The sequence below is a fragment of the Geotrypetes seraphini genome, chromosome 5, assembly GCF_902459505.1.
Source record: "Geotrypetes seraphini chromosome 5, aGeoSer1.1, whole genome shotgun sequence".
Taxonomy (NCBI): Eukaryota; Metazoa; Chordata; class Amphibia; order Gymnophiona; family Dermophiidae; genus Geotrypetes; species Geotrypetes seraphini.
This window is the reverse complement of record NC_047088.1, coordinates 102,482,695-102,771,052: the sequence shown is the minus strand read 5'-3', so window position 1 is coordinate 102,771,052 and position 288,358 is coordinate 102,482,695. Positions and strand designations below refer to the sequence as shown.

General features: G+C 43.8%; 2 protein-coding genes across 15 annotated transcripts in view; one reads left to right on the top strand and one right to left on the bottom strand.

Moving 5' to 3' along the window:
- The window catches only part of BCKDK (branched chain keto acid dehydrogenase kinase), a 122,145-nt gene extending 24,876 nt beyond the window's left edge, over positions 1–97,269 (top strand). For 2 of the 4 annotated variants that reach the window (XM_033945053.1, XM_033945051.1), the window contains exons 2-15: positions 28,680–28,746; positions 28,973–29,016; positions 34,856–34,893; positions 36,073–36,299; positions 42,813–42,881; positions 45,447–45,557; positions 61,356–61,403; positions 61,563–61,682; positions 65,471–65,569; positions 66,022–66,095; positions 72,774–72,902; positions 86,136–86,225; positions 92,121–92,282; positions 96,398–97,269. In XM_033945053.1, the coding sequence (XP_033800944.1) occupies positions 36,090–36,299; positions 42,813–42,881; positions 45,447–45,557; positions 61,356–61,403; positions 61,563–61,682; positions 65,471–65,569; positions 66,022–66,095; positions 72,774–72,902; positions 86,136–86,225; positions 92,121–92,282; positions 96,398–96,542 (1,257 nt within the window). In that variant the 5' untranslated portion in view covers positions 28,680–28,746; positions 28,973–29,016; positions 34,856–34,893; positions 36,073–36,089 and the 3' untranslated portion in view covers positions 96,543–97,269. The remainder of the gene's footprint in view (positions 1–28,679; positions 28,747–28,972; positions 29,017–34,855; positions 34,894–36,072; positions 36,300–42,812; positions 42,882–45,446; positions 45,558–61,355; positions 61,404–61,562; positions 61,683–65,470; positions 65,570–66,021; positions 66,096–72,773; positions 72,903–86,135; positions 86,226–92,120; positions 92,283–96,397) is intronic. The other 2 variants (XM_033945050.1, XM_033945049.1) reach the window with 1 other exon arrangement.
- Positions 97,270–131,307: 34,038 nt separating this feature from the next.
- URGCP (upregulator of cell proliferation) lies at positions 131,308–279,439 on the bottom strand. 11 transcript variants are annotated; one of them, XM_033945900.1, is made up of 10 exons: positions 279,001–279,439; positions 273,756–273,827; positions 263,105–263,176; positions 231,811–231,882; positions 213,628–213,699; positions 201,030–201,101; positions 184,750–184,821; positions 178,055–178,123; positions 145,114–145,185; positions 131,308–136,393 (listed from the first exon to the last, which is right to left on the bottom strand). In XM_033945900.1, the coding sequence occupies exons 1-10, from the start codon at positions 279,116–279,118 to the stop codon at positions 131,670–131,672; spliced, it is 5,415 nt and encodes a 1,804-aa protein (XP_033801791.1). In that variant the 5' UTR covers positions 279,119–279,439; the 3' UTR covers positions 131,308–131,669. The 11 variants fall into 11 exon arrangements, with proteins under 11 accessions (XP_033801791.1, XP_033801792.1, XP_033801793.1 ...); XM_033945901.1 differs by lacking the exons at positions 273,756–273,827; positions 279,001–279,439 and adding an exon at positions 268,240–268,678; XM_033945902.1 differs by lacking the exons at positions 145,114–145,185; positions 178,055–178,123.
- Positions 279,440–288,358: the final 8,919 nt, after the last annotated feature.

Below are 288,358 nucleotides of genomic sequence, written 5' to 3'. Positions count from 1 at the left end.
GTGAGAGTAGGCGAATATTTGTGACTTCGTATATTTGGAGTAGCAAAATGAAGAGTAGAAATAATAATGATGGGAGAGGAGATGAAGGGAAAAAAGCAAGAAGGAGATATAGTGAATAAAGGAAAACGAATGGTATACCGTATGATGACATTTTTCTGTATTTTACACCGGTCAGCTTTGTGCATTGGGCTGTATAAGAAGTCCAAATAAACTATAGTGGGAAAAAAGCAGTTGATAAGAATGAGATGGGGATGGGGGAGGCACAGGTTTGGGAGTAGAAAATCAGAACTGAGGCTGGGGGTGACAAACACAATACAGTACCCTTAACCTTTTTTCTTTAGTTTGCTTATAAACAAAAAAATATTTAGTATTGAAATATAACTCTTGGAGCACAAAATGTTTGTATATTTTTGATTACTCACACAGATTGGGGGTTGACCAGCAATTCCTGGTTAACTTTCAGACAATTTTTTTCAGCATCATATTGTGAGTGAAATCAAGATGGCTAGGGACCATTTATTTTGCGTTTCTTTGTGTTTATTACTGTGAATTGAGTTCTAGGATTCTTATTGTTAATTTGGTAGTGTGATACATGTAGCCCTTCTCAGCAGAGCAATTCATTCGAGCATGAATAGAGATCTTCATATGAAGTGTACCAATAAATAAAGATCTTGAGAATCTTATTTGAGGGAAAAATTGCTTCAAATGCAGAGCAAGTTTATGCTATTTTAGGGAAATTAATGGCCCACCTTCTTAACTTATTTACTTGAAAATAAACCAAAATTTTGGGACAAAAGAAAATGGCCAGAAATGGGGATCTTGGTTTATATTTGATTCCTCTGACCTGTTATGGGCCTATTGTGGGCCTGCCTGAAGCCCTGGTGGTCCAGTGGTGAGCCGGGACTTCCTGTGTTCTGTCTCGGCTGACTCTAAGAAACAAACAGGAGAAACTGCCTTCACACCGGTGAACAGCAAACCCATAAACTTTCCAACACATGCTTTAATAAACTGCAGCTCTGATGAACGGTGTCTGCTATTGACCACGGACAGTAGTAGCAAATGCCGTTCATTAGAGCTGCAGTTTATTAAAGCATGTGTTGGAAAGTTTATGGGAATTATATTAATTGATTTACAACAAGACTCCTGAGGCAGGCCCTTCACGGGCCAAAACATGATTGTGTCGAGTCCACTACAATAAAAGAGACACCAATTGGTCACCATTGTTGTGTGTTTGCTGTTCAGCTGACTCTAAACCATCCTGCTTCCTTCCTGCTTTCCTTGACCCCTGCATACCTTACTTTTAAAGCCCTGGTGGTCTAGTAGTGAAGCGGGGCAGAAGCGATCTTCTTACGCTTCTGCCCTATGAGAGCCCTGATCAAAAATGCCTGCCGCAAGTTTCCATTGCTTTCTTGTGAGTTCTCATGGTGTTGGCTCCTGATTAGAGAATGACACAGGGTCAAATTTTTCTCTGTCCTCACGGGAACTAATTTTCCCATCCCAGCAAGTTCTCTTCCTGTCCCTGCCCCATTTATGCAAAATCAATCCTCATCTGCACAAGCCTCAAACACTTTAAAATCATAAGTGTTCGAGACTTGTACAGTTAAAGCAGAGCTTACAGGAAAGGGACAATGATAAAACTCGCGGGAACGGGGTGGGGAAATTGAGTTCCAATGGGGACAAATTTGACCCCGTGTCATTCTCAACTTCTGATCATGCTATCAGTTAGTGGTGACTTGGCACTTACTGTACACTAATTCCTGTGGGAAATGAGTGTACAATAGACTGACATTAATGCATAATAACTTACTATATACATTAACTGTTACTGCAGCAGATAATGCAAATCATTTTATGCTTCCTAAGAGGGCAGTGTTAGGTGCATCTGTCATGCACTTAATGAACAATAAAATTTTTTTTCTATGTTAATTGTAATGGATGAGTCTGATCATAATCTTTAAAGCTGAGGCTTTGCGGTTACTGTGTGTTAAAAGTACAAACTTTATTGTACTTTCAAGTTCAATTTATTTAATATACTGTCTATATGTCCAGGGTAATCTAGAGAGGGTTACAAAAATAATAAAAAGGGAGGAAGATTTCATACACATCTACCAAATTAGAGCTAGTAGATGTGGTCTTATACTAAGGGAAGGTTACAATATTGTCTCTGTAGGGCTAGGTAAGGGAAGAACAAGAGGGAGATTCAACAGCATTACATACTGCTGAGATTAACTGATTGAATCTGTTACCAGTTCAGGGGTCCCTATAAAAGTAGAGGAATCACTTAGTGGTTAGAGCTGTAGTGTGTGAACCAGGGAAGCCCAAATTCTACAGGGGTCTCCTTGTGATTTTGGGTAAGCCACTTAACCCTCTATTGCTTCAAATTAATTGCATGAGGACAGGAAAATACCACTTGTACCTGAATGTAGCTCACATTGAGCCACTAAGTGTGTGAGCTAAATCCAGAATCCCTCACCCTTCCCTGAATAGTTTTACCACTTAGATTGCCTTCCACTTAGAAAATTTTCAATATCTTAACTGCTCTGCGAAAACTTAAACCTACTATGTTTTACTTTAGAGTAGATTGGTACTAGATTGCTATTGACATGGTAATTTAACTGAATACATCTGCAAACCTATCATAGTGATAGCTAGATAGCATTAAGTCAAATTCTTTCTTCCTGTATGGCAGCATGTGAGTACACAAAACTGCAGTTTAGGGCCTAGACTAGAGCCATCTTCTAAGAGTAGATTATAGATACTTGAAAATAGAAATTGTAGTGCAAAGGATTCTGGACGATAAGTTCACCCTTTTCCCATGAACTTTGCAGAAGGATGTCAATCACATCTTTCAGCTTTGCCTCCTTCTCCAGTGGACTGCTCTGCCACCTTCAGTTTTTTATTTTGCAGGTTAACTGAGGTGTGTTCCTTATCAGCAGCAGATGAATCCAGATGAGTGGGTTAAGTCCACCTACCAGCAGGTGGAGATAGAAAGCACAAAATTGAACTCTGGCATAAATGCAGTGGTATGTTCACTGGTGATTTAGTATTCTCTATCTCCACAGGTGGATGCTTGGTCTCTCCTGCTCCTGGTTTCATCTGCTAAGCTGCCCACCATGTCTCTCTTGATTTAGCTGCACTACTTCAGTGGAGGAAGGGATTAGGCTTCCTGGATGCCTAGTTCCGGTTATAATCGATGGTACCGGTTCTCTACCAATCACTGGGGCTCTCCCCTCAGTATTTGCTCTGCCCTCCTTTCTCACTTCTCACATAAAACAAACAAAACGTACCATATATACTCGAATATAAATCGGCCTAAATATAAACCGAGGTAACATTTCTCTCCCCCCCAAAAAAAAGGAGGAAAAAAAGTTGACTCGCATATAAACTGGGATTGGGAGGGGTTAATATTCAAGTGCAGTGCCTTGCTTTGCCAGGCTCTGTACCCTGTTCCCCCTCCCTCGCTGCTCTGCCAGGCTCTACATCCAGTCCCTCCCACCACCCCCGCCCTGCCAGTCTCTGCACCCAGCACCACTCCCTCCCTGCCATGGTCTGTACCAGGTCCCCCCTCCCTCTTGATTACTTGCGGGCTTCCACTGGACCTGCATGAGACTTGGTGGTCCAGCGGTGGTCAGGACAGGAGGGATCCCTCCCGCCTCCTGTCCTGGCCGATTCTAATAATTTTTACCTCCCTCCTGCCTCCACCATGTACCTTTAGTATCCCTGGTAGTCCAGCGCTGAATAGTGGACGGAGTGACCCTCCTTCATTTCTGTCGGCGCAGAGCCTCTAGCCGATTGGCTGCTGCGAGTTCACAGCGGGAGGGATCCCTCCTGTCCTGGCCACTGCTGGACCACTAGGTCTCATGGCAGGCCTGGCAGAGGCCTGCAACAGTTTCAGGAGAGGGGGGGGCGGGTCAGCACTGACCAAATATAAACTGTGACCACCATTTTTGGTCCTTTTTTGGGACCAAAATCTTCTGTTTATATTTTGAGTATATACGTTAACTCAGAGGGAGTGCAGTGGCTGGGGAGCATGGCACTACAGCCATGAGGACATTGTCGCTGTTCCCAGCCAGTTGGGAGTGTGATTGGCTCTGCTCCCAGATGGGTGAGTATTTCTGCTTTTAACTTTGGACTCTGCACATGGTTCTGTCTCCCCCCTTCTCTCGCATTGCCTGGCTGCCTTAGGGGTTCCTCATTGGGCCTCTTGAGCTAGGCTGTTCTTTAGTCGGCTTTCTCTCGCCATTTTTTGGGGGCTTCGCAGTTTTTGTCCTTTTCTGCCATTTTGGGAGCAAGGAAGACAGCTTAGCTAGGCAGCGGGACTGCTCCTGCAGGCTGCAGTTTTTATGGCTGCTTTTGCGGCTATGTACCTCAGTTTCCATAGCTGTTTGGGAGATTTGGTGGTGTCTTTCAATTTGCTCCTCATCGTTTGACTCCCATGCTTCTTAGGGGGCCTCTAGCTGGACCGCACAATTTGGATGCGGTTTTCGGTTCTTCTAATAGTCGGCAGGGGGATGGAACAGCATGGTCCCTTCTCTCGCATTTTTTTCCTGTCGACATACTTTCCCTCTGTGGTCTTTGCACTATCTTTGGGGATCGGCAGTCTGTGGTGTGTGTACCTCTTCGGAAGATACGTGGATTCTGTTATTTTTACGGCTCTAGTGGGTAGCAGAGGTTAACTCCTTTCCCCAGTGATGGGCTCTTTTGCCTCTTTCCTCTGCTCTCCCCCACTACCACGTGGGATTTCCCCATTCTTCACTGCTGCTGTCGATAGCGGTGCTTGCAGACTGATGGGGGATTTCCTTGTTGGCAGTCTGGGGAGATTCCCTGGCTGTCGGTGAGGGGATTTCCCCATCCTTTACTACTGTGGTGGGAGTGGCTCGCAGGCCAACCTCGGGGGTTCCCTTGTCGGTGGTCTTGGTGGAGGGGTGTAGTTTGGCCTTTTGGGCTCTGGATGAACATGTTGTTCACTTTCTTCTTTTGCTGACAGGAGTGAAACCAATAGCATGCAATGAGTTATGTCATTATAGTTGTTAAGGGAAATTACCAGAAATCTTGTGACTTGATAGAACCAATAGAATACAGTATTGCTGAAGTTTTAAATTTGTATTTGGGTTGTAATTGGAAGATGTACCAACTATGTATGTTTAATAATGAATTAATTGATGATGTCATTATTCCAATAAAATGGCCAAGTCATTTGTAAATTGGAGAGACGTTTTGGTTGTCATCTTATCAATTTAGTAAGAGGCCAAAAACGCTCCCAAGGCCTTGACTATTAAAACCACACTTTGGTATTAGATTTATTTTCCTTGATCTCTGAGATAGAAATAAGAGCTGAGAAGTATGTAGCCTGCCCACATAGTTATTTAGATCAAATAGTACCAACTGGAAGTCTGAGGGCAGTCCTGAGGTAAGAGGAGAAGGTCAAAAATATACATAAATGAAGCTTCCTATAAGAGATCTTGCTAGATGGGATGTTCAAGAATATAGTGTGGATTTACAAGAAAGATTAGCAAAGGTAAGAGCCTAATATTTTGTTTTAATAAGCTGTGGTAAGCAGTAGTATATGCAGCAGGAGGACCTCTGGTAAGTCTGCGATTAGTGTGTGTGAACTGTGTGCTAAAATATTATCATTTTAATGGCTTAGGGGGTGTTTTGTGGGGTGGGGAATGGACATGCCAACACTGATCATTTAGTGCACCATGTGCTGATTAGTACATTTACAAAATAGGTGTTAGTAAGTGCTCACGTGCTAATTTGTTAATGGTTGTGCACTAATGGCAACATTAACACATGGTCATTAATTTTAAAAAAATGGGAAAACATCCATTATATTGCTGCAGTAGAAAGTGGCCTTAGTGCATTGGCCACTTTTTCCTACACCTTTGTAAAAGGGCTCCCAAGTAAGTATAAAGAACCTATACAATTAATTGTTAAGTTCTGTAGATTTGAGGTATTTTTAAAATATTCTTTAAATTGTGCCAGCAAATGTGCTCCCTCCCCCATGCTTAAATATGGTCCTTTAAGAGCTGAGGAAGATATAAAATTGGCATAATGTGATTTTTGTTAAGCCCTTGTATCACTATATGGTACGGCTGCACCTCGAATACTGTATGGAATTCTGGTTGTTGTATTTCAAAGTTAATAACGGAATTAGAAAAGGTACAGAGAAGGGTGTTGAAAATGATAAAAGGGATGGCTATGAGAAAAAGCTAAAGCAGCTAGGGCTCTTCAGCTTTGAGAAGAGACAGCTCAGGGGTGATATGATTGAGGTATATGATAGAGGGCCTTTTCTCCTCCGAAATGAGGCATATTGCACTAACCCCTCTACTGAAAAAGACCGACCTTGATCCCTCTATTCCCTCCAATTACCGTCCAATAGCAAATATCCCTCTCCTAACCAAGATGTTAGAATCCATCATATTCACTCAACTCTCATCCTACCTAGAAAGATTCTCTATTCTCCTACCCCACCAATTCGGCTTCAGACCCAACTTCAGCACCGAATCCCTATTAGCCTCACTAATCTCTAAGGTACAACAACTTCATTCTCGCAACAAATTTTCTGTACTTCTACAATTTGACCTCTCCGCAGCTTTCGACGTCGTCCATCATGATATCCTAATCTTCCAACTCTCTGAAATAGGCATAAGTTCCACAGTCCTAGACTGGTTCTCGAAATTCCTACGCTTGCGCTCCTACACTGTTAACATAAACGGTACCTCATCCCCTCCCTGAAAGCCGATATGTGGAGTCCTGCAAGGCTCACCCCTCTCTCCTATCCTTTTCAATATTTACATGTCCTCTTTGAAACTCCTTCATCTATCCCCCCTGGAAACTCTCTACACCTATGCTGACGATATCTTCATCCTCCTTGAGACCGACTCGAACCTCACTAACCTCGCTGAGAACATATCCGCATGTATAATGAACCTTCAATCCTGGGCACATTCTGTACAAATGAAATTGAACGAGTCCAAAACAAAACTACTTTGTCTCGGCCCAATATTAGGTCATTTACCCACCTCCATCCCATTATCTTCCGGCTCTACTCTTCAGCTTGAGTTTTCAAGTAAAGTCCTTGGCATCATCATAGACTCCTCTCTCTCCTTCAATGACCACCTCAACTTCTTGGTAAAAAAATGCTTCTTTAGTCTTCATATGCTGAGGAAAGTGAGATCGTGCTTTCATCATTCTCACTTCGTCGTCGTTGTTCAATCCATCATCCTCTCTAGACTGGATTATTGCAACTCCATCTATTTAAGCCTACCTAAAAAAAAACTCCATAGACTTCAGCTAATCCAGAACGCCGCGGCCAAGCTTATTTTCGCTAAAGGCAAGTTCAACCACGTCTCCCCACTCCTGTCCAAACTTCACTGGCTCCCAGTTCACTCCAGAGTCCTCTTTAAATGTGCCTGCTTAGCTTTCAAGATCCCACTCTTCTGGAACTCCTCTAACCCTAATTCCACTAGATCCTCCCAAAAGCTGAAACTATCATTCCCCTCTGCAAAAGGTATATCCCGCTAGGAAAACTAGGAACATCCCTCCCCTTTAGAACCACAGAACTCTGGAACAACCTCACATCCCCGCTCAGAATTTCAAGCTCCCTCCAATCCTTCCGCAAACACCTGAAAACTTGGCTCTTTTCAAAAATCTAACACCTCCCGCTCTTTGGTACCCTATCCCTCTTTATCTTCCTAGCTCCTTTCCTATAACCCTTCATTGTAGCTCCTTTTCAACCTAACCCTGTAAACCGTGCCAAGCTCTACGCTTGTGGAGATGGTGCGGTATACAAACCTAAGGTTTAGTTTAGTTTAGTTTTTAGTATAGAAAATATTGAGTGGAGTGGAGGGGGTAGATGTGAGTTGCTTGTTTTACTCTTTTCCAGGAATACTGGGACTAGGGGGCATTCGATGAAGTTGCTAAGTAGTAGATTTGAAACAAACCGGAGAAAACATTTTTTCATACAGCATGTAGTTTTAGGCTCTGGAGTTCATTGCCAGAGGGTGTTGTGAAATCAGTTAGCTTAGCGGGGTTTAAAAAAGATTTGGATCATTTCCTAAAAGAGAAGTCCATAGGCCATTATTGAGATGGTTTGGGGAAATCCACTGCTTATTCCTAGGATAAGCAGTATAGAAACTGTTGTACTACTTGGGATCTTGCCAGATACTTTGACCTGGGTTGGCCACTGTTGGAAACAGAATACTAGGCTTGATGGACCTTCAGTCTGTCCCAGTATGGCAATTCTTATGATGATAAGCGCTCATGAAATGAATATATGCTGGTGATAAAAGGTATGGAAAATTTTACATACGCCGACAGGTTAAAAATGCTGGGGCTGTTCTCCCTAGAGAAGAGGAGACTTAGAGGGGACATGATAGAAACCTTCAAAATCCTTAAGGGCATAGAGAAAGTGAATAAGGATAGATTCTTCAAACTGTGGGGAGCCACAAGAACTAGGGGTCACTCGGAGAAATTGAAAGGGGACAGGTTTAGAACAAATGCTAGGAAGTTCTTTTTTACTCAGAGGGTGGTGGACACATGGAATGCGCTTCCGGAGGATGTGATAGGCCAGAACTCTGTACAGGGGTTCAAGGAGGGTTTAGATAGGTTCCTGGAGGATAGGGGGATTGAAGGGTACAGATATAACTTGAGGTAGGTTATAGAAGAGGACAGAAACCACTTCACAGGTCGCAAACCTGATGGGCCGCCGCGGGAGCGGACCGCTGGGCGAGATGGACCTCGGTCTGACCCAGTGGAGGCAACTTCTTATGTTCTTATGTTCTTGTTCTTTGATCAACTTTATTTGTACAGCTTAATACTTTGTTCCCTGCGTTATCCATTAGAATTATTTAAAAATTTGGAAATTTAGATCATGCCTTTTCTTTGATAGCTGGAAGTGAGTTACATTCAGATAACATGCAGTTCCTAGTCTCCAGAGAGCTGCAGGGAGGGTCAGAAATTAGGAGCCCACATAAACAAAACTACACTTAAGGTAGTCACTATGGTAAAGATACTTGGGGTCATATTGGACCAAAAACTGAGCTACCATGATCAAATAAGTTCACTTGAGAGAACATGTTTCTATAGGTTTAAGGTTGATCAGATGATCATCCGCATTTCTTGAGGAATCATCGCTGAATATTCTAATACATTCATTAGTCATATCAAAAATTGACTACTGCAATGCTCTGTACAAGGGATCTACCTTAAAAGAAATATGCAGACTGCAAATTCTTCAAAATACCGCAATAAAAATAATCACTAAAAGAAAAAAGTTTGATCACGTAACTCCCCTTTTAAAGGGAAAGCATTGGTTACCTGTAAATCACAGAATTACATATAAAATAGCATTATTCACACATAAAATACTAATAAACAAAGCTTCTGCATTCTTAGAAAGATTTCTAATCCCTTATACTCCCACAAAATATTTAAGATCTGAAGAAAAATCTTTACTATTAGTCCCTTCACTAAAATTTGTTTATTCAAGGAGGGACAGGATTTTTTTTTCTGTTACAGCCCCTCAAATTTGGAACTCGCTCCCAATCAATTTAAGAGAAGAAAAATTACTTAGTAGGTTTAAAGGTCTTCTAAAAAGCTGGCTTTTTAAGGACGCTTTTAACTGAATCATCTCAAAGGATACTTTACAGCGGACTAGTGGTAACCTCCCCCAACTTCTTGTTTCATTACCTAACCCTTTTTATTTGTTTACGAATTGTATTTAATCCTTTATTTTTTTTTCCTTCCCTTTTTCACATGTATTGTCTGGTAAAATAGTACTAACTGTTTAGTTTAATTATTATGACTTTTTTGGTTTTTAACCCAATTTTATAACTAAGTGTAGATCGCATTGGATTTTGGATTTTGTGATCAAATCAAATATTTTAAATAAACTTGAAACTTTTAAATTTGTACCTGAGGCAGTGGGGGAGAGGGTGAAGCAAACTTGCCCAAGGTCACTAAGTATGTAGTGGCTTCCCCATGTCTCAGCCTTCTACTGTTACAAGGGGCGTTCAATAATTTATCTGAGTATGAAAGAAAGTAGCAAGCGTGTTGAAACAAGTCTGTGCATGTTGTAACATGTCTCAAGGTTACTTTTGCACAGTTGTGGTTTGGTGTGAGTCTTAAGATTCCATTAGACAGGATGTCAGGAGAGTCTTTGTGTGAATCAAGAAGAAATGCTAGATTTAGAGCACTGTTCAGTGATAAAATTTCTCACTGAAAAAGGGCATAAAGCCAAAGGAGATCAATGAACGCATGACTGCATTTTATGGTGAGTCTGCCCCCTCATCCTACAAAGTAAAATTTGAGCAAGCAGTTGGGGTAGAGAGTCCATTGAAGATAACTCTCACACTTGATGGCCTGTGGAAGCAACTTCCACAGAAATGTGCAAGAAAGTCGAGGATTTAATTTTGTCAGACAGATGAATTAAGGTTTCCCGAATAGCTGAAGAAATGGGCATCTCAGCAAGTACAGTTGGGAAAATAATTCATGAAAAGTTGAGCATGTTCAAGGTTAGTGCAAGATGGGTACTAAGAATGCTGATGCCGTGTTAGAAGGCGACGAGGATCCAGTACTGTCAGGAGAACTTGGAGATGCTCCGTACAGACCAAGTGAATTTTTTTTCATCGTTGGTAAATGGAAATGAGACTTGGGTCTGTCGCAGCGATCCTGAGTCTAAAATGGAGTCAATGCAATGGAAGCACAAGTCATCCCCCACCCCAAAAAAGTTCAAGACAGAAAAATCAGCATGTAAAGTCATGGCAACTGCCTTTTTATTTATTTATTCATTCATTCAATTTTCTATACTGTTCTCCCAGGGGAGCTCAGAATGGTTTACATGCATTTATTTAGGTACTCAAGCAGTTTTCCCTCTCTGTCCCGGCGGGCTCACAATCTATCTAATGTACCTGGGGCAATGTAACTTGCCCTGGGTCACAAGGAGCAGCGTGGATTTGAACCCATAACCTCAGGGTGCTGAGGCTGTAGCTTTAACCACTGCACCACTTTTGCTTCTGGAGTTCATGCCACACAAGACAACCATAACTGGGGAGAGTTGCGCCAACACAATGATCGCTTTGCGGGAGTCAATCAAGGAGAAGAGATGAGGAAAACTCACAGCAGGCTTTCTGCTTCTTCTCAACAATGCACCGGTGCACATGTCATGACAATATCACAGGCTGCCATCCGATAATGTAGGTTTCAGCAGCTGAACCATTCACCCTAGTCTTGACCTGACTCCCTTGGATTATTTCCTCTTCCGAGTTTTGATGACATCTCTCAGTGGTTTTCAAGTGATGAAAACGTCAAGCAAGCTGTGATATCTTTGTTTGAAGGTCAAACAGAAGAATACTTTTCAAAGAGGTTAATGCAAGAAAAGTGGATGAAGTGTATGGAGCTATCGGGGGAATTACTATATTGAAAAATAATTAAAAAAAACAACTCTTTCCTACTTATGAAGATAAATTATTGAATGGCCTTTTTATCACTAGGTGGCTTTGCCTTACCTGAGTATCTTGTGTAAGGACTCGGAGCTCTGTGAAGCTCAGAGTTGACTGCACCAAGCATCTATCTTTAGAGAGCCATGCAAGGCCACCACACGAGTACTTTTTCCAGTGAAGTCATGCTGTTGAAATTCACAGCCAAAAAGTTCCAGCAAAGGCTCAGCCTGAAATTCCTTCCATCTATCCATTCTGTAGGTTATCTGTTCTTCTGTTTTTACTTGAATTAAGGAGACCTGTGGTATTATGTCCATGTATTGGAGTTAAATTTAAATATATTTGTTTAGGATACTGATTTTACAAATGTCTGTTCAGGGTTTGTTCTGAGAAGGGGGTGCTGTGGTTTGGGAGAGTAGAAGAGATGTTAGGAATTTTGTATGTTTAGGTCTGGAAAGGACTGTTCTGAATTGTTCATCGGTAACTTTGTTGCTTGATAGCTGTGGTTTCCCCTTGCTTCTCCCAGGTATCAGCTATCAATTGGGAGGTGAAATGTTGTATGATTGCAGCTATCTTTTAATTTCTATTTAGTTAAACAGTACAGAAACTCGTGAGTTGGAGTGAATGAATGAATTATTGAGCCTAAAGCAGCATCTTTCAAACTTTTTCTAGCTCTGGCACACTAAACAGAGCAAATGTTTTTATGGCACATTATAATTGAAACTATAAAATTGTAAAACAAAAAATTTAAATTTGAGAGTGATTTATTTAAAATTCTTTAAGCTATGTAAGGGTAATTGTAACAATGGCAAAACTAAAGAAGATGGAATGGAATTTCTATCCAATGCGATGGATGTGCTTGTTTTTAAGTGCAAACTAACTCAAAACATAGCTCAATAGCTGACAAGCAAACACGCATTTCATTAGCCACCATCTGCAGTCGTTCTCTTTTTTTCTATTTATTTTCTGTCGGAGCTGAAAATCCAAGTTTGCAAAGATAAGATCTAAACAGTAACAAAGCTTTGATTACTTTGTTGCTCAGGTTAGATAACATAAAAAAACTAAAATTCTTGCCATTAGTTTTCAAGGACCAATCGTGTCAAAGAATGATGCTTGTCTGGGTGGTTGTATTCTTACTCACACAGATGCTCATAACTTTAACAGACTCTTGCTTACGCTGCGGACATGTCATCACTGAATTGTTTCAGTTCTTTTTTTTGTGAACCACCCAGAACTGTTGGTGGGGCGGTATATAAGAAAATAAATTATTATTATTATCTATTCTAGGGTTCCTTTAATGAAGGCGTGTTAGAGCCTTAACTCATGGAATAGCGCGTGCTATCCGCTACCGCCTCCTCTTGAGCAGGCAGTAGTTTTTTGGGTAGCACGTATGCGCTAAAAACGCTAATGCACCTTCGTAAAAGGAGCCCCTAGTGCAGGGGTAGGCAATTCCGGTCCTCGAGAGCCTGAGCCAGGTCAGGTTTCCAGGATATCCACAATAAAAATGCATGAGATAGATTTGCATCTCAAAGAGGCAGTGCATACAAATCCATCTCATACATATTCATTGTGGATATCCTGAAAACCTGACCTGGCTCTAGCTCTCGAGGACTGGATGTGCCTATCCCTGTCCTAGTGTATACGTATGAAGGGAATTTATAAAAATAAAGTAAAATTCTGGAATCTCTCATGGCATACCCAATAGTTTGAGAGTCACTGGCCTAAAGGGAAGCAGAAGATTCCAGCAAGCTTCAGCTGAGTTTTGGCCAGATGAAAAGCAAGAGACATTATCCTTGGCAGTGGTATAAAGAACTTGGGCTATTATTGAACAGGAGACAAGGGATGGGGCATGAGGGGGTCTGCCTGCAATATGATAACGTGTGTTTCTCTCCAGGGTTTTCACATTCAGCACTGGAGGACATGTCAAACCTTTTCTTGCTCAAACAGTGGGCACCTTTTCCTCACTCTTGCTCTCATTTCCTTACTGTTTGCTTTCAGAGGTTGCTGGGGTCAGGCTGTTTTTTTTTTTTTTTTTTTTAGACTTTCTTTATCCCGCAGGGAAGTTAATGCCACAGTATCGCTAACAATTGCCTTTTCTATTCTTGGAACAAGATGGGGTGAGGTAAGCGAACTAGCAGTCAGTGAAGGTTATTCTTGGTTTAATGTCATTTGCAGTATTTTTATATTGGGATCTGCACATTTTCTGAGATTTACAGACAAAGGTCTTTTACCAGTAGTTTTCAGTAGAGCAAAGTTCATTTTATCACTAGACTCCTTTTCTGGTTTTAGTTTCTTAGGGCCACTTTTACAAAGCCATGGTAGTGATGCTGCCACAATAAGCGCTCTGAAGTACATAAGAATTGAATGGGCTTTGGTGCATTTACTGTGGCAGCATCACTACCGCGGCTTTGTAAACGGGGCCCTTCAGAGGAAGGGCATATGTGCAATCCAAGTCCCAAGTCTGTTCTCCAAAGACAAGCAGCATGAATCAACCACACAAGCATTGATGCAAACTGTTTTCTGTAAACATCTGAAATACCTAGAAGACTTTTCCAGGCATAAAAAAGACTTACTATGCAGCCAGTGCTGCCTGGGGATCCTTTAGTCTATTTCTGTACCTTACCCAGTATGATTTTCTTTCACTTTTCCCACGTTTTTAAAACTGTTTTCTTCTTTAGAATTTTGGGTTTTCTCAGACTTTCCAAAAACTCTTAGGCTAAGTATTCAAAGGATTTATGCTATTAACTTTCAAATCTTTGCTCCTAAAATGACAGAGTACTTAAATTTTTGCTCAAAAGTTCACTAGACTTATAAATTTAAGAGCATGAAAAGTGGGTAGCAAAGAGTTAGGTTTAAGGTGAAGAAAAATATAGATGCTTAGCTGTGATTTTTTTTTAAGCACTGGGCTCATTACCCCCCCCCCCCTCTTTTTACAAAACCGCAAAAGCGTTTTTTAGCGCCAGCAAGCTGAATGCTGTGCGTTGCTTCGACGCTCATAGGAACTCAAGAGTTGGAGCAGATCACAGCATTCAGTGCGCTGGCCAGCGCTAAAAAACGTTTTCAAGGTTTTGTAACAGGGGCATAAATTAGGCTCATAAATCTAGGAAATGACATCCTTATCCTTCTCCTTCCCTCCCTTATTTTCCCCTTCCTATGTTTTTGTTCCTTTTTTCCTTTCCCTCCTTTTCCCTTTTATTTCCTTAGCTTTCTTTTCCCTTTTTTGATAGCTTTTTTTTTGCATGCTCTTTGGGGTCCTTTTAAGGCGTGCTAACCAATTTAGCATGCGCTAAATGCTAAGGCATCTATTATATTCTATGGGTGCCTTTAGTATTTAGCGCACACATTTTGAAAATGCGTTTTTTGGAAATGCTTTTTCTGTTTCGTCCCTTCCAGATTGCATAGCAATCCGGGAGTTGCAGAAATCCAAAACTTATGAGCATGTGCTCCTCCTACCTTAGAGAGTGAGTTTGAGCCCCATACAGTTTTCAGTTTCTGCAAGCAAACCGTGCAGAAGTCTTTTGGATGTACTCTATCTTTTTCTTATTTTTTTTCCACTTAAAGTTTGTTTTTTTGGTGGTTTCAGTGCTATGAGACCCCATGCGGTGTCCTCTGCCGGAGAAAAGGACAGTCCTGTGGAGCCGGACTACTGTTTCACAGAGAATCTTTGGTGGATCTGTGGAGCCAGCCTGCTTGTGCCACTCTTCTCAGACTCGAGGTCCATTCCCCTGGGAATATGCTTGCCCTTTGACTCTGTCAGGGGTTTAAGCGCAGGCTATGTGTGTCATGAGTAAAACATCCTTCCGGGTTTCTGGGTGCAGGCTGCATTTTCTACCCCCAGTCACATGGAGAGGTGTTGGTGGGGGCGGAGGATACAGTTGGAGTCTGTCCGACTGGCTGTCCGAAGATCCTTTTCCTGTGTTTAGCTGCAGTGTAGCAGAGCTGGCAGACAGGTACTTCACAGACTGTAAAGTACATCTCCATTATTTCCTATGGGAGCTTCAGGAGTAGTCTTGTGGGACTCTGTAAAATGCATTTTTCAGAGTTTCTGAGGGTAGGGTTCAGGTCTTCCACCTCCCCAAACCCCCAAATCGCTATTTTTTATTTTTGGATTTTATTTTGCTGTTTTTGGCGTGAATTCACTGGCGGTGGCTATTTTGGTGTGAATTCACTGGCGGCCATCTTGGATTTTTATCTATCTTTTTTTCAAAAGTTTTTTTTATTTCTGCCTCAAAACCCCTCAAATTGATTAAAAATCATTTGGGTTGCCTCTTAATCTGTAAAATTTGTGCATTGATTGCGCCAAATCAAGGACTGTGCACTGCATGCTGCAGCGTACTGGTGGAGGGGGCAGGAGCTTCGGGCTTCCTTCAGGGCTGGGGAGCCAGCCTGGGTCTGTGATTCTGGGAAAAAAAATCTTGTGCAGAGGCCATTTTGGAGTTAGGCGGCTGGCATGGTGCGGGTGCCTCAGCAGGGCCCTACAGTGGACAAGGAGTGTGAATTTTCACCGGACTTCTTTCACTGCTCTGGAAAGTATATTCTTCAGACCCAGCTCATTTGATGCAGCCATTTGCACCAATAGCAGAGATCCCTTTTCAGGAGCCCTCTCATACGGCTATGCATTAGTTGCCAAACAAATATTATGCTTCATTTGTTTCCTGACACTGCCTCTATTTTAGATCCAGCTGATACCCTTGCTGGAACTAGTCAGCACGGTTGCCCTGAGAGTCTGGATTTGGATGAGGACCCTTCCGTCCTCAGACTTTTTCAGCTTGGCTCTGTCCATCATTTTATTGTTGAGGTTCTGAAAGAGCTCAAATTGGAATCTCTACCTTCCATGTCACAGTGTTCAGTCATAGACCTTTCTAATGTGCTGTCTTCCTTTTTTTTCCATCCCATCCACAGCTTCTTGGTCTGTTTACAGAACAATGGGATACCCGGAGCACTCTTCCCAGCACTCTTAAGCTATGGCTAAGCTTTATCCACTGGCTCCTGATTTTCATCGGTTTTTTTTTGGCAATCTAAATTGGATTCTGCCGTGGCACAGGTTTCCTGGTGCACTGCCCTCCCTAGTGATGGGGGAGTAGTGCTTCAGGACTCCCAGGATCACAGAGTGGATATTGGGTCAGTCATTCCACACCAACTGTACAAATTTTCAGAATGATCCCCACCTTAATATCTCCAATTTCTTTTTTTTTTTTTTTTTAATCTTTATTCATTTTCAAATCAAAACAACAAGTGCACAAAAATACATCATACAAGTAATTCCAATATAGCACTATAATATCTAACACATAAAATCTAATTGTGTAATAACCCCCACCCACCCACCCTTCATCACATTTCAACTAAAATAGAATATACACATCTAATATAATAAAATGCTAGGCCGCGCATGCGCACTCAAAAGTCGTGTTCCCTGATCCGTCGTGGAAACACGAGTGCGCATGCATGCGTTTTACATCACCACAGCCTCCCTGCTCTCCACCTCGCGCCGCAGCTTTCAAAATTCCCTGCTGGGAGAGCACGGTTGTGCGAGTGTGAGCTACTGCAGGGCCCGGTAGAGGTCGGAGTCGCTCCGGGGGAGGGGGCGGCTGCCGAAGAAACAAGATGAAGGGCTCGCGCCTCTTTCCCTCCGTCGATGGCGCTGAAGCCCCGGGTCGACGAAAATGCATGGCGGTGCGCGTCCAAACCTTTCTGCCCAAGGAGGTGTCTACATGGCTACCATTCGGCCCGACGGGTTGAGCCTACCATCCAACCCTCCCACCGCCAGATGAACACAAACCTCCGGCCTGCAGCAGCTCCACAGCACTGCAAACATTCTGCTTCCAGCCTTCTACTGTCTTGATTTTCACTTCCGAGGAAAGTGTAGAGTGCTGTGGAGCTGCTGCAGGCCGGAGGTTTGTGTTCGTCTCACTATGGGAGAGTCAGTGGGGTCGGCTGCATGGCAGTGGTAGTGGCGTGGGGGGGGAGCGGGGAGTAGATAGAAACATGCTGCAAATGGCAAATTCTACTGTATGGGAGAATGGGGGGGTAGAAATTAAAGGTTCTGCACAGGGGGATGGGAGGCAGACAGGTTGGCTTCGGGGGGAGGGTGTGGGTGGAACAAAGTCTAAAAGGCATTGAGGGGGGCATTGGAAGGAGGCACTGGGGGCACTAAGGACATATGAAAGGGCACTAAAGACATGGGAAGGAGGCACTGGGGGCACTGAGGGCACTAAGGATATAGGAAGAAGGCACTGAGGGCACTAAGGACATTGAATGGGACATTAAGGACATGGAAGGCGGCACTGGGGGCACTAAGGGAAGACAGAAGGGGTCATGGAGAGACAGTAAGAGGGAAAGGGGGCTGCTTTGGGGGGGGGGAAGTGTGCTGGGGACAGACAGCTTTTGCTGTGAGGGGGAAGACAAAAGGGGCCATGGAGAGACAGTTAGAGAAAGGGGGCTGCTTTGGGAGGGAGGTCTGTGCTGGGGGCAAACAGCTTTGCTCTGGGGTGAATACAGAAGGGGGCCATGGATAGACAGTCAGGGAGAGGGAAAGGGGGCTGCTTTGGGTGGAGGGGTGTGCTGGGGGCAAACAGTTTTGCTTGGGGAGGGGGGGGAAGATAGAAGGACACAGACAGTGGCCAAGGAGAGAAAGAGAAAGAAATACAGACAGACAGACACATCTATTCTAGCACCCGTTAATGTAACGGGCTTAAAGACTAGTGTTATATAACATATTATAACATATTTTATAAAATTACTCCCCAACTCTATCTGAATCTATGCTGTCAGTTCTCATGAGTCCCGTGAGAACTGATGACAGCCATTCAGATAGTGGCGTGGGAGCATGGAAAGCTTGCTCCTGACTTCGCGCTCCTGACCTGTGCGCTGCTAATGAGGGAGAGAAAAACACTGGACCACCAGGTACTACAGCGGTGGTGGCCGGGAGGGTGTTTTAAAAGGGGGCGGCGGGGAGGGGAGTATGAGGGGATGATTTAAAAAAAATACTGGGGAGATTATTTTTTTTTTTTTGCCTATTCTTTTTAAAACTTACAATAAGTGTAACAGTAAATACAACAATTTATACTCTATCACACTTAATATTCTATTAATGTCCATATCAGAATTAATCCCCCCTCCCCTCTAATCAGTCACATTTTTCAACATGTAACGTATCTATCATGGGGAGATAATTTAAAAATACTGGGGGGTTATGGGGGGATGATTAAAAAAAGTACTGGGGGTGTGTGAAAAATTTTTAGCTAGCAGGGACAGATCCCTCCTATCCCGGCCTACCACTAGAGGGGGTACAGGGGGCAGGGTACAGAGCCTGGCAGAGGAAGGGTTACAGGGTACAGAGCTTGGCAAGGAGTGTGGGGTTGGGTGCAGAGTCTGGCAGGGAGAATTTGGTTCAGAATGTGTGTTTTGTTTTGGTTTTTTTTTCTTGTTTTCCTCCTCTAAATCTAGGGTGTGTCTTATGGTCAGGTGCGTCTAATGGAGCAAAAAATACAGTAGTAGTAAAGGAATTGTGCTAAGTATACTACATATGTATTTAATAGAAATATAGAAACATGACAGTAGATAAAGGCCAAATGGCTTATCTAGTCTGCCCATCCAAAGTAACAGTTATCTTTTTCTCTCTCTGAGAGATCCCATGTGCCTATCCCAGGCCCTCTTGAATTCAGACACAGTCTCTGTCTCCACCACCTCTTCCGAGAGACTGTTCTATGCATCTACTACCCTTTCTGTAAAAAAGCATTTCCTCGGATTACTTTGGAACCTATCACCTCTTAACTTCATCCTATGCCCTCTCATTGCAGTTTCCTTTCAAATGAAAGAGATTTGACTCATGCATATTTATATTACGTAGGTATTTAAAACATCTCTATCATATCTCCCCTCTCCTGCCTTTCCTCCAGAGTATACAGATTAAGATCTTTAAGTCTGTCCCCATACACCTTATGATGAAGACCACACACCATTTTTATTAATTACTAGCTGATGCCCCGGCGTTGCACGGATATTTAATTATAGCAATAACACTGTAAATGGATTCAAATAAAGATACTTTATAATGGTGAATGAAATTATTTTTTTACAGCTTTATAAAAAGTACAATATTCAAATTATAATGTGAAATATTTGACAAAATGAATACAATACAACTAACACAAAACTTGATTATAAACAACATTTATCCCAGGACAAGCAGGCAGCATATTCTTTACGCATGGGTGACGTCACCGACGGAGCCCACGGTACGGACCTTTTTACTAGAAAGTTCTAGTTGGCCGCACCGCGCGTGCGCGAGTGCCTTCCCGCCCGACGGAGGAGAGCGTGGTCCCCAGTTTCTTCGTTTCCGCGGAGCGAAGAAGACGTGCGTTTTTCAACTCCGATTGAAATCCTCTTTTTGCCTTCCCGCTCGCGTTCTTTTTTCGTTTATTTACCTTCGGGTTCTTTTTTTATTTCATTTCCAAAAAAAAAAAAAAAAAAAATATTTTCTTTTTGTTTCGTTTTTTTTGTCTTTGCCCCGGCGGGGCCTGTTGTCACGATCCAGGCCTCGGGGTTTGATTTTGCGGAGGCCGTGTTTCCATTCATGCCCCCGCAGCCCGGTTTTAAGAAGTGCCAGCGGTGTGCACGCCCGATCTCCCTCACTGACCCACACAATTGGTGTTTACAGTGTTTGGGACCGGAGCATCGGGCGGACTCGTGCACCCGCTGTGCCACTCTTAAAAAACGCACTTTGAAGAATCGCCAAATCCAGCAAAGTCTGCTGTTCGGCACCGGTCCGACTATGGACTCGACTTCTTCAACTGCGGCACCATCGAAGTCGGCACCGACCACCTCGACACCGCCTGACATCACATCGGCGCCACCGGCGCCAGGTAAGCCGGCTAAGAAGCCTTCCACCCTTGAGCGCCCTCCCACCTCGGTGGCGACACCGGCTCTTTCGGCTCCACGCCGAACTAAAAAGCGCTCCGCTCCGATATCGGTGAGTGCCTCGTCATCGGCCTCCTCATCGCCGGAGCGTAGAGCGGCACCCATGGAACCAAAGCAGAAAAAAGTGGTTCCGGTGCCACCCCTGGATGACCGCATTGCGGCCATCCTCCAGGATAAGTTGCAGGAACAACTCCAAACGCAACTTAAACAGCTCTTGCCCTCTATCCTGGCACTGCTGCTTTCGGTACCAGACCGGCCCGAGCCCCACACCGTCCAACCGGTATCCACGCCATCGGTACCTATGGACCCCTCCATGCCCATTCTCTCGGCACCGCATATCCATGCCCATGCCGAGGCCGTCGCTCTGACGACATCCGATCCTCCTCGGGACCGAGCGGAACACCGGTCTTCCCGCGAACCTGACCGGCACCGTTCTTCCCGGGACCGAGACAGACACAGGTCTTCATCCCCCGGTACCGTCTCGGTACGCTCAGGCAAGTCTCGGTCTAAAGCTCATCATACCGAGCCTTCCACTCCAGTCTCTCGGCACGCACACACCGATGTCAGAGACCCGGACCTCTGGGAGGAATCTCCCCTCGGTACCGAGGAGGATGCATCGTCGTCGGACGAAGAGCCCTCGGCCCCCGATACCACATCTAAACCTGAGCAATCTTCTTTTTCGAAATTCCTCAGGGAGTTATCGGGGGCCTTATCTTTGCCTCTGGAATCTGATTCCAAGAAATCACAAGCTTTCCTGGAGGCATTAGATTTCGATCAACCCCCTAAGGAGTTCCTGAAGTTACCCGTGCATGACATCCTACGGGAAACTTTTTATAAAAATTGGGAAAATCCATTAACTGTCCCTGGGGCACCCCGTAAACTGGATAGCCTTTACAGGGTTATTCCAATCCCGGGATTTGATAAACCCCAGCTGCCCCATGAATCTCTCCTGGTTGAGTCCACTTTAAAAAAAGACTCAAGGCTCCAGTGTATATGCCTCTACCCCTCCTGGCAGGGAGGGCAAAACTATGGACAAGTTTGGCAAGCGGCTCTACCAGAATGCCATGCTTGCCAACAGGGCAAACAATTACTCTTTCCACTTTTCATTCTACCTGAAACATCTGGTAATGCAACTCTCCGCCATGCAAAAGTACATGCCGGAGCACAAGGTCCCACTATTCCAGCAGCACATCTCCAGCCTGCTTCAACTTAGAAAATTTATGGTACGCTCCATCTATGACTCCTTTGAGCTCACCTCTCGTGCATCTGCCATCGCTGTGGCCATGCGCCGCCTGGCCTGGCTCAGGGTCTCTGATCTGGATGTCAACCATCAGGACCGACTAGCCAACGCCCCATGTACGGGAGACGAATTGTTCGGAGAGTCTCTGGATACCACCACACAAAAACTCTCCGCCCATGAGACCAGATGGGATACTCTCATTAAACCAAAGAAGAAGGCCCCTCCTGCTCGGCCTTACAAACCACAGTCTTCTTACCAGCGCAGGTTCTCCGCTAGGCCGCTTAACCCGCCTTCACAGCAACCTAGGCGGGCTCGCCAACAACACCACAACCAGGCTCGTGCACAGTCTAATCAACCTGCCAAGCCTCTTCCTCCTGCCAAACCTTCTCAGCCCTTTTGACTCCTCTCTCCAGGGCTTAGCCAGTCTTCCACCCTCATTGCCTCTCCCTCAACCAATCGGAGGCAGGCTCCACATTTTTCTCAGCCGTTGGGAGGTCATCACATCGGACCAGTGGGTCCTCAACATCATCCGCCACGGCTACTCTCTCAACTTCCAGACTCTTCCACCAGACAATCCTCCCGTAGAGTCTGCTTCTCTTTCAACTCAAACCCCCCTCCTCCTGAGGGAGGTCCAATCCCTCCTTCTCCTCAATGCCATCGAAGAAGTACCTCTGGAACAAAGGGGCCGGGGATTCTACTCCCGTTACTTTCTGGTTCCAAAAAAGACAGGAGACCTACGTCCCATTCTCGATCTCAGGGACCTCAACAAATGTCTTGTCAAGGAGAAGTTCAGAATGCTCTCCCTTGCCACGCTTTACCCTCATCTCTCTCAGAACGACTGGCTATGTTCCCTGGACCTCAAAGAGGCCTACACTCACATACCAATCAATCCAGCTTCACGTCGCTACCTAAGATTCCAGGTGCACCATCGCCATTATCAGTACAAAGTGCTACCTTTTGGCCTCGCTTCATCACCCAGGGTGTTCACCAAATGCCTCATTGTGGCGGCGGCCTTCCTCAGGTCTCACAACCTCCAGGTGTTTCCCTACTTGGACGATTGGTTGGTGAAAGCACCTACGTCTCCGCTTGTGCTACAAGCCACTCATCAGACCATCTCTCTCCTCCACCTCCTGGGGTTCGAGATCAACTACCCCAAGTCGCATCTGCTTCCCACGCAGCGCCTTCAGTTCATTGGAGCAGTTCTCGACACCACACTAATGAGGGCGTTTCTCCCCTCCGACCGTCAGCGGAACCTGCTCCGCCTGTGTCGTCAGGTGCTCCTTCATCACTCCATTTCTGCCAGACAGATGATGGTCCTCCTGGGCCACATGGCCTCGACGGTGCATGTGCTTCCCCTGGCACGACTCCACCTCAGGACACCTCAATGGACTCTGGCCAACCAATGGTCGCAGACCTCGAATCTTCTTTCTCATCCCATCTCTGTGACATCGTCTCTTCAGCAATCTCTACAATGGTGGTTGAACTCCTCAAATCTTTCCAGGGGCCTTCTTTTTCATCTGCCCCCGCATTCCATGACCATCACCACGGATGCCTCCCCTTATGCATGGGGAGCTCACCTGGGAGACCTACGCACCCAAGGTCTTTGGACCCCGCAGGAGCGTCTTCATCACATCAATTTCCTGGAACTACGAGCCATGTTCTATGCTCTCAAGGCCTTCCAGCACCTTCTTTGCCCTCAGGTTCTGCTCCTGTGCACGGACAACCAAGTTGCCATGTACTACATCAACAAACAGGGCGGCACCGGATCTCGCCTCCTTTGTCAGGAGGCTCTTCGCATTTGGACCTGGGCCACGGCCCGCAGTCTCTTCCTCAAGGCTGTCTACATCCAGGGCGAACAGAACTCCCTGGCCGACAATCTCAGCCGCATCCTTCAACCTCACGAGTAGACTTTGGACCCTCCCACTCTCCACTCCATCTTTGCTCGCTGGGGCACTCCGCAGGTGGACCTATTCGCAGCTCCTCACAACCATCAGCTGCCCCAGTTCTGCTCCAGACTCTTCTCTCCTCATCGTCTGGCCCCGGATGCATTCCTTCTCGACTGGACGGATCGGTTCCTCTATGCCTTTCCTCCTCTACCTCTGATGTTGCGGACTTTATCCAAACTCCGCAGGGACGGAGCCACCATGATCCTCATAGCTCCCCGGTGGCCTCGTCAACACTGGTTCTCCCTCCTGCTTCAGCTCAGCTCCAGGGATCCCATTCCTCTGCCTGTGTTTCCTACTCTACTTACACAGCAACATCGGTCTCTACTACATCCCAATCTGTCTTCGCTCCACCTGACAGCTTGGTTTCTCTCGGGCTGACCTCTTCAGGAAATCTGTCTCAGCCTGTCCGTCTCATTTTGGACGCCTCCAGGAAACCGACCACCCTCCAATGTTACCATCAGAAGTGGACCAGGTTCTCCTCTTGGTGCCTCCGTCATCATCACAATCCCACCTCTTTAGCGGTGGAACCTGTTCTGGACTACTTGCTCTCCCTGTCCAACGCAGGCCTCAAGTCTACCTCTATCAGAGTCCATCTCAGTGCCATCACGGCTTTTCATGAACCTGTCTTAGGAAAACCTCTCACGGCTCACCCTCTGGTTTCCCGATTCATGAGGGGCCTCTTCAACATCAAACCACCTCTGAAGCCTCCTCCGGTCGTCTGGGACCTGAATGTGGTTTTATCTGCCCTCATGAAACCTCCCTTTGAGCCGCTTGCCACAACTTCGCTCAAATTTCTGACATGGAAGGTTCTTTTCCTCATTGCCATCACCTCTGCCAGGAGGGTTAGTGAGCTTCATGCACTGGTTGCCGATCCACCGTTCACTATTTTTCACCATGACAAGGTGGTTCTGCGCACCCATCCAAAGTTCCTTCCAAAGGTGGTCTCAGCTTTTCACCTCAACCAGTCCATTGTGTTGCCTGTTTTCTTTCCGAAACCTCATTCACATCCCGGAGAACAGGCATTGCACAGTCTTGACTGCAAGCGTGCCCTGGCTTACTATCTTGATCGTACAAGGGCTCACCGCTTGTCCCCTCAGCTCTTCCTGACCTTCGACCCAAATCGTTTGGGTCGACCGGTCTCTAAACGGACGCTATCCAACTGGCTTGCAGCTTGCATCGCGTTCTGTTACGCTCGGGCCGGTCTGTCACTAGACGGCGCTGTCACGGCCCACAGGGTAAGAGCTATGGCCGCTTCTGTTGCTTTCCTCCGTTCCACACCCATTGAGGAAATCTGCAAGGCGGCCACCTGGTCCTCAGTTCACACATTCACTACTCACTACTGTCTGGATGCTTTCTCCAGACGGGATGGGCACTTCGGCCAATCTGTACTTCAGAATTTATTTTCCTAATGGCCAACCATCCCTCCTCCCTCTTTGTTAGCTTGGAGGTCACCCATGCGTAAAGAATATGCTGCCTGCTTGTCCTGGGATAAAGCACAGTTACTTACCGTAACAGGTGTTATCCAGGGACAGCAGGCAGATATTCTTACGTCCCACCCTCCTCCCCGGGTTGGCTTCTTAGCTGGCTTATACTAACTGGGGACCACGCTCTCCTCCGTCGGGCGGGAAGGCACTCGCGCACGCGCGGTGCGGCCAACTAGAACTTTCTAGTAAAAAGGTCCGTACCGTGGGCTCCGTCGGTGACGTCACCCATGCGTAAAGAATATCTGCCTGCTGTCCCTGGATAACACCTGTTACGGTAAGTAACTGTGCTTTTTAGTTTCACCTCCAGGAGCAAGAACATATAAATTCTTGGGTGAACCCACCCTTGAGCAAGCAACATAGAGTTGTCCATGGGAAAAACAGGGGGATCTTAAATCCACTCCACAGTATGTAATAGTCTGTCCCTGTGATTTGTTGATTGTGATAGAGAATGCAAGTCTCACTGGAATTTGCAATCTCTTAAACTGAAAAGGAAGATGTCCCTGTGATTTGTTGATTGTGATAGAGAATGCAAGTATCACTGGAATTTGCAATCTCTTAAACTGAAAAGGAAGATGTGTTGCAAGTTTCGTTCAAATCGGGTAAGCCGTTTTTGCGTTGGCAGCTTTTTACAATTTTTCCATTGACATGAATGGGTGAAATCAGATTTTCTGTTTGTAGCTCCGCCCACATGTGCAGGTGGGCCGCGAGACCCCCAGAACATATCACCCCAGGTAGTGAGGGATCTGCATACCAAGTTTAGTTCAAATCGGGCAAGCCGTTTTTGCGTTGGCAGCTTTTTACATTTTTGTCATTGACATGAATGGGTGAAATCTGATTTTCAGTTTGTAGCTCCGCCCACGTGTGCAGGTGGGCCGCGAGACCCCCAGAACATATCACCCCAGGTAGTGAGGGATCAGCATACCAAGTTTCGTTCAAATCGGGCAAGCCGTTTTTGCGTTGGCAGCTTTTTACATTTTTGCCATTGACATGAATGGGTGAAATCTGATTTTCAGTTTGTAGCTCCGCCCACGTGTGCAGGTGGGCCGCGAGACCCCCAGAACATATCACCCCAGGTAGTGAGGGATCAGCATACCAAGTTTCGTTCAAATCGGGCAAGCCGTTTTTGCGTTGGCAGCTTTTTACATGTTTGCCATTGACATGAATGGGTGAAATCTGATTTTCTGTTTGTAGCTCCGCCCACGTGTTCAGGTGGGCCACTAGACCCCCAGAACATATCACCCCAGGTAGTGAGGGATCAGCATACCAAGTTTTGTTCAAATCGAGCAAGCCGTTTTTGCGTTGGCAGCTTTTTACATTTTTTCCATTGACATGAATGGGTGAAATCTGATTTTCTGTTTGTAGCTCCGCCCACGTGTGCAGGTGGGCCACGAGACCCCCAGAACATATCACCCCAGGTAGTGAGGGATCTGCATACCAAGTTTCATTCAAATCGGTCAAGCCGTTTTTGCGTGATCGCGGCACATACACACACACATACATACACACATACATACCTCCGATTTTATATATATAGATTGTTAACCGTGTAAATAACACAAGCTATTTTTGTTTGTTTTCGTGCTGCTTATATGGTGGGCAAGTTCATTTGACACTGGTAGATCTTTTTCATTTTCCTAATCCGAAGGGGTGAGAGATAAGTGTTAATGTCATCTTCTGACTATAAAGCAGCTAATACAATGCCAAATTTGTTACATTTATGACTGATTATAAGGTTTTCAGAAATATGTTTAAAAGCGTTTTATTTGAAATCATAAACTGCTGTTCTGACAGGTTTGTTCTGTATGATCCACAGGAGGATGATGCAGAAAACAGTCATTATTAGGCCATCTCATGTTTCATAATATCCTCATATTTTAAATTCTGCTAATGACTGAGCCTGAGGAATGAAATCCTTTTTGTTAAAATCCTGTTTATTCTGGCTTGGAAACGAAACACAAAACAAAGGTGGTACTATTTTGCAGTTGCCTCTCGTTCTGGTTCCTGGTCAGATGAAGCATCTTCACTTTCGCCATTTTGTTTTTCAGATGGGAAAAAAATCTCCCCCAACCAGCTTGAGAAAACATACAGAAATAATTTCAATTGTTTTGGGTGCTGTCAGTATGACAAGAACTTTTTAAGTACACCTTCATATGATATTATACTTTCTATGAACCCCAGAAGGAAGAGTATTAAGGGCACTAGTTGTAAACTTGAATGATTTGAGAGCACAGCTAGCATACCTTGGCTAAAGAGAGGTTCATTCCCATAATAGTTAGGGATGTAACATATTAACTGATGTACATTATTTTTTTTTACTCCTTTTTAAATTGTTTAATATTTGCTGGTGTTACTGGGAGGAGTTAGGGATAGGCTTAGATTGGCTGGTGGTTGACTTCTGTATTTTTTTCTTCCTGGCATATTACTTCATGGCTTTTCACACTGCAGCAGGCTAGACCACTGTTTGTCAGCTTGAGGGGCTCATGAGTAAATTGCAGGGAGGGAGGGAAAATGTTCAGAATGTGGCATTAACTCTACTGGCAAAGACATTACTGTGGTAGATTGCGGTGAGGCATATAAAAATGTTGCATCAGCAAGGAAAAGGAGGGCCTGTTGGGCAGATGACAAGAATTGACAGTTTTGGGAGAGAAGGAGCACAATGTGCTGGGATGGAATCGGGGCTGTGGAGTCAGGGTTGGAGTCGGAGACAATTTGGGGTACCTGGAGTCAGTCGTGGGTACCAGAAACTGAGGAGTCTGAGTCGAAGGATTTATCTGCCGACTCCACAGCCGGACATGGGTGAAAAGGACCTCCTGGCTCTACCTAATTAGTTTGCTAGGTGGACTTTGCGAGTCTGGAAAGGGGATGCATGACATTTATTGGGTAAGGTTAAGGGGCTACATCATCTATCTTTCAGGTTTGCCCCTGATTTTGTACCGGGTAGGAAAGGGGGATGGATATTTTGGAGATGGGGAAAAAAACGGATTGCAATACTTTGGCCAATTCCTGGAGGGGGGAGTCCATTCGAGCATTTCCTGTGCTTTAAGCTCAGTTCCAGCTGGACTGGGCTGTGGAGTTGGAATTGGAGTCGAAGTTGAGGAGGCGGAGACAATTTTCCATGTTTTCCTGGAGTCGGAGTTGGGAGTTGAAGGATTTATCTACTGACTCCACAGCCCTGAGTGGAATGGATTTGCTCATCTGTTCCAGGAATTTGTACTGTAGCTGCTGGCAGCTCTAAAGTGTGATGGTTTTAAATGGTCAGCTGTTTAAAAATATTTATACACTTGGTCATTGTATTTGTACAGCAAACCCTTATGAAGACTACCTCTTGGGAGGACCTTGATGTCATGAGGCAGTGCTCTTTGTTACTAATTTTCTTCCTGTTGCTCCTCTCATGCATTCTGAATGCTTGGAATCATCAGTAAATCCTGCAATCTTCTTGCCTGTGACTATAATCTGTAGCAGTCATCTCTCTTTAGAAAAGTTGAGTCCTGCTAGAACAAACATGGCTGTAAAAAACAGAGGTCAAACCAAGGGAGAAAATGTGCTTTTTTTTAAAACAGTGTACCTTTTAAAACAAAGGACGTCCTGTGCCTGCTTGTTCAGTTTACTTCCAGATCATAAAACCTGATTTTTTTTCCCCACACAGATGGAAGCTGCATTTGTATCTGTTGACAAACCAAAGTATCTCACCTGAAACATCTTTTATATCTGAGGTAAAGTGGCCATATATTTATATTTCTTGTACTGAAGTCTTGGTCTTTTTTTTTTTTTTTAAATTACTTCTGGTGTTTCTATGAGCTTTCTCTAAGGACTTTTAGAGCAGGGAGTCAGAAGTCTTTTAAAAATATGTCCACCCATTTCACTGTATTCTCTTAATGTTAATTTCAACATCTTCTTCACTGGAAGTTCATGCTCTCTTTCATTTTTCTGTTCATATAGGTTATGTAGGAATGTTTAGCTAGGAGACCGTTCATATAGGAAACTTATCCCAGGACAAGCAGGCATGATATTCTCACATGTGGGTGACGTCATCTACGGAGCCCCGATGCGGAAGCATTTTCAAGCAAACTTGATTGAAGATTTAAGTTTGCTCTGCTGCTCCACGCATGCGTGCCTTCCTGCTCCACTAGGGGGTGCATCCCCTCGTGGTCTCCAGTTCAAAATTTTCCGCGAGCCTAGAAGACGTGTTTTCAGGCTCTGCCCCAACTGCCTTCTAGCACCGCGATTTTTTCTTGTTTTTTCACGATTAAGTCGCTGTGCGCAAATTCCTTACCTTTTTACTTGATTCCTGCTTCGTTTTCAACGACCCGGAGGCTTCCGGGTCCCCGTGGCCGCGTGGCTAATCGAGCCGCGGCTACTTTCGATTTAATGTCCCGGCCTTTGACCGGCTTTAAAAAGTGCACCCGGTGCGAGCGGCTTCTTTCTCTCACAGACCCGCATCGCCGGTGCATCCTTTGTCTGGGGGCGACTCATCCAACCGACTCCTGCCCCCAGTGCGCTATTTTCCAAAACCGGGCCCTCCGCCGAAGAAAAGCCCGCATGGCGGATCTCTTCACCCCGGACCAACCCCCCACTTCGGCCTCGAGGTCGGCCCTGGCCTCGGCCCCGGCCTTGACCTCGGCCCCGGAAACCTCGGCATCGCCTCGAGACTCGAACCCGAAGTCCTCGGGACAACAGAAAGCCTCGGCTCCGGGTAAGTCCCCTCTTCCCTCTTCAGGTTCTGTAACAGCGAAGAAGCCAGCCTCGGGGACAACGGCGACGCATGGCGGAAGCCCCATGCTTACAGCCCCGTCTAAGCCCTCCAAGCCTTCGGGCCGTGCCTCCACCACACGGGAATACTCTGATACGAGGTCGCCCCCGGTGGAGCGCACAGAGGCAGGGGACATGCCTTCGATGCTGTCCGTGCCCGTCTTCCAGGACCTACTCCGAGCGATGATCACGTCGGAGCTGTCCGCTGCAATAGCCCAGTTTCAATCGGCCTCGACCTCGAATGCGCCAGACCAACCTGAGCCTCGCACCGAACAACCTCGAGGAAAGGTGCGCAATCCTCGCCGCATCCCATCCTCCTCGGACTCCTCGCCGAGACGCCCGAGACATTCCCCCTCTGCGGACCGCCGAGGGGCAAAACGTCGGGCTAGAACGACAGAAACCTCGAACCGCCATACCTCCAAGAAGGCCCGAGGTTCACCAACCCTACGAGGCCGCTCCCCCACACCTCGTACAGGACCACTAAGGGTGGCTGAGTTATCACTCTCCAACCCGCGTATCCTCCGAACTCCCCCTCGGACGCATTCTCCGAGGGGGTCCGGATCGAGGTCACCAACCCGACATCGATCGGTACCCCTAACCCCGGCATCGTCTCCGAGGGGCTCCTCGAGACGCCGAAGATCGACAACCCCGGAACACTCTCACAGTGCTTCCCCAACCTCGGAGCATGGATCAGAGCATGAACCTCGATACTCGAGGGAAGCCTCCTTATCCTTCTCCACCCGGCGAAGGTCTCGTTCCCTGACCCCGCACGGGGCTCCGGGGACATCTCGCCCATCCTTCACTCGCTTTGTCCAAGACATGGGCCAAGCATTGGACTTAGATCTCCAGTCCGACTCCAGATACTCTAAAGAGTACCTGGCAGAGCTGGATATGCCATCACTGCCCAGAGAGTCCCTCCGCTTACCACCTAACCCGGTACTCCAACAGGCCTTCTTCAGGAACCTGGAGACCCCCTACATGGTCACTGCCGTACCCTCCAAAATGGAGACCAAGTACCGCACAGTACCTTATCCGGGATTCGAGCAACCACAGCTCTCCCACCAATCGCTGCTGGTGGAATCCTCCTTGAAAAAGGCTCACCCGTCCCGTGTCTCAGCAGCGGTACCCCCAGGCCGGGAAGGCCGAACCCTGGACAAGTTCGGCAGGAGACTATACCAAAACGCAATGATGGCCTCTAGGGTGCAAAGCTACACTTTCACCTTCACATCATACCTCAAACACCTCATTGGACTATTGAGAGCCTTTGAGACTGACCTACCGGCCTCCCGACAGGAAACGTTCGGCCTGCTCTTAGAGTCCCTCTCCAACCTGCGCCTTCATCTATTCCACGCGGCCTACGATGGCTTCGAACTCTCCTCCAGAGAAGCTGCCTTCGCTATCGCCATGCGCCGACTAGCTTGGCTGCGCCTGGTCGACATGGACCCCAACTTACAGGACCGGTTAGCAAACCTCCCCTGCGTGGGAAAGGAATTGTTCGATGACACTATCGAGGCGGCGACAAAACGCCTCTCCGAACATGAACGCTCATTTGCCTCCCTTGTCCGGCAAAAGCCCAAACCGCCAGCGCCCAGGCCATACAGGGCCCCTCCGCGCCGCTACCCACAAAAGTCCACCCCTGCTTTCTCGCGGCCCCCACCCAGACGTCCGCAAGCCCATCACAGGGCCATGCCCAAGTCCCAACCGCCCGCGACCACCAAACCATCCCCGTCCTTTTGACGGGACACGCGGAAGGGGGCGGGCCCCCTCCGCCATAGTCCCAGACCACCTTCCCATCGGAGGTCGACTCAAAGCCTTTTACCCTCGCTGGGAACAACTCACGACGGACGCCTGGGTCCTTGGCGTGATCTCATCAGGGTACTCTCTCAACTTTCGGGCCATTCCCCCGGACAACCCCCCAAGGAATTGCCCTCCCAACAGGACTCAGCTACCTCTACTCCTCTCCGAAGCTCGAGACCTACTTCGCCTGAGAGCAGTGGAGAAGGTCCCCCCCGACCAACGGGGGAAGGGCTTCTACTCCCGTTACTTTCTGGTACCGAAAAAAACGGGAGACCTACGCCCAATACTAGACTTGAGACGCCTCAACAAATTCCTGGTACGGGAAAAGTTTCGGATGCTCTCACTACCAACACTCTACCCCCTGATCGACGAGGGCGACTGGCTCTGCTCCCTCGATCTCAAGGAGGCGTACACACATGTCCCAGTGCACCCCGCTCACCGCAAGTTTTTGCGTTTCCAAGTAGGGGACTGGCACCTACAATACCGAGTCCTCCCCTTCGGACTAGCATCATCACCTCGGGTCTTCACCAAGTGCCTCGTGGTGGTAGCAGCAACCTTACGCTCCCAGGGCCTCCAGGTATTCCCCTACCTGGACGACTGGCTAATCAAAGCCCCGTCCAAAGAAGGGGCTATCTCAGCGACCCAACAGACTATTACCTATCTACAAAGTCTGGGGTTCGAAATAAACTTCCCAAAATCTCAACTACGCCCCTCACAATCCCTACAGTTCATCGGGGCCACGCTGGACACGGTTCGCCTCCGGTCCTTCCTCCCCCCTCCGCGCCTGGAGGCGTTAGTAAGTCTGAGCCGAAGGATCTCTCGGCTGACCTCAGTATCAGCCCGACAGATGATGACCCTCCTGGGCCACATGGCCTCCACCGTCCATGTCACACCCTTCGCCCGCCTCCACCTGAGAATCCCTCAATGGACCCTGGCGTCTCAATGGCGTCAAGACCGGGACCCGATCGACCACTCAGTGACAGTGACTACTTCATTGCAACGATCGCTCCGCTGGTGGGCCGACTCTTCAAATCTTTCCAAAGGTTTGCTCTTCCTCACCCCACCCCACAGCAAGGTACTCACCACGGACTCGTCGGAGTACGCTTGGGGAGCCCATCTGGACGGCCTGCGCACCCAAGGAATGTGGTCAGCACAAGACCGACGCTGCCAAATCAATGTGCTAGAACTTCGGGCCATCTACCTCGCAGCAGTAGCCTTCCAACATCTGCTCCGCGACCGAGTGGTTCTTATCCGAACCGACAATCAAGTAGCGATGTACTACGTAAACAAACAAGGGGGCACAGGATCTTGGCCCCTTTGCCGGGAAGCTCTGCGCCTCTGGAAATGGGCAATCTCCAACAACACCTTCCTTCGGGCGGTGTACATACAAGGAGAACAAAACTGCCTGGCGGACAGACTCAGCCGCCTCCTCCAGCCACACGAGTGGTCACTACACTCTCAGGCCCTACGAGGAGTGTTCGAACGGTGGGGGACGCCTCAAGTAGACCTGTTCGCGTCCCCTCACAACCACAAGCTGCCTCTCTTCTGCTCCCGGATATACTCCCCGGACCGGCTCGAGGCCGACGCCTTCCTCCTCGATTGGGAGGGAAGGTTCCTGTACGCGTTCCCGCCGTTCCCTCTGATACTGTGGACGCTTATCCACCTGAAAACGGTACAAGCCACCCTGATCCTGATTGCCCCTCGCTGGCCACGCCAGCCGTGGTTTTCCCTTCTACTTCGATTCAGTGTCAGAGATCCACTGCCTCTGCCTCTGTTTCCCTCTCTACTGTCACAGGGTCAGGGTTCACTGTTACATCCCAATCTTCAATCTCTTCATCTGAATGCTTGGTTTCTCTCCCCCTGACTGCTCTCCCCGTGTCTCAATCAGTCAAGGAGATACTGGAGGCCTCTAGAAAAACCTCGACGAGAACCTGCTACTCCCAAAAGTGGACCAGATTCTCAACCTGGTGCTCCTCCCACAGCCAGGACCCGGTGTCGGTCCCCGTCCCCCTGGTCCTTGACTATCTACTTCAACTATCTCATTCCGGCCTAAAGACCAACTCCATTCGAGTACACCTCAGTGCGATTGCGGCCTTTCATCAGCCCCTGGAAGGGAAAGCCCTCTCGCTCCATCCCTTAGTCACTCGCTTCATGAAGGGCCTGCTGAACGTCCACCCCCCTCTCAAACCTCCCCCGGTGGTTTGGGACCTTAACGTGGTTCTGGCTCAACTAATGAAACCTCCATTCGAGCCCCTAGACAAATGCCATCCAAAATTCCTCACTTGGAAGGTAATTTTCCTACTTGCACTCACGTCCGCACGGCGGGTTAGTGAGCTACAAGCCCTGGTAGCGGACCCACCCTTCACGGTTTTCCATCACGACAAGGTGGTACTCCGCACCCATCCAAAGTTCCTACCCAAAGTAGTGTCTGATTTCCATCTAAATCAGTCCATTGTCTTACCTGTGTTTTTCCCCAAGCCCCACTCTCACCCCGGAGAAGTGGCGCTCCACACTCTTGACTGCAAAAGAGCGTTGGCCTTTTACCTCCAACGCACTCAGCCACACCGGAAAGTCCCACAACTGTTTTTGTCCTTCGACCCAAACCGGTTAGGTCACCCAGTTTCCAAACGCACCTTGTCCAACTAGTTGGCCGATTGCATCTCCTTTTGCTACGCTCAGGCTGGTCTCGCGCTGAATGGTCGAGTAACGGGACACAAAGTCCGAGCGATGGCAGCCTCCGTAGCCTTCCTCAGGTCAACACCTATTGAGGAAATCTGCAAGGCTGCCACATGGTCTTCGGTTCATACCTTCACCTCCCACTACTGTCTGGACTCCCTGTCCAGAAGCGATGGCCGATTCGGCCAATCGGTGTTGCGAAATCTATTTGCTTAAATTGCCAACTTCCCTCCATCCCTCTGCAGTAAGCTTGGAGGTCACCCACATGTGAGAATATCATGCCTGCTTGTCCTGGGATAAAGCACAGTTACTTACCGTAACAGGTGTTATCCAGGGACAGCAGGCATATATTCTCACAACCCACCCACCTCCCCGAGGTTGGCTTCTTGGCTAGTTAAGTGAACTGGAGACCACGAGGGGATGCACCCCCTAGTGGAGCAGGAAGGCACGCATGCGTGGAGCAGCAGAGCAAACTTAAATCTTCAATCAAGTTTGCTTGAAAATGCTTCCGCATCGGGGCTCCGTAGATGACGTCACCCACATGTGAGAATATATGCCTGCTGTCCCTGGATAACACCTGTTACGGTAAGTAACTGTGCTATCCTGCTTTGCAGCCATTACATCCTGGAGCTACTTAGGTGTGTACCTATTGTATGGGTGTTAGTGCATTGTCTGTGTAGGTGACTGGTCTGCAAAGGGAGCAGCACATAGTAGTCTTGTGGAAGCGTGTTCTGGAGGGTGGAGAAGACATTCTCTTGTCGGATCAAGGGGGGAGAGGAGGATGGTATTCTGTTCAGGAGAGGAAAGATAGTGGGTTGAAGACTGCAAAGTTGTCTCATGTATTGGGAGTGGAAGAAGTGTGTGCTTATGGAAGGGAACATATTAAAACATTGAAAAGTGAAGGCAGATAGACTAGGAGAGAGTTATTTTCTCTGTGGGATAAAAGATACTTAGGGATGTAACATATTAACTGAAGGCTTAACTGTTTTACTCCTTTTTGACTTGTTTAATATTTACCAGTATTACTAGGAGGAGTTTGGGATAGGCTCAGGTTGGCCTGTGGACGACTTCTGTATTTTTATGTTCCTGGCATATTACTGCATGGCTTTTCACATTGGAGCAGGCTGGACCATTTTTGGTCAGCTTGAGGGGCTCATGGGTACTGTAGATTGGACGAAAGGAAGATGCTGTTCAGAATGCAGCATTAACTCTGCTGGCAAAGTCATTGCTATGGTGGATTGCAGCGAGACATAAAAATGTTGCAATAGCAGAGAAAAGGAGGGTCTGTTTGGGAGAGGAAGATTTTGTCTTTGTGTTGAAAGAAGAGTGGGAGTGGATGATCTTGTGTGTGGTTTAGAGCATAGAGGGTACTATTGAGGGTGTAGAGGAGAAAATGGTCTTTTGAATTTGGGTTCAAGATATGAATACTGCTTTTTGCTTATATGTATTCGTGTGGTGTGGAAAGAAGGGAATGATCTTTTTTGTGTTGGGGAGAAGATGGTCTCGTGAGTATGGAGAGATAAGTGGAAGACGGTTCTCATGTCTATTTAAGCATTTGTGGTAGAGGGTTGCCTCATCTGTGGGGCAAAAGGCAAGCCATGTGAGGGGTGTAACTTTATTAATTTTATATGAGTTAAAAAGTAGGAAATTGATTTGCGTTTGCTAGAAAAGAAAACTATAATATAATAACCTGGAATAATTACTGCTGAAATAAAAAGGGAGTTGCAGAGAGAGAAACAGAATAGTGAGTTTTTCTTCAGTAGACAGTTAATCCTTTATTCATTTTTGCCCCATCTCTTCTTATCCTGATGGTCCAGGTGTCTATAAAGGAAATATGTTGTGGAAAACAGTGATGAGAATGGAGCTGGGAAGACTAGGAGGCTGCCGCTCCTCACTCCTGCCTCTCCTGTCCTCTCCTGTATCACTGCGCCCATGGTCGTCTTCTGCCACAGATCACCACCACTACCTGGAAATGGCTCGGGAACGTTCGAAAACTGTCACATCTTTCTACAATCAGTCCAGCATTGACGTTGCTGCTGAGAAGGTAGAGGAGTATAAAAGTCTTGTCCATTTGTCCTAAGATACTGTTTGTTAAATCTGTGTGAAAAACACAAAATTTCTTAAGAAGTTTTCCAGAGTGAATAAGTTAAGGAGAGCTAGATGGGGAAAAAGATACTGTATATGACTGCTTCCCAATAAAAACTGAATGGTAAAAGGAAATGAAAAATAATCAGGAAAGATAGGGGTCCTTGTGTGTGTTCTGGTGAGAATCCAATATGAAGGAACAACTGCAACACCTTTCTAAGAATGGATATGAGATGAGCCTTGCATGATGGCTCTATAATAATATCCTGATGGGGAAAGAGAGAGGCTCTGTCTGCACAGTGACTTTTTGATGAGAGGCTATGTATAGCTCCTGGATGAAACCTAGCTAAAAAAGAAAGTAGAGGGACAACTTCCTGTATAATAGATTGCAAGATTCAGTTGTCAGTATAATTCTGAGCCAATGACTTGGTAATGAGGTTCTGGTTGGAGTGTCTTAGCTCACTTTTGGGTCCTTTGGCCCCCACCATTCATACTCTTAACATTTTATTATGTGTAATTGCATTTGGATGCATACTGTGAACCATATCCTTTGTGGGGCTCTCCCTGGTGGTCTACTGGTAATCAGGTGACAGCTGAGTCCCTTTGACACCACCTGGGACTGCGCTGGGATTCAAAATAATAGCTGTCATCTTACGATACTACAGTGGTATCATGAAATAGCCACCATGACCTCAAGCAGCCATCTTATACTAAAGCTGAAGAACCACAAAATGCCAGCTAGGGGTCACGGTGACCGTTTTGGATCGTAGTACAGTCCCAGGTAGCAGCAAAGGGGAACTAAAGAGACCCCTGATAGGTCCTGGAGTTGGAGGGTGAGGCTGGTTATTAGTGTTGGAGCGGCGGGCATTATGTATGTGACTAGGGAAATTGGAGTTATGCATCTTGGGAGGGGCTTGAGGTTATGCACCTGTTTGCTGGGGTATTGGGAGGGGAATTGGGTGTAGGGTGGGAGGTGGGGTGAGTATTAGCAGTATCTTCTTTCACAGTTCTGCATTACCAGGCTGCCAGTAGTACAACTGCACTACCATCTCCTTTTGAGGTATTGGTAAGTTTGACTGTGCTATCAGCAATGTTGATAGCAGACATAACGACCCCTATGCTAGCTGTCGCAGCATGCATCACCTCTGCCTGCCAATTTAATGCCCAGATCCCACTCCCTTCCTATGTTAGGCAGCTAATATAGTAACATAGTAAATGATGGCAGATAAAGACCTGAATGGTCCATCAAGTCTGCCCTGTAATCAGTGTTCCCTCTAAGCGGGCGGGTGTTGTGAGCAAACTTTTTTCACTGTGAGCTAAAAATATCGGGCGCCAGCAAGTTATGAGCCAAATAAATATGTTGCTTTCTACCACAGAACTTCCTTACGTTTGTATGGAATCTATCCCCTTTCAACTTTAGAGAGTGCCCTCTCGTTCTCCCTGCCTTAGCTACTAAGTCTATTCCCTTCAGTATCTTGAATGTTTCTATCATGTCCCCTCTCAATCTCCTCTGCTCAAGGGAGAAGAGGCCCAGTTTCTCTAATCTTTCGCTGTACGGCAACTCCTCCAGCCCCTTAACCATTTTAGTTGCTCTTCTCTGGATCCTTTCGAGTAGTACCGTGTCCTTCTTAAAGTACCAGTGCTGGACGCAGTACTCCAGGTGAGGGCGTACCATGGCCCGGTACAGCAGCATGATAACCTTCTCTGTCTCTTCAGTCCAGCATCTGCCCCTTCCATTCACTGTCTGTCTTTCCCTGCCATCTCTCCTCCTGCCCCCCCCCACCCCCCAATTTGGTCTAGCATCCATCATCTTCCTTCTGTTCCCCTCATGGTCTGGCATCTCTATCCTTCCCTCCCCCCTGTGGTTTTTAGCATATCTCTCTTCTCATTTCCTCCACTCAGATCTGATCATTCTCTGCTCTCTCTTCCCTTTTCTTCTCTGGTCTTCCTTCTCTATTTACTGCCTCCATCTAAATTAAATTCTTTCTTACTATTTAGTCCCGTTTCCCTCTTTTCACTGTGTCTACACACAGCTTGTCACCCCTTTCCCTCACCCCTCCATTATCTTACTATTTTCTTCCCCCTTTATTTATCTCCTCCTTCCATCCAGTATGTGTTCTTTCCCCACTTCCATTCAGCATCTGCTCTCCCTTCTCAACTGACATCCATCTGCCTTCTGCTCTCTCTCCCTTCTTCTCATTTCCATCATCTGTCCCCTTCTCTCTCTCTCTCATCTCCTCCATTCCATCATCTGCCCCTTCTCTCTCTCTCTCTCTCTCCCCCCCCCCAACTTCCATCATCTGCTCCCCTTCCCCTCACCTTTGTGGGTCACTTTCTTTCCCCTGAGGGTGGCTCATGTCACAGGGGAAGCTTTGGCCGAGCAGAACCGCTTGATTGACAGTGGAACTTACTTGATTGATGTCGATGCTGGGGCCCGTTGCCGTTTGAAGGAAAAAAAAAAAGGTGGAAAAAAGGAACCTGTAAAGGCGAGAGGAAGGGAAACCTCCAGGACAGCTGCTTTTTGCCCTCCTTCAGCGGCCCAAGAGTTCAGACCAGCAGCGGCAGCTGTGTATGCTTTTAACTTCGGCACAGAGCTGCCCCTAATCAATAGTTTAGCGCGGTTTCATGAGGCAGCCTCGGGGCCTTTGATAGCCGGCCCGCTTCGATGATGCGATGTGGGCCGGCCTAGCAAAGGCCCCGAGGCTGCCTTATGAAACCGCGCTAAACTATTGATTAGGGGCAGCTCTGTGCCGAAGTTAAAAGCATACACAGCTGCCGCTGCTGGTCTGGAGGTGCGGAGACAAGGCAGGAGGCAAACGCGGTGGAAGGCAGGAGTCCCGGCGAAGGCAGGAGTCCCGGCACAGCGACTGCAACAGGAAGTTGCAAGTCAGCTGACGCCGGCCTTTCGTTGCGGCGGGGACCGAATCCTTCGCGGACCGGCAAGATTTTGTTTGCGGACCGGCGGTTGAAGAACTGTGCTCTACACTGTGTGCGCTGTGACGAGAAACTTGTGCGCTGCGAGGTAATATTTTGTGCGCCAGCGCACCCCAGCGCAGCTTAGCGGGAACACTGCCTGTAATCATAATTTCATGATTAAATTAAAATGTCTTTTTTTCTTTTATTTCTGGTCCATAGACCTTTGAAATCTAACTGGTACTGACCTTAGTTTCCAACTACTGGAGTTGCTGTTGAAGCTCACTACAGCCTATCCAAACCATCTCCTTTGCGGTATTCAGACCATGATAGTTGGCCCTTTCATATTCTAATTGGCGATCTTCTATGTTCATCCCATGCTTTTTTGAATTCCATCACAGTTTTCCTCTCCACCACTTCCCTTGGAAGGGCATTGCAGGCACCACCCTCTTTGTGAAAAAGAATTCCTTACATTGCTCTTAAGTCTACCACTCCTCAACCTCAATTTATGTCCTCTGGTTTTACCAATTTCCCTTCTCTGTAAAAGATTTGGTCCTGTATTAATACCTTTCAAATATTTAAATATCTGCATCATATCACCCCTGTCACTCCTCTCTTCTAGAGCAGTTTTCTTCAACCTTTTTACACCTATGGACCAGTGGAAATAAAAGAATTATTTTGTGGACCGGCAAACTACTAAGACTGAAATAAAAAACTCAGTTTCCACCTCATCCCTGCAGCTCGGTCCCCGTCCTGTCCCTGTGAACTCGGTCCCCATCTCCATCCCATGTACATGGAGTGGGGAAAAAGAGAGAGAGATCCATGGTGCATCTCTCCCACTCTCTCTACTGCCATATCCAACATTTTTCCCACTCTCATCCCCTGGATCAGGTGCAGCAATTTTCAGTATTGCCCACCAGCCCCATGCCTAACATTTTTCCTTCTATCACCCCTCTCGAGCACCATGCTACACCTCTCCCTCCATCACTATGTACAACATTCCTCCCCCTTGCATCCCCTTCAATCTATCCCTCTGCTCCTTCTCCACCACCATATCCAATATTTCTCCCTCTCATCCTTCTCTTCCCCATGTATCTCTACCTCACTCCTCTTTCTCTTTATGCCCAACAATTTTCCTCTTTCTTCCTTTCCCCTTGTGTACCATCTCACTTACACACTCATCCCCAACAATTCTCCCTTTCTATCCCCTCCCTTGTGTCCCAAGTTCATGTCCCCCTCCCTGCCTTCCAACCTTACCATAACAGTTATTATCCAGAGACAGCAGGCAGCTATTCTCACAACTCACTCACCTCCCCTGGTTGGCTTCTCTGCTAGCTATCTGAACTGAGGAGACGCGCCCTGTGCTGGGCGGGAAGGCACTCGTACATGTGCGGTGAAGCAGACTCGAAACTTCAAAGTTTTCTAAAAGCAAGTCTGCTTGCGAGGCTGTCCGTATCCGTGCTCCGTGGATGATGTCACCCACATGTGAGAATAGCTGCCTGCTGTCCCTGGATAACAACTGTTACGGTAAGTAACTGTGCTTTCTTATAGATGGGTCTAGTGGTCCTGAAGCCCCCACCCTCTCAGTGGGCATTACCTGCCTTCTGCCTTAAGAGTTATCTGTTTCAGATGATCTTGAGAGGATGTATTTAAAAAAAGCAAAGAAAATACTTATTGTAAGCTTTGTATAAGATTAGTGAAGGTTACACACAGGTATTTTTTATCTGTTTTGATCAATTACTTGAATGTTACAATGTTAATGGATATGTTTTAGAGCAGAACTGAATTGTGGTGTTAGGATTTTTCCCTGTTTTCCTCCTTTCGGTTATGTCTTTTGTTACAGTGCTATTTGATTGCTTTTGTACAAACTGAGGAGGCAGGAGCAGCTCCCTGGAAAGGATGCAGAGTTGCTAACATGATTGACAGTTTTCTGCAAGCAACTTGGGAATTGAGATACAGAACCATAGCATTCAGGACCACTAGACCCATCTACAAGAAAGAGAAGATTATCGAGTTAAGAACATAAGAACGTAATCTTTCTAAAACCTTCAAATTTTAAAACAAAGAGAGCCCTGTAGCTTTAAAAACAAGCAGACAATGGGTGATTTCCACCCAGCGCTGGACAGCGTGCTGGTGCTCAATCCAGATATTCACTGTAGAGCCATTTCTGGCGACTAGCATTGAACATCAGTTTTTTGTTTTGGCTGGCTATAATTTAACCAGCTAAGCAAATATTCAGTGCTAGCCGGTTAAATTAATAGCGGCCAAAGATAGGACCTCTATTTATGTGGTCCGATTTGGCCGCTAAAACGTAGCTAGCCAGTGCTAAGTATTTGTGGTTAGCTGGGTATATTGCCAACATAGAGGGTTAGTGGCAAACCACTAATTGTGACTATTCAGCAGAGATAACCAGCTGTCTCTTGCTGAATGCTGAATTTTGGTAGTTAGCTATCTAAATACTATTTAACTGAGCAGAAGCCGTTGCTGTACTAAAATGCAAAGCCTTTATGGCATGATTGTATGGGAAATTCAATAGGCTGCAGTAGTACAAAAAGCGTAAAAACTGTTCACAATTAAAAATCTCAATACCCAATATAAAATGATTTTGCATACCCCAGGCATTTTAAACCCACCAAAACAATTCAGAAATGCTGAGTTTTAAATTTATAGCAGCTTACATTACAAAATGAAAGTAAATCAAATCCTGATTTGAAAACAATTAAATATAAATATGTGTTCTTATCTGAAATGGTTATGATTATTTTTTTGATATACCACTCCATAGATATCAAAGCAGTTTACAATATATTGACTAATAATCAGGTACTTTTAAGCATTTTCCCTCTCTGTCCCAGCAGGTTCACAATATAACTGTGGTACCTGGGGCAATGGAGGGTTAAGTGACTTTCCCAGGGTCACAAGGAGCAGTGCTGGGATCGACTCCACAACCTCAGGGTGCTAATGCAGCAGTTGTAACCTAGGTCACTTTTTCCCAGTTATTGGCAACAAGCCCAAGTGAATTCTGAGTATAAAGAATGGTCCTGTTGTTAAATAAGCCATATTCTTGCCAAAAATCTAATTGATAACATCAGCTCAAAAACCTCCACAGGTTACACTGAAACATCCTGTGGTAATTTTGGGATTTGCACCTGCAACCCCATACTAAAAAAGGGAAAAAAAGTTAGTGCTGGGTGCGAATTTGGAAGCAGAGAGTGTGAGTGGGTGTTCTCTGCACTAATCAGCACAGCTACATTGTTCTGTGCATACATAATGGTTGACAGTACGGGCTCATGTACTAATGGCAAAATTAGCGTATGGTCATTAATGAGGGAAATAGAAAAAAAATCAGCCATTTTACCCCAGCAGTAAAAATGACTTTAATGTGCAGGAATGACAGCTACCTTTTACTGCTGTTTGGTAAAAGGGCCCCAAAGTAAACGGAGGAAGGAGTACAGTGATGAGAATGGGAAAAGCATGTGGAAAGGACTGAGGTGAAGTTCTCCTGGTGAGTTACTTCTGCATTGTCTCATGCAGACTCCTTCTGATGATTTTTTTCCAGGCATCTGTACGTCTCACCCCAACCACTATGCTATACTCTGGCCGCTCACAGGATGGTAGCCACCTTTTGGTAAGTAGTATTGTGAGTCCCTATTGTATAAGTGACCAGCTCTTCTAAGAAGGAATTGTGCAAACCTAATACAGTATTTGCAGTAGTCTGCTTTTATAACAGTAAGAGAATGTCAGCAAATCTTTTCAGTGAAACTACTCTTACAGAAGCCAGTTTTCAGAATCCACAGTGCTGCAGGTATAAATCTAGAAGTTTGAAAAATACCTTGCATCTATTGTAGGATGTCCTTACCTTGTGTACTTTGGCAGTGCAAAGTACTTAGAGTAAAGCAGTTATAGGATTTTAATTAATTAGATTTCATTTTCTTATCTTGGAAATTGTTGCCAGTGGAGTACAATAAAAATTGAGAAAGTATGTAAATCATAAATCATACCCTAAGCCTATACCCAGCCCTAACCCCTTCTCCCGTTAAGGACAATATGTAGGCTGTGAATAGTACCCATGTTTTTCTCCACAGGAGTGATGAGGGAAAATATTTTATAGGGTGTGTTTTTCTTAAGATAATCAGTTGTTTAAAAACACAGAGCAGAATCTACTGTGACAGTATCTTTTCAAAATTTAATTAAAAGCAACCTTACTTAAAGGTTCCCAAAATATGTGAGACTTATTTATTCCACTTTTTATTGAGCTGTGCTAAAAAGTGGCCTGCACTATTTTTCCCATGCACTGTGGCCACTTTTAGCGCTGCTGTAAAATGGCTGCATTTCTCATATTTCACATGCTAATTTCCCAGTTAATGCTTGGCTCTTACCACCACCTGTTTGCTAGTATTTGGACTTTATTCCACTTTTTATTAAGGTTGCTTATAATTGATAAAAATAACTTGAAAACAGCTACTGGCTTATTATATGGTGCTGAGATGTTGCCTGGTGTGCCGTACGGTCAGGGCCGCCATCAGGGCAGTCTAGGGAGAGGGGCGGTCCGCCCCACGTGGACAGGAGAGAGCTGGACGGGGGACCCGCGGAGTTCAATACATCTCGAGCCGTGAGGCTCGTCTTCTGTTCCTGCCTGCCCTGCAGCTAACATATAGCCGATCGCAAGCGTTCCCCGATGTCAGCGCTGACGTCGGAGGGAGGGCTTAAGCAAAGCCTGCCCTCCGACGTCAGCGCTGACGTCGGAGAATACTTCCGTTCGGCTATTTGTGTGCGGCAGGGCAGACAGGAAGCAGAAGACAAGCCTCGCGGCTTGAGCTTCGTTTTGCTGAGAAAGTTGCAAAGATGGGCTGGTAGGCAAACACGGAACACAAAAGGGGGGAGGGAGTGCGTTTTGGACACAAGGCATGAACTTGGGAGAGAGGAAGGAAGGGAGGGAAAGAGATGCTGAGGTGGGGGAGGGAATGGGTTTTTGGACACAGAAGGCATGGACTTGGGAGAGAGGAAGGGAGGGAAAGAGATGCTGAGGTGGGGGAGGGAATGCGTTTTTGGACACAGAAGGCATGGACTTGGGAGAGAGGAAGGGAGGGAAAGAGATGCTGAGGTGGGGGAGGGAATGCGTTTTTGGACACAGAAGAAATGGACTTGGGAGAGAGGAAGGGAGGGAAAGAGATGCTGAGGTGGGGGAGGGAATGCGTTTTTGGACACAGAAGAAATGGACTTGGGAGAGAGGAAGGGAGGGAAAGAGATGCTGAGGTGGGGGAGGGAATGCGTTTTTGGACACAGAAGAAATGGACTTTGGAGAGAGGAAGGGAGGGAAAGAGATGGTTGTGTACATGGGGAATAGAAGAAAGGAGAATTTTTGGTCATAGGGAGGGAGTGAGGTACAGATAGTGGCATACCAGGGTGGGGGGGGAGCGGTCTGCCCCACCCCGAGTTTACGTCCCAAGGAGGTGCACAGCTGGCCACCCTCCAGTGTTGTCCCTAGGCCGGCAAACTGCGGCTCTTTAGCCACTTGAGTGCCACCGCCGCCAACGGTGTTGTTGGCGGTGGCAGCATTATAAAATACTTTCTTTGTGTTTATTTGATTCCTATTCAAGAGAATTACTTTATATATAGTCAATATAGGCACAGAGTTAAATTTTTTAACATTTTCTAATGGTGGTGTGCCTCGTGATTTTTTTCATGAAACAAGTGTGCCTTTGCCCAAAAAAGGTTGAAAAACACTGCTCTATGTGTTTGGAATTATTAGTTTGCAGCATTTTGAATCTTTTTTTTTTTTCTTTTCCGAGCTGATAATTTATTATTTCTAAATGGTTTTCTTACATGTAAACTGCTAATGTAATGTTTGCTAATTTGTTTTTAAAGCCCCTGCATCATTGGCGAGAGTCAGCATGTGTCTACTATTTAACCCTCCCCAACAAAAAAACTGAATCTTGAAGTGGATGCACTGGCACTAATTTCCACACTACTATTTTTTTTTCTGTTATTGTATCTCTTATGAACTATATTTTTTATTTTTTTTATTTTGCACATTGTTTCATCATCTAAAGGTATAAATATAACATATAAGGTGAAATCTAACTTTTGCCATAGAATAACTTTGGGAAAATATGTTTGTTGCCTAGTGGATTTCAACCAAGTACGTTTGTTGTTGTTTCTTGCTCAAGATTTTTTTTTTTTTAAATTACAGAAAAGTGCCCGCTATTTGCATAAGGAGCTCCCAGTGCGAATTGCACATCGCATCAAAGGTTTCCGTAGCTTACCTTTCATCATTGGCTGCAACCCCACTATTCTGCATGTGGTAAGTACTTGCCTCTTTCATATATTCACATTTGTGGAGGGCAGAATTTGTCTTTCTTGCCTGTGCTATACTATGGTAAGTCTTTAATATAGCTCTATTTTATCCTTGGAAAGCAGGCAGCTAATTCTCACATGTAAGAGAGTGATGTCATCCACGGAGCCGGTACGGACAGTAAAAAAGTGTACTGTCACTTTAAAAATCTCTAGACTGCCCATACCGTACATGTTCAAGTACCTTTCCGCTCGCCACTGGCTCACAGGACCAAATGTTTTTTGTTTTCCACGGATCAGAGAAGCTGTTAGAGTTCCTCTAAGTGCCATGTTTTGTACGTGTATTTGGTGTGTATATTTTGTACAGTCCTGTCACTTTTTTGTCATTTTTCATTCAGTGTTCTCCCTAGCCTCTTTTAGCTGGGCGCTCCGCCCGGCTAATTTAGGTGAAACATAGAAATATAGAAGATGACGGCAGAAAAGGCCTACAGCCCATCAAGTCTGCCCACTCTGCTTACCCACCCCCTGTCTATGCCCTAATGACCCAATTTACTTATCTTGACCCTCGTAGGGATCCCACATGGGTATCCCCTTTATTCTTAAAGTCTGGCACGCTGTCTGCCTCGATCACCTGCACTGGAAGCTTGTTCCAATGATCAACCACTCTCTCTGTGAAGAAATACTTTCTGGTGTCGCCATGAAATTTTCCGCTCCCGAGTTTGAGCGGGTGCCCTCTTGTGGCCGAGGGTCCCTTGAGAAAGAAAATATCATCTTCCACTTCGACACGTCCCTTGAGGTACTTAAATGTTTTGATCATGTCTCCCCTCTCCCTACGTTCCTCGAGAGTGTAGAGCTGCAATTTGTTCAGTCTCTCTTCGTACGAGAGACCCTTGAGCCCCGAGATCATCCTGGTGGCCGTCCGCTGAACTGATTCAATTCTGCGCACATCTTTACTGTAATGTGGCCTCCAGAATTGCACACAGTACTCCAGATGAAGTCTCACCATGGCCCTATACAACGGCATTATGACTTCAGGCTTTCGGCTGACGAAACTTCTATTGATACAACCCAATATCTGCCTTGCCTTAGATGAAGCCTTCTCCACTTGATTGGCAGTTTTCATGTCTGCACTGATGATTACTCCTAAATCTCATCCTAGTTAAAGTTTTTCTGTTCAAGAAGTACATCCTGCATGGATTTTCGCTTCCGAGGTGCATGAACTTACATTTCTTAGCATGAAGCCTAGCTGCCAGGTTGAGGACCAACTTTCCAATGTAAGCCATATAATTCTGTAAACTGCATTCACTTACTATATTACATAGTTTGGCGTCATCGGCGAATAGTGTTATTTTACCTTGAAGCCCTTGAGTCAGATCCCCTATGAATATGTTGAAAAGGAGTGGACCCAGGACCGAGCCCTGCGGCACTCCACTGGTCACCTCCAATGTTTTAGAGAGGGTACCATTAACCACCACCCTCTGAAGTCTGCCACTCAGCCAATCATTGACCCATGCAGTTAGTGTCTGTCCTAACCCCATCGATTCCATCTTGCTTAGCAGCCTGCGGTGTGGGACACTGTCAAAAGCTTTACTGAAGTCCAGGTACACGACGTCCAAAGACTCTCCCAAGTCCAACTTTCTTGTTACCCAGTCAAAGAAGCTGATGAGATTGGATTGGCAGGACCTACCCTTGGTGAATCCATGCTGACTGGGATCCCGAAGATTCCCTTCATTCAAGATCATGTCCAATTTGCTTTTAATTAGTGTTTCCATGAGTTTTCAGACTGTTGATGTGAGACTGACTGGTCTATAATTCGCAGCCTCTGCCCTGCAACCCTTTTTATGCAGAGGAACGACATTAGCTAATTTCCAGTCCAGGGGAACTTTCCCCTTACTTAGGGAGAGATTGAATAGCTCAGCCAACGGTTTTGCCAGGACATCGCTCAATTCTCTGAGCACTCTTGGGTGCAAATTGTCTGGTCCCATGGCTTTGTTCACCTTGAGTCTTGCCAGTTAACTGTAAACTTCACCTGGTGTGAACTCAAAATTCTGAAACGGGTCTTCTGTGCTTTGTGTTGCCTTCAGCTGCGGACCGTGTCCCGGTGCCTTACAGGTGAAGACTGAGCAGAAGTATTCATTCAGTAGTTCGGCTTTATCGGAATCTGCTTTCACGTAACTTCCGTCCGGTCTTCTAAGGCGTACTATCTCGCCTGTGTTCCTTTTTCTGTCACTAATATATCTGAAGAAGGATTTGTCCCCCTTTTTAATGTTTTTTGCCAGAATTTCTTCCACTCGAAGTTTTGCCTCCCTAACTGCCATTTTGACCGCTGTAGACCTGGTCCTATATTCTACCTTTGCCTCTCTTTTCTCCGTGCGCTTGTAGGAGAGAAACGCTTTTTTCTTCTCCTTAATGAGGTGCGAGATCTCCGCGGTGAACCATTGGGGTTTATTGTTTCTTTGTCGTTTATTTACTGATTTTATGAAGCGGCTAGTTGCTTCATGTATGGTTGATTTCAGTGTTAACCACTTAGCTTCTACATCATTGGTCTCCGCTTGGTCCTGCAGCGTCCGATGGACGAAATCTCCCATGCGTGCGAAGTCTGTGCCCCGGAAATTGAGTACCTTTTGTTTTCGTGTTTGATCTAGGGAAGCCTTTCCTAAGGTTGAACCATACTATGTTGTGGTCGCTGGAGGCTAGCGTATCTCCTACTGAGACCTCTGAGACGCTTTCCCCGTTGGTGAGTACCAGGTCGAGGATCGCCTGGGCCATAGTGGGCTCCGTTACCATTTGTTTGAGACGTGCTCCCTTTATGGAGGTTAAGAGCCTCCTGCTACTGCTGGTTGTCGCTGAAAATGAGTTCCAGTCTGCATCAGGCATATTGAAGTCCCCTAGCAGTACAGCTTCTCCTCGTAGAGTGATATTCTCTATGTCTTCAATTAATTCTGCGTCCATGTCTTCCAGTTGTCTTGGGGGTCTGTATACCACACCTAGATACAGGCATTTTTCTCTGCCTCTTGCCAGGTTTACCCAGAGGGACTCCCCGGTGTACTTGACATCTGTGATCCTGGTGGTTTTGATGTCCTCTTTAATGTATAGAGCTACCCCCCCTCCTATCCTGCCCTCTCTGTCCTGACGAAGTAGATTGTAGCCCGGTATAGCCATATCCCACCCATGTGAGTCCGTGAACCAAGTTTCAGATATTGCCACCACATCTAGGTCGGCATTCCTTATTTCAGCCTCCAATTCTAGACGCTAGGGAGAACACTGCAAAATGATAACACGCTTCCTTCCCTCAGAGCATCTTTCCCACTCTCTTATTCTTCCCGCCTCCCCGAGCCGAGCCAGGCCAGGCGTGTACAAGCGCCGGACCCACAAGCCTTCAAGAGGAAGTTTTCGGCCAGCCAATTGCTGCTTGGAACTTCCTCTTCAATGTCAGAATGGACTTTGGAGGTGAAGGCTTGTGTGTCCGGCGCTTGTACGCACCTGGTCTGGCTTGGGGAAGCAGGGAGAAATCCTTAATCCATACCTCATCTCTGAGCAGCGCCACTGTCCCGATTCCTGCCCAAGCACACCACCAGCAAAGATGGAGAGCACCAGCCAATGTTGGAGCTCAATGACATGGCCGACAATTGCACCACATCGCCACAGCACAAGGCAGGCAGGGTCCCGAATGGCCAGCAACTGCTTAACAGATTGGACCGCCTTTGCACTAATCCATCCAATCACTGCAGGTCCCTCAAACGAGCGGGCTGTTTCCGAGGCAGTGACTGTGCCCTCGGCATGATGAGAGACTCCAAATGCCACATCCTCCGTCGACTCACATCCCTCATGTCTTCCACGATGCGCCACTCTCACGCTGGCAAGCTACATAGAAGGAACACAAATATCCCCCCCCCCAACTCTCCACCGCCACAACACAACCAAACATCAGTAGGTAAAACGAAAAAGATCACCCTACCACAAAAGGTAGGTAGGATGTTTGCTGCTGTTGAAACCATTAGGCCATAGAATCAGTGGACAGGCACTGAGTAATAAGATAAAAATTAAGTTTCTGTTAGGTCAGTAACACAAAGCGAGTCAGAAATAAAAGGAAAAGTTAAAAAGATAATTACTAATTAAAGATGTAGGGGAAGAACTGGAAATTTAAAATAAAAGAAATGAAGGAAGGAAGCGCCACCACCTATGACCTATCCTGGTGCCATCTTGGAAACCCCCCACCCCCACCCAAAACTCTCAAATTTATTTTTTTGTTGGTTTTGCAAATTTATCATTTTAATTATAATGTGCTGTGAAAAACATTTGCTCCGTTTAGTGTGCCAGAGCTAACCAAAGTTTGAGACACACTAAGATAGTGGATGCTGTGGACGAGCAGACTGGATGGGCCATTTGGCCTTCTATGTTTCTTTGTTTCTAATTCAGTATTCTCCCTAGCATCTTTTAGCCGGGCAAAAAGGTAGGAAAAATAATTTTATTTTCAATATAGTGATCAAAATGTGTCTGTTTTGAGAATTTATATTCTGCACTATATTTGGCTATTTTTCTGTAGTTGGTACTGAGGTGACATTATATATTATCCCAGGACAAGCAGGCAGCATATTCTTGACTGATGGGTGACGGCACCGACGGAGCCCCGGTACGGACAATTTTAGAGTGATTGCACTCTAAGAACTTGGAAAGTTCTGGTAGGCCGCACCGCGCACGCGCGAGTGCCTTCCCGCCCGACAGAGGCGCGCGGTCCCCAGTTTCTTATTTTCCGCGGAGCTAAGAAGACGCGTTTCTTTCAACGGCTGTTGAAAGTTCTTTTTTCTATTAATATCGCCTTCCCGCTTGCGTAAACCCTTTTGGAAATTTTATTTCCGTTGTTTCTTTTCTTTTCTTAAAAAAAAAAAAAAAACTTAATTTTTTTCTTCAGTTTTCGGTTAGCCCCGGCGGGGCCTATTGCCATCATCGAGGCCTCGGCCTTCGATTTGGCAGAAGCCGTATTCACTTTCATGCCCCCTCAACCCGGGTTTAAAAAGTGCCAGCGGTGCGCTCGACCAATTTCACTGACAGACCCAAACAATTGGTGTCTGCAGTGTCTTGGTCCTGACCATCGAGTGTCTACCTGCTCCCGCTGTGCGACTTTAAAGAAGAGAACATTTAAAAACCGCCAGATACAGCAGCAGTTATTGTTTGGCGCCGAGATGTCTGATTCCGCACCACCGGCACCGACGTCGGCTCCATCTCAGTCGGCACCTACTTCGTCGACACCGCGCGATACCGCGCCGGCGTCGCACCCCGCAGGTAAGCCGGCTAAGAAGCTTTCCCCGTTGGAGCGTCCTCCGGTCTCAGTAGCAGCGAGTCCAATCCTGCCGACCACGAGGCGCCCACGGAAGCGCTCCGCTCCGATTGAGGTGAGCCCCTCGACATCGGGTTCCTCTTCGGAGTGTAGAGCGGCACCCAAGGTACCGCAGAAGAAAAAAGCGGTACCAGTGCCTTCATTGGACGAGCGCATTGCCGCAGTCCTGCAGGTCCAGCTAAAGGAACAACTCCAACAGCTACTCCCTGCTCTTTTGACTCCGAGCCTTCCAGTCCCGGTCTGGTCTGAGCCGCCGGTACCGACGGTGCAGCAGCCCCCTTTATCGGCATCCACTTTGTCGGTACCGGGGCACATCACTTCTTCGGTATCAATGCCAGTCTTGGCACCGGAACCGAGACACCAGGCTGTTCAAACATCGGCACCGGCACAACCCTTAACATCTCCCGGTACCGGTTCACAGAGGTCTGGTAAGTCGACTCATAAAACTCGGCACCTAGAACCCTCCACACCGGAGTCACGAGACCGCAGTTTTCAGGTGAGGGACCCTGATCTGTGGGGTGATTCAGAAGAGCCTTTCCTCTCTGAGGGAGAGTGTTCATCAGGGGACGAGGATCCTTCTGGTTTTGATCCATCTTCCAAACCTGATGCAACTTCTTTCATCTCTTTTCTTAAAGAGATGTGTGACTCTTTATCTATTCCCTTGGAGGCTGAATCCAAAAAATCCAAGGCATTTTTAGATGCTCTTGACTTTGACCAGCCTCCAAGGGAATTTCTCAAGCTGCCTCTCCATGACATTTTAAGAGAGACATTTTACAAAAATCTAGAGACACCCTTGACCATTCCAGGAGCTCCCCGTAAACTGGACTCCTTATATAAGGTTATACCAATTCCAGGCTTTGACAAGCCTCAACTCCCCCATGAGTCTTTATTAGTAGAGTCTACTTTAAAGAAATCCACGGGGGCTAGTGTATATGCTTCTGTCCCTCCTGGCAGGGAAAGTAAGGCCATGGATAAGTTTGGCAAAAGGCTGTATCAAAATGCAATGCTAGCGAACAGGTCAGGAAACTATGCTTTCCATTTTTCCTTTTATCTTAAGCATCTTATTTAAAGTTTGTCATCTTTGAGAAATATCTCCCTGACCGTAAGAAATCAGCCTTTCGCCAAACTTCTTCATCACTCTTGCAACTGCGCAAGTTCATGGTCAGATCAATCTATGACACTTTTGAGCTGACCTCTAGAGCCACGGACGGCCTGGCTCAGAGTGTCCGAACTCGATGTCAATCACCAAGATCGACTGGCCAATGCACCTTGCCTAGGGGATGAGCTGTTCAGAGAATCCATGGACTCTACTACTCAGAAACTTTCAGCTCATGAGACTCGATGGGATACTCTCCTTAAGACAAAGAAGAAGACCCCACCTTCTAGGCCTTTTCGTCAACAATCGGCCTACCAACGAAGGTTTGTGGCTCGTCCATTACCTCAAACACAGCAACAACCCAGGCGTCAGAGGCAGCAATAGAGGCAACCTGCTCGACCTGCCCAGCAGCAACAGCAAGTGAAACCTCCTCCTTCTCAAAAGTCAACTCAACCCTTTTGACTTGGTTCTCCGGGACATAGCCAATCTTCCTCCTTCTACTCATCTTCCACAGCCCATAGGAGGACGCCTTATACATTTCATAAGCCGTTGGGAAATCATCACCTCGGACCTGTGGGTCCTCAACATCATCCGCCACGGCTACTCTCTCAACTTTCAGACACCCCCTGCCCAAAGTCTGCCAAGAGAGTCTGCTTTCAACACTCCTCGGTCTTCCCTCCTTCTTCAAGAGGTTCAATCCTTCCTCCTTCTGAACGCTATAGAGGAAGTTCCTCTAGATCAGAGAGGGCAGGGATTTTACTCCCGTTATTTTCTAGTCCCCAAAAAGACAGGAGATCTAAGACCCATTCTAGATCTTCGTGATCTAAACAAATGCTTGGTCAAGGAGAAATTCAAAATGCTTTCTCTGGCCACTCTTTACCCTCTTCTCAATCAAGGCGACTGGCTATGTTCACTCGATCTCAAAGAAGCATACACTCATATACCGGTCAATCTGGCCTCCAGACAGTACCTACGCTTCATGATCAATCATTGTCATTACCAATACAAGGTGCTGCCCTTCAGTCTTGCCTCCTCTCCAAGAGTGTTCACCAAATGTCTGATTGTGGTGGCTGCTTTTCTATGATCTCACCACCTTCAGGTCTTTCCTTACCTGGACGACTGGTTAATCAAGGCCAATTCATCTCAGACTGTTCTCCTGGCCACCAACCAAACCATCATGTTTCTTCAACTTCTGGGGTTCGAGATCAATCTACCCAAATCTCATCTCATCCCCACTCAGAGACTTCAATTCATCGGAGCTGTCTTGGACACAGTCCTCATGAGAGCGTTCCTGCCATCCAACCGTCTTCAAACGCTTCAATCTGTGTTAGCAGGTGCTTCTACAACTTTCCATCTCTGCCAAGCAAATGATGATACTCTTGGGTCACATTGCCTCCACAGTTCATGTCACACCGTTCGCACGTCTTCACCTGCGCACTCCTCAATGGACCCTAGCTACCCAGTGGTCCCAAGCGATGGATCCTTGCTCACGTCACATATCTGTCACATCATCTCTTCGTCAGTCTCTACAATGGTGGTTGATATCCTCAAATCTATCCAGAGGTCTTCTGCTCCATCTACCTCCTCATCAACTAGTCATCACCACCGACGCCTCCCCTTATGCCTGGGGAGCTCATTTGAACGAGTTCCAAACTCAAGGCCTTTGGACAGCCCAGGAAAAGAAGCATCACATCAATTTCCTGGAACTCAGAGCGATGTTTTATGCCCTCAAGGCCTTCCAACATCTTCTCTTCCCTCAAGTTCTCCTGCTGTGCACAGACAATCAAGTTGCGATGTACTACATCAACAAGCAGGGTGGGACGGGCTCTCGCCTCTTGTGCCAGGAAGCCCAGAAGATCTGGACTTGGGCCATAAATCACCATCTATTCCTGAAAGCTATCTACATTCAGGGAGAAAAGAATTCCTTAGCGGACAAGCTCAGCAGAATTCTCCAGCCTCACGAGTGGACACTCGATCCTTTCACTCTACAATCCATCTTCGCTCAATGGGGCACTCCTCAGATAGACCTCTTTGCAGCTCCTCACAATCACCAGTTCCCCCTTTTCTGCTCCAGACTCTCCTCTCCTCACCGTCTGGCAGCGGATGCATTTCTCCTCAACTGGTCCGATCTGTTCCTGTACGCTTTCCCTTCTCTGCCTCTCATGTTGAGAACCTTGTTCAAGCTCAAGAGGGAACGAGCCACCATGATTCTGATTGCTCCGAGGTGGCCCAGGCAACATTGGTTCTCCCTTCTACTTCAACTCAGTTCCAGGGAACCTTTTCTTCTTCCACTGTTTCCTTCTCTGCTTACACAGCATCAGGAGACCCTTCTACATCCCAACCTCCAGTCTCTGCACCTGACAGCTTGGTATCTCTCGGGCTGACTTCTCATGATACTCTTTTGTCTCAGCCCGTTCGTTCCATTCTAGATGCCTCCAGGAAACCAGCCACTCTGCAATGTTACCATCAGAAGTGGACACGATTTTCTTCCTGGTGTCTTCTTCACCATCTTGATCCCACTTCCCTGGCAGTGGAGACATTGTTGGATTATTTGCTTTCTTTGTCTGACTCTGGCCTTAAGTCTTCTTCCATCAGAGTCCATCTCAGTGCCATTGCTGCCTTCCATGAGCCGGTTCATGGAAAACTTCTCTCAGCTCATCCCCTGGTGTACAGGTTCATGCGAGGTCTTTTCAATGTGAAACCACCTCTTAAAGCCCCTCCTGTTATCTGGGATCTCAATGTGGTTCTTTCCACCTTAATGAAGCCTCCATTAGAACCTTTGGCTACCACTCCTTTCAAGTTTCTCACTTGGAAGGTACTTTTCCTTATTGCTCTTACCTCTGCCAGGAGGGTCAGTGAGCTACATGCACTAGTTGCAGATCCACCTTTTACGGTCTTTCATCATGACAAGGTGGTTCTGCGTACACATCCAAAGTTTCTCCCTAAGGTTGTCTCTGAATTCCATCTCAACCAATCCATTGTTCTGCCTGTCTTCTTTCCGAAACCTCACTCTCATTCTGGGGAACAAGCTCTGCATACTTTGGATTGTAAACGGGCTCTAGCTTACTATCTAGAGCGTACGAAACCCCACAGATCAGTTCCCCAACTCTTTCTGTCCTTTGATCCGAATAAATTGGGACGTCCTGTTTCTAAACGTACGTTGTCTAATTGGCTGGCAGCGTGCATTTCATTCTGTTATGCTCAGACCAGACTGACACTGGAAGGTTCTGTCACGGCCCATAGAGTCCGAGCGATGGCAGCATCTGTAGCTTTCCTCCGTTCCACTCCTATTGAGGAAATCTGCAAGGCTGCTACTTGGTCCTCAGTTCATACTTTTACATCTCATTATTGTCTGGATGCATTCTCCAGACGGGATGGACACTTCGGCCAATCTGTTTTGCAAAATTTGTTTTCCTAATGGCCAACCTTCCCTCCATCCCTCTTTTTGTTAGCTTGGAGGTCACCCATCAGTCAAGAATATGCTGCCTGCTTGTCCTGGGATAAAGCACAGTTACTTACCGTAACAGGTGTTATCCAGGGACAGCAGGCAGATATTCTTGCGACCCTCCCACCTCCCCGGGTTGGCTTCTTAGCTGGCTTATCCTAACTGGGGACCGCGCGCCTCTGTCGGGCGGGAAGGCACTCGCGCGTGCGCGGTGCGGCCTACCAGAACTTTCCAAGTTCTTAGAGTGCAATCACTCTAAAATTGTCCGTACCGGGGCTCCGTCGGTGCCGTCACCCATCAATCAAGAATATCTGCCTGCTGTCCCTGGATAACACCTGTTACGGTAAGTAACTGTGCTTTTTAGTCATCTGCCTTGACCTCTTTGAAAAACAAATATAAATGATAATGAACATTTTCTCTTCCTACAGTGTGCTTTGTGTTTTTTTTAAATTTTATGGTTATTATGAATTAAGATATTGGGTGTACATGAAAAATGAATGGAAGAAATTGCATTACAATTAGTACTATTATAAATGGGGGTGGGGTAAAGGGTGGAGCTTGGGCTGGGGTACTTGGTTGGTATTTGTTAGACTTAGGGGGTACTTGACTTGAAAAAGTTGAGAAACACTGATCTAGGTGACTATGGAGTTCACGCAGTAAGGGCCCCTTTTACAAAGCTACAGTAGCGATTCTCTCATGGCAAATACACCAAAGTCCATTCAATTCCTATGGGCTTCAGTGTATTTGCTGTGGCAGAATTGCTATCGCAGGATGCAAAGCATTAACTGATTCAACATGAGTTTGAAATTGGTTGAATACCACTCTCTCAAGTATGGTAGTTTTTGAAAGAAATGAAAGGTTTGATACTGGCCAGTAGTTCTTCGGAATAAGAGGATCTGCATTACTTTTTTTTAAGGGTGGCTTAAATGCTACTGAATAGCCACTAATGACCCAGATATCATGAAAACATAATGTGTAAAAGGATAAACACTTTCAATAGTGATGGTGGTAATGTCCAATGATATAAAATAAGAACAGCATAGGCTATAAACTCAATCAAAAAATGAAGGAAAAAGCCTCAGAAAGGGCCCTCCCACCTCAACCAAAAAGGTTTACAAAGAAGTGGTCGAGCGGTCACCTCATTGGCAAAAAAACTTCAATAAATGTTAAAGCCTTATGCTGTGCTCTGCTTTGCTAATGAAATTTAAATAATTTGAATGATAGAAAAAAAATCTCAACTTATCTTCGCTGATCGGTACACCAACGGTGGCTAACGTTTCACAAATATATTCTGCCTCAGGGTGTATCCCGACAGATCAGACTTCTTTCAAAAGGGAATGCCGAATTGTCTCGCGCAATTTTTTGCTTGAGTTTATAGCCTATGCTGTTCTTATTTTATATCATTGGACATTACCACCATCGCTATTGAAAGTGTTTATCCTTTTAAATGCTACTGAAACACTGTCTTAAGTGTTAAACCTGAAAAAAAGGAAGTCATACTGAGCGTTGGAAAATAATTAATAATAATTAACTAATAGAAATAGTGCACATTTAATTTTCTCCACCACCAAATTTCTCTTTCCTGCCGCACCCCATCCGGCTACTTTTTAGTGCCACCCGGCTTGAAAAAAATTTCTGGGGAGAACACTGCATTACATATCAACAGTTTTGATTTTTGATAACTTTTTTTTTTTTTGGGAGGGGGGTACTTTCATCCTGTTCTCAGGCTGGGAGTGTTGATTTGTTTTCGGTTTACTACCTACTTGACTTCCTTGTACCATTGAGTCTTTTGACATTGAGTCGGCGTTTTTTCCTTCCATGTCCAAAGTACCTAGTAGCTTCAAACAGTGCACTAGATGCTGCAGAATCATTTCTAGTAAGGATCCACAATTGGTGTTATCCGGTGTCTAGGTCCTCAACATCGGGGCACTTCTTGTACGCTCTGCTCTAAGTTGCAGTAAAGATTGCTTAAAGCCAGGAAATTGCAGTTTGAAAAATTTGAGGTCAACTTCAACTGCATTGGCTCTGGAGATTCCCGATGCTGATCATCAACATCGATCAACACTGGTACTGACAACACCTACATTGGGGGGAGCTTTGTAAAAAAAGTTAAGAAGCATAAACATCTCTCCCTCACGAAACAGGCATCGTCATCACTATTGATGTCCTCCAAGCATTGATGCACTGATGCCAGATAGCCATCTTTACAGTTGGCATCTCCTCTGAGGCATGCCTCTACATCAAGGTCTCCAATGCCACGACGCCTGATGCAGACTGCTTCTACTGAACCCTTGCCGATATCGGTACTGGTGCCAACTCTGCAGGATCAGCTTAGAAAGTTTTGCAGAAGGAACTAACTGAGTTGCTGCAGTTGCACTCAATGGACAAACCTGCTTCAACGCAGCCAGCCTTAGCCCAGTCCAAGCACACCCTCAAACTCCATCAGGCCATTGATCTCGAACACCACAATGTCGAGCGTCTAAGTCGAGGAGACATCCATCTTCTAGGGCGCGCAGCTCATCATCTCGACATCTATTTCTACATCTGCAAGGGCTAATATTGAAGAGTATAATTTGGAACTCTTCCGGCAACTACCCTAACTCATCTGCAGATGAGTCCTGTGGGATTCCATCTGATCCATCTCCTCCTCCTCTTCAATGAAAGTTGCCTCTTTTACAAAGTATGTCAGATAAATGGGGCAGGTGCTTCCAATTAATATAGAATCTAAGTTAGAGCCTTGAGCAGAGCTCATGGATACTACAAAGAATGTCCTAAGGACTGTATAAAGGTTCCTCTGCACAGTCTCATGAAGGAAGCCTTATTCAAAAACTGGAAAGCTCCACTTTCTGTCTCAGTAGCTTCACTAAAATTGGATACTTTATACAGAATTCAGTTGTGCCCAGACTTTGACAAATCACAGTTTACACCATCAGTCATTGGTTGTGAAATCTGCCTTAAAGCGAGTTAATAGTTCCAGAACTTACACAAGTACTCTACCAGGTAGAGAATGCAGAACATTAGATAAGTTTGGGCGCAGAGTGTTCAAAGCTCATGCTGGCTAATAGAATATTAAACTACAATTCTAAATGACATTTTATATGAAATTGCTCATCCAATAAACCATCAGAACATTTGAATGATTACCAATACCTGACCAGTGATCTCCTAGAGACTAGAAAGTACATGGTGCTTTCCACCTTTGATGCTTTTGACATAGTCTCTTGTACTTCGGCAGTCTCTCTGTCGCCATGTGTAGACAAACTTGGTTGCAAATTTCAGACCTAGACATCAATGTACAAGATTGACTCTCAACATACCCTGTATAGGAGATGATCTTTTTGGAGACCGCATAGAAGAGACAACTCAATAAAATCAAAAGACATACTGATTGCATGACTACCTTGTTGTCTTCTAAGTCAACCTAGTCTCAAGCACAAAGGAAATAATCTACTACCTCCAGACATTCCACTTATTATGCCAAACGGAAGTATAGCCAGCCTTCCACATTCACTTGTTCTTCAATTCAGAGGTGACCCAGACAGCAGAGGCAGCAGAAGACAAAGTGACAGCTTCAATCCAAACAAGTGTCATCTTTTTTGACTTCATATTAGAGAGCATTGTCAGTATTTCTCAACCTCTATCTCACTCTCCCCATAGGAGGTCGACTCGCCCATTATTCTCATTGGTGGTCCCTGATAACAGATCAATGGGTTCTAAGAAAGGTGAGTTAGGGCTATACCCTACGTTTCCAGAAAACATCTCCAAATTGTCCTCCAAGAGAGTCCTCTTTCAGCTCCCACCAGAAGACCCTTCTTTGCCAAGAGCTCTCGGCCCTCTTCCAGCTCAATACCATAGAACAAGTACCTGTTTAGGAGAGGGGCCAAGGGTTCTACTAAAAGTATTTCCTCATACTGAAAATAACCAGAGATCTCAGTCTGGATCTCTGCACTCTTAAATGCTTGGTGAAGGAGAAATGTCACATGGTCTCTCTGAGAACCCTGTTACCGCTGTTAGAGAACATCAACTGACTCTGTTCTTTAGATCTCAAAAAAGCCTACACACACATTCCCAGCCTACAGGCGTCCCGATTTTTAGGCGACCTACTGTTGACTAACCACCAATTGAGACACACATTAAAAAAAAAAAAAATCATCCAAGGCAGGCTGCCAACATTGTAGGCGCCTCTGTGAGACTAGGTAGGCATGTAGGGCCACCTAAGCTCAGCTAAGGCTAGGCATGGGCGTGGTTCTGCGTGCTTAGTGGCTCTATATGCCACCCTAAGCCTGCAATAGGCGCCTGAAATGTAGGCCATCAAAATGCTGGTAATGAAACTGACAGCATAGATTTCAGCTTCTTAGATGCGTGCAAGACCCAGTGGCACAAGAAGTCCATGTACTATGACTTGAATCATTTAATAGTACTTCATTTAAATCCAAAAGCAACTTCTGTAGGTCTTTTTAATCATTGAATTCAGTTATCTGTTATCTTAGATATGTTAAGTTTTTACATATTGATATTAGCATTTTAAAGATGCTGTTCCATCTAGTTGGAGCAGCCTGTTTAAGGCTAGCCTCAAGCTTTTAGAGAAGTTTGTTCATGTTGCCACGGACTCTGTCTCCATCCTCGCCCTACAGTCTGCCTTGCGGGCATTGCAGCTGACACAAAATGCTGTATTCCTTATCATTCATGCTTCGAAATTCGATCACATTGTACCGATACTTCGAGAGCTTCACTGGCTGCCAATGAGCATGTGGATTGAATTCAAGGTTCTTTGTGTGATGTTTAAGGTGCTTCAGCATAATTGTATGTCAAGTGTCCGCTCTCTTCTGCAGTGGCATTGTCCTTCACGTGAGCTACGGTCTTCAGATAGTTCGAGTTTAGAAGTTTCATCATTAATGGTGATGAGGCTTACGGAGAATCGTAAGTCTATGTTTTCTGTGTAGGGCCCGGCACTGTGGAATGCTTTACCTTTGTTTATGCGCCAATCTTTCATGTTTGGGCATTTTAGAAAGGGGGTGAAAACTGTATTGCTTGAGCGCTTTTTTGGTGTGAGCCATGTGACAGTTTGAGTTAGGGCAGTTCTTTTCATCCTGTTTCTCCTCTGCTGTTTTGTATTTGTCTGTATCATTTAATGTGATTTTGTATGTGATCTTTGTTCCCCGCTTAGATTTGTGGATAAGGGGTTATAAATAATTTTAAACAAACTGCGGGTATCCATCTCCGTGTCATTCTCTAATGTTGTACCTTAAAAATTTTGGTTATTTCTTGTTACCTTGGTTTGAGGGGAAGTTGGTTATACTTTTTGCTTTATCAAAATACAGACTAGGAAGAGTCTGCACAGGATACATATAGAGTGATGTAATTGGTTTAGTGCTTCTCTATCTCCATGTGCTAGTAAGAGAAGGAATATCTATGCTTCTGACTGGTTGTGGAGGGACTCGAGGAAAGTAAGACCTAATTTTTCCACTTGGTGCTTTTTCCAATGGCATCAAATAAGAAAGAATGTTTGTCACTTTGAGTAGTGAGCTCAGAAAATTCCCAAAACCTTCAGTGTATTTTCTATCAGAAACCGTTTGGTGTGACATACATCCAATAGTAGGGGAAATTGGAGGGAAGAACCTTTTCACATCACTGTCCCCCCTTTTATCAAACTGTGCTAGAGGTTTTTAGCTTGGGCTGGCGAGGTAAGTGCTCGTGACAGTCATAGGAATTCTATGAGCATTGGAGCATTTACCGCACTAACTTGCACTAAAATCCTCTAGCACAACTTGAAAAAGAGGCTGTGTATGTTGCATTATGGGTTTTTTAATGATGTATTTTGATTTTCTGATGTTTCCTATCTATAAGCTGCTGAGGATTTTGTGAAATCAGCAGAATATACAATACATTATTTTAAATTAAACTCCTTTATTTTCTTTTTCTTCCTCAGCATGAGTTATACATCCGAGCTTTCCAGATACTGAGCGAGTTCCCACCAGTAAGTCACCTGTTGAAAAGCCGTGATCAAGAATGTCATTTAAACATAAGATAGCTGGCAGTTTATATTGTTGCACTGAAAAATGGTCCTACTGTCATTCCTATCCTCTTGAATTGAGAGGGATTGAGAGATTCTGTTGTTCTTGTTTCCTTTCAACAGATTACAGACCAGGAAATGGAGAGCCAGTATTGCAAGCTCTTACGCCAGCTATTGGATGACCACAAGGATGTGGTGACACAACTGGCAGAGGGATTACGGGAAGGTCGCAAACACATTCAGGTAACCTCTAAGAGTATATGGCAGATGGCCCAGGTCTTTCTCACACTTATTGCTTTTAAATGTACAAAGAATACTTTTGAAAAGGAAACAAACAATCAGGTATCATTAAATCCAATACATGGAATTTAATAACCAAAAATAAAAATGAAGAGAAAAAATTCTCCCTCACTTTAGAATGCCATACTCATGGAACTTTCAAAACATTTAAGATAATGCTCAAGACATATCTGTTCTCAAAGGCATTTCCTGTCTGACATGATCCTAATAATTAACCTATTCTTTTTATTTTTGGAGAGCCTCACAATGTCTTTGTACAGTCTTTTATATATCCTACCCTCATTAAGTATCTTATAATTGTATTAATAATTAGAATCTATACTCCTCTGTAACTAATCTTACTTATTTGTAATTTAGGCTTCCTTTTGTTTGCTCTTGTTTCTGACCTTATTTAATTTTCTATGTAACCTGCTTAGTTAATTTTTATTTGCAACATATCAAACGTGAAATTTGTTTTTTATTTTTACCATGACTTTGTGGAAGGGATATTTGAGTCCTCCTTTGACTTGGTGAAATTAGGAAGAAAACAGATCATAGCTTAGCAAGCTTACTCCTGCAGTGCTTCTCCACCACCTTTTTATTTTTACCAGTGTTCATCTGTGATGCACTACTTTTTCACTGAATAAAAGTTCAAAATGACTTCACTTTTCAAACACCAGCTAGGTTTTTATATCACCATTTTACATTCTCTTTCCCCTTGAAGTAGTGCTCCAGACCTAGGAGTAATTATCGATTCAAAACTTACCTACCACACACAAATAGGAGCGGTTGTCAGAAGCTGTTTCCATAAATTAAGAATGATAAGTTCTCTGCAAAGCATTTTAGAACCCACTTCATTGAATATACTAATTCATTCCCTTGTGATTACAAAGCTTGATTATTGTAACTCCCTTTATAAGGGTATCTTACTGAAAGAAATTAGACGTCTTCAGCTTATACAGAATACCGCTATCAGTCATCACAGGGTCCAAGAAATAAGACCACTTTACCCCGTTGTTAAAAAATGTACATTGGCTACCCATTCAACATAGAATAACGTATAAACAGGCCATGATAATTTTCAAAACGCAAAAAAGCCAAGGAACCAGCATTTATCGATAAGTTAATTATTCCACATGACTCTCCAAGAGTATTAAGGTCAACAAACCAACATCTACTCTTCATTCCCTCACTGAAAATTATTGGGACTCGACGCACAACATCATTTTCAGTGACTGGCCCCACAATCTGGAACACTTTTGCCACTACACATAAGGTCTGAATCCAACTTAGCAAAATTCAAAGGTGCACTAAAATGTTTCCTCTATAAGGATGCTTTTGATCTTTAAGCTCCTTCACCATCAACACTATTACTTATCTAGTTCCTTACTCTTCCGATTCTCTTTTCTAAATAACTAATGCAGCACATTATGCATACCCGTCCCTTTCATTCATTCTATTAATGTTTTCTTTTCTTGACTATATTGTAGTTCCCCCTTCCTTTCCTCTTGTGGTCATATATAGTTAGTTCTGTTTTATGTACCGTATATACTCTAATATAAACTGGTCCTGGTTTATATTCGGGTCATCCCCCAGTGACCACCCGAAACCCTCCCGGACTTCCTGCAGGCCTGCCTTAGGCCAGGACAGGAGGGATCCCTCCCGTCTCCTGCCCCGGCCGACACTAACAATTACCACCCTTCCTCGTGTATCTGTTTGTTCCCTGGTGGTCCAGCGTGTATCCCGTGCTGAAATCCTCAAGAAGATTGTAAAGGTAAGCAGCCAGCGGCGCACTCAGGCTTGCATGCAGCAGCGAGCTTTTTGTGCTGCCGGCCCTGCACCGCTCCTTGATAGGCTGCCACAAGAACCACAAATCTCACGAGAACTTGCGGCAGCCTATCAAGGAGCGGTGCAGGGCCGGCCAGCAGCACGAAAAGCTCGCTGCTGCGTGCCAGCCTGGGTGTGCTGTTGGCTACTTACATTTACAATCTTCTTGAGGATTTCAGCATGGGATACACGCTGAACCACCAGGGAACAAACAGGTACGTGAGGGGGAGTGGTAATTGTTAATGTCGGCTGGGGCAGTAGACGGGAGGGATCCCTCCTGTCCTGGCCTACTACTAGGTAGTTTAAGTTAAGGGGCTATTGGTGGAAGGGAATTTGTTTGGATTGAGAGGTGTGGGGTAGGGATTGGGTGCTGTTGGGGGTTAGCATTTGTGATTGGGGTGATTGGGGAAGGAGAATTACCACAGCACCTATCCTGACAGTATCTTGCATTACCAGGCTACTGGTAGCAAAGCTGCAGTTGTTTCCTCTTTTTCAGGTGATGGTATGTTCAACTGCACCATCACCAATCATGACAGCTAGTGCTTGGTATTGAACCATGTGCTAGCTATCACTGCTGGCTGGGTTAGAGGGCAGAGGGGAGTACAGGACAATCAAGCCATTGTGACATCACTGATGAGGTTGGCTCTTTTTAGGAGGAAGATGGTACAGGGAAGGAAGGTGGGACAGTGTTCAGAGCTCTCCCCGTTTTCTTTTATTATATTCTCGCCTAGAATTTGATAGGCGTGTAATTTAAATTAAAAAAAAAAAAATTAAAATTTTTTATTGGTCTTTCAAACGAATAAATAAAGCAATACAACAATTTGTGTTGCTGCAAAAGGCTAGTGCCAACATATGATTGCTACATGAACATTACAGCGTTAACAAGTACCACACAATAATACCACCCCCCAACTGCAGAGAACATTTAACAGGATCAAGATCCCCCCCCACCCCCTTAGAGATTCAGTTTCTGAGTAATAACAGTCCAGGTATTCATCGATTGCAAATAATACCCTCTACGTTTCGCCACATATAGTTCCATTTTCCCCATCAATGATAATGTCACTTTCCATTCACTCGTATCAGGTACCAGCCCCATGCACATAACTCGGGTTTGCTATCTGGTCTCACAAATATTAGACACCCCCAGCAAACAGTTTTGGGGAGTAACAGGAATAGGAACCCCCAACAGCTGAGACAAGGATCCCACCACTGCCCACCAACAAGGGATTAGCACTGGGCACTCCCACTGCTGTGTGACAGCGCCAACAGCTGGCCGAAGACTGAGGATACATCTTATGGAGCTGCTCTGGGGTATATAATACCAGCAACACAACACCTTTATAAGCATTCTCCTGTATCAATGCACAAGTGGATGCTCTACACACCTCTGCACACTCTTAGGTCAAGGAACATTGTAAGTCTCGATCCCAATGGCATCGGAAGACAAAATTCGGTACCACTCGTCCCCTTAAATATTGATAAATAATGGAAATAGGCCTGGGCACCCTATGTAAAGTCCCCCAGAGCTGTTCTAATTGTTCTTCCTCAATAGGAGAAGTCGTATCCCATCCTCGAGCAGTCATATAATGTTTCACTTGAAGATAGGCCAAATAGTCACCTGCCCTCACCCCAGGGATATGTTGCAAGGCCTCAAAAGATATTATGGTCCCCATGCGCAAGAAATCCCGAAATCAAATCTGTCCTAAATGTCCCCACCTCTCAAAGACAGGGTTGGTTTTACCCACTAAAAATTGTGGTATGTAATTAAATGTTTAATAAACTATGAAAACTATGAACTATAATAACTGCAGCATGGATTTGTGGGGATTGTATGGATGGAAAGTATGGTAGAAAAAAAGTTTATTGTTGGAATCGATTACCTGTCTTGATATTTTTTATTTCCTTCCTTTTCGGTGTGTTAGGATGAAAAAGTGATCTGCTCTTTCTTGGATAAGACTCTAACATCACGACTGGGGATCCGGATGCTGGCAGCGCACCATCTGTCTCTGCATGAGGACAAGGTATTGCTTCTCTTGCCTCTGTCCCCTTCATCCTATAATCCAGACTGACCAGCATGGAAATGGCCTGAGTAACTATATGTTAGTACTGATGGAAAAGAGGAGGTTCTGCTGCTGCCACCTCGGGCTAGCTGTGCCTACTGAAGCATTCCCCCTTTAAAAGAGAGGTCAAGTAGATGAACATTGCTCACACAGCAGCATCTGATCTGGTCCTTCATGACCTGGAAAAAGGCAGCAGAAGGATAAACGAAAGTCTTTGGAATCATGTTTGCTTAATTTTTTTTTTTCTTTTTAAAAATTGTTTCATTGAAGCCATCAATATGAGTGTCGAGGGAGGCATTTGGCATATCAATATACCTTGTTCAATTTTGGAGTAAACTTAAAAGCCAAAAGGTTATGAGAGTTGCACTTCAACAGAATAGATAAGGACAAACCTGTGTTTCTCTTCTTTACAGCCAGATTTTGTGGGAATCATCTGTACCCGCCTGTCCCCAAAGAAGATCATTGAAAAATGGGTGGACTTTGCCAGGTATCTTCAGCACACAGTTTAATTGAAGTTGGTTTGCTCTAAATTATAGATGTTTCATTGGGAAAGTTGGTTATGCTACCCAGAGTTGAAAATTTAGTAAACTTTGTAGACCTAGATGAAGCTAGCTAGACAAAATTTATGTGGTGGTTGGAGGATGGAAGTTTTTAACATTCAAGTTTCTCTGGATAACTTCCAAAGAGACCCACACAAATCTGTTAAATATAAGCCTGTTTCCTGTCCAAACAGCATATGATTCCTTAAGGATGGGTTGTGTACCCCAACTTGTGAGTTAGATTGTAGAAAGCATTAATCGTTTTTCTTAACTCTGCCTCCTTGTCTCTTTGGGCATTAACCGCTCTCTTCAGTCTTAACTTCTACAAGTGAGTTGAGAAGGTGTCTTTTCATCTGCTCTGCACTAGATTTGTTATTTACAGATCTTAATCCAATCTTTTTTGAGGCTTCTCTGTGCTAAGAGGTTCCCAGTAGTCCTGGGACATCTTTGCCTGGGAGAAGGGTCAGACATTTGGGTCTGTAGCCAAGAGGACCACACTTTTAAAAGAGTACCTGCCTGGTCAACCTGCTCTACTTAGAAGCTTGTGGCTAGGTCCCCTGGGAGCAGTGCTTGAGTTCAGGCTGATTTAGACCCTGCGACTGGTCAGGAGGCTTGGTGGAGGTCTGCTGCACCCCCCCCCCCCCCACAAAGAATCATGTGGGAACATGAAAGGGCCAAGGGTTTCAGGTTTTTGAACCTGAATAAAAGGCAGCCCAAAGACATAAGCTGCTGGAGCCACCTTTGCTTGTCTGAGGCAGAAATTCCTTCTCCTTTTCCAGCTGCAGTGAGAAGCTGGTGCAGGCACAGCACTTGGCAGTCCTGTGAGTACAGCTCATTACTGTCTATGGGAAAATCAGGGTGGGATTAAATTCAGCAAAATTAAGGTTTACTAAGTGTGTCTAAGGTTTCCTCAAGGGTCCCCCACCTCAAAATTCCTATTTTGACAATTTTTGGAGCTTTAGATTTGCTCCCATAGACCATTTTTAGCTCCAGAATCATTGGATTTCCTGATTTTATTTTAAAAGCCTCAGTTTGCCTCCAAAACACCTCGATTTTGGTTTAAATCAGTTTCTAATGGACTCAGGTGGTTTGACACCCTCCTCCCCCCCAATAGCATGCAAAGTTCGTGCTGGATGGGCACCTGAGGAACGTGGCTCTTAAGAAGGCCTTTGAAGTGGTCTAGGGTATTTTCTTCCTTCACAAACGTTGTAAGAGTGTTCCACAGCTGAGGGGCTATCACAGAAAAGATGTCTTGATGTTTGCCAATTATTCGCAGCGAGGGAACAGTACGTAGTTTGCGGTTTGAAGATCTGAGAAGGCGAGATAGCTCGTATGGAATCAGATATTTATCAATAAATTTTGGGGGGGAGATTTGGTCTGTAATGTTTTAAATATTAATGAAATTTTGTAGTGAATCCTATTTTTTATCGGCAGCCAATTACTTGTTTTGCTGATAAAATCTGCTGAAAGTAAGATTCTCCTGTGTAGGAAAACTCAGCCTGTATTCTAATGCCTAACCAGAGCTGTGATTGAATGCTGCATAAAAGTGTTTCTTGCAACTGTGATAGACCGGTATGGGGTGTGGCAAACCCTACTGAGAATGTCAATGGAAAGTAGTGGGAAAGTTGAAAAGCATAGCTGTTTCTTTGGAAAAGAAACCATTAAGGTAACCTTGTGAAGAAACGGGCTCTTCCTGCTGTTTAATAAAGAGGTTTGTTTTTTTTTTGTTCTGAACACTGCAAAGTGTGATGCGTGTATCTGTATAAATCCTTCCCTGAGTACTGTGCCCTGCTCTGTCTCCGGTGGGTGGGGGGGGGGGGATCACCTTCAAAAGCATTGGAGATTGATAAATAAACTGAATGCATGCAGTATGGTCTCTAAAGTAACAAACTGGATTAAAAATTGGTTAAGTGGAAGGAGACAAAGGGTAGTGGTAAATGGAGTTTGCTCGGAGGAAAAGGATGTTATTAGCGGAGTGCTGCAGGGATCTGTCCTTGGGGCCAGCTCTATTTAATATTGTTGTGAGTGATATTGCGGAAGGACTATCTGGCAAAGTTTGTCTTTTTATGGATGATCTAAAAATTTGTTGGGGGTTTTTTTTTTTTTTTAGCTGTTTCTGGGCAAGAATCCAAAGCTCCACCTGGTACTGTTCTTAGGTTCCAACTACTGAAGTCTCCGTCAAAGCTCACTCTAGCGCATCTACACCATCCCAGCCATTGAAGTCCTCCCCAGCCCATCCTCCACCAAATGGCCATATACAGACACCGATCGTGCAAGTCTGCCCAGTAGTTCTTCAGACTTAGTTCTTCAATATGTACTATTATTTTCTGAGTCTAGATCCTCTGTGTTCATCCCACGCTTTTTTGAACTCCGTCATAATCTTCAACTCCACCACCTCTCTCGGGAGCGCATTCCAGGCATCCACCACTCTCTCCGTAAAGAAGAATTTCCATCCCTCAACCTTAAATTATGTCCTCTGGTTTTTACTATTTTTCTTTCTCTGGAAAAGATTTTGTTCTACGTTAAAACCTTTCAAGTATTTGAACGTCTGAATCATATCTCCCTCTAGGGCAGTGTATCGCAAACTGTGTGACACTACTGTGCCTTTTGAGATTTTAAGTGTGCCGCAGCACACTTGGGCAGGAAGAGAGGCGCCAGCATCAGCTAATTTGCAACTTCCTGCCTTCTTATACGTTAAAACCTTTCAAGTATTTGAATGTCAGAATCATAACTCCCTTGTCCCTCCTTTCCTATAAGGCAGGGGTGTCAAAGTCTCTCCTCGAGGGCCGCAATCTAGTCGGGTTTTCAGGATTTCCCCAATGAATATGCATGAGATCTATTTGCATGCACTGTTTTCATTGTATGCTAATAGATATCATGCATATTCATTGGGGAAATCCAGAAAACCCGACTGGATTGTGGCCCTTGAGGAGGGACTTTGACACCCCTGCTCTAAGGTATACATATTCAGGGCTTCCAGTCTCTCCTCATACAGTTTTTGGCGCAAATCTCCTCCTATCATTTTCATCGCCCTCCTCTGGATCGCTTCAAGTCTCTGTGTCCTTCACCAGATATGGTGTCCATAACTGAATACAATACTCCAAGTGGGGCCTCACCAATGACCTGTACAGGGGCATCAACACCTTCATTCTTCTACTGGTTACGCCTCTCTTTATACAGCTCAGCATCCTTCTGGCAATAGCCACTGCCTTATCGCATTGTTTTTTAGCCTTTAGATCTTCGGACACTATCACCCCAAGGTCCCTATCCACATCCATGCATATCAGCCTCTCACCTCCCAGCATATATGGCTCCTTCCGATTATTAATCCTCACATGCATTTCTTTACATTGAATTTTAGTTGCCAGATACTAGACCATTTCTCTAACTTTCGTAGATCCTTTCTCATGTTTTCCATTCCCTCCTTGGTGTCTACTTTGTTACAAATCTTGGTATCAGCAGCAAAAAGACAAACCTTTACTTGTAATCCTTCAGCAATATCACTCACAAACATATTGAACAGGATCGGCCCCAGCACCTCCAAGTGAGTTCCATTAACCACCACACTCTGGCGTCTTGTCTGTCAACCAGTTTCTAATCCAGTTAATCACTTTGGGTCCTAACTTCAGCCCTTCAAGTTTGTTCAAGAGTCTCCTAGGAGGAACCGTGTCAAAGGCTTTGCTGAAATTTAAGTAAATTACATCTAGCATATAGCCTTGATCCAGTTCTCTGGTCAACCAATCAAAAAATTCAATCAGGTTCGTTTGACACAATGTACCTTTAGTAAAGCTATGTTGCCTCAGATCCTGTAACCCATTAGATTCTAGGAAGTTCATTATCCTTTCTTTCAGCAACACTTCCATTATTTTTCCAACAACCGAAGTAAGGCTTACCGGCCTGTAGTTTCCCACTTCATCTCTGTGACCACTTTTGTGAATAGGGACCACATCCGCTCTTCTCTAATCTCCAGGAACCACTCACGTCTCCAGAGATTTGTTGAACAAGTATTTAATAGGACCTGCCAGAACCTTTCTGAGCTCCTTCAGTATCCTGGGATGGATCTCGTCCGGTTCCATCATTTTGTCCACCTTCAGTTTTTCAAGTTGTTCATAAACACTTTCCTCCTTGAACGGCACAGAATCTACTCCATTTTCCTGTGCATCTTTGCCAGACAACCTCGGTCCTTCTCCAGGATTTTCTTCTGTGAACACAGAGCAGAAGTATTTGTTAAGCACATTTGCTTTTTCCTTAACATTCTCCACATATCGGTTCTTAGCATCTTTTAGTTTAGCAATTCCCTTTTTCATCTGCCTCCTTTCACTGATATATCTGAAAAAATTTTTGTCTCCCTTTTTTACATTTTTAGCCATTTGCTCTTCCGCCTGCACTTTTGCCAGACGTATCTCTCTTGGCTTCTTTCAGTTTCACCCGATAGTCCTTTCTGCACTCCTCTTTTTGGGTTTTTTTATATTTCAGGAACGCCAACTCTTTTGCCTTTATTTTCTCTGCCACTAATTTGGAGAACCATGTCCGTTTCCTTTTTCTCTTGTTTTTATTTACTTTCTTCACATAAAATTCCATAGCCATTTTTATTGCTCCTTTCAGCTTAGACCACTGTTTTTCCACTTCTCTTATGTCCTCCCATCCTAACAGCTCTTTCTTCAGGTAGTCTTCCATTTTATTAAAGTCTGTACGTTTGAAATCTAGGACTTTTAGTATTGTGCGGCTGCCCTCCACTTTAGCTGTTGTATCAAATCAAACTGATGATCGCTACTTCACAAGCTATGTAATAGGGTAGACATCCTGGAGGGTGTGGATAACAGGAGGGCTCTGGTGAAGCTTGAAGAATGGTCAAGCAATTGGCAACTAAGGTTTAATGCTAAAAAATGCAGTGTCATGCACTAGGACTGCAAAAATCCAGGAGAAAGGTATAATATAGGAGGCAAGGAACTTCTGTGTGCGGAAGAAGAGCGGAACTTAGTGGTAATTGTGTCTAAGCTCAAGGTGGCAAAACAGGTAGAAAAAGCGACAGTCAAAGCCAGGAAGATTCTTGGGTGCATAAGGAGAGGAATAGCCAGTGGGAAAAGGGAGGAGATAATGCTGTTGTATAAGTCTCTGAGGCTCAATTTGGAATACTGTGTACAATTTTGGAGACAGCACCTTCAAAAAGATATGGAATGGAGTCGGTCTAGAGCAGGGGTGGGCAAACTTTTTGACTCGGAGGCCACAATGGGTTCTTAAATTTGACAGAGGGGCTGGACCAAGAGCAGATGGATGGAGTGTTTGTGTGAACTAATATAAATGAAATGTAAATGTCATAACATAAAAGGTTTTGCTCTTTAAAAGGTAGCAAAGCATGAAAACGTAAGGCTTATTGTACAAAATGAATGTACATGATCATGTCTCCCCTCCTTCACCCCAATTCTTCCTCTTTACTTTCTCTCTCCCACATGTGCAGCATCTTTCCTCCCTTCTCACCCAACCCCTTGTGCCTTCCCTCTACAGCATATTTCTATCTCTCCATCCCACACATCCCCCCTATGCAGCAGAACCATTGCCCAGCTTCCATCCTTCCCTCCCTCCCATCCCTCGTGCAGCAGAACCCTTGCCCAGCTTCCATCCTTCCCTCCCTCCCTCCCATCCCTCGTGGGACAGGCATGTGGGATCTCTTAGGGAGAAGATAAGATAATGGATGCTGGGGATGGGCCATCATGCCGTCATGTTTCTGTGTTTCTTTCTATTAGTTCAGTAGTAAAAAGATATCACCTTATTTCCTTTGTTTTATTTCTATATATTACAAATTGTTAATGAATTTCCAGTGAAATTTTGTTGGGATCACCAGATGTAGTGAAGGTTTAATATTTCTTGACAGTTCTTTTTAGCCCTGTCTGCCAGCAAGGAATCATCAGTTGTGCACAATTTGGTGAGGAACTCCTTGTTTGCACCTGGCTCAGTGGCAATACAAGCCACTTCTCCATATTCTCTGCCACTGATTTCAGTGTTGGTAGAATGCAGTTCCACTGAGTTGACATACATTGCTTGAGCATTTTCGTCAGTGAACAGTTGATTTTTGTTTACTTAATCAGTGTAACTACCTCCTTGCACAATTTTTGATCCATGAGAGAGTACAAGATTGAGAGTATGACTTGCACAACCTATCCAGACATGACATGCACATAGATGAAGCTAAGTCAGTGGAGACTGTACCAAAATGCTTGAAACAAATTGATAAATATTCTCACCATTTTGTTTATAAATATGGTCTCTCTCATTGCCAAAATTGCTGAACACCTGCACCTGCTTTCATCAAGGTGAGCGCCACCTAATTTATTTTTTATTTTTTTTTTGGGCTGAGGTGTTGGTGTCAAAGATTCCAAGTAGAGGTGTGCACAGGAACATAATCTGGTCCCCATCCCCTCTGTCCCCGTAGTAGTAATGATTTATATGCTCTGAATGTACAGTCAGTGCATTAAGAGGCACAATACACTGGCCAGAGATGTGACAACTTATCACTAACATTTAGTTTTTGAAAAAGGATTAATTTTTTGTTTTGTTTAGAACATTAGTATTGCTTTAAGTCTTATCATCTTATAAATATCTCACTCCATCTTGTTCTTGTGTTTCAGGCGGTTATGTGAGCACAAATATGGCAATGCTCCACGGGTGAGAATCAATGGGCATGTGGCTGCCCGTTTCCCATTCATTCCTATGCCATTGGACTACATCCTGCCTGAGCTGCTGAAGAATTCGATGAGGTAGGTCCCCACCAGCAGAAGCTGCTTTTATTTTTCCCATTTTTAATTTAAAATTTAGTTGTATTTCTTCCCATTTTTAATTTAAAATTTAGTTGTATTTCTCGCATCATATGATACTGTTTGTCATCACCCAAGAATATTCCCTTAAATATTTAATAGTGTGCTCCCTAGAAATTTTTTCCAACTGCCACCCAGTTGAAAAAAATTTCTAGGGAGCACACTATTAAATATTTAAGGGAATATTCTTGGGTGATGACATGAAAAGTAGCCGGGTGGAGAGGGACGGGGAAATTTGGTGGTTAGAATAGGGTCATATGACAGCCAGTTCTGATCATTTTTTAACAACCCCCTCCTCTATATAAAAAAGTTATTTTTAGTAATAATCCATGAGTCGCACAATAAGGGTGCACCTAGGAAAAGGCAGCATCTTAACCATGCAGTGAGCACTAGAATACCAACACACGCATTGTAAAACTAAACAAGCCAGAACCTGTACAGTCAAATTGATCTTGTACAGTCAATGCTAACAGAAAACCATATCCTTTTCATACTCACAGAACACAGAAACACCCTCACCCAATATGGAATAATCACAAACTAAAAATAGAAATATGTAGACGAAAGTTAAACTGAACCGCCAAGAAACCAGACTCTGCATACAATGCAAAATATAAAGACAGTAGATATAAATTTGAAAAAACTGATACATAACAATCACCACTTTACAAATTAACAAATAGAAATAAAACAAATAATGAGAAATAACAAAATAGTAATAAGACAAATGCATAGCTTTTAGTTGGATTAGTTAATATTATTAGAATTCAATGGAAAAGTAGGAATACTTTTTAGCTTTTATAGAGGTTGATCCATTGAGAAATATATAGTGTTGTAAATGCAGAATGAGCCAGTTTAAAAAAAACCAAAACCAGTTATTAGTTCATTTATGTGAATGTGATGATAGTTTGAACAGAAGATCCAAAAAGAGCAGAGAATGCCAGGTCTTCAAACCAAACACACTTTAATAGCAACCATAAAAACTGAACATTCATATAACTCATTAAACATTCATATGACTCGACATGAGCTGTGTTTTGGCTAAAAAACCTGCCTTAGGAGTCCTGAAAAGTATAATGGAGAGGACATAACATAATTTACAAAAATCACATAAGAAGCTATAGCAAGTTAAAAACTAAAATGCTTTAAAAGTGATCATAAGAACATATAAACCAAAATATAAGCAAAGGTATAAACAATAGGATATACCATATGAATGTAGTACCAGGTCACAAAATAATGCTAAAAGAGCTATTTAAAAAAAGGGTGACAGAAAATTAGAATACATAATAATTCAATAAATGTCATATTTGCAGGTCACCAGACTCAAAAGGTCAAAGGATATTTAGAATTGAATGACTAAAATTATAGACTTATTCATCCATTGTTACACAATGAGAGATCAGTGACATTACATCAGTACTAAAGAAGTAGACCACACATATTCAGCTATATCCTAAAAAAATCTTTGAAAGGAGATAAAATAAGCTCTGAGTCTGAAAAACTTTGAGAGTTATGGCCAATATTCAAAATGGTTCGCTAAAAGCTGTGTTTAAAAGATGGCAATTCTGATTTTATGTGAACTGAAACGAGGCTCCACAGCACTGATACAAATCAATTGAATATGCAATGTAACAAAATACTGGTCAAGACTCTGTGAAAAAATGAATGCTTAAAAAGCATCGCTGCTGAAATGTTGAAAGTAAATAACAAGGAACCACTAAAAAGCATTATAAAAAGGTGATCACTTATTTGAAATGGTAAAAAAATCAACAGCATATGCATTAAAAATGGCTACGCAATAGAAACTGAAGTAAAAATGCCAGCATTATAAAATAATTGAATTAAAGTGGACAAGAGAACCGCGAGTAACATTGAGTCATCATAACTTCATAAAAGTGAATAACAAGTGGAATTTACTTAAAAGGTAAACAGCGGTGTACACAATAACAGCAGCAACTCAATAGAAGCAAAAGTGAGAAAACCAGTTTCAAAAAATAGTAGTGCTAATGACAGGCAGAGTAACCGCAAATGACGTGAGGACTACGTAATGGCCTGTATATGTAAAAAAATGTGATGACATCATGTGATATATGCAAAATGAAACCAGCCAAATCAGAACAGTAGTCTTTGACATAAAATGTAAGCTCCTGAGTGAGTGTAAGCCCTTGGGTAAGTAAATCACTGAATACTTCTACACAGATGGGAAAAGGGGGCAATGTCTGGAAAGCAGGGTACAGTGGTGCCTCGCATAACGGACGCCTCGCACAGCGAACGCTGCGCACAACGAACTTCAGGTCTTGCTTCCCACAACGAACTTCGTTTCACACAACGAAGTCGCCCGAGCTGCATCGCTTAACTGCCCTCTCTCCGCCTGGCTCCCTGTGCAGTGGCGCTACATATTTTAAACCCCCCTGCCGCCGCTGCTGCATATTTTTAAGCCTCTGCCGCCACCGCATATTTTTAAACCTCCCCCCGCCGCCACATATTTTTTTAAAAAAGCCACCACTGCTGCAACTTTAATCTCACCCGCTCACTCGAACTGGTGGTCTAGCAAATTTCCCAGCCAGAAGCGCAGACAGAGATCAAGAGCAAGCCTTCTGTGCTACTGCCTGGGCCTGCGCTGATCTCTGAATGGCTGCAGTCAGCTCTCGCGGGACTCACAAGAACTAACTGCAGCCAGCTCTCGCGGGACTCACAAGAACTAACTGCAGCCATTCGGAGATTGGCATGGGCCCACACAGGCGTGCAGAGGAATTGCTCCTGATCTCTGCGCTTCTGGCCTGTACGCCACTGGCTGGGAAAGATGGGAGGAATTAAAAAAGGTACTGGGGAGTATGTGGGGGGTGATTATAATACACAGCAAGGATCAACAAAACCCCTGTCTCCCCTCCCCTTCACATATATCCCCTCTATATCATGCTAACAGAATACCACAGTCACACATAGCAGGAATAGGGTTAGGGTAGTGCAACTAGAGCAACTGTCCCCCCTGGTCAAAGAGAGCCGTAAGCCTCTGCCTGGACTTTGCAGTCCCCAGTTGTGTCTAACACCAGCTCTAACAAGATAAATTTATCTTTTTTTATGTCATTTTAGCATATTTTATGCTACAGAACGAATTATTTTTTTTAACATGTATTGTTATGGGAAAACGCGTTTCACATAACGAACTTTTCGCATAACAAACTTGCTCCTGGAACGAATTAAGTTCGTTGTGTGAGGCACCCACTGTATACTAATGCTAGAAATATGGGAAACAAAATTCTGGATCTAGAAGCTGTGGTGGAAAAAGAGGAGTTGGATATAGTGGCAATCACAGAGACATGGTTCACAGAGAACCATGACTGGGATGTAGTTATACAGTCTGGTAAGATAAGCCTCTTTGTGGATGATACCAAAATCTTCAATAGAGTAGACACCCCAGATGGTGTGAATAACATGAAGAAAGACCTAGCGAAGCTTGAAGAATTGGCTGAAATTTGGCAGCTAAACTTGAATGCTAAGAAATGCAAGGTCATTCGGGGAGGGAGGATACAAGATGGCGGACGCTATGTAGCTGTGCTCGGCAGGCTTAGCGTTTTTTCCTCAAATTAATACTTCAACCAGATACTGTACTTACTTGTCGGAATGCCTCATGCAAAGAGGAAGGGGAATGTGAGAGCGGGTCATTTGCCGCTGCTCACATCGTCTCCAGCCCAGCAGTCAATTCAGTGGTTTTTGCAGCCGCTGAGCCCAGCCGACGCCCAGATGTCCCCGCGGCGGGAGAGTTCCGCGTCGGACCCGAGTGAGGGAGCACTCGGGTCTTTGGACTTGTTGACATCGTTGTCTCCACCGCATCTCTCTGCGCCCCCATGTCCAGCAGAGGCGCAGAGTGTTGAGCTTGGCCCCGAGGGAGAGGAGTTGGAGACCCCGGAGCAGGCAATGGGAGGAGCTACAGCCCTAGCTGGAACGCTGGGAGGAAGGGCTGCCGAAGGAGAAGGAGCACCAACAAGCACCCCAGCAGTGACACTGGAAATACTTTTGGAGGCTATCAAGAGAATGGATGTGAAGGTGGAGAAGACTGCCTCAGATGTTGAGGTAATGGTTAAGAAAATGGATAACTTTTCTGAAAGTTTGCTAAAAGTTAAGCAAGAATGCATGGATAAAATACAAATTGAGTCAGCTTCACTGAAAAACTCAATTACCACCATTGTTAAAGAACAAAATTCTACAGCCCGTAAAATAGAAATGATTGAGAACTTTAACAGAAGATTGAACTTGAGAATTCTAAATTGCCCAAGGATTTCGGCAATATCACCTATTGAGATTTTTAAAAAATTTTTGGTAGAATGTTTGAACTATCCGCAAGATCAGATTCCGCCTTTAAACAAAGTGTACTTCTTACCTACTTCAAAAAGAAATTTAGATATACCTAAGGGTGAGAATTTGGCTACTGATAAAGATCTGCAAAATCTCACGGCAATATTAGAGGAATCATCTATGGAAGTTAAAGAAAGAGGAACTTTAATTGTTAACTTTATCTTTGAACAAGATCTTAACGCAGTTATGAGGTTATTCTTTAAAAAGTCTGGATCACTTTTTTGTGGTCAACGTTTATGGTTATATCATGATGTAACTAGAATAACCCAGGAAAGAAGGAAAATGTTTTTGGGCATGAGAGAAGAGACAAGGAAGCTAGGTGCTACTTTTTTGCTAGCTTATCCATGCAAATGTGTCATTAAGTTTAAGGGCCTGAAATATGTGTATTTTACACCAGATCATCTACGTTCCTTTTTAGATCTCAAAGGTTTATCTAGTGGAGGGAATGTAGCTTAAAGGAAATGCTGGGTTCTAGCGTTTAAGTCTTTACTTTTATTTCTTTGTTGTATCATTGTAATATTACTCCTATAATATCTTTGTTTTCTTTTCCTCCTTCTAATTGAGGTCTAAGGAAGAGTTAAGTTTCATACATATTTATTTTAAAGACTGCAATGTTTAATGATGTTTTTCTTTTGGAACATGATTCTGTATTTCTAAATCAAGTAGTTATACTTGTAAAGTATGTTAAATTCAATAAAAATAAAGTTAAAAAAAAAGAAATGCAAGGTCATGCATTTGAGCTGCAAAAACCCGAAGGAATGGTGCAGTTTAGGGGGTGAAGAACTTGTGTATGACAGAAGAGCAGGACTTGGGTGTGATTGTATCTGATTATCTTAGGTGGCCAAACAGGTTGAAAAGGTGACTGTGAAAGCTAGAAGCTAGAAGGGTACATAGGAAGAGATATGGCCAGTAGGAAAGTAAGAGACCTCATTTAGAATATTGTGTTCAATTCTGGAGACCACACCTTCAAAAATATATAAACAGGATGGAGTCGGTCCAGAGGAAGGCTGCTAAAATGGTGCATGGTCTTCGTGATAAGGCGTATGGGGACAAACTTAGAGATCTCAATATGTACACTTTGGAAGAAAAATGGGAGAGAGTGAGATACAATAGAGACATTTAAATACCTATGTGGTGTAAATGCACATGAGTCGAGTCTTTCATTTGAAAGGAATCTCTGGAGTGAGAGAGCATAAGATGAAGTTTAGGGGTGATAGACTCAGGAGTAATCTAAGGGTGCTAGATGCATGGAACAGTCTCCCGGAAGAGGTGTTGGAGACAGAGACTGTCTGAATTCACGAAAACCTAGGATTGGTACTTGGGATCTCTTAGAGAGAGAAAGAGGTAATGGTTACTGCAGATGGGCAGACTGGATGGGCCACCAAATGGCAAATGAGGTTCAACGAGGATAAGTGAAAGGTAATGCATGTCGGTAACAAAAATCATATGCACGAATACAGGATGTGCGGTGCAGTACTCGGAGAGAACCCACAGGAAAGAGACTTGTGAGTACTTGTAGACAAGACAATGAAACCGTCCGCGCAATGCGCGGCGGTGGCAAAAAGGGCAAACAGAATGCTAGGAATAATTAAGAAGAGGATCACAAACAGATCTGAGAAGGATATCATGCCGCTGTACCGGGCCGTGGTGCGCCCCTACCTAGAGTACTGCATCCAACACTGGTCGTCGTACATGAAAAAGGACATAGTACTACTCGAAAGGGTCCAGAGAAGAGCGACAAAAATGGTTAAGGGACTGGAGGAGTTGCTGTTCAATGAGAGGCTAGAGAAACTGGGCCTCGTCTCCCTTGAAAAGAGGAGACTGAGAGGGGACATGATCAAAACAGTCAAGATAATGAAGGGAATAGACTTAGTAGAGAAAGAGAGATTGTTCACCCTCTTCAAGGTGGAGAGAATGAGAGGGCACTCTCTAAAGTTAAAGGGGGATAGACTCCGTACAAATGTAAGGAAGTTCTTCTTCACCCAGAGTGGTAGAAATCTAGAAAGCTCTTCCAGAGGCTGTTATAGGGGAAAGCACCCTACAGGGATTCAAGTAAAGGTTAGATAAGTTCCTGCTGGACCAGAACATACGCAGGTAAGGCTAGACTCTAATAGGACACTGGTCTTTGACCTAAGGGACCGCTGTGTTAGCGGACTGCTGAGCACGATGGACCACTGGTCTGACCCAGCAGCAGCAAATCTTATGTTCTTTTTTTTTTATATATACATTTTTATTGAAAATTTTTGATATTGGAAAAACAATCAAATCAACAATGAACAAAATTCAGTTATCACAAGTACAAGACATATAATACAATATAAGAAGCAATGAAAGCTAAAACCCAAAAACAAAACCCATCAGTCACTGCCAGACTTCTCCATCCCTACCCTACCCCCATTCCCCCCCTTATCCCCCTTCGCATAGCAGACAACAAAGCAACCTATACTAGGAGCTTCCTTAAAGTGTATCCAATAGTCCTTCCAGCATACTCCAGGTACGAAAATGAAGTATATAGATGTGGCGCCTTTTGGCCACGGCTATCTCCATCTTCCCCAAAGATAACAATCGATTAACCCAAGTAGTATGAGAAGGGGCCTCTCTGTTTTTCCAATGGTTGGCAATAAGGCATTTAGCAGCCGCCAAACCCCAGCAGAGAAACTTAGTCTGCCAGGTATGTTCCCTATTATTGTACAACCCCAGGAGACAACTTTGGGGAGAGACCACAACACATTCACGCAGACATGTAGACAAAGTGCCAGTGACGGCCTTCCAGAAAGATTGAAGGTCCCCACATTCCCACCAAATATGTAAAAAGGAACCCACTTGAGAGCCACATCTCCAACATTGGTCAGAAACCCCAGGGTACATGCTGTGCAGCTGTTCCGGGGTATAATACCACCTGGTAAATACCTTATAAGCGTTTTCCTGGACCAAAGCACAGGAAGAGGCTTTATAAACCTCCCTACACATTACCTCCCAGTCTTTAGCGGTAAACCTAGACTCCAGGTTCCGCTCCCAATGTTTTTGAAAAGAATAAACAGCAGGAGAGTGTCCCCTCCAATATTGATACATCACCGACAACGGTTTCGGAACTTTCTGTAAAAGCAACCACAGATTTTCCAAGGGTTCCTGCTCCAGCGGTAATCCAGAGTCCCAGCCCTGAGCTTGTATAAAATGTCTAATTTGAAAATAAGCTAAATAGTCTCCATCAGGTAGATCATATTTCTTTTGAAGTATGGGAAAAGGAATAAGCCCTGTTATCCCCACTAAATCTCTAAACACTTTAATCCCCTTTTGAAACCAATGGTGAAAAACCCGATTATCTCGGCCTGCGGGAAATAGCGGTTCAGCCTGTATATTAGCCAAGGAGGATACCAAAGCCCCACCACCCAACTTAGTACGCACCCGGGTCCACACCCTTGTCAAATGCTGCACAAAGGGGTTAGACATGCCCTGGATCCATGGACGCTGCGATCCAGAAGTCCACAGCCTATATTTCAGAGGCTCCAGACCACTGCATCTTTGTTCTAGCTGTACCCCACTTTTGTGTTCCCCCAATTCCCAGTCAAGCACTAGTTTCATCTGTGCCGCTTGGTAGTACCACACCAGATTAGGCAATCCCCTACCCCCCACCTCCCGTGCAGCCCATAATAAAGATTGAGAAAGTCTCGGGGACTTACGTTGCCAAATAAAATTACGGATTTCCCTGCCCAGTTTCCGCAGTTCCCCTAAAGGTACCAGGACTGGTAAAGTCTGAAAAAGGAACAGTAACCTAGGTAATACATTCATTTTAATGATTGCTATCCGGCCCCACCAGGACAGCCATAATCCATGCCAACGCTGCAAGTCTGTTCTTATTCGCCGATAAATAGGCAAATAATTTTTCTCGTATATGCTCCCAAGGTTCGATGGAATAAAAATGCCTAAATATTTGATCCCTTGCCTAGCCCATTTAAAAGGAAAACTGCCCCTTAATCCATCTACCTCCCTTTGTGTCATAGTCAGGTTCAAAATTTCAGTCTTTGCTAAATTTATTTTAAACCCTGAAACCTGCCCATATATGTCAAACAGTTTTAAAAGGTGGGGTATGGTGATCTCAGGTCGTGCCACATATAACAGGATATCATCTGCAAACATTGCCACTCGATGTTCCACCCCGCCACTGATAAACCCCGCCAAAGATTGGTGATGTCTGATAGCCAAAGCAAGGGGTTCAAGAGACACTGCAAACAACAATGGGGAGAGCGGGCATCCCTGCCGGGTTCCCCGAGAAATGGAAACAAAATCAGTATAAGATTGATTAATCCGCAAACAAGCCCGCGGAGCAGCATACAGAGCCCGAACCCAAGCTCCAAAGGTGCCCCCTAGTCCCATCCTATCCATTACATCCCATAGAAACCCCCAGAGGACTTGATCGAATGCCTTTTCAGCGTCAACCGATATCAAAACCGCCTTATCCTGACCAGAGCCTACTTCCCAGAGTAAATTGAGGGTTCTCCTGATATTATCGCTGACCTGCCTCCTTTGTATAAACCCCGCCTGGACCTGATGGATCAAAGATGGCAATACTTTCCCCAAGCGTTGAGCTAAGACCTTAGCTAAAATTTTAGCATCCAAATTCAGCAAGGAAATGGGTCGATAAGACCCACATAGTAAAGGATCCCTACCTATTTTAAGCAAAATGGTCACATCAGCCTCACCCATTGTAGGCGGCAACAGCCCCCCCCCTGGGATTCCATTAGCCACCCGGACCAGGAGAGGCCCTAATTGCATCGAGAACTGTTTATAATATCGGCTAGTATACCCATCCAGCCCTGGGGATTTACCATTCTTCAATCCCCCGATCACCCCCAGAATTTCTGAGAGCTGTACTGGTTCCCGTAAATACTCCCAATCTGACTCAGACAACTCAGGAATCTGCAGCGAGTCCAGGAATCTAGTCTGCGCTTCATCATCTGATCGCCCTGGGGGGCCATAAAGCCGAGAGTAGAAAGCCTGGAACTCGCGTTGAATAGCAGAGTCCGTGACACGTAACTCCCCTCCTACATCCCCCTTAATACTAGTGATAGAGGTCCGAGATTGTTTGATACAAATATATCTTGCAAATTGAGCACTAGCTTTGTTGCTGTGTTCATAGATATTAAGTCTAAATCTTTCACGCATACGTTCAGTGTCCTCCACCTGGAGCTGGTATAATTCATCACGAACACGTTGCAATTGCGCCAAGGTCTGAGAATCCCTCTTGTTCTGGTGAATCAATTCCAGCTGAGATAAGCGACTGCGCAATTGAAGAAAAGTTTGGGCCCTCTGTTTTTTAAATCTAGCCCCCCATTTAATAAGTTCTCCACGTACCACCGCTTTAAGTGCATCCCACAAAATGGCATCAGATACCTCCCCATTGTCATTCAGCGTCAAATGGTCCCTCATAGTATTTTCCACGGCGGAAACCACCTGAGGGGAACTCAGCAGGGATTCATTAAGTCTCCAATATTTACAGCCCCCTTGATCTAGCATTCCAGTACAAGATAACCACACTGGAGCATGGTCCGAAACATGCATCGGTTCTATCTCCGCCTCACGCAGTCCCCCAACTTGATTCCTATGAATCCATAATCCATCTAGTCTAGTATAAGTGTTTTGAGCATGGGAATAGAAAGTGTAAGATCTCTGAGAACCATGAAGCAAGCGCCAACCATCTACGAGGCCAAGCGATCCCATCAGGGCGCGAAATGCTGCAGTTGACTTTCACAATGATCTACGCCCTCCCCCCGAGTGATCTACTGCAGGATCTGGAGGAATATTAAAATCACCCCCAACATAGATCGCCCCTTGTGCAAATGTACTCAAGGCCACCCGTAAATTCTGATAATAAACTTCCTGGCCCGAATTAGGGCCATAGATATTGACAATGGTCAAAGGGCGGCCCTGAAGTACCCCCCCCCCCCCACAGCTAGGCACCTGCCCTCCTTGTCCCTGTAGACTTGTTCCACTTGTAATCCTAGGCCCTTACGTGCCAAAATTGCCAACCCACCAGCCCTTTTAGTAGTTCCTTCCCCCTGATGGGTCCAGAGCATATCAAACTGTGGTCGCTGGAGCAAAGAAACATCCCTGGGTCTCAAATGCGTCTCCTGCAAAAGACAGATGTCCCATTTCATACGTTGGAGGTCACGAAAGACTATGCTCCTTTTGCCTGGACTATTGAGCCCATTTACATTCCAAGAGCCTATAACCAGTTCCGGGTCTTTCCCGGGAGACCTCCCAGTACCCAACCTCTATCGTCTGCTAGTCCCCTTACTGATATAACCCCCCTCCCCCCCGCCAATTAGCTGAATCTCCCAATTTTGAATCAGCCATTGTAAGAAAAATGAGTCATACGGAAAAGGCCCATAGATAGCACCCTATAATGCTATACTTCTCAAACAACCCCCAATCTCCCTTTGCATTCAAACTTCTCGCTAGTTTCCCATGCACACAGAAAGTAACACACATTCAGAGAGCACTCCATCTTAAACTGTGCCCGCAAATGTACAACAGTATCTGCAAAGTTTTTCAGCACATAGTAGTGGAAAAAAAACAAAAAACCCCAGCTCCCTCTAACAGCAATCAAACAATCCTTAGTCAAAAAAATAGCCAAAAAGGAAGTCTTAGGGCTAATCAGATGGAATATAGCCCAAACTGGCTCAAAAGCAGTCAAAAGGTAAAGAAACCAAATGTCTACCTAGGAAACTGGATCAGGCAGCCGACGTAGAAGGCTGATTCGCTGCCACAGGTGTCAGGAATTCACCAGCTCTTGTCTCCGTTGCCGAACTTGACAAAGCCTGAACAGGGGGGTCCTGTGGCAATCAAGATCCGAGGTCTTTCAGCGCCAACCATGCATCCGCCACATTATCCACCCTCCTGTGTGTCCCATTAATGGTGAGATGTAGACCAAAGGGAAAGAGCCATCTATAGCGGTAGCCTTCAGCATGCAAAAGTTGGATGACCTCCCGAAAAGATCTGCGTTTTTGAAGAGTGGCGAGGGCCAGATCTTGATAGACCCCCACTTTCAGCCCCTGCCAGGCAAAATTAGAACGGCGGCGTGCAGCCTGTAAAACTTTTTCTTTCATTTGGAAATCACCAAAGCAGGCTACTATGTCACGATTGCCAGGTCCCCTGGCCTGACCCAGACTTCTATGAGCCCGCTGCAAATCGATCACAAGTGGCCTTTCCTGGGTATCATCAGCGAGAAGGGCTTTACAAAAGTCTGATACCACTTCCCTGGCATCCTTATAACGATCAGTTTCTGGTATACCTTTAAAACGTAAATTATTACGTCTCGAGCGGTTCTCTAAGTCCTCAATTTGGCGTTTCAGATCATCTAGTTGTGCCACCGCCATATCCATGGCGGTCGAGTGCTCCTGCACCGACGTTTCCACGTGGCCCATTCGCTCTTCGGCGGCAAGAACTCTCCCGCTCAATTCTCCCACCTCCGCCCGAATCTCTCCCAGCGCCGCCTTTACATCTGTTCTCAGCCCCACCATTTCCGCCTTAAGCTCCCGAAACCAAGACTCGATTTTCCCTTCCATTTGCTGTGCATGTGGTCCAGGAAAACCACAGGCTGGGAAACTACAGTCTGTAAAGGTGTGGGTGTCTCCGCCATCTTGATCTGCACCGTCGGGGAGCCGGGAGCGTGCGATCGAGTTTTTACACTCGTAGCGCCGGGATAGTGGAACTTTTCCAACTTCTTTCTACTCGCCATACACTCCGCAAGCCAAAGCTCCAAAATAAAGCGCTCAATCTGCCGCAGTAAGCAATTATTACACTTTCATCCGCGAGCCCCGACAGAGCTCCGGAGTTAAGCGGCCATATTTCGTGATGACGTCACTTCCTCCAAATCTTATGTTCTTATCATGTTTCTATGTTCCTGAAAAGATTCAAAGAATAGCAACCAAGATGATAAAGGGGATTGAACTCCTCTCAAATGAGGAAAGACTAAAGAGGTTAGGGCTCTTCAGTTTGGAAAAGAGGGGACTGAGGGGAAATATGATTTGAAGTTTATAAATTCCTGAGTGGTTTAAAACCGGTACAAGGGATCAGTTTTTTACTGTGCCAAAAATTACAAAGTCTAGGGAACACTTGATGAAGTTACAGGGAAATGTTTCTAAAACCAATAGGGGGAAATATTTTTTCTCTCAGCGAATAGTTAAGCTCTGAAATGCATTACCAGAGGATGTGGTAAGAACAGTTAACATAGCTGGTGTTAAAAAGGTTTGGACAAATTCCTGGAGGAAAAGTCCATTGTCTGCTATTGAGATAAACATGGGGGAAGCCACTGCTTGCCCTGGATCGGTAGCTTGGAATGTAGCTACTATTTAGGCTTTTGCCAGGTACTTGTGACCTGGATTAGCCACTGTGAAGATTGGATACTGGGTTTGATGGACTGTTGGTCTGACCCAGTAAGGCTATTCTTAAGTCTTGCAAGAGTCAGCCTCTTGCCTTTTACAAAATCATTTATAAAATCATTTTGTGTCTTCATAAAATAACTCCTCCCCTAACCATAGTGCACAAATTTACATCTGCTCCAAAGAAGGTATAAATCTGTATATACATGCACATTTTATAAAATACATGTGTACATCACAGTTTGCCTGAACTATGCTTCCAGGAATGCTTACTTGCAGATCACACAAGCAGGCAGTCTTGTAGTGCATCTACTTCTAAATACAGATATGCTCATGTGCAATTTTATAACAGGCTGCATGTGAAATATGCTTTTTCTCAGTTCATCACTAAAAGTTTTAACTAATTGATGCAGCTTTGTTTTAATTTTGTTTCTAGAGCTACAATGGAGTCCCACTTGGACACACCATATAATGTTCCTGACATCTCTATAACCATTGCTAACAATGATATTGACCTGATCATAAGGTAAGAGGAGAGGTGGGCAAGCATAAAGCATGTTATCTATAATATGGTTCCTATGCTATAATCATGTATGAAATGCAGGTGTGCTCTTTCTTGCACATGTATCTATTAACGATTCTCTTTTTGTATTGTGTGTAAGGCATTTTTTTTATGTTACTACTCCATTGTACTTTATTATATTTTTTTTAACTATTACCCTTGTGTTTTTTCCCTGAATGTCTCTTCTTTACTTTAATGAATTGTATTTCACCCCTCCTTACCTAATGTTAAGAGTATGTTAAACAGTGTAATTTTTTTTTTTTTTTTTTAATATTTGTATGTATTGTACAGTTACCTAACAAATGTAAATTTTAATGTGTACATCGCTTTGAAGTTTGATTAAGCGATTCATCAAGATACCTAATAAACTTGAAACTTGAAACTTGCATACAAAAGCTCATCCTCAGCATCTGAAGTTAAAACTAATCATGTATCAAAATAAATGCAATATATTAAATGTGCATGTTATTTGTCACATTATTTGCTTCGGAAATATCAGAATTAAAGTCAAATTAAAATTAAATTAAATAAGTTTTCCTAATATAAGACTGAAAGATTAATAAACATATTAAATAAAAATATTTGTCCTTGTGCTCTGTTGGTAAATTGCCTCCTACAATTTTTTTATGTAAAAAAAAGAAAGCATTTGACTAACATTAAAACAGATTTCAGTGGAACCTTGGTTTGCGAGCATAATTTGTTCCAGAAGCATGCTCGTAAACCAAAGTGCTCGTATATCAAAGCAACTTTCCCCATAGGAGTTAATGGAAACGCAGGCAATTCGTTCCACATCCCAAAAAGACCCTCCTCCCACCTGAGGCCACTGGCGAGCTACCACCCAACCCCCGGGAACCGGCTTTGCCCACCCCACCCCCGAGAACCGGCATCACCCCCCCCCCCCGTTTGCCCAAATCTTTACCGTGATCGGGCATCGGCACGCAGCACCAACCCATAGGATGTGCTGGTGCTGAAAGAGCCTGCCGCCTGCCACTGATCTCTGCTGGGCATTGAGCATGTGTGCTTGCTCAAGGCCTTCTGGTTCCCACTCTCACCGAGATTCTAATGAGAAACTGAGAATCTCATTAGAATCTCAGAGAGAGCGGAAGCCAGAAGGCCTTGAGCATGCACAGATGCTCAAGGCCTAGCAGAGATCAGTGGCAGGATCTTTCAGCACAGGCATGTCCTGTGGGTTGGTGCTGCGTGCCAGTGCCCGATCGCGGTAAGGGTTTGGGCAGGCGGATGGGCGATGCCGGTTCTCGGGGGTGGAGGCTCGCATATCAAGTCAACGCTCGGTTTGCGAGACAAGATTTGCGCATGTTTTTGCTCATCTTGCAAAACACCTGCAAACTGCATTACTCGCAAACTGAGGTTTGACTGTATAGTGTTTTTTAAGATTTTCAGAAAGCATTTGATAATGGGCCTCTTCAGAGATTCTTGAAATTAGAGCAACATCTCAGTAGAAAATGTTGCACCTTAAACTTCATCTGCATTTGGATGCCCTGTCTTCCAGTCGCACTAGACACCCCCCCTCCCCCGCAATGTCTCTCAATCCTCTTGTGATTCAACAACTTTGAATAATGTCTCATCTGCACATTTAGAAACATAGAAGATGACGGTAGATAAGGGCCATAGCCCATCAGGTCTGCCCACTCTCCTGACCCACCCCCAAGTCTACTATCCTAGGGATCCCACTCCTGGTGACAGGTTCCCTTGGCTTAACCCTCTAAGGCACAGGTGTCAAAGTCGGTCCTCGAGGGCCAGAATCCAGTCGGGTTTTCAGGATTTCCCCAATGAATCTGCATGAGATCTATTTGCATGCACTGCTTTCAATGCATATTCATTGGGGAAATCCAGAAAACCCGATTGGATTCCGGCCCTCGAGGAGGGACTTTGACACCCCTGCTCTAAGGGATCCCACATGGGCATCCCATTTGCTCTTAAATTCTTGCACGCTGTTTGCCTCGATCACCTGCACCGGGAGCTCGTTCCAAGGATCAACCACTCTCTCGGTGAAGAAATATTTCCTGGTGTCGCCATGAAATTTTCCGCCCCTGAGTTTGAGCGGATGCCCTCTTGTGGCTGAGGGTCCTTTGAAAAAGAGAATCTCTTCTTCCATCTCGATACGGCCGGTAATATACTTAAACGTCTCGATCATATCTCCTCTCTCCCTATGTTCCTCGAATGAGTACAGCTGGAAATTTTTCAGCCTTTCCTCGTACGATAGATCCTTGAGCCCCGAGACCATCCTGGTGGCCATCCGTTGCACCAACTCTACTCTCAGACATCTTTTCGGTAGTGTGGCCTCCAGAATTGCACACAGTATTCCAAATGAGGTCTCACCATGGTTCTGTATAATGGCATTATGACTTCAGGCTTCTGGCTGACGAAACTCCTGCGGATGCAACCTAACAACTGTCTTGCCTTAGATGAGGCCTTCTCCACATGATCAGCAGTTTTCATGTCTGCGCTGATGATCACTCCCAAGTCTCGTTCTATTGAAGTTCTAGCTAAGGTCTCACCATTCAAGGTGTAAGTTCTGCATGGATTTCTGCTGTCGAGGTGCATGATCTTGCATTTCTTAGCGTTGAAGCCCAGCTGCCAGGTCGAAGACCAAAGCTTCAACAAATGTAGGTCCTGTGTCATACTATCGGGTGAATTGCCGTCTCTCACTATAGTGCATAGTTTGGCGTCGTCAGCGAATAACGTTATCTTACCTTGAAGCCCCTGTTGCCATCAATCATTTTTCCTTATTTTCAGGTCACTTATAAATCTGTTAAAAGGCAACAGCCCCAATGCAAATTGCTAGTGTGACTTAGAGTCCTAATGCTGCTCAATGAATTCACCCCGTAATGTAACAGAGTGTAAAGATTTTGAACAAGTTCCTAAAGGAAAGATCTATAAATCACCAGGGTAGGTTTTGGGAAATCCACTGTGTAATTCTATGCAAATTGTTTTTGTAGGATTCTAATAGGTGTTTGTGACTTGGGTTGGCCATTGTGGGAAACAAGATACTAAGCTTGATGGATGGTGGTATGAACTAGTGTGGCAGATCTTAGTTTTTACTTTTTACAAGAGACAGAAGAACAAGTAAAAGGCTTCGACTTAAAACAGCATGGTCATGGCTGGAAGAAAATGTAGATGTTATAGGTGACATTAATTGTCTGTAAATATGTAAATGAAAATGCTGACTGCATTTTTGGTCTTCAGTCTTATTATTTAGTGAAAAGTTTAGAATGCCTACCCCAGTTCTATTAAAGAAACTTAAGAAATGATTTGTCTAGAGCCCATATTAATCATTTGCATGAGCAGGAAGAACTAAGGTTAAAGTATTAAACTATAACAGTGAGGAGGACATAGGGCTAGATTCACTAAGCAAACCGATCATGTACCGATCAGTTTGCGACCCCTTAGTGACAAAATTCCCCTCCAACCCGATTCACTTACCTCTCTGCTGACCATCCTCCGATCCATGCATGCAAATGAGGGGAGATACATTCAAAAGTAGTAAAGGCAGCGATTGACAACACATTCAGTCCGATCCGACTGGGCTGGCCGATCAACTCCAAAAGTGACTGCTGGGGACCAGTCGTTCAGTGGGTTCCGACTGCATATCCTGCTCTCTGCCCTGAAGTCCTGCCGCCCTGCACTGCCCTTCCCCGCTCTGCGAGCCTGTGGTTTTAACCCGTGGGTTTAAAGCTGGTTAAAACCACAGGATCGCAGGCTCAAAACTACTTAAAAAAAAAAGATTGCGGCTCTGATGGCCCAAAGGTTGGGAGCAGGAGGGGTGCTCGGTCCCTCCTGCTCCTTAGGCTCACCAACCCCTCGGCTGGGCCGAGCCTGGCACTCCCCCTACCCCCCCCCCCCCGACATCCAAGTTGGGAGTAGGAGGGTGCTTGGTCCCTCCTTAGGCTCACCAACCCCTTGGCCGGGCTGAGCCCAGCACTCCCCCTCCCCCCAACATCCAAGTTGGGAGCAGGAGGGGTGCTCGGGGAGAGGAGAGAATAGTGGCCACTACTAACTTGATGTGCTCGGGCCCATCCATAACTATACCACTGCTGTTAACCTGTCTTTTGGAATTATTGTTGTGCTAATTCATTCCTTTGCCTTGTTCTTTTATAAAACAAGTTGAAACTAAAATGCAAACATACAGCACAAATTACAAAGGTATTGAAAACTGCCCTGACTTTTTTGTATAAAAGGTGATGTACCAAATCTTAATAAAATATTGAAAGACAGGAAACAGAGCATAGGACTTTTGAACATTCCTCAAGTGCTTGTTCTCGTTAAATCTAAATCAATTCTTACTCAAACCCTCATTTAGCAAGAAGACTTATAGCCCCTCTTTGGAAAACTTAACTAAGGATCATCTGTGCTCAAATACCCCTTAAATACGAAAGCAGTGTTGCAAAAAAACAATAAAAGTGAAAGAGAAGACTCTTGGGGACACCCGGATGCAACTTTGAATATAAAAAGAAGCTGGTATACTGGGCTGTCATAATCTTGGCCACACACTGACAAAAGATTCTAACCACTTAAGGTATAAACCAATCTAATCAAACTAATAGAATAAAGTGATCAAGTTCAAAGGCAGATAAGTGAAGCAGGATTTTTTTTTTTTTTAAGAACCTGATCCAGATCCAAATAATAAGAGAAGCTCAATCCTATATCACCAGTAGCACATATTTAGTCCCACTGTTATCTTCCAAAAAAGAAGAAATCTGTCACAATACAGAATGCTTATAACACCCATAACTCATTGGGCACAATGGACTGAGGACTCTGGTATTTTAATCTGCAAGCCACTTTTCTATAATAAGCAAACCAGTGAAATCATGCAGGATTGTTTATTTTGGACTGTAAACATTAATAAAACATGTCATAAAGAGTAAAATGGCAATATACAAGAGCTGAATAGTGACCACACTCAGAGAGTGATAAGGATCAAAGAAAGAAGTAGTTGAGGAATCAACAGATTTTATTTAATATTATTTTTTTTGTTAAGATATTTTATCATATTACATCAATATAAACATAATTAAGATATGAATTCCAAAGCAATTAATACACTGTCAAAATCAAATAAACCAATTAAGGTGAATATCCATCTAGCCCACAACTTGAAGAAAGACAACTCTATAGTTCAGACAACAACAGGAAATCAAAAAATAGGAGTAGAGGAGGGAAAACCTTTCCCCCTTTCACAACCTTTAATATTATTTTTTAAGTATATCAGGTTTTCTTTTCCCCTTTCTAAATTATCCAAGGGGCTTGCTAAGGAGCATTCATCCTAGACTTACATCTTATGAGCCACTAGCAAGCCTCATAAGATTTTAAAGTAGCCTGACTATGAGGACATGAGGAAGGACAGATCGCTCACATCTGGATGCCAGGTTCACTAGCCCCGCCCCCAGCACAGTGAACAGGCAGTGTTGTACAGAATTTCTGATATCCAGACTACAAATTTTAAGATAGGTAACAAGGATCTCTTACTCTAATTTTCCTCATGTGAGGTGCCAATATCAAACTTATTCGACGGGTTTGTCTGAACTCCCAAACACCTCACCTAGACTAACTACACCTCCAATGGCCCCCTCTTCCCACTCCCTCCACATCCCACTGCTCTACGGCCCATCTATTCCTACTCTAAACCAATGCTGTATCTCTCTATACCCCCCGCACTCCCTATTCCCTTGACTCGCATCGATATCTTTTCCCAAAGTATCCACACTGTATCTTTCCATTACTGTATACCGTCTTAAACTGAAAATGTATGACGGAATATAAATAAAGCTATTATTATTAATCAAAAAAAGTTGTATACAAATCCCTTTCCCTAATTCTTTTTTTTTTTTCCTGTAGAATTTCAGACCGTGGTGGAGGGATCCCACATGACCATCTGGATCGGGTGATGGATTACCACTTCACCACAGCAGAGTCAAGCACCCAGGACCCACGCATGAGCACACTGTTTGGAAGTATGGTGGACATGGTGAACAGTGGCCAGTCAGGGCCCATGCATGGGTAAGGAAGAAGTAGAGATACATAAGCAAATGCAGGTTGTTGAAGAATGGGGTCAAGGGAAGGAGGGAGGGTGTAGAGGAAAAGAATGAAACTGATCCAAACTTAAGAATTTATATAGAGGATATAGTCTTATCCGATTAGCTTTTGCTGATGAGCTAGAAACCAGTTGGGTTCTGAATTTATAAAGGAACAGGTTGCTGTAGTTTCAAAGACTGTGTTGATTAGTTTTGAGTAATTAAATAAAATCTTTCCTTGAGACTACTGATCTTGTGAACCTTACTTCAAGCACTAGTAGTTGCTCAGTGTACTGGTCAGCCGCTGTGATATTTCAGGAAACTACATCAAGTTCAAAATGCAGCCACCAGGATTATCCTTACCTTTTAAAACTTGTGAAGAGTTTGGAATTAGGATATCTGATGGGAGCAGTTAATCAACATACAGGATGGTAATATTTTAAGGCCTTCTCAGAAGGGTTTATTAGCAATATCTACAGCTAAGTTATCCAGTGAAAGAGAACCTTCTTAGTCCTGGCTCTGCAAGTCTGGAATGTACTGTACAGGTCAACTCTCTTAACTGCTGAGGGCTAGATGCACAAAACTGTCTGATCGTGTACTGATGGTCGCTGAACTAGGTTGACTGGTTTAGTGACAGATGAAATTTGCAAATCCAATGCTCAAAACGGCTCACCACATGGTTTTCTGTGCGGTCGTACATTCTCCGATTCTGGCATGCAAATGAGGTCATTAATATTAAAGAGCCATATGATTGATGGCCTAACATCATATACCATAGTCGTATTGCTAAGTCTGACCCCCCAAAAAATAACAGGTGCCCCCCCTAATTCTTTGAACTACCCCTGTACCTGTTCAAGAAGTAGACAGCAGGAGGGATGCCCAGTCCCTCCTGTTCGCAGGCCCGCCACTCCAAAATGGTGGGCTTTCCCCTTCCCGGTGTATCCTGGGGAGGGGCCTAAGGCCCTGTCTGGCTCAGACGCCTAAGGCATTATTATTATTTTTTTAATTGAGCAGATATTGTGCATGTGTAACACATGCAAAGCATCTGTGCCATTAAAAAGAAAAAAGCCCCAACAGCTGAGTGGCAAGAGGCTGCTTTGAGGCTTCCTCTGCTGCTCAGCTGTTTGGGCTTCCTCAAACTGGCTCTGTGCATGTGTCAGTTGCTCTCACAGCGACTGATTGGATGGGATTATGGTGAATCTCTGCAAATCATTTGCATGCAAACTTGTTGGAACATCGATTGCTGTTACAGAATCAGACAAAATAATCAGACCACAGTGACCCTCACAGACTTAGCGACCATGTTTTATGCATCTAGCCCCAGACCACAGTGACCCTCACAGACTTAGCGACCATGTTTTATGCATCTAGCCCTGAGAATTTAATTTATCTATTTATTTAAAATATTTATAGTTGATACCACTTAAAGTTGTGGGTGGAATACAACAAAGCATACCCCATGAAATATTCAGTTCTTAAGAAATGTTCACATATCGATGTCAAATCTGTTTTTTTATTTATCTCTGAAAAAGAAAGTGATGTAATTGCAGGTAAACCAAAAAAATGTCCTTGATTTACTCATGAAACAAAAGATATCCACAAAAATGTGTGTATATCCTCCCATTTAAAGTGGCTCAAATCACATACAGGTGTATTACATCAGGTGCACATGATTAGAACATCATTACTCATCATTTTAAAGGAGGGTTGCCTTACTTAAACCTCAGACATTTAGTTTGGTGTGCTCATGACTGATGCGGTGAGAATGAACATCATGGTGAGATCGACAGCTGTCTGAAGCCTTCAGAAAGAAGAATGTAGCAGTTTTTGTAAACCGCTTAGAATTGCCTCTTGGTTTTATTTACAGTATATTAAATAAATTGAACTTGAACTTATAAGTCTTGTAAGGGATTTAAAAAGATCTCAAAAGAATTAGCCATTCCACGGTCTGGAAAATTAGCCATTCCATGCTCCGGAAAATAGTGTACAAATGGAGGACTTTCCAAACAACTGCCAACATGCCCAGGTCTGGCTGTCCATGCAAGTTGACCCCCAGAGCAGACTGCAAAATGCTAAAAGAAGTCTCCAAAAATCCTAAAATGTCATCACAGAACTTACAGCAGGCTCTTGCTACTGTTGATGTGAAAGTGTATGCCACTACAATCAGAAAGAGATTGCACAAATTTAACTTGCATGGGAGGTGTTCAAGGAGAAAACCTTTGCTCTCTAAGAGAAACATCAAGGCCAGACTGAAGTTTGCCCGAGAGAATGTAGACAAACACCAGGACTTCTGGAATAATGTTCTATGGATAGATGAGTCTAAAATTGAATAATTTGGAGACCAGAAAAGAGGACACGTTTGGCATAAACCAAATACAGTATTCCAGAAAAAGAACCTCATACCAGCTGTGAAGCATGGAGATGGAAATATCATGGTTTAGGGATGCTTTGCAGTAGCAGGATCTGGCCAACTCACCATCGTAGAATCCACCACGAATTCTACTGTGTATCAGAGGGTACTTGAGGAACATTTGAGACCATCTGTAAGAAAATTAAAGCTGAAGCTGAAGCGGAACTAGACCCTGCAACATGACAATGACCCAAAACACTACAGTAAATCCACCAAGGACTGGCTGAAAACTAAAGAAATAGAGAGTCCTGGAGGGCCGATTCAAAACCCTGATCTTAATACCCTTGAGATGCTGTGGGGTAATTTGAAACAGGCTGTACGTACAAGAAGCCCCTCAAATATCTCATAGCTGAAAGAATTCTGCATTGAGGAATGGGCCAAACATTCCTTAGACCAATGTCAAGAGACTGGTAGATGGCTACAAGAAGTGTCTCACTGCAGTTATTTCAAGCTATTAGGGTGTCGTGTATCCTAATTTATTCCTCAGTTAGAATACACATTTTTATGGATGTCTTGTTTCATGAGTAAATCAAGGAAAATGTTTGTTGTTTACCTGCCATTATATCACTTTTCCAGAGATAAACAAAAAAAGATTTGACATCTATATGTGAATATTTCTTAAGAAAGAACTGAATATTTCATGGGGATGTCCTAATTTTTTCACATGACTGTACATAATTGTAATTGAACAAAATAAAAAGGCAAAATAAACAATGAAAATGTAAAGATTACAATTTAATAATCAATTAAAAGTACCATATTATGAAATGCTCTGTTTGCTCTAGAAATACACTCCTAATTCATAACAGAAGCCTTTTCATTTGAGGATTTATACATTATATATTAAGAACATAAGAAGCGCCATCTCCGGATCAGACCTTCAGTCCATCAAGTCTGGCGATCTGCACACGCGGAGGCCCTCCCAGGTGTACACCTGGCATAATTTGTAGTCACCCATATCCTTCTATGCCTCTCTTAAGGATATGTGCATCTAGTTTGCTTTTAAATCCTAGGACGGTTGATTCCGCAATAACCTCGTCGGGGAGAGCATTCCAGGTGTCCACCACTCTCTGCGTGAAGCAGAACTTCCTGATATTCGTCTTGAATTTGTCCCCCCTCAGCTTCATTTCGTGTCCTCTTGTATGTGTCCAATTGGACAATGTAAATAGTTTTTTCTGCTCTATTTGTCAATTCCTTTCAGTATTTTGAAGGTCTCGATCATATCCCCTCGCAGTCTCCTTTTCTCAAGGGAGAACAATCCCAGTCTCGTAAGTCGATCTTAGTAGCCATTACTAGTCTTGTGTTTTAGCTGCTAACCACTCCCATGTGAAATCAGAAGCCTGTAATTCCCATTCCTGTGTGGTGCTCTATTTTGTGTATCGCTATGGGTAACCTTTTAAAAGTGATAAATAGATATGGAAATCACTGCATGAGTAGGAAAATAAGGAGAGCAGAAACAGGAGGTTACAGGTGAAAGCTGGGGCTGAAATGATGGAAGACAGCACATGAATGCGAGAATTGTAAAGGTATTTTCCAGAGAGTGAACAGAATAACCCCACTCATCTTTATGCTGAATTATTAAATGTATTATATTGCTATCTTATTGCCTTGTAAAGGTAGAGATTCTTATGACTTTTTGTTTCTCTCCTTCCTCCTCCCCCCACCCAAAAAAAAAATCTGTTTCTCTTTAGGTTTGGATTTGGTCTGCCCACATCCCGAGCTTATGCAGAGTACCTAGGTGGTTCTCTGTGCATCCAATCCCTACAGGGCATTGGTACTGATGTGTACCTCCGCCTCAAACATATAGATGGTAAAGAGGAAAGCTTCCGTATCTAGAAGCGAGAAGGGAAGCAGATAATCAGACTGGGAAACTAAAGATCCTCGGTCATCACTGCTTCACCATGGATCTCATTTACTCAAGACTCCCAATGGAATCTATCCTAAATGTGTTTGATACCTAAGAGCTCTTTACTCTGATTTTCTCTTGCCTCTGAGCATCCCTGTTTAAAGGGACCTTTTGGACAATTTACTATGATCTTCCAGATTTCCAAAGCTCATTTGTTTTTAGTGTTTGTGAACTTGACTTTTTCAGTGTGGGAAGTGGAGTGAAGAGGTAGAATCGAGGACTATTGACCTAGATTGCCAACTGTTTAGTATTGTGTTGGTAAAATTTGTTAATGTACAGCTGTGATGATAGCTTTTCACTCCCATAATACAAGATCCATTTTCAAGCCTTTCCTTCATCAAAGGAGCAATGGAACTTTCTGTTTTTGTTTTTCCTTTACTTGTTAAACTCTGAAGCCTGTAGCCAGGGTACTTTATGCTACAGGATATCTGATGGCATGAGAGGAGACTGCTCTTCCCATCTGCTTCCAGAAGAGGTGAAGAATCTGGAGGAAAAAATAAATCATGTTCTTTATTATCCTTTATCAACATTGTCAAACAGTTCATGAAACCAAAATTTGATGACAGGGTTGCATTAGTCACCATATTAGTTTTGCTTCTCTTGAATTGCCAGTTTATTGCACTTTGAAAATACAGCTACAAAATTTTTATAAATATATGTTTGTGTACAGTATTTCTTTATTTGTAGATAGAGATAGTGATTATGAGAGAAAGCAAGTATTTACTGCTTATAGACTGCTTTCGACAAATTTAAATTCAAGGTGTGTGGTCTTGCACCAGCACAAAGGCAGAGAGCATGAATCAGTGAGAATGCATGATGACTATGATTTGTAGTTCACTAAACAGCTAACCCTTTTACTGCTTTCCTGCTTGTTGACTAGCTACTTAAGGCTAGATTCACTAACCCCCGATTCCGTCCCTGATTGCATGCAGGTCGACGAAGTCACAAAAGGCCTGCATGCAAATGGGGACAATCGTTGGCACGACCCCCACCCTAGATCATTGACACGACCCCCACGCTAGAAAGCTGCAAATTTTTTTTAAAAAAATTTTAAACAGCCCAGCGAGCCTGTGGTTTTAACCTGCTTTAAACCCACGAGTTAAAACCATGGGCCCGATGTGTGGAGCAGGGCAAGGAGTAGGAAAGCAGATTTGGGGGCAGAGAGTCGGGGCAAGGAGCAGGAAAGCAGATTTGGGGGCAGAGAGTCGGGGCAAGGAGCAGGAAAGCAGAGTCGGGGCAAGGGGCAGGAAAGCAGATTTGGGGGCAGAGAGTTGGAGCAAGGAGCAGGAAAGCAGATTCGGAGGCAGAGAGTCGGAGCAAGAGAGCAGATTCAGGGCAGAGCTGGAAAGATAGCAGGCAGAGCAGGAGATTGCAGTCAGAAATCTGTGAACGACTGGTCCCCAGCAGTCGCTTGTTTGTGATCGGCCAGCCCAGTTGGTGTTGCGGGGTTTTTGTTTATGAATCGCTCCCTGCCATCATTTGAATGCCGTTCCCTCTCATTTGTATGCGCGGATCGGAGAATGATCGGGACACAGGTTAGTGAATCGGGTCGCAAAGGGGTTGCAAACCGATCGGTACACAATCGGTTTGCTTAGTGAATCTAGACTTTAGTGCTGCAGTGATTTGGCTCTTATTTATTAAAAAATTTATACCCCAATTAAGGCCTAAGCTGTTTACAAGGTACATAAGCAGTTTAAAAAAATACAACAAATGTTAATAAATAGTAAAACTCTCCAATAATATTATTAAGAATGAATGACAATCAAGAAAAGGCCTCTACAAATAATGTCTTTAACACTTTTTTAAATCTCTAAATTACTGTTATAAGAGTAATTATTTAATTGGCTGCTTCTCAGTTTGTCATAGAGAAGTTCCTGAAGTGATCAGAATAAGCAGCACAGAACGTTCTGTACCTTTTATGTCTTCTCTTTGCTGCGAATAATAGTCACATTCTCCAGTGACTTAACATTGCCTGATAATATGTTAACTGGGCAAAGATCTGCTGCTCTTACTTGTCCTGGCAGTGTAATTTACTGGTCCTATGAGGATATAAAATTGAGGAACTGTGCTTTAGGGTGGTTAGGTTTGCTGAGTAAATGGAGATTAATCAGGTGTTGCAGGGATACTGAGGATTAGTTACAGTAATATGGCCAGGTTTAAATTCCATGTTGGAATATCATGCAAATTTTAAACTGAAGACAGAAATCATGAAGTGAGTGCCAAGCATATACCATTCAACAGTCTTAATCAGCAAATATACTGTATAACTGTAACCTCCAGCGACTGTCTCCCCACCCCCTTCTAACCTGGGCTATTAGGAAACACAGGGGGTCTTTTACTAAGGCGCGCTAAATGCTAATGCACCCATTATATTCTATGAACACGTTAGCATTTAGTGCATGCTAACATTTAGCGTGTGCTAAATCAGCTAGTGTGCCTTAGTAAAAGACCCCCCACAGTGAGCATGATGTTGAGGAGGTATAACAAAACAATATATCCAGCCACAAATATGATGCAATACACAAGAATTTCAGAGTCCTTTCTATTAACACTTTTTATTTTTTATTTTTAAACACAACAGGTGTTTGAAAAAAGGGTTGAAAATGTCTGCGGGCAAAATAACTATCTGAACATTTAACAGAGCCAGACCAAATTTAGCAGGAGTTAAAATGGTGAAAAGACACATTGAGTTGGATGCTTTTCTGTGGGGAAAAAAACCCAGTTCTAGCTTCTGCAGTAGACACACCTTGGTACACTAAAATAATTTTTTAAAAAGCTGTTAAGAATTGCCTTTTTAAAACTACCTTTCCCTTTTTTCTACTCTCCCAGACACAAACAAAACAGACACATGTATGTACATAGAATAATTCCACAATGCATGCTGTGTGTGTTTCCTCATCACATACCCTTCCTTGGGACATGTCTCTCTCTCCCTGTTGGACTAGTTTTAATGATTCAGATGTGTATTTTATTTTCTTTGTTGTAAATTCAACTGTGAACTGTAGTGACTTCATCATGTAGTTGGCTGCTGGTTACTCTATATACTACCAGTACATGGTGGAGAAGGAAGGTATTGTCGACTGTTGTGGGACAATGACATTGTTTAGTTACACTGTAAAAATTCATCATTTGAAATCTGATAGGGACAGCTAATGGCCTGATATATCATTATTCTTGATTTCATTGCATTCTTTCAAACCAACAGAATGTTTTGATACAGCTCTGTTCAACCATAAACACACATACAGTACATAGAGGGTTTAGAGAAATTTCCAGAAGTCATGCTCACTGCATGCTTTCCCCACTTGTTATATATCTGCTTGCTTGCAATTTCCCTGTATTGATACAAGCCAGCCAAACTGGTCTTCCTATACAAACAAAATTTTTAAAAAATAAAAGTCTAATGCCTTGTTGGCTTATTCCTTATAAGATGAGCAGAAACTAAATAACATCAAGCAGTTCCACTAAGAGGTCCTTTTATCAAGCCGCGCTAGCGGGGTTAGCGAGTCGGACATTTTCATCACGCACTAACGCCTGTTCAATGCAGGCGTTAGCAGCTAGCGCGGCAGGCGGTTTAATGCGCGGTATTACGCACATTAAACCCCTACCGCGGCTTGATAAAAGGACCCCTAAGTGTAAAAGGTCTATTTTGTTTTATAATAAGTTTCAGCTGTAGCCATTTGAAATATTGAGTTGCAGGCAGTTTGAGCTATTCTTTTAGTTTTGAGATAAAAATGTCATCTTTTCTGTTTGTACATATGCTTCAGTTTCCAAATTAATACTTTTCCATCATATCAACCTGTTTGTTGGTCTCCTAATATTTAATGGATTAGGAATTATATATGAAGATTAAATGGAATGATGTGTGTTTAGGATAGATCCAGTGACAGGATGACTTAGTGTGTGCTTTTTGGGTTTTGTGCTGGATAAATATTGTAAACCTGCTGATGCTTCAAAGAAGCTATTCAGGAAGTTATTGTTCATGTAAGTCTCTCACCGACAACTTTGGGGCTCTTTTACTAAAGTGTGATAAGGTTATGAATTTAACTGCATCTTCAGTGCAAAACCTAGTGTATGGTAAGTGTGAAGCTTTTGCTGTGAATGCAGGAGATGTGCCCTGAATCTTACCTGCATTTACCACACAGGGCAGACAGTTATCACAAGGGCATTGTGATACATTCAGTGCCTGATTGGTAGGAATACCTTCACTATCAAATACCACATGTATAGTGATGCTGGCTCACTCACAAAATATATTTTATATAATTGCCTTTAGATTGAATCACTGCCCCCCCCTTTAATTTCTATACCCATGTGATAACTCACATATAGGTCACCCAGTCCCACCAGCAGCAGCTGCAAGCATAGTGTTGCCTCTTCCTTCTCTATGCTGTTGCTTTCATTTATACCTTTTCCTGGTGCTGCAAAGCCATTTCATCCACAGCATGAGCCTTCCTTTGCAGGCCTATGCTCAGAAGCACCCTCTATCCAACATGAAATGCATCTGGAGAGTTCTAGTGATGCACTTGTCATGCAGAGGGCATGACCTGATAGGGCACCTGAGCAATGGCCTGTTTTGGAAGGCCTGCACCAGTGCTGAAACAGCTTTAAAGCCCTGGGAATAGGTATGAATGAAAGTGACAGCGGGGAGAATAGAGGGGGGGGGGATACTATCCTTACAGCTGCTGCCATTAGTACTAAAGGAGATCCTGTGGGAAAGGGACATGCTGGAACTGGAGTGTGTGGGTAGGAAAGGCTGGCTAGACTTGTATATGTCATACCCTCCCCTCCCCAACTTTTGACCTTTTAAAATAGTCAATTCCTTGTCATCCTGCAGATTAATCCAAATACCTGTGTGTTATACCTATCTATCACAGGTGGAAAATGTCTGATACTAATAATTCCCCTATATTAGCCTTGAATGAAAAGGCACTTTTGCTTATTTGTTTTCTTTCTAAACTCTTAAGAATGATTAACCATTTGTTTCTGAATAGCGTACTATGTGTGTTTTGGAAAATTACCCTCATAAGGGCCTCCCTTCTTGTCAAAATATTTCTGTACAATACCTGCAAGTTCTTTAAAATCAAAAGCGTCCATATTTGAGGCTGCAGAAGTCTGCCTTGGTTCGTGGGCCTTGCCCATATATTTATATAGCCTTCTAAATGTCCCTGTCTGTGTGTAGCCTTTGAGATTGAAATGCTCCCACTTATGAAGGAGAGAGACTTTAGTTAAAAGGTAGAAAAATGAGGTAAAGTGTTTTAGGCAAGAGTCACCGGCATAACAAATACACTTATGCCCACACTTGCCCACACTGGTTACTACCTGAAATTTACAGGCAGAAGTTTAGCAGGAAAAAATATAAGAAGTTTCTTAGAAGAGCAGAGATGCCAGCTGCCAGTTCCAGTCCACACTGGGCCTTTCACCAGGGCAGAGACTGATAAGAAATAGAATTAAGTTTCAAGTTTTATTAAAATTTTGATGAATCGCAATATCATTAATTCAAAGTGATTTACAATTAAAAAGAGGGTCTTAATTATTAATTACAACCAACACAAACGGATCTGACATAGCAATACATATGGAAAGTAGGGAGAACTACAATAAGTATAATAAAGAATACATATAAGGAAAATACAAATGGAGGGTAAGAAAGTTTAAAAGTAATTATAAAAGTATAGTAGTACAGATGTGGCGTGTCTTAATGGAGTGACTGTTTTAACTTCAGACCATGCTTTTCTTCAGAGCAGCTCAAATATTCTTACATGCAAGACACTCTAGCAAGCCTATAATAGCAAATCATAAAATGCAAACAGGTAAAACTACAAAGACTTTTGATAGTAAAATCTCACCAAATGTAAAACCCAAAATATTACTGGAACTTTTCACAACTGTGTCATCCAGTCTAAAACAATTTAAGGGTTCCAGAAGGTCTTTTGATTTCTATCTCACTCTGTCTATCAATCAAAAATCTCACCAAGTATAAAACCCCACAATATTACTGGAACTTTTCACCAGTGTGTCATCCAGTCTAAAGTACAATCTAAGGGTTTCCCAAGGTCTTTCAATTTCTATCTCACTCTGTCTATACTGCACAAGGCCTTTTGAGTGGAAAATACCATCTCTCACCTTGTCTTATGCAGCCAATAATCCTATTGCACAGTGCATACAAGAAAAAAAAAATCTGCCTTTTCTATACAAGAAAAAAAATGGAATTCTACTTACCCAGATGAAATCGTCAGGAAGGACTGAGATGAGCCCCCCAAATGTAAGGATGGAGGAGCCCCCAAAATGTAAGGTTAGAGGGGATATGTGAGGTGCCCTTACAAACGCCAGGTCCTGGATTCAATACCCTCACAGAAGATTCATTAGGAAGTAAAATCACTCACAAAGACTACTAATAGTGTTTGCATAAAGAATAAATATATTGTGCAGAGAAAGCAAGATTCATAAAAGTTATAATTAAGTGTTACAATTAATGAGAGATATAAGTTTTACAAATACAGAGACTGCTTCTGTGCTCTTGTGAATGAGAGAGAATAGGTGCTGTGAGGACAGAGAGGTAGAGAGAGAAAGGGGGATGGGGTGGGGTGGGGGGGGGTGATGTTCCAAGCTTCAGGTTCCAGAGATGTGTGTTGCAGATAGTAGGCTTTTATAGCTTGAAATCTTATTCTGAATATAGAAACTATTGTATTTCCCAGTATCTTTCTGTTTATAATTTATAAACTGTTTGAAACAATGGTTAGTTTAATTGATAAGGAAGGTGTGACACTTGCAGGCATGGTAGATGGGATTAGTCTTTGGTTTCTTTGTCCCATTCAAGCAGCCTATCTTCTTGATAAACAATCCAGTCTGGCTGGATGCTTAATGTATGTGAATTCTGTGCAGGAGCATTTAGAGTCTAACTGCATCAACATTCCAGAGTCAGATTGATATGTCCCATAGGCCTTTGCTGACATTGGTTAGGGCAACCAAAATGCTGATTGCTAGCAATGCTAGGCTGACAAACATAGAAACATAGAAATAGACGGCAGATAAGGGTCACGGCCCATCAAGTCTGCCCACCCTACTGTCCCTCCCCTCCCTTTGCCCTGTGAATAGATCCCATGTGTCGATCCCATTTGGCTTTAAAATCAGGCATGCTACTAGCCTCAATCACCTGCAGTGGAAGACTATTCCAGCGATCGACCACCCTTTCAGTGAAAAAGAATTTTCTGGTGTCACCTCGTAGTTTTCCGCCTCTGATTTTCCACGGATGCCCTCTTGTTGTTGCCATTTAAGACCCTGTGCAGCAGCATCATTTTCAATATTCCCTCTGTCTAGCAGGTGGATGATCATAACCTGTGCAGCTCTGATTTGATATGATCTCCTGATCTATTCCACAGGTGCAGTTCAGCTTTGGGATAGAGAAACTTTGGCTCTGGGATACACCTGGTGGTGCCAAGTCCTTCCCCCCCCCCCTCCCCATGCTCTCTGCTACTACTGTATTCCCAGATTGTTGTTTTTTAAGGGGAGAGATTCAAACAAGTTGAGGCCATTTTACCAAGTTTATTCAAATTTTAGTACTATTCTGTACTATGGGTGAACTTTCTGGTCATCTTACAATCTAAAATCAGGGAAAAGGGAGAGAGGTTGTGAAAAGGGGAATAAAAACAACAGGACAGTGAGGGTAGGAGAGTGAACTCCAACTTTTTTTTTAAAGAAAAGGAAGGGAAAGACTCCAGGATTACTCTGTATTTTAGCAGTGCTCCACCAACAAATCAAAAAGGGAGTTCATGGTTTCAGTTATGGTATGCATCTTTAAAAAGAAATGTTTTTAAATCTGATTTAAACTTGTCTATGGAAGTGTGAAGTCTTAAAGGCTGTGGAAGGGAATTCCAAAGCTGAGGTCCCTTTTCAGAAAAAAATGAAATTCCTGATATGCTCATGAACTGTTTTGTGATAGGATGGAATTGTAAGCAATGATTTGCAGATGATTTGATTTGCAGATCTAAGAGATCTTGAAGGTGCATAAAGGCTAAGAATATACATAAGGTAAGGAGGTGCACCTGAATGTAGAGTTTAAATATTAACAGAAGTATTTTATAAGTAATGTGATGGTTTACAGGTAGCCAGTGGGCTATTTTTAACAGTGGGGTGATGTGATCACATTTTTTTGTGTTATTAATTAGCCAAATAGCAGTATTTTGTATTTATAGTCTGTGCATTTCTTTTTGACTGATGCCTGCATATAGAGAATTATAAGAATTGAGTTGTATTACTAATGAGTCTACGAGGTATGGAGATACAGAATGGCTCAAGATCAAAAAGGGTACAACCTTGATGCAGAAATAATCATGAGGAAGCTGGACTTAGATGATTTGAGTGCTGGGGTGAAATAGGTGGAAGAACCATCAGCAATCTGAGATACACAGATGATACTACCCTTCTGGAAGAGAGCGAGAATGATCTCAAGAAGTTGAAGCTGAAAGAAGAAAGCGAGAAGATGGAACTTTACCTGATCATCAAGACCATCAAAATCATGACTACTGCCAATAAGAAAGTCTACATAAAGATCAATGAAGAAATAGAAATGGTTGATAGCTTCATTTTCCTTGGGTCCCTCATTGATCAAAGTGGCGGTTCAACAGCAGAGATCAAGCATTGATTAGCACTGGGGCGTGCAGCTATGGTGAGTATGGGCCAAATATGAAAGTACAAGGATGTCTCCAAGTAGATCCCAAATAGAATATCTCCAACTTAAAATAAACCAATCTGCATACTGGCATACTACTTTTATACCTTCCACCTCAGTCTATTATATTTGATTTCTGCTCCGCCACTTCCAATCCTATAATATTAGGAAACTTTAATATTCATTTTGATGATCAAAATAATGATTTACAACTGAATTCCTTACTCTCTCCCATGATCTTAATCTAATACCGCTTCTAACAGAACCAACACATACTGCAGGACATATCCTTGATATGGTCCTTGTCCCAACATCCTTAAAAAAACATCACTTCTCAAAAAAACAATCAAACTGATCCCTTGGTCTGACCACTAATTAATAATATTCACTCACCACATCGTCCCGACTAACAATTGACATAAAACCAGAACAATAACATACCAAGACTTCTCAAAATGGGACCCGTTCATCCATCTCAGCACACTTCCAACTGGTAACTGAGAACTTACAACATCTCTCAATCGAAGAACAAATTAAGATATGGCATGATTTGGGACTTACCTTAGTGTAAACATTAGCACCGTTGACAACTTGCATTATTGACCATCGCTGAGCTAAAAATCCCTGGTACACATCAGAATTGACACTTATAAAAAAAAACAACTACGATCTCTAGAAAGAAAATGGTGAAATGACAAAAACCCTACTATCTTAAACAATTATAAAGCACAAGCCAACTACTATAAACTAAAAATAAACCAAGCAAAAAACAACAACACACAACATACTACAGCGAACACACATCAATCATCAAAAACACATCAGTACTATACTCTATAATAAAATCACTGACTTCACATGCTTGACAAACTTCTCCAATAGATAGCCAATCACTAGCCAAGAACTAGCAGAGCATTTCACTGACAAAATTAAAAACATAAGAAATCAACTAATACACAACGGACTTCTAGCCACCAGAGCAGCGAGACTAGACCACCATAGATATTTATAAAGTGAAGAATTTAATAGTAATTATGAGCACTTGGCAACTCGGTGGACATTGGATCTGGGCAGTGAGGTAGAGAGAGGAATAAAACAAGGCTTGCTCAATGCCAGATTTTATGGGAGAAGCAATATAGATTTCTTAGGGTATGGGGCTTAATTCAATTTTTTCATAAATCTTTAAAAACTACTCTATTTGCTAAACATTTTGAAAATTAATTCTCTTGTAATTTTGCTATTACCTTCTACTTGTCAATTGTAAATCTTTTCCTGTTTTTATTTAATTGCTGTAAACCGAGTCGCGCTTTCTTTGACTAATGACTCGGTATACAAAGTTAAGCTTTAGTTAAGCTTTAGTTTAGTTTAGTTCAAAAACGAAAAATGTCCAAAAATGGCATAAAGGGTCATTTGGATGTTTTTCTCACTAAACCCTTCTAATTCACTTTTTGAAACCTATTTTCTAGATGGATTTCTATGCTGTTCATCTAAATCTCAAGGGAGGGTGTTAGAGGCTTGGTGTGGACGGGACTAGGGCAGGCTTATGACTTGGATGTTTTTCTGAGAACATAAAAGCACAAAGGGCCTTCAAGTTCTGGCCAATCCACATGCATTTGTTAGACCCAGCATGGGCCGTGTGCTTCAGGGATGTGTTTAAAAATACACATATATTTAGATAATTGACAGGTAAAAAACATAGTATACATAAATTACTCATTTTTATATAAATAAGTGAGATATATAATAAAAATTATACATTGTTTTAAAGTAAGTATAATTCTATATACAATTACATGCAAAGTGATACTGTGGCTAAAAGTGCCTGTTAATAATATGAATTTGTGTCAAAAATGACAAAAACAATATTTTGTGATGGTGACTCTCAGCTATTGTATAAAGGATTTGAAATTAAAACTCTCAACATGAAAGCAATAAAGTCCAAAGCGTTTCCAAGAAAAATAAGAATATATGTATATAAACAAACCATTTAAACCTGGATCTATTTGTATATATGATAACTGCTGTTTAGAGAATTACGTATTGCTAAATAAAATAGGAAAAAGACAAGCCAGAATAATAGTGATGAATCCAATTATTATCCCAGCACTTACCAAAACGGTGAAAAGTTTAAAAATGCTCCGCTAAACTCCATAGCAGAAATACTGATGCGATACCTGTCTGTTAATCATTATAGGTTCTTAGCACAACATACTGAAAAGAAACACATCATGCCTCAAGTTAACTAACCCCCTCCTTTACTAACGCGTAGCGCAGGTTTTAGCGCCAGCAGCAGTGATAACTGCTCCGACACACACAGGAATTATGAGTGTTGGAGCAGTTACTGTCGCTGCCGGCGCTAAAACCTGCACTACACATTAGTAAAAGAGAGAGTAAATGAGGACTTGATTTAAATGAACTCACAGTTCACAACTGTAAACACTTGAGCAAACTACAGCTCGCACACAGAACAATAACTACACCTGCAATAAATTAATTAAAAAAACAAACCTCAGGTTGGTTGCATAGGGTACCCCTTTCTTGAAACCGCTTTGTCACTGGTGTGATCTGCTTCTCGAATTCATCAAGTTTATTAAAATCTTGTTATACTGCCAAATCAGTCTAAGATACTGTGAATATGGTAGATTTTCTTTTAAACAACTTCTAGTGTGAAAACTGCTAAAATGTAAAAAAATGATTCTTATCGGTTGGTTTCCCAAAAACTGATGTAACAAATCCAGAAAGTTTTAGGAAACCAACCGATAAGAATCATTTTTTTATATTTTAGCAGTTTTCACACTAGAAGCTGTGTATGGGCAATTGCAAGTGTTTTGAAACAACTGTGCCCTTCTAAATATATGCCAATTTCTCCTCAGCGTCTTTAGTATGTCCTTTGAGAATGAGAAAATCATAAACTTCACACTAAATCAGACCATGATCTTTAAGAAGTGTATCTTATCTGTCGCCCTAGCTCTATCCAGACCTCTGGTAATACATTGCATAGGGTACCCCTTTCTTGAAACCGCTTTGTCACTGGTGTGATCTGCTTCTCGAATTCATCAAGTTTATTAAAGTCTTATTATACTGCCAAATCAGTCTAAGATACTGTGAATATGGTAGATTTTCTTTTAAACAGCTTCTAGTGTGAAAACTGCTAAAATATAAAAAAAATGATTCTTATCAGTTGGTTTCCTAAAACTTGTTGGATTTGTTACATCAGTTTTTGGGAAACCAACCGATAAGAATCATTTTTTAATATTTTAGCAGTTTTCACACTAGAAGCTGTTTAAAAGAAAATCTACCATATTCACAGTATCTTAGACTGATTTGGCAGTATAATAAGACTTTAATAAACTTGATGAATTCGAGAAGCAGATCACACCAGTGACAAAGCGGTTTCAAGAAAGGGGTACCCTATGCAATGTATTACCAGAGGTCTGGATAGAGCTAGGGCGACAGATAAGATACACTTCTTAAAGATCATGGTCTGATTTAGTGTGAAGTTTATGATTTTCTCATTCTCAAAGGACATACTAAAGACACTGAGGAGAAATTGGCATATATTTAGAAGGGCACAGTTGTTTCAAAACACTTGCAATTGCCCATACACAAGCAAAAAATATTAAGGAGATTGTTGCACCCTTTGCACACACAAATAAGAACATAACAATAGCCTTACTGGGACAGCCCAATGGTCCATCTAGCCCAGTACTCTATATTAGCCCAGGACAAGCAGGCAGCATATTCTTAACGCATGGGTGACGTCACCGACGGAGCCCCGGTACGGACATTTTTAACTAGAAAGTTCTAGTTGGCCGCACCACGCATGCGCGAGTGCCTTCCCGCCCGACGGAGGAGTGCATGGTCCCCAGTTTCTTCGTTTCCGCGGAGCGAAGAAGACGCGTGTATTTTCAACGATCGTTGAATCCAACTTTTGCCTTCCCGCTCACGATTTTCTCGTATTTTTTCTTCCCTTGCCTTTGGGGATTTTCTTCTTTTCATTTTATCAAAAAAAAAAAAAAAAATTTTGCTTTATTTTCTTTATTTTCAATCCGGGCCCGGCGGGGCCTGTTGTCACCATACAGGCCTCCGGGTTTGATTTTGCGGAGGCCGTGTTTCCATTCATGCCCCCGCAGCCAGGTTTTAAGAAGTGCCAGCGGTGTGCACGCCCGATTTCCCTCACTGACCCACACAATTGGTGCCTACAGTGTTTGGGTCCTGAGCATCGGGCGGATTCCTGCACCCGCTGTGCCACTCTTAAAAAACGTACTCTGAAGAATCGACAGATCCAGCAGAACATCCTCTTCGGCACCGCATCTGCTATGGAGCCGACTACGTCGACTACGGTACCGCCAAAATCGGCACCCACCACTTCGACACCGCCCGATCCTTCATCGGCATCGCTGGCGCCAGGTAAGCCGGCTAAGAAGCCTTCCACCTCCCTTGAGAGCCCTCTGGCCACAGTGGCGACACCGGCCCTACAGGCTTCACGCCGACCCCGGAAACGCTCTGCCCCGATCTCGGTGAGTGCCTCATCATCGGCCTCCTCATCACCGGGGCGTGGAGCGGCACCTAAGGAACCAAAGCAGAAAAAAGCGGTTCCGGTGCAACCCCTGGATGACCGCATCGCGGCCATCCTCCAAGACACATTACAGGAACAGCTGCAGCAACAACTCCAGCACCTGTTACCGACCCTCCTGGCACCACTCCTTTCGGTGCCAGACTGGCCCGAGCCTCGCACCGTCCAACCGGTATCCACTCCATCGGTGCCACTTAACTCTTCCATGCCGATTCTCTCGGCTGAACACCTCCGTGCCCATCCCGTAGGTCAGACCCACGCTGCTGCCGATACTCCTCGGGACCGAGACCGGCACCGTTCTTCCCGGGATCGAGACCAGCACCGATCTTCCTTTCCCGGTAATGTCTCGGTGCGCTCTGGCAAGTCTCTGTCTAAGACCCACCATACTGAGCCTTCCACCCCGATATCTCGACATGCGCACACTGATGTCAGAGACCCGGACTTATGGGAAGACTCCCCTCCCGGTACCGAGGAGGACGCATCATCATCGGACGAGGAGCCCTCAGCGCCCGATACCACTTCTAAGCCTGAGCAATCCTCTTTCTCCAGGTTCCTCAGGGAGATGTCAGCGACTCTCTCTATCCCTCTAGAGTCTGACTCCAAAAAATCCCAGGCCTTTCTGGAGGCCTTGGATTTTGAACAGCCTCCCAAGGAGTTTCTCAAGTTACCCGTACATGACATACTGCGGGAAACTTTTTATAAGAACTGGGAGAACCCACTCACCGTCCCCGGGGCTCCCCGTAAGCTGGATAGCCTTTACAGGGTCATCCCGATCCCGGGTTTTGACAAACCCCAGTTGCCCCATGAGTCTCTCCTAGTTGAGTCTACCTTGAAGAAAACTCAGGGCTCCAGTGTTGATGCCTCCACCCCTCCTGGCAGAGAAGGCAAAACGATGGACAAGTTTGGCAAGCGCCTTTATCAGAACGCAATGCTGGCCAACAGGGTGAACAATTGCACATTTCATTTCTCATTTTATATGAAACATCTAGTACAACAACTGTCCGCCCTTCAGAAATACATTCCGGAACGCAAAGTCCCGCTCTTCCAGCAGCAAATTTCCAGCCTCCTTCAACTGCGGAAATTTATGGTGCGCTCTATTTATGATTCCTTTGAGCTGACCTCCCGTGCATCTGCCATGGCCGTTGCCATGCGCCGCCTGGCCTGGTTGAGGGTATCTGATTTGGACATCAACCACCAAGACTGCCTGGCCAACGCTCCCTGTCTTGGGGATGAACTTTTTGGGGAGTCCCTAGACTCAACCACCCAGAAGCTCTCGGCCCATGAGACCAGATGGGACACCCTAGTTAAACCTAAGAAAAAGGCTCCACCTGCTCGCCCTTACAGACCACAGTCCTCGTATCAGCGCAGGTTCTCTGCCAGACCCCTCAATCCGCCTTCACAGCAACCTCGGCGGCCCCGTCAACAACATCAACACACTCAGGCTCGTTCTCAGTCTAATCAACCTGCCAAGCCTCTCCCTCCTTCGAAACCCTCTCAGCCCTTTTGACTCCTTTCTCCAGGGCATAGCCAGTCTTCCTCCCTCTTTGCCTCTTCCTCAACCAATCGGAGGACGTCTTCAACTCTTCCTCAGCCGTTGGGAGGTCATCACATCGGACCTGTGGGTCCTCAACATCATTCGCTACGGCTACTCTCTCAACTTCCAGACTCTTCCTCCAGTCTCTTCTCCTCCTCAGGGAGGTCCAATCCCTCCTTCTCCTCAATACCATCGAAGAGGTTCCCACGGACAGGGGTCAGGGATTCTACTCCCGCTACTTCCTGGTTCCCAAGAAGACGGGAGACCTTCGTCCCATCCTCGATCTCCGGGACCTCAACAAGTGTCTGGTCAAGGAAAAGTTCAGAATGCTCTCCCTGGCCACACTTTATCCTCTTCTCTCTCAACACGACTGGCTATGTTCCCTGGACCTCAAAGAGGCCTACACTCACATTCCAATCCATCTGAATTCACGTCGCTACCTCCGATTTCAAGATACAACACCGCCACTATCAGTACAAGGTGCTATCCTTTGGCCTCACATCATCGCCCAGGGTGTTCACCAAGTGCCTTATTGTGGTGGCGGCCTTTCTCAGGTCTCACAACCTCCAGGTGTTCCCCTACTTGGACGATTGGTTGGTAAAAGCACCTACGTCTCCACTTGTGCTACAAGCCACTCAGTACACCATCTCCTTCCTCCATCTCCTGGGGTTCGAGATCAACTACCCCAAGTCGCATCTACTTCCCACACAGCGACTTCAGTTCATTGGAGCCGTTCTCGACACCACTCTGATGAGGGCGTTTCTCCCCTCCGACCGCCAACTAACTCTGCTCCACCTCTGCCGCCAGGTGCTCCTTCATCACTCCATTCCAGCTCGGCAGATGATGGTCCTCCTGGGCCACATGGCCTCGATGGTCCATGTGCTTCCTCTGGCGCGACTCCACCTCAGGACACCTCAATGGACTCTAGCCAACCAATGGTCACAGACCACCGATCCTCTTTCTCATCCCATCTCTGTGACATCGTCTCTTCGGCAATCTCTTCAATGGTGGTTGAACTCATCCAATCTTTCCAGGGGTCTACTCTTTCATCTACCCCTCACTCCATGATCATAACCACAGATGCCTCCCCCTATGCATGGGGAGCTCACCTGGGAGAACTTTGCACTCAGGGACTTTGGACCCCTCAGGAGCGTCAACATCACATCAATTTCCTGGAACTCAGGGCCATGTTCTATGCCCTCAAGGCCTTCCAGCACCTTCTCTACCCTCAGGTTCTTCTCCTGTGCACAGACAACCAAGTCGCCATGTACTACATAAACAAGCAAGGCGGCACCGGATCTCCCCTCCTCTGTCAGGAGGCCATCCGCATCTGGACCTGGGCCACGACCCGCAGTCTCTTCCTCAAGGCTGTCTATATCCAGGGCGAACTGAACTCCCTGGCCGACGATCTCAGCCGCATCCTTCAACCTCATGAGTGGACTCTGGATCCCCCCACACTCCGCTCCATCTTTGCTCAGTGAGGCACCCCTCAGGTGGACCTCTTTGCAGCTCCTCACAACCATCAGCTGCCCCAGTTCTGTTCCAGACTCTTCTCTCCTCATCGTCTGGCCCCGGATGCATTCCTGCTCGACTGGACGGATCGGTTCCTCTATGCCTTTCCTCCACTACCTCTGATGTTGCGGACATTATTCAAACTCCGCAGGGACAAAGCCACCATGATTCTCATTGCCCCTCGGTGGCCTCGCCAACACTGGTTCTCCCTCCTACTCCAGCTCAGCTCCAGGGAGCCCATTCCTCTTCCTGTGTTTCCTACTCTACTTACACAGCAGCATCAGTCTCTACTGCATCCCAATCTGCCTTCGCTCCACCTGACAGCTTGGTTTCTCTCGGGCTGACCTCTCCAGAGAATCTGTCTCAGCCTGTCCGTCGCATTTTGGATGCCTCCAGGAAACCGGCCACCCTCCACTGTTACCATCAGAAGTGGACCAGGTTCTCCTCTTGGTGTCTACTACATCATCTCGATCCCACCTCATTAGCGGTGGAAACTGTACTGGACTATTTGCTCTCTCTGTCCGACGCTGGCCTCAAGTCTACCTCAATCAGAGTCCACCTCAGTGCCATCACTGCGTTTCATGAGCCTATCCTCGGAAAACCTCTCACGGCTCATCCACTGGTTTCCCGGTTCATGAGAGGCCTCTTCAATATCAAACCACCTCTGCAGCCTCCTCCTGTCGTCTGGGACCTGAATGTGGTTTTATCAGCCCTCATGAAACCCCCTTTTGAGCCTCTTGCCACAACTTCGCTCAAACTTCTAACTTGGAAGGTGCTTTTCCTCATTGCCATCACCTCTGCCAGGAGGGTTAGTGAGCTGCATGCACTGGTCGCCGATCCACCGTTCACTGTTTTTCACTATGACAAGGTGGTTCTGCGTACCCATCCTAAATTCCTTCCCAAGGTGGTCTCGGCTTTTCACCTCAACCAGTCCATTGTGTTGCCTGTCTTTTTCCCTAAACCCCATTCTCATCCTGGGGAACAGGCGTTGCACACGCTGGATTGTAAGCGTGCCCTTGCATACTACCTTGACCGTACCAGGGCTCACCGCTCATCTCCTCAGCTCTTTTTGTCCTTCGACCCTAACCATCTAGGTCGTCCTGTCTCCAAACGGACGCTTTCCAATTGGCTTGCTGCCTGTATTGCGTTCTGTTATGCTCGGGCCGGTCTCTCACTGGAAGGTGCTGTCACGGCCCACAGGGTCAGAGCTATGGCTGCTTCTGTGGCTTTCCTCCGTTCCACGCCCATCGAGGAAATCTGCAAGGCGGCCACTTGGTCCTCAGTTCACACGTTCACTACTCACTACTGTCTGGATGCCTTCTCCAGACGGGATGGACACTTCGGCCAATCTGTGTTACAAAATTTATTTTCCTAATGGCCAACCATCCCTCCTCCCTCTCTGTTAGCTTGGAGGTCACCCATGCGTTAAAAATATGCTGCCTGCTTGTCCTGGGATAAAGCACAGTTACTTACCGTAACAGGTGTTATCCAGGGACAGCAGGCAGATATTCTTACGACCCACCCTCCTCCCCGGGTTGGCTTCTTAGCTGGCTTATCTTAACTGGGGACCACGCACTCCTCCGTCGGGCGGGAAGGCACTCGCGCATGCGCGGTGCGGCCAACTAGAACTTTCTAGTTAAAAATGTCCGTACCGGGGCTCCGTTGGTGACGTCACCCATGCGTTAAGAATATCTGCCTGCTGTCCCTGGATAACACCTGTTACGGTAAGTAACTGTGCTTTCTCAGAGGCCAATCCAAGTCACAAGTACCTGGCAAAAACCCTGAAAGATTAGATCATTCTCCCTGTGGCTCCTGCTCTATTCATCTTTCTTAAATATTACCAAGTTTATCCATCCTAAGACTGGTAAGATATATCCTGTAAGGCACACATCTAGCTGTAATAGTGAAAGGGACATTTATTTAAATTATAATATATCCCTGTAATGTGGAGGGGCATAATCGAAAGGGACGTCTTAAGTCCGTTTACGTCCATCTCGCAAGTCGTCCAAAGTTAAAAAGAGCCTAAGACACATTTTCGAAAGATACATCCAACATTTTTTACTTTCGAAATCGTCTAATTATACGTCCTGCCGATCTGATCGTCCAAGCCGCTAAACCGTCTAACTTTCCATCCAAGTCCAAAACACCTAGAACAAGCCCTGTTGGACGTGGGAGGGGTCTGCAAAGTGATGGACTGCACACCCAGACATGCCACCTAAATAGTGGGGTACCTTACAGGGCACTGCTGTGAACTTCACAAAAAGGGTGCCATGGCTTCTCCTCACTACAGCTCCCTAGACCCACTTATCTACCACCCCAATAGCCCTTATGGCTTCAGGAGCCACTTATATGCTAGTCAAAAAGGGTTTTGGGGGTGTATAGGGGAGTGCACATGTTTAAGTATCAATGCAGTGATTACAGGGGCTTATGGGCATGGGTCCTCCTCTCTATGGGTCCCTAACCCACCCCCAAGACGACTTAAGCTGCCTCAGTACTGGACGACTAGGCTTTCCTATGCCAGGCGACCAGGTGATGATGGTCTGGAGGCTGAAATTTAAAGTTGTGAATAAAATTTTTGTAAGGGGGGGGGGGTTGGTGATCACTGAGGTAGTGTGTGTGTGGGGGGTCTGTGTTATGTGTTTTCAGTGTTTATCTGGTGAGTTTAGGTGGTTTTTTGTGACTTAGACCAGTGGTTCCCAACCCTGTCCTGGAGGACCACCAGGTCAGTCGGGTTTTCAAGATAGCCTTAATGAATATGAATGGAGAAGATTTGCATTCCTGGCACCTCCATTATATGCAGATCTCTCTCATGCATATTCATTAGGGCTATCCTGAAAACCCGACTGGGAGCCACTGACTTAGACCATGTTTTACATAGTCTAAGTCACAACGTCCAAGTTCCATCTAGGCTCTGTTGTTAAACTTTCGGTTATACATGCTGTATGACTAAGTCTAAGCTGGCTCACATCCCGCCCAACTCCCGTCCTCGATACGCCTCCCGAAACGCCCCATTTAGCTTTGGACGTTGAGCGGCACTATGAAGGCCTAGGTCATTTAGAAATATGTCCAAAACCCGGTTTTATTATCGGCATTTGGACATTTTTGAGAAATGTTCATACAAGTGCTGACTTAGGCTGGTTTTTGGACGTTTTTCTCTTTCGATTATGAGCCCCATATTGTATCTGGAGAAAACAGTGAGAAAGGTATAGACAAGAATAATTGAACACAGGAGCAACAGTAGGAGAGCAAATGTTGATGCCCCATTGGTGAAATACTGTCTTGATTTTTTTTTTTTTTAAATTTAGAACTGTTATCATGGTATTATTGAAATGATCATATTTTAGTAGAATACGCGCATCACTGAACATTAGAGCAAAATCAGGAGGGGCGATATGGGGGCCCCCCTGGTACAACATTGGCAAGACACTCCACATCAATTGCAAGATCTTCGTTTTGTTGTTTTGGAAGTGGCTCACTTGAATAGGGGAGGCAATGAGCAAGTGTGGTTATGGAAACAAGAACAAAGGTGGATATTTCACTGGCAAACTGTGTCTCCCAAAGGGTTAAACAAGGAAGTAGAGTGGTGGGTGTTTCTTCATTAGGTGATTGACACATCGTCATTAAATACAGGAAGCTCAGCTGAGCTCCCACGTCACAGGAAACGTAAAAAAAGTTCCTCTGAACCAGGTACCCTGCTGTCAGTGCCATGACAATTGTTTATTAGCTGTAACATGGATTTTCATAAGTGTTTGTTACAAATTAGCATCATTTTTTGTGTTTTGTTACTTTGTTTAGATATAAGAAGCACCTTTAACTTTGGACTATTTAAGCAACAGTTCACTAGCAGCGTAGCAGGTTCTCTGAAGCAGCCAGGATTGGCGAAACGCGTCAGAACCTCGCTGGGTCAACGCTATCTGAACCCACTTGGATAAGTTCTTATTATTTTTTTGAACTTAAACTCTTTGAAATCATATAGTAGTTGGAGAATATTCACTTTATTGGACATTTAAGGACATTTAACTCTAGAGTGTTTTTCAACAAGCACTCTCTATTACCTTTTTACCCAAATTGAAGTTTTTTCTCCATCTTGGATTCTGAGCACCTTTACTCGTTTAAAAAGGTATCTAAAGTAGCTTGTTCCTTTACTAGTTGTTTGCCAGTAAAAATAATGGACATATGCAGCAAAATAAAAGTAATTGAAAAATAAAAATGCCATCATAGACTTTTTAAGAACATAAGAATAGCCCTACTGGGTCAGACCAATGGTCCATCAAGCTCAGTAGCCTGTTTTCGCCATGGCCAATAGTACCTGGCCAAAATCCAAGGTGTAGCAATATTCCATACTACCGATACAGGGCAAGCAGTGGCTTCCCCCGTGTCTTTCTCAATAACAAACTTCCTCCAAGAACTTGTCCAAACCTTTCTTAAAACCAGCTATGCTATCTGCTCTTACCACATCCTCTGGCAATGCGTTCCAGAGCTTAACTATTCTCTGAGTGAAAAAAAATTTCCTCCAATTGGTTTTAAAAGTATTTCCCTGTAACTTCGAGTGTCCCCTAGTCTTTGTAATTTGATGGAGTGAAAAATCGATCCACTTTTACCTGCTCTACTCCACTCAGGATTTTGTAGATTTCAATCATATCTCCCCTCAGCCGTCTCTTTTCCAACTGTTTTAGTCTTTCCTCATACAAGAGGAGTTCCATCCCCTTTACCATCTTGGTTGCTCTTCTTTGAACCTTTTCTAGCGCCACTATATCTTTCTTGTGTAAGGAGACCAGAATTGAACTCAATACTCCTGATGAGGCATTACTAGGCCAGTTACTGGGCAGACTTGCACGGTCTGTGTCTGTGTATGGCCGTTTGGTGGAGGATGGGCAGGGGAGGGCTTCAATGGCTGAGAGGGTGTAGATGGGCTGGAGTAAGTCTTAACAGAGATTTCGGCAGTTGGAACCCAAGCACAGTACCGGGTAAAGCTTTGGATTCTTGCCCAGAAATAGCTAAGAAGAAAAAATAAAAATAAAAAATAAAAAATTTAAATTGAATCAGGTTGGGCAGACTGGATGGACCATTCGGGTCTTTATCTGCCGTCATCTACTATGTTACTATGAGGTCACACCATGGAGCAATATAGGGGCATTATAAAATTCTTAGTCTTAATCTTGTTAAACATCCCTTTTTAAATAATTCCTAGCATCCTATTAGCTTTTTTGGCTGACACCACACATTGGGCGGAAGATTTAATTGTATTGTCTACGATGACACCCAGATCCTTTTCTTGGGCGCTAATCCCCAAGGTGGGCCTTAGCATCTGGTAACTGTGATTCCGGTTTTTCTTCCCAATGTGCATTACTTTGCATTTGTTCACATTAAATTTCATCTGCTGTTTGGACGCCAAGTCTTCCAATTTCCTAAGGTCCGCCTGCATTTTTTCACAATCTGCATGTGTTTCAACAACTTTGAACAGTTTAGTGTCATCTGCAAATTTAATCACCTCACTTGTCATTCCAATTTCCGGATCATTTATAAATAAGTTAAATTGCACCAGTCCCAGTACAGACCCCTGCAGCACTCCAGTTTACTCTCATCCATTGATTAAAATGACCATTTAACTCTACCCTCTGTTTTCTATCTGATAACCAATTCCTAATCCATAACTGAACTTTGCCATCTAGCCCATGACTCTTTAATTTTCTCAGGAGCCTCTCGTGATGAACTTTATCAAAAGCTTTCTGAAAATCTAGATATACTATATCAACCGGCTTACCTTTATCCACATGTTTATTCACAGCTTCAAAAAAGTCAAGCAAATTTGTGAGGCAAGATCTCTCTCGGCTGAACCTATGCTGACTCCGTCTCATTAAAACATGTTTGTCTACGTGTTCCACAATTTTATTTTTTATAATCGTTTCTACCATTTTGCCTGGCACTGAAGTGAAGCTTGCCTGTCTAATTTCCCAGATCTCCCCTGGAGCCCTTTTTAAAAATCGACGTAACATTGGCCACCCTCCACTCTTCAGGTACTACAGACGATTTTAGCGACAGGTTACAGATCACTAACAGCAAGTCAGCAATTTCATTGAGTTCTTTTAATACCCTGGGATGTATATCATCCGATCCTGGCAATTTATCACTTTAACTTGTTGATTTGGCTCACCTTATCCTCCCTGAGCGCCCCTTTTGCTCCTTGATCATCCAACGGTCCCACAGATTCCCTCACAGATTTTCTGCTTCTGATGTACCTAAAAAAATTGCTATTAGTTTTTGTCTCTTTTGCAAATTTCTCATCATATTCTTTCTTAGCTGTCTTTATCAATGCTTGCATTTAACTTGCCAGTGCTTGTGTTTCTTCCTATTTTCTTCATCCGGATCTTTTTTCCATTCTTTAAAGGATTTTTTTTGTGGTTAATAGCCTCTTTCACTTCACCTTTTAACCACACCGGCTCTCTTTTCCTCTTCTTTCCACCTTTGCTGATACGTGGAATACATCTGGTCTGGGCTTCCACAATGGTATTTTAAAATAACATCCATGCCTGGTTTACAGTCCTAACCTTTGCAACTGATCCTTTTAACTTCTTTTCAATTGTTTTCCTCATTTTATTATAGTCGCCCTATTGAAAATCTGTGAGTCTTGGTATGGGTGATCCTGACAACAGAGGCGAGTTCATCTGGTTGGGGGGCAGTTTGCAGATTGGTCTCAGCCCAAGGCCGGTCAACTGCACTGGAGAGTGGCTGGTCAATCAATCGCTTGGTACTTTGAGCGATCCATCTGGCCCTGTTGCGATTTCACCAGTGTCTCCATCGGAAGGCCGTTCGTGTTTTCTCAGGCAATGCGACAGCTGTAGCCTAGGTCATTCAAGCAGACTTCTTAAGTTGTCAGATTCTGGACCCAGGAGAATGGTCCCTGTCCGGGCTGGCATGCAAGTCCATAGTCTGAAGGTGGAACCATCCCTCCTTTGTTCTGATGGCATCAGCTGAGAATTGGAAAGCGGCCAGATTCTTCAGCTGCCACAGAGAGGTTGGCAGCAAAGGATGCAGCACTCTGGTTCCATCTTTGCCTGAGGAGGAACTTCTCTATGTCTTTCCCCTGTGGCCCACGATAGGGCGCGTTCTGTGCCAGGTAGCCTCTCATGTGGGTCCAGTGTTCCTGGTGGCCCCGGAGTAGCCCAGAAGACTTTGATGCACAGTCCCCGGGCGATCGAGCATGGAAAGGGGTTTGTGTCTCCCTTGCCATCGATGGCTGCTCATGCAGGACCCCATAGTGCTTCAAGATCCGGATCACTTTGGTCTTACGGTCTGGTGCTTGAGCACGTGGCATTGTCATCTAGGGGCTACTAGTCTCTAATAATCACTTCGCTCCTTCAGAGCTAGAGGTAATCCTTCATGTCAGCTTATGCAAAAGTCTGAAAGTGCTTTCAGGCTTGGTGTGAGAGGATTCCAGTGGTTCCTTTGGCCACTTCGGTGGCACATGTCCTGGACTTCCTGCAGGCTGTTCTCAGGAAGGGTCTTGCAGTCTTTTTTCTATGTGTTTGAGTCCCTCTGCTCTCAGGTGGTTCCCTGGCGTTTCACCCAGACATTTTCAGGGGGCGGGAAGGCTGAGGCCTCCCTTGTGACGGCCTTATCCAGAATACAATTTGAACTTGGTTCTCCACTCATTTGCTTGTCTGCCCTATGAACCCCTGGATGGGATCTCTCTGAAAGATCTTACCATTAAGATGGCTTTTCCTCGTTGCAGTCACTTCTGCACGGGGAGTGTCGGAGCTTACGCTCTGTCATGCAGAGATCCTTTCTCTACATCATAGAGTCTGCAGTCGTGTTGAGGACAGGTCCTTCTTTTCTTCTGTCGGTGGTCTCCCCATTCTGTGTCAACCTGGTGGTTCAGCTGCCTGCCTTCGTTCAGTCAGGCTCCAAGTCCAAGGACGGTGTTTCTGGTCTCTGGCTGTGCAGTGTCTCCTTCTGAGATACCTGTAGACCATAAATATCTTCCATATTTTGGACCATCTGTTTGTTCTGGCGGACCCCGCATGTCGGGGTCGGCCTGCTTTCAAGCCTACCAACTCTAGATGGATCTTTGTGGCCATTTCCACAGTTTATGTGTCCGTGGGTGAGACGCCTCCTCTTGGGGTGATGGCTCTTACCAGAAGAATGGTTTCCTCTTGGAGTGACTCCACAGCGGTCTCTCCTGTGGAGATTTGTAGGCGGCCTTGTGGGCCTCTCTATCCCTAAGGTTACCAAGGTTTACAGACTTGATGTGGCAGTCAAGCAAGATGCAGCTTTTGGGGCTTCAGTCCTGGCAGCAAGCTCGAGCCCCCCCTGAGGTGCTGGGACTGCTCTGATATGTCCCTATCATTCAGCCTCCAGAGGAATTGTACAAGAACGAAATATTAGGTTTCTTACCTCTGCTAATCTTGTTTCTTGTAAATCTCCTCTGGAAGTTGAATGACCTTCCCTGAATTTTCTGTTCGATTCACAGGTCGCCTGACCAGTAACTGGTAAGCTGGATTTCTATTTTTTGGCATGTCTCACTGGAAATCCCATGCTTGTTCCTTCTATGTAAAGGCTGGGGGTTGCAGGGGTCCTTGGGTGGTGGCCCCTTCTGTGCCCTAGGGATGTGTCCCATTGTTCAAAGTTGATGTTCAGATTTGATGTTCTGTAAAGTTTGGCTTTATGACACTAATTGTTTTGCTTTTGTTTCTCAAGAGCAGGAGTGGTATGTAGCGGGGTGTCCATGCACCCCCTCTCTCTCTCTTTTCTTGTGTTTCCTGTTTGTGCTAGATATACCTGGCTTTGGTACCGACTGGACTTCCACGGATGAGTGCCGGAGTTGACCATAGGCGATAGGCTAGTGTTTGATTTTGAGTCCCTGCAGCGCAAGGTTGATAGAGATTGAATACCCTATCGGTCAGCTTCCAGAGATTTACAAGAAAGATTAGCAGAGGTAAGAAACCTAATCTTTCATTGGGAAGGTATATTGTTGGGTCCAGTAGCTTTTGAGTGGGTTTTGGAAGGCTCCCCATGTACTGTAAGGGGGTTATGGTGAGGTGTATACATGGGACCCCTAATGTGATGTTCACTGCAGTGCCCCACTGCTCTGCTGCAATGTCTGTGTCCAGTCTACTAAAAAATGCTAACCCCTTCTACATCCCAATGGCTTGTTTTGTGTGTTTTTCCTTTGGACTTGTTTTTCCAAAAATGGTTCAAAGACAGAAGGACATCTGAGATATGGCCATTTTCAAAAAAACAATTTATTCCTCAGTTATAATACACATTTTTGTGGATATCAAGGAAAATTTTTGTTGTTTACTTGCAAATACATCACTTTCTTTTCCAGAGATTAAAAAAAAAAAAAAATTTGACATCGATATGTGAACATTTCTTTTTTTATTTTATTTATAATTTTCAGTATACATATCAAGTATAAACTTGTACAGAAAGCAGAAGATAAGCTATCAAGATTTAAACATAAAAAAGAAGAAATAAAATTTCCTAAAGTGATCAAAATATAAGCTTAAATTCCACTCAAGGATCCAAGAAGTTACAAAAGCGAGATTAATAGGTAAACCTTGACCCCCCAAAAATAAGGTCTAATTAGCTGAGCACTAGGACATCTCTTTCCTTATTACATTACATTTAGCTCTTTTCTTGACAAGAACGCTGACAGCTGGAAGGGCTCAAAGAAAATAAATTTTTTTGAGGAATAATGCACAAATACATTTACATGGATGACGCAAGAAGAAAGTTCCCCTAGAGCTAATACACCTGGTTTCAAAAGAGAAATTCCCTACGAAGCCTCTGGGTATCCCTAGCCAAATCTGGATACATTTGAATTTTTAAACCTAAAAAGTCGTTCTGTTTGTTTTTAAAGAAAAGTCTCAGTAACCAATTTTTATCAGGTGCTAGAGCAACCGTCAAGAGTAAGGTTGCTGGTACCTTGCTGTTTATCAGAAAGTTCTAACAACGTGGAAACATTTAATGGTTCTTGAATGGTTTCTTGTTGCTGTTTTTGAACAAAAATAATAAATTTGTGTTAGTGGAGGAATTACCTCCTCTGCAACTTCCAAAACTTCTTGTAGATATCTTTTAAACATATCCCTAGGAATTACCATAGTAATCCTAGGGAAGTGAACCAATCTTAAATTATTCCCCCGTGAGTTCTCCAATGCCTCTAACTTTCTTCTAAGATTAATATTATCTTTAACTAATGTTTCTTGGATTTGTTTAGAGACTTTCAATTCCTGATTTATATTTCCAATAGAAGTTTTGGATTCAGTTACTTCATTTCTTAAAGTTCAAATAATTTTTATTATATTTCAATAAATGACAATCAAAATAGTAACAATAAGATCAGGCTTACATAAGGTAATGCATCTAAACATGAGCTATTGGATATATAAATTCTGAGTTCAGACATTGCATTACAACTGAGAGGAGTAATATGAAAGGAAAATAACACAAATACTAAATCAATAGTAAAGAGAGAGAAAGAGAAAGAGAAGAAAGAGAGAAAGAATGACTGCTTGGTAAGAAAACATAGATTTGAGATAAAGGTTATATATCTTATATAGATCATCATCACGTCAATCAGAACAATAGTCCAGTAGTGGTTGCCATGTAGTTTGAGTTTTATACAGTGATCCTCTGCGTTCAGCAGCAGCTAGTTCAAATTTAGCAGTAAGGCATATCTGATTCCACCACGCCGAGTATGACAGTGCTGGTGAATTTTTCCAATTAGCCAGAATTTGTTTGATGGTAATAGCTAGTAGAGCTTTTAGTAATTTGGCTTGGGGTTCAATTAAAGGAGTCTTAAGTCCATAAGGGCCATACATAACAATAGCCAATGTAATAGGCTCCGATATGTGTAGTATAGCACTGATAGTTAGCCAAATTTGAGACCAAAAATGTTGAATAATGGTGCACCTGAAGATCATATGTTCCAGAGTTCCAGGAGAGGCATGACAGGACCAGCATCTGCCATTCATCGAGTCCGTCTGGTGTGCAATCTTGGCCAGTTTTATTGGGGTCCAGAATGCTTTGTGAAGAAGGAAGAAAAGAGATTGAGATATTGCTGAGGAAGCAAGTGCAGAGTGAGATGTTTTCCAAACCATATTCCATTCCGGTATTTCCAATTCCAGTCCTGTGTCCCTACTCCATAAGGAATAGAGTGTAGTGAGAGAAAAAGTATCATGTTTCCTCATGATTTTGTACCATTGTGAGGATTCATGTCTGTTATGAGATAGTAGATCACATAGGATTAGGAGTTGAGGAGCCTGTTCAATTATTGGTTGTTGTTTGAAGTGTGCTTTAACTACCGACTTCAATTGTATCCATTTAAAGAAATGCGATGTCGGGATCTGGTGTGAGTCAGCAATATGTTGGAATGGTATCCACTGTGAATTTGAGTACAGATGACATAGTCGAGTTATTCCTTTGGTTTTCCACAATGGATTATGGATCGGGGCATTTTGAATACAAACTTTTTGATTGCCCCATAATGGAAGGAGTGTGGTTTCGTGCCATCTCGGAGTCAGCATACCATCTATATGTCGAAGAGCAGTACATGTGGAAGCAAGGATGGGATGAGTTGACAGAAGATTAACGTGACCAAGAAAAGGCAAGTCTTCCAAAGCTACGGTATTTGCTATTGATCGTTCCAGTTGCAGCCAAAGGGGTTCAAGAGTATCAGAATTTGTACAAATCCACCGGGAGCCTTGCCGAAGTAGGAAGGCAAGATGATAGTTTTTGAAATTGGGAAAGTTGACACCTCCTTCCTCCTTAGCGTTCCTGAGTTTGTTTAGACTTATTCGCGGTGGTTTATTATTCCATAGGAAAGCTGTAAGAATTTTGTCAATCTTTTGATAGAAAGCCGTTTTCATCAGAACAGGTAACATACTTAAGGTGTAATTTATAACAGGAGAAATCATCATTTTAATTGTGTCCAATCTACCCCACCACGACATATTGAGCGGTGACCATTTAGAGGTAAGGAGACGGACTGAGTCAAGAAGATGAGTAGCATTAAGGTCCAATGTTGTTTCCATATCACACGTGAAATATAGTCCAAGGTATTTCAATTTGTTAGGCGCCCAAAGTAATCCAAGGTCAGTAATGGAGCGGCCTACCTCAGGGCAGTTCAATGGTAGTACTTCCGATTTGGATAAATTTAGCTTGTATCCTGAGTGAGTGGAGTAAGAAGACAGCACTTGAAGCAGAGGAGAGATAGACTCTGGTGTGATATACAGTAGGATGTCGTCCGCATATGCTGAAAGCTTGATGTTAACTCCTCCATAGGTGAAGCCATGTATGTGAGGTGAGGTACGGATTGCAATCAATAGAGGTTCTAGAGCTATGTTAAAGAGCAGTGGGGATAACGGACAACCTTGTCTTGTTCCCCTACTAGGTTTGAAGGGTGAAGAGAAATATTGGTTAGCATATATCCTATTAGTTGGTGCTGTATACAGTATCTTTACCATATCAATAAATTTAGGTGACATGCCAAACCATAACATAACCTGAAAAAGATATGACCATTCAACACGGTCAAATGCTTTTTCTGCATCCAGACCTACAGCAACTAAGGGGTACTCTAAAGAATTAGCAAGGGATATCACATGAGTAAAGGTTCTTGTATTGTCACTGGAAAATCTATTAGTCATAAATCCAGTTTGATCAGAATTTATTAAATTGGGTAAGACAGTTTGTAATCTGTTAGCCAATATTTTGGCGTATATCTTGGCATCCGAATTTATTAATGATAACGGCCTGTAATTGTGTACTTTAAGAGGGTCTTTATTTGGTTTGGGGAGTACTATAGTTGTCGCTTCTGTGAAAGATCCTCTTATATCTCTAGAGGTAAGTAAATATTGGAAGAATTCCAATAAGTATGGAGAAAGCCACTCTTTGAATACCTGAAAAAATTCAGATGGTAGTCCGTCGGGACCAGGTGCTTTTTTAGCAGACATGTGTTTTAGTGCCTCACCTATTTCTTCAATAGTAATATCAGATTCTAAACCTATATTGTCTGATGCGGACAGTGTATTGTGCTCAAGATCTTTAAGGAAAGGGATAGAAGTGCATTCTTGTTGGAGTTCAGATGTATATAAAACTGAGTAATATTCATGAAAGTGTGTAAGAATTTCTGTAGAATCAGTGACTAGAGAATCATCATTAGTGGATATAGCAGGGATGTTAGTCTTATTGCGCTTTCCTTTCAGATAAGAAGCAAGTAATTGGCCACATTTATTTCCTTCCGAATAATATTTGGCTGTACTCATAAAAACTTGTGACGCTGCTATTTTACTAAGGCATGTATTATATTGAAATTTAGTATGTTGTAATTTTTTTAAAGTGTGTATATCACTAGGATTAGTTTGATGAAGTGTTTCTAGACTTTTCAATTCAGATTCATACATAACAATTTCTTGTTTGGATTTCTTATTCAAGTAAGCAGTGTATGATATTATAACTCCTCTAATATATGCTTTGAAAGCATCCCAAGTGGAAATCCAATTACAGTCTTGGGATGAGTTCAGTGAAAAATAATCTTGAATTGCGGATGAAATATGCTCACAGAAATTCTTATCTTGTAGCAGAGAAGTATTCAATCTCCAAGCTCTGTGTGGGGATGGGGGAAGTACATTGTCCAAAGTAAGAATAACAGCAGCATGGTCTGATACACAAATCGATTTAATGTCAGTGTGCAGAATGGATTTGACTACAGATGGGGGTATTAGAAAATAATCAATCCTCGAGTAAGAGGAATGGGGAGCAGAGAAGAATGTGTAGTCTCTGTCCTCCATGTGTGTTAAGCGCCATGGGTCAGTTAAATGGAATTGTGCCAATATATCCTGCAGAAGTAGCCACGATTTTGATTGTTTATGTTTATATATGGATTTTCTATCTTTGATGGGGTCAACAATCATATTAAAGTCACCGCCTATAATGTAGGGAATAGTTTGGTAACTATTAAGTAGTTCTGCTATTGAGGCGAAAAAGGAGCTATCATCTGTGTTTGGACCATAGATATTTAAGAAAAAGTATTCTTGGTTATTTATATTTAATTTTGTGGATACCCATCTGCCTTGATTGTCAGTGGTCTGTGATAGAACCTTTATATGAGTGAGGTTTTTAACAAAGGTAAGTACCCCATTCTTTTTGTCTATAGCCGGGGAGAATATAGGAGGGTACGCACCAGAGAGGGTCAGTTTAGCAGAAGAAGTGGCATCTAAGTGAGTTTCTTGGAGAAATATTACATCAGCAGATAGAGAGGATATGTAATTTATAATTTTTTTAGATTTGATAGGGTTATTCAGACCTTTAACATTCAAAGTGGCACAAGTAAAGGGCATTGTACAGTGAAAAGTATAATATGCATAGGAATATCACAAGTATATATAGCAGCGTCCAGTAATATTTCACAATCTAAAAATAGAGAAGGAGAAAGCCAAGCAGTCATTAGGAGAGAGAAACTAAAAAGAGAAAAAGCTATGTAACCTTGTGGAGAAAAACAGTAACCTCGGGTCAGTGAGGCTAATGGCAATCTATAGCATTGCCATCCAGCAGAACCATGTAAAACATTCAATATAAACCTCTGCAAGTATCAGGCAGAAATAGAACCAGTGATTTGAACATAGAGAACAACATGAAATACAGTAGTGTATCCAGGGGTAAAACAGGTACTATTCAAGTATAGAATCATGCATAAAAGCAGGCATAATCAATCAGGTACAATCAATTGTACTCGGACTTAGAGTTTCAAGATATTCAGCCAGTTCAATTGGATTGGTAAAATCTTTTGTGTTGTTATTATACGTTACCCGTAGGCGGGCCGGATACATCATGCCAAAGCGTGCTCCCAGTTGCTTTAATTTGGGACGGTATTCCAGTAGTTGTTTTCTGAGTTTAGCTGTTTGTTTCCCCAGGTCTGGTACAAATAGGAGGGTACTGCCCTCGAATTTGACTGGCGCTTTAGCACGTGCTTGTTGCATAATCGCCATTACTTGAGGATATCTTAGGAGACGCACTACAGTAGGCCGCGGGTATTGCCCAGATTGATTGGGCAGCGCATTGGATGGAACTCTGTGCACTCTATCAATTTCGAGTGGTAAATCAAAGTTCAGATCAAGTATTTTAGGTAGCGTGGCAAGGAGGAATTCTGGCATGTTACGCCCTTCACGAGATTCTGGGATCCCAAGGATTCTGAAGTTGTTCCTCCTCGAGCGATTACTGAAATCTTCCGGCTGCGATTCCAATTGCGCTATGCGTTTTGATTGACGAAGTAGATCTTTAATATTGTTTTCAGCAACAGTCAGCCTGTTTTCTGTTGCCTGTGTTTTAATTTTTAGTGCCTCCAGATCTCTTTTAAAAGCGGCGATTTCTTCTTTGATTTCCTCATTGTCCGCTTTTACTTCCGCCCGCATGGCTCTCAGTTCCTCGAGGATGGTCTGGGATGAGGCCTCGTCGGGCTTGGATGTGGACGCCTTCTGCGGCGAAACCGGGTCGGTGTTTCTTCTCTTACCCGATTTAGTGGAAGTCATGTTGTTTTTTATTTCTGCCCGCACAGTTTTTATTTAATGTAGTCTGCGTTTACAGCAGAGGGGGTCGATTTTTCCAGCGATTCTGCGGGAGCTGCGTCGCTACACGACCGCCATGAAACGCGCTCACTAGCGCCCCCAGTTACTTCATTTCTTAAATCCTTTATATCAATTGACTGAGCTTTTATTTTTTATTCGAGTTGTTGAAACCGTGGATTAATAATATTTGACAGATTTGCCACTAGGTCCCAGATAGAATCTAGTGTTACTTCCCAGGGTTTCTGTATTTGTGAAAATTGCAGCTTAGTATCAATTTGCTCACCAGCCGGCATTCTCTTCTGTAGAGTCTCTTGGAATAATCCGACCCCAAAAGTTATAAAGTCCTCAGCTTACATCAGACTCTCCTGCAGTTGTGGAGAGATTGGTTTCTTGCTCCCTGCAGCATCTTCCTTGGCCTCCAGGGTAGAGTGAGCTCCAACTTCTGGATACTCCCCTCCTCCCACAGGGGGCTAGTAACCTGAGGACGCGGGGGCGGTGTCCTTGTGTCAGGACTGAGCGTGGTTTTGAGCCCTAAGGAGGCTGCCTCCGTCTCGCCCCACTGGTGTGGTTCCAGTGGGGAAGTCACTGACGGAAACCCGATGTCCTGCATCCACCGCATTAACTCTTCTATGTTGCCATAGACGGCTGGTCCGGAGTGCCATGAGGCCCCAGCGGCACTTCTTCCTCTCCGCTTAGGCATTCCAGATACTCTTTGCCACATAGAAATGATTCAAATTAGTATAAGTTCCCACAGTGTACTGCTCAGCTAAGTGAGCCAGCATCCATCTTGAATCCATGTAAACACTTCTTAAGAAAGAACTGAATATTTCATGGAGTGTCCTAATTTTTTCACATGACTGTATTGGCATTTGCATAAATATCCAGTTACTTATTTGCTTCATTTTTTATTTCTCATCCCTATCTAAGCTAGGTATTGGGGATTATGAGTAGTCTGATATTATGGGAGATATAGGAGATGGGAGATATTGACCTTGTAAGTTTATTTTTATAAAAGAAAAAAAGCTCTTTGGTCAAAGTGTGTGAAATATGCATTTTTCTTTTCGCTTTTCTATATTCTTTTTTTATCTTTATTCATTTTAAGCCATACATAAGTGCAACATATTATACAATCATATTACACTATAAAAGCACTTAAAATCAATCAAATTGTAATCTATGACAAAAAAAATATCACCCCCCATATTCATATTAAAAATATATATATTCCAACCCCCCCTCCCACCCTGGGCGTGTATGACCAAAGGGCAAAATCAACAATCACTCTATAAAATTTTGTCAATGGCTCCTAAATCTTCAGAAATTTTTTGTAATGTCCCTGTTGTATAGCCATACTACGTTCCATTTTAAAAATGTGAGAGAGACTCCCACCAAAATGTATAGTTAAATCTATCCCAATTTTTCTAATTCCTTAAAATAAGCTTATGGTAACCCCTGTCATAATAAAGAGAAGTTTATTATTAAGAGATGATATTTGGCTTTTAGTCTCATCATAGTGCCAAATAGCAGTGTCATATGTTAGTGCCACTGGATTTTCTATTACTTTGTTTATCTGATCCCAAATGGATCTCCAAAACTGAAGTATCAATGGACAATAATATAATAAATGATCCAATTTCCCAGGTTCAAGAAGGCAGTGCCAGCATCTATTAGACTTGGAACTATCTAATTTCTGCAATCTAACCGGAGTCCAACATGCTCTAGGTAACAAGAAAAACCAGGTTTGTCTCATAGATGCAGACACTGTATATCTCATCTTCCAAGTCCAAATTTGTGGCCATTGAGACACAGTAATTTGCTTTATGTCAATGCTCCAAATGTCACGAAGACCAGTTTTTGGTTTCTTATTCAAAGATCCAGATATTAATTTATACCACTGAGTGGCCTGGTGACCCAGGAAATCTGCCTGGAAGCACAAGAATGGCAAACTATATTGATTTTTAAGATTTTTCCAGTCCTGAATGGCCTGCTTCAACTGCAACCACCTATAACTTTGAGTTTTAGCAATACCAAATTTTTGTTGCAGTCATGAAAACTCAAGCAGCTTTCCTGTGTGATACTACATCTTTTCTCTATTCTAACACTTGAATCTTTATTTTTATCTTATTTGGATTGTCACAATGCCTATTGACCAATGAAGAGTATTTTCAGAAGTCCTACAAATTACAGAACATCTCTAATCTTCACCTCCTCCGACTTTACCAATTTTTTACTCCTACATCTCAATTTTTTACTACATCTCAATGGCCACGAATTTGGTCTTGGAAGATGAGATATACAATGTCTGCATCTATGAGACAACATGGTTTATCCTGTTGCATAGAGCCTTCTGGACTCCTGTTCGTTTAAAAAAATTAGATAGCTCTAAGTCTGATGGATGCTGGCATTGTCATCTTGAAGCAGGGACTTTAGACCATTTATTGCTCCATTTATTATGGAATTTTGGAAATCAATTTGGAGTCAGATAAATTGCTTATTAGAAAATCATGTTGCATTAACATATGACACAGTATTATTTGGCATGGCGATGAGGGCAAAGAGCCAAATATCCTCTAATAATAATAAACTATTGCTCATTTTGACATGGGTTGCTATACAACAAATAACACAATTGGAAAAGTTGGGATAGACTAAACTTCAGTTTTTGGTGGAATTCAGTATGCCATATTTATAAAATGGAAAGAACATTAGCCATTCCAAAAGGAAATTTTAATAAATTTCAAGATATGTGAAGGCCATTATCAGAATATTGTAAAGAATAAGTATATATTTTTCTTCCCTGTTAAGTACAAATGAAAAATAGGGCGGGGGGAGGGGGATTTTATTATTGATGACAATGATTTTATGAAATATAAAATGTAGGAAGGGAGGGGGATAAATTTAATGTGATAAAGATCAAATGTAAATTCTCAAGTGTATTATCTATGTTACAATGTTAATATCAATATTGTACTTGATGTAAGTTATAAAATGAATACTGTTTGAATCTAAAGAATTTAAAAAAAAAGAAGCCCTACAAATTTCACAATATGGTTTCCCTCTTACTTTGCTAGTGAGCAAATAATTATTAATATTACTTTTCCATCATTATAATTCACTATCCCCAAGCTACCGAATCTGGAATTTTTCACACATCACTATTGGAATTATTTGAACATAATTTCCAAGTACTTTTATTTCTTATATTTTTTTCACATTGAAGGCCTCGTACAGACTTTTTTGAGCCTCCTTAAAGGTTATTTTCTTCCACTGATTTGGAATGTCAGCTGGTTTAGCTTTATATATCTTAGCAAATTGCTCATTAAACTCCTTAAGAACAAATTTCCAGTAATCAGAAGCCTCTATGCTGGAATCTGGCTGAATGAGCCAATCTGGATAATAGGTTCTGTATTCTTTATAGGGATGATATGCTCCATTTGTGTCTAAATTCCGGAATAAACAATTAGAAACTACATCAGAAGAGCACAATGATTCCACGAGTTTTCCTGTATTTTTGTAACTAAATGCACCTAATCCCTGAGGTCGATGAACTGATGCAAAATGATCCTTATGTTCTGTTCCTCCTGCTTCACATGGAACTTTACAGAATGGACACTGCTTCCCACATCCAAACACCTTTTTAAAGATCTCATCCTGGGGTTTGAAAGGAAGTTTGGAGAGCTTGTCCTTTGTTTCCCCTAATTGAAATTCCTCCACGATGTAGTTATATTGTTCAGAAAGAAGAAATTCGGTGTCAAAAATAAACTGTTCAACATTCACTTTATTTTGAAACAGAATCAATTTCAGGCTGTCCTTGGGGATTACCAGATCTTTCTGTAACATCTTGCAAAAGTTATCTAACAAAGCAGGTATTGTGTTTACATGTTGCTCCTTTAGGGTCTGAAGGGTTTTTCTAATTTTCTTTATAATGATATAAAGAATTGTTTCCTCCAGAGCTCCTAAACCTCCAAACGGGTTATAATGAAATAAAATGTGTCTCCAGATCCAGTTCTTTACAAAGATCTCATAGTTCTTAATATATTCCACATATTTATCACAGTTCTGATCTTCTAGAAGTTTGTTTAGAATAGAGAACTGGAAGAATGTCCGACTGCTATACGCAAATGAATGCTCATTATGGAGAATATCGTCCACTATTTCTATTCCAAGGGCTTTCTCCACATGGTCAAGAACAGCAGGTTTGAGACACTGATTCCAAAAGTCTCTGGCTCTCTTCTGGCTTTCATCCTTCTCCCAGTATACATCTTTAAAGGTGGAGAAAAACTGTGACTTATATTTCTCTAGACAACTGTGTGGGTCATTATCTTTAATAAAATCTTCATGCATTATCTGAAATCTATGGGCTGCTTGTCCCAAAATATGCAACTTTAGATCCACTTCAAAGCAAGAGCTAAAGGGAAGCTTTTGGCTATCATCCTGCTGTAAGGTTTCATTGATGATATGAAGCAATTCTTGACAATAGGTTGCATCATAATCACTTTTGTACCTGACCTTCTGATCCACATAGCTGTCGCATGTATCCACCAAGTGTTTAGCAAGAGCTTCTCCATGGGAAAAATATTCATGTGTGAAAAACTCTGTCACTATACTGCCTTTGAACCAAGATAATTCAAGATAATTTTTTTTCATACTGAAAATGCCATTTCCATAATTCAGAAGACTTTTGATCTTTCGAAGCTTCTGGTTAATTGCTGGTCCCCGTTTGCTCATGTCACTGAACAAATGACAGAGCATCTCTTCATGAACCTGGTATCTTTCCAAATGAGTGAGCTGCAACTCTGCCAATGTATTTTCCCACATTGCTTCAAATTCTCTTTCCAGCTCTTGATCTTCCAGCTTGTGCCCTCTCTTCTTGCAGTCTTTCAAAAGGCTGATAACTTTTTTTTCAATTGTCTTTATGTATCCAGCCTGCATAGTTTCTATTCTGTTTTTGTTTTTCAAGATTTGCTTTGCTTCTTCACATTTCCTCAGTGAGTAACTCTGAAGGTTAGCCTGGAGACTTTTTGCACTGATGATGAAATCTTCTCTGTACTTTTCTATCAAATGAAGATTTTTTGCATCACTTTTAAAATAGTTCTCAATGCATGCCAAAATCTTATTCTCCTCTTGCTGCAGTTTGTGGAACATCTCGTGTTCCAGTTGCTTGAAGGTACCACCATCAATCTCATTGAGTAGGTGATTCTGAATTGAACTTTCTGCTTCTGAAACCCAGTAATGTATTGCCCTGCAGAAACTCCATTCCCACTCAGAATACTTCATGGAAATGTGATTGTAGGCTTCAGCTACCAGACTGTTTCTGAAGCTGAAAATGAAATTTTCATGCTTGACTGCATTCCACAAGCTATTTAACCATTTAGTGAACTTTGGAATATCTTGTGATGCTTCTTTTATGGAATGCTCTTTTATAAGCTGAATCAAATATTTCTTTAACTCTTGTACATTTTCACTGTATCCTGCATTCACTGATGCCATGGGAGGGACACCGTGCCATAGGCCAGGGATGTACCAGTTGTGTTTTTCTAGATCATAATCCATAATATCAGAAAATGATACTTCTCTTATCTGTTTTTCCATCTTGGCTGCTGCTTCAGTCATTTCATTCAGTTGCTCCAATAGATATTTTCTGTCTCTCCTGTTTTGCTCATGAGCAGATACATCACTCACATTCTGATGCACAAAATGGCAGCTTGGCTTTTTCCCCGTTTGTTCCATCCTGAGAAATGCATGCACCACAATCTGCAAAATATCCTTCATTTCAGTAGCATTTTCCATTGCCATATTGACTATGGTTATATCACTTAACCCAATCACCAGTGTTGCCAGCTCATTGTCATGTTCATAGCTGTCCTCCAGTTTGGCTAGTTCAGGAGCTTTCAAACCTTCAGTATCAATCACCATGATAAAATCATAGCCAAGTTCCTCCTTTAAGTTTTCTTTCACTCTAATGAGCAACATGAAAGCTCCTCTTGTGCATCGGCCACTGCTGACAGAGAACTGCAATCCAAACATGGCATTCAGAAGGGTAGATTTTCCAGTGCTTTGTACTCCCAGCACTGTTATAATTACCATTTGGCATTTTCCTTCTAGTTTGGTGTCGACCATACTTAAAACATCAGTTATCCACTGCAGAGGAATGTTGGAGGCATCTCCATCAATCAACTCTAATGGGAAACCATCTAGCAGGAGATCAGCTGCTATGCTAGGAAGATGTATGAATTGTCTTTGTTCCTCTTGCAAGGTGCCTTCTTGAATCATGGAACACTCTGCCTCATAAAGCTGTCCCATCTCACGCATGAAGTGCTCCAGCCCCAAGGAACTAGCGTATATCCTTTGATCAAGTTCTCTTAGTTGCATGGAATCATTTCCTGAGCCTTCACATGTCTTTCTATATTCAGCCCCCAAGACAGACAGATTCTTCCTAGTAATGAAATCCAGGCTAAATTTCATCCATTTCAGAAAATAGTGTTTTTCTATTCCAGAGAGATGTTGTATGCCATTGATAAATTTAATCATACCATCAGTCAGGTCATATTGATTCTGTTGTTTGCGAAGCTCAAACAATTTCATTGTCAGATCAGATTTATAAGCCTCTGGAGGGATGCTCCCTTGCTTCCTCATTCGGCAAAGTTCCTTTTCTATTTTGGTTAAATTCTTCCAAGGATCACCCTGTAACCTCATCATTTCTGTCTTGTACTCCAAGACATCATTTATTTCTGCAGTGATTTCTTTGGCATATTGACTGGTTTTTTGACATTCCTCATAGTCTTCATCCACCTGGATTCCTAATTCTCGTGCTGTAACTGCCATGCTTTCCATGGCAACAATGATGGGTTGCTGCTTTATAATATCTAATATGGTCAACTGTAGCTTCTTTACAAATTGTGCATCATTTATAGAATAGTCTTTTACCAACAGATGGGAACGTTTTAATTTCAGCACTGGTACCAACTTATTGAGAAATCTTAATGTATCATCAGATGTGTTAGTTTGAGGATAAAAGATGAAAAAGTATTTGGGTTTGGACTCCTTGAGAGATGAGAGTAGTTCATATTCTCTCTCAGTAATGTTTTCAACAAGCACAAACACTGCAGAGGACACTTCAGTCAGAAAGCTGAATTGCAACCAGAAAGATTGAATATCTCCACGTAGATTAGCAACAGCTATAGGTTCTGGGAAGAGATCAGAATTCTCATTCCCTCCAGGAAAATACCAGGAAATTTCCACCAACCCCTCAGAGATTCTCCGAGGAATATTTCCGGAGTCCATGTTGCGATGGATGAAAAAATCATGGTGTTGCTGTGGGGGACTGAGTACCTCATTAAGTATTTTAGACTTGGATAAGCTGCAGTTTCCAATCCGTACAAAGGAAATGGTTGGCATTGATATGAGCACCAGACTTTCTTCTTGAAATCCTTTGCTGTCTTTCAGCGAATGAGGCCTCCACTTTTTCACAATGTCTCTCATGGCCCACAGTATCAGTGTGCACCTGGTGTTCTCAGAGGGAGGGAACAAGAGTGGAAGAGCAAACTGACACATGGACATTTTTAGCATTATTTCCTGCTGCAAGAAACTGTCTGTGCAGTGAAACAAGGCACAGAGAACATCAAGAGGGTTTACAGATACTCTGGTTATTTTTTTCTCAAGATAAAAAATATCACTATTTGCATCAGCATCTTCAAAATGTCCTTCATCAGATATACTTTGCTCAAGGGTGGCGCTTCTAGCATTCACATCCAAAGCCAGGACTTTCTGTAGAAAGTGCCAGGGTAGGTCTTCTAAGGTGTGTTGTCTAATGTTCCTGAAATTTTCTAAGCCAATTTGGAGAGCATCACGCAGTGATATCTTAGTGGTTCTGCAGTCTTCCAGTCCTAGCTGGGACAGGACTTCTTTGAAGATTTTCTTATCTACAGGGAAGACAGGCAACAATTGAAACATTTACCATGCTGTTAAAAAACAGATGTGTTGCAAGATATAGATAATTGCTTTTTGTCATCCCCCCCCCACTCCCACATACAATTACTTTTCTTGATGGGAAGCATAGATCCAAAGACAGATTCTTGTGCACATGGTTTCAACAGGCCAAAAAAAGGTTCCCTTTGTTTTAACAGGTCGCCTATGTTTTAGTGCCATTTGCATGCAAAATTTATCGAATATTAGCACTTATGTGGATGAATGTTCACTTGCATGAAAAAGTGCTAGCACAGCAATATAATCAGTGCATGCAAATCGCTTAGCATATAAATGCAAAATGGCATTCACAGGGAGGAATATGGGCAGCCCTAACATTTACTTGCATAACATACAGAATACGGTAAGTGACATGTTTAAGTCTGTCATTAAGGTGTGCGCACATACAACCCCCCCTAGACATGGCTTATATGACTGTACTTAATGTAGGTACGTTGATGCTGGCTTTCATTAACTCACTAAAATGTTCCATTATCGACTAAACACTCCCTGAACAGCATCAAGGTGCCTAAATTATGGTGCCCAGTTATAAAATTGCCCCCTATCCAGTGGCGTACCAAGGGGGGGGCGGGAGGGGCAGTCCGCCCCGAGTGCCAGCCCTGAAGGGGTGCTCCCGGCCTTGCCGTTCAGTCCCCCCACACCCCCGAAGGACCGCTCGCCCCACTGACCTTCCTGCACCACCTATGAAGCAGCCGCAGCAGGATCGCGATGTCAGCTATCCCTGAGCTGCTTGGGCGCTGCTTCCTGCGCCGCGGTCCCGCCCCTCCTCTGACGTCAGAAAATAGAGGAGAGGGAGAGAAATGATGGACCATGGGATTTAAGGAGGGAAGGAACTGAAAGGGAGAGAAATTGGACACAAGGGATGGTGTGGAGGAGGGATAGAGATACTGGATAGGAGGGTAATTGGGAAAAGAAAGGGAGAGATGGTGGACTCTGGGGTGGTGGGGAAGGAGGGAGAGATGCCGGATGAAAGGGTAGTTAAGAAAAGGTGGATCTGTGGAGGGAGATGAAAAAAAGGAAAGATACCAGACTTCCTGGGGAGGGAAGGGAAATGGAAAGGGAAGACAGAGTTGGCAGATGGATAGTTAGCACGCAGAAAGAAGAAAGAAGGAGACCCTGGCAAGCAAGTTATCAGAAGAAAACCAGAGCCTTGGACCAACAAGATTTGAAATATAACCAGACAACAAAAGGTAGAAAAATTAATTTTATTTTCTGTTTTGTGATTATAATATGTCAGATTTGAAATGTGTATCCTGACAGAGCTGGTGTTGGACTGCAAACGTGAGCTAGGATTTAACAGAGAGAGGAAAAGTCCTTTTTGTTTCTTTATTTTATTTACACCACAGCGCCAGTGTGGTTAGGAGAAGCCAAAGGGGGTGAAAAAGCTATAAAACCCACCAGGAGTTTTGAAAAAAATCACCCAACTGGGCAGGAAAATCGAATTGAAAAACCAATTCAATAGGCTGAATCGAATCAAAATTTTTTTTCCTGAATCTGGCAACATTAGTTTGCGCTACTGTCTTAGACTTTAGGACCTGGGATTGGGGAGAGATGGCATCCTCAGTACTTTATAATGCAAGTGAAACGAGGATTTGGTCAGACTTTTGAAGGGTCTGCAGAAAAAAAATATTGTATAGGCCGGGGACATGAAACAGCAGGAAATGGGAACTTTTCTTCCTTCTATTTTTGTGAATGGAAAGGCTGAGGATGTCAGAGAGTTCAGTTAAAATATGTGCTTTATAAGAAAATATAATAATGTGTTTTATAAAGTTTATAGCATAGCTGGCCTACCCAGTGAGGTGTTTCTAGTGGTGGTGGTGGCAGCGTGTCAATGTGTTGAGAGGAAGAGGTGGTCTGTGAAATTCTGCTGAGCAAACTCTGGGCCCATTTCCACTCCACTCAATTGGTTCACACACTGAGTGGGTCTTTGGGTGTTGTGTTGGGATCTCTTCCAGTGGTTTATCAGTATCTCCTTCTGGTCCAAGGAAGGAAACTTTGTTATTCTTAGCATTGACCTACAGAATATGTTTGTAACAGCGCTGCTTGTGTGGCATTAGGCTATGTAATGATCGAAAGAAAAAAACAGACCTTTGCACATTTTTGCACTATATGGTGGCTGTATGAGGAGATTCACATTTCCTGCACAGCTAAGTTCATGTGAAGTTACCTTGTGCTGTATTTGACATCTAGCAAGGTCTCTGTTTGAAAGAAAAGATCTAAACTTAAAAATGAAGTGGCCAGAAGTTATGGTAAAAGCAGATAGTGTAGCTGGTTTTAAGAAAGATTTGGACAAATTCCTGGAGGAAAAGTCCATAATCTGTTATTGAGACATGGGGGAAGTGTCTGCTTGCCCTGGATCGGTAGCATGGAATGTTGCTACTCTTTGGGTTTTGACCAGGTATTAGTATCCTGGATTGGCTACCATGAGAATGGGCTACTGGGCATGATGGACCATTGGTCTGACCCAGTTAGGCTATTCTTATGTTATGTTCTCATCTGTAGGGGCCTTTGTTTTCACTTCTTATTTTAATGTATTTTTTTTTCTGGGAACTTATCAGTGTTTTTTAGAATGGGAACAAATTCTACAGGAAGAGAATTAATGTGTGTGGGATGAGGGGGTAACTAATTTCTTCAGCTAAATAATTCAATCCACTTCAAACAGACATAGGAGAACTCACGCACCATTCACACACCCTCCAACCAAAAACGTCAAAAGAAAAAAACTGTTCGACAACCTCCTAGCCATTCGAGCTGCAACACTCGACCCCCAATCCTACAACCAATTGACATCGACCACATACTGCAAAACCTTCCAAAAGAAATAAAAACCCTTCTATTCAAAAAACACATAAAACCGAACTAACACAATCAGAACTGTCCCAAGCATCACCTGCAACTACTCCATATGTACTTCTGATATCGTGACAATTCAGACATAATTTATGTTATGTTATGTTTGGAATATAAGAAAATTTTCACTGCCTGTTTCTATTCTGACCATTTATTCCGTTTCATGGTCATTACAAAAAATATTTTTTTACATGGGGGGGGGGGGGTGTCAAAAAATGATGGGCCCCGGGTGCCACATACCCTAGGTACGCCACTGCCCCTATCTCCCTAATTCTAGAAACTTATGCATCCAGTTTTCTACTTGGGCCCAAACTCTGTATGAAATCCTAAGTTGCACATGCAAATCAGCTGTGAACACTGTGAACAGCGTGTGCAACTTGTTTAACAAACCAATTGGCACAGATAATTGGCAATTAACACCTAATTGATGTTAATTGGCATTCATTAAAAGTTATGCACATAAGTTGGTAGGTACAGTCTATAAAGTGGTGTGTATCACTTCTAGTGCATAAATCTCAAAAGGGGGGCATGACCAGGGGAGGAACATAGGTAGATTGTGAGTGTTCTTAAAAGTTAGGCAAACTGTTATAGGATAAGCTCAATCAATGCACAACTTATTGTAGGTCAGGGGTGTCAAAGTCCCGCAATCCAGTCTGGTTTTCAGGATTTCCCCAATGAATATGCATGAGATCTATTAGCATACAATGAAAGCAATGCATGCAAATGGATCTCATGCATATTCATTGGGGAAATCCTGAAAACCCGACTGGATTGCGGCCCTCGAGGAGGGACTTTGACACCCCTGCTGTAGGTGCAGGCTTTTGGACCTGGTTTTCCTTGACCTAAATGGATGTGTCTATATATTATGCCACGTACAGCTGCTAAGCGCAAGTCTATATATAGTGGGAGTCTTTTAGATAATCATGCTATGTATCATGCTGACCAGCACATAAATTTGTACATGTAAGTTATAGAACAAGAGCTGTTATGCATGTAACTTAATTTAATAATGAGGTGATGATTGAGGTTATCAAATAGAGAGTGAAGTGAGGACTAAGATTCATCCCTGTCCACTCATCATCCCCATCATTTTCATCCCCAGCCTAATCTAATCTAATCTTCTATTTGTGCATTGCTCATACCTATACAGGCTCAAGGCGACTGTAAAGAGAGTCAAGAGGGGAGAGAAATAGGAGGGAGAGAGGGGAGGTGGATAGGTAGGAGGGAGAAGAAGGGGAGAGAAAAAGAGGGGAGAGTGGAGGAAGGGGAAAGGGAGAGAGGGGAGGATAAAGGAGATTACTGTAATTTTTCGCTCCATGAGACGCACTTTTTCCACCCCCAAAAAGGGGGTGGAAAGTAAGTGCGTCTTATGAAGCGAATATACAAATTTAAGCCCGCTACTGCCGCCGCTGCATATTTTAACCCCCTCCTCCTGCCGCTGCCAAATATTTTTAAACTACCACCCCGCCACATATTTTAAACCCCCTCTGCTGCCGCCGCATGAGTCCCACGAGAGCTGACTGTAGCCATTCGGAGATCGGCGCGGGCCCAGGCAGGAGCGTGGAGGACTTGCTCCTGATCTCTCTGCGCTTCTAGCTGGGAAATTCGCTAGACCACCAGCTACGACGGTGGGCGGACAGGTGGGATTAAAGTTGTAGCAGTGGTGGGGTTTTTAAAAAATATGCGGCGCTTCTGGCCTGTGCACCGCTGGCTGGGAAAGATGGGAGAAATTAAAAAAAGGTATGAGGGAGGATGATTAAAGGTACCGGGGGGGTGGGGGGGTATGATTAAAAAAGTTACTGGGGGTACGTGGGGAATGATTTATAGTACTGGGGGCATGTGGTATGGGGGATGATTTAAGGTACTGGGGGCACGTGGGTGTATGGGCATGATTTAAAGGATATGGGGGATGATTTAAGGTTCTGGGGGGGGGGGACCTGCCTGCCACTAGGCCTGCCTGCTTGTCACTAGGCCACTAGGCCTGCCTGCTTGTCACTAGGCCACTAGGCCTGCCTACCTGTCACTAGGCCTGCCTGCCTGTCAGTCACTAGGCCACTTGGCCTGCCTGTCATTAGGCCTGCCTACCTGTCACTAGGCCACTAGGCCTGCCTGCTCTGTGCCCTGCCCCGGCCTACCACTAGACCTCCGGGACGGGCAGGGTACAGAGCGTAGAAGGGAGGGGGACAGGATGCAGAGCCTGGCAGGGAGAATTTGGTTCAGAATGTTTATTTTCTTGTTTTCCTCCTCTAAATCTAGGGTGTGTCTTATGGTCAGGTGCGTCTTATGGAGCGAAAAATATGGTAAGTATCAAACAGATGGGTTTTCATTTTTCTTCAGAAAATGATGTGGCAAGGTTCAATTCTGGTCCTTTCTGTAAGGCCATTCCAAGTTTTTACTCCTAGAAAGGTAAGCATGGAGTGGAAAACTCGTTTATAGTGAAGATCTTTAGTGGATGGGCGATTAGTAGCATCCGGTTGATGATTCTACGAGAAGTAGACCATGCTATTGAGAAGAGCTGGATGAGTGGGATCACAGAGTTTCCATAAAATATGCAGTGAATGATGCAAGATATTTTGAATGTTATTCGTGATGGGATGGGTGGCCAGTGCATTTGTTTGATGAAGGTTGTGACTGAGTCGTATTTTCTCAAGTTGAAGATAAGTCTTACGTCAGTGTTTTGGATGAGTTGCAGTTTGTGAATTAGAACAGTGTTGATTCCCATGTAGATGTAGTTGCAGTAGTCCAGTTGTGGTAGGACCATCAGTTGTACAATTAAGGCAAAGTGGTATTGGTGAAAGTACGGTCTGATTAGTCTTAATTGTCTCAGGGTGTAGAGGGATTTCTTTCGGAGACTAGATATTTGGGGTTCCATGGTTAGAGTGGAGTCCAATATGCAACCAGGATTTTGGAGGACTCATCTATGGAGAGGGTTTCGCCTAATTGAAGGGTGATGCTTGTAGGTGTCGTTTGCTGGGCTGTGTGGAAGTATAGAACTTTGGTTTTAGTAGTGTTTAGTTTGTGTATTGGTTGTTGCCCAATTTTGGATTTTTTCTATATTGTGTGAGATTTTGTTGGGTAAGTCTGATTGATTTTTGGTTGGAATAAAGAGAAAAATGTCATCTGCGTATGAGTTCAAAGAAGCGTGGGATGAACACAGAGGATCTAGAATCAGAAAATAATATTAAATATTGAAGGCCAGTAATGGACAGACTTGCACGGTCTGTGTCTGTATATGGCCTTTTGGGGGAGGATGGGCTGGAGAGGGCTTCAATGAATGGGAGGGTTTAGATGGGATGGAGTAGGTTTTAACGGAGATTTTGGCAGTTGGAACCCAAGCACAGTACTGGGTAGAGCTTTGGATTCTTGCCCAGAAATAGCTAAGAAGAAAAAATTTTAAAAATTTAAATTGAATCAGGTTGGGCAGACTGGATGGACCATTCGGGTCTTTATCTGTCATCATCTACTAGGTTACTATGACATTATGCTTTCATCTTTGAATTTGATGTTACCTAGAGAGCTCATGAAGAGATTGAATAGGATGGGGGAGAGTGGGGAGCCTTGTGGCACACCACAGAAGGCTTTCCAGGGGTTGGAGGTCTCTCCGCTCTTATTGACGATATATTCTCTGTTTTGTTTTTTTTTAGGAAATCTGAGACCCATTTTAGCACTGTGCCTGTTATGCCTATTTCTGATAGTTTTATTAGTAGTAAATGGTGGTCAACTGAGTCGAAGGCTGCTGAAATATCAAATTGGAGGAGCACTGCTTGGCGTCCCGTGCTGCCTCTCCCTGCTCAAAGCAGAAACATAATTTTATGTAATTTATGAGCCTAAGCATTGCAAATAAACATTTTGAAGCAAATTCTATAAATGGCATCCCAATTTTAGGCAGTGGTAGGCATCTTACAACTGTCTAATTAGCCAATCAGCACATACGTTTTTAGAAAAAAACGTACCCAAGGCAGGCGGTCTATACTGTAAGCGTTTTTGTGGGACTAGGGAGATGTGTAGGAACACCTAAGCTTGCCCAAGAATGGGCGTGGGCATGGTTTTGCCTCGAAGTGGCTTTGGGCGAAATTAAGCGGCCCTAGGCATCTCCATAGAGCTGCAACAGACATCTGAAATGTGGGCCATTAAAATGCTGGCCTACATTTCAAATAGATGCGGCCCCTGAGCTGATCGCTGCCGTGGCAGGAAACCCCCGAACCTCACTGCAAATCAGCCGGCAGGAGGGATGCCCACTATGAACCTGGTTAGTCCTTTTACATGCATGGTTTGAGCTTTGTTTTGTATCCAATACCGCCATTTGTACCTCCAAACAACTCTAGTTAAATACTGATTGATGACCAACTTGGGAGTGTTTTGTTTTGCTGCAGTGAACAGCCTGATTGAAAACATTTTTTAAAGGTTATTATTTTTTTTTTTAAGCTTATTCACCTCAGGATTGGCTTTTTTCTGTGATGTTAGCTTGATTATTTAACGGGAGCTTTAAAAGTCAGGGGTGGGGCTTTACCACGGACATTTTTGCGAACTGTCAAGCCGCTATGCAAGTCATATTCATCAAAAAGTATGCCACATGGAACATAGGTTCTATCTTTTTCATAATTATAAATGTGAAGAAAAGTATGTTCCATGTAGATTTTTGCTCTCAAGGAGATGATTGATGCCTTCACATCCTGAAGCAGCTGGCATAGGCGAAACGCTGGCCATCGTCCGTGTATGGTGGATTCTCCTAACAGGTGAGTATTAGGCATATCTATATTTAAATAGAGTGACTTTTGTTTCTTGAATTGCACAAGGCTTTTGGTACTAAATACAATTGAGGAGGTGTTTTTTGTCAATGAGGTTCACCTATCCCATAAAAGTCTTTCTACTCTATTTAAATGGAGTCCTTATAATTTTGATTGAGTTATATTGTAAACTGCTTTGATCCTTTTTGGCTCTATATGTGGTATATAAAGATTTTAATAAACATAAACACTGAAATTATATGGTGTGGGAGGGGTTCTGAGGCTTTGTCCTATCTCTTGGATTTTTAATTAATTTTGAAGTCGTTGATGCTTGAAGCTTAAGTCACTATGACTCAATAACATTTTGGACCGCAATTATTTTGCGTACTTTACGAGTGTGTTGATTATTAATAGGGCAGTTTGTTTTGTAGTTTGATTTGTGGGAATTCTATTTTCTTAGATGACCATAATGCACACATGTGTGTTTCTCTTAATGCATATTAGCACATATTAACATACTTGTTTAACATGCATTAACATATTTTAGTAATTAGACCACTTAAAGCTGCCAAAGGGGTCGACTCACTCAGCAGGAGATTCAGGGTCAGTCCCTGGTCCGCCCCATCCTGCCCTGCCCATTGCTCCTCCTCCAGCATAGCCAATTGGTGGCCAGAGACAAAAGGAGTTGAATCCTTGTGCTGTGGCAGCAGGAAAGGCCTTCATAAAAGGTCATTTTCTGCTGCTACTGTACTAATCTTGCGACAGCAGGAAATGACCTTTTATGAAGGCTTTTTCCTGCTGCCTCAGCCCGCGAAAGCAATTCAGTGGGAGATCTTGGCCTACAGGCAGGAGGGTAGGAAAAGACCCACAAAAGTGTGAAACTTGGCAGGTATGCCTTAAAGTTAACCTTTAGGTCATGTAACACTTATTAATTTGATACTTAATTACATCTTAAAATCTTAGACATTCCATGTGTACAACTCGTGTATCACTAAAATATTTACTGGAACTTTCAAGGTCAAAATCACATTTGAATGTCCTGTGGCATTGCTAAAGAAACACTGCTGTTAATTTAATACCTTTATCAGTTTCTTCCTCTGTGGTCTCTGTTGTTGCCAGATCCTCTGACGTATTTTCCTCATGTAATGAGCCTTGAAAGCAAAAACAGAGGATGCTAAGATAATGACAGTAGGTTACTGGATAAGAGCTGAATAAAAGGCAAAATCACAAAAGCTGTCCAGGATCAGGTTGCTTTTATTCCTTACCTTTGAAAAATGCAAGTCAAACAAGTTTAAGCAATAACTTATTGGCCTAGCTTGATAATTTGACATGCTTTTGAAAATCAAATGTATTAAACTGGTACAATGAAATGTGACCTCACAAGCGGTCTGGGGCAGGAGAAAGGTGAAAGAAAGCTAGGAAACACCTTGAAGAGGTTATTTTGATAGAAGAAAGACTTGTCGATATGGCCAGTTTTGGAGAGAAAGAAAAGCCCTAGTACTGATCCACCTTAGAAACAGATGCATAACAGGACTTTCAGAGATGCCAAGTCACACTCATTAGGAGTGTATCACACTTGTTTGAAAACTTTCTCAAACTCTTTGAGTTCTGCTTCTCACTCATAAGAACATAAGAAGTTGCCTCCACTGGGTCAGACACGAGGTCCATCGTGCCCAGCAGTCTGCACCCGCAGCGGCCCATCAGGCCCATGACCTGTAATGTGATCCTTCTCTAATCCCTTTTATCTTTCTATCTATACTCTGTCTAAAACCTATCTTTACCCCTATTTGTATCCTTCAATCCCCCTATCGTTCAGGAATTTATCCAAATCTTCCTTGAATCCCCGTAGTGTACTCTGTCCTATCACAACCTCCGGAAGCGCATTCCAGGTGTCCACCACCCTCTGTGTAAAGAAGAACTTCCTAGCATTGGTTCTAAAATTGTCCTCTTTCAGCTTCTCTGAGTGCCCCCTGGTGCTTGTGGTTCCCAATAATCTGAAGAATCTGTCCATTTCCACCCTCTCTATGCCCTTCATGATCTTGAAAGTCTCTATCATGTCTCCTCTGAGTCTCCTCTTTTCAAGGGAGAAGAGCCCCAGCCTTCCCAACCTGTCTGTGTATGAAAGGTTTTCCATACCTGTTATCATTTTCGTCGCTCTTCTCTGGACCCTTTCAAGTATCACCATGTCCTTCTTGAGGTACGGTGACCAATACTGGACACAGTACTCCAGATGCGGACGAACCATCGCACGATACAGCAGCATGATGACTTCCTTCTTCCTGGTCGTAATGCCCTTAATAATACCCAACATTCTGTTTGCTTTCTTGGAGGCCGCTGCACATTGTGCCGTTGGTTTCATTGTAGTATCTACCAGTACACCCAAGTCTTTTTCAAGATTACTATCCCCTAGCACTGACCCCCCCCATTTTGTAGCTGAACATCGGGTTTTTTTTCCCTAAATGCATGACCTTGCATTTCTCTATATTAAAGCGCATTTGCCATTTGCTTGCCCACTCCTCCAGTTTGTTTAGGTCCCTTTGTAGGTCTTCACATTCTTCCGTGGTTCTAACCCTGCTGCAGAGTTTGGTGTCATCCGCAAATTTTATAACTTCACACTTCGTCCCTGCTTCTAGGTCGTTTATGAATACATTGAACAACAGCGGTCCGAGCACCGACCCCTGGGGAACACCGCTCGTGACCTTCCGCCAGTCCGAGTAGTGTCCCTTCACTCCGACCCGTTGCTTTCTGTCTGCCAACCAGTGTTTAATCCATCTGTGTACGTCCCCTTCCACCCCGTGGCTCCACAGCTTCCTAAGAAGCCGCTCATGGGGCACCGTGTCAAAGGCCTTTTGGAAGTCGAGATAGATGATGTCTATGGGTTCTCCTTTGTCCATCTGGCTGTTTATCCCTTCAAAAAAGTGCAGTAGGTTCGTTTGGCATGATCTTCCCTTGCAGAAGCCGTGGCTCACTTTTAGTTGTTCATTTTTTTCTATGTGTTCGCAGATGGTGTCCTTTATTAGTGCCTCCATCATCTTGCCTGGGACTGAAGTCAGGCTTACTGGCCTGTAGTTCCCCGGGTCACCCCTCGATCCCTTTTTAAAGATAGGTGTGATATTTGCTATTTTCCAGTCCTCCGGGATCTCCTCAGTTTTCAAGGACAAGTTGCAAATTTGTCGGAGAGTTTCCGCTATTTCGTTCCTTAGCTCTTTTAGAACCCTTGGGTGGATTCCGTCCGGGCCCAGTGATTTGTCGCTTTTTAGTCTGTCTATCTGTTTGAGGACCTCCTCATGGCTTATCTCTATATGCACCAGTTTTTCCTCTTGATCTCCACTTATGATCTCTTCTGGTTCTGGTACATTCGATGTGTCCTCGCTCGTGAAGACCAACGAGAAGAACTTGTTTAACCTGTCGGCTACCTCTTTTTCCTCTTTTACCACCCCCTTTCTGTCTCCATCATCCAACGGTCCAACTTCCTCCCTCGCCGGTTGTTTCCCCTTGACATATCTGAAGAATGATTTGAAGTCTCTGGATTTCTCAGCCAGCTTCTCCTCGTATTCTCTCTTTGCTTTCCTAACCACTTGGTGACATTCTTTCTGGTAATTTTTGTGTTCTTTCCGGTTTTCCTCGGTTTGGTCCTTTTTCCATTTTCGGAACGATTTTCTTTTATCTCCTATCGCCCTCTTTACTTCTGTCGTTATCCATACCGGGTCTTTTGTTTGATTTTTTTTGCACCCTTTCCTAAACCTGGGAATGTACAGGTTTTGTGCTTCCAGCACCGTGTCCTTGAATATGGACCATGCTTTCTCTACGGTTTCCATCCATTTTGAGCGATTTTTGAGTTTCTTTTTCACCACTGCTCTCATAGCTTCATAGTCCCCTTTCCTGAAGTTTAGCGTCGTCGCTGCAGTTCTTTTCACTTTGGATGCTCCTACCTCTAGTTTGTACCGGATCATGTTGTGATCACTATTTCCTAGTGGTCCTACAACTGCCACTTCCTTTGCAGGTCCCCCTAGTCCATTTAGGATTAGGTCGAGAGTGGTATTTCCTCGCGTTGATTCTTTAACAAGCTGTTCCATGAAGCAGTCTCCCACAGCCTCCAGGAATTCTGTTTCCCTCGCACAGCTTGAGTTCCCAATGCTCCAGTCTATCCCGGGGTAGTTGAAATCCCCCATCACCAGTACACTTCCGCTTTTGCATTCTCTCCTCAATTCTGCTTCCAGTTCTTTGTCGTTTGCTTCCGTTTGCCCAGGTGGGCGATAGTACAGTCCCAATTTTATGTCAGCTCCATTTCTTCCTGGTAATTTAACCCATAATGATTCCAGTTCTTCCACCCTTGCTGCCGTATCCAATCTGGTCGAGTGAATGGTGTCCTTTATATATAGTGCTATTCCTCCGCCCTTCTTGTGGGTCCTGTCTCTCCTATAGAGATTGTACCCGGGTAATACTACGTCCCATTTGTTGTCCTCAGTCCACCAGGTTTCTGTAATTCCTATAATGTCCAGATCCTCATTTTTAGCTGTGACTTCCAGTTCTCCCATTTTGGCCCTTAGACTCCTTGCATTAGCATATAAACAGTTTAAGTCCTGGTTTTTTCCTTTTCTCGTTCTGCCTTGTGAATTTTTCCTCTTGCCGTCCACCTTGCGGGCTTCCAGCCCCTGAATTCCATTTTGTTCTTCTTCTCTCAATGTCTTGTCTTTCCCGTCCTCAGCCTGTTTCCTCAAATTCACCTGTTCCCCTAACTCCTGCTGTATGCTCTTCGTTTTGTTCTCTGGTTCCGCTTGACCTTTGGACCCCTGTGGTGTGCCATTTGTTTCTTCCCAGCATTGTTCCCACTCAGCATCTTCATTTGATACTGTTTTCCGAAATGTCGACGTCTGGTCGATGTTCGGCTTTCCCCTTTTTCTCAGTTTAAAGCCATCTCTATTTCTTTCTTGATGTTGTTTGCCAGCAGTCTTGTTCCCGCCGTGCTCAGGTGTAGTCTGTCCCTCCTGTAGAGCTTGTTCCCCCAAAAAGTCGTCCAGTTCTTCACAAAGCGGAAATCTTCCTCTTCACACCATCTCCTCAGCCATGCGTTCATTGCTTGTAGCTCAGTCTGCCTCTTCACATCTGCCCTCGGTACTGGCAGGATCTCTGAGAATGCTATCCTGTTCGTCCTCAGCTTCAGTTTCTTCCCCAGGATCTTGAAATGTTCAGTTAGTGTAGTCCTGCTGTAATTTCTGCTGTTGATGTCGTTTGTTCCAACGTGGATTATCACCGCTGTCTCTTCTGTTTCAGTTCCTTTCATGATCCTTTCGATTCTGTCGGTGATGTCCTTCGTCCTTGCACCTGGGAGACATGTCACCAGCCGGTCCTCTCTCCCTCCTGCTATGTGACTGTCCACTTCTCTCAGGATTGAGTCTCCCACCACGATTGCAGATTTCCCCTTCCTCAGCTTCCTCTCTGGTCTCAAGTCTGTATCCTTGATGAGGCTCGATGCTTCTCCCTCAGGGTTCTGGTGAATCCTTGTCTCCTCTGTATGCTCAATGCTTTCATGAGGTCCTCCTCCCCTGGTGTCTGGCGGCTCCTGTCTTCCGTCTGTTGGTTCCTGTCTGCACTGTTGATGATCCTGGTTCTCCACGCTCCTGTAGGCCTCCTCGATGAATCTCTTGAGCTCCCGTACTTGCTCCTCAATGTGGCTCTCTCTTGTAGGGTCCTCAGCTGTCCACGGTTCTTCCGAGATGCGGAGTCCCTTCAGCTCCTGGACCCTGACCTGCAGTCTACCGACCTCCTTCTTCAGGCTTTCCAGTTCCTGACACCGACCGCATATGTATGCCTGCCTTCCCAAGGGGAGGTAGTCATACATATGACACTCCGTGCAGTACACCGGAAAGCTTCTCTGGATTCCTGCTGCTTCCATTTCTCTTTCTAGTCTCTTGGTGTGAAGTGTGCAAAGGCGGTCCCTGCTGGGAAGAGAAAAAGAAGAAAGAATTTAAGAGAGAAGTACTGGTGTCTTACTTTCTAGTTTAATCTGCTGGTGGCCTGGTCTCCTGGCTCCTTCACAAGGCTCCTTCGCAAAGGCGCTCTCGCTAAGGCGAGCGCCTTTGCCGCTCACCTTCGCTGCGCGCCGAACGGCTGCGCGCTGTTGGCTCCCCCCTTTTAAGGGGGAGTCCGGGCGCTGACGACGCTGGTGACGCGGTGCGGGTGGGCGGAGCTTACTCTCGCTACCCGCTCCTCGCCACCAACAGTCCCTGCTTTCTCCTGCCTCCTCCGGTCTCTGCTCCCTCTGTCTCCGACTCCCGCAGCTACCTCTCCTGCCTCAGCTGCCGCCTGTGTTCGCCTCCTCCACGCGGCTTCTGTGCCCCTCACGCCGCGGCTCCTTCCTGTTAAGGGGGAGTCCGTGCGCTGACGACGCTGGTGACGCGGTGCGGGTGGGCGGAGCTTACTCTCGCTACCCGCTCCTCGCCACCAACAGTCCCTGCTTTCTCCTGCCTCCTCCGGTCTCTGCTCCCTCTGTCTCCGACTCCCGCAGCTACCTCTCCTGCCTCAGCTGCCTCATTAGAACTTCAGCTCTATTGTAGTGCACTTGTCTTGATCACTACTTTCATGAGAGGCAAACCTTAGAGAAGTAAACCAAGAGATCCAACCAGTAGGAAGAAATCTGAGCACACTTTCCTGCCTACTGCTTCTCCCCCACCTTCCTTTTCTCTTTATTGAGACTGATGTACATACCTTTATGTACTGAGTGGAATTTTCAGCTCAAAAAATTTACTCAAACTGTTCCCCACTTTAGTCTGTGTTCTTTCAGAGGCTCAAAAGAAAAGCTGGAAGCTCCAAGCAGGAGGGGAGGAGAGGGGAGGAACCCAGGGAAAGAGCTCAGAGAGTTGTAAGCACTAGTGCTGCCCGATTCAGGAAAAAAAAATTTGATTCGATTCAGCCTATTGAATTAATTTTTCAATTTGATTCAATTTTCCTGTCCAATTGGGTGATTTATTTCAAACATCCTGGTGGGTTTATTTATAGCTTCTTCATCCCCTTTGCCCTCTCCTACCCACACTAGTCTTGTGGTGTAAACAAAATAAACAAACAAAAACACATTTCCTCTTTCTGTTAAATCCTAGCTCACGTTCACAGGCTAACACCAGCTCTGGAAGGATATACATTTCAAATCTGTCATATTGTAATCACAAAACAGAAAATAAAATTATTTTTCCTACCTTTTGTTGTCTGGTCATTTTTTGAAATCATGTTGGTCCCAGGCTCTGGTTGTCTTCTGATCAGGCTCTCCTTTCTTCTTTCTCTGTGCTAACCATCCATCTTCCATCTCTGACCTCCCCTTCTGTTTTTCCCTTTCCTCCCCCGGAGGTCTGGCATCTTTCCTTTTTTTAATCTCCATCCCCCCGCAGCTGCAGCGATGGACCTCACTATCCACAGATCCACCATCTCTCCTTTTCTCAACTACCCTTTCATCCAGCATCTCTCTTCTGTATTCCTGTCCCTATTCTCCTCTCCAGTAGTGCCCCCCTTGTGTCACTGTTCCTATGCTCCCTCCATGGCCAGCATCTTATCTCTGTTTCATGTCATTCTCTATATACAGCTTCTTCTTTCACTTTTCCTTACCTCCTGTATCCCTTTCCTCAGGTACAGGCTTTCTCCTACTATCTCTCCTGCCATCCTGTACCTTGCCCACCTACTTTGGAGCAGTATCTGTCCCTCTTGTACCCTTCCCCTTGTGGTCTTGCATTTCTCTCTCCCTCTCTCCATTAGTCCAGCACCTCTCTTCTGCTTTCCTTCCCCTCTTTTTGGTTTGGTCTCTCTCTTCCCTTCACCCCAGGTTTGGCATCTCCCCTCCCCTCACTTCTTCTTCCTCCTCCCTCTGCACAGGCCTGCCTCCCCGCCACGAAGGGCTGCCCCCCCCCCCCCGCCGTGAGGGTCTACCCCCCACTGCGAAAGCCTGCTCCCCCGTAAGCCTGCATGTTCCCCCAGCTTCCCTGCTTTTACCTTAAGTTAATATGGCAGCCTGCAGGATCGCGGGTTCTATAGCGATCCCTACAGCTGCCATCATCCTTAGTGGCATGTTCTCTCTGCTGCAATCCTGACATCAGAGGAGGGGCGGGAACGAAGCAGAGAGAACGTACCGCTGAGGACGACGGCAGCTGCAGGGATCACTATAGCACCAGCGATCCTGCAGGCTGCCGTACTAGCTTAAGGTAAGAACGGGGAAGCTGGGGGAACATGCAGGAATTTCCGACTGACCCTCCCCCCTCAAGCAGGAGTGGCAGCGGACGGCCAGTAAGAGGCAGCACTGCGGCTCCTACTTTAGGAAGGCATGGGGGAAAGGGTCGGCCATCGAATTGGGAGGCTGATTTTTTCAAAAATTGAATCAATTCGAATCAATTCACCTGATTCGAATCGGAGAATCATAAATCAGGCAGCACTAGTAAGCACCCTTCTGAACAAAGTAATCTGTGGATCCCTCAGTTTTCCCAGCAACCAGGTAGGAAGATGTGCCTGACATTCTTCCCTGGGAGGAATGCTAATATATGAAGCAGAGTAATATCACAGCAGAGACCGATTTTGATAAACCTGTGAATTTTTGGATTGGGTTCCTTGAAGCAGTTGACAAAACATGGTCCATGTAAGGGTCCAGAATAGTCATTTTTTGAGATAAGCTTAACAATTTTTATATTTTATATTGTGAACACAGTAAGGTTTTCTCTTATATGTTATTACTTTATATATATATATATATATATATATATATATATATATATATATATATGCGATGATTCGGTGGCGAAACTTAATTATAGGCAGTCGTCTCATGTGGTTTTTGAGTCTCTGAGCATATATTATATATTGAAAACAATTTATACAGTTTCAAAATAGTAGGAGGGTTAATTTTGATTTTTGGATTCACATCCCAGGAGGGAGCAGGCCAGAGAGAAGCAGAGAGGTTCTCAGTATAATCCCTCCAGGGATTCAAGACAAAGTTAGACAAGTTCCTGTTGAACAAGGATGTACGCTGATAGGGCTATTCTCAGTTAGGGTGCTGGTCTTTGACCAGAGGGCCGCCACATGAGCAGACTGCCAGGCATGATAGACTACTGGTCTGACCCAGCAGCGGCAATTCTTATGTTCTTATGTTCTGCAAAAAAGCTGAAACGCAAAACCCCAAGGCCCAGATGCACAAAAGGTTTTGTTGCAAGTAAAACTGTTTTTTACCAGTCTTACTTGCAAGGAAACTCTCCTGCTGATGCTCTAGAGTACAGCCTGCAGGCCACATCTGGCTTGCGGAAGAATTGTGCGGAAATGTGCCAATTAGACTAATTTTCCAATGAAAATCCGCTAAGAAAAACAACAACAAAAAAAACCATACGGGGTGTTGATAGATTTCAAATGCATTAATTAAAATTGTGTTAAAAATATATTGATATTCCATATTATGTTAATATTAATATTATTCATAACTTTATTTAATACTGAATCGACAGTGTCAATTTGCGGCATTGTAGGTAGCTGTGACTAATCTTTAAATTGAATCTGGAAGTTCATTACTAGTCACTACTTGTAATTAGCGTTTCAAAATTTGAACCTCAGTTTAATAAGACTTTAAAATCCCCAAAACAGTTCCATTATTCACATTAATGGTTTTATTATAATTTGTGATGAAAATTTGAGAATTTGCTGGTAGTACTTGTCATTAATATACAGTATGATAATTTTCAGATCTGGGACTCTTACATTCAATTGCTTGCCTCTAGGGCCAGAAGCTTGGTTTTAAATTTGTTTTAAGCTTAGGCTTTGCTTGTCCTCAGATGCTTGGTATGGTGTATGGATGGATGGTGTGGCTGTGGTGGTGTGAGTTTGCACGTGATTTGAAAGCTGTGGTGGTGATTTCTGTGGGGGGTGGTGATTTCTGTGGGGGGTGGGGATGGTGTGGGTCAGTCTTGGTTAGGCGCTTGCTGAGCGGCATAAGAACACAGCTCACTCAGCTTTCATTCTGGTATCATCTGTATTGGGAAGGGGCGGTGTGGGTGGGGGTTGGAGGCTTGGGTATGGCTTGCAGGGGGTGGTTGGATATGGGATGTGCGCAACAGGGGGGCGGGAGAAATTAAAACCTACCTGCTGTTGTACTTTTATTTTCTCGAACTTGTGTTACTGGTTTGCTGTGCTTGTTTGTTTGTTATACAACAAGAAAAAAATGATTTACACTAATATATGATAATTTAATCTCATATACTCTGTAATTAGTTTATAAAATTTTCTGCTTTCACTAAAACTCATATCTAGACTAGTTATTTATCTCTCTTTTTTTTTTTTTTTTTTTATATACTATGGCCAGCTGAAACGTGCTGAAGTACCGAATGTGGCCTTCATGGCAAAAAGTTTGGAGACCCTGATTGCCACATTTTCGACCAAAATTTTGTCCAAGTCCCAAACACCTACCACATTTTCGACCAAAATTTTGTCCAAGTCCTAGAACAAGACCATTTGGACATGGGAGGGGCCAGTCCTGTAATGGACTGGTGACCTAGAAATGGCAACAGAGCAGTGGGGCACCTTAAAGGGCACTGCTGTGAACTTCACATAAAAGGTGCCATATAAACATCTCATCAGAACTCCCTTATAAGTTATGGTTAGCCCCCCAAAACTCCTATAGCCGCTTGTCTACAACCTCCTTTCTATGGTTCTATGGTATGTACGTTTGTATTCTGATCTTTGTGGGCGTGAGGGGGTCAGTGAGTGTGGAGGGTGTCATACCTTGATGCATGCAGTGGTCATCTGGTCCATTTGGGCACCTTTGTGGCATTTAGATCCTTCTAAATCAGATCTGGTTCCAAACATATAAGTTCCATCCAGGATATCTTGCAAAATGTTTGATTATCACTGTAAGATGTCCATATCTAACCTGCCCTTGAGACCACCCAAAGCCCGCTCATAACAAGCCTCCACCATGCCCATCCTCCACCATGCCCATCTCATGCTCTGAACGTACAAAGGCTGTATTGTAAACCGCTTAGATTTGCCTTCTGGTTTTATACTTGCGGTATATTAAATAAATTGAATTTGAACTTGAAATTGAACTTGAACACCTTGCTAAACGTACAGAAAGATGGTTTTGATTATTGGCACTTGGATGTCCTGGCGATTAGGATGTCCAAGTGCCGATTTAGGATGCTTTTTGGATGTCTATGTTTTTGATTATGAGTCATCTTTTATCATTTAAAAAAATATTTGTATAACTTCCTTTTTTACCAAACTTTTCAAATCATCATTTTGAAACAGTATTATGGGGAAAAGATTTTTCTTCTTTTCTTTCCCACATCCAAATACTGGACTCTATCCAGAGGGGATTAAGGCATAGGCAAACAGGCCTGTGCCTCGGGCCTAAAAATGTAGGGTTTTGTCAGATTGTCTCAGGTTTCAGGAGGCTAGGATTGCCAATTGTCTGGATTTTTTCAAGGGACTACAAATTTGTAAATTATCTGACTCGAAGCCAGAAGGATGGCTAAGTGTGTGGTTATTTTTCAGAGTTTAGCCCATTGCAGCTCTCTAAAGCTCCCCTTTCCAGTGTAAAGGCTACTACTACTATTAATAAAAAGTCCGAGAGCTAGTCTCGACGGACGGCTCTAACGCGGAGCTAGGAGGCCCGCGGGGCCGTTTGTCGGGTAGGGTTTAGTGAAGGGGGGTGGTTAGGTAGGAAAAAATTTTTGAATTGGGAGGATCGAGGCCTTCCCGCTGAGGGATTGGCCTCTGATAGGGTAAAGTCGCGGCCTTAGGGGGTGGGGGGAGGTGCATTTAAGGAGGGCTCTCGGAGGACCTTAACGGTTTCCGGTCCTCCAAGACAACTTTAGCGGGGTCGATCGATCGCGTGTTCCTGCGGCCTACCGCGTGGCGGCGGTTCCAGCTACTTTAGTTCTCGGGGGTGCGCAGTCATTGTAGCATGGCGGTGGCGTGAGTCGGGTCGGGAAATGGCGCGAGTACCCACCTCCGTTTCGGCGGATCCCACTGAGCTGTCCCTGATCGCTGGAGATTCCTTTGTTGAAGAGGACCGGGAGCCGGTGAGTGCTTCTGCTGGGGGGGGGAAGATCGTTGCCTCCTAGGCGCTCACGTTCGGCTGCCCGAACTGCGATAGCGCTGGAGGTTGGAGGGGAGGTGCTGGCTGCTGGAGGCAGCGCGGGGTCGGCCCGCAGGGGCAGTAGCAGGCTGCAGGGAGATCGGGGGAGGAGCCGGGGTGCTTCCCGAGCCGAGGGTAGGCAAGAAGGGCCTTTCCCTCTGACTGCTGCTGGGGCTTTGGGTGAGTCAGATGCTGGGCTTCTTCCTACTAGTGTGCCTGTGGCTGATTGGGCTGGGGTGGGGAGTGTTGATGCTGGGTTGGGGTCTAGCATGCTGGATGGGGTGGCTTCTTCCTTGGAGGGGGGTGCAGTCCTCGGGGGTGGTTCGGTGGAGATCCCAGTGTTGCCCTCTACTTCTGGGACGGGTCATGTGCTGCCTGGAAGCGCGGCCAGCTGGTGGTCGTCGTGGCTGCCGGGTCCTTGGGGGTCTCCTTGGGGTCCTGGTCCCTGGGCTGTAGTTCCGCCTCCATTCCACGGAGCTGTCCCGCCGCCGCCTTGGGGCTCGGGCTTCTCCATCGGGGGTATCCCTCGGGAGCTTGAGGGGAGGGGAGACCAGCGGGTGGGGGTCTGGCCCTCGGGGCTAACTTCTCCTTCTACTGTGCAGGTTGCTGGCCCCTGTCTTGATTTTTTCCCCCAGGCTTCCGCTGATGGACAAGGGTGTGTCGCTGGGACTTCCGCAGCTGGAGTGTATGCCGAGGGACTGGAAGCTGCCCCGCGGACTTGAGTCGAGGAGCCCGCACAGGCGGCACGTCGGAGTCCTGCTACGGTGGTTGCTGCAGAGGGCACCACTCCTGAAGCGGCAGGCAGAGGAGGCAGATCAGCTGGAAACCGGAACACGGGTAACATGGCCTTAGAGGCTGGGGTTGTTGGTAAGGGGAGGAGGAGGAAGAGTAAGGGAAAAGGTAGGAAAGGCCAACGGAGTAGGGATTCTTCTACGTCCTCTTCGTCTTCTTTAACCTCTTCTTCCTCTTCGACGTCGTCTTCCTCTTCAGGGTCACCTCGGCGGGGGACGGGAGAGAGCTCAGTACAGGAAGGGGTTGATCGGGGGCCCCCAGCTCTAGTGGCGCTGTCGGAGCTGTGGGAGAAGGTTCCGCGATCTCTTCGCCGCAAGATTCGGAAGCGTTCGTGTGTTGACATTTTTTGGCTTTTGGAGGGCCGAGTGCGGGGTCGGAAGAAGAAGAGTAAGAAGGAGGGGGAGAAGCTTAAAGTGGGTATGTGTCCCGTAATGTTGTGAACTGGGCGCGGGCGTTTTTGCGTTTAGCCAGTGTTTGGGGACGAGAGCGCCCCCAGGACTACGGCCTGTTGTTGGCATACGCGGATTCCATTCTCGATGGTTATCAGCGGTTCGGTGGTTGGGCCTGGCTCAACTACGATGAAACATTCCGTGACAAGATGGAGGAGAACCGGTACATGTCTTGGGGTACGCAGGACATTAATCTGTGGCTCACCCATATGGCGAAACCTGGTGGGTCCGGCCCTAGTGTTGCGGGTAAGACTGGGCTTCCGGTCGCCGGGGGGGTTCATTCATTTCGTCCCCCGGGGGGCCCGGAGGCTGGGGGGGTCCTGGTCTCTGCTGGCAGTTCAACAAGTCCTCATGTTCCTTTACGGACTGTCGCTTCCGTCATGCCTGCTCCTTGTGTGGACAGGGCCACTCGGCTCTCAAGTGCCCCAAGAAGGGAGTTGGAGCGCCCCCTGCCCCAGTCAAGTGAGGTCAGGGTGCCGGGGTTGCCCACTCCGGTCCGGGTGGGTGCCATGAGGCCTTGGTTGGACCTTTACGGGGATAGGAGGTTGGCTGCGATTCTGACGGGTGGATTTAGCGACGGTTTTATCATTCCTTGTTCACTTCCCTCGGCTACTGTGCAGGCTTCCAACGCTTCCTCGGTTTCTTAGTTGCGGGTGGAGGTGCGGCGTAAATTGCATGAGGAACTTGCGCAAGCGAGGGTTGCGGGTCCTTTTCTGGAACGTCCGTTCCCGGTGATGGTGTTGTCCCTTCTGGCGATCATTCCTAAGAAGGAGCCAGAAAAATTTCGCCTGATTCATAACCTGTCTAGGCCTGTAGTTCGCTCTGTGAATGACGGTATTCCTCGCGATCTCTGTTCTGTCCGCTATGCTTCCTTCGACAGTGCTTTGCGTCTGGTGCGAATGCGGGATGTGGGGTTTTATTGGCCAAAGTGGACATCGAGTCAGCCTTTCGGTTGTTGCCAGTTCATCCTTCTTCCTATCCGTTGCTGGGCTTTCGGTTTGAGGGTGCCTTTTATTTTGACTGCTGTCTGCCAATGGGTTGTTCCATCTCCTGCGCATTTTTTGAGTTGTTCAGCTCTTTTCTACACTGGGTTACAGTCCGACGTGCGAGGAGGGACTCAGTCGTTCACTATCTAGATGATTTTCTGTTTGTCGGGCGGGCGGGCTCTGGCGATTGCGGTCTGCTAAAATCTACCTTCGAAGCGATGGCTGCCGAATTCGGGGTGCCGTTGTTCGCTAATAAATCGGAAGGGCCCACTTCTTGCCTCACCTTCTTGGGGATCGAGATTGACTCGGTTGCAATGGTGACTCGGCTGCCACAGGGTAAGGTGAGTCAGTTGTTAGCCTTGATTTCTCTGGTTCGGGGTGCCCATAAATCTACACTGCGGGTCGTGCAGTCTTTGTTGGGGTCCCTTAACTTCGCCTGTCGGGTTCTGCCTATGGGTCGGACTTTTTCACGTCGTTTAGCGGTGGCGACGTCCGGCGTTCGGGATCGACGACACTTTGTCCGGATTACTGCAGGGATTCGGGCGGATTTGCATATGTGGTCTCTCTTCTTGGCCCAATTCAATGGGTCGCTTCCCATTCAGTTCCCCGATACCTCTAACTTGGATCTAGAGCTGCAATCGGACCAGGCTGGGGGCGTAGGTTTCGGCATCTATTGTCAAGGGGACTGGTGCGCGGCGGCATGGCCTGAGAGTTGGTGGCGGGCAAGTATTACTCGCAATGTGACCCTGCTGGAGCTTTTCCCCTTGCTAGTCACATGTGAGTTGTGGCCTGAGAAGTTGCAGAACCGGCGAGTCGTTTTCTGGTGCAACAACATGGGGTTGGTCGAGGTAGTGAACAGGCAGGCTGCAAAGTGTTTGCAGGTAAATGTGGTAATGCGGGAACTGGTCTTGCGCTGTTTGCGCTTTAATTTGTATATTCGGGCTCGGCACGTCCCTGGGGTTCAGAACAGGCTTACTGATGCGCTTTCTCGTTTTCAATTCTTGCAGTTTCGCCAGCTGGTGCCTTCGGTGAAGAAGGAGGGGTCGTCGATGCCAGAACATTTATGGGGCCTGTTGGTGAGCAGATCTGGAGCATGTTGCAGCGATCGGTAGCGCCTGCCACTTGGACCCAGTACAATCGGGGCTTCGTGACGGTATTTCAATTTCTGCAATCGCGGGGCTGGGTCCCTGGTCCTGTCCCGGAGGTCTTGTTAGCTGACTTCTTAGCGGGTTCTCAGTTGGAGGGTTATTCCCGTAGTGCGGCGGCAGGTCACCTGGCCGGCTTTGCTTTCTTTTGCAGGGCCTTCGAGTGGTCCTGCCCGGTGTTGGGATTTCTCCCTCGCAGGATGTTGGCGGCCTGGGGTCGGGTGGCTCCACGGTTGCTGGATGGTCAGTTGCCAATCACGCATGCGTTGTTATCTCATCTCATCGGGGTGGTGCCTGTTGTGGCGAGTTCTAGCTTCGAAGCATGTTTGTTTAGGGTGGCTTTTTCATTGGCGTTCTTTGGGGCGCTGCGAGTGGGTGAGCTGCTTGTTCACCCGGCAGACACCCTGGGTTTGCGTGGTCTCCTGTGCAGTCAGGTGCGCGTGGCCGGGGATACGGTGCGTTTGTTCATTGCCAGGTCTAAGTCGGATCAGTTGGGCAGGGGGCGCACATTGGTCCTAAGCTGAGTGACGGGCTGTGCTTCATGCCCGGTCCAGTTGCTGGAAGCCTATATGGCGATCCGACCTAGCACAGACGTGGCGTTGCTGCTGCATGCGGATAGCATCCGTCTCACTCGTTACCAATTCCTGGTGGTTTTGTGTCGGGCTCTGGGTCAGTGCGGTGCTGAGCCGGCGCGTTTCGGCATGCACTCTTTTCGCATTGGGGCTGCTACTAGTGCATTTGAGGCTGGGGTACCTGCTGGGGCCATTCAAAGGTTGGATAGATGGTTGTCTGGGGCCTATCGCGGCTACATTCGTCCGACTGCTTCCATATCGGGGTATTCTCAGCCTGGTGGATTGGGTTAGTGGGTGCTGCTGTGCTGGTCGGGGAGGCTGGGGCGGTTTGGGGGTGGTTGAGTACTGGGTAGGAGCGTTTGCCTTTCAGGGGTATGGGCGGGTTCACTGCATGGTTTCTGTCACTAACTTTTTGGGTTCTGGGGGACGTTGGCTTGACTGCTGAGTTTTGCATTTCAGGTGCTGCACAACGTGTCCTGTCAGTATGGATCATTGGGCACTCCTTTGTCCATTGGGCCGGGGAGCGCGCAGTGGTACGACTGGGCGGTCAGCACTTGGGTCTCCGTCCTCGCAGAGTCTACATCTCTTGGTCGGGTCAGCGGGGCATGCGTTAGCACCAGCTGCTCCCCCTTCTGGAGGATCTGCGGCAGCGTGCTCGGCGTCCTGATCTATTGCTTTTTCACCTCGGAGGCAACGATGTCGATTCGCTTAGCGGAAAACATTCAATTGATATGGTTATTGGTGACCTGGGGGTAATTCAGTGTTGGTTTCCGGGTGCCTGGCTTTTCTGGTCCGACATTATTCCGCGGCCGAAGCGGTTGGTGTCTCGTAGATGGACCAGGGGGCTTACTAGAGTGAATAGGCAGATTGGCCGGTGGGTGGAAGCTTGGGGCGGGGAACAGATTCAGCATTCCTGGGTTGATGTTTTTTGTTAGGGTTTGTTTTACCGGGATCAGGTGCACCTTTCTGACATTGAGTGGGATCTCTTGCTCGATGATTTTGCTACCTGTTGCGAGCGTGCGTTGGACCCTTAGCCGCAGCTCTGTTCATTGCGGGTGCCTGTAATGGTTTACAGGCTTGTGGCGGTATCCCGAGCTACTGGCGGCTGGTCTCATCATGGGGATGAGCGGTGGGCCGGTTGGGAGCCGTGCCTGGTTGGTCGGATGACCTTGGACAATGGGGCATGTGGGGACATGCCACCCCTCAGACCCTTGCTTAGATGGCAGGGTCGGGGGCCATTTACATCTGAGTCAGTAGCTCAGGATCTGGGTCGCAATGGTGATACCATTGTGAAGGTTTTAATGGATAAACTGTTATTTAAGGTTGTTTGTAATGTTATTTATAATATGTAAAATGTTATTCAAATATGTTAATTTTTCAATAAACAGGGCTGCGGCCAGGTTTCTCCACGCAGGTTTACGTGTCTTCTTGGGGTTTTGTTTAAGGGTTTGATGGGCAGGAAGATGTTAGCATTAAGAAAGCGGGCCACTCCAGCTACCGCTGTTATTACAAAATACTATTACAGAATTACAGAAGGAATCGTGCTTAGCAGGTAGAGGAATTACAAAGGCTGTGGTAGGATCCAGCCAATGGAAAGATTTATAATTACAGGAAGGGCTGTGGGAGAAGCTGAGCTCTGTACCAGAGAATGACGTGAGACAAATTCCCCATCCTTGGCTTGTCCCCATGGGCTCTGTCCTTGCCCCATCTCTGCAGGGTTCCATCTCCATCCCCTTGATTACTGTCCCCCTCCCTGCAGATTCTGTCCTCATTTGCATAAGCCTCTTATACTTATGATGAATAGTTAAATCTTTTTATTAAAAAATATAAAAAGGGACAATATTCTACACAATTATTTATATACCACGTATAGCCTAAGTAGTTTGCAGTCAGGTATGCAAGTATTTTTCCCTCTCTGTCCCGGTGGGCTTACACACTACCTAATGTACCTGGGGCAGTGGGAATTAAATGACTTGCCCAGGTTCACAAGGAGCAGTGTGGGATTTGAACACACAACCTCAGGATGCTGAGGCTGTAGCTCTAATCACTGCACTACAGCCTTCCATTTCGATCTGGATTTGGTACAACCTTCCCTAAGATTCAGTTGCCTATGTTTCTATATCATCTAGGAAGATAACTGGATTGTCTTTCAGAGATGAATGTAGAAGAGAACCTAAACTATGTAGTGGACGAATAATAAATAAGTTTGAAAATAAGTTGTCTATTAAATATTGATAATGTTCCTTGATGCCAGCAACAATGGATGAATCTGTTGCAGTAACAGTAAGATAATTCAGCAGCTGGGCACATGATAGAAAGATGTTTCAGATAGTAGAAAACTGATCAGCAGACAAGATTCTAGAGAATCACATGGTGACAGAATTTGTCACCTTCCCCATCCCTGCGGATAACCACAGGAAACCATCCCATGTCATTCTTTAGTGTCGATTATCTTAACCTCGGTCCTTCTATACCAGCATTCTTCAATGCAAGGCTTGAGGGTCAATGGTTGTGCCCATTCATACTCTGATTCTTCCCTCTCTCCTTACAGAATGACATGGGGATGGTTTCCCATGGTTATCCACAGGGACAGTGAAAAATTCTGTCAGCGTGTCATTCTCTACCTAGTTGCCACATCAAAGGCAGACAAGGCACAAATGATGTCATTTAACTGTAGTTCGTTAAAATCCAAAGCAGCCTCTGCAAGGTTTTTTTTAAATCACTGAATTCAGTTGCCAAGTGTCTAAGATGAGATAAGTTTTTATATATTGACTAGTATTATAGCCCGTTACATTAACGGGTGCTAGAATATATGTGTGTGTCTGTCTTTATTTCTTTCTCTCTCTCTCTCTCTCCTTAACCGCTTTCTGTATTTGTCTTTCTTTCTGTCTTTCTTTTTCCTTGGCTGTCCACCACCACCCCTTGCATGCTCCCCCTGTCCATTCTCCCTTCCTTTTACCTTCCCTGTGTCCACCACCACCCCTTCACTGCTCCCCTTATCCAGCAGCAGCCCTTCTCCTTTTTTTTATCTCCCCCCTGTCCATCAGCATTTCTTTCCTGTCCCTCAGTCCAGCAGTAGGCCTCCCTTCCTTTTTCTTCACCCCTTCTCTTCCCCTGTCCATCAGCACCTCTTTCCTGTCCCCCTGTCCAGCAGTAGGCTTCCCTTCCTTTTTCTTCCCCCCCATCTCTTCCCCTGTCCATCAGCACCTCTTTCCTGTCCCCCTGTCCAGCAGTAGGCCTCCCTTTCTTTTTCTTCCCCCCCGTCTCTTCCCCTGTCCAGCAGTAGGCTTCCCTTCCTTTTTCTTTCCCCCCGTCTCTTCCCCTGTCCATCAGCACCTCTTTCCTGTCCCCCTGTCCAGCAGTAGGCCTCCCTTCCTTTTTCTTCCCCCCTTGCCCAGGCCTCCCTTCCTTTAACTCCCCCCCCCCGTCTGTTCCCCTGTCCAGCAGCACCCCTTACCTCATGTCTGGCCTCCCGACAGCCGCTGTGGCCTGCAGCTGCCAAGGCAGACAGTCTCCACCTGCATTGCCCCGCCGCACCACTCACTGGCCCGTCGCTCTCCACCAGCGATCTGAGCAGTGACGAAGGCGACGGTGGATTAGCTGCTTGAGGAGGAGACTGCCGGGGAATGGAGAACAGGTTTAGGGCTGTCAGGGGGGAGGGAAGAGGGAGTGAGCCCGGCTGAGACTGGCAGGAAGAGGAAGGCGGGGCAGGTGAGGCTATCGGGCAAGGGAGAGAGGGGATGGCAGCTGTGAGGCTGGGCAGTCAATGGAGATGGGGGGGTCATGGTTGAGACTGGCAGGCAATGGAAGTAGAAAACAGATGCTGCGGCCGACATCTGCCTCGGGGGAAAGAGAGACAGAGATTCGTGCGCATGCGCACTCCTACCTCCGGTGCCCTACAGTGCACGGAAAAAGGAACACGCAGGAGGGAGTGCGCATGCTCCGCTTAGGCTTTTATTATATTAGACTAGTCTTATAACCCGTTACATTAACGGGTGCTAGAATATATGTGTGTTTGTCTGTCTTTAATTCTTTCTCTCTCTCTGTCTCTCCTTTGCGCTTTCTGTCTTTCTTTTTCCTTGGTTGTCAACCACCACCCCTTGCCTGCTCCCCCTGTCCATTCTCCCGTCCTTTTACCTATCCTGTCCTGCAGTAGACCTCCCTTCCTTTTCCCCCCTGCTCTGGAGCACTGGGACACTGAATGGTACATCGAGTATAAATCCTATATGATGGATGCATTGTAAATACTTGAAACTTGATTTCTCATTCCCTGCAGCTCTCCCCTGTCTGTCCAGCCTAGTCTCTCTATTTTCTTTCCTTCACCTATTCCCTTCCTTCTACCTTGCAGATCCGGCATCTCTCTATACCTCTTTCTTCCTCTCCCTAGCCCACAGTTGTCAGTTTGGGACTTTTCCTCTGAAATATCCTGACCACATGACAACAGGAAGTTGTGACAAAGTTAAAGTCCCCATGGCAAGCTAGAAGCAGTTTGATTTAATTGCCGCTGGTGAATATAGCAAGTTTGGAAGGCTGTGTGGGGTGGGGTGAAGGGAGGGCGGGCAGAGTGAAGAAGCAAGACTTGCCCGAGTTGAGCTGCGGCCCCCTCCGCTGCCTCTCACCGAGCCTACATGACCAGATTCGGTGTGCGCAGTCGGGGGGGGGGGGGGGGGCTCCAGCCCTGCAAACACAGAAAAAGTTCAACATCCCTGTTGGTGGCGGAAATGCGGCTCCGGAACGAAGGCGAGTCGCGAGTTTAGTCCCTTGCTGGCCCCTTCCCGTGGTCCCAACAAACGTCCTTACTCCAGCAGGGGCTGCAGCACTGTAAACACGCTGCTTCGCGGCCTGCTACTGGCCTGATTTGCTCTGCCCGTGTCAGGCAGAGCAAATCAGGGCAGTAGCAGGCCGCGAAGCAGCGTGTTTACAGTGCTGCAGCCCCTGCTGGAGTAAGGACGTTTGTCGGGAACTGTCACGCCGCTGGAGCCGGGAGGCGACGGAGAGGGCAGGGGGTGCTAGCGGCCGGCAGCCGCCGCTCTGAGGCCAGGCCGTAAGCCACGCATGCGAACTTCCTAGCTATAGCTCACAGAAAACGGACCCACGCATAGGAAGTGCGCATGCGCGGCTTACCGTTTTATTATATTAGATACTTATCTCTAGTTTTAAAGAATGACATGGGGACAAAGTTTGTCCCTGTCCCCACCCAGTCACTGAGGGCTGTGCCCCCATCCCTGTAGGCTTTGTCTCCATCCCTGCAGTTAAGCAAGGGTATCTGTCTCTGTGTCATTCTCTACAAGTCAGTACAGGCTGGAGAGAATCAGAAGAATCAGTGAAACCAGTGAGTGGTGGTGAAGGGGGGAGGGATAGAAATTGTAGCAAAGGTGTAGAACTGAAGAAAATAATAAAGTGTGTGAAGAGTCTGCTGTCAGCTAAGAAACAGGACTGACAGCAAATGCCAGAATTTTAAATGATGGTGGGGAAGGTGGCTCTGCCTGAATGAGCACATGAGCAACAGGACATCACTAGAAAAGAGAACTAGAAAGTGCATGCACCTCATACTTGTGTATGTTTGTGTGTCTGGTGAGGACAGGCTCATATAATAAAGTTCAATGAAGATAAATTTTCAGCCTAGGAAATTTTCCCTGTTAACTATTAAATTACTTAAACAAATTCCTTTGAACACTGTCATATTATGGCCTCCACTCTGCCTGTATTCTGTAGGAAGCATCAAACAAGTTAAAATATTTTATTTTGTTTATACATGAGTGGCTTTTATGTATGCCTCCGGGATAGCAGGTTTGATTTGATTTTCATTTATTGTCTATATACCACCCATTACAATAAGTATACGAGTAGTCTACATTTAGTTGCATCTTATGTGCCCTTTCATTCTTTATGATTTCAATCTAAGCATTTGATGGAAGTGCCTTCACTTTGGTATATCCATAAGATGTCAGTTCGCGCATGCTGTAAAGAGAGATGTGGGGAAAAAAGTATAATAGCCCAAACTCCTCTGCCTACCTGTTACTATAGATTAGGGTTACCAGATTTTACGATTGTAAAATACAGACCCGCCCAATTCTACCCACCCCTACCCATCATGTCCTGTTCTGCCCCAGCCCCAGCCCTGCCTCCAACCTCTTCTTATGCATGGAGCCACAAAGTGCCGGGTTTTGAAAAGCCATCTGGATGCCTGGACAGACCTCTAAAAAGAGAACATATCCGGGTAAATCCGAACGACTGGTAAACCTACTATAGTTTCAAGTTTATTATAAATTTGATTAATCGCTTATTCAAAATTCTAAGCGATGAACATATCAGTAAAATTACAAAACTAAGAGGGCAACAAAACAAACAAAAAACTAGACCTTACAAAAACATATTGAAGACTAACTTTACAAACATATTAAAACATAAGAAAAGGATGGGAAAAGAAATACAAATTGTTGATAGGAGAGAAGACAATTATGGTAAAAAACAGTAGGAAGGGAAAGAACAATAAATCTAGTCAAGCTTTCTAATTATCAAATGCATCCTTAAAAAAAAAGCTTTTTAGTTTGCTCTTAAATTTATCCAAATTGCTTTCTTCCCTTAAGTAAATAGGGAGGGAATTCCAAGTTTGAGGGGCTGTGACAGAAAAGATGAAATGTCGTCATGTGTTAATAATTTTAAGTGAGGGAATAACTAGTAAATGTTGATCATTGGACCTCAGTAGTCTAGTTGAGGTATAGGGAATCAATCATTTATAAATGAAAGACGGAGTTTTGTAAAGCAAAGATTTGAAAGTAAGCAAATTTAATTTATACATTATACGGTACGCGACTAGGAGCCAGTGCGCTTTCTTAAGAAGGGGAGTCACGTGATCAAATTTCTTAGCTTTCATTATGAGTTTGATTGAAACATTTTGGATGATCTGTAAACGTCTGATTTCATTTTGGGCTATTCCCTTGAATAGGGCATTACAATAATCGATTTTTGAAATAACTAAGGAGTGAATTAATATGTTAAAGAGACTTTGGACATAGGAATTTTGAAACTGAACGGATTTGACGAAGTCTGTAGAAAGTTGATTTAACAATGTTACTAATGTGATCATGATAGGTTAGTTTATTATTGAAAGTAACCCCTAAGATCTTAATGCTATTCAATTGTAAAGTGGTACCCTTAATAGTTGGCCCAGGCACCTCAAGCCCCACCTGTGGGTGGGGTTTGAGATGCCTGGACCAATCAGGCCCTAAGGCCAGCCATTCGGAGATGGCTGGCCTGTCAGACGGACGGGCTCGGCACCCGTCCGTCCAACCAACATTTTTTAAGGTACAGGGAAGGGGGGTGGGGGGGTCCTGGGATCCTTCCTGCCTGTATTTTAGTAGGGGGTGGGGGATAGAGGGTGTCGCTGGCTAGGAGGGCTTGGGTTCCCTCTTGCCCCAAACCTAATCGGGGAGTCAGGTTGCCGCAGGGGCAAGAGGGCTTGGGCTCCCTCTTGCCCCGAACGTAGTTGGGGAGTCAGGGTGCCGCGGGCCAGGAGGGCTTGGGCTCCCTCCTGCCCGGATCGTTGTGGGGGGACGGGGGGATTCTGTAACCGGTGTTGTTTTTGACAGACACCGGTTACAGAATTCAGCTTTTAGGTGAAGGACTGGATCCTCCTTTGTCTAAAAGCTCTTGTTTTGGGTGTTTGGGAGTTAGGCTTTTTTTTAGGTTGATTATATGGTGCAAATTTAGACGTAGTGGTGGCCTGGGCATTTAAACAGCTGAACGTAGAGGCAGGCCATTATTTAAAAAACCCTCCTTTTGGACGTTTTTTTGATAATGGATATTTTCCCTGCTTCTACTTTCAACGTTTTAAGACCTTAGGCCAGAAGGGGACTTAGGCGTTTTTTTTGATTATGCCCCTCCAAGTGATAAGCTTGGACAAAAACAGATGCATTCTGGATCCTTTTCCTTCTTATATATTTTGTAATATTCCCAATCAAGCAGTAGATTGGTTAACATATTTTGTAAACTACATCCTGGTAATGGTTAGTTTTCAGATAGCATGGGACATATTGCTCTAACACTATTGCTGAAAAGAATAGATTTAGACCCAGGTATTCTATCTCATTACAGGCCTATCTCTAACATCCCTCTGTTAACAAAGATGATAGAGACTTGCCGAGGTTTACTGCTCTATTCTTTATAATTATATTAGTATTTACCCTTTTTCCTGGAAGGGATCTTTATTTTCTTATTTGTTCTCCCAATTGTGGACTATAAATCAAGTTGAATTTTGTTTGTTTTAATTTAGTGGAATTGATTGATTGTATTATTTCTAATTTTCTTCTCAAAGTCAATTTTTTGTGTGTAATTAATTGATAATTAATAAAGAAAAAAAAGAAAAGAAAAGATGATAGAGACCATTATTTCTAGACAATATTCAAGTTATTTAGATAAGTTCTCAATACTTTTGCCACTTCAACATGGCTTTAAATCTAATTTTAGTACAGAAACTCTGTTACTATCTCTAATTTCCAAGATCCAAAGTTTATTATTGCACAATTGTTTTGCTATTTTGTTGCAGTTTGATCTTACTGCAGCTTTTGATGTTGTTCATCATGAAAAATTAATCCAACTACTTTCAGATATAGGTTTAGATCAAAATGTATTGAGTTGGTTTGTAGGATTTCTAACTTTGCATTCATACAAAGTGAATATTGAAGGTAAAACCTCAGCAATATGGAAGCCTGTCTGTTGTGTTCCACAAGGTTCTCCATTGTCCCTTTTCCTTTTTAACATCGATATGACCACCTTAAAGAAATGTAAGTCCCCTCCAGGGATTCAAGACAAAGTTAGATAACTTCCTGTTGAACCAGAACGTACGCAGGTAAGGCTAGACTCAGTTAGGGCATTGGTCTTTGACCTAAGGGCTGCCGCGGGAGCAGACTGCTGAGCATGATGGACCACTGGTCTGACCCAGCAGTGGCAATTCTTATGTTCTTATGCTTTTGAGACAATATTCACATATGCTGATGACATCTTCATCTTATTAGAAGTAGACCCAATGCTGATCAAGTTTGAATCAAATATTAACTCTTGTATTTCCAGATTACAAGCCTGGGCTACATTTGTTCAAATGAAGCTCAGTGTGGCAAAACAAAATGATTGTGGTTTGGCCTCAAAATTGATCTTTTACCTTCTTTGATAACTTTGAGTTCTGGAGATCTTTTGAAGATAGATTTTTCATCTAGGGTATTGGGTATTTTGGTGGACTCTTTAATTTCTTTTCAAAATCAAGTGAATCATCTTTTAAAAAATGTTCCTTTAGTCTTCAAATGTTACGGGAGGGTGCGTCAGCTATTCTCTAAGCAACATTTTGCGGTATTGGTTCAAGCCATCATTTTGGCTCAGTTAGATTATTGCAATTCTATTTACATTTGCTTTAGTAAAGGAAATAACTGGTTACAATTGATTCAAAATACGGCGACCAAATTGATTTTTGGGGAAAAGGAAATTTGATCATGTATTTCCATTATTGAGAAATCTTCACTGGCTCTCTGTTCATCTTAGAATTCAATTTAAATGCGCTTGTATGATATTCAAAATTATCCATGGTCTATTTTTGCTTATAGTCTCTCTAACATGGAATTCTTTTCAATCTTTTGTTTCAAGGAATTCTCCGAAGTATAAACTTTCATTTCTTTCAGTGAAAGGGATAAAGCTTATTGGTAATACGATTTGGAATGAAATTCCTAGTTATATTAGAACTCTTTCTCTCTCCAGATTTTTCATTAATCAATTAAAACAATGCTATTTCAACAGTTTAGGGGAAAGTAACACTAAGGAGTGTTAATTGTCTTTTGTGTAGTAATTCATACATTAGTAAAACTGATTTCCCTGTTTATTGAAGTCTTATGTAAACCAAGTCGAGCCCCTACTTCAGGAGATGATATGGTATATAAATCTAAAGATTAGATTCTTTTTTAGATGGATACCATCTCTGCTCAGCAGCCCTTTGAAAATCATCCCTTGATTCAGGAAGCCAAAATACTCTCAACGATACCATCCAAGTAGCCACGCATTCGTCTCCAGGATGCGAGCTTCTCTGCCCTGGTCTTAACCCTCAACTGATGGCAGCCATTCAGGGAGTGGCAAGGGGACAGGCTGGAGCACGAAAAGCTCGCTTGTGCACTGCTGGATCCGAGATAATGAGGCAGCCATCCAGCGAGGGAGGGGCAGGAGTGTGGAAAGCTTGCACCTGCCAATACACCACTGGACCACCTGGGTTTAAGGGGGTACAATGGGGGGATTAAAAAAGGTACATGGAAGGATTTAAAAAGGTACGGGGGAGTGTAAAAAATTGTTAGTTGGCTGGGATGGATCCCTCCTGTCCCGACCTACCACTAGACCACCAAGGAGGGTGGGGTGGGTACAGATCCTGGTATATTTGGCTCAGAATATTTTTTTCTTGTACAAAAAAATACGATATGTTGTGAGATGTGTTCTTATTTCTGTACATTGTATTAGATTTATATTTTATCATGTCTGTTTTTATGTACTCCACACAGATTTTGAGATGTGCTGGATATAAATATTTTAAATAATTAAAAGATACCTTAAGCATCTTTACAATATCGGTCACAATCAAAATTGGATAGCTTATAGGTGGTGAAATTGGACTTTGGGTGAACTTCGTGAGTGTCTTATCAGTAAGAAAGACAGAATGAGAAAAATTAGGGAGTCAGGATGGACAGAGTTGTTTTGCCCAAGGACATAAGCTTAATTAGAAGTAGTGGATGATGTGTTATCAGATAGAAAGATGCTTGATTTTTCACGACTGCAACAAACATTTGGTATTGCAAAGTCTCAAATATATAAGTGGTTGCAGTTGAAGCAGGCCATTCAGAAGGGGTTCCCTGATTGGCGTAACTTAAACACTCAGTATAGCTTACTGGGTCTGTGCTTCCAGACAGATTTCCTGGGGCATCAGCCGCCAAGTGGTATAAATTAATATCTGGCTATATGAATAAAAAACCAAAAACTGGTCTTAGAGACATTTGGAGCATTGAGACTAAGCAGCAGATTTCTGCATCTCAATGGTCACGAATTAGGACTTGGAGGATAAGATGTACAGCGTCAGCATCTATGAGGCACACTTGTTTTTTTTTTGTTGCACAGAAATTTTTGGACCCCTGGTAGATTGTTTATTGTTTATTGTTTAATTAGTTTCTTGATTAAACGCTTTATCGATTCTGCAAAGCGTTGTACAAAGCACTAGATAAAATAACATTGCAACAAACAGAATTACCATTAAAACAAACTTTTAAAAAAACGAAAATACAAAATTATTAGACGAACTACAACACGTACTAGGTTAAATAAGGACGCACTAACAAACGATACATGAAGGAAAAAGGGAGGAAATACAATAATTATAGTAAATGAGAGAGACATTAAGGGAAAAAAAACAAAAGGGCAGGACTTAATAGAGAGAAAAGAGGGAGAAAAAAGAGAAAAGAAAAGAAGAAGAGAAAAAAAAAATAAAAAAAATAATGAAATAACAACTTCAATTAAAAGCATCTTTAAAAAGGAAACATTTTAAGCTACTTTTAAACTAGATAGTTCTAAGTCAAATAGATGCTGGCACTGCCATCTTGATATAGGGACATTGGATCATCTGCTTTTCTTTTGTCCCTTGATACTTAAATTTTGGCGATCCATTTGGGATCAAATAAATAGCATACTGGAAGTTCCATTGGCATTGATGTATGATGTTGTGCTGTTTGGTACGTTATTTATTGCCAAGAGTCCAATAACTTCACATAAAAATAGACTGCTTTACATCATGACGGGAGTTGCCATACAACTTATTCTGAAAAATTGGGACAGGTTAAACTATAGTTTTTGGTGGGAATCCTTCTGCCAAACTTATTAATGTGAACATATGAGAGCAATACAATTGAAATTTAAGGATGTTTGGGATCCATTGACAAAATGTTTTAAAGATTAATTTATTGATTTTAGCCCTTTGATTATACGCATCCAGGAGGGGTGGGGGGAGGGGAGATATGTCTTTAAATTATTATTTGATTGTAATTTGTTTGGTCTTGATCATTTGTATTACTTTTGCTTATCTTTATAATATATGAAAGGATGGTGGGGAAGGATATGTATTTATTATATCATTTGATGGAATTATGTGCTGTTTATTTTGTACATTGCTCGATAATATGTTGCACTTGATGTTGATTTTTAAAAATGAATAAAGATATGAAAAAAATTAGTGCAGCTATAAAGATAGTATAAATTAGAAAGATCCTGAAACTATAGAAACACAAATGAAGAATTGTAATTGAAAGAGATAAAACTGTATAAATGTGTATACCTTTGTGCTATAAGGTAGAGCATTTTGGGAAATCTTCCTAAACATTAGCAACTTATACTGATTCACCATTTTGTCCACTGTGTCTGTCATACTGTAATTAGATTGAAAGCTCTTACGAGCAGGGGCCGTCTCTTGCATGTTTAATGTACAACGCTTCATGCATCTGGTAGCACTATAGAAATAATAAATAATAGTAGAATGCTCTCCCCACAGCTGTGCATATTTATACTTTGTAAAGGTAAACTGCAGACTGACTTCTGATTTAGTATCTAGCTGGCATAGGACTAACCAATTAATAAAGAACTCACTTTGTTTAAGAATTGTGCCTTGAACCCATGTTTCTTTATTGTTTTTCCATTTGTGAACCTTTTTTCACATGTAAAACTTTATAAATGTATATCTTGGACACAATGTCCTTAAATCTCACTCTTTTAGGCAGTCCATCCTTGGAATCTCTGGTTTCTATCAGAGGCAATGCAGAGTGAAAATGATTTGCTCAGCATCCCTGGTTCTCTGCCCACTGCTGCAGAACAGCCAAATTACCCAGCTCCAGGAGGGAAACTTTTTGATCATTTCTGTTTTTTAACTTATATTCCAATTAAGGATTCTATATGCAGTCCCTGATACCACCTATTGAAATCAGGACTTCAGGTCCCATAATGTATCAGGATAAGGTTTCAGAAATACAGGACTGACTCCTGGAACTGTGTATCTTAGCAGCTTTCCAGCTCTAACCATTAAGCTTCTCCATTCAAAGTATGTGCTTGCATATCCCCAAGCTCACTCACAAACTATTACTTCTATCATACCCACAGCTAAGTTATGCACTTTTCTCTGCAACTTTCAGCAAGGTGAAATGATGGTAGATTGCCTAGAACCCAATATAGTATTAATCTAGCCTTGGCACCCCCCCCCCCCCACAGCTCTTGATCAAAGCCCCTAGCAGACAACATTTTCGTCCTTCCCCAGCTACAGATATGGGGCCCAATATTCAAAACAATTTAATTAGCCAGGAGAGACCTTTGGCCATTTAAATCACCTGTCTGGGGCTCACCGGGCATTTTAAGCAGCATTTAACTCAGTGGTCTCAAACACGCGGCCCGGGGGCCACATGCGGCCCGCCAGGTACTATTTTGAGGCCCTCAGTATGTTTATCATAATCACAAAAGCAAAATAAAAGTTTCTTGATCCTATGTCTCTAGCTATAAATTACAATATTATTATTAGGACTTAGCCAAAAGGAAAGATTTATAAACTATAAACCTTGTAACCCATTCTGAGCTACTGGGAGGATGGGATAGAAATTGAATTAAATAAAATAAGAGTTTTACCTCATGCAAAATTGTCATTTCTTTTATAAGACATTAACTATTTTTTTTCTGAGGCCCTCCAAGTACCTACAAATCCAAAATGTGGCCCTGCAAAGGGTTTGAGTTTGAGACCACTGATTTAACTGGATAGTACCACTGAAAATTCCTGGTCAGCACCCAAGCTTAAATCAGATATTGTGTGGGTGGTCTACTACTACTATTAATTATTTCTGTAGCACTACTAGATGTACACAGCACAGTACAGAGTCACAAGGAAGACAGTCCCTGCTCAAAAGAGCTTACAATCTAAACAGACAAGCAGGATGTCATAGATACATTTAAACACCAATATCTTTTTACATCTGGAACAAAAAAGACTTGAAATCACTCTGGTATGTAGTTAAGGACGCCTCAGCCCCACCACTCCACCGCTGTAATTTAATTTAGTATTACACCGGGAAGGCTGTGTGGTGCCTCATCATCGGCAGTCCATGAGTATTATTTTTTTAAACAATTTTAGTTTTATAAATTTGTGAATCTTTCTCAATCAAAATATTTGTGCAAATGCTGAATTTAGTAAAAATATAAATAGTGACTTATCTCAGCCGCCTTGGGAGCCAGACCCGACATGTTTCGCACTACTTGAGTGCTGTTTCAAGGGTCTCCCTGCGAGAATAAAAGGAGAAAAAACTAAGTAAAATGGCTCACACTTAGTCTCCCCCCCTCCGAATTTATTATTAAAAATTTATAGTTGAATACTTTACATCCCGAAAGAACTTGATTTTATAAACTAAGCAAAAGGACTCACCGGGGCTGCCGCTGTCATCCGACTCCTGCTATAATTTTTTCATGATGGCGGCGGCGTCTCCCGGCTCCATTTAAATATCAGCTGTGATCTTAATTCAAGCCCTCCTACTTGATGAAGAACCTCCATACTTCAGCCTATCAGAGTACCCCATTCAACTTCGCTATTTAGCCCACGTGGTGTCACAGTAACCAGCTCAAAAATGTAACGTTGTTCCATTTCATTTAGTTTAGTTAAATTTTTCCCACCCTCCATACCCATGATCACATCTATGACACGCCATCTAATGTCTCCACTCGTATGTTTGTATTTAACCCAATGCTCCACCAGTGGGGCCTGCACAATCTTATTTTTTATGCGGGATTTGTGTTCTGTGAGCCTCACCTTGATTTTCCTGTTAGTTCGACCTATATAAACAAGATCACAAGGGCAAACTATTGCATAGATCACATTTATAGAATCACAGTCTGTATCCGATTTTGACATAAGTACCCTAGTTCTATCTGGAACCCTCCACGTGTCCCCTTGAATAAAAAGTGAGAACAGGATACCATAAGGCATGTGGAAAATGCCAATGGTGCCCTTCGGTTATTCAAGGGGACACGTGGAGGGTTCCAGATAGAACTAGGGTACTTATGTCAAAATCGGATACAGACTGTGATTCTATAAATGTGATCTATGCAATAGTTTGCCCTTGTGATCTTGTTTATATAGGTCGAACTAACAGGAAAATCAAGGTGAGGCTCACAGAACACAAATCCCGCATAAATAATAAGATCGTGCAGGCCCCACTGGTGGAGCATTGGGTTAAATACAAACATACGAGTGGAGACATTAGATGGCGTGTCATAGATGTGATCATGGGTATGGAGGGTGGGAAAAATTTAACTAAACTAAATGAAATGGAACAATGTTACATTTTTGAGCTGGATACTGTGACACCACGTGGGCTAAATAGCGAAGTTGAATGGGGTACTCTGATAGGCTGAAGTATGGAGGTTCGTCATCAAGTAGGAGGGCTTGAATTAAGATCACAGCTGATATTTAAATGGAGCCGGGAGACGCCGCCGCCATCATGAAAAAATTATAGCAGGAGTCGGATGACAGCGGCAGCCCCGGTGAGTCCTTTTGCTTAGTTTATAAAATCAAGTTCTTTCGGGATGTAAAGTATTCAACTATAAATTTTTAATAATAAATTCAGAGGGGGGGAGACTAAGTGTGAGCCATTTTACTTAGTTTTTTCTCCTTTTATTCTCGCAGGGAGACCCTTGAAACAGCACTCAAGTAGTGCGAAACATGTCGGGTCTGGCTCCCAAGGCGGCTGAGATAAGTCACTATTTATATTTTTACTAAATTCAGCATTTGCACAAATATTTTGATTGAGAAAGATTCACAAATTTATAAAACTAAAATTGTTTAAAAAAATAATACTCATGGACTGCCGATGATGAGGCACCACACAGCCTTCCCGGTGTAATACTAAATTAAATTACAGCGGTGGAGTGGTGGGGCTGAGGCGTCCTTAACTACATACCAGAGTGATTTCAAGTCTTTTTTGTTCCAGATGTAAAAAGATATTGGTGTTTGATTCAAGTACACTGGACTTAAGTGTTTCTAAAAATAAAGCCAGTGTCATTAATAATAGATACATTTAAGGCAGGGGTGTCAAAGTCCCTCCTCGAATATGCATGAGATCTATTAGCATACAATGAAAGCAGTGCATACAAATAGATCTCATGCATATTCATTGGGGAAGTCCTGAAATCCCGACTGGATTGCAGCCCTCGAGGAGGGACTATGACATCCCTGATTTAAGGGGAATGGTTAATCTGGGGGCAAAGTTGTTACATAGCTAGTTAAATGCAATTCCATGCTATGCAAGATATTTGTGTAGTTACAGTTGCAAGCAGCAGAAAAACCATTTAGGATGTATGTGTGTATACTTATGAAGTAGTGCCATGTACTTACTCATTTGCTACCTAATCACATCTTAACATTTTAGACATCCCAAATGAATTGCATTGAAAAATCTACTGGAGTTTTTCAAGGACAAAATCATATTTTAATTTCATGTGCTGCTTTTGACACCATCGACCACTCTCTTCTGATCAACAGACTTAAAGAATGCGGTATTTCAGGACAAGCTCTCTTATGGTTTATATCCTTCTTTAATGAACGTTACAATACAGTACATATAAACAATACTTTCTCCGCAGCCACAACTCACTCCTATGGTGTCCCTCAAGGTTCTATTCTATCCCCACTTCTATTTAATATTTTCTTATCTCCTCTTCTCACATTAGCTCAATCCATCGGATTTACTATTTTTGCTTATGCCGATGACATACAACTCCTTCACCCAATCAATACTTCAAACACTTCCGACATCAAAGACATTAATAACAAACTGAACATTATATATGACTGGTTATACACAAACAAGCTTTCCCTCAATCTGGACAAATCCCGAAGTCTTTTACTTCCTATCAAATCCGCAGAATTTCTACTGGACGACATCTCTATTAAATCTATACCGATCCAAATGGACACAAAGATTAAACTTTTAGGAGTAATCATTGATAGAGACCTTACCTTTCACGATCACATAAGTTCAGTGCTTAAAATTTGTTTTTATAAATTACGCATCATCCGATCTCTTTCTTCCATCCTTGAAACTAATTCAATCACTATCCTGATACATTCATTAGTAATTTCCCATCTTGATTACTGTAACTCTCTTCTAAATGGCCTTCCCCAAAAAGAAATTCGTCGTTTACAACTAATACAAAATACAGCAATAAAACTTATCCATAAAGTAGGCAGATTCGACCATGTTACCCCTCTTCTAAAAGAAGCACACTGGCTCCCTATTTCTCACCGCATCACCTTTAAAATTATCATACTATCTTTCAAAATAAAGCACTCTCATTTGCCACTATTCCTTGACAAACTTCTCATTCCCTACAGCTCTTCACGCACTCTAAGATCAACTGATCAAAAACTTCTATTTATCCCCACTATCAAAGACTTCTACAATACACGTAGAGTAAATTTCGCAGTAACTGCCCCTACCCTCTGGAATTCCCTGCCACAGCAACTCCGCGACGAATCACGACTTGACAAATTTAAAACAGATTTAAAAACGTTTTTATTTCGCGATGCCTTCTCATTCACTTAGAGCCATCTTCTCTAATTGCCAAAAATAACCGCTTTCTTTAAAGCGCCCCCTTCCATTATGTTTTATCCATACCCTACTATCTCCAATTTCTTCTCAAATATGTAACTTCACCCTCCCTTCCCTTTTATCCTCATCATCTAGTTCGTCTTGTGATGTTATATGTATATACACAATGCCTCTTTTTTAGTCTTGTATAATTTCTCTTTTTTTTAAACATATTGTTAACCAGCCAGATATTAACTTGATGGTTGGTATATCAAAACTAATAAAACTTGAAACTTGAAACATGTGACATTGCTAAAAAACAACTCCCCAAACACTGCTGTTAAATTCATACCTGTCTCAGTTTCTTCATTTGGGATTTCTGTTGACAGATTTCCTGAAGTCATTTCCTGATTTTCTGAACCTTCAAAGTAAAAACAGAGGATGCTGAGATAGTGACAATAGGTGACTAGGATGAAAAATGAACAGAAGACATCCTGAACAGAAGACAGAAGAACAGTTACTAGGGTTAGACTGTTTATATTTCTTTACCTTACAAAGTTAATGGTCAACAGACACATTTAACAATAACTTTTTATTGGCCTAGTTAATAAATTTGTGACTTGCTTTTGAAAACATTTATGACTTACTTTTTAAAATCAAAAGTATTAAATTGGTCCAATGAAAAGATATTATCTAAAACCATGGTCCTTGCTGATTTTCAGCATTTAACCAGCTAAGATAACCGCCTAAATAGGACTGCATAAAATGCAGTCCTGTCTTTATATGGTTTTTCTTAATTAAGTGCTGAAAATTGCACTTCAAGTTTCAAGTTTATTGATTTTTGATATCCCGATCATAAAACAAATATCTGACCGGTTAACAATTTAAAAAATAGAATTTCAAATAAGAAAGTAAGAACAAGTTATTGGTGTGTTGGAAAGAGTAACGAAAACATATTAGACATATACTGACAAACATGACCGTGAGGTAAATTTGGAAGGAGGGAAAAAGTTACATAATATTAGAGGAAATGAGATAGAGGGAAGGGATAGAACATGAAGGACAAGGGTGCAAGGTTTAGATGATATGCGCTGCAATGAAAGAGATCTTTTGAGAAAAGAATGAGTAAGTGAGCGGATATAAAAGATTAAGATTTATTAAAGGCATCCTTGAATAGAAAAGTTTTAAGATTAGTTTTAAATTTAGGTAAATGAATTTCATCCCGAAGAAATTGGGGGAGAGAATTCCATAATGTAGGGGCTGTTATAGCAAAATTTGTTTTCCTTGTATAGTAAGATTCTTTTAAGGAGGGAATGAAAAGGAGTTTTTGGTCTGTAGATCGTAAGGTACGTGGAGAACTTTGGGGTATTAGTAATTTGTCCAAAAATAGGGGCAGATGTGAAAGTTTGATTTTAAAAGATAGCAGTAAAATTTTATAAGTTATGCGGTGTGTAACCGGGAGCCAATGAGCCTCCTTAAGGAGCGGGGTGACGTGTTCAAATTTACCTGATTGGTAAATGAGTTTGATTGCGGTATTTTGTATAATCTGCAGACGGCGAATTTCTTTTTGGGGTAGTCCATTTAATAATGAATTGCAGTAGTCTAGGTGAGAGATAACTAATGAATGAATGAGAATAGTGATCGAATCGGTATTTAGGGTGGAAGTAAGTGAACGAATGATACGAAGTTTAAAGAAACAAGTTTTTACAACTGTACTTATGTGATCATGGAAAGTGAGATCTCTATCTAGAGTAACCCCCAGTAATTTTATTTTAGTGCCCATAAGTAAGGGTATGGATTTGATGTAGATTGTTCCTGGTAATGTTTCGGATTGTTTAATGGGAAAGAGTAAGCCACAAGATTTTGCTATATTAAGTGAAAGTTTATTAGAAAATAACCAATCACTTAAGATATCTAATTTAGTGTTAAGATCATTAATATCCGAAGAGTTTGAAGTATTGATGGGATAAATCAGCTGAATATCATCAGCGTAGGCGAAAATTGAAAATCCTAGCGATTGTGCCAAAGACAGAAGAGGGGATAGGAAAATGTTAAATAGAAGTGGGGATAGGATAGAGCCCTGAGGAACTCCAAAAGATTGAGTTATTGGAGTAGACGTTAGGTTATTTATATGGACTTTAAAGTTGCGTTGATGGAAGTAAGATATAAACCAGTTAAGAGCGGAACCTGTGATGTTGCAGTCAGCTAATCTAGATAGGAGTAAAGAGTGGTCAATGGTGTCAAAAGCTGCAGATAAGTCAAGAGAAATTAGTATAACTTAAATGGCTAAGTTTTTTCTGGCTGCACACACCTGGATATTCAGTGCTGTAGCCCAGACATGGCTCAACATTGATTATCCAGTAATAAAGTTTGTGCTGGTCAACAAAATGCAGATCCCCGCCAGCGGTTCATAGTCAGTGGCATGCTGCTGTTGGGGGAAAGGGGGGGTTGGGGGGTTAGAACCCTCCATTATAGAGAAAATGGAACTTTTTCTGATTTTTTTCAGGAAAAGTTCCGTTATCTCTATAATGTGGGGGGTTGCACCCCCAGAGCCCCCACACCAGTAGCGCGAACACTATGCAGTAAAGTGGGGGGTTCCCCCCCACGCCCCCCTCGGAGCTTTTTAAAAATTAGTTTTTCCGCAGCTCGCTTCTTTCTTGCGCCGAATTGTCAGCGCTAGATTGTCAGCGCGCTGGTGTCTGGTGCACGATTAACCCGTCACCCCGCCAGCTGACTATCAGGCCTATGAATTCTTCCTTCCTAACTCCACCTAAGACCATAGCCTTTGTCCTCCTCCCAGGTGAAGAAGCTGACTTCTCTATTCTTTCCCCTATTCAAAAACTGGTTATTTGTTCTTCAGTCTTCAGCTTTTGCAAGTCCACCTTCCATAGTTGGCAGTGTCCTTGTTGAAGTGGACTTGCTATTTTGAGTTTTCTCCAGCACTGTACACGTTTTTTACTTTCGCTTTTGCCCTGCACCGCATAGGAGCTCACACAACTTGCTGAGTTGTTCACCACACTGCTGTTTCCAGTTGTTATCCATAAGGTTTCCTTGTATATGATACGCTTTTGGACCCCTGAGGGAAGGAGTGTTTCTTCGAAACATGGACTGTGTCGGGTCCCGGTTCACCAACCTTTCTGGATGCAAACTGTTTTATGATTATATTTATGTTTGTTCATTAAAGACTTGGCGTCTTGTACACCATTCCTGCAGTTTCTCTGTTTGTTCTTCGTATCAATATTTTTACTGCAGTTTTGTTGGATTCTTTGCTTGTGTTTGCCTCTTTTGTTCAACTCTATTTAAGGACAGTTCTTGCTGCTGGTCTAATTCTATGATGTTAGCTGGGGGGGGGGGGTGTCTAAGCAACTAAATCATCTCCTTTTGAAAAAGCTGGACTGAAATGATAAGATAATAATAGCAATAATAACTTTATTCTTCTATACCGCCACAGTCAAATGACTTCTAGGCGGTTCACGTTGAAGAAGGCTGGACAATCAGCGAATTACAGAATGCAAGAAGAGTGGGTATAACTTATTACATAAGAAATAGATACAACTTATTACATAAGAAATAGATAAAAGGAAAATATGAATCTTAAGTATGTGGTATAGATCTCATGTATGCAACCCAAGGAATAAAGCTGATCAATCTGCACAATTTAGAATAGAGCTGGACAATGAGACAAATTAAAGAATGAAGTGAATTACAGAATAAAGCGAGTTTCAGAATAAGGCGGATTACAGGATAAAGCGAATTACTGGATAAGCGAATTACAGAATAAAACTGACACTAATGTGCAGGAGGTGAGTCTTTTTCAAATGAAGGAAACGTCTGGAAGGAAAGGGCATACTTTACAGAAAGGGTGGTAGATTCATGGAATAGTCTCCTAGTACAGGTAGTGGAGTCAAAGACTGTGTCTGAATTCAAGAAAGCATGGGATAGGCATGTGGGATCTCTTAGGGATAGTGGATGCTGTGAATGGACAGAACGGATGGGCCATTTGGCCTTTCTCTGCTCTCATGTTTCCTAAATGTGGGCTGGTCTAGGGATGAGGCCAGGGCAGACAAATCAAATTAGGCATTCAGAGGGCAAATCTATAAATGAAGACTTTATTTAGGTGCCTGGAGTGTGCCTGAGAGGAGCTTATTTTGTAAAGGAAAATGGTGCTGTAGGTGGGAAGGGAAGTTACAAGATAAAATATTGTAACTGTTAGCAATGATGAGTACAGAATTTGATACTGTGATGATTTGTTTTTAATACTCTTGAGGAAGAATTCTATGAATCTTTGGTCTTTGTTTGATCATAGTGTTGCTGAAAAAGAGACTTAAAACATAAATGGGTACCCACTTTCCTTTAAAGAATACTATCCTAACGGCAAATGTGCATCCAGAATTTCAGTGCAAACATTTACATGTAAAAGCAAATATCCAGATTTAAAAAATATTTGCACATCTCGTAGCATTTTACAAGTGTGCAAGTAATCATGACACCCATCCAAGTTTCATCCATGTGAACACCCACCTTGCAATTCCATACTATGCAAGATATTTGTGCAGTTACAGAATAGCATGCAAGCAGCAGAAAAGCTATATAGAATGTATGTGTGCACTTTTATCTAGTGGCGCCATGAACTTATTCATTTGATACCTAATTGCATCTTAACATTTTAGAGGTTCTTGCGGCTCCTATTAAAGACTTGTTTAACAAATCTCTGGAGAGCAATGTAAGGAAATTCTTCTTTACGAAGAGGGTGGTGGATGCCTGGAAAGCGCTCCTGAGAGAGGTGGTGGAGAAGAAAAGGTGGCAGAGTTCAAAAAGGCATGGGATGAGGATCTAGAATCAGAAAATAATAGTAAATATTGAAGAAAAAAGGCCAGTATTGGGCAGACTTGCCCGGTCTGTGTCTGTATATGTCCGTTTGGAGGCTGGGGAGGGCTTCAGGTTGGGCAGACTGGATGGACTATTCGGGTCTTTATTTGCCATCATCTACAATGTTACTAGATATGCCAAGTAGAGAATGACATGGGGAAAAAATCTGTCCCTGTCACTGCACCGTCCCCGGCCCACCATCCTCTGCACTGCCCCGTCACCGCCGTTCCCTTCACCGCCCCGTCACCGCCACTGCCATCCCATTCACCGCCCCGTCACCATCCCCGCAGCATCCATATAAGTCTCAGTACTGCGAAACACTATGAAGACAGAAGAGAGTTCTGCCACTATTACTACTGCACTGAGAATCTGTTTCAGTGCCTCTGCCCTGTAGTAAAAACCGAACATAAAATAAATCAATTAACTTGTCCTCCCTTTCAATGACGTGTCCCCCATGTTCACCTATAGCTCGAATCAGGTCAATTGTACACACTAAAAATGCAGGAGAATCTGGAACGTGAGCGCAGGCAGGCAGTGATACAAAAACAGCAGACACCCGACCAACTGCAGGGTTCCGCCATCTCCCTCCCTCCATCTCACCTTAGATGTAGAGTGTGCCGGCTTTCTTTTTCGTCCAGCCGCATGTGCTCATTTGTTCAATATTCGCCTCTGACGCAACCGGAAACAGGAGGTTGCAAGAGAGGAGAAGATTGATCAACGCGAGCGCGGCTTGGCGAAAAAGAAAGCCGGCATACTCTACATCAGTGGATTTCAACCTTTTTACACCCGTGGACTGGCAGAAATAAAAGAATTATTTTGTGGACCGGCAAACTACTAGGACTAAAATTTTAAAACCCTGTTTCCGCCCTATCTCCGCAAGCTCAGTCACCTCAGTAACTATAGAAAAATAGACAAATATAGTGCAAAATATAGACAGCAGATATAAATTCTCAAAACTTACACATTTTGATCACTAAATTGAAAATAAAATCATTTTTCCTACCTTTGCTATCTGGTGATTGATTTCATGAGTCTCTGGTTGCGTTTCCTTCTGTCTGTGTATCCTTTCTTTCATTTCTTTCTTTCTGCACTCAAGCCCAAGAATTGTCCCTTTCTATTCCCTCCCTCTTTTCTTCCTATGTCCTTAGTGCCCCCGGTGCCTCCTTCCCATGTCCTTAGTGCCCCTTCCTGTCTTTAGTGCCCCCAGTGACTCCTTCCCATGTCTTTAGTGCCTCCCAGTGCCTCCTCCCCATGTCTTTAGTGCCCCAGTGCCTCCTTCCCATGTCCTTAGTGCCCCAGTGCCTCCTTCCCATGTCCTTAGTGCCCCAGTGCCTCCTTCCCATGTCCTTAGTGCCCCTTCCTGTCTTTAGTGCCCCCAGTGCCTCCTCCCCATGTCTTTAGTGCCCCAGTGCCTCCTTCCCATGTCCTTAGTGCCCCAGTTCCTCCTTCCCATGTCCTTAGTGCCCCCAGTGCCTCCTTCCCATGTCTTTAGTGCCCATAGTGCCTCCTTCCTATGTCCCTCTCACTGCCTTCCACACTTTGTCCCACCCCCACCCACGAAGCCTGCCTGTGCCTGTCTACCTTTCTCCCTCCCTAGCCAAAGACAGCCTGCTGCCTCCTTGCCGCTCAAAAAAGAAAAAAAAAAGCCTCCGTCCTTTTCCCCTTCTCTTATCGCCATGCTGCAGCTGCTAAAGCCGGCTGGCTCAAAACGTCCTCTCCGACATCAGAATTGACGTCGGATAGACTTCCTGTCGGCTTTAGTAGCTGCAGCATGGCGGAAGGAGGAGAAAAGGAGAGGCTTTTTTTTTCCTTTGCGCTGACCGGCAGAAATTTAACCGGCGGTGCTCTTCCAATTCAAAGGTGAGGTAGAGGGAGGGAGATGGCGGGGACCGCGTGGTCTTGATTGCCTCACTGCGGGGATAAGTCCATTCACCGCTCCACGGGGCGGTGAATGGCCTTGTCCCCGTCCCGCAGAGGCCACTATTTTTTCTTCCCTGTTTTGGCGGTTTACCCGCGGCTAGCCGCGGGTAACTGCCACCGTGTCATTCTCTAATGCCAAGTGAATCAGATTGAAAGATTTACTAGTTTTTCAGGGGCAAAATCATATTTTAATTTGATGTGACATTGCTAAAAAAACAAAACAAAACAAGAAACCACACACTGTTGTTAAATTCATACCTGTATCAGTTTCTTCCTTTGGGGTTTCTGCTGTTGATAGATTTCCTGAAGTCATTTCCTGATCTAATGAGCCTTAAAAAAAAAAAAAAGAGGATGCTGAGATAGTGACCAAATGAAAGTTGAACAGAAAACATCTAGAACAGTTGCTAGTGTCAGGCTGTTTCTATTTCTTGACTTTGCAAAGTTAAAGGTCAACAGACAAATTTTAGCAGTAACTTTTTTTATTGGCCTACTTAATAAATTTGTCACTTGCTTTTGATTACATTTATGACTCACTTTTCAAAATCAAAAGTTGGTTAAAATGAAGAGATATGATCTAAAACCATGGTTCTTGCTGAGAGCATAAGAATAGCCTTATTGGGTCAGACCAATGGTCCATCAAGCCCAGTAGCTCATCCTCACAGTGGCCAATCCAGGTCACCAGCACCTGACAAAAACCCAAAGAATAGCAACATTCCATACTGCCGATCTAGGGCAAGCAGTGGCTGCCACCCCCATGTCATTCTCAATAACAGACTATAGACCTTTCCTCCAGGAAATTTTCCAAACCTTTCTTAAAACCAGCTACGCTATCCACTCTTACCACAACCTCTGGCAACACGTTCTCTGAGTGAAGAAATATTTCCTCCTATTGGTTTTTTAAAGTATTTCCCTGTAACTTCACTGCGTATCCCCTAGTCCTTGTAATTTTTGACAGAGTGAAAAATCGATCCACTTATACTCATTCTACTTCAATCAGTTTGTAACTTGTCATGCTGTGAGGGCTGGCAGTAATGTTAAGAGCTATTGCCATTTAATATTTACAGTACATTACATTAGTGATTTCTATTCTGCCATTACCTTGCGGTTCAAGGAGGATTACATATGAGTTGTCAGGACATTTAGGAGTACATTAGGAGTTGTCTGGACATTTTCGTAGGTGCTAAAGGGTGAAGTGGATTGCAAATGGGGCTTGAGATGGATCTTGCTGTGTTAGTTTGTCATTATGGAGTTTTTGAAATATGGCGTTCATGAAATATAAAAAAAACCCAAGAAGAGGAGAGCAGAAAGGACTACAGGGTGAAACTGAAAGAAGCCAAGAGAGAGATATGTTTGGTGAAGGCACAGGCGGAAGAACAAATGGCTAAAAATGTAAAAAAGGGAGATAAAATTTTTTTCAGATATATTAGTGAAAGGAGGAAGATAAAAAATGGAATTGCTAGGCTAAAAGATGCTGGGAACAAATATGTGGAGAGTGATGAGGAGAAAGCAAATGTGCTAAACAAATACTTCTGTTCTGTGTTCACAGAAGAAAATCCTGGAGAAGGACCGAGATTGTCTGGCAAAGTTACACGAGAAAATGGAGTAGATTCTGCGCTGTTCACGGAGGAGGGTGTTTATGAGCAACTTGAAAAACTGAAGGTGGACAAAGCGATGGGACCAGACGGAATCCATCCCAGGATACTAAGGGAGCTCAGAGAGGTTCTGGCGAGTCCTATTAAAGACTTGTTCAACAAATCTCTGGAGACGGGAGTGATTCCTGGGGATTGGAGGAGAGCGGATGTGGTCCCTATTCATAAAAGTGGTCACAGGGATGAAGCAGGAAACTACAGGCCGGTGAGCCTCACTTCAGTTGTTGGAAAAATAATGGAAGTGTTGCTGAAAGAAAGGATAGTGTATTTCCTTGAATCTAATGGGTTACAGGATCTGAGGCAACATGGCTTTACAAAAGGTAAATCGTGCCAAACGAACCTGATTGAATTTTTTGATTGGGTGACCAGAGAGCTGGATCGAGGACATATGCTAGATGTAATTTACTTGGATTTCAGCAAAGCCTTTGATACAGTTCCTCATAGGAGGCTGTTGAACAAACTTGAAGGGCTGAAGTTAGGACCCAAAGTGGTGAACTGGGTCAGAAACTGGCTGTCGGACAGACGCCAGAGGGTGGTGGTGGTTAATGGAAGTCGCTCGAAGGAAGGAAAGGTGACTAGTGGAGTCCCTCAGGGTTCGGTGCTGGGGCCAATCCTGTTCAATATGTATGTAAGTGACATTGCTGAAGGGTTAGAAGGAAAAGTGTGCCTTTTTGCAGATGATACCAAGATTTGTAACAGAGTAGACACCGAAGAGGGAGTGGAGAATATGAAAAAGGATCTGCAAAAGTTAGAGGAATGGTCTAATGCCTGGCAACTAAAATTCAATGCAAAGAAATGCAGAGTAATGCATTTGGGGATTAATAATAGGAAGGAACCGTATATGCTGGGAGGAGAGAAGCTGATATGCACGGACGGGGAGAGGGACCTTGGGGTGATAGTGTCCGAAGATCTAAAGGTGAAAAAACAGTGTGACAAGGCAGTGGCTGTTGCCAGAAGGATTCTGGGCTGTATAAAGAGAGGCATAGTCAGTAGAAGGAAGAAGGTGTTGATGCCCCTGTACAGGTCATTGGTGAGGCCCCACTTGGAGTATTGTGTTCAGTTTTGGAGACCGTATCTGGCGAAAGACGTAAGAAGACTTGAGGCGGTCCAGAGGAGGGCAACGAAAATGATAGGAGGCTTGCGCCAGAAGACGTATGAGGAGAGACTGGAAGCCCTGAATATGTATACCCTAGAGGAAAGGAGAGACAGGGGAGATATGATTCAGACGTTCAAATACTTAAAGGGTATTAACGTAGAACAAAATCTTTTCCAGAGAAAGGAAAATGGTAAAACCAAAGGACATAATTTGAGGTTGAGGGGTGGTAGATTCAGGGGCAATGTTAGGAAATTCTACTTTACGGAGAGGGTGGTGGATGCCTGGAATGCGCTCCCGAGAGAGGTGGTGGAGAGTAAAACTGTGACTGAGTTCAAAGAAGCGTGGGATGAACACAGAAGATTTAGAATCAGAAAATAATATTAAAGATTGAACTAGGCCAGTTACTGGGCAGACTTGTACGGTCTGCGTCTATGTATGGCCGTTTGGAGGAGGATGGGCAGGGGAGGGCTTCAATGGCTGGGAGGGTGTAGATGGGCTGGAGTAAGTCTTAACAGAGAATTCGGCAGTTGGAACCCAAGCACAGTACCGGGTAAAGCTTTGGATTCTCGCCCAGAAATAGCTAAGAAGAAAAAAAAAATAAAAAAATAAATTTAAATTGAATCAGGTTGGGCAGACTGGATGGACCATTCGGGTCTTTATCTGCCGTCATCTACTATGTTACTATGAATAGCAGGTTTTTTATTTCTTTTCTGAAGGTTTTGTAGTCTGTGGTCAAGATCAGTAAGTTGGAGAGTTGGTGGTCTAGTTTTGCTGCTTGGGTGGCTAGGAGGACATCGTACATTTTTTTTTCGTTTGACGTTTTTGATTGGAAGGTGCGTGAATGGTGCTTGGGTTCTCCTATGTCTGGTTGTGGTGGTTTGAATTAGAGAATGACACGGGGAAAAAATCTGTCCCCGTCACTGCACCGTCCCCGGCCCACCATCCTCTGCAAAGCCCCGCCACCGCCGTTCCCTTCACCGCCCCTTCACCGTCACCGCCATCCCTTTCACCGCCCCGTCACCGCCACTGCCATCCCATTCACCGCCCCGTCACCGTCCCCGCAGCATCCATATAAGCCTCAGTACTGCGAAACACCATGAAGACAGAAGAGAGTTCTGCCACTATTACTACTGCACTGAGAATCTGTTTCAGTGCCTCTGCCCTGTAGTAAAAACCGAACATAAAATAAATCAATTAACTTGTCCTCCCTTTCAATGACGTGTCCCCTATGTTCACCTATAGCTCGAATCAGGTCAATTGTGCACACTAAAAATGCAGGAGAATCTGGAACGTGAGCGCAGGCAGGCAGTGATACAAAAACAGCAGACACCCGACCAACTGCAGGGTTCCGCCATCTCCCTCCCTCCATCTCACCTTAGATGTAGAGTGTGCCGGCTTTCTTTTTTGTCCAGCCGCATGTGCGGGTGTTCATTTGTTCAATATTCTCCTCTGAGGCAACCGGAAACAGGAAGTTGCAAGAGAGGAGAAGATTGATCAACGCGAGCGCGGCTGGGCGAAAAAGAAAGCCGGCATACTCTACATCGGTGGTTTTCAACCTTTTTACACCCGTGGACTGGCAGAAATAAAAGAATTATTTTGTGGACCGGCAAACTACTAGGACTAAAATTTTAAAACCCTATTTCCGCCCCATCTCGGCAACCTCAGTCACCTCAGTAACTATAGAAAAATAGACAAATATATTGCAAAATATAGACAGCAGATATAAATTCTCAAAACTGAATTGAAAATAATCACTAAATTGAAAATAAAATCATTTTTCCTACCTTTGCTGTCTGGTGATTGATTTCATGAGTCTCTGGTTGCGTTTCCTTCTATCTGTGTATCCTTTCTTTCATTTCTTTCTTTCTGCACTCAAGCCCAAGAATTGTCCCTTTCTATTCCCTCCCTTTTTTCTTCCTATGTCCTTAGTGCCCCCGGTGCCTCCTTCCCATGTCTTTAGTGCCCACAGTGCCTCCTTCCCATGTCCTTAGTGCCCCTTCCTGTCTTTAGTGCCCCCAGTGCCTCCTTCCCATGTCTTTAGTGTCCCCAGTGCCTCCTTCCCATGTCCTTAGTGCCCAGTCCTGTCTTTAGTGCCCCAAGTGTCTCCTCCCCATGTCTTTAGTACCCCAGTGCCTCCTTCCCATGTCCTTAGTGCCCCTTCCTGTCTTTAGTGCCCCAGTGACTCCTTCCCATGTCTTTAGTGCCCCCAGTGACTCCTTCCCATGTCTTTAGTGCCCCAGTGCCTCCTTCCCATGTCCTTAGTGCCCCTTCCTATCTTTAGTGCCCCCAGTGCCTCCTCTCCATGTCTTTAGTGCCCCAGTGCCTCCTTCCTATGTCCTTAGTGCCCCCAGTGCCTCCTTCCCATGTCTTTAGTGCCCCCAGTGCCTCCTTCCCATGTCTTTAGTGTCCATAGTGCCTCCTTCCTATGTCCCTCTCACTGCCTTCCACACTTTGTCCCACCTCCAACCCTGAAGCCTGCCTGCCTGCCTGTGCCTGTCTACCTTTCTCTCTCCCTAGCCAAAGCCAGCCTGCTGCCTCCCTGCCGCTCAAAAAAAAAAAAAAGCCTCCATCTTTTTCCCCTTCTCTTATCGCCATGCTGCAGCTGCTAAAGCCGGAAGTCTTCTTTCCGACTCAATTCTGAAGTCGGAGAGGACGTTCTGGGCCAACCAGGCAGCGATTGACTAGCCCAGAACGTCCTCTCCGACGTCAGAATTGACGTCGGATAGACTTCCTGTCGGCTTTAGTAGCTGCAGCATGGCGGAAGGAGCAGGGGAAAAGGAGAGGCTTTTTTTTTTTCTTTGCGCTGACCGGCAGAAATTTAACCGGCGGTGCTCTTCCAATTCAAAGGTGAGGTAGAGGGAGGGAGATGGGGACCGCGTGATCTTGATTGCCTCACTGCGGGGATAAGTCCATTCACCGCTCCACGGGGCAGTGAATGGCCTTGTCTCCGTCCCGCAGAGGCCACTATTTTTTCTTCCCCATTTTGGCGGTTTACCCGCAGCTAAACGCGGCTAGCTAGCTGGGCTGTCTCCGTTTATGTCTTTGAATAGTGGGCAGTAGAATTTGAAATGTATTCTTGCTTGTATTTGGAGCCAGTGTGAATCGAGGTATGATACTGTGATGTGGTCGTATTTCCTCAATGAGTAGATAAGTGTTATAGCTGTGTTTTGTATTGTTTGTAGTTGTTATATCATGGTTGCATGGTAGGGGAGATAGAGGATGTTGCAGTAGTCTAGAATCTAGTAGACCAAGGACTAGGGATTGGACCACTAGCTGGAATTGATTTTTGTCAAAGAATTTTCAAACTTGTCTTAGATTTCTCATGACTGTGAATGATTTTTGTATTGTTTTATTGATTTGTAGTTGCATGGTTCAGCCTCTGTCTATCAGCATTTCCAGAAGTTTTGGAGTGGGTTAAATGGGGTATGTGATAGAGTTTATTACTAGGTTTGTTATGGTTGGGGTTTTGCTATTTTCGAGGAGGATAAATTTTGTTTTGTCAGAATTTAGTTTGTTTGTACTCTTTCATCCATGTTGCTACTGTTTCTAGTGTTCTGTGCAGCTTGTCTGTCATGGAGGGCGCTGGTTGGTCAAAAGGAAGGAGGATGGTAATGTCGTCTGCGTAGTTGTAGGAGGTCAGCCTAGTTTATCTAGGCAGGTGGCGAGGGAAGCAATGTATAGGAATAATGTGAGGGATAGATGTGATCCTTGGGCACGCCATAGGGATTGGACCATGGTTCTGATTTTTCATTGTTTGTCTTTACTCTGTAAGTTCTGGATTGTAGGAATCCTTTACACTCTGATAGTACCTTGCCTGTAATTCCTATCGAGTCTAATATTTGTAGTAGGATATCTTGGTCTACTAGGTCAAAAGCTGTGGTGAGATCTAGTTGAATAATTAGCATTTTTTTGCCTGTGCTGAGGTGTTGTCTAGCAGTGTCCATGAGGGATCCTAGTAGAGTTTCAGTGCTGTAACAGTAGTCAGACACATCTGTTATAATACAAGGCTTTGCTAGGAAATTTGGAAGATAACATCATGGTTGACTGATTGGAGATATGTGTTCCTATCATTAGTGAAGAAAGATGATCCAACTGACTGTGGAATTTATCATACAATTGCTCTGATTCCACATACATATGAGATTCTACTCAAGATATTCAGTAGAGCCCAACCCATACCTGGAATGAAAACTGCCCAAAGTTTAAGCAGTGTTCAGAAAAGGGCAAGGAACAAGAAATATAATTTTAGATGCGAGGTGGATCCTTGAAATGACAAAAGAATACCAAAAGGATATCTAGATGTTTTCCATTAATTCTATCAAGGCCTTTGACTACAGAAATCATGAAAACTCTGGGCCACTACAAAGAATGGGTATATCAGAACATCTTCTGATAGTTCTCATACACAGCCTTCACACTGATCAAGAAGCAACTGTTCAAACAACATGGGAAAACAGAATTTGCCCAATGAAAGTATTATTAGTCTAAAAGCAGATGTGAAATGGTATGCTGGCTGTGTTAGACCACTTTTCAAGGTAATGTATAGAAATAAAATAAGGACATAAAGGAAATAAAGTATACCTTTTTATTGGACTAACTTAATGCATTTTATAATTAGTTTTCGAATGTAACCCCTCCTTCCTCATATCAGAAATAAGAAAATGTAGTCAAATATTAATACATATAAGGAAACATGAAAGCATTCCAGTGATAGTTTCACAGAAAGAAGGAGGGGTGAGTGGGTGGGTAACTAGGAGACAGAGGCGACAAAGCAGTTTAATTTCTTTGTAGTGTGAAAGAAATCCAAGGTCTTTGTTAAGTCCTGTCTGGTAGGTATCAAAATATTCCATCATTTTAATTTCAAAGGTCTTACGTTCTTGGATTGTCTTAAAATTTCCTTTTAGTATTCTTACCATAAAATCATTGGTGCAGTGATTAGTTTTTCCAAAGTGTTGTTCGACAGAGGTGACATCCTGATTAGCATTGTAATTTTTAATAAGATATCCTTTAAAATGAGATTCTTCATCATAATTCCCAGACAGACAATGTTTATTATTATGTTTATTAAATGGGAGTGGAGGACTAGCATAATGGTTAGTGCAACGGACTGATATCTTGGGGAACTGGGCTCAATTCCCACTGCAGCTCCTTCTGATCCTGAACAAGCTACTTAACCCTCCACTGTCCCAGGTACAAAAAAGATTGTGAGCCCACCAGGGACAGAAAAAGTATCTGCATATAATATGTGCAGCACTGTATATGTCTAGTAATACTACAGAAATGATTAGTAATAATATTAGTAGTAGCAAAACCTGAGGAACTTGCTTCAATTCTCACTGCAGCTCCTTGTGACGCTGGGCAAGTCATTTAACCCTCCATTGCCTCAGACACAAAATAAGTACCTGTGTATAATACATAAACCGCTTTGATTGTAACCACAGAAAGCAGTAAATCCCTTTCCTTTTTCTCACATGTTTTCAGTTTATACACAGAACAAATAATCAGAGAAGCCACGCTATATGATGAAGGTGTGAAAGTTGGTGGAAGACTCCAACTTTTGTTACACTGATGATACAGTACTATATGTTACTAGCTGAAAGTGAAGATGATCTGAAACACCTGCATATCAAGATCAAAGATCATAATCTCAAAATGGGTTTGCAATTTGCATCTTAATATAAAGAAGATAAAAAGCATGACATGGTAAAATCAATCATATCATCCTTGATGAAGAAGCAAACAAACAAAATTGACCCTTAATACTCCACAGACCTGAAGGCCAACCAAGACAGGAACAAAAACACTGTGGAGACGACAATGTCCAAGATGCAGGTCTTTATTGAAAACACAGTCAATTAATCACCTGACGAGATGTCAAGGACCCAAAAAATGGGGACTAAGGACCCAACACGGTCCGTGTTTCGACAACCCTGTCTTTTCTCAGGGGGTCCCTTAAAGTCCTAATGCAAAAACGTGGATCAAATTCTAAAACCTAAGGATGGTCACATATGGGGATGGACTGGTCCAAGTAGAAAACTCTGCGCAATTGAAAAAACATCAATAGCTGGAGATCAGAAGGGCATCATTATTCTTATCCATGACTTTCCAGCAGTCATCAATGATGTCAAGAACAGTTTCAGTACTGTGGAATTTCCTGAATCCCGATTGGAAGGTGGATAGGGCTCTTTGTTTATCGATCAAGGAGTATACTTGGTTTAGTACAGCTTTTTTCCAAGATCTTGGAGACCAAGGGTAGATTGGAGACAGGTCTAAAGTTGCTGGGCATGTTAGGATCGAGAGTAGATTTATTCAAGATTAGTCTGATGCCACCGAATTCCAGTTTGTGGACACTAGAGAATGACACGGGGACAAATTTGTCCACGTAGGAACTCAATTTCCCCATCCTGTCCCCATCCTTGCCCCATTGCTCTGCCTTAATCTCACAAGCTTCGAACACTTATGATATTAGTGTTTGAGGCTTGTGCAGATGAGGATAGAACTTGCAAGGATGGAGCAGGGACAGGAAAAGAACTCGCAGGGATGAGATGGAAAAATGAGTTCCTGTGGGGGATGGAGAAAAATTTGTCCCCATGTCATTCTCTAGTGAGCACAAAGCCTATTTGTAAGAGGTGTTGATGAGAGGAAGGATGGAGTCTAGAAAGGCATCTTTCACAGGCACTAGGCGGTGTGACAGAAAGTGGTCTAGGATGGAGCCAGAAGGGTGAATAGTATCTAGTATTTTGATGATGTCATCATGGGAGACTGTCTCGAAGTGAGTTGTAGTTGAGTTGTAGTTTTAATTATCTTGTCTGAGTTGGTGGGGGGAATGATGAGTTGAGGTGTGACTGTATTTTGTCTACTTTGTCAGCATAGTAGTCTGAGAGTGTTTCGCTGTTGATTTTGGTGTTAAGGCATTGATTGTCTCCTTGTGAAGTTGTATGTATCTTTTTTGTTAGTTTAAAAAGGCTTGTTGATCTATTGGGGGTCTTTAATACTTATTGGGAGTAGTATATCTTTTTAGCCTCTAGGGTGGCTTTTTATATTTTTCACACAGTTCCTTCTATTTGGACCTTTCACTGTGTAGCCTGGATTCGTACCATTTCCTTTCCACTTTCCTTAGTTCTTTTTTTTTGGTTCTTAAGTCATCAGTAAATCAGAGGGAGGAGTATTTGTGGGGATAGTATTTGATCTCTTTGACTGGCGCTAGCCCTTCAAATAGGGTTTTTACCTCAGTGTGCCAGTCTACAGCAGCTTTGTCAACAGATTCAGAATTTGGTTTTAATGTTCCCATTAGGTTTGAAAGGCCTGTGAAGAGGTCCTCTAAGTTGATAGCATCATTGTTGTATGTCTTATGTTGGTTTGCTTTCTGATTGATGGTTAATTCGTTGCATAGGTGTGGTTGAATGTGATCAAATGGTAATCCGTTCAAGGTATTGGTTTGTTGGTACAGCCAGGGGTTCCTGTGGTGAGCGGTGTATCTTTTTGAATGAAGATTAGGTCTAGGATGTGGCCCGCTGAGTGGGTTGGTGAGGGGGACCATTTGCTGGAAGCCTAGGTCTGAGAGTGAGATAATGTCTGCTGGGGATCCAGTCTTGTTTGGGTAGCTTGCGAAGTTAAAAGTCTCCATGTATGATGACTTGGTGTATGTAATAACCAGTTTGCTAAAGATGGATAGTAGGTCATCTAGGATGGCCATTGAAGAGTGTGGTGCTTTGTATATCAAGGTTAGATCTCTGTTGTGACCCACCAAGAAGATGTATTTATCAGTCATGGGTTGCAGCTGGACTTAATCATGGTGGTTACACCTCCACTTCTAGTCTCTGTGTGTGAGCAAGCTAGAAACATAGAAACATAGAAAAAAGCGGCAGAAAAGGGCTATAGCCCACCAAGTCTGCCCATTCCAAGTATCCCCCCCTCCTGAATTTACTCCCTTAAAGATCCCACATGAGTATCCCATTTTTTTTTTAAATCCGTCACGCTGCTGGCCTTTATCACCTGGGGTGGGAGTCTGTTCCAATGATCCACCACTCTTTCGGTGAAGAAGTACCATGTAGGACGCCCATGTGGGATCCCTAAGAAGGTCAGGGCATAACACTAGCTAATCTTAAGGGGAGGGTCTATAGTGGGCAGACTTGATGGGCCTTGGCCCTTTTCTGCCGTCATCTTTCTATGTTTCTATGTTTCTACTTCCTGGGATCGCCATGAAATTTCCCTCCCCTGATTTTCAGCGGATGCCCTCTGGTGGTTGAGGGTCCCATGAGCCAGAATATATCATCTTCCTACTCGATGCGTCCCGTGATGTACTTATACGTTTCAATCATATCTCCCCGTTCTCTTCTTTCCTCAAGTGAGTACAGCCGCAACTTCTTTAATCTTTCTTCATACGTGAGATCCTTGAGCCCCATGACCATCCTGGTGGCCGTTCGCTGAACCGACTCAATCCTCAGCACGTCCTTTCGGTAGTGTGGGCTCCAAAACTGAACACAGTACTCTAAGTGAGGCCTCACCATGGCTCTGTACAACGGCATCATAACTTCAGGTCTCCTGCTGACGAAACCTCTACGGATACACCCCATCATTTGTCTTGCCCTGGAGGAAGCCTTCTCCACTTGATTGGCAACCTTCATGTCCTCGCTAATGATCACTCCTAGATCGCGTTCCGCCGTGGTCCTAACCAAGGTTTCACCATTTAGTACATAAGTTCTACGTGGGTTTCTCCTGCCCAAGTGCATTATCTTGCATTTTTTAGCATTGAAGCCTAGCTGCCAAGTTTTTGACCATTGTTCCAGCAGCAGTAGGTCATGTGTCATATTATCAGGTGATAAGCCACTACCTACTATGTTGCAAAGTTTGGCGTCGTCGACGAACAGTGATACCCTTCCTCTAAGTCCTTCCGTCATATCTCTTATGAATAAGTTGAATAGAATCGGGCTAGCGCTTGGTATCCTGGTGGCAAAAGCATAAGGTAGCTCAATCATTGTTTTTAAGCCAGGTTTCGGTAATTAGGAAGATATCCCAGTTATTGTCTGTGAGGAGATCATCTATAATAATAAAATGTTAAGCGCGCATCAGGGAAGCGGCAGAGGAAATTAGGCCAGTAGAAGACCCGAAGCAGTGTTTAGTGTGCCTGGGACGCTTCTCCTGCTGCCGGATTTGTCAGCCGTGTAGCGGTGGGAGGGTCAACGGGGGTTTCTGTTGTGCCGGGTAAGGTCGGCGGGGGGGGGGGGGGAGTCGCGGCGTGTTAGTGGTGTGTTTAAGGTTGGGGGGAAGGGGGAGTCGCGGCATGTTAGTGGTGTTCCTAGGGTCGGCACAGGGGGGGTTAAAAACATGCTGCTCAGGGGGATGGGGTCAGGCAGGCATCGGGGGGGTGTTCAGTGGAAGGGGAATGGGAGGCAGGCAGGCATTGGAGGAGGGATGGGGGTTCAATGGAAGGCAGGATGGCATGGAGGATTCCATGAAAACATGCTGCTCAGGGGGATGGGAGGCAGGCAGGCATTGGGGGGGGGGGGTTCAGTGGAAGGGGAATGGGAGGCAGGCAAGCTGGCATCGGAGGGGGGGTGGGGGGTTCAATGGAAGGCAGACAGGCAGGATGGCATCAGGGGGGGTTCCATGGAAACATGCTGCTCAGGTGGATGGGAGGCAGGCAGGCAGACTGCCATCAGGGGGGATTTCGGTGGAAGGGGGATGAGAGGCAGGCAGGCTGGCATTGGAGAGGGGGTGGGGGGTTCAATGGAAGGCAGGCACGCAGGATGGCATCGGGGGGGGGGGTTCCATGGAAATATGCTGCTCAGGGGGATGGGAGGCAGGCAGGCTGGCATGGGGAGGTTTCAATGGAAGGGGGATGGGAGGCAACGGAGGGGGTGGGGGGGGGGTTTCAATGGAAGGCAGGCTGACATCGGAGGGGGGGAGGAAGGAGGCTCAGGGGGCACTAAGGACATAGAAAGGGGCACTGGGTGCACTATGGACATAGGAAGGGGCACTAAGGACATAGGAAGGAGGCACAGGGAGATTCACAGACAGAAAAAATGACAGACAGGCAGCATGCAAGGAGAGAGAGACAAAGAAAAAAAATACCCAGACAGACAGACATCTACTCTAGCACCCGTTAATGTAACAGGCTTAAAGACTAGTTTAGTATAATGTCTTTGTTGTTTACGGACCTTGCATTTGCTAGTGCGATTTTGAGGTTTTTGGGTGTGGGTGAGGGGGGTGATGGTGGGGAGAGGTCTAAGGTAGTGGGGTCTGTGTGCTAAGGATTTGCTATGGGGAAGGTGACTTGGGACACCATATCTACCCTGTATATATATATATATATATATATATATATATATATATATATATATAAATTAGACTGAATATTCTGCTTGGAAGTCGATTGCCGACGGATCTGTCCTTTCTGCACACCTATTTAACATCTATATTGCCCCTTTATGTGAAGTCCTTAGTTTTTTAGGAGTGTGTTATTATCTATATGCAGACAACATTCAATTCTGTTAAAGAAACTTGATTTTCTGCAATTATTTATGAATATGATTAATTCGTGGTTAACAGCATTTAGGTTGTGGTTGAATATGGCTAAAACACAAATTTTGTTCTTTAAAACAGTTCCCTGAATATTTCACTTGTGGCAATGTGAATATTCCTATTGTCTGGGACGTTAAGAACATAAGAATTGCCACTGCTGGGTCAGACCAGTGGTCCATCATGCCCAGCAGTCCGCTCACGTGGGGCTCAAAATAAAAAAAAAAGTCTAAAAAGTGGTCTAAATGGGTACTTGGATGATCAAAAAGCCTGATTACCTGCATAACCAAAGCTGGTAATAGATATATCTAAAATCAGCTTAGGCCTTTCCCCTGCCTCTAAACACATAGAGCGAAAAGAGGCGTTTTTAGAGGAGGGGAAAGGGCAGGAGGTGGACCCATCTGCACCTAGGCATACAGCAGGTATAACCAAACCTTTTGATAGGTTGCCTAGTCGGCACTTATACGTTTTGACTTAGACTAAGTCAAAACATGTATAAGTGCCGAAAACGGGCCCACTGAGCTGATGGTGGCTGGTGCGATCAGCTCAGCAGGCTGGCAATCTACCCACCCCCCTACCATAGCCATCGCGGCGGGAGAGATAGCTCATCTCCCCTGTTGCGATGCGATCACCCCTCTACCCGAACTGCTGCGACCCGCGGAAAGAGAGATGCCCAATCTCTCCTGCCGCGGTTTGTGACAGTTCGGGTAGAGGGGTGATCACATCGCAGCAGGGTAGATAGCCAATCTCTCCTGCTGCGATGCATCATCACCCCCCCCCGACAAGATCGGGGCAAGAGGGATCCCAAGCCTTCCTGCCCCAGAGAACCGCAACCCCCCCAACAATCGGGGCAAAAGGGAGCCCAAGCCCTCCTGCCTCGGTGAGCCACAACCTCCCGCTGATTACAATTGGGCCAGGAGGGAGCCCAAGCCCTCCTGACCAGGTGAACCCCCACCCCCCTCTAATGGCTGGCCTTAGGGCCTGATTGGCCCAGGTGGCTCAAACCCTGCCTACAAATGGGGCCTAAGGCTACTGGGCCAATTCGAGGGATGGCTGGCCTGCCGGATGGGCTTAGTACCCATCTGTCTGGCCAACTTCTACAGGTACGGGGAGAGGGATTGGGGGTAGGGGGGGTCTCACGGGTCGGCAGAGGGCGATCGTGGGAGAGGGGTGTGTTGAGGGCAGGAGGGCCTAGGATCCCTCGTGCCCGTATCTTAGTGGGGATGGGGGGTTCGCCTGGCCAGGAGGGTTTGGGCTCCCTCCTGGCCCCACCGTAATTGGTGGGTGGGGAGTTGTGGCTTGCCGGGGCAGGAGGCCTTGGGCTCCCTCTTGTCCTGATCATTGTGGGGGGAGGGGGGGATCGTGGCTCACCAGGGCAGGAGGGCTTGGGCTCCTTCCTGCCCCGATGTTGTCAGGGGTGGGGGTGGATTCTGTAACCAGTGTTGTTTTTGACAGACACCTGTTACAGAATTCAGCTTTTAGGCAAAGGACTGGCTCCTCCTTCGCCTAAAAGCCCTTGTTTTGGGCGTTTGAGACTTAGGCTTGTTTTAGATTGATGATATGGTGTAAGTTTAGACGTAGTGGTCGTCTGGGCATTTAAACAGCTGAACGTAGAGGCAGGCCATTATATAAAAAAAAAAAAAACAACCCTCCTTTTGGATGTTTTTTTTGATAATGGACATTTTCCCTGCTTCTACTTTCAAAGTTTAGGGCCTTAGGCCAAAAGGGGACTTAGACGTTTTTTTTATTATGTCCCTCCACAGATTTAGGTGTGATTTTGGATTCTTCATTATCTATACATTCTCATGTGAATGAAAATTGTGCTTGTCTTTTACAAATTGAAAATTTTGAGAAATTTACATGATTTTATAAGCAACAGTAATTTTTAGGCAGTAGTTCATGAATTTGATTACAGTAATATTTTACATTTAGGGTTACCAAAGTATCCCCCTCTTTTACGAATGCATAGCGTGGGCTTTAGCACCGGCAGTGGCGGTAACTGCTCCGACGCTCATAGGAATTCTATGAGCGTCGGAGCAGTTATCACTGCTGCCAGCGCTAAAACCCGTGCTATCCTATATAATAAAAAGCTAGCCACGCATGCGCACTCAGACCTGCGTGATCTGTCTTCCCTGATCCGTAGGTCCGTGGCCAGAGTGCATATGCGGCGGCTACACAAAGCGGGAGAAACAGACTCAGGATGGGAGGATGCGCCGCAGCAAAGTGCTGCAAAGGTACTGCAGGGGAAGAGACACATAGAAGACACATATCGCTTCTACACAAACCTCCCTCCAGCGTTGGCAATCGCAGCACGTTAAACAGGCTGGTTCGCGACTTTCTCCTGCAGTTGAGTCCCTCTGCCGCGTCACTAATGATGTCATCAATGACGCGACAGATAGACTCAACGGCAGAAGAAAGACGCGAACCAGCCTGTTTAGCGTGCTGCGAGGTTTGCTATTAAAGTCATCTCGCCGGGAGGGTCGCAAAGTCAGCGGGGGTTGGGCTAGGAGGGGAGAGAACCGTCTGCCTCGGGTGCTTCAGACAGCAGCAGCGTTTACAATTCGCTGCTGTTGCGGCTTCAGGCCTTCCTCTCTAGCGGGTCCTGCCTACTTCATGAACACAGGACCCGCCAGAGAGGAAGACCTGAAGCCAGCAACAGCAATGAATTGTGAATGCTGCTGTTGCCCGATGAAGTAGTTGAAGGAGGAAAGTGAGCAGAGGGGGAGAGAATGGCTTGGAGGGAAGAACATAAGGCAGGGCATGGAGGGAAGGAGGAAGGTATGCCAGACCAAGGGAAAAGGAAAGAGGAGATGGAGAGAGGCCATATGGGACAGAGAGAGAGGGGGCGCACACTGGATGGAAAGAGAAGAGAGGGCAGTGAATGGAAGGGGCAACATAGAGGGTGAACAGTATTCTAGCACCCGTTAATGTAACGGGCTTAATGACTAGTCCGTTCATAAAAGAGGGGGTATGTGTTCAAAGCTGTTAATATGTGTATTATGTATTGTTTGTTTTTATTATCTTAAGTATGTTCTTTTGGATACCACCTAGGTTTGGTGTATAAATTTTAAAATAAATAAATAGCATAGAATGCTACTGCACATTTGATTTCAGGAGTTTCCCAGTATGATCATATTACTCATTTGATACCTAATTGCAACTTAAAATCCCATGTGTATTATAGTGAAAGACTTACTGGAATTTTCCAAGGTCAGAATCAAATGTTAATGTCCTGTGGCTTTGCTTAAGAAAAACTGCCATTAAATTCATACCTGTGCCAGTTTCTTCCTCTGAAATCTCTGTTGTTGACGCATTTTCTGAAGTCCCTTCCAGATATATAGAGTCTTCAAGCAAAAACAGACAATGCAGAGATAGTGACAATACTGTAGCTGACTAAGAAGAAAGTTGGACAGATATCATGACTGTGAAAGAAGGTTGGGTTGTTTTTATTCCTTGTTCTTGCAAAAATAAAGGTCATTGAACATGTAGTAATAACCTTTTATTGGCTAGTTTAACACATTTGTGATTTGCTTTGAAAAATCAAATGGATTCAGTTAGTTCACTGACAAGATATAATCTAAAACCATGGACCCTTAATATCTTTCTAAGCAGTACTAGAAAAAGATAATTCTCCTACTCCTGCCTAAATTCAGATACTAGGCCCTATCTCTTCTAGCTCTTCACCAAAGCCCCTTGCAGACAATTGAGCTTTTCCTCTCCCTCTTCCTGATGGTCCAGTAGTGAATCGTAGTAGAATCGACCTTCCTTCGCTCATAAAAACATAGAAACATAGAAGATGACAGCAGAAAAGGCCTACAGCACATCAAGTCTGCCCACTCTGCTTACCTACCCCCTGTCTATGCCCTAATGACACAATTTCCTTAACTTGACCCTCGTAGGGATCCCACATGGGTATCCCATTTATTCTTAGTCTGGCACGCTGTCTGCCTCAATCACCTGCACTGGAAGCTTGTTCCAATAATCAACCACTCTCACTGTGAAGAAATACTTTCTGGTGTTGCCATGAAATTTTCCACCTCTGAGTTTGAGCGGGTGCCCTCTTATGGCCGAGGGTCCCTTGAGAAAGAAAATATCATCTTCCACTTCGACACGTCCCGTGAGGTACTTAAATGTTTCGATCATGTCTCCCCTCTCCCTACGTTCCTCGAGAGTGTAGAGCTGAAATTTGTTCAGTCTCTCTTCGTATGAGAGACCCTTGAGCCCCGAGATCATCCTGGTGGCCGTCCGCTGAACCGATTCAATTCTGCGCACATCTTTACTGTAATGTGGCCTCCAGATTGCACACAGAATTGCACACAGAAGCGCTAGCTAATTGGCTTCCGTGAGTTCTTGCAGGCCCACATATATACTCGAATATAAACCGAGACCCCCATTTTTGGGCCATTTTTTTGGCCCCAAAATCTTGATTTATATTCGAGTATATATGGTAACAGCAAGGGGCCCAGGTCCAAGCTTTCAGTTTATGATTCTGGAATACCCAGTGAAGCTGACGAAACCAAAGCTACCTCTAGATCAGTGGTCTTAAACTCAAACCCTTTGCTTGGCCACATTTTGGATTTGTAGGTACTTGGAGGGCCGCAGAAAAAAATAGATAATGTCTTATTAAAGAAATGACAATTTTGCATGAGGTAAAATTCTTTATAGTTAATAAATCTTCCCCGCCTCGAAGGCCTGCATGTTCCCCCCCGTCTCTGTAGTGTCCTTGGCCTCCCAGTCTTAGTTTCAGCTAATTACTACAGCCTGCAGAGATGATCGCTGGTGCTGTAGCGTTCCTTGCAGGCTGAAATCGTCAGGGGCAGGATCGCAGCAGAGCGAACGTGCTGCTGAGGACAACGCCAGCCTGCAAGGATTGCTACAGTATCGGTAATCCTCTCTGCAGGTTGTGTTAATTATCTGAAGGTAAGAGCGGGAGGCCAGGGGGGAAGCCGGAGGACGCTGCAAAGAGTGAGCAACACTAATACAGACTAGTGCTGCCTGATTCACGATTCGAATCGGTTCACCGATTCACTTCGGGTGAATTGATTCGAATCGATTTAAATTTTAAAAAAATCGGCTTCCCGATTCGGACCCTCTCCCCTCGCCCCCTAAACAGGAGCGGGTGAGGAGGGAGGGTCATTCGGGAAGTGCTGCGTCGGGCTTCCCTCCTGGCCTCCCCGAAAGACTGCGCCCCCCCCCCCGGGAAGGCCTCCGTGTTCCCCCTGGCCTTCCCAAACCGTTTATCTTATACCTTCAGCCGAAGATCGCCAGCTACAGCTCTTTGCACTGCAGTGCTTTGAGCTGTTTCCTCTGCTGCGGTCCCGCCCCCTCCTCTGACGTCGGAGGCTTTCAAGGGGGGGACAGGCCTTTAGGGATGGGGGGACAGGCCTTCAGGGGGGAGGTACAGGCCTTCATGGGGGACAAACATTCAGGGGAGGGGGGCCCTGGTGCAGAAGTACACGGAGGGAGGGAAGGGGGGTTCAAAGAGATGTGCATATGCCGGACTTTTGGGGGGGGGGGAAGAAATAATGGGTCTAAAAATAGAGGAGAGGGAGAGAAATGATGCACAATGGGATTTAGGGAGGGAAGGAACAGAAACGGAGAGAAGTTGGACACAAGGGATGATGTGGAGGGGGGATAGAGATACTGGATAGGAGGGTAGGTGGGAAAAGAAAGGGAGAGATGGTGGACCCTGGGGTGGTGGGGAAGGAGGGAGAAATGCTGGATGAAAGGGTAGTTAAGAAAAAGTGGATCTGTGGATGGAGACGAAAAAAAAAGAAAGATGCCAGACCTTTGGAGGAGGGAAGGGAAACGGAAGGGGAGGACAGAGATGGCACGGAGAAAGAAGAAAGAAGGAGACCCTGGCAAGCAAGTTATCAGAAGACAACTAGAGCCTGGGACCGACAAGATTTGAATAATGACCAGACAACAAAAGGTAGAAAAACTAATTTTTATTTTCTGTTTTGTGATTACAATATGTCAGATTTGAAACATGTATCCTGCCAGAGCTGGTGTTAGACCGCAAACATGAGCTAGGATTTAACAGAGAGGAAAAGTCTTTTTTGTTTGTTTATTTTGTTTACACCACAGTGCCAGTGTGGTTAGGAGAAGGCAAAGGGGGTGAAGAGGCTATAAAATAAACCCACCAGGATGTTTGAAAAAATCACCCAATTGGTAGGAAAATTGAATCGAAAAACCAATTCAGTAGGCTGAATCGAATCAAATCGAAATTTTTTTTCCTGAATCGGGCAGCACTAGTATAACCCATGGGCTGCAAAATAGTACCTGATGAGCCGCAAGTTTCAGACCACAGCCATAAATGGGCTACAAAAACTATAACAATATAATAATAATAATAATAACAGTTTATATACCGCAATACCATTAAGTTCTATGCAGTTTACAAAAGATTATTGGGGTACAAGTTGAGTTGACGTACAAGTTGAATTAACTTAAGGGATGTGGGGAACAATTGGGAGAAAGGACAGGAGAGGGGAAAGAGGGAAGTGGGTCAGCTGTCTAGGTCTTTCGGGAATAGGTGGGTTTTGAGGCGTTTCCTGAATATCTCATAAGTGGTGGGCAATAGGAGTTGTTCTAGGTCTTTACCCCATAGAGCAGCCTGATGTGAGAGAAGATGCTCATGGTGTTTTATTAGTTTGCATCCTCTAACCGGGGGAGAAATGAAGTGCGAGTGGGAGCTTCTCTTGTGTTTGTTGGCTGAGAAGGAGAATAGGTCAGTGATGTATTTAGGGGTTAGACCGTAGAAAACTTTAAAACAGAGGCAGGCAAACTTAAAACTTTACACGAGCTTCCATCGGCAACCAGTATAGCTGTTTGAAGTATGGCGTCACGTGATCGAACTTCTTTAGACCGAAGATTAGTTTGGCCGCAGTGTTTTGCATTAGTTGCAATCGTCGCATATTCTTTTGTGCATTATAGTGCATTCAAGGAAAACATAACAATGAGAAAGAATACAATAGATTTGGCCTAAAAAGTGGAGAAAAGACCTCAGTGTCACTTTGGATTTAGTAAAAAAAAACAAAACAACCAAAACTTAGTCCTCTGGACAAAACAACTTCAAAAAATAGTTTGAAGATGCGGACACATCCTGTCTAGAAAAACTCCACTCTATATAAATTCTTTACTTGAGTAAAAATATCGATCGGATAAGTAGCATAATAACTTTCAAAAATGTTTCCACAGCTTAATAGCTACATGACATCAGTCCTAACAAAACTCAAAGCAAAGGAAAAAAGAACAAAACACAAACTTATTTGCAGCAGGAATTTCTTCCACACAGTATGTGAACAGGGTGCAGAAAAGACTTGGAGGAGCTGCCTGCAAAGGAATTCACCCATGACCAGGACAAAGCCACTAAGGGCATGGATCGGATCTAATCCTTGAGGGATCCGATCTGTGTCCGGGGGGCTGATTCACGAATCGCCCTCATGCAAATGAGGGTGATTGGAATCACGCCTCCAACCGACCGCTGGGATTGCAATGTAGCGATCCCGACGCATGCGCAGACTATCTGTAGATGGTCTGCGCATGCGTCATAGAGCAGTGACTTTTTTTAAAAAAATTTTTAACTAGCCCACTTTAAACGCACTGGCTAAAACCACAGGCTTGCACTGCGTGGGAAGGCCAGGGCAGCGCATGGGGGAGGGGCTCTCTCAGCAATTAGATCTGGATCAACACATCACATTCTTACCACAGTCTGCACCTCTTTTAGGTTTGGCACAAGGCAGAGAGGCAGGAGATTCGGGGCAGAGCAGGGTGGCAGAAGAAAATTGTTGCAGAGAGTCGGGGCAAGGAGCAGGAGATGCAGTCGGAAAGCAGTGAACGACTGGTCCCCAGCAGTCACTTGTTTGTGATTGGCCAGCCCAGTCAGTGTTGCAGGTTTTTTGTTAGTGAATTGCTGCCTACCTACATTTGAATGCTGTACCCCCCTCATTTGCATGCGCCGGATCGGAGGGTGATCGGGACAGAGGTTAGTGAATCGGGATGCAAAGGGGTCGCTAAGTGGTCGGAATTTGATCGGTGGGCTTAGTGAATCTAGCCCTAAGAGATTGCAAGTGATAATCAACTGAATTGTTTTATCCTATTCTACTAGTCTAGTAGGAAGAAAGGCGGAATAAGGAAAGGAGAGTCTATGGACTAGTAACTATAAACGCTGTTGCTTTATGCCTTCGCCTATACTATGCCACTGATGTAATTCTCCCAGTTGCTTAAAGATTTTTATTTCAGTAAAGCTTTTGGTTCAAGAACAAACTTCTGGATATGGACTGCTTTACTGCTTGAGAGAACAGTGCAGTATGAGTGATATTAACAATGTTGTGGACCTCTCAGCCTTTGTTAGTCTTGGATGTAGTCCAAACTAGAGAGCTGCACGGGAACGGGGACGACGGGAATCCCGCGGGCATCCCGCGGGTTCCCCCTTCGGGTCACGGGGATCCCGTGGGGACGCCCCCTAGGGTCGCAGGGATCCCGTGGGGACGCCCCCTAGGGTCGCGGGGATCCCATGGGGATGCCTCCGAGGGTCGCGGGGCTCCTGCGGGGCTGGATGTACTCAGTCGCGCGGCTCTTCTTCTCCCTACCTTCTCTGCCTGCAGCACAGAGCCGAACGGAAGTCTTCCCGACGTCAGCGCTGACGTCGGAGGGGAGGGAGGGCTTAAACAAAGCCCTCCCTCCCTCCGACGTCAGCGCTGATGTCGGGAAGACTTCCGTTCGGCTCTATGCTGCAGGCAGGGCAGGTAAGGAGAAGGAGAGTAGCCTCGCGGTTCGAGTGGCTACCAAGGGAGGGGGGCGGTCCGCCCCGCCCCGCCCCGGTTGCAGCACAGCCGGCCAGGTCCCCTTACTTTTGTGGCACTTCCCCGACCGACCGATAACAGCCCGGGTCCGACAATCCTCCCTGCCCTGTAGCCGCGAATCTAAATTACTTTCTTACAGCAGCTGTAAGAAGGTAATTTAGATTCGCGGTTAAGGGCAGGGAGGTTTGTCGGACCGGGGCTGTTGTTGGTCGGTCGGGGAAGTGCCACAAAAGTAAGGGGACCTGGCCGGCTGTGCTGCACCCGGGGCGGTAGAGAAGGAGGGGGGAGATGGACGCTGAAAGGCCATGGTGAAGACAGGAGGGGGGGGGAAGGACTCTGAAAGCACTTGAAGACAGAGGAGGGAGAAGGACGCTGAAAGCACATGGGGGAATACAAAGGGGTGGAGAAGGACGCTGAAAGGCCATGGGAAGGGCGGGGGGGGGGAAGGACTCTGAAAGCACTTGTGGAAGACAGAGGGGGGAGAAGGATGCTGAAAGCACATGGGGAAGACAAAGGGGTGGAGAAGGACGCTGAAAGGACATGGGGAAGATGGGGGGGAGAAGGACACTGAAAGGAAATGAGGAAGAGAGAGTAGGGAGAAGATGCTGGCAGGGAAGAGGACAGATGCCAGACTATGGGGGGAGCGGAGAGAAGAAGATGGGTGCCAGACCAATTTGGAAGGGGGAAGAAAGGGAGATGCACAGTAACAGAGCAAATGGAAGATGCAGAAGGAAGAGAGACAGTGGATGGAAGAAACTGAATGAGAACATGAGGAAAGCAGAAACCAGGCAACAAAGGTAGGAAAAGAATTCTATTTCTTTTTTTTTTTTTTTTGCTTCAGGATAAAGTAGTATATTAGTTGTGTTGATAAAAATTTATAAACATTAGAGGCTCTGGTAGAAACCCGTTTACAAAGTATGTATTCTTCCCAATTAATATTTTCAAATTAATAAAGTCTTTTTGCTTATTTGTAAATGGGTTTCTACCAGAGCCTTTAATTCAGTAGCATAATTAAATGAAATAACTATTTCTGAAGTTTATAGGGACGGGCGGGGACGGAGGGGATTCCTCGCGGGGACGGGTGGGGACGGAGGGGATTCCTTGCGGGGACGGGTGGGATTCCTCACGGGGATGGGTGGGGACGGGTGGGACTTTGGCGGGGACGGGTGGGGACGGGTGGGATTTCTGTCCCCGCGCAACTCTCTAGTCCAAACTAATAAAAGCGTTTACATGAGGACCCTGTATATAATGCTTTCTCTAGAAAACAGGGCTCCTATTTAGACAACTCTGAAAAGAAATTTTTGATTTGTGTTATTGCAAGCAGTAGCTGCTCTTAATCAGTACCTTGGACCCACCTAGCTCAGAGTCTTGTCCAGAAAAAGAGAAAGAAAATGAAGGAGCGAAAAATCAAAAAGAGAAGACAAGAGAAAGGGAAACAGCATTAAAAAATACAATGAGAAAACCAAAGAAAAAATGAAAGAAAAGGCAAAGACCTGAAAGAAAATATAAAGTAGAAAACAAAGGACCATAAAGAAACATTACAAAAAGAAAACATTAAAAAAGAGGTAAAAGCCAGAAAAAGAAGAGGGAAGAAAATCAGTGGCAAATTTTTATTTATGTTCAGTATTGACGAACGAGAGAACCAGTAAAACTATCTTTAAGTAATGCTATCATTTATATACAAAGATTTGGCATAGGCAAATTGGTTTATTAATATTTATATGCTGTCTTTCTGCACATACAATTAATGTGGTTTGTAAAATTTACATAGTAAAAAGAAACACAGCCCAAGTTTACTGTGGATGAGAAAGTTATATGATGTGGAGAAGCAGTCCTCCCAACACAAGTACTCTATTTGGAATACTCACCATGTCCTGATGCTGCTAATGGCTGAATCTGATTTTGAAACACTGAATGCACAACACGAGTCAGTACCCGGCTACCTGCTGTTATTATCGTACCGAAGGGAGGAGCAGAAATAAAACTGAAAGAACATAATCCTGCATACAAAAGCCTTACATAAAAGCCACTTTCATTTCTCCAGAAATGAAGGAAAATGTCCTTTCATTTCTGAGATGTTCTAATTAAATATTTTTCACAAAACAGCTGGTGCAATTCAGCGAAGTTACTTACCTGTAACGGGAGTTCTCTGTGGCTAGCAGGATAAGTCAACCACACTTTGGTGATTTAATTTAATTTAATTCTTATATACCGCTAATAACTGTGAGGTTTCTAAGCGGTTTACAAAAAATGATGCATTAAAAGATACAATAAATACAAATAAATAAGATAGGTACTTGGAAATTCCCTAACTGTCCCAAAGGCTCACAATCTAACTAAAGTACCTGAAGAAACAATTTATGAAAAGTAAAGATAAAAATATAAAGATAGAGGTAGAGACAGAGATAGAAATGAATATTCCAACAAGATGGCGGCCAGTTAGGTCATCTTCTGTGCTGTCTCCCTTGTCCTGCTTTTGTTTTTGTTTTATTTTGCCTTTGTTGATTTTTCTTTTAAATTTCTTTTTTGTTGGTTTTTTGTTCTGTCTCTGCTGTTTACATTTGGGACTTCCAGTCTCGTTGGTGTTTGCTTCTTTTGAGCTCACCTACCGATTTCCAGTTTGACAGTTGCTCCGATATGGCAGCTGAGGGAGCCGTTGCCTGATGCCTGAATAGTTCTATGGTGGCGGTTAAGAGTTGAAGAATTGGGTCCTGTTTCTTTTCGTGGTGGATGGGAGAGTTCTGGCTTTCGGCTCCTTGTGTTCATGTCCAGCCACTAGCGGAGAGGAGTGTGGGAGCACTGCTTCGCCCCCTCCCGAACCTGCTCCGTTGAATTTAAGCTGCAACAACGGCGTGCTGAGGCAGATGAAGGTGGGAGCCAGCCCACGCCGCCACAGAGGGACTACATCGGACCGGCATGCAGGTCGGTCGAGCCAGCTCGACCTCCTCCCCGTTACCAGCAGGGAGAGGAGATTAAATCTTTTTCTCCCTGTTAGGTCGTGGGAGAGGCGGAGCGGTGATCGCACTCCTCTCCTGAGCGGGCTAGCAAAAAGATGTCAGCCCGCTGCTTGAAAGCAATCTTTTTTTTTTCCCTGCTTCTTTCAAAGTGTTCTCTCCTGCTGAATCGGGTGAGGGTGTAACTGTGACCATGTGCCCTGCTGGAGAGGGGCTCCCGATACTGCTGCTGGTCTCGGTGAGCCGTTAGCACTGCTTCTTTTAAAGTGTTCTCCCCTGCTGGATCGGGGGAGGGGTTTAACTGTGATCAGGTGCCCTGCTGGAGAGGGGCTCCCGATACTGCTACTGGTCTGGGTGAGCCGTTAGCACCGCTTCTTTTAAAGTGTTCTCCCCTGCTGGAGAGGGGCTCCCGATACTGCTGCTTGTCTCGGTGAGCCGTTAGCACCGCTTCTTTCAAAGTGTTCTCCTCTGCTTACCTGTAATGGGAGTTCTCTGTGGACAGCAGGATAAGTCAACCACACTTTAGTGATGTCATCAAATGTTCCCAATTCGTAATTGCTCTCCCAGAGCTCAGGTGAGGCTTTTGGGATCCTCATCTGAGCATGTACAGGTAGCCCTATATATACCTGTGCTGGCCCTCTCTAATCCAATGATTTCCCTAGGTTGAATTTTGCAGTATCCCCCATAGGGGAGGAGGGAGGGTCTGTGTGGCGACTTATCCTGCTGATCACGGAGAACTCCCATTACAGGTAAGTAACTTCACTTTCTCCATGGACAAGTAGTCTTAAGTCAGCCACACTTTGGTGATTCTCCAGTTGCGGGGTGCAGAGAGTGAAAGGTCCCTTCTGCATCCCCGCTACCTTGCTGAGGTAGGGTGAGGCTGCAGATTGCCTTGATGAGGGACAGAGACAAAAATCTATTTACTGAGACCAGAGGCTATACTTTGTAAACATTAGGAACTTTATTTAGTCCTTAGAACTTGACCAACAACCTTTATTTAAAAAAAAAATCTACCAACATGGTAGAGCATATATTTTAATAACGGATCTAGTTTTTTTCCCCTGTATTCAGAGAAACATAAATATATCACCAACATGGTGTTTTAGTAACAAGTTTGTTTGTTGGGGTTTGATTTTTTTTTTTGTGCAAACTGTGCCAACATGGCAGAATATAACTGTCTAACAATCTCTTCTATCTGATTCAGACTAATAGTCCTGTTTAGCTAGTTCTGGTACTGGTGTTTGTTCTCAGGGTCTAGCCATTCTCTGTGTCTGTTTTGGCAGCCATTCGTAGTATGTTGAGGCCAAAGTCATTGGAGGTCTGCAGTGGGTGATCCAGGCAATAATGTCTGGTGAAGGTGTGTGGGGTAGACCATGTAGCTGCTCTGCAAATGTCCTGAAGTAGCATGTTCTTGAGATTTGCCAATGTTACGGCCATGGCTCTTAGTTGGTGTGCTGTGGCCTTTCTCTCGAGGGACAATCCCTCTTGTTCATAGCAGGAGGCAATGCAGTTTGAGATCCAGTTGGATATGGTGCGTTTCCCCACTGGTGTTGCTGGATTATTGGAGTCAAAGGAGACAAATAGTTGTACTACCTTTCACCAGGGCTGCATTCGTTGAATGAATAGGTGAAGGGCTCGGGTGCAGTCCAAGGTATGAAGGATTTGCTCCATGCTGTTGGCATGTGGTCCCAGACAGAAGGAGGGGAGCACTATTGATTGATTTATGTGAAAAGGTGAGACTACCTTTGGTAGGAACTTTGGGTGAGTTCTCAGTACTGTGTGATCGTGAAGGATCTGTGTATATGGTGGGTACGTAACCAGGGCCTGTAGCTCACTGATGCATCTTGCTGATGTGATGGTGATGAAAAAAAACTGTTTTCCAGGTGAGGAATTTGTTTGGCGCGTCTTCCATTGGCTCATAGGGTGCGCAGTTAATCTGCAGAGGATGATGCCAAGGTCCCATGCTGGTGGTGGAACACACCATATGTGGAATCTTTTCCACTTGAGCCCATTTGATTTTTTAGTTGATGGACGTCTGGCTGCTGGCAGTACCTCAGTCACCCCTGTTGACATGTGGAAAGGTTGCAGAATTAGTCTTTCAACATCAACGTTTCAGTGCTAGGGTTTTCAATCTGGGATGCAGGGTTTGTCCCTGGTCCTGGGTAATGAGGTCCGGACGCAGCAGTAGGCTGATTGGCGGCCGTGCTGACAGTCATTGTAGGAAGGGGAACCACACTTGCCTTGGCCAGTAGGGTGCAATGAAGATCAATGTGGTTGCCTCCTGTCTGATCTTCTGGAGCACTCTCTGGATGAGTGGTATGGGGGGAAAGGCGTAGAGCAGGTGTTTCCCCCTGTGTATGGTGAAAGCATCCCTGGTTTGGCTGTATTGTGCTGGTCTTTTGGAGCAGAATTGGGGGCACTTATTGTCCTCTGTGGCAAAGAGGTTTATTGCTGAGCGGCCCCACTTGTGAAAAAGATCTTGGGCTACCTCCTGGTAGAGGGACCATTTGTGGGGGTCAATCTTTCTGCTGAGGCTGTCTACCAGGGTGTTGTTGAGGCCCGGGAGGTAGTTGGCATTGATGAGAATGTTGATCAACAAGGCAAAAGACCAGATCTTGTGGGCCTCCCTGCAGAGGGGGAGGGAGCCCGTGCCTCCCTTCTTGTTGATATAGAACATTGCCACCTGGTTGTCTGTCTGGATCAATAAGGTCTTGTTGGAGATCCAGGAGAGCGAAAGATTGTAGGGCATTCCCGATTGCCCTGAGTTCCAAATGATTGATATGCTGTTTGGCCTTGGATGGTGTCCTCAGGTGGAGGAGATGGGCTCCCCACCCCTGCTTTGAGGCATCCATGATGACTGCTGGAAGGGCTTGCCCTTGTACAGATTCTGCTGTTTTGTATACAACTTGAGGTTGCTGCAGATTTTTTTGGTCCATCGTGATTCTGTGAGACAGAGGTTGTGTGTGTTGGTTCCAATTTTTTCTGAGGTACCACTGGAGAATTCGCATGTGGAGCTTGGCGAGCAGGACATGTATGGAGACTGCTTGATGGCCCAGGAGGCGTAGTAGTGTCCTTGCTGTGACTGTATGTGTCTGTGATATGTGTTGAATCAGTTTTTGTATTGCTTCGCCCCTTGTGCGGGGCAGGAAAGCTGAATTCAGGGATGTGTAGATCCTTGCCCCGATGAATTCTAACGATTTGGTTGGCTGTAGTTTGGATTTTTTGGTGTTTACAAGGAACCCTAGGGATTGCAGGAATGATATTGTATTGACTGCTATTGCTGTTTCCCAGGCTGAAGGGCCCACCACCAGCCAGTTGTCCAGGTAAGAAAACACGCATATTGCGCTCTTGCGGAGGTGGGCTGCTGCTACAGCGATACATTTTGTGAAGACTCTTGGTGCAGAAGAGAGTCCAAAGGGTAGGACCTGGTATTGAAAGTGCTGAGTTAGGGTCCGGAACCGCAGGAACTTTCTTTGGGAGGGGTGCAAAGAGATGTGTGAATACGCATCTTGGAGGTCCAGTGAAGCCAGCCAGTCGTCTTTGTAAATTAATGGTTGGATTGTTCCGAAGGAGTGCATGCAAAATTTCTCCTTGACTACGTACTTATTTAGGCCCCGTAGGTCTAGGATGGGTCTGAACCCTCCCGTCTTCTTGGGGATGAGACAGTAGTGGGAGTAGAACCCTTGATTGTGTTGTGTCTTGGGTCTTTTACAAATTGAAAATTTTGAGAAATTTACATGATTTTATAAGCAACAGTAATTTTTAGGCAGTAGTTCATGAATTTGATTACAGTAATATTTTACATTTAGGGTTACCAAAGCTGTTAATATGTGTATTATGTATTGTTTGTTTTATTATCTTAAGTATGTTCTTTTGGATACCACCTAGGTTTGGTGTATAAATTTTAAAATAAATAAATAGCATAGAATGCTACTGCACATTTGATTTCAGGAGTTTCCCAGTATGATCATATTATTCATTTGATACCTAATTGCAACTTAAAATCCCATGTGTATTATAGTGAAAGACTTACTGGAATTTTCCAAGGTCAGAATCAAATGTTAATGTCCTGTGGCTTTGCTTAAGAAAAACTGCCATTAAATTCATACCTGTGCCAGTTTCTTCCTCTGAAATCTCTGTTGTTGACGCATTTTCTGAAGTCCCTTCCAGATATATAGAGTCTTCAAGCAAAAAAAGACAATGCAGAGATAGTGACTATACAGTAGCTGACTAAGAAGAAAGTTGGACAGATATCATAACTGTGAAAGAAGGTTGGGTTGTTTTTATTCCTTGTTCTTGCAAAAATAAAGGTCAATGAACATGTAGCAATAACCTTTTATTGGCTAGTTTAACACATTTGTGATTTGCTTTGAAAAATCAAATGGATTCAGTTAGTTCACTGACAAGATATAATCTAAAACCATGGACCCTTAATATCTTTCTAAGCAGTACTAGAAAAAGATAATTCTCCTACTCCTGCCTAAATTCAGATACTGGGCCCTATCTCTTCTAGCTCTTCACCAAAGCCCCTTGCAGACAATTGAGCTTTTCCTCTCCCTCTTCCTGGTGGTCCAGTAGTGAATCGCAGTAGAATCGACCTTCCTTCGCTCATAGAAACATAGAAGATGACGGCAGAAAAGGGCTACAGCCCATCAAGTCTGCCCACTCTGCTTACCTACCCCCTGTCTATGCCTAATGACACAATTTCCTTAACTTGACCCTCGTAGGGATCCCACATGGGTATCCCATTTATTCTTAGTCTGGCACGCTGTCTGCCTCAATCACCTGCACTGGAAGCTTGTTCCAATAATCAACCACTCTCACTGTGAAGAAATACTTTCTGGTGTCGCCATGAAATTTTCCACCTCTGAGTTTGAGCGGGTGCCCTCTTATGGCCGAGGGTCCCTTGAGAAAGAAAATATCATCTTCCACTTTGACACGTCCCGTGAGGTACTTAAATGTTTCGATCATGTCTCCCCTCTCCCTACGTTCCTCGAGAGTGTAGAGCTGAAATTTGTTCAGTCTCTCTTCGTATGAGAGAACCTTGAGCCCCGAGATCATCCTGGTGGCCGTCCGCTGAACCGATTCAATTCTGCGCACATCTTTACTGTAATGTGGCCTCCAGATTGCACACAGAATTGCACACAGAAGCGCTAGCTAATTGGCTTCCGTGAGTTCTTGCAGGCCCACATGTATACTCGAATATAAACCGAGACCCCCATTTTTGGGCCATTTTTTTGGCCCCAAAATCTTGATTTATATTCGAGTATATATGGTAACAGCAAGGGGCCCAGGTCCAAGCTTTCAGTTTATGATTCTGGAATACCCAGTTAAGCTGACGAAACCAAAGCTACCTATAGATCAGTGGTCTCAAACTCAAACCCTTTGCAGGGCCACATTTTGGATTTGTAGGTATTTGGAGAGCCGCAGAAAAAAATAGATAATGTCTTATTAAAGAAATGACAATTTTGCATGAGGTAAAATTCTTTATAGTTAATAAATCTTCCCGCCCCGAAGGCCTGCATGTTCCCCCCTTCTCTGTAGTGTCCTCCAGCTTCCCCCATGGCCTCCCAGTCTTAGTTTCAGCTAATTACTACAGCCTGCAGAGATGATCGCTGGTGCTGTGGCGTTCCTTGCAGGCTGAAATCGTCAGGGGCAGGATCGCAGCAGTGCGAACGTGCTGCTGAGGACGATGGCAGCCTGCAAGGATTGCTACAGTATCGGCAATCCTCTCTGCAGGTTGTGTTAATTATCTGAAGGTAAGAGCGGGAGGCCAGGGGGAAAGCCGGAGGACGCTGCAAAGAGTGAGCAACACTAATACAGACTAGTGCTGCCTGATTCACAATTCGAATCGGTTCACCGATTCACTTTGGGTGAATTGATTCGAATCGATTTAAATTTTTAAAAAATTGGCTTCCCGATTCGGACCCTCTCCCCTCGCCCCCTAAAGCAGGAGCGGGTGAGGAGGGAGGGTCAGTCGGGAAGTGCTGCGTCGGGTTTCCCTCCTGGCCTCCCTGAAAGACTGCGCCCCCCCCCCGGGAAGGCCTCCGTGTTCCCCCTGGCCTTCCCAAACCGTTAACTTATACCTTCAGCCGAAGATCGCCAGCTACAGCTCTTTGCACTGCAGTGCTTTGAGCTGTTTCCTCTGCTGCGGTCCCGCCCCTCCTCTGACGTCGGAGGAGGGGCGGGACTGCAGCAGATGAAACAGCTCAGAGCACTGCAGTGCAAAGAGCTGTAGCTGGCGATCTTCGGCTGAAGGTGTAAGGTAAACGGTTTGGGAAGGCCAGGGGGAACACGGAGGCCTTCCCCGGGGGGGGGGGGCACAGTCTTTCAGGGCGAGGGCAGAACTTTTGGGAGGCCAGTCCTACAGGGGTTGGAACAGGTCTTGGGGAGTGCAGGCCTTTAAGGGGGGGGGAGAGGCCAGGGATGGTGGCATAGGCCTACAGGAGGGACAAGCAGGCCTGGGAGGGCAGTCCTTCGGGGGGGGGGCAGTCCTTCAGGGGATGGGACAGGCCTTGGGGAGGTGCAGGCCTTTAAGGGGGAGGTGAGGCCAGGGATGGTGGCATAGGTCTACAGAGGGGACAGGCAGGCCAGGGGGTGGCAGTCCTTTAGGGGCTGGGACAAGCCTTGGGGGGGGTATAGGCATTTAAGGGAGGGGAGAAGCCAGGGATGGTGGCATAGGCGTACAGGGGGGGACAGGCAGGCCTGGGGGGGCAGTTCTTCGGGGGGGAAGTCCTTCAGGGGGGTGGGACAGGCCTTTGGTGGGTGCAGGCCTTCATGCGGGACAGATATTCAGGGGAGGGGGCCCTGGTGTAGAAGTACACGGAGGGAGGGAAGGGGGGTTCAAAGAGATGTGCATATGCCGGACTTTGGGGAGGGGGAAGAAATAATGGTTCTAAAAATAGAGGAGAGGGAGAGAGATGATGCACAATGGGATTTAGGGAGGGAAGGAACAGAAACGGAGAGAAGTTGGACACAAGGAATGGTGTGGAGGGGGGGGATAGAGTTACTGGATAGGAGGGTAGTTGGGAAAAGAAAGGGAGAGATGGTGGACCCTGGGGTGGTGGGGAAGGAGGGAGAAATGCTGGATGAAAGGGTATTTAAGAAAAAGTGGATCTGTGGATGGAGACGAAATGAAAAGAAAGATGCCAGACCTTTGGAGGAGGGAAGGGAAACGGAAGGGGAGGACAGAGATGGCACGGAGAAAGAAGAAAGAAGGAGACCCTGGCAAGCAAGTTATCAGAAGACAACTAGAGCCTGGGACCGACAAGATTTGAATAATGACCAGACAACAAAAGGTAGAAAAACTAATTTTTATTTTCTGTTTTGTGATTACAATATGTCAGATTTGAAACGTGTATCCTGCCAGAGCTGGTGTTAGACCGCAAACATAAGCTAGGATTTAACAGAGAGAGGAAAAGTCGTTTTTGTTTGTTTATTTTGTTTACACCACAGTGCCAGTGTGGTTAGGAGAAGGCAAAGGAGGTGAAGAGGCTATAAAATAAACCCACCAGGATGTTTGAAAAAATCACTCAATTGGTAGGAAATTTGAATCGAATCGAAAAACCAATTCAGTAGGCTGAATCGAATCATATCGAAATTTTTTTTCCTGAATCAGGCAGCACTAGTACAGACCATGGGCTGCAAAATAGTACCTGATGAGCCGGAAATTTCAGACCACAGCCATAAATGGGCTACAAAAACTATAACAATGAGAAAGAATACCTTAGATTTGGCCTAAAAAGTGGAGAAAAGACCTCAGTGTCACTTTGGATTTAGTAAAAAAAAAAACAAAACCCAAAACTTAGTCCTCTGGACAAAACAACTTCAAAAAATATTTTGAAGATGCAGACACATCCTGTCTAGAAAAACTCCACTCTATATAAATTCTTTACTTGAGTAAAAATATTGATCGGATAAGTAGCATAATAACTTTCAAAAATGTTTCTACAGCTTAATAGCTACATGACATCAGTCCTAACAAAACTCAAAGCAAAGAAAAAAAGAACAAAACACAAACTTATCAGCAGCAGGAATTTCTTCCACACAATATGTGAGCAGGGTGCAGAAAAGACTTAGAGGAGCTGCCTGCAAGGAAATTCACCCATGACCAGGACAAAGTCACTAAGAGCATGGATCGGATCTAATCCGTGAGGGATCCGATCTGTGTCCGGGGGGCTGATTCACGAATCACCCTCATGCAAATGAGGGTGATCGGAATCACGCCTCCAACCGACCGCTGGGATCGCAATGTAGCGATCCCGACGCATGCGCAGACCATCTGTAGATGGTCTGCGCATGCATCATAGAGCAATGACTTTTTAAAAAAAACTTTTAACTAGCCCGCTTTAAACCCACTAGCTAAAACCACAGGCTTGCACTGCGGGGGAAGGCAAGGGCAGCGCATGGGGGAGGGGCTCTCTCAGCAATTAGATCTGGATCAACACATCACATTCTTACCACAGTCTGCACCTCTTTTAGGTTTGGCACAAGGCAGAGAGGCAGGAGATTCGGGGCAGAGCAGGGTGGCAGAAGAAAATCGTTGCAGAGAGTCGGGGCAGGGAGCAGGAGATGCAGTCGGAAAGCAGTGAACGACTGGTCCCCAGCAGTCACTTGTTTGTGATTGGCCAGCCCAGTAAGTGTTGCAGGTTTTTTGTTAGTGAATCGCTGCCTGCCTACATTTGAATGCTGTATCCCCCTCATTTGCATGCGCCGGTTTTGAGGATGATCGGGACCGAGGTTAGTGAATCGGGATGCAAAGGGGGTCGCTAAGTGGTCGGAATTTGATCGGTGGGCTTAGTGAATCTAGCCCTAAGAGATTACAAGTGATAATCAACTGAATTGTTTTATCCTATTCTACTAGTTTAGTAGGAAGAAAGGCGGAATAAGGAAAGGAGAGTCTATGGACTAGTAACTATAAACGCTGTTGCTTTATGCCTTTGCCTATACTATGCCACTGATGTAATTCTCCCAGTTGCTTAAAGATTTTTATTTCAGTAAAGCTTTTGGTTCAAGAACACACTTCTGGATATGGACTGCTTTACTGCTTGAGAGAACAGTGCAGCATGAGTTCTGCGGGCTGTCAGAGAGCCAGAGATCAGTGAGAGGAGAGGAGCGTGGGAGAACTGCTCCGCCCCTCCCCCGAACTATCAGGGGTCCTCTGAGACTAAAAAACACAGATCCAGAGTCTCTTGCACAGTTCCCTGATTTTCTCCATCGAGTTCAGCGGACTGCCAGAGAGTCAGTGATCAGTGAGAAGAGAGAGGCGTGGGAGCGGTACTCCGCCCCTCCCCCGAACCAGCAAGGGCCCTCTGGAACTAAAAACAAAGTTCCCTGTCTTCATACATTGAGTCCTGCCGGTCACCAGAGAGCCAGAGATAATGAGGTGGGGAGGGGAGTGAGAGTATTGATCCCCCTCTCCCCCGAACCAGCAGGGGACCTCCGAGACTAATAATACAGATCAAGGAACGTGTGGCTAGTTCCTGACTTCTTACATGGAGTCTTGGTGAGCGCCTTCGTGAAGAGACTACAGGTATTCTGGAAGAACTAAGTCTAATGGTTTGTGATACTGATTAAAGGGCATTAGAAATTGTTGCTATTGCTCATTAAGATAAAAATGTTTAAAATACAAACCTTTTTATATAATTAGCTTAAGTTATTTTCCAATATGGATTGAAATGAGTACTTTTAATGATTAATGTAAAGGTATTTATATAGAGGTTGTAAGTTTCAAATATGAGTATAGCTTAAAATAGTTTATGTACATTAAGGATATGTCTTGAGAATTATTAAAAAAAAAATAATTTTTGAGCTTGGGGATCTATTGAAATTTTAATCAGTATATTATTTAAAATATGCAGAAACTCATTAATTAAATAAAGTTGTTTTTATAACCTATTTCACAATTTAGAGGGATGTTATACTTCTGAAATAATTAGTTTCATGGGTATTATTTTCTATTTAGAATGATTTATGTTAATTTATGAATATTGTGTAATGTGTATTTAAATGTGTGGAATTGTGATCTAGATTTTACGGAAATTGAGTATTTACAAAATTGATTGATCTGTCAACTTACATGTTTTGAAGAAATTTAAATAATATAATATGTTTTTAGTACAAAAATGTGTTACCACTAGTAAAAATTTTGGTAAAGAAATGATAGTGTGTGTCTTGACATTTGGTTTTTAATTTTTAACACAATGAAACAGTAAATTATTCAGTTCTTTATTGGGATGAGTTAGGCAAATAAATATGTAATATGTTTTGGGTGATAGATGAAGATATATTTAGGGGTTTTAAAAATAAGGAGGAATAATCTGTATATTATAGAAGGAATTGTAATGTATGATGCTTGGGGAGGGGGAGGATGGCTGGTCTGATCCAATGTCTTTAAGTTATCGTATTATACGAAGGGGAGGGATAAGGGAGGGAATAGGGAAGGGTTTTAGGGATTTTAGTAATATATTGTTTAGAACATTATGGGAAGGGTGGGATATGCATTATAATAAACTAAGGGGAATGAATCATAAAAGGGAATTTTATAATAGATTGAAAGATTTGTTGAAAATTATCTATGATAGTAATAATAATATAAATGGAACTTAAAATATTGTCGTTAAATGTTAATGGTTTAAACCATCCAATAAAAAGGAAGAAAACACTTTCCTTTTTAAAAGAACAAAACATAGATATTTGTTATATCCAAGAGACCCATTTATCAGCCTCAGAGTCTCAAAAATTAAAAGATAATTGGATAAAACATGTTTTTTTATGCCCCAGCAGTTAAGAAGAAAGCAGGTGTTGCAATATTGGTAAATAAGAGATGCAATGCTACATTCAAATTTATTGCTGCTGATCCTGCAGGAAGGTGGATACATGTGGACATGGTTCTGGGAAATACTACAATGGCACTTTTCAATGTATACGCACCTAATTTGAATCAAATTGAATTTTTTAAATCTCTACAACAATTGTTGTTACCACTGGCTGCTTCTAATTTAGTTGTGGCTGGGGATTTTAATGCTGTTATAGATCCTATAATGGACAAAAAACCTAGTAGAAGTATGAAATCATTAGGATTGGATAATTTGGTACTAAATTGTGATCTGAAAGATATTGGCGAATATTTCATTTTAATGATCGGGAATTTTCGTTTTGTTCCCATGTTCATAAATCTTTTTTGAGAATAGATTATATTTTGATTTCAAATTCATTAGTTCAACAAATAACACAAACCTCTATAGATCCAATTATTTTGTCTGATCATGGTGGGGTGTGGATTAAAATTAAGATAGTTGATAAAGAAGATAGTAGACCTATATGGAGATTTGATAATGCTTTGCTTGTGGAGCCAAATTTTATTGAGGAATTACAAATGAAAATGGTAAACGGTACCCCCTCCAAAACGTCAGCAGTGACGAGTGGAGTACCTCAGGGCTCCGTCTTAGGGCCGATTCTATTCAATTTATTCATAGGAGATTTGACCCAAGGGCTTAGAGGAAAAGTATCACTGTTTGCCGACGCCGCCAAACTATGCAACATAGTAGACAAAAGCAGTGTGCCTGACTTTATGACGCAGGACCTACGGCAGCTGGAACAGTGGTCATCAACTTGGCAGTTAGGCTTCAATGCTAAAAAATGTAAAGTAATGCACCTAGGCAAAAAAAATCCACACAGAACTTACACACTAAATGGTGAAACCTTGTTCAGGACCACGGTGGAACGTGATTTAGGAGTGATCATTAGCAATGATATGAAGGCTGCCAATCATGTGGAGAAGGCTTCGTCCAAGGCAAGACAAATGATGGGCTGCATCCGTAGGGGCTTTGTCAGCAGAAAAACTGAAGTCATAATGCCACTGTACAGATCCATGGTGAGACCTCATCTCGAGTATTGTGTTCAATTCTGGAGACCACACTACCGGAAAGATGTGTTGAGAATTGAATCGGTTCAGCGAATGGCTACCAGGATGGTCTTGGGGCTCAGGGAACTCACGTATGAAGAAAGGTTAAAAAAACTGCGGATGTACTCACTGGAGGAGCGAAGAGAGAGGGGGGGGGGGGACATGATTGAGACCTTTAAATATATCACGGGGCGTATAGAGGTGAAAGATGATATCTTCAGTCTTACAGGGCCCACGGTAACCAGAGGACACTCGCTGAAAATCAGGGGAGGGAAATTTCAAGGTCATGCTAGGAAGTACTTCTTCACCGAAAGGGTGGTCGATCATTGGAACGAGCTGCCTCAGCAGGTGATTGAGGCCAACAGCGTGTCAGATTTTAAGAGAAAATGGGATATTCATGTGGGATCTATAGGGGAGTAAGAATCAGGGAGTGGGTCATTGGTATGGGCAGACTCGATGGGCTATGGCCCTTTTCTGCCGTCAATTTCTATGTTTCTATGTTTCTATTTTCCAAATTAATAATACGAAGGATATTTCAATAGAAACGTTATGGGATGCTTTTAAGGCAATCATTAGAGGTCAAATTATTTCTTTTTCGGCATATCTTAAAAAACAAATTAAAGAACAATTTTATAGTTTGGAAAAAGATATAAAGTTATTGGAATCTAAATTAATTCAAAAATGGGAATATTCTACATTACAAGACCTCTTGAAAGCGAAAGGGAAATATAATTAAATTTCTTCTAAGTTAATTAGGAAAGACTTATTTTCTCAACAAGCATTGTATTATGGAAATTCAAATAAGGCGGGAAGATTATTGGCAAATTATCTAAAAGCTAAAAAAAGAAAAACAAAAATAGCGATGATAAAAGACAAAAAGGGAAATAGTTATTCTCAAATTGGACCGATTTTAAAACAATTTTTAAGTTTTTACAAAAACCTGTATTCTTCTGAGCCTTATTTGGATAAGGAAAGGGATGGTTTAAAATTTTTAGAGTCAATTACGGGACCGAAAATTCCTGAGCATATAAAAGAAAGCTTAGAAAAGCCAATATTAATAAACGAATTGCAAACAGCATTGAAATCCCTTAGATTTGGATCCGCTCCAGGTGGAGATGGTTTTACTGTAGAGTTTTATAAATCATTTCAAATTACCCTGTTACCATATTTATTAAATTTATATCAGACCCAACTTATTAAAGGATATATTACGGGTACCATGGCTGAATCATTAACTATTGTTTTGCCAAAGCCAAATAAAGATCCCAAACTGGTTTCAAATTACAGGCCTATTTCTTTAATTAATGTTGATGGAAAACTTTTAGCTAAAATTTTGGCTATTCGTTAGCTAAAGCTCTCCCTTTTATTATTGGTATACATCAAACAGGATTCGTTGCTCAAAGACATTCTTCTAACAACACTAGGCTTGCATTGCATATGTTGACTTTGTCCAAAGCCTTAAAAGACCCAGTTTTCTCTGTATCTCTAGATGCAGAGAAGGCTTTTGATCGTGTTGAATGGACCTTTATGTATCAAGCGATGGAGTGGTTTGGTATTGGATCAGGATTTATTCAAATGGTTCAAACTTTGTATAGCTCTCCTGTTGCTAAATTATATATTAATAATAATTTTTCAGAAGTTTTCAAGTTGCAGAGGGGAGTTAGACAAGGCTGTCCCTTATCTCCTCTGCTTTTTGACATTGTATTGGAACCCTTGTTATTAGCCATTCAACAGACAGAGGAGATACAGGGTATTCCTCATAAAGATCGGGAATATAAGATTTCAGCTTATGCGGATGATATATTGCTCTATTTGAGAAATCCTGAGATAACCATTCCTTGCTTACTTGAATTAATTGAGAATTTTGGGAAATTTTCAGGTTATAAGATAAATTGGTCTAAATCAGAAGTTCTTCCACTCAATGTACATTGTACAAAAGGTTTGTTTGATTCATTTCCTTTTCTTTGGAAGGAAGATGGAATAAAATATTTAGGCATTTGGATTAAAAATATATTGGACGAAACGATGAAAATAAATGAAAAATTGTTATTGCAGAAGGTTACGGAAATGTGTGAGCAATGGAATCCTTTACACCTTTCATGGTGGGGGAGAGTCCAAACTATTAAGATGATGATTTTGCCTGTGGTTTGTTATCAGATGGGTATGTTGCCGGTATATTTTCAAGGGTCCTTATATAAAAAGTTAAATAGCATTCTGTTAAAATTTATTTGGCTGGGTAAAACTCCTAGAGTAGCTTTGGTATCTTTACAAAGATCAATTTCAGAGGGAGGGGTAAATTTTCCAAACTTTTATAGGTACCATCAAGCCTATATTTTACGTCATGGTATGTATTGGATCCTCCCAGAACTCATGGAAAAGCTCCCAGATTGGTTGTGGATAGAATGGCAACTCATGTCTCCATTGCGACTGTCCCATGTTTTCAGTATCAAAATGCCTATCTATAGTAAGGACAATAGAATACTAGCAGATATATGGAAAACTTTACGATATGTAAGCAATTTAACAACTATTCCAATTTACAAATCTACAAATCATTCTATATGGGTAAACTCCAAGATTCAAATTGGCGGAGAAAGGCTAGTCTGGAAGCATTGGATGATAGCAGGAATACGTATATTGGATGATGTTATTTCTAATGGTGCTATGCTTGAATTTTCACAGTTGCAACATAAGTTTGGACTTAATAAATCAGAAAATTTTAGATGGATGCAATTGATGCATGCCATTCAGGCGGGGTTCCCTGATTGGAAAAAACCTTAATAATCATTATAGCATGGAGTTTCTTTGTTTTCAGACAGACTTTTTGGGTCACCAGGCCGCCCAGTGGTATAAATTATTAAATGGATTTACTACGAAGAAATTAAAAATTGGTTTAAGAGATATTTGGAGCATTGAGATTAAGCATGAAATTACTGCATCTCAATGGCCACGAATTTGGTCTTGGAGGATGAAATGTACGGTGTCAGCATCTATGAGACAAACTTGGTTTTTTCTGTTGCATAGAGCGTTATGGACCCCTGTTAGGTTGCAAAAATTAGATAGTTCTTTGTCTAATAGATGCTGGCATTGTCATTTAGAAGCAGGAACTTTAGATCATTTATTGTTTCATTGCCCATATATTATGAATTTTTGGAAATCAATTTGGGACCAAATTAATAATTTATTAGAGAACCCCGTGGCATTATCCTATGATACTGTGATATTTGGTATGGATATGAGAGCAAAAAGTCAGATTTCTGCGAATAACAATAAATTATTACTAATAATGACAGGGGTTGCCATTCAACAAATCACATATAATTGGAAAGACTGGAGGAGATTAAATTATAACTTTTGGTGGAATTCTTTATGTCATATCTATAAAATGGAAAGATTTATTGCGTTACAAAAGGGATATTTTAAGAAATTTCAGGATGTGTGGAAACCATTAACAAAATATTGTCAAGATTAAGTAAAATTATTTCCCTTATGTTTATCAGTTTATGAGGTAGGGAGGGGGGTATTTTATTATTACATATATCATACAATAATGGAGTATATGGTTGGGAGGGATGGACGAGGGGTGGGGATAAGAATCTATGTAATATGCCAATGATTGTTTATAAGTGATGTACTTATTGTTACTGTGAATGAAAATATTAACACTTAATGTAATTTGTGAAAATGAATAAAGAATTATTAAAAAAAAAAAAAAAAAAGCGTTTACATGGGAACCCTGTATATGATGCTTTCTCTAGAAAACAGGGCTCCTAGTTAGACAACTCTGAAAAGAAATTTTTGATTTGTGTTAAAGCAAGCAGTAGCTGCTCTTAATCAGTACCTTGGACCCACCTAGCTCAGAGTCTTGTCCAGAAAAAGCGAAAGAAAATGAAGGAGAGAAAATTCAAAAAGAGAAGACAAGAGAAAGAAGGGAAACAGCATTAAAAAATACAATGAGAAAAACAAAGAAAAAATGAAAGAAGAGGCAAAGACCTGAAAGAAAATATAAAGTAGAAAACAAAGGACCATAAAGAAACATTACAAAAAGAAAACATTAAAAAAGAGGTAAAACCCAGAAAAAGAAGAGGGAAGAAAATCAGTGACAAATTTTTATTTATGTTCAGTATTGACGAACGAGAGAACCAGTAAAACTATCTTTAAGTAATGCTATCATTTATATACAAAGATTTGGCATAGGCAAATTGGTTTATTAATATTTATATGCTGTCTTTCTGCACATACAATTAATGTGGTTTGTAAAATTTACATAGGAAAAAGAAACACAGCCCAAAGTTTTACTGTAGATGAGAAAGTTATATGATGTGGAGAAGCAGTCCTCCCAACACAAGTACTCTATTTGGAATACTCACCATGTCCTGATGCTTCTACTGGCTGAATCTGATTTTGAAACACTGAATGCACAACACGAGTCAGTACCCGGCTACCTGCTGTGACTATCGTACCGAGTACATTCCATGTTTTGTCCATCTTGCTCAGCTTGAGACTGATCTCTTTGTCAGAAAACTTAACGAAGGGAGGAGCAGAAATGAAACTGAAAGAACATAATCCTGCAGACAAAAGCCTTTCATAAAAGCCACTTTCATTTCTCCAGAAATGAAGGAAAATGTCCTTTCATTTCCGAGATGTCCTAATAAATATTTTTTCACAAAACAGCTGGTGCAATTCAGCGAAGTTACTTACCTTTAACGGGAGTTCTCTGTGAATAGCAGGATAAGTCAACCAAACTTTGGTGATTTAATTTAATTTAAATTTAATTTAATTCTTATATACCGCTAATAACCGTGAGGTTTCTAAGCGGTTACAAAAATGATGCATTAAAAGATATAATAAATAAAAATAAATAAGATAGGTACTTGGAAATTCCCTAACTGTCCCAAAGGCTCACAATCTAACTAAAGAACCTGAAGAAACAATTTATGAAAAGTAAAGATAAAAATATAAATACAGAGGTAGAGATAGAGATAGAAATGAATATTCCAACAAGATGGCGGCTAGTTAGGTCATCTTCTGTGCTGTCTCCCTTGTCCTGCTTTTGTTTTTGTTTTATTTTGCCTTTGTTGATTTTTCTTTTAAATTTCTTTTTTGTTGGTTTTTTGTTCTGTCTCTGCTGTTTACATTTGGGACTTCCAGTCTCGTTGGTGTTTGCTTCTTTTGAGCTCACCTACCGATTTCCAGTTTGACAGTTGCTCCGATATGGCAGCTGAGGGAGCCGTTGCCTGATGCCTGAATAGTTCTATGGTGGCGGTTAAGAGTTGAAGAATTGGGTCCTGTTTCTTTTCGTGGTGGATGGGAGAGTTCTGGCTTTCGGCTCCTTGTGTTCATGTCCAGCCATTAGTGGAGAGGAGTGTGGGACACTGCTTCGCCCCCTCCTGAACCAGGTCCGTTGAATTCAAGCTACAACAAAGGCTTGCTGAGGCAGATGAAGGTGCGAGACAGCCTACGCTGCCACGGAGGGACTACATCGGACCGGCATGCAGGTCGGTCGAGCCAGCTCGACTTCCTCGCCGTTACCAGCAGGGAGAGGAGATTAAATCTTTTTCTCCCTGTTAGGTCATGGGAGAGGCGAAGCGGTGATCGCTTCTTGAAAGCAATCTTTTTTTTTTTTTTTTTCCCTGCTGGGTCGTGGAAGAGGCGGGGCGGTGCTCACATGCCACTCCTGAGCTGACCCTATTCAATATTAATATGAAGATCTACATGCGGTGGAACTGTGACCAGGTGCCCTGCTGGAGAGGTCTCCCGATACTGCTGCTGGTCTGGGTGAGCCGTTAGCACCGCTTCTTTTAAAGTGTTCTCTCCTGCTGGAGAGGGGCTCCCGATACTGCTGCTGGTCTCGGTGAGCCGTTAGCACCACTTCTTTCAAAGTGTTCTCCCCTGCTTACCTGTAATGGGAGTTCTCTGTGGACAGCAGGATAAGTCAACCACACTTTGGTGATGTCATCAAATGTTCACAATTCAGAATTGCTCTCCCAGAGCTCAGGTGAGGCTTTTGTGATCCTCATCTGAGCATGTACAAGTAGCCCTATATATACCTGTGCTGGCCCTCTCTAATCCAATGATTTCCCTAGCTTGAGTTTTGCAGTATCCCCCATAGGGGAGGAGGGAGGGTCTGTGTGGCAACTTATCCTGCTGACCACGGAGAACTCCCATTACAGGTAAGTAACTTCGCTTTCTCCATGGACAAGAAGTCTTAAGTCAGCCACACTTTGGTGACTCTCCAGTTGCGGGGTGCAGAGAGTGAAAGGTCCCTTCTGCATCCCCGCTACCTTGCTGAGGTAGGGTGAGGCTGCAGATTGCCTTGATGAGGGACAGAGACAAAAATCTATTTACTGAGACCAGAGGCTATACTTTGTAAACATTAGGAACTTTATTTAGTCCTTAGAACTTGACCAACAACCTTTATTTAAAAAAAAATCTACCAACATGGTAGAGCGTATATTTTAATAACGGATCTAGTTTTTTTTCCCATGTATTCAGAGAAACATAAATATATCACCAACATGGTGTTTTAGTAACAAGTTTGTTTGTTGGGGGGGTTTGTGGAATCTGTGCCAATATGGCAAAATATAACTGTCTAACAATCTCTTCTTTCTGATTCAGATTAATAATCCTATTTAGCTAGTTCTGGTACTGGTGTTTGTTCTCAGGGTCTAGCCATTCTCTGTGTCTGTTTTGGCAGCCATTCGTAGTATGCTGAGGCCAAAGTCATTGGAGGTCTGCAGTGGGTGATCCAGGCAATAAAGTCTGGTGAAGATGTGTGGGGTAGACCATGTAGCAGCTGCTCTGCAAATGGCCTGAAGTAGCATGTTCTTGAGATTTGCCAATGTTATGGCCATGGTGTGCTGTGGCCTTTCTCTCGAGGGACAATCCCTTTTGTTCGCAGCAGGAGGCAATGCAGTTTGAGATCCAGTTGGATATGGTGCGTTTCCCCACTGGTGTTCCTGGATTATTGGAGTCAAAGGAGACAAATAGTTGTACTACCTTTCACCAGGGCTGCATTCGTTGAATGAATAGGTGAAGGGCTCGGGTGCAGTCCAAGGTATGAAGGATTTGCTCCATGCTGTTGGCATGTGGTCCCAGACAGAAGGAGGGGAGCACTATTGATTGATTTATGTGAAAAGGCGAGACTACCTTTGGTAGGAACTTTGGGTGAGTTCTCAGTACTGCGTGGTCGTGAAGGATCTGTGTATATGGTGGGTACGTAACCAGGGCCTGTAGCTCACTGATGCATCTTGCTGATGTGATGGTGATGAGAAAAACTGTTTTCCAGGTGAGGAATTTGTTTGGCGCATCTTCCATTGGCTCATAGGGTGCGCAGTTAATCTGCAGAGGATGATGCCAAGGTCCCATGCTGGTGGTGGAACACACCATACGTGGAATCTTTTCCACTTGAGCTCATATGATTTTCTAGTTGATGGACGTCTGGCTGCTGGCAGTACCTCAGTCACCCCTGTTGACATGTGGAAAGGTTGCAGAATTAGCCTTTCAACATCAACGCTGTCAGTGCTAGGGTTTTCAATCTGGGATGCAGGGTTTGTCCCTGGTCCTGGGTAATGAGGTCCGGATGCAGCAGTAGGCTGATTGGCGGCCATGCTGACAGTCATTGTAGGAAGGGGAACCACACTTGCCTTGGCCAGTAGGGTGCAATGAAGATCAATGTGGTTGCCTCCTGTCTGATCTTCTGGAGCACTCTCTGGATGAGTGGTATGGGGGGAAAGGCGTAGAGCAGGTGTTTCCCCCTGTGTATGGTGAAAGCATCCCTGGTTTGGCTGTATTGTGCTGGTCTTTTGGAGCAGAATTGGGGGCACTTATTGTCCTCTGTGGCAAAGAGGTCTATTGCTGAGCGGCCCCACTTGTGAAAAAGATCTTGGGCTACCTCCTGGTAGAGGGACCATTTGTGGGGGTCTAGCTTTCTGCTGAGGCTGTCTGCCAGGGTGTTGTTGAGGCCCGGGAGGTAGTTGGCATGGATGAGAGTGTTGATCAACAAGGTAAAAGACCAGATCTTGTGGGCCTCCCTGCAGAGGGGGAGGGATCTCATGCCTCCCTGCTTGTTGATATAGAACATTGCCCCCTGGTTGTCTGTCTGGATCAATAAGGTTTTTTTGGAGATTCAGGGGAGCGAAAGCTTGTAGGGCATTCCCGATTGCCCTGAGTTCCAAAGGATTGATAGCTGTTTGGCCTCGGATGGTGTCCTCAGGTGGAGGAGATGGGCTCCCCACCCCTGCTTTGAGGCATCCGTGGAGACTGCTGGAAGGGCTTGCCCTTGTACAGATTCTGCTGTTTTATATACAACTTGAGGTTGCTGCAGATTTTTTTGGTCCATCGTGATTCTGTGAGACAGAGGTTGTGTGTGTTGGTTCCAATTTTTTCTGAGGTAACACTGGAGGGATCGCATGTGGAGCTTGGCGAGCAGGACGTGTATGGAGACTGCTTGATGGCCAAGGAGGCGTAGTAGTGTCCTTGCTGTGACTGTATGTGTTTCTGATATGTGCTGAATCAGTTTTTGTATTGCTTTGCCCCTTGCTTGGGGCAGGAAAGCTGAATTCAGGGATGTGTAGATCCTTGTCCCGATGAATTCTAACGATTTGGTTGGCTGTAGTTTGGATTTTTTGGTGTTTACAAGGACCTCTAAGGATTGCAGGAGTGATATTTAATTGACTGCTAATGCTGTTTCCCAGGCTGAAGGGCCCACCACCAGCCAGTTGTCCAGGTAAGAAAACACGCATATTGCGTGGGCTGCTGCTACAGCGATACATTTTGTGAAGACTCTTGGTGCAGAAGAGAGTCCATAGGGTAGGACCTGGTATTGGAAGTGCTGAGTTAGGGTCCGGAACTGCAGGAACTTTCTTTGGGAGGGGTGCAAAGAGATGTGTGAATACGCATCTTGGAGGTCCAGTGAAGCCAGCCAGTCATCCTTGTAAATTAATGGTTGGATTGTTCCTAAGGAGTGCATGCAAAATTTCTCCTTGACGACGTATTTGTTTAGGCCCCGTAGGTCTAGGATGGGCCTGAACCCTCCCGTCTTCTTGGGGATGAAACAGTAGTGGGAGTAGAACCCTTGATTGTGTTGTGTCTTGGGTCTTTTACAAATTGAAAATTTTGAGAAATTTACATGATTTTATAAGCAACAGTAATTTTTAGGCAGTAGTTCATGAATTTGAGTACAGTAATATTTTACATTTAGGGTTACCAAAGTATCCCCCTCTTTTACGAATGCATTGCGTGTGCTTTAGCACCGGCAGCGGCGGTAACTGCTCCGACGCTCATAGGAATTCTATGAGCGTCGGAGCAGTTACCACTGCTGCCAGCGCTAAAACCCGTGCTATCCGTTCATAAAAGAGGGAGTATGTGTTGAAAGCTGTTAATATGACTTACACCCTAAATGGCGAGATCCTAGCAAGGACTGTTGCAGAATGGGACTTAGGGGTGATCATCAGTGAAGACTGCCAATCAAGTGAAGCGGGCTTCATCTAAAGCTAGGCAGATCATAGGATGTATACGTAGGAGTTTCGTCAGCCGTAAGCCTGAAGTCATTATGCCGTTGTATAGATCCATGGTGAGGCCCCATCTGGAATATTGCGTGCAATTCTGGAGGCCTCATTGCCACAAGGATGTACTGAGGCTTGAGTCAGTCTAGCGAATGGCAACCCAGATGGTCTCGGGACTCAAGGATCTCCCGTACGAGGAACGGCTGGATAAATTGCGGCTATACTCACTCGAGGAACACAGAGAGAGGGGAGATATGATCGAGACGTTCAAGTACCTCACGGGCCGTATCGAGGTAGAAGAGGATATCTTCTTTTTCAAAGGTCCGATGGCGACAAGAGGACATCCATGGAAAATCAGGGGGGGGGGGAAATTGCACGGCGACACCAGGAAATACTTTTTCACCGAAAGAGTGGTTAATTGCTGGAATAGACTTCTATTTCAGGTGATCGAGGCAAGCAGCGTGCCTGATTTTAAGAAGAAATGGGATCGTCACGTGGGATCTCTGCACAGAGTTAAATAGGGGAGGGTCATTGGGGTGGGCAGACTAGATGGGCCGCGGCCCTTATCTGCCGCCTTTTTCTATTTCTATGTTTCTATGTTTCTATATATGTATTATTTGTTTTTATTATCTTAAGTATGTTCTTTTGGATACCACCTAGGTTTGGTGTATAAATTTTAAAATAAATAAATAGCATAGAATGCTACTGCACATTTGATTTCAGGAGTTTCCCAGTATGATCATATTACTCATTTGATACCTAATTGCAACTTAAACTCCCATGTGTATTATAGTGAAAGACTTACTGGAATTTTTCAAGGTCAGAATCAAATATTAATGTCCTGTGGCTTTGTTTAAGAAAAACTGCCATTAAATTCATACCTGTGTCAGTTTCTTCCTCTGAAATCTCTGTTGTTGACGCATTTTCTGAAGTCCCTTCCAGATATATAGAGTCTTCAAGCAAAAACAGACAATGCAGAGATAGTGACAATACAGTAGCTGACTAAGAAGAAAGTTGGACAGATATCATAGCTGTGAAAGAAGGTTGGGTTGTTTTTATTCCTTGTTCTTGCAAAAATAAAGGTCAATGAACATGTAACAATAACCTTTTATTGGCTAGTTTAACACATTTGTGATTTGCTTTGAAAAATCAAATGGATTCAGTTAGTTCACTGATAAGATATAATCTAAAACCATGGACCCTTAATATCTTTCCAAGCAGTACTAGAAAAAGATAATTCTCCTACTCCTGCCTACATTCAGATACTGGGCCCTATCTCTTCTAGCTCTTCACCAAAGCCCCTTGCAGACAATTGAGCTTTTCCTCTCCCTCTTCCTGGTGGTCCAGTAGTGAATTGCAGCAGAATCGACCTTCCTTCGCTCCTGTCTGTACAGAAGTGCTAGCTAATTGGCTTCCGTGAGTTCTTGCAGTCCTACATATATACTCGAATATAAACCGAGACCCCCATTTTTGGGCCATTTTTTTGGCCCCAAAATCTTGATTTATATTCGAGTATATATGGTTACAGCAAGGGGCCCAGGTCCAAGCTTTCAGTTTATGATTCTGGAATACCCAGTGAAGCTGACGAAACCAAAGCTACCTATAGATCATTGGTCTCTAACTCAAACCCTTTGCAGGGCCACATTTTGGATTTGTAGGTACTTGGAAGGCCGCAGAAAAAAATAGGTAATGTCTTATTAAAGAAATGACAATTTTGCATGAGGAAAACTCTTTATAGTTAATAAATCTTCCCGCCCCGAAGGCCTGCATGTTCCCCCCTTCTCTGTAGTGTCCTCTAGCTTCCCCCATGGCCTCCCAGTCTTAGTTTCAGCTAATTACTACAGCCTGCAGAGATGATCGCTGGTGCTGTAGCGTTCCTTGCAGGCTGAAATCAGCAGGGGCAGGATCACAGCAGAGCGAACGTTCTGCTGAGGACGACGGCAGCCTGCAAGAATTGCTACAGTATCGGCAATCCTCTCTGTAGGTTGTGTTAATTATCTGAAGGTAAGAGCGGGAGGCCAGGGGGGGAAGCCGGAGGACGCTGCAAAGAGTGGGCAACACTAATACAGACTAGTGCTGCCTGATTCACGATTCGAATCGGTTCACCGATTCACTTCGGGTGAATTGATTCGAATCGATTTAAATTTTAAAAAAATCGGCTTCCCGATTCGGACCCTCTCCCCTCGCCCCTAAAGCAGGAGCGGGTGAGGAGGGAGGGTCAGTCGGGAAGTGCTGCGTCGGGCTTCCCTCCTGGCCTCCCGGAAAGACTGCGCCCCCCCCCCCCCCCCGAGAAGGCCTCCGTGTTCTCCCTGGCCTTCCCAAACCGTTTACCTTACACCTTCAGCCGAAGATCGCAAGCTACAGCTCTTTGCACTGCAGTGCTTTGAGCTGATTCCTCTGCTGCGGTCCCGCCCTTCCTCTGATGTCGGAGGAGGGGCGGGACCGTAGAAAAATCATTTAATATACAGACATCAACCATAAACATAGATACAATGGAAACCCATCTCACCAATTGGAACATGGCAATTCAATCCTTTTTAGATAAAGAAGTACCGCTAATTTCAAAAACAATTTCTTCACGTAAATTATCAAACCCCTGGTTTACAAAAGAACTTATACTTCTGAAAATTAGTTGAGATCTCTAGAGAGAAAATGGCGTCATAACAAATCTCCTGCTAATTTACAATTCTATAAAGAACATGCACATTACTATAGAGCCAAAATAAACCTTACAAAAAAAACCTACTATTCTAACAAAATCTTAAAAACAAAAAACTCATCTATATTATTTTCCATAATTAAATCATTTGCCCCTAACTCCAAAAGCTCACAAACTAATTTAACTAATAATCTTACCGCACAAGAACTTGCTGATACTTTTTATAATAAAATACAAGACATTCGGAACTCGTTTTCTTCGATTAAACTTAAGACATCTTCCAATGACATCACCGATTATCACTTACCATTTGCTAAATGTTTCTCCTTCAATCTTCCTTCATTTGAAGATCTAAAACATCTCCTTTCAAGAGTTAATCTAAAAGGTTCACGAGATGATGTCATCCCTCCAGTAATCTTGAAAAATTTTTTTTCCTGTTTTGGATCTCATATTCACAATCTTATCCGAAACAGTTTAGAACTAGGTCAGCTACCATCTGCCTAGAAAAAAGCCTCAATTATCCCAATAATAAAAGATCACAAAATAGGACCTGAAAAAGCCACAAATTATCGACCTATCGCCAATATTCCTTTTTTTGGCTAAACTAACCGAAAGGCTTGTATTTGAACAACTAACTGACTTTGTTGAAACGACTAATGTCCTCCATCCAAATCAAACAGGTTTTAGGAAAAATTATTCTACTGAATATTCACTGATTGGACTGACCACCAACATATTTTACCATTTGGATCACCACAAATCAGTAATTCTTTTCTCTCTGGATTTATCAGCAGCTTTTGACACCATTGATCATACACTACTATTAGATAGATTAAAAACAATTGGAGTTGGTGGTCAAGTCCTTGCATGGTTTCATTCTTTTCTTTCTGATCGTTCTTCTACAGTTACCTTTAAAAATACAGTTTCAAAACCTTATACCACTAGCTATGGTATTCCCCAGGGATCAATATTGTCGCCACTTTTATTCAATATTTTTCTTTCTCCATTGCCCTGTATGTGTCAATCAATAGGCTTTACTACTTTCACCTATGCCGACGATGTTCAACTGCTTCATCCACTTAATCCAGATAATAAAAACGAAATAATTGAAATAAATAGAAAATTAGGAGAAATTAAACAATGGCTAAATTCAAACATGTTAGCCTTAAACGTCCAAAAATGCAAAGTACTATTTTTCCCTTGGAAAAAAGATATAAATTTAAATGCTCCGTTTACTTTAGATAATGTACAACTAAACCTAGTAAGTTCCTTAAAAATATTAGGAGTTACAATTGATGATAGATTATCCTTTCACGAACATATTACTAATACTGTCAGAACATGTTTCTTTAAATTGCGTATGATTCGATCAATTGCTAAATTTTTAAAGCCAAAATCATTAAACATACTTATTCATTCATTAATTATTTCAAAACTTGATTACTGTAACGCTTTATTAATAAATATCACCCAGAAAGAGAAAAAACGTCTTCAGATAGTTCAAAATACAGCAATCAAATTAATATACAATTGCAAAAAATTTGACCATGTCATGCCACTTCTGATTGAATCACACTGGCTCCCTATCACTCATCGCATTACTTTTAAAATATTACTTTTAGTTTTTAAAACACTGATTACAAACGAACACCAATTCATCAACAGATTACTCATTCCATATAGTACTTCACGCTCATTAAGATCCACAGACCAAAATCTTTTAACAGTTCCATCATTAAAAATTATTGGAACTCGTCGCACTGATATTTTTTCTATTATAGCCCCACAATTATGGAATAGTTTGCCCCAGTATCTCAGAGTAGAAAACGATTTGAAACAGTTCAAAAGCAGCTTAAAAAGTTTCCTTTTTAAAGACGCGTTTAATGTATGAATCTAATTTTATTAATTCTCTTCCTTTCTATTTTCTTATTTCTCTTTTATTTCCCTTACCTGTTGTTTTTTACCATTATTGTTCTCTTTAATATATACAATTGTAGTTCTACCCTTTTCATTCCCTATGTGTCCGTTAGTCTGTATGATTTTATTTATTAGTTTTTATGACAATGTATTAAATTTTAATTAACCTGTTTTATATATTTTTTATCTGTAAATCGCTTAGCAAATTAAATTAAGCGATTCAACAAGTCTAAAATAAACTTGAAACTTGAAACTTTCTGGGGGAGGGCAGACCTTCTAGGGGGCCAGTCCTTCAGGGGGTGGAACAGGCCTTGGGGGGTGCAGGCCTTTAAGGGTGGGGGGAGAGGTCAGGGATGGTGGCATAGGCCTACAGGAGGGACAGGCAGGCCTGGGGGGGCAATCCTTCGGGGGGTGGTGCAGTCCTTTAGGTGATGGGACAGACCTTGGGGAGGTGCAGGCCTTTAAAGGTGAGGTGAGGCCAGGGATGGTGGCATAGGCCTACAGAGGGGACAGGCAGGCCAAGGGGGCAGTCCTTTAGGGGGTGGGACAGGCCTTGGGGGGGGGTACAGGCCTTTAATGGAGGGGAGAGGCCTGGGATGGTGGCATAGGCTTACAGGGGGGACAGGCAGGCCTGGGGGGGCAGTTCTTCGGGGGGGGTGGGACAGGCCTTGGGGGTTGCAGGCCTTCAAAGGGGGAACTGGCCTTTAAGGGGGGAGATAGGCTAGGATGGTGGCACAGGCCTACAGGGGGAACAGGCAGGCCTGGGGGGGCAGTCCTTCAGGGGTGGGACAGGCCTTGGGGGGTGCAGGCCTTTAATGGGGGAACAGGCATTTAAGGGGGGGACAGGCCAAGGATGGTGGCATAGGCCTTCAGGGAGGACAGGCAGGCCTTCAAGGGGGGGACAGGCCTTTAGGGATTGGGGGACAGGCCTTCAGGGAGAGGTGCAGGCCTTCATGGGGGACAGACATTCAGGGGAGGGGGGCCCTGGTGCAGAAGTACACGGAGGGAGGGAAGGGGGGTTCAAAGAGATGTGCATATGCCGGACTTTTGGGGGGAGGAAGAAATAATGGGTCTAAAAATAGAGGAGAGGGAGAGAGATGATACACAATGGGATTTAGGGAGGGAAGGAACAGAAACGAAGAGAAGTTGGACACAAGGGATGATGTGGAGGGGGGGATAGAGATACTGGATAGGAGGGTAGGTGGGAAAAGAAAGGGAGAGATGGTGGACCTTGGGGTGGTGGGGAAGGAGGGAGAAATGCTGGATGAAAGGGTAGTTAAGAAAAAGTGGATCTGTGGATGGAGATGAAAAAAAAAAGATAGATGCCAGACCTTTGGAGGAGGGAAGGGAAACGGAAGGGGAGGACAGAGATGGTACGGAGAAAGAAGAAAGAAGGAGACCCTGACAAGCAAGTTATCAGAAGACAACTAGAGCCTGGTGAAAGGAAAGGATAAGTTTTCTGTCTCTGTCCATGCTGGAAGTAATCAAATGTAGAATGTTGGGTGTTTACTCTCTTAATGGTTTGGGAAGAGGTCATTTAATTTATGTTAACGAAGTTAACTCTCAGACAATGAAGGCTTGACCCCCCACTAATATGTACCGGTTGAGATAGATAAAGGAAGCTTTTTACACCTTTTAGCTTTAAACAATGAAGTACATATCCTGCTCCTTTTTGATTACTTCTTTGAAGCCTATGTATCCTGTCACTAGATATGGTCTGTACTTACGTCATCTGCTAATACCACTGAAGATATATAATGAATGCAGACTAATAAAAAAACAGGCTATCCCTTTAGAACTCTGTCTGTGTATCTTTCTTTCTAAGGGGAATTGCCTCCAGACGTCTGAAATAGATGACAGAATGTTTTGCAGGACGATTTCGGGACCAAGAAACGGATCCTGTTCGTTTCAATTTGGGGGCTATGTCCGGGATGGACTTGACATTACCAATATTTTGTGAGTATTTCTGAATTTTGAATTCTGTTCTTTAATACTCTCAGGTATTGGCATCATGTTCCAACCCTTTATTTAAATTGTAGGGTTTTTGGTAAACCCGCCGCGGTTACCGTCCTTTTGGCAAGGACAAATATTAATGTGGAGTTTTCGGTAAATTCCCGCCGCGAAAATAAGCAGCTGCCATTCTTTCGGGAAGAATGAAATTAAGTGAAGACTTTTGGAAAGTCTCTATTGTGGAGAAACGTCTGCGCATTCTGTCATCTGTGCCATTCTTTGCATGCGCTTTTCTCTTCTATCGCTTAGATAAGATTTTATAGAGTATAAGATTATATTGTATATTATTAATGTACCTCGCTTATAAGGTAAGGTAAGTGAAAATTTCTGCATTGTTATATTGTTTTTTTTATTGAAAAAATTCCTGCATTGTGATATTGTTTTTCTAATGGGTCATAAAGGCACTTAGGATTCTCCACCTCCTAACAGATGAGACTTTGTTCGCTTCAGTAATAATAATAATAATGGTAATAACTTTATTCTTCTATACCGCCACAATCTTGCGACTTCTAGGCGGTTTACATTTAAGAGAGCTGAACATTCAGCGATTTACAATATGTGGAGGGAGTACAGAGTACAGAGACTATTAGGAATCAAAATTACAAAATATAATGTTTGCTAAGAATTTCAGAGCTGACCTGTAAAGAAAAATCACAGCTTTCCTGAAAAAAAAAAGGGAAAAAATTACAATGTACAGTTTGTTTAGAGATTCAGAAACAGCACGAATTAGGATTTCAGAGAGCATTGTGAAAAGAAAGAGTGCTTGGTGAGGTTCTGTTTAGGTGATGTATCTGTCAAATAGGGTAGTTTTTATGAGTTTTCTAAAAGGCATTGTAGGTCAGTTCGGCTTTATTAATGTGACTGTCTAGCCAATGTTGTTGTTTGTTTGCTTGGTGCATGAAAGTTCTGTCCAGAAAGATTTTGTATTTACAATTGGTTATGCTTGGGTATGCAAAAAGATAGCTGTTTCTGGTTTGTCTTATTGGGTTATAGAATACAAGTGTGTTTGCAGGTACGTAGGTGCTAGTCCCCAAACTAGCTTGAAACATATGCAGGAGAACTTGAATAATATTCTTGCTTTGACTGACAGCCAGTGCAGTGGTTTGTGGTGGGGGGTGACATGGTAATTCTTTTTTAATCCATATATCAAGCGGACAGCTGAGTTCTGAATGATACCCAAATAAACGATATTACAATAGTCCAGGGTAGAAAGCACTAGTGATTGCACTGGTAATCTAAACGATAGTGGGTCGAAGTGTTTTTTGATGGTCTTTAATCTCCATAGCATCGTGAAACATTTTGTTGCCACAATATTCGTGTGTTCAATCATAGTGAGGTGTGTGTGTCCAATGTGACTCCCAATATTTTTATTGTGTTGGTAATTGGGTAATCATGGTCTTTTATATGTAGCGTTGAATTGGCAATTTTTTCCGTTGGGCTTGCAAGGAAGATTTTTGTTTTTTTCTGTGTTAAGTTTCAGTTTGAAGTTGCTTGTCCAATGTTCTATTTCGGTCATTATATGAGTAATGTATTTTGAGGTTTCATTTGTTATGCTATTCACTGGGATTAGGATGGAGATGTCGTCTGCATATATGTAATAGATCAGGTTTGGTTTTTGCAGTGGGTGTCCTAGAGAGGATATGTAAATGTTGAATAGGGTAGGTGAAAGTGGTGAACCCTGTAGGGCTTAATATGAATTGAATGTGAGTGAACCAGGTTGTGGATGTGTGGTATGGGTGAAGTGGTTGAGTTGGAGTCGGAGATCTGATTCTGATTCTGTGGCAGTCTTTGGCGGGAAGAGGAGGAGGACAGCCCCTCCTTCTCCTTTGTTGTAGTGACAAGCAGGCTGACTAGTTTTCAGCACTGTTTGTAGGCCGGCTGAGAACTTTTCAGCAGCTTGTTTGATACATAGATAAATTGTCTGAAATAAGTTTTTAAGAATGATAAAAGAATATTGGAAATGTTATAAAATGTTAATGTATATTCAGTGGACAGAACGAATATGGTTTCTAAAACTTTTAAACGTAGAAGAGCTCCCTGTAAGTAGGTTTCAGGTTTGTTTGGGGAACTTACCGAAACAAAATGAAAAAGGGTAGAAAATACATTTGTGTAATTATTAAAACAGACAGCCAGAAAGGCATATATTTAAAAACCAAAACTAATTATAATGAAAAAGAAAGAGAGAAGGATCAAAACAAAAGGGAGGAAACAAAAAAAAAAAATTTAAATAAATAAATAAATAAATAATCTAGCACTTTGTAGAAAAGATTAAAATGAATAAGAAAAGCAAGGAGCAAAGTCCCATTACAGTCCTTAAAAGGACTATTATACTTCAAAAGCTAGTTTTAAATTTATCAAGTGATGAACTTTCTCTTATATAGTTTGGTGCTGAGTTCCAGACGATAGGGGCCGTCACGGAAAAGATATTAGTATGCATGGTGCCAATGTGTCTTAAAGAGGGTCAGGATAAATTAACTTTAATTAATACAGGGGCCAGAATTAGTTTTACAGATAGAGCAAGAAAAATATGGAAATTGTGAGATTCAAGTTTCAAGTTTATTTTTAACTTATTGAATAGCTTAATTTAATTTGCTAAGCGATTTACAAATAAAAAACAAAAGGTGTACACATATGCTTATTTATAGTAAATTACATGAGTTTGACATATTGACATACAAACTAACAGATACATAAGGAAAAAAGGGCAGAACTACAATTGTATTAATAAAGCACAAAAGAAGACATGAATGGTGAAAACATAGGAATAGGGAATAAATAAATTAAAGGCATCTTTAAAAAGGAAGCTCTTCAGATTGCCTTTAAAATGGTTTAGGTCATTTTCTTCTCTTAAATGCTGAGGTAAGGTGTTCCATAATTGTGGGGCCATTACAGAGAAGATATCATGATGATGAGTTCCGATAACTTTCAGTGATGGAATTGTTAAGAGTTTTTGATTAATGGATCTTAAAGAAAGTGATATACTATGGGGAGTAAATAGTTATTAATGAATTGGGGTTCGTTCAAAGACAGTGTTTTAAAAACTAAAAGTAGGATTTTAAAGGTAATGCGATGAGTAACAGGAATCCAATGTGATTCGATTAGGATTGCAGACAGAGCTTGATAGGTGTGGAAGAGGTTTAATGAAACCTGGACCCAAGAGGCAGGACTTAGTGCCCATGCAAATATGGATTCCCTACTTCAGACTTTCCTTTCTAACCTCCGTTCTCCTTTGCAGATTCTGGTCAAACAAATGATTTCAGAATGGCCCACTAGTTCTCGTGCATAATTTCAGATTGAAAAAAGGAGCAGTGCGGGGTTTGAACCCCCAAGCCTCAGGTTCCTTAGGCTGTAGCGCTAACCACTACGCAACACTCTCCTACGCTTTGAGATCTCTAAGCCTCGGGAAATCCTGCATTATTAGGGCCAGCTACCTACCTGGGAACCGCGCCTGTCCACTCCTCGCAGAAGAGGGGGTCACGGGTTTCGTAGCGGGCGGGCCCCTGTCTCCGATTGAGATGGTAATAATCCATCTAGAAGTACTGGATGTTTTAATTGCGGAGACCCTGGTCACTGGCTTAATCAATGCCCATCTGGCCGGTGCCCAAAGCCGCCCTTCGGACGGACTTTGGTGCAAAGAGGGGAAACCCTGTATACCAGCTGCCCTTGTTATTGTTGACATGTTCTCCCGATAACCTGAAGGTTTTTCCCACTACAAATGAAACTGCTCAGACTATAGTGAACATTTTACTTCGCGAAATCATCCCTAGGTGGGGATGTCCCACACACATCAACTCAGATAATGGTCCTGCTTTCACTGCCAGAGTATGCAAAGATTTAGCTATCGCATTCCGCATTGAGTGGAAATTTCATCTCCCATATCACCCACAGAGTTCCGGTATTGTCGAACGCATGAACAGGACTATTAAAGATAAAATCTGGAAAGCCACAGCTGGCACATTTGTGATTTGGAAAAAAATTCCTTCCTATTGTTTTAGCTGAAATTAGGATGTTGCAAAATTAAAATGTGTTTTTCTTTTCTTTTTCTTAGCAGCGGTTCGGATATATGCATGCCCATCCCAGTTTTGGCACTAGGATATTTCTGGTGTTTTCCAGGGATCCTCTTTGTCACTGCAGAGATAAAGACGATCCAAAGAGATATTAGCTTTTCTAAATATGAGATGGTTATGATATGCATTATTTGTCCATATACAGTGGTGCCTCACACAACGAACTTAATCCGTTCCAGGAGCAAGTTTGTTATGTGAAACGTTCGTTGTGTGAAACGCGTTTTCCCATAACAATACATGTTAAAAAAAATAATTCGTTCTGTAGCATAAAATATGCTAAGATGACATAAAAAAAGATAAATTTTTGGTTATTATTTTTATTTAGATACATCTAAAAACATAATTGTTTTTTAAAACAACACACATTTTTTAAATTTAAAGACAGACTAAGTAGAGTCTAATTTTACAGTGAGAGGGCAGAGTCTCAGCGGCAAAAACTGGGACTTAACTGTTCATTTTTTTTTTTTTTCTACCGTGTTTCCCCGATGATAAGGCAGGGCCATCAAATAAGACAGCCCCCCCTTTTTAGAAAAAAATGTAAAATAAGGCACCCCCCCGCAAATAAGCCACCCACCGATACCTGCGCTTACCCGAATCGGGTGGTACGGTGGGTGACTCCGTGTAGTCCCTGGCACCCCCGACACGATCGGGGCAAGAGGGAGCTCAAGCCCTCTTGCCCCCCCCGACTCCCCGACACGATCGGGGCAAGAGGGAGCTCAAGCCCTCTTGCCCCCCCGACTCCCCGACACGATCGGGGCAAGAGGGAGCTCAAGCCCTCTTGCCCCCCCGACTCCCCGACACGATCGGGGCAAGAGGGAGCTCAAGCCCTCTTGCCCCCCCGACTCCCCGACACGATCGGGGCAAGAGGGAGCTCAAGCCCTCTTGCCCCCCCGACTCCCCGACACGATCGGGGCAAAAGGGAGCTCAAGCCCTCTTGCCCCCCCGACTCCCCGACACGATCGGGGCAAAAGGGAGCCCAAGCCCTCTTGCCCCGCCGATTCCCCAACTCCCCGACAATATCGGGCCAGGAGGGAGCCCAAGTCCTCCTGGCCACGGCGACCCCCTAACCCCACCCTGCACTACATTACGGGCAGGAGGGATCCCAGGCCCTCCTGCCCTCGACGCAAACCCCCCCTCCCCCCAACGACCGCCCCCCCCCAAGAACCTCCGGTCGACCCCCAGCCGACCCGCGACCCCCCTGGCCGACCCCCACGACACCCCCAACCCCCTTCCCCGTACCTTTCTGTAGTTGGCCGGACAGACAGGAGCCAAACCCGCCTGTCCGGCAGGCAGCCATCGACGGAATGAGGCCGGATTGGCCCATCCGTCCCAAAGCTCCGCCTACTGGTGGGGCCTAAGGCGCCTGGGCCAATCAGAATAGGCCCGGGAGCCTTAGGTCCCTCCTGGGGGCAGGGCCTGAGGCACATGGTCGGGTTGGGCCCATGTGCCTCAGGCCCCGCCCCCAGGAGGGACCTAAGGCTCCCGGGCCTATTCAGATTGGCCCAGGCGCCTTAGGCCCCACCAGTAGGCGGAGCTTTGGGACGGATGGGCCAATCCGGCCTCATTCCGTCGATGGCTGCCTGCCGGACAGGCGGGTTTGGCTCCCGTCTGTCCGGCCAACTACAGAAAGGTACGGGGAAGGGGGTTGGGGGTGTCGTGGGGGTCGGCCAGGGGGGTCGCGGGTCGGCTGGGGGGGCGGTCGGAGGTTCTTGGGGGGGGGCGGTCGTTGGGGGGAGGGGGGGTTTGCGTCGAGGGCAGGAGGGCCTGGGATCCCTCCTGCCCGTAATGTAGTGCAGGGTGGGGTTAGGGGGTCGCCGTGGCCAGGAGGACTTGGGCTCCCTCCTGGCCCGATATTGTCGGGGAGTTGGGGAATCGGCGGGGCAAGAGGGCTTGGGCTCCCTTTTGCCCCGATCGTGTCGGGGAATCGGCGGGGCAAGAGGGCTTGGGCTCCCTTTTGCCCCGATCGTGTCGGGGGGGCAAGAGGGCTTGAGCTCCCTCTTGCCCCGATCGTGTCGGGGAGTCGGGGGGCAAGAGGGCTTGAGCTCCCTCTTGCCCCGATCGTGTCGGGGAGTCGGGGGGGGCAAGAGGGCTTGAGCTCCCTCTTGCCCCGATCGTGTCGGGGAGTCGGGGGGGCAAGAGGGAACCAGGCGGAGAAAGGGCAGTTAAGTGCAGTGCCTGCGCGGAAGGATGCAGCTCGGGCGACTTCGTTGTGTGAAACGAAGTTCGTTGTACGGATCAAGACATAAAGTTCGTTGTGCGCAGCGTTCGCTGTGCGAGGCGTCCGTTATGCGAGGCACCACTGTACTTTACTCATGTGTTCATCTCTGTTTTGTTTTTCTATAACAATGTGTTTATTTCCAGAGATAAGTTCAGCTCTGAACACTTGACCGATGGAAGAATAGTTTGAAGCCTAGAGCTATGTGTTTTGTGTCTTGTCTGTGCCATGTGGTCTGTGTTTTGTCTACTTGTTTTGGTTTGAGGGGTACCCCAGGATATATAATATTGGTCATTTCTAGAGCTAGCTCTTTTCCCACTTTTTACTAGCCCAAATGCGCAATGTTCTTTTTTCCCTATAATTTGCATATGCTAAATGTAGCTTAGTTAGGGGTTATATTTTTAAGAAAAGGTTTTATTCTATATCTATACAGTGTTTATTCTATGGTGCTCACTTGATATAAACCATTCAGTACACATTTCTGACTGACATAATTTTTTTTAAATACATTCAGTACAGAATTATGGTCTCTCTGAATTGCCATAATAGTTATATGCGGCACACAAAAACATATCTTTTTGGAATGTCTGATTAAGAACCTTAAGTACTTGAATATTGTCTCTCTTTTGCCATAGCTATAACAAGTAAATGTATTAATATTGTCACATGTTACCACATTCAGTACAGGCAACTTGGTCTCTCTCTCTCTACATTCAGTACAGGCAACATGGTTTCTCCTCCATTTTCTATCTCTTATTTGGATCACACTGGAGTACAGCTGCTGAATGATATCGGGACTCTTTTCAAATCCCTCCCTGTATGCACAAACATCATTCCATCTCAAGGGTGAATACCACTAATTTGCAGTGACTGAAAGATCCTGTGCAAACATCAGATCCTGTGCAAACATCATTTCATCCCATCTCACCAGTTTAAAGAGACTGCCGGTTCCTGCTGGACTAATTCATCTTCCTGCACCCTGACTGCAAAGACTTTTCCACACATGCTGTACACAATGTTTCCTGTTCATCGGCGATAGCCACCTTCCTAAGAACGTTTTGCTGTACAATTCCTCCTATTTAACCTATTCTATGGACATTTCAGACTTTATTTCATATGCTGTACATCCACTACCTCTTGGAATGGGGAATGAGACATTCCAAAAGCTGCTGAACTTTACTGAACTCCATACTTACATTGAACAACTTAAGAAAACCTCCAAAGAAGTGAATCATACTATCACTTTTGAAAATGGACAGATTGCACAAACTATAGAAAATTTGCTACGAGACGCTCAAGTCTCAGTTTGGGAACTTTTCTTTGGGTATTCGCTCACTGCAAACCATGTATTTAATGTTTTAATTCATCCTATCTTAACTATTCTACAAATTTTGCTATGCATTGTTATGATTCTCCTTTGCTGTAGAGTGAAACACGTGTACATTTCTATTCTCACAAAATTCCTTCTAGCTTTTAAGGCAGTTATACATGAATTTCCAGTATCTTCTCTGACAACTTGCTAATTTGGTTCTAATTTGGTTTTAATTTGGCATGGCCTATTGCATTACCATTACCAGGGTCAGAGATAATATTATCCCATATCCCATACTTACATACTCTCTTATGACATCCTTGTACCTTTTTGCCTGGGCCTCCTGAGAAAGTTTCCTGCACCTCTTATGCACCGTTCATTCGCTCAACGACGGGTAAGATATAGATACGACCTATGCAACCTAAGACAAAGGTTTGAACTCATAATGGGAACTGTTCATCTTCATAGCTTGGAGGACAGCTATGATATACTGATAGAGATTGGCAAGGCATAAGCGAGGCAAGCTGGCTAAGGGTACCACAAGTTTGCTTTCATTTCAAAGAATATGGAAGATGTCAGCATAGCCGTTGCAGGCGTTCAGCATTTTCGGATGGCATAGCTGGTGTCACCAAAAGCCTATGGGAAATTGTATCAATCTGACTCTGGCATGGGGATGCAGATAGACCCTGAGGGCAGGAAGACGGTTTCAAGTAGTCCTGATTAAATCATGATTAGCTAAAATGTGTTAATGTATTAATCAGAAACTATTGTCCGAGGCATACTGGAAATTTAACTACAGCCTAGTATTCTTTTTTGGAAATTATAGGTATGCTTCACTGTTGCCGCATTAGATTTTGCTTTAGGTGATATTTACTGGCTCTGTGGAGACCTCCGGCTCCGTGTTAAACTACTCAGCCAGTAGATAGGCCAGTGCACTTTAGCTATACATAGATGAGATAGGGGTCCCAGATGAATTCAAGGCCCGAGACCAGGTTAAGGCTAGGTTTGAGTCCCTTATTACTATCAATAAGAATGTTGAACTTAAATGTAATTCTGGTTTATCTAATCCTTGGGATCTGTATTTTATTTGGATGCAGGGGTGGGTGAAAGACCTTCTTATTGTTATAATCTTTATTATTATCTGCACTCTTGTTGCTTATGTAATTTTTAGACTGTTCCTGCAATGTTTGACTCATATTACAGCCCCTAAAACTCCTCCTCAAGAGACATATCTAGAATATCTCTCCCTCCACGCTCATGCTGTGCATTTATGACGTCATTTTCATGACGTAAGAGGGGATTGAAAGAAAGGATAAGTTTTCTGTCTCTGTCCATGCTGGAAGTAATCAAATGTAGAATGTTGGGTGTTTACTTTCTTAATGGTTTGGGAAGAGGTCATTTAATTTATGTTAACGAAGTTAACTCTCAGACAATGAAGGCTCGACCCCCCACTACTATGTACCGGTTGAGATAGATAAAGGAAGCTTTTTACACCTTTTAGCTTTAAACAATGAAGTACATATCCTGCACCTTTTTGATTACTTCTTTGAAGCCTATGTATCCTGTCACTAGATATGGTCTGTACTTACATCATCTGCTAATACCACTGAAGATATATAATGAATGCAGACTAATAAAAAAACAGGCTATCCCTTTAGAACTCTGTCTGTGTATCTTTCTTTCTAAGGGGAATTGCCTCCAGACGTCTGAAATAGATGACAGAATGTTTTGCAGGACGATTTCGGGACCAAGAAACGGATCCTGTTCGTTTCACCTGGGACCGACAAGATTTGAATAATGACCAGACAACAAAAGGTAGAAAAACTAATTTTTATTTTCTGTTTTGTGATTATAATATGTCAGATTTGAAACATGTATCCTGCCAGAGCTGGTGTTAGACCGCAAACATGAGCTAGGAATTAACAGAGAGGAAAAGTATTTTTTGTTTGTTTATTTTGTTTACACCACAGTGCCAGTGTGGTTAGGAGAAGGCAAAGGGGGTGAAGAGGCTATAAAATAAACCCACCAGGATGTTTGAAAAAAATCACCCAATTGGTAGGAAAATTGAATCGAAAAACCAATTCAGTAGGCTGAATCGAATCAAATCGAAATTTTTTTTTCCTGAATCGGGCAGCACTAGTATAGACCATGGGCTGCAAAATAGTACCTGATGAGCTGCAAGTTTCAGACCACAGCCATAAATGGGCTACAAAAACTATAACAATATAATAATAATAATAACAGTTTATATACCGCAATACCGTTAAGTTCTATGCGGTTTGCAAAAGATTATTGGGGTACAAGTTGAGTTGACGTACAAGTTGAATTAACTTAAGGGATGTGGGGAACAATTGGGAGAAAGGGCAGGAGAGGGGAAAGAGGGAAGTGGGTCAGCTGTCTAGGTCTTTCGGGAATAGGTGGGTTTTGAGGCGTTTCCTGAATATCTCATAAGTGGTGGGCAATAGGAGTTGTTCTAGGTCTTTACCCCATAGAGCAGCCTGATGTGAGAGAAGATGCTCATGGTGTTTTTTTTAGTTTGCATCCTCTAACCGGGGGAGAAATGAAGTGCGAGTGGGAGCTTCTCTTGTGTTTGTTGGCTGAGAAGGAGAATAGGTCAGTGATGTATTTAGCGGTTAGACCGTAGAAAACTTTAAAACAGAGGCAGGCGATCTTAAACTTTACACGAGCTTCCATCGGCAACCAGTGTAGCTGTTTGAAGTATGGCGTCACGTGATCGAACTTCTTTAGACCGAAGATTAGTCTGACCGCAGTGTTTTGCATTAGTTGCAATCGTTGCTTATTCTTTTGTGCATTTTAGTGCATTCAAGGAAAACATAACAATGAGAAAGAATACCATAGATTTGGCCTAAAAAGTGGAGAAAGGACCTCAGTGTCACTTTGGATTTAGTAAAAAAAAAACAAAAAAACCCAAAACTTAGTCCTCTGGACAAAACAACTTCAAAAAATAGTTTGAAGATGCGGACACATCCTGTCTAGAAAAACTCCACTCTATATAAATTCTTTACTTGAGTAAAAATATTGATCGGATAAGTAGCATAATAACTTTCAAAAATGTTTCCACAGCTTAATAGCTACATGACATCAGTCCTAACAAAACTCAAAGCAAAGAAAAAAAGAACAAAACACAAACTTATCTGCAGCAGGAATTTCTTCCACACAGTATGTGAGCAGGGTGCAGAAAAGACTTAGAGGAGCTGCCTGCAAGGAAATTCACCCATGACCAGGTCAAAGCCACTAAGGGCATGGATCGGATCTAATCCGTGAGGGATCCGATCTGTGTCCGGGGGGCTGATTCACGAATCACCCTCATGCAAATGAGGGTGATCGGAATCACGCCTCCAACCGACCGCTGGGATTGCAATGTAGCGATCCCAACGCATGCGCAGACCATCTGTAGATGGTCTGCGCATGCATCATAGAGCAATGACTTTTTTAAAAAAACTTTTAACTAGCCCGCTTTAAACCCACTGGCTAAAACCACAGGCTTGCACTGCGTGGGAAGGCCAGGGCAGCGCATGGGGGAGGGGCTCTCTCAGCAATTAGATCTGGATCAACACATCACATTCTTACCACAGTCTGCACCTCTTTTAAGTTTGGCACAAGGCAGAGAGGCAGGAGATTCGGGGCAGAGCAGGGTGGCAGAAGAATATCGTTGCAGAGAGTCGGGGCAGGGAACAGGAGATGCAGTCGGAAAGCAGTGAACGACTGGTCCCCAGCAGTCACTTGTTTGTGATTGGCCAGCCCAGTCAGTGTTGCAGGTTTTTTGTTAGTGAATCGCTGCCTGCCTACATTTGAATGCTGTACCCCCCTCATTTGCATGCGCCGGATCGGAGGATGATCGGGACCAAGGTTAGTGAATCGGGATGCAAAGGGGGTCCCTAAGTGGTCGGAATTTGATCGGTGGGCTTAGTGAATCTAGCCCTAAGAGATTACAAGTGATAATCAACTGAATTGTTTTATCCTATTCTACTAGTTTAGTAGGAAGAAAGGCGGAATAAGGAAAGGAGAGTCTATGGACTAGTAACTATAAACGCTGTTGCTTTATGCCTTCGCCTATACTATGCCACTGATGTAATTCTCCCAGTTGCTTAAAGATTTTTATTTCAGTAAAGCTTTTGGTTCAAGAACACACTTCTGGATATGGACTGCTTTACTGCTTGAGAGAACAGTGCAGCATGAGTTCTGCGGGCTGTCAGAGAGCCAGAGATCAGCGAGAGGAGAGGAGCGTGGGAGAACTGCTCCGCACCTCCCACGAACTATCAGGGGTCCTCTGAGACTAAAAAACACAGATCCAGAGTCTCTTGCACAGTTCCCTGATTTTCTGCATCGAGTTCAGCGGACCGCCAGAGAGTCAGTGATCAGTGAGAAGAGAGGGGCATGGGAGCGGTACTTCGCCCCTCCCCCGAACCAGCAAGGGCCCTCTGGGACTAAAAACAAAGTTCCCTGTCTTCATACATTGAGTCCTGCCGGTCACCAGAGAGCCAGAGATAATGAGGTGGGGAGGGGCGTGAGAGTATTGATCCCCCTCTCCCCCGAACCAGCAGGGGATCTCCGAGACTAATAATACAGATCAAGGAACGTGTGGCTAGTTCCTGACTTCCTACATGGAGTCTTGGTGAGCGCCTTCGTGAAGAGACTACAGGTATTCTGGAAGAACTAAGTCTAATGGTTTGTGATACTGATTAAAGGGCATTAGAAATTGTTGCTATTGCTCATTAAGATAAAAATGTTTAAAATACAAACCTTTTTATATAATTAGCTTAAGTTATTTTCCAATATGGATTGAAATGAGTACTTTTAATGATTAATGTAAAGGTATTTATATAGAGGTTGTAAGTTTCAAATATGAGTATAGCTTAAAATGGTTTATGTACATTAAGGATATGTCTTGAGAATTATAAAAAAAAATAAAAAATAAAAATTTTTTGAGCTTGGGGATCTATTGAAATGTTTATCAGTATATTATTTAAAATATGCAGAAACTCATTAATTAAATAAAGTTGTTTTTATAACCTATTTCACAGTTTAGAGGGATGTTATACTTCTGAAATAATTAGTTTCATGGGTATTATTTTCTATTTAGAATGATTTATGTTAATTTATGAATATTGTGTAATGTGTATTTAAATGTGTGGAATTGTGATCTAGATTTTACGGAAATTGAGTATTTACAAAATTGATTGATCTGTCAACTTACATGTTTTGAAGAAATTTAAATAATATAATATGTTTTTAGTACAAAAATGTGTTACCACTAGTAAAAATTTTCGTAAAGAAATGATAGTGTGTGTCTTGATATTTGGTTTTTAATTTTTAACACAATGAAACAGTAAATTATTCAGTTCTTTATTGGGATGAGTTAGGCAAATAAATATGTAATATGTTTTGGGTGATAGATGAAGAGATATTTAGGGGTTTTAAAAATAAGGAGGAATAATCTGTATATTATAGAAGGAATTGTAATGTATGATGCTTGAGGAGGGGGAGGATGGCTGGTCTGATCCAATGTCTTTAAGTTATCGTATTATACGAAGGGGAGGGATAAGGGAGGGAATAGGGAAGGGTTTTAGGGATTTTAGTAATATATTGTTTAGAACATTATGGGAAGGGTGGGATATGCATTATAATAAACTAAGGGGAATGAATCATAAAAGGGAATTTTATAATAGATTGAAAGATTTGTTGAAAATTATCTATGATAGTAATAATAATATAAATGGAACTTAAAATATTGTCGTTAAATGTTAATGGTTTAAACCATCCAATAAAAAGGAAGAAAACACTTTCCTTTTTAAAAGAACAAAACATAGATATTTGTTATATCCAAGAGACCCATTTATCAGCCTCAGAGTCTCAAAAATTAAAAGATAATTGGATAAAACATGTTTTTTTATGCCCCAGCAGTTAAGAAGAAAGCAGGTGTTGCAATATTGGTAAATAAGAGATGCAATGCTACATTCAAATTTATTGCTGCTGATCCTGCAGGAAGGTGGATACATGTGGACATGGTTCTGGGAAATACTACAATGGCGCTTTTCAATGTATACGCACCTAATTTAAATCAAATTGAATTTTTTAAATCTCTACAACAATTGTTGTTACCACTGGCTGCTTCTAATTTAGTTGTGGCTGGGGATTTTAATGCTGTTATAGATCCTATAATGGACAAAAAACCTAGTAGAAGTATGAAATCATTAGGATTGGATAATTTGGTACTAAATTGTGATCTGAAAGATATTGGCGAATATTTCATTTTAATGATCGGGAATTTTCGTTTTGTTCCCATGTTCATAAATCTTTTTCGAGAATAGATTATATTTTGATTTCAAATTCATTAGTTCAACAAATAACACAAGCCTCCATAGATCCAATTATTTTGTCTGATCATGGTGGGGTGTGGATTAAAATTAAGATAGTTGATAAAGAAGATAGTAGACCTATATGGAGATTTGACAATGCTTTGCTTGTGGAGCCAAATTTTATTGAGGAATTACAAATGAAATGGTAAACGGTACCCCCTCCAAAACGTCAGCAGTGACGAGTGGAGTACCTCAGGGCTTCGTCTTAGGGCCGATTCTATTCAATTTATTCATAGGAGATTTGACCCAAGGGCTTAGAGGAAAAGTATCACTGTTTGCCGACACCGCCAAACTATGCAACATAGTAGACAACAGCAGTGTGCCTGACTTTATGACGCAGGACCTACGGCAGCTGGAACAGTGGTCATCAACTTGGCAGTTAGGCTTCAATGCTAAAAAATGTAAAGTAATGCACCTAGGCAAAAAAAATCCACACAGAACTTACACACTAAATGGTGAAACCTTGTCCAGGACCACGGTGGAACGTGATTTAGGAGTGATCATTAGCAATGATATGAAGGCTGCCAATCATGTGGAGAAGGCTTCGTCCACGGCAAGACAAATGATGGGCTGTATCCGTAGGGGTTTTGTCAGCAGAAAACCTGAAGTCATAATGCCACTGTACAGATCCATGGTGAGATCTCATCTCGAGTATTGTGTTCAATTCTGGAGACCACACTACAGGAAAGATGTGTTGAGAATTGAGTCGGTTCAGCGAATGGCTACCAGGATGGTCTTGGGGTTCAGGGATCTCACGTATGAAGAAAGGTTAAAAAAACTGCGGATGTACTCACTGGAGGAGCGAAGAGAGAGGGGGGGGGGACATGATTGAGACCTTTAAATATATCACGGGGCGTATAGAGGTGAAAGATGATATCTTCAGTCTTACAGGGCCCACGGTAACCAGAGGACACTCGCTGAAAATCAGGGGAGGGAAATTTCAAGGTGATGCTAGGAAGTACTTCTTCACCGAAAGGGTGGTCGATCATTGGAACGAGCTGCCTCAGCAGGTGATTGAGGCCAACAGCGTGTCAGATTTTAAGAGAAAATGGGATATTCATGTGGGATCTATAAGGGAGTAAGAATCAGGGAGTGGGTCATTGGTATGGGCAGACTCGTTGGGCTAAGGCCCTTTTCTGCCGTCAATTTCTATGTTTCTATTTTCCAAATTAATAATACGAAGGATATTTCAATAGAAACGTTATGGGATGCTTTTAAGGCAATCATTAGAGGTCAAATTATTTCTTTTTCGGCATATCTTAAAAAACAAATTAAAGAACAATTTTATAGTTTGGAAAAAGATATAAAGTTATTGGAATCTAAATTAATTCAAAAATGGGAATATTCTACATTACAAGACCTCTTGAAAGCGAAAGGGAAATATAATTAAATTTCTTCTAAGTTAATTAGGAAAGACTTATTTTCTCAACAAGCATTGTATTATGGAAATTCAAATAAGGCGGGTAGATTATTGGCAAATTATCTAAAAGCTAAAAAAAGAAAAACAAAAATAGCGATGATAAAAGACAAAAAGGGAAATAGTTATTCTCAAATTGGACCGATTTTAAAACAATTTTTAAGTTTTTACAAAAACCTGTATTCTTCTGAGCCTTATTTGGATAAGGAAAGGGATGGTTTAAAATTTTTAGAGTCAATTACGGGACCGAAAATTCCTGAGCATATAAAAGAAAGCTTAGAAAAGCCAATATTAATAAACGAATTGCAAACAGCATTGAAGTCCCTTAGATTTGGATCCGCTCCAGGTGGAGATGGTTTTACTGTAGAGTTTTATAAATCATTTCAAATTACCCTGTTACCATATTTATTAAATTTATATCAGACCCAACTTATTAAAGGATATATTACGGGTACCATGGCTGAATCATTAACTATTGTTTTGCCAAAGCCAAATAAAGATCCCACACTGGTTTCAAATTACAGGCCTATTTCTTTAATTAATGTTGATGGAAAACTTTTAGCTAAAATTTTGGCTATTCGTTAGCTAAAGCTCTCCCTTTTATTATTGTAATGTAATGTAATGTAATGTAATGTAATTTATTTCTTGTATACCGCTACATCCGTTAGGTTCTAAGCGGTTTTAAGAAAATATACATTTAAATTGAAAGTGAGAAGTAAGAAAGGTGCTTAATAAAAATTCCCTTACTGTCCCGAAGGCTCACAATCTAACTAAAGCACCTGAAAGTTGATAAAGAAGTGAAAAAATAAAGAAGAGGATTAATGTTAAATATTTTAACTAGATAGCATAGATCTGATTAGTACTTTAGTAGTGGAAGAGAAGAGAAAAGGAATAGATATAAAAGGGAGAACCGTTAGAAAATAGAATCTTGAAGAGAATTTAAATGAGGAGATATAACATAATAAAGGCAGAATTAAAAACAATAGATAATGTTAAAGAAATTCATAATATTACAAGGAAAATAAAGTAAAAATGAAAAATAGTGTCTTTAAACAAGATTCAGCGTTATTGATGAATTTGGAGCAGCAAGCGGTGTTGCTAGGGTAAATAGGACACTCCTGTCCTGTCATCACTGTGCCAACCTTGGCCGACAAACAGCGGGACACCAGGGTTATTGGTTATTGGTATACATCAAACATGATTCGTTGCTCAAAGACATTCTTCTAACAACACTAGGCTTGCATTGAATATGTTGACTTTGTCCAAAGCCTTAAAAGACCCAGTTTTCTCTGTATCTCTAGATGCAGAGAAGGCTTTTGATCGTGTTGAATGGACCTTTATGTATCAAGCGATGGAGTGGTTTGGTATTGGATCAGGATTTATTCAAATGGTTCAAACTTTGTATAGCTCTCCTGTTGCTAAATTATATATTAATAATAATTTTTCAGAAGTTTTCAAGTTGCAGAGGGGAGTTAGACAAGGCTGTCCCTTATCTCCTCTGCTTTTTGACATTGTATTGGAACCCTTGTTATTAGCCATTCAACAGACAGAGGAGATACAGGGTATTCCTCATAAAGATCGGGAATATAAGATTTCAGCTTATGCGGATGATATATTGCTCTATTTGAGAAATCCTGAGATAACCATTCCTTGCTTACTTGAATTAATTGAGAATTTTGGGAAATTTTCAGGTTATAAGATAAATTGGTCTAAATCAGAAGTTCTTCCACTCAATGTACATTGTACAAAAGGTTTGTTTGATTCATTTCCTTTTCTTTGGAAGGAAGATGGAATAAAATATTTAGGCATTTGGATTAAAAATATATTGGACGAAACGATGAAAATAAATGAAAAATTGTTATTGCAGAAGGTTACGGAAATGTGTGAGCAATGGAATCCTTTACACCTTTCATGGTGGGGGAGAGTCCAAACTATTAAGATGATGATTTTGCCTGTGGTTTGTTATCAGATGTTGCCGGTATATTTTCAAGGGTCCTTTTATAAAAAGTTAAATAGCATTCTGTTAAAATTTATTTGGCTGGGTAAAACTCCTAGAGTAGTTTTGGTATCTTTACAAAGATCAATTTCAGAGGGAGGGGTAAATTTTCCAAACTTTTATAGGTACCATCAAGCCTATATTTTGCGTCATGGTATGTATTGGATCCTCCCAGAAATCATGGAAAAGCTCCCAGATTGGTTGTGGATAGAATGGCAACTCATGTCTCCATTGCGACTGTCCCATGTTCTCACTATCAAAATGCCTATCTATAGTAAGGACAATAGAATACTAGCAGATATATGGAAAACTTTACGATATGTAAGCAATTTAACAACTATTCCAATTTACAAATCTACAAATCAATCTATATGGGTAAACTCCAAGATTCAAATTGGCGGAGAAAGGCTAGTCTGGAAGCATTGGATGATAGCAGGAATACGTATATTGGATGATGTTATTTCTAATGGTGCTATGCTTGAATTTTCACAGTTGCAACATAAGTTTGGACTTAATAAATCAGAAAATTTTAGATGGATGCAATTGAAGCATGCCATTCAGGCGGGGTTCCCTGATTAAAAAACCTTAATAATCATTATAGCATGGAGTTTCTTTGTTTTCAGACAGACTTTTTGGGTCACCAGGCCGCCCAGTGGTATAAATTATTAAATGGATTTACTACGAAGAAATTAAAAACTGGTTTAAGAGATATTTGGAGCATTGAGATAAAGCATGAAATTACTGCATCTCAATGGCCACGAATTTGGTCTTGGAGGATGAAATGTATGGTGTCAGCATCTATGAGACAAAATTGGTTTTTTCTGTTGCATAGAGCGTTATGGACCCTTGTTAGGTTGCAAAAATTAGATAGTTCTTTGTCTAATAGATGCTGGCATTGTCATTTAGAAGCAGCAACTTTAGATCATTTATTGTTTCATTGCCCATATATTATGAATTTTTGGAAATCAATTTGGGACCAAATTAATAATTTATTAGAGAACCCCGTGGCATTATCCTATGATACTGTGATATTTGGTATGGATATGAGAGCAAAAAGTCAGATTTCTGCGAATAACAATAAATTATTACTAATAATGACAGGGGTTGCCATTCAACAAATCACATATAATTGGAAAGACTGGAGGAGATTAAATTATAACTTTTGGTGGAATTCTTTATGTCATATCTATAAAATGGAAAGATTTATTGCGTTACAAAAGGGATATTTTAAGAAATTTCAGGATGTGTGGAAACCATTAACAAAATATTGTCAAGATTAAGTAAAATTATTTCCCTTATGTTTATCAGTTTATGAGGTAGGGAGGGGGGTATTTTATTATTACATATATCATACAATAATGGAGTATATGGTTGGGAGGGATGGACGAGGGGTGGGGATAAGAATCTATGTAATATGCCAATGATTGTTTATAAGTGATGTACTTATTGTTACTGTGAATGAAAATATTAACACTTAATGTAATTTGTGAAAATGAATAAAGAATTATAAAAAAAAAAAAAAAAGCGTTTACATGGGAACCCTGTATATGATGCTTTCTCTAGAAAACAGGGCTCCTATTTAGACAACTCTGAAAAGAAATTTTTGATTTGTGTTAAAGCAAGCAGTAGCTGCTCTTAATCAGTACCTTGGACCCACCTAGCTCAGAGTCTTGTCCAGAAAAAGAGAAAGAAAATGAAGGAGAGAAAAATCAAAAAGAGAAGACAAGAGAAAGAAGGGAAACAGCATTAAAAAATACAATAAGAAAAACAAAGAAAAAATGAAAGAAGAGGCAAAGACCTGAAAGAAAATATAAAGTAGAAAACAAAGGACCATAAAGAAACATTACAAAAAGAAAACATTAAAAAAGAGGTAAAACCCAGAAAAAGAAGAGGGAAGAAAATCAGTGACAAATTTTTATTTATGTTCAGTATTGACGAACGAGAGAACCAGTAAAACTATCTTTAAGTAATGCTATCATTTATATACAAAGATTTGGCATAGGCAAATTGGTTTATTAATATTTATATGCTGTCTTTCTGCACATACAATTAATGTGGTTTGTAAAATTTACATAGGAAAAAGAAACACAGCCCAAAGTTTTACTGTAGATGAGAAAGTTATATGATGTGGAGAAGTAGTCCTCCCAACACAAGTACTCTATTTGGAATACTCACCATGTCCTGATGCTTCTACTGGCTGAATCTGATTTTGAAACACTGAATGCACAACACGAGTCAGTACCCGGCTACCTGCTGTGACTATCGTACCGAGTACATTCCATGTTTTGTCCATCTTGCTCAGCTTGAGACTGATCTCTTTGTCAGAAAACTTAACGAAGGGAGGAGCAGAAATGAAACTGAAAGAACATAATCCTGCAGACAAAAGCCTTTCATAAAAGCCACTTTCATTTCTCCAGAAATGAAGGAAAATGTCCTTTCATTTCCGAGATGTTCTAAATAAATATTTTTTCACAAAACAGCTGGTGCAATTCAGCGAAGTTACTTACCTTTAACAGGAGTTCTCTGTGAATAGCAGGATAAGTCAACCACACTTTGGTGATTTAATTTAATTTAAATTTAATTTAATTCTTATATACCGCTAATAACCGTGAGGTTTCTAAGTGGTTACAAAAATGATGCATTAAAAGATATAATAAATAAAAATAAATAAGATAGGTACTTGGAAATTCCCTAACTGTCCCAAAGGCTCACAATCTAACTAAAGAACCTGAAGAAACAATTTATGAAAAGTAAAGATAAAAATATAAATACAGAGGTAGAGATAGAGATAGAAATGAATATTCCAACAAGATGGCGGCTAGTTAGGTCATCTTCTGTGCTGTCTCCCTTGTCCTGCTTTTGTTTTTGTTTTATTTTGCCTTTGTTGATTTTTCTTTTAAATTTCTTTTTTGTTGGTTTTTTGTTCTGTCTCTGCTGTTTTCATTTGGGACTTCCAGTCTCGTTGGTGTTTGTTTCTTTTGAGCTCACCTACTGATTTCCAGTTTGACAATTGCTCCGATCTGGCAGCTGAGGGAGCCGTTGCCTGATGCCTGAATGGTTCTATGGTGGAGGTTAAGAGTTGAAGAATTGGGTCCTGTTTCTTTTCGTGGTGGATGGGAGAGTTCTGGCTTTCGGCTCCTTGTGTTCATGTCCAGCCATTAGTGGAGAGGAGTGTGGGACACTGCTTCGCCCCCTCCTGAACCAGGTCCGTTGAATTCAAGCTACAACAAAGGCTTGCTGAGGCAGATGAAGGTGCGAGACAGCCTACGCTGCCACGGAGGGACTACATCGGACCGGCATGCAGGTCGGTCGAGCCAGCTCGACTTCCTCGCCGTTACCAGCAGGGAGAGGAGATTAAATCTTTTTCTCCCTGTTAGGTCATGGGAGAGGCGAAGCGGTGATCGCTTCTTGAAAGCAATCTTTTTTTTTTTTTTTTTTCCCTGCTGGGTCGTGGAAGAGGCGGGGCGGTGCTCACATGCCACTCCTGAGCTGACACTATTCAATATTAATATGAAGATCTACATGCGGTGGAACTGTGACCAGGTGCCCTGCTGGAGAGGTCTCCCGATACTGCTGCTGGTCTGGGTGAGCCGTTAGCACCGCTTCTTTTAAAGTGTTCTCTCCTGCTGGAGAGGGGCTCCCGATACTGCTGCTGGTCTCGGTGAGCCGTTAGCACCACTTCTTTCAAAGTGTTCTCCCCTGCTTACCTGTAATGGGAGTTCTCTGTGGACAGCAGGATAAGTCAACCACACTTTGGTGATGTCATCAAATGTTCACAATTCAGAATTGCTCTCCCAGAGCTCAGGTGAGGCTTTTGTGATCCTCATCTGAGCATGTACAAGTAGCCCTATATATACCTGTGCTGGCCCTCTCTAATCCAATGATTTCCCTAGCTTGAGTTTTGCAGTATCCCCCATAGGGGAGGAGGGAGGGTCTGTGTGGCAACTTATCCTGCTGACCACGGAGAACTCCCATTACAGGTAAGTAACTTCGCTTTCTCCATGGACAAGTAGTCTTAAGTCAGCCACACTTTGGTGACTCTCCAGTTGCGGGGTGCAGAGAGTGAAAGGTCCCTTCTGCATCCCCGCTACCTTGCTGAGGTAGGGTGAGGCTGCAGATTGCCTTGATGAGGGACAGAGACAAAAATCTATTTACTGAGACCAGAGGCTATACTTTGTAAACATTAGGAACTTTATTTAGTCCTTAGAACTTGACCAACAACCTTTATTTAAAAAAAATCTACCAACATGGTAGAGCATATATTTTAATAACGGATCTAGTTTTTTTTCCCATGTATTCAGAGAAACATAAATATATCACCAACATGGTGTTTTAGTAACAAGTTTGTTTGTTGGGGGGGTTTGTGCAAACTGTGCCAATATGGCAAAATATAACTGTCTAACAATCTCTTCTTTCTGATTCAGATTAATAGTCCTATTTAGCTAGTTCTGGTACTGGTGTTTGTTCTCAGGGTCTAGCCATTCTCTGTGTCTGTTTTGGCAGCCATTCGTAGTATGCTGAGGCCAAAGTCATTGGAGGTCTGCAGTGGGTGATCCAGGCAATAATGTCTGGTAAAGATGTATGGGGTAGACCATGTAGCAGCTGCTCTGCAAATGTCCTGAAGTAGCATGTTCTTGAGATTTGCCAATGTTATGGCCATGGTGTGCTGTGGCCTTTCTCTCGAGGGACAATCCCTTTTGTTCGCAGCAGGAGGCAATGCAGTTTGAGATCCAGTTGGATATGGTGCGTTTCCCCACTGGTGTTCCTGGATTATTGGAGTCAAAGGAGACAAATAGTTGTACTACCTTTCACCAGGGCTGCATTCGTTGAATGAATAGGTGAAGGGCTCGGGTGCAGTCCAAGGTATGAAGGATTTGCTCCATGCTGTTGGCATGTGGTCCCAGACAGAAGGAGGGGAGCACTATTGATTGATTTATGTGAAAAGGCGAGACTACCTTTGGTAGGAACTTTGGGTGAGTTCTCAACACTGCGTGGTCGTGAAGGATCTGTGTATATGGTGGGTACGTAACCAGGGCCTGTAGCTCACTGATGCATCTTGCTGATGTGATGGCGATGAGAAAAACTGTTTTCCAGGTGAGGAATTTGTTTGGCGCATCTTCCATTGGCTCATAGGGTGCACAGTTAATCTGCAGAGGATGATGCCAAGGTCCCATGCTGGTGGTGGAACACACCATATGTGGAATCTTTTCCACTTGAGCCCATATGATTTTCTAGTTGATGGACGTCTGGCTGCTGGCAGTACCTCAGTCACCCCTGTTGACATGTGGAAAGGTTGCAGAATTAGCCTTTCAACATCAACGCTGTCAGTGCTAGGGTTTTCAATCTGGGATGCAAGGTTTGTCCCTGGTCCTGGGTAATGAGGTCCGGATGCAGCAGTAGGCTGATTGGCGGCCGTGCTGACAGTCATTGTAGGAAGGGGAACCACACTTGCCTTGGCCAGTAGGGTGCAATGAAGATCAATGTGGTTGCCTCCTGTCTGATCTTCTGGAGCACTCTCTGGATGAGTGGTATGGGGGGAAAGGCGTAGAGCAGGTGTTTCCCCCTGTGTATGGTGAAAGCATCCCTGGTTTGACTGTATTGTGCTGGTCTATTGGAGCAGAATTGGGGGCACTTATTGTCCTCTGTGGCAAAGAGGTCTATTGCTGGGCGGCCCCACTTGTGAAAAAGATCTTGGGCTACCTCCTGGTAGAGGGACCATTTGTGGGGGTCCAGCTTTCTGCTGAGGCTGTCTGCCAGGGTGTTGTTGAGGCCCGGGAGGTAGTTGGCATGGATGAGAGTGTTGATCAACAAGGTAAAAGACCAGATCTTGTGGGCCTCCCTGCAGAGGGGGAGGGATCTCATGCCTCCCTGCTTGTTGATATAGAACATTGCCACCTGGTTGTCTGTCTGGATCAATAAGGTTTTTTTGGAGATCCAGGGGAGCGAAAGCTTGTAGGGCATTCCCGATTGCCCTGAGTTCCAAAGGATTGATAGCTGTTTGGCCTCGGATGGTGTCCTCAGGTGGAGGAGATGGGCTCCCCACCCCTGCTTTGAGGCATCCGTGGTGACTGCTGGAAGGGCTTGCCCTTGTACAGATTCTGCTGTTTTATATACAACTTGAGGTTGCTGCAGATTTTTTTTGGTCCATCGTGATTCTGTGAGACAGAGGTTGTGTGTGTTGGTTCCAATTTTTTCTGAGGTAACACTGGAGAGATCGCATGCGGAGCTTGGCGAGCAGGACGTGTATGGAGACTGCTTGATGGCCAAGGAGGCGTAGTAGTGTCCTTGCTGTGACTGTATGTGTTTCTGATATGTGCTGAATCAGTTTTTGTATTGCTTTGCCCCTTGTGCGGGGCAGGAAAGCTGAATTCAGGGATGTGTAGATCCTTGTCCCGATGAATTCTAACGATTTGGTTGGCTGTAGTTTGGATTTTTTGGTGTTTACATGGACCCCTAAGGATTGCAGGAGTGATATTGTATTGACTGCTATTGCTGTTTCCCAGGCTGAAGGGCCCACCACCAGCCAGTTGTCCAGGTAAGAAAACACGCATATTGCGTGGGCTGCTGCTACAGCGATACATTTTGTGAAGACTCTTGGTGCAGAAGAGAGTCCATAGGGTAGGACCTGGTATTGGAAGTGCTGAGTTAGGGTCCGGAACTGCAGGAACTTTCTTTGGGAGGGGTGCAAAGAGATATGTGAATACGCATCTTGGAGGTCCAGTGAAGCCAGCCAGTCATCCTTGTAAATTAATGGTTGGATTGTTCCTAAGGAGTGCATGCAAAATTTCTCCTTGACGACGTACTTGTTTAGGCCCCGTAGGTCTAGGATGGGTCTGAACCCTCCCATCTTCTTGGGGATGAGACAGTAGTGGGAGTAGAACCCTTGATTGTGTTGTGTCTTGGGTCTTTTACAAATTGAAAATTTTGAGAAATTTACATGATTTTATAAGCAACAGTAATTTTTAGGCAGTAGTTCATGAATTTGATTACAGTAATATTTTACATTTAGGGTTACCAAAGTATCCCCCTCTTTTACGAATGCATTGCGTGTGCTTTAGCACCGGCAGCGGTGGTAACTGCTCCGACGCTCATAGGAATTCTATGAGCGTCGGAGCAGTTACCACTGCTGCCAGCGCTAAAACCCGTGCTATCCGTTCATAAAAGAGGGAGTATGTGTTGAAAGCTGTTAATATGACTTACACCCTAAATGGCAAGATCCTAGCAAGGACTGTTGCAGAACGGGACTTAGGGGTGATCATCAGTGAAGACTGCCAATCAAGTGGAGCGGGCTTCATCTAAAGCTAGGCAGATCATAGGATGTATACGTAGGAGTTTCGTCAGCCGTAAGCCTGAAGTCATTATGCCGTTGTATAGATCCATGGTGAGGCCCCATCTGGAATATTGCGTGCAATTCTGGAGGCCTCATTGCCACAAGGATGTACTGAGGCTTGAGTCAGTCTAGCGAATGGCAACCCAGATGGTCTCGGGACTCAAGGATCTCCCGTACGAGGAACGGCTGGATAAATTGCGGCTATACTCACTCGAGGAACACAGAGAGAGGGGAGATATGATCGAGACGTTCAAGTACCTCACGGGCCGTATCGAGGTAGAAGAGGATATCTTCTTTTTCAAAGGTCCGATGGCGACAAGAGGACATCCATGGAAAATCAGGGGGGGGGGGGGAAATTGCACGGCGACACCAGGAAATACTTTTTCACCGAAAGAGTGGTTAATTGCTGGAATAGACTTCTATTTCAGGTGATCGAGGCAAGCAGCGTGCCTGATTTTAAGAAGAAATGGGATCGTCAGTGGGATCTCTGCACAGAGTTAAATAGGGGAGGGTCATTGGGGTGGGCAGACTAGATGGGCCGCGGCCCTTATCTGCCGCCTTTTTCTATTTCTATGTTTCTATGTTTCTATATGTGTATTATGTATTGTTTGTTTTTATTATCTTAAGTATGTTCTTTTGGATACCACCTAGGTTTGGTGTATAAATTTTAAAATAAATAAATAGCATAGAATGCTACTGCACATTTGATTTCAGGAGTTTCCCAGTATGATCATATTACTCATTTGATACCTAATTGCAACTTAAAATCCCATGTGTATTATAGTGAAAGAGTTACTGGAATTTTTCAAGGTCAGAATCAAATGTTAATGTCCTGTGGCTTTGTTTAAGAAAAACTGCCATTAAATTCATACCTGTGTCAGTTTCTTCCTCTGAAATCTCTGTTGTTGACGCATTTTCTGAAGTCCCTTCCAGATATATAGAGTCTTCAAGCAAAAACAGACAATGCAGAGATAGTGACAATACAGTAGCTGACTAAGAAGAAAGTTGGACAGATATCATAGCTGTGAAAGAAGGTTGGGTTGTTTTTATTCCTTGTTCTTGCAAAAATAAAGGTCAATGAACATGTAGCAATAACCTTTTATTGGCTAGTTTCACACATTTGTGATTTGCTTTTAAAAATCAAATGGATTCAGTTAGTTCACTGACAAGATATAATCTAAAACCATGGACCCTTAATATCTTTCCAAGCAGTACTAGAAAAAGATAATTCTCCTACTCCTGCCTACATTCAGATACTGGGCCCTATCTCTTCTAGCTCTTCACCAAAGCCCCTTGCAGACAATTGAGCTTTTCCTCTCCCTCTTCCTGGTGGTCCAGTAGTGAATTGCAGCAGAATCGACCTTCCTTCACTCCTGTCTGTACAGACGCGCTAGCTAATTGGCTTCCGTGAGTTCTTGCAGTCCCACATATATACTCGAATATAAACCGAGACCCCCATTTTTGGGCCATTTTTTTGGCCACAAAATCTTGATTTATATTCGAGTATATATGGTAACAGCAAGGGGCCCAGGTCCAAGCTTTCAGTTTATGATTCTGGAATACCCAGTGAAGCTGACGAAACCAAAGCTACCTATAGATCAGTGGCCTCAAACTCAAACCCTTTGCAGGGCCACATTTTGGATTTGTAGGTACTTGGAGGGCCGCAGAAAAAAATAGGTAATGTCTTATTAAAGAAATGACAATTTTGCATGAGGTAAAACTCTTTATAGTTAATAAATCTTCCCGCCCCGAAGGCCTGCATGTTTCCCCCCTTTTCTGTAATGTCCTGCAGCTTCCCCCATTGCCTCCCAGTCTTAGTTTCAGCTAATTACTACAGCATGCAGAGATGATCGCCGGTGCTGTAGCGTTCCTTGCAGGCTGAAATCGGCAGGGGCAGGATCGCAGCAGAGCGAACGTGCTGCTGAGGACGACGGCAGCCTGCAAGGATTGCTACAGTACCGGCAATACTCTCTGCAGGCTGTGGTAATTATCTGAAGGTAAGAGCGGGTGGCCAGGGGGGAAGCCAGAGGACGCTGCAAAGAGTGGGCAACACTAATACAGACTAGTGCTGCCTGATTCACGATTCGAATCGTTGAATTGATTCGAATCGATTTAAATTTTAAAAAAATCGGCTTCCCGATTCGGACCCTCTCCCCTCGCCCCCTAAAGCAGGAGCGGGTGAGGAGGGAGGGTCAGTCGGGAAGTACTGCGTCGGGCTTCCTTCCTGGCCTCCACGAAAGACTGCGCCCCCCTCCCCCCCGGGAAGGCCTCCGTGTTCCCCCTGGCCTTCTCAAACCGTTTATCTTACACCTTCAGCCGAAGATCGCCAGCTACAGCTCTTTGCACTGCAGGGCTTTGAGCTGTTTCCTCTGCTGTGGTCCCGCCCCTCCTGTGACATCGGAGGAGGAGCGGGACCGCAGCAGAGGAAACAGCTCAGAGCACTGCAGTGCAAAGAGCTGTAGCTGGCGATCTTCGGCTGAAGGTGTAAGGTAAACGGTTTGGGAAGGCCAGGGGGAACACGGAGGCCTTCCCTGGTGGGGGGGGCAGGGGGCGGGGGCACAGTCTTTCTGGGGGAGGCAGACCTTCTGGGGGGCCAGTCCTACAGGGGATGGAACAGGCCTTGGAGGGTGCAGGCCTTAAAGGGGGAGGTGAGACCAGAGATGGTGGCATAGGCCTACAGAGGGGACAGGCAGGCCGGGGAGGGGGGCAGTCCTTTAGGGGGTGGGACAGGCCTTGGGGGGGTACAGGCCTTTAAGGGAGGGGAGAGGCCAGGGATGGTGGCATAGGCCTACAGGGGGGACAGGCAGGCCTGGGGGGGGGCAGTTCTTAAGGGGGAAGTCCTTCAGGGGGGTGGGACAGGCCTTGGAGGGTGCAGGCCTTTAACGGGGGAACAGGCCTTTAAGGGGGGTGGGACAGGCCAAGGATGGTGGCATATGCCTTCAGTTAGGACAGGCAGGTCTTCAAGGGGGGGACAGGCCTTTAGGGATGGGGGGACAGGCCTTCAGGGGGGAGGTGCAGGCCTTCAAGGGGGACAGACATTCAGGGGAGGGGGGCCCTGGTGTAGAAGTACACGGAGGGAGGGAAGGTGGGTTCAAAGAGATGTGCATATGCCGGACTTTGGGGGGGGAAGAAATAATGGGTCTAAAAATAGAGGAGAGGGAGAGAGATGATGCACATTGGGATTTAGGGAGGGAAGGAACAGAAACGGAGAGAAGTTGGACACAAGGGATGGTGTGGAGGGGGGGATAGATGATACTGGATAGGAGGGTAGTTGGGATAAGAAAGGGAGAATTGGTGGACCCTGGGGTGGTGGGGAAGGAGGGAGAAATGCTGGATGAAAGGGTAGTTAAGAAAAGGTGGATCTGTGAATGGAGACGAAAAAAAAAGAAAGATGCCAGACCTTTGGAAGAGGGAAGGGAAACGGAAGGGGAGGACAGAGATGGCATGGAGAAAGAAGAAAGAAGGAGACCCTGGCAAGCAAGTTATCAGAAGACAACTAGAGCCTGGGACGGACAAGATTTGAGTAATGACCAGACAACAAAAGGTAGAAAAACTAATTTTTATTTTCTGTTTTGTGATTACGATATATCAGATTTGAAATGTGTATCCTGCAAGATCTGGTGTTAGACCGCAAACATGAGCTAGGATTTAACAGAGAGAGGAAAAGTCTTTTTTGTTTACCCCACAGTGCTAGTGTGGTTAGTTGAAGGCAAAGGGGGTGAAGAGGCTATAAAATAAACCCACCAGGATGTTTGAAAAAATCACCCAATTGGTAGGAAAATTGAATTGAATTGAAAAACCAATTCAGTAGGCTGAATCGAATCAAATCGAAATTTTTTTTCCTGAATCGGGCAGCACTAGTACAGACCATGGGCTGCAAAATAGTACCTGATGAGCCGCAAGTTTCAGACCACAGCCATGAATGGGCTATAAAAACTATAACAATATAGTGCATTCAAGGAAAACATAACAATGAGAAAGAATACCATAGATTTGTCCTAAAAAGTGGAGAAAAGACCTCAGTGTCACTTTGGATTTAGTAAAAAAAAACCCCAAAACTTAGTCCTCTGGACAAAACAACTTCAAAAAATATTTTGAAGATGCGGACACATCCTGTCTAGAAAAACTCCACTCTATATAAATTCTTTACTTGAGTAAAAATATTGATCGGATAAGTAGCATAATAACTTTCAAAAATGTTTCCACAGCTTAATAGCTACATGACATCGGTCCTAACAAAACTCAAAGCAAAGAAAAAAAGAACAAAACACAAACTTATCTGCAGCAGGAATTTCTTCCACACAATATGCGAGCAGGGTGCAGAAAAGACTTAGAGGAGCTGCCTGCAAGGGAATTCACCCATGACCAGGACAAAGCCATTAAGGGCATGGATCGGATCTAATCCTTGAGGGATCCGATCTGTGTCCGGGGGGCCTGATTCACGAATCGCCCTCATGCAAATGAGGGTGATTGGAATCACGCCTCCAACCGACCGCTGGGATCGCAATGTAGATCGCAATGTAGATCGCATCTGTAGATGGTCTGCGCATGCGTCATAGAGCAGTGACTTTTTTTAAAAAAACTTTTAACTAGCCCGCTTTAAACCCACTGGCTAAAACCACAGGCTTGCACTGCGGGGGAAGGCCAGGGCAGCGCATGGGGCAGGAGAGTCAGGGGCTCTCTCAGCAATTAGATCTGGATCAACACATCACATTCTTACCACAGTCTGCACCTCTTTTAAGTTTGGCACAAGGCAGAGAGGCAGGAGATTCGGGGCAGAGCAGGGTAGCAGAAGAAAAACGTTGCAGAGAGTCGGGGCAGGGAGCAGGAGATGCAGTCGGAAAGCAGTGAACGACTGGTCCCCAGCAGTCACTTGTTTGTGATTGGCCAGCCCAGTCGGTGTTGCAGGTTTTTTGTTAGTGAATCGCTGCCTGCCTACATTTGAATGCTGTACCCCCCTCATTTGCATGCGCCGGATCGGAGGATGATCGGGACCGAGGTTAGTGAATCGGAATGGAAAGGGGTCGCTAAGTGGTCGGAATTTGATCGGTGGGCTTAGTGAATCTAGCCCTAAGAGATTGCAAGTGATAATCAACTGAATTGTTTTATCCTATTCTACTAGTCTAGTAGGAAGAAAGGCGGAATAAGGAAAGGAGAGTCTATGGACTAGTAACTATAAACTGTTGCTTTATGCCTTCGCCTATACTATGCCACTGATGTAATTCTCCCAGTTGCTTAAAGATTTTTATTTCAGCAAAGCTTTTGGTTCAAGAACACACTTCTGGTATGGACTGCTTTACTGCTTGAGAGAACAGTGCAGCATGAGTGATATTAATAATGTTGTGGACCTCTCAGCCTTTGTTAGTCTTGGACGTAGTCCAAACTAATAAAAGCGTTTACATGGGAACCCTGTATATGATGCTTTCTCTAGAAAACAGGGCTCCTATTTAGACAACTCTGAAAAGAAATTTTTGATTTGTGTTAATGCAAGCAGTAGCTGCTCTTAATCGGTACCTTGGACCCACCTAGCTCAGAGGCTTGTCCAGAAAAAGAGAAAGAAAATGAAGGAGAGAAAAATCAAAAAGAGAAGACAAGAGAAAGAAGGGAAACAGCATTAAAAAATACAATGAGAAAAACAAAGAAAAAATGAAAGAAAAGGCAAAGACCTGAAAGAAAATATAAAGTAGAACATTAAAAAAGAGGTAAAAGCCAGAAAAAGAAGAGGGAAGAAAATCAGTGGCAAATTTTTATTTATGTTCAGTATTGACGAACGAGAGAACCAGTAAAACTATCTTTAAGTAATGCTATTATTTATATGCAAAGATTTGGCATAGGCAAATTGGTTTATTAATATTTATATGCTGTCTTTCTGCACATACAATTAATGTGGTTTGTAAAATTTACATAGGAAAAAGAAACACAGCCCAAAGTTTTACTGTGGATGAGAAAGTTATATGATGTGGAGAAGTAGTCCTCCCAACACAAGTACTCTATTTGGAATACTCACCATGTCCTGATGCTTCTAATGGCTGAATCTGATTTTGAAACACTGAATGCACAACATGAGTCAGTACCCGGCTACCTGCTGTGACTATCGTACCGAGTACATTCCATGTTTTGTCCATCTTGCTCAGCTTGAGACTGATCTCTTTGTCAGAAAACTTAACGAAGGGAGGAGCAGAAATGAAACTGAAAGAACATAATCCTGCAGACAAAAGCCTTACTTAAAAGCCACTTTCATTTCTCCAGAAATGAAGGAAAATGTCCTTTCATTTCCGAGATGTTCTAAATAAATATTTTTTCACAAAACAGCTGGTGCAATTCAGCGAAGTTACTTACCTGTAACGGGAGTTCAGGATAAGTCAACCACACTTTGGTGATTTAATTTAATTTAATTCTTATATACCGCTAATAACCATGAGGTTTCTAAGCGGTTTACAAAACATGACGCATTAAAAGATACAATAAATACAAATAAATAAGATAGGTACTTGGAAATTCCCTAACTGTCCCAAAGGCTCACAATCTAACTAAAGTACCTGAAGAAACAATTTATGAAAAGTAAAGATAAAAATATAAAGACAGTGGTAGAGATAGAGATAGAAATGAATATTCCAACAAGATGGCGGCTAGTTAGGTCATCTTCTGTGCTGTCTCCCTTGTTCTGCTTTTGTTTTTGTTTTATTTTGCCTTTGTTGATTTTTCTTTTAAATTTCTTTTTTGTTCTGTCTCTGCTGTTTTCATTTGGGACTTCCAGTCTCGTTGGTGCTTGCTTCTTTTGAGCTCACCTACCGATTTCCAGTTTGACAGTTGCTCCGATCTGGCAGCTGAGGGAGCCGTTGCCTGATGCCTGAATGGTTCTATGGCGGAGGTTAAGAGTTGAAGAATTGGGTCCTCTTTCTTTTCGTGGTGGATGGGAGAGTTCTGGCTTTCGGCTCCTTGTGTTCATGTCCAGGGGAGCACTGCTTCGCCCCCTCCCGAACCAGCTCCGTTGAATTTAAACTGCCACAACGGCGTGCTGAGGCAGATGAAGATGGGAGCCGGCCCACGCCGCCACGGAGGGACTACATCGGACCGGCATGCAGGTCGGTGCTGGCTCTCTCTAATCCAATGATTTCCCTAGCTTGAGTTTTGCAGTATCCCCCATAGGGGAGGAGGGAGGGTCTGTGTGGCGACTTATCCTGCTGACCACGGAGAACTCCCATTACAGGTAAGTAACTTCGCTTTCTCCATGGACAAGTAGTCTTAAGTCAGCCACACTTTGGTGACTCTCCAGTTGCGGGTTGCAGAGAGTGAAAGGTCCTTTCTGCTTCCCCGCTGCCTTGCTGAGGTAGGGTGAGGCTGCAGATAGCCTTGATGAGGGACAGAGGCAAAAATCTATTTATTGAGACCAGAGGCTATGCTTTGTAAACATTAGGAACTTTATTTGGTCCTTAGAACTTGACCAACAACCTTTTTTTTTTTTTTTTTTTTTTTAAATCTACCAACATGGTAGAGCATATATCTTAATAACGGATCTAGTTTTTTTCCCATGTATTCAGAGAAACATAAATATATCACCAACATGGTGTTTTAGTAACAAGTTTGGGTTTTTTTTTTTTTTTGTGCAAACTGTGCCAACATCGCAGAATATAACTGTCTAACAATCTCTTCTATCTGATTCAGACTAATAATCCTGTTTAGCTAGTTCTGGTACTGGTGTTTGTTCTCAGGGTCTAGCCATTCTCTGTGTCTGTTTTGGCAGCCATTCGTAGTATGTTGAGGCCAAAGTCATTGGAGGTCTGCAGTGGGTGATCCAGGCAATAATGTCTGGTGAAGGTGTGTGGGGTAGACCATGTAGCTGCTCTGCAAATGTCCTGAAGTAGCATGTTCTTGAGATTTGCCAATATTACGGCCATGGCTCTTAGTTGGTGTGCTGTGGCCTTTCTCTTGAGGGACAATCCCTCTTGTTCGTAGCAGGAGGCAATGCAGTTTGAGATCCAGTTGGATATGGTGTTCCTGGATTATTGGAGTCAAAGGAGACAAATAGTTGTACTACCTTTCACCAGGGCTGCATTCGTTGAATAAATAGGCGAAGGGCTTGGGTGCAGTCCAAGGTATGAAGGATTTGCTCCATGCTGTTGGCATGTGGTCCCAGACAGAAGGAAGGGAGCACTATTGATTGATTTATGTGAAAAGGCGAGACTACCTTTGGTAGGGACTTTGGGTGAGTTCTCAGTACTGTGTGGTCGTGAAGGATCTGTGAATATGGTGGGTACGTAACCAGGGCCTGTAGCTCACTGATGCATCTTGCTGATGTGATGGCGATGAAAAAAACTGTTTTCCAGGTGAGGAATTTGTTTGGCGCGTCTTCCATTGGCTCATAGGTTGCGCAGTTAATCTGCAGAGGATGATGCCTAGGTCCCATGCTGGTGGTGGAACACACCATATGTGGAATCTTTTCCACTTGAGCCCATATGATTTTCTAGTTGATGGACGTCTGGCTGCTGGCATGTGGAAAGGTTGCAGAATTAGCCTTTCAACATCAACGCTGTCAGTGCTAGGGTTTTCAATCTGGGATGCAAGGTTTGTCCCTGGTCCTGGGTAATGAGGTCCGGACGCAGCAGTAGGCTGATTGGCGGCCGTGCTGACAGTCATTGTAGGAAGGCGAACCACACTTGCCTTGGCCAGTAGGGTGCAATAAAGATCAATGTGGTTGCCTCCTGTCTGATTTTCTGGAGCACTCTCTGGATGAGTGGTATGGGGGGAAAGGCGTAGAGCAGGTGTTTCCCCCTGTGTATGGTGAAAGCATCCCTGGTTTGACTGTATTGTGCTGGTCTATTGGAGCAGAATTGGGGGCACTTATTGTCCTCTGTGGCAAAGAGGTGTATTGCTGGGCGGCCCCACTTGTGAAAAAGATCTTGGGCTACCTCCTGGTAGAGGGACCATTTGTGGGGGTCCAGCTTTCTGCTGAGGCTGTCTGCCAGGGTGTTGTTGAGGCCCGGGAGGTAGTTGGCATGGATGAGAATGTTGATCGACAAGGCAAAAGACCAGATCTTGTGGGCCTCCCTGCAGAGGGGGAGGGAGCCCGTGCCTCCCTTCTTGTTGATATAGAACATTGCCACCTGGTTGTCTGTCTGGATCAATAAGGTCTTGTTGGAGATCCAGGGGAGCGAAAGTTTGTAGGGCATTCTCGATTGCCCTGAGTTCCAAAGGATTGATATGCTGTTTGGCCTTGGATGGTGTCCTCAGGTGGAGAAGATGGGCTCCCCACCCCTGCTTTGAGGCAACCGTGATGACTGCTGGAAGGGCTTGCCCTTGTACAGATTCTGCTGTTTTGTATACAACTTGAGGTTGCTGCAGATTTTTTTGGTCCATCATGATTCTGTGAGACAGAGGTTGTGTGTGTTGGTTCCAATTTTTTCTGAGGTACCACTGCAGGGATCGCATGTGGAGCTTGGCGAGCAGGACATGTATGGAGACTGCTTGATGGCCCAGGAGGCGTAGTAGTGTCCTTTCTGTGACTGTATGTGTCTCTGATATGTGCTGAATCAGTTTTTGTATTGCTTTGCCCCTTGCGTGGGGCAGGAAAGCTGAATTCAGGGATGTGTAGATCCTTGCCCCGATGAATTCCAACAATTTGGTTGGCTGTAGTTTGGATTTTTTGGTGTTTACAAGGAACCCTAGGGATTGCAGGAGTGATATTGTATTGACTGCTATTGCTGTTTCCCAGGCTGAAGGGCCCACCACCAGCCAGTTGTCCAGGTAAGAAAACACGCATATTGCGCTCTTGCGGAGGTGGGCTGCTGCTACAGCGATACATTTTGTGAAGACTCTTGGTGCAGAAGAGAGTCCAAAGGGTAGGACCTGGTATTGGAAGTGCTGAGTTAGGGTCCGGAACCGCAGGAACTTTCTTTGGGAGGGGTGCAAAGGGATGTGTGAATACGCATCTTGGAGGTCCAGTGAAGCCAGCCAGTCGTCTTTGTAAATTAATGGTTGGATTGTTCCTAAGGAGTGCATGCAAAATTTCTCCTTTACGACGTACTTGTTTAGACCCTGTAGGTCTAGGATGGGTCTGAACCCTCCCGTCTTCTTGGGGATGAGACAGTAGTGGGAGTAGAACCCTTGATTGTGTTGTGTCTTGGGTCTTTTACAAATTGAAAATTTTGAGAAATTTACATGATTTTATAAGCAACAGCAATTTTTAGGCAGTAGTTCATGAATTTGATTACAGTAATATTTTACATTTAGGGTTACCAAAGTATCCCCCTCTTTTACGAATGCATAGCGTGGGCTTTAGCACCGGCAGCGGCGGTAACTGCTCCGACGCTCATAGGAATTCTATGAGCGTCGGAGCAGTTACCACTGCTGCCAGCGCTAAAACCCGTGCTATCCGTTCATAAAAGAGGGGGTTTGTGTTAAAAGCTGTTAATATGTGTATTATGTATTGTTTGTTCTTATTATCTTAAGTATGTTCTTTTGGATACCATCTAGGTTTGGTGTATAAATTTTAAAATAAATAAATAGCATAGAATGCTACTGCACATTTGATTTCAGGAGTTTCCCAGTATGATCATATTACTCATTTGATACCTAATTGCAACTTAAAATCCCATGTGTATTATAGTGAAAGACTTACTGGAATTTTCCAAGGTCAGAATCAAATGTTGTTATACCTCAGCATATTACTGATATGTCTCCTCATGTCTGCTTATCTGACCTCTTTGTCCTGAGTGTTACCTTGACCACACCAAAAGGAAAGACAGATGGTCTCTGTAACACCTTCTTGATAGCATCAAAGAGACAGTGCAACACCTATCCTGACTTCCTTTATTTGAGTGACAACTGGATAGCATCAAAGAGACAATAAACTGCAACACCTCCTTGCTTATTTGAGATCCTGACCTCTTTGACCTCCTTGCCGCTCAAATAACATCAGTAAAAACAGATGGGAAACTACATCAAAAAGAAAGGGAAGGTGACAAGTATTTACTATCTTGACCTTTTTGACCTAGGAATTGCCCAAACAGCCTCAAAGGGACAGTGAACATCCTAACCTCCTTGATCTTCAAAGGGACAGTGAAACCAGTCTCATGGGAAAACAATTTCTGCAAACACCTCCTTCTGACATCCTGACCTGGGTGTTGTCAAAACACAGAACAAAAGAGCAGGACTAATTGTAACAGCAGGACCAGCTGTTTATGCTTTTACTATGAACTCCGCAGTGTGCATCCTATATAAGACCGGGATTCTGACCCTGACAGTAGAATCCATGACGTTTGGCCTCGTCTCACGGGACAGTCCTTTGGTCTATCCATCTATCTATTGCAGGGATTCCCAATGGTAAGGATGGTCTGGGGTCAAGGTGATGATAATTTATATTTAATTCTTATATGTGTATAATAAAGTGTTATTGTTTATGCTTTATATTGTCTGTGTGCTTTTCTGAGTGTCACTGATCATCCCACTTGTCAGAAATTAGTGGCGGAACAAATGTTAATGTCCTGTGGCTTTGCTTAAGAAAAACTGCCATTAAATTCATACCTGTGTCAGTTTCTTCCTCTGAAATCTCTGTTGTTGACGCATTTTCTGAAGTCCCTTCCAGATATATAGAGTCTTCAAGCAAAAACAGACAATGCAGAGATAGTGACAATACAGTAGCTGACTAAGAAGAAAGTTGGACAGATATCATAGCTGTGAAAGAAGGTTGGGTTGTTTTTATTCCTTGTTCTTGCAAAAATAAAGGTCAATGAACATGTAGCAATAACCTTTTATTGGCTAGTTTCACACATTTGTGATTTGCTTTGAAAAATCAAATGGATTCAGTTAGTTCACTGACAAGATATAATCTAAAACCAAGGACCCTTAATATCTTTCCAAGCAGTACTAGAAAAAGATAATTCTCCTACTCCTGCCTACATTCAGATACTGGGCCCTATCTCTTCTAGCTCTTCACCAAAGCCCCTTGCAGACAATTGAGCTTTTCCTCTCCCTCTTCCTGGTGGTCCAGTAGTGAATCGCAGCAGAATCGACCTTCCTTCACTCCTGTCTGTACAGAAGCGCTAGCTAATTGGCTTCCGTGAGTTCTTGCAGTCCCACATATATACTCGAATATAAACCGAGACCCCCATTTTTGGGCCATTTTTTTGGCCACAAAATCTTGATTTATATTCGAGTATATATGGTAACAGCAAGGGGCCCAGGTCCAAGCTTTCAGTTTATGATTCTGGAATACCCAGTGAAGCTGACGAAACCAAAGCTACCTATAGATCAGTGGCCTCAAACTCAAACCCTTTGCAGGGCCACATTTTGGATTTGTAGGTACTTGGAGGGCCGCAGAAAAAAATAGGTAATGTCTTATTAAAGAAATGACAATTTTGCATGAGGTAAAACTCTTTATAGTTAATAAATCTTCCCGCCCCGAAGGCCTGCATGTTTCCCCCCTTTTCTGTAGTGTCCTGCAGCTTCCCCCATTGCCTCCCAGTCTTAGTTTCAGCTAATTACTACAGCATGCAGAGATGATCGCCGGTGCTGTAGCGTTCCTTGCAGGCTGAAATCGGCAGGGGCAGGATCGCAGCAGAGTGAACGTGCTGCTAAGGACGACGGCAGCCTGTAAGGATTGCTACAGTACCGGCAATACTCTCTGCAGGCTGTGGTAATTATCTGAAGGTAAGAACGGGTGGCCAGGGGGGAAGCCAGAGGACGCTGCAAAGAGTGGGCAACACTAATACAGACTAGTGCTGCCTGATTCACGATTCGAATCGTTGAATTGATTCGAATCGATTTAAATTTTAAAAAAATCGGCTTCCCGATTCGGACCCTCTCCCCTCGCCCCCTAAAGCAGGAGCGGGTGAGGAGGGAGGGTCAGTCGGGAAGTACTGCGTCGGGCTTCCCTCCTGGCCTCCACGAAAGACTGCGCCCCCCCCCCCCCGGGAAGGCCTCCGTGTTCCCCCTGGTCTTCCCAAACCGTTTACCTTACACCTTCAGCCGAAGATCGCCAGCTACAGCTCTTTGCACTGCAGGGCTTTGAGCTGTTTCCTCTGCTGCGGTCCCGCCCCTCCTGTGACATCGGAGGAGGAGCGGGACCGCAGCAGAGGAAACAGCTCAGAGCACTGCAGTGCAAAGAGCTGTAGCTGGCGATCTTCGGCTGAAGGTGTAAGGTAAACGGTTTGGGAAGGCCAGGGGGAACACGGAGGCCTTCCCCGGTGGGGGGGGAGGGGCGGGGGCACAGTCTTTCTGGGGGAGGCAGACCTTCTGGGGGGCCAGTCCTACAGGGGATGGAACAGGCCTTGGAGGGTGCAGGCCTTTAAGGGAGAGGTGAGACCAGAGATGGTGGCATAGGCCTACAGAGGGGACAGGCAGGCCGGGGAGGGGGGCAGTCCTTTAGGGGGTGGGACAGGCCTTGGGGGGGTACAGGCCTTTAAGGGAGGGGAGAGGCCAGGGATGGTGGCATAGGCCTACAGGGGGGACAGGCAGGCCTGGGGGGGGGGGGCAGTTCTTAAGGGGGAAGTCCTTCAGGGGGGTGGGACAGGCCTTGGGGGGTACAGGCCTTTAAGGGAGGGGAGAAGCCAGGGATGGTGGCACAGGCCTACAGGGGGGACAGGCAGGCATGCGGGGGCAGTCCTTCAGGGGTGGGACAGGCCTTGGAGGGTGCAGGCCTTTAACGGGGGAACAGGCCTTTAAGGGGGGTGGGACAGGCCAAGGATGGTGGCATATGCCTTCAGTTAGGACAGGCAGGTCTTCAAGGGGGGGACAGGCCTTTAGGGATGGGGGGACAGGCCTTCAGGGGGGAGGTGCAGGCCTTCAAGGGGGACAGACATTCAGGGGAGGGGGGCCCTGGTGTAGAAGTACACGGAGGGAGGGAAGGTGGGTTCAAAGAGATGTGCATATGCCGGACTTTGGGGGGGGGAAGAAATAATGGGTCTAAAAATAGAGGAGAGGGAGAGAGATGATGCACATTGGGATTTAGGGAGGGAAGGAACAGAAACGGAGAGAAGTTGGACACAAGGGATGGTGTGGAGGGGGGGATAGAGATACTGGATAGGAGGGTAGTTGGGATAAGAAAGGGAGAGATGGTGGACCCTGGGGTGGTGGGGAAGGAGGGAGAAATGCTGGATGAAAGGGTAGTTAAGAAAAGGTGGATCTGTGAATGGAGACGAAAAAAAAAGAAAGATGCCAGACCTTTGGAAGAGGGAAGGGAAACGGAAGGGGAGGACAGAGATGGCATGGAGAAAGAAGAAAGAAGGAGACCCTGGCAAGCAAGTTATCAGAAGACAACTAGAGCCTGGGACGGACAAGATTTGAGTAATGACCAGACAACAAAAGGTAGAAAAACTAATTTTTATTTTCTGTTTTGTGATTACGATATGTCAGATTTGAAATGTGTATCCTGCAAGATCTGGTGTTAGACCGCAAACATGAGCTAGGATTTAACAGAGAGAGGAAAAGTCTTTTTTGTTTACCCCACAGTGCTAGTGTGGTTAGTTGAAGGCAAAGGGGGTGAAGAGGCTATAAAATAAACCCACCAGGATGTTTGAAAAAATCACCCAATTGGTAGGAAAATTGAATTGAATTGAAAAACCAATTCAGTAGGCTGAATCGAATCAAATCGAAATTTTTTTTCCTGAATCGGGCAGCACTAGTACAGACCATGGGCTGCAAAATAGTACCTGATGAGCCGCAAGTTTCAGACCACAGCCATGAATGGGCTATAAAAACTATAACAATATAGTGCATTCAAGGAAAACATAACAATGAGAAAGAATACCATAGATTTGTCCTAAAAAGTGGAGAAAAGACCTCAGTGTCACTTTGGATTTAGTAAAAAAAAACCCCAAAACTTAGTCCTCTGGACAAAACAACTTCAAAAAATATTTTGAAGATGCGGACACATCCTGTCTAGAAAAACTCCACTCTATATAAATTCTTTACTTGAGTAAAAATATTGATCGGATAAGTAGCATAATAACTTTCAAAAATGTTTCCACAGCTTAATAGCTACATGACATCGGTCCTAACAAAACTCAAAGCAAAGAAAAAAAGAACAAAACACAAACTTATCTGCAGCAGGAATTTCTTCCACACAATATGCGAGCAGGGTGCAGAAAAGACTTAGAGGAGCTGCCTGCAAGGGAATTCACCCATGACCAGGACAAAGCCATTAAGGGCATGGATCGGATCTAATCCTTGAGGGATCCGATCTGTGTCCGGGGGGCCTGATTCACGAATCGCCCTCATGCAAATGAGGGTGATTGGAATCACGCCTCCAACCGACCGCTGGGATCGCAATGTAGATCGCAATGTAGATCGCATCTGTAGATGGTCTGCGCATGCGTCATAGAGCAGTGACTTTTTTTAAAAAAAACTTTTAACTAGCCCGCTTTAAACCCACTGGCTAAAACCACAGGCTTGCACTGCGGGGGAAGGCCAGGGCAGCGCATGGGGCAGGAGAGTCAGGGGCTCTCTCAGCAATTAGATCTGGATCAACACATCACATTCTTACCACAGTCTGCACCTCTTTTAAGTTTGGCACAAGGCAGAGAGGCAGGAGATTCGGGGCAGAGCAGGGTAGCAGAAGAAAAACGTTGCAGAGAGTCGGGGCAGGGAGCAGGAGATGCAGTCGGAAAGCAGTGAACGACTGGTCCCCAGCAGTCACTTGTTTGTGATTGGCCAGCCCAGTCGGTGTTGCAGGTTTTTTGTTAGTGAATCGCTGCCTGCCTACATTTGAATGCTGTACCCCCCTCATTTGCATGCGCCGGATCGGAGGATGATCGGGACCGAGGTTAGTGAATCGGAATGGAAAGGGGTCGCTAAGTGGTCGGAATTTGATCGGTGGGCTTAGTGAATCTAGCCCTAAGAGATTGCAAGTGATAATCAACTGAATTGTTTTATCCTATTCTACTAGTCTAGTAGGAAGAAAGGCGGAATAAGGAAAGGAGAGTCTATGGACTAGTAACTATAAACTGTTGCTTTATGCCTTCGCCTATACTATGCCACTGATGTAATTCTCCCAGTTGCTTAAAGATTTTTATTTCAGCAAAGCTTTTGGTTCAAGAACACACTTCTGGTATGGACTGCTTTACTGCTTGAGAGAACAGTGCAGCATGAGTGATATTAATAATGTTGTGGACCTCTCAGCCTTTGTTAGTCTTGGACGTAGTCCAAACTAATAAAAGCGTTTACATGGGAACCCTGTATATGATGCTTTCTCTAGAAAACAGGGCTCCTATTTAGACAACTCTGAAAAGAAATTTTTGATTTGTGTTAATGCAAGCAGTAGCTGCTCTTAATCGGTACCTTGGACCCACCTAGCTCAGAGGCTTGTCCAGAAAAAGAGAAAGAAAATGAAGGAGAGAAAAATCAAAAAGAGAAGACAAGAGAAAGAAGGGAAACAGCATTAAAAAATACAATGAGAAAAACAAAGAAAAAATGAAAGAAAAGGCAAAGACCTGAAAGAAAATATAAAGTAGAACATTAAAAAAGAGGTAAAAGCCAGAAAAAGAAGAGGGAAGAAAATCAGTGGCAAATTTTTATTTATGTTCAGTATTGACGAACGAGAGAACCAGTAAAACTATCTTTAAGTAATGCTATTATTTATATGCAAAGATTTGGCATAGGCAAATTGGTTTATTAATATTTATATGCTGTCTTTCTGCACATACAATTAATGTGGTTTGTAAAATTTACATAGGAAAAAGAAACACAGCCCAAAGTTTTACTGTGGATGAGAAAGTTATATGATGTGGAGAAGTAGTCCTCCCAACACAAGTACTCTATTTGGAATACTCACCATGTCCTGATGCTTCTAATGGCTGAATCTGATTTTGAAACACTGAATGCACAACATGAGTCAGTACCCGGCTACCTGCTGTGACTATCGTACCGAGTACATTCCATGTTTTGTCCATCTTGCTCAGCTTGAGACTGATCTCTTTGTCAGAAAACTTAACGAAGGGAGGAGCAGAAATGAAACTGAAAGAACATAATCCTGCAGACAAAAGCCTTACTTAAAAGCCACTTTCATTTCTCCAGAAATGAAGGAAAATGTCCTTTCATTTCCGAGATGTTCTAAATAAATATTTTTTCACAAAACAGCTGGTGCAATTCAGCGAAGTTACTTACCTGTAACGGGAGTTCAGGATAAGTCAACCACACTTTGGTGATTTAATTTAATTTAATTCTTATATACCGCTAATAACCATGAGGTTTCTAAGCGGTTTACAAAACATGACGCATTAAAAGATACAATAAATACAAATAAATAAGATAGGTACTTGGAAATTCCCTAACTGTCCCAAAGGCTCACAATCTAACTAAAGTACCTGAAGAAACAATTTATGAAAAGTAAAGATAAAAATATAAAGACAGTGGTAGAGATAGAGATAGAAATGAATATTCCAACAAGATGGCGGCTAGTTAGGTCATCTTCTGTGCTGTCTCCCTTGTTCTGCTTTTGTTTTTGTTTTATTTTGCCTTTGTTGATTTTTCTTTTAAATTTCTTTTTTGTTCTGTCTCTGCTGTTTTCATTTGGGACTTCCAGTCTCGTTGGTGCTTGCTTCTTTTGAGCTCACCTACCGATTTCCAGTTTGACAGTTGCTCCGATCTGGCAGCTGAGGGAGCCGTTGCCTGATGCCTGAATGGTTCTATGGCGGAGGTTAAGAGTTGAAGAATTGGGTCCTGTTTCTTTTCGTGGTGGATGGGAGAGTTCTGGCTTTCGGCTCCTTGTGTTCATGTCCAGGGGAGCACTGCTTCGCCCCCTCCCGAACCAGCTCCGTTGAATTTAAACTGCCACAACGGCGTGCTGAGGCAGATGAAGATGGGAGCCGGCCCACGCCGCCACGGAGGGACTACATCGGACCGGCATGCAGGTCGGTGCTGGCTCTCTCTAATCCAATGATTTCCCTAGCTTGAGTTTTGCAGTATCCCCCATAGGGGAGGAGGGAGGGTCTGTGTGGCGACTTATCCTGCTGACCACGGAGAACTCCCATTACAGGTAAGTAACTTCGCTTTCTCCATGGACAAGTAGTCTTAAGTCAGCCACACTTTGGTGACTCTCCAGTTGCGGGTTGCAGAGAGTGAAAGGTCCTTTCTGCTTCCCCGCTGCCTTGCTGAGGTAGGGTGAGGCTGCAGATAGCCTTGATGAGGGACAGAGGCAAAAATCTATTTATTGAGACCAGAGGCTATGCTTTGTAAACATTAGGAACTTTATTTGGTCCTTAGAACTTGACCAACAACCTTTTTTTTTTTTTTTTTTTTTTTAAATCTACCAACATGGTAGAGCATATATCTTAATAACGGATCTAGTTTTTTTCCCATGTATTCAGAGAAACATAAATATATCACCAACATGGTGTTTTAGTAACAAGTTTGTTTGTTTGGGTTTTTTTTTTTTTTTTGTGCAAACTGTGCCAACATCGCAGAATATAACTGTCTAACAATCTCTTCTATCTGATTCAGACTAATAATCCTGTTTAGCTAGTTCTGGTACTGGTGTTTGTTCTCAGGGTCTAGCCATTCTCTGTGTCTGTTTTGGCAGCCATTCGTAGTATGTTGAGGCCAAAGTCATTGGAGGTCTGCAGTGGGTGATCCAGGCAATAATGTCTGGTGAAGGTGTGTGGGGTAGACCATGTAGCTGCTCTGCAAATGTCCTGAAGTAGCATGTTCTTGAGATTTGCCAATATTACGGCCATGGCTCTTAGTTGGTGTGCTGTGGCCTTTCTCTTGAGGGACAATCCCTCTTGTTCGTAGCAGGAGGCAATGCAGTTTGAGATCCAGTTGGATATGGTGTTCCTGGATTATTGGAGTCAAAGGAGACAAATAGTTGTACTACCTTTCACCAGGGCTGCATTCGTTGAATAAATAGGTGAAGGGCTTGGGTGCAGTCCAAGGTATGAAGGATTTGCTCCATGCTGTTGGCATGTGGTCCCAGACAGAAGGAAGGGAGCACTATTGATTGATTTATGTGAAAAGGCGAGACTACCTTTGGTAGGGACTTTGGGTGAGTTCTCAGTACTGTGTGGTCGTGAAGGATCTGTGAATATGGTGGGTACGTAACCAGGGCCTGTAGCTCACTGATGCATCTTGCTGATGTGATGGCGATGAAAAAAACTGTTTTCCAGGTGAGGAATTTGTTTGGCGCGTCTTCCATTGGCTCATAGGTTGCGCAGTTAATCTGCAGAGGATGATGCCTAGGTCCCATGCTGGTGGTGGAACACACCATATGTGGAATCTTTTCCACTTGAGCCCATATGATTTTCTAGTTGATGGACGTCTGGCTGCTGGCATGTGGAAAGGTTGCAGAATTAGCCTTTCAACATCAACGCTGTCAGTGCTAGGGTTTTCAATCTGGGATGCAAGGTTTGTCCCTGGTCCTGGGTAATGAGGTCCGGACGCAGCAGTAGGCTGATTGGCGGCCGTGCTGACAGTCATTGTAGGAAGGCGAACCACACTTGCCTTGGCCAGTAGGGTGCAATAAAGATCAATGTGGTTGCCTCCTGTCTGATTTTCTGGAGCACTCTCTGGATGAGTGGTATGGGGGGAAAGGCGTAGAGCAGGTGTTTCCCCCTGTGTATGGTGAAAGCCTCCCTGGTTTGACTGTATTGTGCTGGTCTATTGGAGCAGAATTGGGGGCACTTATTGTCCTCTGTGGCAAAGAGGTGTATTGCTGGGCGGCCCCACTTGTGAAAAAGATCTTGGGCTACCTCCTGGTAGAGGGACCATTTGTGGGGGTCCAGCTTTCTGCTGAGGCTGTCTGCCAGGGTGTTGTTGAGGCCCGGGAGGTAGTTGGCATGGATGAGAATGTTGATCGACAAGGCAAAAGACCAGATCTTGTGGGCCTCCCTGCAGAGGGGGAGGGAGCCCGTGCCTCCCTTCTTGTTGATATAGAACATTGCCACCTGGTTGTCTGTCTGGATCAATAAGGTCTTGTTGGAGATCCAGGGGAGCGAAAGTTTGTAGGGCATTCCCGATTGCCCTGAGTTCCAAAGGATTGATATGCTGTTTGGCCTTGGATGGTGTCCTCAGGTGGAGAAGATGGGCTCCCCACCCCTGCTTTGAGGCAACCGTGATGACTGCTGGAAGGGCTTGCCCTTGTACAGATTCTGCTGTTTTGTATACAACTTGAGGTTGCTGCAGATTTTTTTGGTCCATCATGATTCTGTGAGACAGAGGTTGTGTGTGTTGGTTCCAATTTTTTCTGAGGTACCACTGCAGGGATCGCATGTGGAGCTTGGCGAGCAGGACATGTATGGAGACTGCTTGATGGCCCAGGAGGCGTAGTAGTGTCCTTTCTGTGACTGTATGTGTCTCTGATATGTGCTGAATCAGTTTTTGTATTGCTTTGCCCCTTGCGTGGGGCAGGAAAGCTGAATTCAGGGATGTGTAGATCCTTGCCCCGATGAATTCCAACAATTTGGTTGGCTGTAGTTTGGATTTTTTGGTGTTTACAAGGAACCCTAGGGATTGCAGGAGTGATATTGTATTGACTGCTATTGCTGTTTCCCAGGCTGAAGGGCCCACCACCAGCCAGTTGTCCAGGTAAGAAAACACGCATATTGCGCTCTTGCGGAGGTGGGCTGCTGCTACAGCGATACATTTTGTGAAGACTCTTGGTGCAGAAGAGAGTCCAAAGGGTAGGACCTGGTATTGGAAGTGCTGAGTTAGGGTCCGGAACCGCAGGAACTTTCTTTGGGAGGGGTGCAAAGGGATGTGTGAATACGCATCTTGGAGGTCCAGTGAAGCCAGCCAGTCGTCTTTGTAAATTAATGGTTGGATTGTTCCTAAGGAGTGCATGCAAAATTTCTCCTTTACGACGTACTTGTTTAGACCCTGTAGGTCTAGGATGGGTCTGAACCCTCCCGTCTTCTTGGGGATGAGACAGTAGTGGGAGTAGAACCCTTGATTGTGTTGTGTCTTGGGTCTTTTACAAATTGAAAATTTTGAGAAATTTACATGATTTTATAAGCAACAGCAATTTTTAGGCAGTAGTTCATGAATTTGATTACAGTAATATTTTACATTTAGGGTTACCAAAGTATCCCCCTCTTTTACGAATGCATAGCGTGGGCTTTAGCACCGGCAGCGGCGGTAACTGCTCCGACGCTCATAGGAATTCTATGAGCGTCGGAGCAGTTACCACTGCTGCCAGCGCTAAAACCCGTGCTATCCGTTCATAAAAGAGGGGGTTTGTGTTAAAAGCTGTTAATATGTGTATTATGTATTGTTTGTTCTTATTATCTTAAGTATGTTCTTTTGGATACCATCTAGGTTTGGTGTATAAATTTTAAAATAAATAAATAGCATAGAATGCTACTGCACATTTGATTTCAGGAGTTTCCCAGTATGATCATATTACTCATTTGATACCTAATTGCAACTTAAAATCCCATGTGTATTATAGTGAAAGACTTACTGGAATTTTCCAAGGTCAGAATCAAATGTTGTTATACCTCAGCATATTACTGATATGTCTCCTCATGTCTGCTTATCTGACCTCTTTGTCCTGAGTGTTACCTTGACCACACCAAAAGGAAAGACAGATGGTCTCTGTAACACCTTCTTGATAGCATCAAAGAGACAGTGCAACACCTATCCTGACTTCCTTTATTTGAGTGACAACTGGATAGCATCAAAGAGACAATAAACTGCAACACCTCCTTGCTTATTTGAGATCCTGACCTCTTTGACCTCCTTGCCGCTCAAATAACATCAGTAAAAACAGATGGGAAACTACATCAAAAAGAAAGGGAAGGTGACAAGTATTTACTATCTTGACCTTTTTGACCTAGGAATTGCCCAAACAGCCTCAAAGGGACAGTGAACATCCTAACCTCCTTGATCTTCAAAGGGACAGTGAAACCAGTCTCATGGGAAAACAATTTCTGCAAACACCTCCTTCTGACATCCTGACCTGGGTGTTGTCAAAACACAGAACAAAAGAGCAGGACTAATTGTAACAGCAGGACCAGCTGTTTATGCTTTTACTATGAACTCCGCAGTGTGCATCCTATATAAGACCGGGATTCTGACCCTGACAGTAGAATCCATGACGTTTGGCCTCGTCTCACGGGACAGTCCTTTGGTCTATCCATCTATCTATTGCAGGGATTCCCAATGGTAAGGATGGTCTGGGGTCAAGGTGATGATAATTTATATTTAATTCTTATATGTGTATAATAAAGTGTTATTGTTTATGCTTTATATTGTCTGTGTGCTTTTCTGAGTGTCACTGATCATCCCACTTGTCAGAAATTAGTGGCGGAACAAATGTTAATGTCCTGTGGCTTTGCTTAAGAAAAACTGCCATTAAATTCATACCTGTGTCAGTTTCTTCCTCTGAAATCTCTGTTGTTGACGCATTTTCTGAAGTCCCTTCCAGATATATAGAGTCTTCAAGCAAAAACAGACAATGCAGAGATAGTGACAATACAGTAGCTGACTAAGAAGAAAGTTGGACAGATATCATAGCTGTGAAAGAAGGTTGGGTTGTTTTTATTCCTTGTTCTTGCAAAAATAAAGGTCAATGAACATGTAGCAATAACCTTTTATTGGCTAGTTTCACACATTTGTGATTTGCTTTGAAAAATCAAATGGATTCAGTTAGTTCACTGACAAGATATAATCTAAAACCAAGGACCCTTAATATCTTTCCAAGCAGTACTAGAAAAAGATAATTCTCCTACTCCTGCCTACATTCAGATACTGGGCCCTATCTCTTCTAGCTCTTCACCAAAGCCCCTTGCAGACAATTGAGCTTTTCCTCTCCCTCTTCCTGGTGGTCCAGTAGTGAATCGCAGCAGAATCGACCTTCCTTCACTCCTGTCTGTACAGAAGCGCTAGCTAATTGGCTTCCGTGAGTTCTTGCAGTCCCACATATATACTCGAATATAAACCGAGACCCCCATTTTTGGGCCATTTTTTTGGCCACAAAATCTTGATTTATATTCGAGTATATATGGTAACAGCAAGGGGCCCAGGTCCAAGCTTTCAGTTTATGATTCTGGAATACCCAGTGAAGCTGACGAAACCAAAGCTACCTATAGATCAGTGGCCTCAAACTCAAACCCTTTGCAGGGCCACATTTTGGATTTGTAGGTACTTGGAGGGCCGCAGAAAAAAATAGGTAATGTCTTATTAAAGAAATGACAATTTTGCATGAGGTAAAACTCTTTATAGTTAATAAATCTTCCCGCCCCGAAGGCCTGCATGTTTCCCCCCTTTTCTGTAGTGTCCTGCAGCTTCCCCCATTGCCTCCCAGTCTTAGTTTCAGCTAATTACTACAGCATGCAGAGATGATCGCCGGTGCTGTAGCGTTCCTTGCAGGCTGAAATCGGCAGGGGCAGGATCGCAGCAGAGCGAACGTGCTGCTAAGGACGACGGCAGCCTGTAAGGATTGCTACAGTACCGGCAATACTCTCTGCAGGCTGTGGTAATTATCTGAAGGTAAGAACGGGTGGCCAGGGGGGAAGCCAGAGGACGCTGCAAAGAGTGGGCAACACTAATACAGACTAGTGCTGCCTGATTCACGATTCGAATCGTTGAATTGATTCGAATCGATTTAAATCTTAAAAAAATCGGCTTCCCGATTCGGACCCTCTCCCCTCGCCCCCTAAAGCAGGAGCGGGTGAGGAGGGAGGGTCAGTCGGGAAGTACTGCGTCGGGCTTCCCTCCTGGCCTCCACGAAAGACTGCGCCCCCCCCCCCCCGGGAAGGCCTCCGTGTTCCCCCTGGTCTTCCCAAACCGTTTACCTTACACCTTCAGCCGAAGATCGCCAGCTACAGCTCTTTGCACTGCAGGGCTTTGAGCTGTTTCCTCTGCTGCGGTCCCGCCCCTCCTGTAACATCGGAGGAGGGGCGGGACCGCAGCAGAGGAAACAGCTCAGAGCACTGCAGTGCAAAGAGCTGTAGCTGGCGATCTTCGGCTGAAGGTGTAAGGTAAACGGTTTGGGAAGGCCAGGGGGAACACGGAGGCCTTCCCCGGTGGGGGGGGGGGGGCGGGGGCACAGTCTTTCTGGGGGAGGCAGACCTTCTGGGGGGCCAGTCCTACAGGGGATGGAACAGGCCTTGGAGGGTGCAGGCCTTTAAGGGAGAGGTGAGACCAGAGATGGTGGCATAGGCCTACAGAGGGGACAGGCAGGCCGGGGAGGGGGGCAGTCCTTTAGGGGGTGGGACAGGCCTTGGGGGGGTACAGGCCTTTAAGGGAGGGGAGAGGCCAGGGATGGTGGCATAGGCCTACAGGGGGGACAGGCAGGCCTGGGGGGTGGGGCAGTTCTTAAGGGGGAAGTCCTTCAGGGGGGTGGGACAGGCCTTGGGGGGTACAGGCCTTTAAGGGAGGGGAGAAGCCAGGGATGGTGGCACAGGCCTACAGGGGGGACAGGCAGGCATGCGGGGGCAGTCCTTCAGGGGTGGGACAGGCCTTGGAGGGTGCAGGCCTTTAACGGGGGAACAGGCCTTTAAGGGGGGTGGGACAGGCCAAGGATGGTGGCATATGCCTTCAGTTAGGACAGGCAGGCCTTCAAGGGGGGGGACAGGCCTTTAGGGATGGGGGACAGGCCTTCAGGGGGGAGGTGCAGGCCTTCAAGGGGGACAGACATTCAGGGGAGCGGGGCCCTGGTGTAGAAGTACACGGAGGGAGGGAAGGTGGGTTCAAAGAGATGTGCATATGCCGGACTTTGGGGGGGGGAAGAAATAATGGGTCTAAAAATAGAGGAGAGGGAGAGAGATGATGCACATTGGGATTTAGGGAGGGAAGGAACAGAAACGGAGAGAAGTTGGACACAAGGGATGGTGTGGAGGGGGGGATAGAGATACTGGATAGGAGGGTAGTTGGGATAAGAAAGGGAGAGATGGTGGACCCTGGGGTGGTGGGGAAGGAGGGAGAAATGCTGGATGAAAGGGTAGTTAAGAAAAGGTGGATCTGTGAATGGAGACGAAAAAAAAAGAAAGATGCCAGACCTTTGGAAGAGGGAAGGGAAACGGAAGGGGAGGACAGAGATGGCATGGAGAAAGAAGAAAGAAGGAGACCCTGGCAAGCAAGTTATCAGAAGACAACTAGAGCCTGGGACGGACAAGATTTGAATAATGGCCAGACAACAAAAGGTAGAAAAACTAATTTTTATTTTCTGTTTTGTGATTACGATATGTCAGATTTGAAATGTGTATCCTGCAAGATCTGGTGTTAGACCGCAAACATGAGCTAGGATTTAACAGAGAGAGGAAAAGTCTTTTTTGTTTACCCCACAGTGCTAGTGTGGTTAGTTGAAGGCAAAGGGGGTGAAGAGGCTATAAAATAAACCCACCAGGATGTTTGAAAAAATCACCCAATTGGTAGGAAAATTGAATTGAATTGAAAAACCAATTCAGTAGGCTGAATCGAATCAAATCAAAATTTTTTTTCCTGAATCGGCCAGCACTAGTACAGACCATGGGCTGCAAAATAGTACCTGATGAGCCGCAAGTTTCAGACCACAGCCATGAATGGGCTATAAAAACTATAACAATATAGTGCAATCAAGGAAAACATAACAATGAGAAAGAATACCATAGATTTGTCCTAAAAAGTGGAGAAAAGACCTCAGTGTCACTTTGGATTTAGTAAAAAAAAAAAAACCAAAACTTAGTCCTCTGGACAAAACAACTTCAAAAAATATTTTGAAGATGCGGACACATCCTGTCTAGAAAAACTCCACTCTATATAAATTCTTTACTTGAGTAAAAATATTGATCGGATAAGTAGCATAATAACTTTCAAAAATGTTTCCACAGCTTAATAGCTACATGACATCGGTCCTAACAAAACTCAAAGCAAAGAAAAAAAGAACAAAACACAAACTTATCTGCAGCAGGAATTTCTTCCACACAATATGCGAGCAGGGTGCAGAAAAGACTTAGAGGAGCTGCCTGCAAGGGAATTCACCCATGACCAGGACAAAGCCATTAAGGGCATGGATCGGATCTAATCCTTGAGGGATCCGATCTGTGTCCGGGGGGCCTGATTCACGAATCGCCCTCATGCAAATGAGGGTGATTGGAATCACGCCTCCAACCGACCGCTGGGATCGCAATGTAGATCGCAATGTAGATCGCATCTGTAGATGGTCTGCGCATGCGTCATAGAGCAGTGACTTTTTTAAAAAAAACTTTTAACTAGCC

Bases quoted from the DNA above. Each gene is read 5' to 3' on its own strand.
- URGCP (XM_033945900.1), bottom strand. From the start codon at position 279,118: ATGGACAAAACATGGAATGTACTCGGTACGATAGTCACAGCAGGTAGC. The intron at 178,124-184,749 runs GTATGAATTTAA...TTTACTTTGAAG, and splicing joins AAAGGAAGAAACTGATACAG to GTTCAGAAAATCAGGAAATG. The intron at 145,186-178,054 runs GTATGAATTTAA...TTTGCTTTCAAG, and splicing joins AAATGAAGAAACTGAGACAG to GCTCATTACATGAGGAAAAT.